A 288,358-nucleotide genomic window follows, 5' to 3' on the forward strand; every position below is an offset into this window, starting at 1 on the left:
ACACTTAACGCTGGTCCGGCTTTTCAGCTAACAGCACTTTGCATGCAGGGAATTTTAAAGCCCGCATGTGCCATGTTAACATAGAAACAACAGGTCCCGGAATGCAGCATGCTGGTTGTTGGCTGGAAAGGAGGGACAGGCTGGGGGTGTCTGTCACATGACATGAGACCACTTGACAAGGAGACAGCCTCCTCCGTTAGTCGACCCAGAGCAAGCTGATTAGATATGTAGAGTAAAGTAATGCTGCTACAGCGAAGGGTAAAGAAAATAAAAAAATACATTAAAGGCACTTAAATTAACAAGAGGGTCAGCTGGTAAACGTTTTCTCCACATCTCTCCCCATTCTGCAATTATTTTCGTCTATGCCCTGAGCATAACTCGTGTGACAAAGAGGGTCCATGAAGAGGGAAAACACAAAGTGCAGATATTCGTAAAATGAGTCGCAGTTCACATTCCACTCAACAAAAGTCAGCACTGCTACCTCCCCCACACCTCTTCCTCCTTCTCGCCCCCTCCGGCCGAAGCAGAGCCCAGTCCTCCAGGCACAGGTAACTTTCAGACGTCCCTGCAGAGAAATTGCAGATGTGTCACATCAAGTGCTCGAAATCGGCACAGGGTCTCCTGGTTACCAACCCACAGCATCAGCAGCCCCCCTCCCTCCTTTTGCATTTTGGTTTTGCTCATGCACAGCCTACACCGCAAAGCACAGCGCTCTGTCACCCCCCCCCTCCCCCCATGTGCCTCCCTGCACACTGCCCTTTCACCCCCGTGATGTGCCTCCCTGCACAACGCCACCTTCACCACGGAGCTCTGCTGTGAGCCCTGAATTCATGTGCACTGCCTGCGCCCCAGGGTAGAAGGAGCCCCATGTGCTGTGCCTGCTTAGAGGACCCCTCGCGCATGCTGAGTATGCTCATAGGAGCCCCCCACGATTGCTGCGCCTGCTCAAAGGAGCCCCCCTCCCGTGCCACACTGGGCCCTAAACACCCCCCAAGGCCGCTGCAGCTTCCGGCGAATTATGGGCGCAGATCATCTACAGCGGGAACACCGGCCACCAGCTGGGCAGTGCCACAGGCCCCTCGGGCACCGGCCGTCGTCCCGCCCTGCCGATGCGAACCTGACTAACAGTAAACTAGCGCTTAGAGACCAACGGCTCGACGGAAAGCACTAGACAAAAGCTGAAGCCCTTCAGTCACTCACCAGTGTTCTGCGGTGAAAGGCGCCCTCTGCTGGATGGTCAAGGGGGTGCCCTTTGTGCCACCCCCAGGTGCAGGTCGATCGGCGGCAGCAGCTTCTCGGCGCTAGAGTGCAGGGCGCCTGGACACGCTGGGGAGTAAAGGAGAGGGAGTGCGCACTTGCTGCTCACTCAGGAGGGCTCCAGGGACGGACTGAGCCTGAAACAGAGAGGAGGGGCTCTCCCTGGAACGGCCAATCAGAGTGCGGAGGACGTGCTACACACGCCCCAAGGCGAGACGGGGGTCACCCTCGCCCCATTCACAGCCGGACCTCCCAAAACACAAACTACGTGCTATGTGTACAGCACGTGCTGGTCGTGCACTAAACACAACCACACAAAGCCCAACCCCACACGGAAACAACACACGTCCTCATAAGTGACTGCTGTGCACCCTAATAAACTTTACACCTTCAAACCTCCCACTAAACTCGGACATTTATTTTACACGTTTTTATATAGCGCGCACTTTACTCGAAGGTGTCAGGTATCAGGTGTCTAGCCCTTTTTTTTTTTTGCTGTATGAATCAGATAACCTTGCCCAATATTTGGTACTGCATACCACATAACCATAACAGCACTGATAATTGTAAATCTTGTTTGTACATACAACTAAATATGTCTATTAACTGAGTATATTTTGTAAGCCCAAATTCAGTCCCGGCACGTTGCCCAACCCTAATGTGACAGTTCTGCGTGAAACCCTTTTCCTTTTTGCATCTGTCTCTCCATGTGCCCGTGCACAGCGGGGTGCACCTTAAAGAGCGCCCTAGCTGCAGAGGAGCACGCACCCGCGATGGGAGAGGCCGGGATCCTGAACACTACGGAAGAGCACACTGGATCCGCGTGGCTAGCGGGCGTTTCACGCTCGGACACGCCCGCTGTTTAGGTCTCTGTGGGCTGGGAGCTGCCAAGACAGCATGGGGCACGGATATATGAGCTGGATGGATGCCTACATGAATGAAACCTTATGTGTGGGTGAAATGAGCCGCCATGCCACAGGAGCACGTGCGAGGGGCACTGGGCACGTGTAAACTGCAGTTTAATTGCCCTTAGTGTGTGTGTTTAGGGCTTACCCTAGCGCTTTAATTATATAGCGTGTATGTCACAGTCTAGAGGGGTCCATTCAGCTGTCCAATAGGCTTCATTAAAATAACCCACAATCTAGTAATCACTGCTCTCCGATGCTATGGCACAGAGAGAGAAGTAAGCGCGTTGTGCAGATGGCGCTATTAAAATGTTCGAAGAATCTGCATCGAGACACCTCGTGCGCGTACAAGGCATAGACACTTAAAAACATAAAAAAAAGTCACAGAAGCTGCGAAGCTCGACAAAAGCCCTGAACAAGCTGCAGAGAAATAACAAGTCAGGTCCCGGGCCGCGCTGTGATTGGCTGACGTCACGGGGGTTTCCCGGCCGGCAGCCAATCACAGCGCGGCCCGGGAATGACGTCACGGGGGTGTCCCGGGCCGGCAGCCAATCGCAGCGCGGCCCGGGACAAAGGGGCGGGGCTTAAAAAAAGCACCAGAAACGCCCCCGAATCGCGTTTTCGAGAGAAAACGCGATTGACAGCCTCTGCCTCCCAATGGCTAGCCTCCATTTATGGAGCTAGCCAATTGGAAACAGAGGCTGTCCTAACCTCACTATTAGAAACAACAGATTTCGATCTGGGAGTGGCTTCGCCCCTCGCCAGGTTACGAAACCTAAACAAACAAAAAGACGTGAGACAGTTTTGCTGGTAAGGGGCCATTTCTGAAAAACCCACATCAGATCATACATTTTTCCCACCAGCAGCCATGAATGTATTTCGTGGAGGGGCGCCTGGGGGCAAGGTTAATCTCCACTACTTCAAGTGCCAGTTTAAACTACCTTTGTTGCTGCCTCTCACGCTACACATATTTAGTTTAGACAGCACAGATTTGGGTGGAGGGCCTTGCCCTGTTACTGAGATAGAAAGTCCTCATGAAGTGGTAGCCTGACCCAAGAACACCTTCTTATGCCCAGAGAGTCCATGTACCACACACTCCAGGCCTGAGTGGGAGCCACTAGGATGATTTGGGCCCGGTTGTTAAAGGATCTTCTAAAGAATTCAGGGCAGGAGGGGAGAGAAGGTGTTCAAAAATCCTGTTTTCCATTCCAGCCAGAACACATCTCCTTAGGAGAATTTTTTGAGTAATTCCTTCCCATTGTTGAAAGCGCACCTGCACCACTTCGTGATGTGGACACAATTTATGATCCACCAGATGCCACCTGCGCAGTTCGTCCGCTCTGACATTCGAGGACCCTCCTACAGGTTTCACGATTAGGAAAATACCCTAGTGCTCCAAACACCTTTTGAAGTCAAAGAGCCTCCTGACATTGGACAGCACACAGCCCTGCTTTTTGTAGTACCATGTGAAAGTGATGCTATCTGTGTGGAGCTGCACCAGGCTCCCCTTGATGGATGACAGTAGGCCTTTACAGCTAGATGAATGGCGCACAATTCAATCGGAGACCAGAGACCTCTGATCTCAACATCCCCATCCCAGGATGAATGTACGAGTTACTTACCTCCAGTAACGATGTATCTGGTAGAGACGATTTTAGCCACAGATTCCTTAACGTCGAATTATCCCCAGGTGTGAGACTGGATCCGGAAAACATTTTGCCACAGCATCCCTGCGCGCCGGGGAACGGCACCACGTGACTCCGCCCTGACATCGTCCGAATCCATGACGTTAGCGAGGATACACAAGTCTCGCCCCGGCGCACCCACGTCAGTTTTCTTCAGCGAACTTTTCCGCGCCACAACGCAGAGCCATCACTAACAAAACTGTGAGAATACTGAAACAGTGTGCGAAAAAACCCTGCTAAACAGAAGGGAAGAAACAATGGTGAGTAACAGCACCATCCAGAATAGAGCCAGGTACTAGGGAACCAAGAGTTAGAATGAAAGAACAGGGCTCCGCTACTGGAAAGCAACCCTGCAAACAAATACAACATCCTCCCCGGGACACAAGCATGTGAAAAATACACAGCAGACCAAGAAGTCTGCAGCTACCTCCCAGAACAGAAAGGGACACCAAGGTCAGAACGGAGAGCAATGACTATTCAACTTCAGGCAATACCAGCTGGGAGAAAGACTCCCGAAAGCTAAGGTCGAGACCAGCCAAGGCACCTCCAAAGTACTGCCAAAGACAGAGGTGCAAGTAACAAAGGGAAGACGAGAAGCACAAGCGAACCCCACACTGGAGACCAGGGTGCAGGGACGCAGGAGTGCCTTTAAAAGTCAATAATGGAGCATTCCCCTCGAAGGAGGGAGGAAGAAAAGGCACTCGCAAAAGACAACCACCTGGAGGCAGACCAGTGCAGAAGACCAAGAGGGCCCTCGCAGAACGGGGAGGAAGGGCGGGTCGTGAAGGAATCTGCGGCTAGAATCGTCTCTACCAGATACATTGTTACCAGAGGTAAGTAACTTGTACATCTGATAGAGACTACTAGCCCCAGATTCCTTAACGTAGAATAGATACCCTAGCCATACCCAAGGGGAAGGAGGGTCTGCGAGAGGACCTCCCCAGCTCAGGCGAACCCAAGGCCACGACAGAGGACCAATTGCTGGGACAGGGAAACAACCCAGTCCTCTCCAACAGGGGGTGAGCTACAGGGACAGGGAAAAGAGCCCCACCCCCCTCAGACAAGAACCTCAGTGTCGCAGAGAACACACCCCTCCGGGGATCTGACACAGCGACAAGCGGCAGCCCCGCCCTCACCAGACAGGAGAAGGAAGGGCAATGCGAAAGCAGGTCACCAGCCAATGTAACAGGGACCTCCACCGGAAGCCCCTGGTACAGGCAATATGAAAGGAGACCAGAAGTCAATGTACCAGGGACCTCCATCGGAAGCCCCAGGTACAGGCCATACGAAAGGAGACCAGCAGTCAATGAACCGGGGACCTCCACCGGAAGCCCCAGATACAGGCAACAGGAAAGTAGGTCAGCAGCCAATGTACCAGGGACCTCCACCGGAATCCCCCCATTACAGGCAACGCAGGGGAGTACCGAGGAAGAAGAGTAACTCAGAGACTCCAAGGAGAAGAGCAGAAACAAGAGCAAGAGCCCTCCATCGGGAACACACCCAGTGAAGAGGGTGGCCAAACTCATCACAGCTGGACGTCAACAGGCCAGACAGAACAGCGCCTCAGTAATAAAGTAGGTGGAAGAAAAAAAAAGAAAACAGTCCCATAAGGCTCCCGAAAGACCAGAAGCAGGGGCGCCAGGCCTCACTCCAAGGCCCCTGGTCGCGGACCAGAAGAACCGGCGGGCGCAGCGTCCACACCACAACGTCCAGGCAGGCGCAGCTGGGTGCCAACAAGCAACCAGCCGGAAAACAAGAGGAGAAACAAGTAGACGAAAACAAGTCTGCAACACAGGAAAATACCCCTTCTGGAACCAGACAGAGGACCAGGCCTAACAGACAAAGGGCAAAAAACACCGAAGCACAACGCTGCAGCTGCCCAAGAAACCACACCCGCGGCAAACAGCAACACCAGGAAATGCAAGGAACCCGCAAGAGGAAGTCCACACCTTCTCAGTGTAAGACAGGGCTATCCAATACCTATAAATACCCCACGTAGGGTGGGACACGGCCCAAGATGTATGGGAATCACACTTCGGGAAAAAATCCCGCATCAGAGAACAAATTCGAAAACCTACGACAGAAACCACAGAAGGCTTAGTAAGCAGCCAAACAGAACACTCTTTGCCAAGAGGGGGCGGAACCAACTGAAGAGGTAGGCCAACCTAGGACCCCGAGGGCATAGTATCCCTCACAGAAAGTGTAACTATCACCCCAACAGCAGATTCCAGGAACAGTGGGATAACACCTCCCACTAAGACCCGGAGGATCAACAAAACCACCTACTGAGGAAGAGGTGGAGGTGGACGGAGCCCCGCAAGAAGACACTGAATGGCAGAGTCTGTGTTAAACAGAAAGACCCCGTCAAAGGGTAGATCAACCAAGTGTTCCCTGACATTTTCAGGAAAAACAGCATCACATACCCAGGCATGGCGACGGATGGCCACAGAAGTGACCATAGCACGGCCGAGAGCATCGGCAACATCTAACCCGCAGGAAGAATAAACGCGGCAAACTCACTACCATCCAACACATGGCCCGCAGATCAGCACGGGCACCCTCATGGGAGACATGCTAAAGAAGAGACTCAAAAGAGTCCCTCAGACTGGAAGTAGTCCTGGTCAACACACACAAAGTGTTAAGCGCCGGGAAGGCAGCGCTGGAAGAAGCGAAGATATTACGCCCTCATGAATCCAACCACCGGGCTTTCAGAGACGAAGGAAACAACACTATAGGCAAATACGGAAAGGCATTACGCAGAAGAGAGCCTTGAGTAGAAGGGTGGAAGGAAAGTCAGACAGGGTCATGCGGAGCAGGGCGGTGGCGATGCAGGATCACCTGAGGCACCGGATCACCCGTGGCAGGGCGCCCCCAAGGCCCCATAAGAGAAGTGTGGAGTGACGCTTCAAAGGGAAGGAACAATTCCCGTCCACCAGAGCCCTGGTGGAGAACTTCCAAAAGATTGTCCACAGGAAACGGAGTGATAGGTTCACCCATCCGCAGAATACCAGTGGCTGTGGAAATGGCCTGAACAAAAGCAACACTAGCCTCCTTAGGGCGCCGCGGAGGAGAAAGTAGTTCCTCCGCGGACAACGGCTGCAGACTGGGACATCCGTCCCCATGACTAGGAGGAAGCGGCCATCCCTGTAATAGTGGGGGGACCACAGATGAATGGGGAACCTGAGGAGCCCCGGGAGGCAGAGAGGCCGGGGGGAAAACCATCCGAAAGCCACAGGAAGAAGAGTTTGAGGATTCAGGCTGTGGAGGAGGTGAGGAGCCCTCCCTGGAAGCTGCCGGTGAAAAGGCAACAATACGGCGCCCTTACTCCGGGGAGGAACACACCAACAGATGGCCAACCTCTGGAGAAGAAGGGACCTCGGGGGGAAAACTCCAGGACCCGATGCCGGCGCTGCTCCGTGGAGTCCGCCACCGGCGCAGATCGACGTCAATCGGCGCTGGAGGGGACACTCATGGCGCCGGGCCGTCTCCTGCCACCAGGTGCTCTCCGCGACGGTGGGGCGGGGTCGACGCCAGAACAGCGAGGGAACAACGCTGGCCCTGCCGCAGACGGGGCAGCCGCACGCGCCGAGGACAGAGGGGGACCCAGGAAAGCACCCCAGGTCCCTGCCTCCACTCGCGACTCCACCGGAGCCGGGGAGGAAGGCTCCTGGTGCCGAAACTGCGCCTGCTTGGCCTCTGGTGAGGCAGCTGCCTGCTCAGAGGACCGAGCGGGACTCGGGGGCAAGCCCGGAGTCACAGCGGTCTCCTGCGATGCCATAGGCAGCCCCATAGGGATTTGTGGTGATGCAGGGACGCCAGGTGCCGAAGAGGGGAGCCCTGAAGGACCGCACCTAGACGGTGCCACCTTCCTACGACCTGGAGTCAGAAATTCCGGCACCGGAGCCGCCGGCGACTCCGCAGAAAGCCCTGCGCGAGGCAAGGGTTCCGCGGACGTCTCAGGAGGTGGAGGAAGGGCCAAAGAAGCCTGCAGCGCCGCAGCGAGGCTGTCCCAAAAGACTCTAGGGTATTTTTGGTCCTCATTGGCCCAAAGGATTCATAATGGCCAATGCGCAGCAAATCATGTTCTCTGCGCAGGTCTTGATACTACAGATTATTGCTAGGGCATAGCAGTCTGCACTAGGTTGCACTTCCATTTATATGTTGCTTTAAATACAAACACTAACACTTATCAGTAGGTAGATACAGAAAACCCCGGAGAAGCGTGGCTCAATGGTTAGAGCGGCAGACCCTGATGCAGAGGTCTGGCCCGGGACCAGGGTTCAATTCCCGCCTCGGCGGCTCTTGGACTCAATCTCCCCGGACCTGATCATTCTTGCCTCGGTGCCTAGTCTAATCATGGGTCCCACTCTGTGACTCTGGACAATAGCTTGCTTAATCTCCACAACGGCCCCAGCAGCGCTTGGATGCCTGGCTTCACCTTGGGGGTGCCCAGGAGTGGACATTTCATATGGAAAAGCCAGGAAGGGTTCCACAGCGGTATGAGTGCAGCGCCGGGACGCCCCGGCGCGTGGGCAGCCGTGTGCTTTACAAATACAACACATTTACATTTGGATAGAAACCACTGTGCTATCAGAGCCATGAAGCCAAAACAGAACATTTAGATGTCAGATGTACTTTCATCAACATTTTTCCATAGGATGTAATGCCATGATGTTTTACTTTGCTTGGGACTTGGCATGTCATAACACAACCTGCTATTAGCATTTGTGTAGTACTTTCTATCATTGTTAAGGCATTGTATACCAAATCATGTGGGTGCTAATTTGGGTCGATCTGGGAAGGCATGAATTGGGCTAAAAGAACTATCAATTGACAGTATATTGTTTTCTTGGGGTATGATTGTACAAGTTCGTGCAGTTGGAAAGTAAAGGAAGATTGCTCCAAGAAAAGGTTTGTGGTGTTTTGTATTGTGCAGAAGCACTTTCTGTTCTTCTTTCGACTGGAAAATGGAAACAACTATTAACCTCACAGCCAGAGTAGAAGGCTTTTTTTTTTTTTTAAATATGAAGATCATAACACAAGTCGGTGCTCAGCAATCTGATTTTTGATGGTGTCTTAAGTTTTTTAGATGTAACAGATTTTTTTTTAGGGCAGTTGTATTGGCAGCTTTTCGCCAACTATATTTTGATACCATGGTGCGTGAATGATGGTGACGACGTTCTGTTTAGTGTGTGCTGTCTAAGCGTGACCATTTGTAGGGAAGAATGAATAATGTAATGCGCTGTTATTGTTCGTTGTAGAAGGAATTTGGGATGTCCGTTGGAAAACCATATATTCATTAATAATGTGTTAAATTAAATGTGTTCACTACACGTGGTAAGCGCTTTCTACGATGTACTATTTATGCTCTTGTAAGTCCGTTTTTGGGTTCTGATAAACAGAGCAGTTAGACAAAAACAATTTTCTAAAACCGGAGTAGAATGTCAGTGTGATGCTGGGAGACACTTTATGATGGTGGATGATTAGCACTGCTTCTTCGCTTCCCTGCAAATGAGGCTCTGCCTACCACATAGCATGAGATCTACAAAGCAGACCATGGTACAGCATATCAGCCTGACAACAAAATCTGTTCACCTGAGCTAGGCACCGGTTGGCCAGTCCACACGGGCATACCGCTTCCAACAAACATCTTTGGGTTTTTAGTGGCATCCAACCACCATTCACCACACATCCACATGTGGCTACCCGTGCTATCTAGGAGTCACAATTACTACAACTGGTAGGCCACATCATGGATATATGCATTTGATTTTCACGTCTCTTAACCTGTTCCCTCTCTGAAGAGAATATGTTTGCCGGATACTGATAACATCAGAGAGGTTTAATTTTGAGGAGAGTAAAGAATGTTTTTTTTTTTGCGTGAAGAATGTGATCCCATGTAAATCAACAGATTAGCCAGACTTTGTAGAAAGAGTGATTAGGATTCCAAGAACGGTGAGAACCTCCAAATGAGAACGGACTGAGCAGTATCTCATGGTGAATTGTTGCATCTGTACATATTTCTTACCTGAGTCTGCCTACTGCTCACACCCCTGACAGAGAGGTACAGGTGCTCCACCTGGTTCCAAAAGCCCATCACTCACCTCTCTCCTATCACAATTGTCCCCTCATACCCCCTTATTCACAGACCCTCACTTTCTCTCCATTTTTGTGACATGTGTCACTCTCAATGCAATAGACCTGCACTTACTAACTTTATGAGAATTTGCCAGAGAGGACGACAACAAAGAATGAAAGTAAAGATACAACTACAATAAAATAGTGACAATATGAATAACAGCAAATTAATTAAGGCGCTTCCAAATACTGCGTATCCCTAGAAAATCCCAATCCCAATGCACTAGACTCTCACACTACCTTCTGGAATTACATTTTTAAACACTTTCCTTTCAACTATTTGGCTGCTACCATTACCATTGTTCCTTTCCGTCCACTTCTCTATTGTTCCTTGACCTTTTTTAGGTCGAGCCCTGAGCCAGGGCGCAAGCACAGCTCTGGGGTTGATCTGTGGTAGCTCACTACGTGAGGGAAGCCCGGCCCAACTTTTTAATTGGCTTTTGTCTTTCCTAAATGCTGCCTTCCAATTGGTTTATAGGCTGGTTAGTCCCTCCTTATGACGGCCATGTCGTCATTTGTATCCTTCCATGGTTACTGGCCCCTTTACTTTGAGTGTTCCACAGTATGTGTTATTTAGATTGTGAGCACTATTTTCATTAATAAGGAGCTGTTAATGCCCGTGTCTTCTCCCCCCGCAGTCTGTGCCTTCTTGCCCAACCCCTGCCCGCACTCCCTTTGTTCATGCCTTCTCGCCCCCCTTCCCCCGCCTGCACTCCTGTTTGAAATGCAATAGGTCTCACGTAAATGCGAGTCCTATTGCATTGCAAATGGTTGGTGTTATTGGTCATGGTGCAAGAAGATGAACGAATGCGTAGTACACCAGTGTTGTAACTTTGTGAACTATAACAACTAATGCCGAATACTAGGGTTTTGGTGCAGTGTGCAGAAAGATAAACGCTGACTGCCATTGCAAGGATCAGGTTGCATGGATCAGAATGACTGGCATTAAAGGCGCATTGTTAAACGCAGAAAGCCAGCGGGTCTTACATTTCATCCTTACTATATCAATGAATGGTGGAGGCAAGTTCTAAAGACAATTCAATGTGTCGTCCCTTCTCTAGGTCTACTCCCCACGGAGAGTCGTTTTGTAAATTGAAACCTGGAAATAACTTCCCTGCATTGGCACAGAAGTAGCAGGGAAAGAAGATACTGTTGTACAACTCATCTTGTGATATATCCGGTGTTTCAATCAATCAATCAATCAATCAATCAAGTCATTTACAGAGCGCACTACTCACCCGTAGGGTCTCAAGGCGCTGGTATGGGGGGGGTGCCGTTACTGCTCGAACAGCCAGGTCTTGAGCTTCTTCCTGAAGGAGAGGTGATCTTGGGTCAGGCGCAGGTCGGTCGGGAGTGAGTTCCAGGTCTTGGCGGCCAGGTAGGAGAAGGATCTTCCTCCTGTTGTCGCTCTTCGGATGCGGGGGACGGCGGCGAGGGCGTGGCTGGTTGATCTGAGGAGGCGCGTGGGAGTGTAGAAGTTGATCCGGTTGTTGAGGTAGCTCGGGCCTTGGTCGTGTAGGGCTTTGTGCGCGTGGGTGAGGAGACGGAAGGTGATTCTCTTGTTGACCGGGAGCCAGTGCAGATCTCTCAGGTGTCCGGAGATGTGGCTGCGTCGGGGGATGTCGAGGATGAGTCTGGCCGAGGCGTTCTGGATCCGCTGGAGTCTCTTCTGGAGCTTGGCAGTGGTTCCGGCGTAGAGGGCGTTGCCGTAGTCCAGTCGGCTGGTGACGAGGGCCTGGGTGACCGTCTTCCTCGTCTCGGTGGGGATCCACCGGAAGATCTTTCGTAGCATGCGTAGGATGTTGAAGCAAGACGAGGAGACGGCGTTTACTTGTCTGGTCATGGAGAGGGAGGAGTCCAGGATGAAGCCCAGGTTGCGTGCGTGGTCCGTTGGTTTGGGTGCGGTGCCCAGGGCGGGGGGCCACCAGGAGTCGTCCCAGGCGGAGGGCGAGGAGCCCAGGATGAGGACCTCCGTCTTGTCCGAGTTCAGTTTCAGGCGGCTGGTCGTCATCCATTCGGCTACATCTCTCATCCCTTCGTGCAGGTTGGCTCTGGCGGTGGTGGGGTCGTTGGTCAGGGAGAGGATCAGCTGGGTGTCGTCGGCGTAGGAGATTATGTTGAGGTTGTGTTGGCGTGCGATGGCCGCGAGGGGGCTCATGTAGACGTTGAAGAGGGTGGGGCTCAGTGAGGATCCCTGGGGGACGCCGCAGATGACTTTGGTGGCCTTTGACTTGTACGGTGGTAGGCGGACTCTCTGTGTTCTTCCGTCGAGGAAGGAGGTGATCCATTCCAGTGCCTTGTCCTGGATTCCGATGTTGCCGAGGCGCTGTACTAGGGTGCGGTGGCAGACAGTGTCGAAAGCCGCGGAGAGGTCCAGGAGGATGAGGGCCGCTGTTTCTCCGTTGTCCATCAGAGTTCGTATGTCATCGGTGGCAGCGATGAGGGCGGTCTCGGTGCTGTGGTTCGCTCGGAAGCCAGACTGTGAGGGGTCGAGGGATCCATTCGTCTCGAGGAAGGCGGCCAGCTGTTTGTTGACGGTCTTCTCGATGACTTTGGCCGGGAACGGGAGGAGCGAGATGGGACGGTAGTTCTTGAGGTCGGTGGGGTCTGCTGTGGGTTTCTTGAGAAGGGCGCTGAGTTCGGCGTGCTTCCAGCTCTCAGGGAAGGTGGCGGTGTCGAAGGAGGTGTTGATGATGTCCCGCAGGTGGGGTGCGATGACAGCGTCGGCCTTGTTGAAGACGTGGTGAGGGCAGGGGTCAGTCGGAGATCCGGAGTGGATGGAGTTCATTGTGCGGATGGTGTCTTCGGTGCTGATCGGAGTCCAGGTGCGGAGGGTGGTGGTGGGTGGCGTTGTTGCGGTTGTGGCTTGCGTTGGTTGGTTGCTGAAGCTGTTGTGTATGTCCGCGATCTTGTTGTGGAAGTAGGACGCGAGGGAGTTGCAGAGGTCTTGCGACGGGGTGATGTCATTGTTTCCGGCGTTGGGGTTGGAGAGCAACACTAGCCTCCTTAGGGCGCCGCGGAGGAGAAAGTAGTTCCTCCGCGGACAACGGCTGCAGACTGGGACATCCGTCCCCATGACTAGGAGGAAGCGGCCATCCCTGTAATAATGGGGGGACCACAGATGAATGGGGAACCTGAGGAGCCCCGGGAGGCAGAGAGGCCGGGGGGAAAACCATCCGAAAGCCACAGGAAGAAGAGTTTGAGGATTCAGGCTGTGGAGGAGGTGAGGAGCCCTCCCTGGAAGCTGCCGGTGAAAAGGCAACAATACGGCGCCCTTACTCCGGGGAGGAACACACCAACAGATGGCCAACCTCTGGAGAAGAAGGGACCTCGGGGGGAAAACTCCAGGACCCGATGCCGGCGCTGCTCCGTGGAGTCCGCCACCGGCGCAGATCGACGTCAATCGGCGCTGGAGGGGACACTCATGGCGCCGGGCCGTCTCCTGCCACCAGGTGCTCTCCGCGACGGTGGGGCGGGGTCGACGCCAGAACAGCGAGGGAACGACGCTGGCCCTGCCGCAGACGGGGCAGCCGCACGCGCCGAGGACAGAGGGGGACCCAGGAAAGCACCCCAGGTCCCTGCCTCCACTCGCGACTCCACCGGAGCCGGGGAGGAAGGCTCCTGGTGCCGAAACTGCGCCTGCTTGGCCTCTGGTGAGGCAGCTGCCTGCTCAGAGGACCGAGCGGGACTCGGGGGCAAGCCCGGAGTCACAGCGGTCTCCTGCGATGCCATAGGCAGCCCCATAGGGATTTGTGGTGATGCAGGGACGCCAGGTGCCGAAGAGGGGAGCCCTGAAGGACCGCACCTAGACGGTGCCACCTTCCTACGACCTGGAGTCAGAAATTCCGGCACCGGAGCCGCCGGCGACTCCGCAGAAAGCCCTGCGCGAGGCAAGGGTTCCGCGGACGTCTCAGGAGGTGGAGGAAGGGCCAAAGAAGCCTGCAGCGCCGCAGCGAGGCTGTCCCAAAAGACTCTAGGGTATTTTTGGTCCTCATTGGCCCAAAGGAATCATAATGGCCAATGCGCAGCAAATCATGTTCTCTGCGCAGGTCTTGATACTACAGATTATTGCTAGGGCATAGCAGTCTGCACTAGGTTGCACTTCCATTTATATGTTGCTTTAAATACAAACACTAACACTTATCAGTAGGTAGATACAGAAAACCCCGGAGAAGCGTGGCTCAATGGTTAGAGCGGCAGACCCTGATGCAGAGGTCTGGCCCGGGACCAGGGTTCAATTCCCGCCTCGGCGGCTCTTGGACTCAATCTCCCCGGACCTGATCATTCTTGCCTCGGTGCCTAGTCTAATCATGGGTCCCACTCTGTGACTCTGGACAATAGCTTGCTTAATCTCCACAACGGCCCCAGCAGCGCTTGGATGCCTGGCTTCACCTTGGGGGTGCCCAGGAGTGGACATTTCATATGGAAAAGCCAGGAAGGGTTCCACAGCGGTATGAGTGCAGCGCCGGGACGCCCCGGCGCGTGGGCAGCCGTGTGCTTTACAAATACAACACATTTACATTTGGATAGAAACCACTGTGCTATCAGAGCCATGAAGCCAAAACAGAACATTTAGATGTCAGATGTACTTTCATCAACATTTTTCCATAGGATGTAATGCCATGATGTTTTACTTTGCTTGGGACTTGGCATGTCATAACACAACCTGCTATTAGCATTTGTGTAGTACTTTCTATCATTGTTAAGGCATTGTATACCAAATCATGTGGGTGCTAATTTGGGTCGATCTGGGAAGGCATGAATTGGGCTAAAAGAACTATCAATTGACAGTATATTGTTTTCTTGGGGTATGATTGTACAAGTTCGTGCAGTTGGAAAGTAAAGGAAGATTGCTCCAAGAAAAGGTTTGTGGTGTTTTGTATTGTGCAGAAGCACTTTCTGTTCTTCTTTCGACTGGAAAATGGAAACAACTATTAACCTCACAGCCAGAGTAGAAGGCTTTTTTTTTTTTTAAATATGAAGATCATAACACAAGTCGGTGCTCAGCAATCTGATTTTTGATGGTGTCTTAAGTTTTTTAGATGTAACAGATTTTTTTTTAGGGCAGTTGTATTGGCAGCTTTTCGCCAACTATATTTTGATACCATGGTGCGTGAATGATGGTGACGACGTTCTGTTTAGTGTGTGCTGTCTAAGCGTGACCATTTGTAGGGAAGAATGAATAATGTAATGCGCTGTTATTGTTCGTTGTAGAAGGAATTTGGGATGTCCGTTGGAAAACCATATATTCATTAATAATGTGTTAAATTAAATGTGTTCACTACACGTGGTAAGCGCTTTCTACGATGTACTATTTATGCTCTTGTAAGTCCGTTTTTGGGTTCTGATAAACAGAGCAGTTAGACAAAAACAATTTTCTAAAACCGGAGTAGAATGTCAGTGTGATGCTGGGAGACACTTTATGATGGTGGATGATTAGCACTGCTTCTTCGCTTCCCTGCAAATGAGGCTCTGCCTACCACATAGCATGAGATCTACAAAGCAGACCATGGTACAGCATATCAGCCTGACAACAAAATCTGTTCACCTGAGCTAGGCACCGGTTGGCCAGTCCACACGGGCATACCGCTTCCAACAAACATCTTTGGGTTTTTAGTGGCATCCAACCACCATTCACCACACATCCACATGTGGCTACCCGTGCTATCTAGGAGTCACAATTACTACAACTGGTAGGCCACATCATGGATATATGCATTTGATTTTCACGTCTCTTAACCTGTTCCCTCTCTGAAGAGAATATGTTTGCCGGATACTGATAACATCAGAGAGGTTTAATTTTGAGGAGAGTAAAGAATGTTTTTTTTTTTTTGCGTGAAGAATGTGATCCCATGTAAATCAACAGATTAGCCAGACTTTGTAGAAAGAGTGATTAGGATTCCAAGAACGGTGAGAACCTCCAAATGAGAACGGACTGAGCAGTATCTCATGGTGAATTGTTGCATCTGTAAATATTTCTTACCTGAGTCTGCCTACTGCTCACACCCCTGACAGAGAGGTACAGGTGCTCCACCTGGTTCCAAAAGCCCATCACTCACCTCTCTCCTATCACAATTGTCCCCTCATACCCCCTTATTCACAGACCCTCACTTTCTCTCCATTTTTGTGACATGTGTCACTCTCAATGCAATAGACCTGCACTTACTAACTTTATGAGAATTTGCCAGAGAGGACGACAACAAAGAATGAAAGTAAAGATACAACTACAATAAAATAGTGACAATATGAATAACAGCAAATTAATTAAGGCGCTTCCAAATACTGCGTATCCCTAGAAAATCCCAATCCCAATGCACTAGACTCTCACACTACCTTCTGGAATTACATTTTTAAACACTTTCCTTTCAACTATTTGGCTGCTACCATTACCATTGTTCCTTTCCGTCCACTTCTCTATTGTTCCTTGACCTTTTTTAGGTCGAGCCCTGAGCCAGGGCGCAAGCACAGCTCTGGGGTTGATCTGTGGTAGCTCACTACGTGAGGGAAGCCCGGCCCATCTTTTTAATTGGCTTTTGTCTTTCCTAAATGCTGCCTTCCAATTGGTTTATAGGCTGGTTAGTCCCTCCTTATGACGGCCATGTCGTCATTTGTATCCTTCCATGGTTACTGGCCCCTTTACTTTGAGTGTTCCACAGTATGTGCTATTTAGATTGTGAGCACTATTTTCATTAATAAGGAGCTGTTAATGCCCGTGTCTTCTCCCCCCGCAGTCTGTGCCTTCTTGCCCAACCCCTGCCCGCACTCCCTTTGTTCATGCCTTCTCGCCCCCCTTCCCCCGCCTGCACTCCTGTTTGAAATGCAATAGGTCTCACGTAAATGCGAGTCCTATTGCATTGCAAATGGTTGGTGTTATTGGTCATGGTGCAAGAAGATGAACGAATGCGTAGTACACCAGTGTTGTAACTTTGTGAACTATAACAACTAATGCCGAATACTAGGGTTTTGGTGCAGTGTGCAGAAAGATAAACGCTGACTGCCATTGCAAGGATCAGGTTGCATGGATCAGAATGACTGGCATTAAAGGCGCATTGTTAAACGCAGAAAGCCAGCGGGTCTTACATTTCATCCTTACTATATCAATGAATGGTGGAGGCAAGTTCTAAAGACAATTCAATGTGTCGTCCCTTTTCTAGGTCTACTCCCCACGGAGAGTCGTTTTGTAAATTGAAACCTGGAAATAACTTCCCTGCATTGGCACAGAAGTAGCAGGGAAAGAAGATACTGTTGTACAACTCATCTTGTGATATATCCGGTGCTTCAATCAATCAATCAATCAATCAAGTCATTTATAGAGCGCACTACTCACCCGTAGGGTCTCAAGGCGCTGGTATGGGGGGGGTGCCGTTACTGCTCGAACAGCCAGGTCTTGAGCTTCTTCCTGAAGGAGAGGTGATCTTGGGTCAGGCGCAGGTCGGTCGGGAGTGAGTTCCAGGTCTTGGCGGCCAGGTAGGAGAAGGATCTTCCTCCTGTTGTCGCTCTTCGGATGCGGGGGACGGCGGCGAGGGCGTGGCTGGTTGATCTGAGGAGGCGCGTGGGAGTGTAGAAGTTGATCCGGTTGTTGAGGTAGCTCGGGCCTTGGTCGTGTAGGGCTTTGTGCGCGTGGGTGAGGAGACGGAAGGTGATTCTCTTGTTGACCGGGAGCCAGTGCAGATCTCTCAGGTGTCCGGAGATGTGGCTGCGTCGGGGGATGTCGAGGATGAGTCTGGCCGAGGCGCTCTGGATCCGCTGGAGTCTCTTCTGGAGCTTGGCGGTGGTTCCGGCGTAGAGGGCGTTGCCGTAGTCCAGTCGGCTGGTGACGAGGGCCTGGGTGACCGTCTTCCTCGTCTCGGTGGGGATCCACCGGAAGATCTTTCGTAGCATGCGTAGGATGTTGAAGCAAGACGAGGAGACGGCGTTTACTTGTCTGGTCATGGAGAGGGAGGAGTCCAGGATGAAGCCCAGGTTGCGTGCGTGGTCCGTTGGTTTGGGTGCGGTGCCCAGGGCGGGGGGCCACCAGGAGTCGTCCCAGGCGGAGGGCGAGGAGCCCAGGATGAGGACCTCCGTCTTGTCCGAGTTCAGTTTCAGGCGGCTGGTCGTCATCCATTCGGCTACATCTCTCATCCCTTCGTGCAGGTTGGCTCTGGCGGTGGTGGGGTCGTTGGTCAGGGAGAGGATCAGCTGGGTGTCGTCGGCGTAGGAGATTATGTTGAGGTTGTGTTGGCGTGCGATGGCCGCGAGGGGGCTCATGTAGACGTTGAAGAGGGTGGGGCTCAGTGAGGATCCCTGGGGGACGCCGCAGATGACTTTGGTGGCCTTTGACTTGTACGGTGGTAGGCGGACTCTCTGTGTTCTTCCGTCGAGGAAGGAGGTGATCCATTCCAGTGCCTTGTCCTGGATTCCGATGTTGCCGAGGCGCTGTACTAGGGTGCGGTGGCAGACAGTGTCGAAAGCCGCGGAGAGGTCCAGGAGGATGAGGGCCGCTGTTTCTCCGTTGTCCATCAGAGTTCGTATGTCATCGGTGGCAGCGATGAGGGCGGTCTCGGTGCTGTGGTTCGCTCGGAAGCCAGACTGTGAGGGGTCGAGGGATCCATTCGTCTCGAGGAAGGCGGCCAGCTGTTTGTTGACGGTCTTCTCGATGACTTTGGCCGGGAACGGGAGGAGCGAGATGGGACGGTAGTTCTTGAGGTCGGTGGGGTCTGCTGTGGGTTTCTTGAGAAGGGCGCTGAGTTCGGCGTGCTTCCAGCTCTCAGGGAAGGTGGCGGTGTCGAAGGAGGTGTTGATGATGTCCCGCAGGTGGGGTGCGATGACAGCGTCGGCCTTGTTGAAGACGTGGTGAGGGCAGGGGTCAGTCGGAGATCCGGAGTGGATGGAGTTCATTGTGCGGATGGTGTCTTCGGTGCTGATCGGAGTCCAGGTGCGGAGGGTGGTGGTGGGTGGCGTTGTTGCGGTTGTGGCTTGCGTTGGTTGGTTGCTGAAGCTGTTGTGTATGTCCGCGATCTTGTTGTGGAAGTAGGACGCGAGGGAGTTGCAGAGGTCTTGCGACGGGGTGATGTCATTGTTTCCGGCGTTGGGGTTGGAGAGCTCTTTCACGATGTTGAAGAGTTCCTTGCAGTTGTGTGCGTTGTTGTCCAGCCGGTCCTTGTATGTATTTTTCTTGGTGGCGCGGATCAGTTGGTGGTGTTTCCGGGTGGCGCGCTTGAGGGTGGTCATGTTGTCCGTAGTTGGTTCCCTTCTCCAGACTTTCTCGAGGGCTCGACAGTTCTTCTTGGAGCTTTTGAGTTCGTCGGTGAACCATGGTGTTTTTCTGCTGCAGGGTCCGCTGGGTGGGGTTCTCAGAGGGGCGAGTTCGTCTGCGCAGTTGTTGATGCTTGGGCAGGTGTTGCCGCTCAGTGACCGTACTGCGCTCCCTCCAACATGTCTCGTTACTTGTATATCCTGGGAGCGGTGCTTTATAATGTATATGCTGCTGTCTCCGGGGAAGACGTCTCTCTAAAGCACAGTCTGCCTGACACTAAACCGGTAAGGCTTTTCGCAGAGGAAGACCTGGCAAGGTACAATGGGCAGGAGGGGAGTACGACGCCTGCTCCTGCAGACAAACTTTGTCCAGGCAGTTCTCTGTGTCCTAAATTAGTGTGTGTCTGCAGCCCCAGATGCACCTATAAAGAAAGTATTTCTTGCGTGCCAATTCTTGTGCTGCAGAGAGGAGACGATTTTCATAGTGAAAATCACTTTCCTTTATCTTTCTTACTAATTGACACTAGATTTTTCTAATTCTCCCTCTTTCCAAATGTTTGAAAAGTAAACAAAAACGTCTACACTATTATGTATTAAGCTAGCTGGCGGAAATCTTTCTAACAAAAGAGTTTATTTTCATACGTAAAATGTTAGGTTAGTCTCTCTTAATGTAGAGTTGATATACGTTTTATAAAGTGGCCCTTAAATCGGTCTTGAACTGGTCAAAGATCACTGCCGCATTTAAGACCTCCAAAACCGTTTAGTGCTCCCTCCCAAAAATGTAAATAATGGGAAACTCAATCTCATTAAAATAGACACATATCACTAACCCCAGTGCAGTGGTCGAAGTGCATAAAAACAAGCATTTACAATGCAATAGGTCTCGCATTTATGCGAGCATAAGCTATAAGGCATTGTAAATGACAATGCGTTTTGTTTAGGTTTTAAAAACCAAAACATAAATAAAAGGCATTGTTATTTGCAATGCCAATAGCTCAAAATTGCATAAATGCAAGACCTGTTGCATTGCAAATGCTTGTTTTGCCTTTTTCTACACAACGTATGAAACTGAATGTTCATAAATAATACAATATTGGAACTTTTAACCTTGTGACCACTGCAGGTATCTGCATTAACTCGCTTAGCCACATTACTGTTGTTTACTATCTCAAAGTCTAGCATGCTCAGTGCCTGTTGTACACACAGCAAGTGGGCCCTTATCAACTCTCAAATCAGGGTGAACCATTAGGAACAGTATCTTACCATTTAAAAAAATGGTGCACATTTTTCATCCGAGGAGATCAAAATCGCTTTTGGTGTTTTACCAGCAGAAACAAATTTCAATTGTAATGTTATATACAGTACTTTCACAAGATGCTCAACTAGATTCACTTTTTTGCGACACAAACACATTGATATATTGACAGTGTAAAGAACTAAAAATGGCAATTTTCGTGCTGTTCATTAATCACAGAAAAAGAAATAAATACTTTATTTTTTTTTACAAAATTCATTGTTGTTTCTAAAATACCATACAAATGCTTCTTTGCGCACTACATTTTCTCAAATGTTAACTCGTGGTTACATATCGTGCATGATTTCCTGTACATGTCTTCTTCAATGTGTTCTTCTGGTCCATATGTATGCTGATGAGCAGTGGTCTCTTTTTTCCACAGACTGCTCCTAACAGCTCGCCGTAACTCTATTAAAACAGATTGTAACAAAACACGAATATACCAGATTAGTGCAAAAGACAATGTAATATTACAGCAATTATTAGGCCTTTGATATTTCAAGGTGGAGCATAATGAGAATTACCTAAAAGCTATAATTTGCAAATAAGTGATTCAGTACACATAGACAAGGGGTCTGGACAAGTGCTATTCAGATGAACTTCTAGAAATATGTCAGCAACATATACACTATTGAGGCGATGTTCAGCAACGACGTTTTTTTAAAAGGACGCACTGCCAGAAGAAGGATTATAAGTAAGACTCCCAGTTTTCCGTTTTTACTGATTTCTACAGATAAGTACAGACAGAAAGCTATTTATTTTCCTATCTGTATTTATTTTTAAATGTGGATAAAAAAGGGAATTGGGTTGTTTTTGAGTGATTCTAAATGTTGTCAATCATGACTGCCAGGCCAATAGCTGTAAAGATTGACAGGCAAGGGGATTAAACAAATACAGGGATTTTAGCAAAAGTGCCCTAAACAGCAGTAGGTTTGCACAACCTTGATACTAAAATGTACATATTTTCTTACAAGTGCATAGTTTACCATCTGAATGTGTGTATATCATTGAAAACTGTAATGCGTTCTGGTACAAGTGCACATTAACTGGTAAATAAATGCAGAAATATACACATTTCAACTTCATTTTTTCACAAAACCTAAAATAAATATGGAAAAATAGAGGTAAAATGAGCAAAACATAAATATGAATAAATACAGACGGAAATGACAAAAATATAAAAACCATAAAACCAGGAGCCCTAATTATAAGGGTTCTTCCCCACACATCCGGCCCGCTAAACAATACCCAACAGTGGAGTGCTGTTCTACAGGCAGACATTTCTATTCAGTGCACCAGGAATTAGTCGAACAATGCAATTGAACAGAACTTCATTCTTGAATCTACGTTGTAGATTACTAGAAAAGTACTTAAAATTAAAATATTCCTAGCTCAGAATAACTTTAAATGAGTTCAATGCATATGCATAGATTGAGTTAAATGCTATAAAGCTACGGCACTTCGTGAATCCAACATACTCAAAAATAGCATCGACCTCTACAAACATAATGATTCACAATAATGTTTTTTTAATCTAATCTCGGATCTGTGGAAGGGACATACAAAATGGCTAGAAGGGCAGTACTTCACCTCGGCAAACGTGCAGGAATAGTAAACAAGCACTGGCGAAGCCCATAGGTCTGGTTTTTATGTAAAAAACAAACAACAAAAAAAAACATTCAAAAAGCAGACATGTAGAACGTATGTCTCCATCCAATAGGTATTATACAACAAGAAAGGGCCTGACTCTAATCAGTAAGGCTGAGTCCACAAACCAAAAAACCAAACAGAATGCCAGTACTGATGAAAATTTTAAACCACTGAATTCATTCATTGGTTTAACATTTTCATCGGTCCATCCAATAGGAGCATAAAACCAAAATGTATTGAATAGAGGTAGTGGTACTAGTTTCTGTGGTGTTATTGGTAACGGGATGGCGTGTTATAGTTAGTGGTGATGTTTAAAATGACGATGGTAGTGCTAGAATTGTAGTGGCATTAGTTACGGTATTGCTGGTGCGATAATGGCAGTGGGGTAGGAAATGTGATTTGCCTATCATCGCAGGACGTTAAAAATCATAGTCCCCAGGATACGCTATTAAAGTAGCTTCACATGTATGTGGAAATTAGAGTACACAATATATCAATCCTCTTTGGTTTTCCTTTTCTTTTGTTTCTTTATTTTTGTTTCTTTTCGGTGGATGCTTAGCCAACTCGTGTTTTGTCGCTTGGTGGGCACACTGTCCCGCAACTTTTTCAAGGCTCAATCGTTCAATGGAATCGCTTCTCCTTTGGTGCTAATTCCCGTCCCAAAACAATATTCATACACAAATAACTTCCATGTCTAGTAAATAAATCATCAATAAGTTCTCCTCTGGTCATCTTTATATATAGCCACCTGCCCAGTGTAAGAGCAGTCAAGAAATCTCCAGGGTCAAAACCGAAACGGCTATCAATTGTGAGCGTAGTGAAGCTCCTGTGGACACATCGGCAATAAGCCTGAGCCCGCAACAAACCTCGATCAGCGGAAGTATCACAGTCCCGTTTCAGTGAGCGGGGAGACGAAAGTCCCTCTCTGTTCTTTTCCATGTGCCATCTCAGGACGGCCTGACCCAGAGTTGGCAATTAAATATGATACAAAGTAATGAGGAGGCCAGAGGCTATGCTAAGATCAGGCTTGCACTCGAGCCATGACAGGTTTATAAATATTTTGAAAAAAAGTCAGCCCCAGTAAAAAAATAAATATATACTTTCTGGACAGAATGCATGTATGAGATCAGACGTAAACGAGACAAGAAATTGTGACCGGTGAGTGTACTTTAGAGCTATAAAATAGTCCCTCATGCATTACAAAACAAGCATTCCATCAGCAGCAGAATGATACACCAAACAACAAATAACGAAGCCAGAAAGAGATTCTTCTTTTTGACAATCTCAGATGGGGTTGACAATGTCCCAAAGCCCACAAGAAAAAGAGGCGGATTCAAATAAAATAATGGCTGAAGGGGAATGACCACAATCTCACTATGTATAACATAAGCTTTTAGAACTTCAGGAGTTGCACTCTCAATCCAGATCTAAACATTTGGAATGCTGCAAACTAGCTATATATTTGGGACTCTGAATAACCAATTTGAGGTCACTATAAAATTGTGCATATTTGCAGATTTAAGAGCTCACATAAATTCAGATAAATAAGAGTATGACAGCTTTTGTGGGCTCAAAGAGAGCCGTGGGCTAGAACTGGGCCTACAGCAACAAGGAAGAAGCTTAAAGAAGACACCAGCAAACCAACAACCAAAATGACTGTGTTGTAGAGAAGGCGTTCGCGAATTAATTCTACAACAATGTATCTACAAATGATGAGAACACTCAAAACAGCACTCCGGAATCACTGGAGTTCTGTTGGTCACTTCAGAGTAACCCACTAATGACTCAAAACAGAAAACAGGAGCTGAACATCTCTGAAGGGCCTTGAATCACCACTCGTCCCTTTTTTACACCAGTGAACCTGGGGTGGAGGGGTATGCACAAGTAGCATGTTCCCATGTGTTTAGAGCACAATGAGTCATACAAACATGGAGGCAGTGTTGAGGCCCAAGTGGTGAGAAAAGGGCAAGTTATTGAATGCTGAACGATGGGAAAAATCAGCCATCAGGTGGCACCAGGGGGAGCAGGGGGCCCTAGCCGGAGCTGAAGGAATGGCTAGAGTTACATACTGCCTGCAAGACTAAAGAATTTAGATCTTATTCACGGAATCATTTCACGGTCAAACATAAGCCAAGCAAATCAGAAGTTTAAAGCGAATAACATGTTCGGTTCAGCCTCTTTCTGCCCGCACCAGACTCTGCCTGCCCATAGATGGCTGCAGCTAAATTGGACGCTACATAACTACGACAAGCGACTGTTGTGCTTCACCTACCTGGTTATGCACTAGAGTGTAAAGGATGAGGCCACCAGGAGGGAGCAGATTCCAAAGGAAGATTTATTTCCTCATATGTGTTGCTCAGAGCCTGGACGGACTGGTCAGCTCAGGATCTCAACTGCAACTGACCAGAGTCACTGCTGAGTCCCTGGCCAATTCTCCGTTCCAGAACAGGAATACATGGCACTGAAGGAGCTAGACACGAATACGCGAGCCATCTAATGTCAGTGCTGTAATACGAATATAAGAATACATGCTTCAGTCTTGGTGCAAGTCTTAGCATTTCCTTACTCTCATGTGCATGTACCACCTGCTGCCTGGCCTTGGTGTGTCTCATGGTGGAATCCAGAGGACAAGATAGTAGGACCTTTCCCCTCCCCCGTGTAACATCCACATTGCAACATCTCGACCTTACCCCCAGCCCTATTAGTGCAATGTCCACAGCAAAACAACTCAAACTCTGCCTTCTACTGGGCAGGACATCGCTAGTCGCTGGAGCGGCTGAGTGTGAATGAAGGCCCCCTGTGGTGGGGATAATTTAGGAGGGAGGAGTGGGTAAACTGCGAGGGAATTTGTTGTCAGTGTGGACAAGAGCTCAGCCATTCGCCTTCACGTTCTGTTTCTGCACAACAGACACGCAGCGTTCATTTAGTTCTTACTGGTAATTATGCCAGTGGTAAAAATATGATAAGTCTTTCTTAAGGTAAACAACCATTACCATGATTCTTTTATCCCGCATACCATCACCCCACATACCTTGACAACGCAAATACCATTACTCCGTAATGCCATTACAACGCATGGCATTACATTTTATATGCTTATACCACGCATGCTTTTACAACGAAATTCGTCGTAAATGCATAAATGGTAAAAGCATGTTTTTTAAATGTAAGTATAAGGTAAGTATTGGGTTTGGGTGTAGGGGTATATGTTATGGGGTACTGGGGTGATTTTAGGGTTATGTGTATGTTTGGGTGTAGGGGTATTTTTAGGGTGTGTTTAGGTTTTGGGGTGCTGGGGTAATTTTAGGGGTCAGGGTGGGTTAGGGTTTTGGGGTGTAGGGGGTAATTTTAGGGTTCAGGGTGCGTTTCTTAATAGTTTCTATGTGACCCCATGTGATGTGCGACACCTTTAATCACTGAAGTTTTATCAAATAGCCTTTTGCATTCCATGACTTTAGTTATCCTTTTACTAAAGAGGTATGGAATTCAAAATATGATCATGCGGTGATCTAACAACATTCTTGTAGTGGCATGAATGAGGCCTGTGAATTATCTCAATACTCCAAATATTAGTGATAGAAAACAAACCTAAAGTGTATCATCAGGTCTTTAAGGGATGGTGCTTGGGTGGGAATATGGGGGACAATCAGTGGCGTTGGGTTGGGGGATCCGGCCCGGGCAGCGCAAGCTTTGGGTCTGCTCTTACCTGCCGTCTCGGGGCAGCAAGCCACCCCCACTCCTCAATGCGGCCGCCGCGGGGCAGCAAACGCAGGGACCATAACGGGCAGCCAGAGGGCTAGCTACGCTACTGGGGACAATTTGTGCGGTAAAACAAAAGTGACAGCATCAGACAATCTCTTTTTAGAAGCCAAGGTGATTGAACAGTTAGTATTAACAAGAGGGATGTGGTGCCTTGGGAGAAATTGGCAAAATGTCCTTAATGGAGGAGGGGGTGTTGAGGATTTCACAAACATTAAGTACTGATGAGTGCGATTTCTCGGGCGCTGAGGTGGTTATAGTTTAAGAATTCGCTGTACGGGGCGCAAGGCTTCTTTGGAAGTGTTTGGGAGGGAGGTAGGTGAAAGAATGCACAATTTGTTCCTTTTACAGATACATAAATAACAAATACCGCGATGTTCCCAGGAGGCCATAAAACAAGCAAGCCGAAGCGTTAAAATACCTATAACCCAAACTCACAATGAACCATCAGAACAAGCAGGACTTGTGACAAGTTCAAAAGGTGAGATATTGCTTTTAGACCTTTTTTCATCATTGCACTATGGTTAAATTCAGGCACAAATAATATTTGATCTTACAGTTTTGCTGCACTTGCAAATGTATACCACTTTAATTTTCACAAATATGTAGGGGTGGGAAGAAATAATTTTCTGTTCCGCCCACAGATTTTGGTGACTCTGCGTTACTTTTGTAGTGCAGAGTTCCGGCCAAATTCCGCCAATCACCTGTGGTGGAATTTGTTCTAGTGTAAGGCTTCAAAATAGTAAATTGGTGAGTGCAATCAAGATTTGACGTACCCTAGCATGATTTCCAGTTGCTAGAACATCCGATGATATTTTTTTAACACAGGTGGTCGCAAGTGTTTGCGGTCAGAAGGCTGCCACTGAGCGATAGCAAATTCAACTTGAGTAGGGACAACCTCTGGCACTGTGAGGTGCTGTTCGCACTGATTTTTCAGCGTTGAACATGTTACCGGCATTAAATCACAGCACGAGAAGAGCTACATGCCTATTTCCACCCATTGGCAGAACTCCGTGTTATCTTGCTGAAATTTTTTTATTTAATTCCGCGGAACTCCAGAGAGTCAAATTCCACAAGTTCCACCCATCACTACAAATAAGCATGGAAATGTCACACAGAAGCACAATGAAAGTATGGAAATGTCACATACAGGTGAAATGAAACAAATGTGGTGAAAAAACTATGGTAGCCATTGTGGTGTATCCTGTGGTCAAGGACCCAAATCAATGGGTTTCAATTCTCAACCCTCGGGTGCAAGGACTTCGTTCAGTGCACCATCACCGAGCAGGAAAGTCTATGTTACTACAGCCCCACACAACCCACTGAGCATTCCCACCATAGTTCTACTTGTACATTCTTGAATAATAACAGCCCCTTAAAGGGTTCAGGGACGAAGTTGTAACTCAAACCCAATTTCGTTCTTAGAATGCACACTCAAGTATAGCACTAAGAAAAGACTACGTATTTAAAAGTGTTTAGCAGGGTTATTCTTTGCTGAGTACATGAATAACCAGACAGAATACATTTAAAACGGCACTTGTGCATGTTGCTATCAGTGAGAATCAAATGAACAGTCCTAACGTGTTTCGAATGTTTCTAGCAGCCAACCCCCCTAAAGCTTCTTCTATGCTCTACACAATGACAGCATGGCATAGCTAACTTGGCTTTGGAGTATCTTGGGGCCATCTGTATTGTAAAGAGGATCAGCTGTGATTATCAGACTTCACCCGGGAGAGGAGAGAGGATAACACACAATCAGCTAGGCTCAGCTCCTCACATTACTGGATTGACTCTTGGTATAAGAGTGGATCCTTCGGTAGTCTGGCAGGATCTAGTGTAATCTGGTGCAAAAGAGAGTCTCCAATTCAATGGTCAATTCAGGGGGTTTATATAGGATATCGACCACTGATTTGTGGCCTACTTTGCAAAATCTAGTGAGGATTTTCCAAAATCCAAGATGCAACTGGTCTAAACCAGCAAAATGAAATACGCGGTCACTCAATTTAAGAGACACTCCACTAAACTAATGATTGGTTTATCAGCAAAACTGAATAATAGCAAGACAGCATTATAGAAAGCAATACAGCAATTTGATCCATTTATATAGTGTAGGCACTGCTTCAGAGCGCTTAACTAAATTTTGAATTGCCAGGCAAACTAACGAGTAGGAAATGAAGAGTTAACCAAACCCTCTTTCTTTATGTACATATAAAGTATTATACTCTCTAGACCAGACATAAAAGGAAGTGTTGCATTCTAATGGGGCATAAAGTAAGAGTAGTAGTTCTTTGCAGCCATCCAGTTTCCAATGTAAACTAAAAAGTGCACTTGGAGAATAACGGGTGTCAACTTTTGGCCAGCAAATGCCTTTGTAGATAATCCCTTTGTACAAAAGCTTCATCAAATAATGCATGAACGTTCTTGCATAGAAAGGTGAGAAATTCATACCTGCTTCAGACCCAGACTCACAACAGGCGCTCCTCAATTATACTGGAGAATGTATGTTCAACGTAGCTGCTGACTGGGATCAGAATGCCAAAAGAGGAACCTGACAAATATCAAGGGAGCCTCTTCTTCCTGGGTAATACTGCTATTGTAAATGTAATACTTGACATCTGAGGTGTAATTCAGAATTTTTTTGTTAGATGGTGTGTTTGCTTCACTGTACTTAGCAACTCGAGATTTACAAGTAGGATAAGTGTTGTTTTGTTTTTGTTGATTTATTAAACATAAAAAAATATTTCAGGTTTGAAAGCACCACGAGTCCGAGCTTTTCTGTTTACTATTTTGCCAATTATTATCAAGTTTAGGCAAGCAGTAAAAACCACTGCTTCATAAAACAATCAATACATTTCTTACAACCACTTCTCCCTCCATATGCTTATCAGAACAAAGAGGCAATACTTTTAAAATAAAGTGATGACTTATGGAATGTAATGTACAGTTTAAAACAGTTTTAATAGGTGGTAAACCCTTGAAATATATAAGAATAAAAAACTGAAGAATGTTTTGGGGACCATTTAGTTCTAGAACATGTACGTGCAGAGATGAGCACAGTTCTTACCTACATATGTAGCTTCCTGCACAAAGTGAAACATTCTAAAGCTGCCTTGTCCAGCAATGTAACCCTGGGATGTCCCATCCCATGAGCTAGTTTAGCAATATATATCTTTTTTGGAACTCTGCCATCTTCCTTGGGAGTGAATCGTCTGCTCTCCAGTCAAAGCATTATACACTAATAAAGCATGTGCTTGATCCATTACAATTATTAGCTGGTCCTTCAAAATTCCTGTAACAAAAGTCAAATTGAAGGAAGGTGAAGGGCACCGTGAACCAAAAGACAGAGGCTAAATGTATAGAGTTAATTCATGAATGCACACCTATATCTAAATTTTGGTCTAGACATTGCTAAATAAACAGATATTAAACCTCCAAATGAATGTGTTACTTTGATGATGTGATCTAAAACCCAACGGGGTACCCATTTTTGTTTTGCTGGCCCTAGCGTTTAATGAAGAATGCCATCCGTTTGACAGTCCCTTGCCCACTTTCAGCAGGACTGGTTTAACAACTTGAGGGCCGATTACAAAGCTGTAGGAAAACCGCATTGTAATATGCCGGTCGGATTCCTTTCCGACCACCAGATTACAATGGAGGTGGTCGAAAAGGAATCCGAACGGTCATTCAGGCAGGCTTCTGATGGGCTCAGAGAGCCCGTCCGCCAGTCAGAATGTGGCCAGTAATCCCAAGGGTGGCTCTTTTCACCCTTGGGATTACAATGCCATGTTTCGGCAGCCTTTCCATGTAAGCCTTTGTGACAGAAAGGCTGTCGGAACAATAAAATACAAGTTGTAGTGTGATGTAACGATCGCAAGGATATTTTCGAAGTCTTCTTCTTCACAAACTTTATTCGACAATTAAGTCATAAAAGTATACATAAAATATACAAATGTTAATAAAAGGACAATTTAAAAACCATACAATAAATATTTAAAAAGGTATTAAACTACAATGGACTATTGCCGAATTACAATTAAAAAGTCTAAAATCATTTTGTCAGTATACATTTATCTAAAGGAGGATTGCACAAGAATTCTCGAGAGTTACCCCCAATATACATAGGCGAATACAGCTTAGTCTTTATATAGTTACCGCTATGTGTTTTGTGCGGATTACCCAAGCCCATCTCAAGAATTTAGCCACAGCAACAGCAATTCTAGGCGTCGGGTCTGTAGCTAAGATTCTCAGAGCCTCATCATGCTTATGTATCCCAAGGAGTTTACATATAGGCTTGATCCACATCGCTCTGGGGGCAATATACAAAGGACAAAAGAATAGAAAAGGACTTAATGACTCTTGTTCCTCCCCACACTTGGGACATCTGTCATTATCATTATTTTCTGCCCATTTTCCTGTAAAGGTTCTTATTGGTAGTGATCCTACCCTAAGCTGAAAATAAAGCTTTCTATCCTGTTGTTTACCAATAATGTCCCAATATTGTTCCAGATGTGGATGGGCTTTAATATCCATGAAACGACCAGTTAAGTGCGTGTGGAGACCCTCGGACCTCTCGTCAGCAATCACCATCTCCCAATACTTTTCTTTTAGTGACTTTTTACAGGGGAATTGGGCGTTTTCCGGATCCTCCCATAGTTCCCTCATTCCCAGTTTGAAAAGTATTGATCTAATGGCCTTCAGCCAGTGTATTCTATGGCATGGGTCTTTATCCATTATCTCCCTTAGTCCCTGGGCATAGTGCTGTAATTCTTCTGTGGTCCATAAACGGCGCCAGTAGAGTAATGGCCGCAGAAAGGCAAGATCCTGGACTGCCTTTTTTCCAAGATCCCACATTAGTGGTTTTAACGGGGCACTTATAGGAACGCTAGTAGCTTTCCGTAGAAATTGATTTTCTGCTAGCGTTAGGTTTCTTAGATCTTCGAAACCCCAAAGTTCGGCTCCATAAAGGGCCGAACCTAAAACCTTCATCCCGTATACTTCCAATAAGGGGCTAATAGGCTTTGTTGTTGAGGAAGTACATTTTCTCAAAAGGATACCTGCCTGCTGGCGGAGTTTTAGCACCGAAATATCCAATTGGCTAGACCACCCCAAGTCTTTCTGAAGGGTAACACCAAAGTAGGTGAAGGCGTCTACCCGCTCCAGGGGGGAACCGTTCATGGCGATCACCCCTTTGAAGGGTCTATTAGACCCGCACATTTTACGGCCAGTCAGGACCATATACTTGGTTTTTCCCGTGTTTATTTCTAGGCCCCTATTCAAACAAAAAACTTCAAACCGCTTTAATGCTTGCTGGAGTCCACTCGGAGTCTTTGCAATAATGAGCGTGTCATCCGCGAACATGAGGATCGGGACCCGCTCGTCAGACATCGCAGGGGCATCAGTCGGGACCAGGGAGAGGAAATCCGCAACCCCATTCACGAAGAGCGAGAATAAGGTTGGTGCCATGACGCATCCTTGCCTCACTCCACGCTCCACCGGAAAGGGTTCCGTAACCTCCCCCTGGCGACCCCAACGAACCCGAGCGAAGGTGTGCTCATGCAGGCGGACAATCAGACTCAGTAGTTCAGGTGCCATCCCCATCTCCGCTAGGACTTTACATAGTATATTGCGAGGGACCAGGTCGAAAGCCGCCTTTAAGTCAACAAAAACGGCATACAAGGTGCCCTTTTCCAGGACCATGGTACGCCAGTATAACATGATAAACCGTAAGACCTGGTCTATGGTACTTGTTTTTGGGCGGAAACCAGCCTGAAGGGGACTCAAAATATTGTAAATATCCATCCAGGTCTGGATTCTGTCCAAAACTAACCGTCCCATAATTTTTTGTAAACAGTCAATTAGACTTATAGGTCTATAGTTGGCTGCGAGCGACTTATCACCCTTTTTATACACCGTCACTATTTCTGCCCCTTTCCATGAGATAGGCACTTCCATCCCTTGGGCTATGGCATTTGCCAAATACAAAATATATAAATCGCCAGCGCCCGCTGTTTTTCAGAAATAAGTCCGCGGGGACACAATCCATGCCGGTAGCACGGCCCTCAGTGACCTGGTCCAATGCCCTATCCACTTCACTCAGGGAAAAGGTGGGCTCCTTATACACGGTATGGACAAAAGCTTATTCACTCTTGCCATCAGCAATAGCAGCATATTGGGGCTTAAAGTAGTCAACCCAAGAATTACGATCAACATTATTATGGGGACTTTCTCGATATCCTCCCCTATCCCATTTAACAATTTCCCAAAAAAGTTTGGGGTTCTTGGCGGAGCATGCCATTTTCAGATCCTGCCACAGGCCCTCTTCCCAAGCCCTTTTAGCAATATTTTGCTTAAGACTATAATTTGCACGAGCCGATCTTATTGTACCCATATCTTTGGATTTTAGGGCTAGACCCAACTCTCTCCTAGCTTGCCGGCAGGAGCCGTCATACCAACTTTCTGTTTTTTTGGTTTGAATTCTTCTATTTCCTAAGCTGGATTTACAGAAGTAGGTTTTCAATTTTACAAAGAGCCTATTGTGTGCCTCTAATAAAAGATAAGGGGGTGATCCATTTTTGATGACTTCCTCCATAGCCTTTAGAGCTCCTTCTAGGTCCCCCTCGATGTTACTTCTTATTTCCTGATGCTCTATGACTTGGCACCATTTAAGGTGGCGCTCATCATTTGCCATGACCAAATCCAAGTAGGAGTTCCCTACATGAGGATCCACCTCTATATGGATACCCAGATTAAACTTTGCACTCAAAGGGTTATGGTCACTTTCGATGCGAGTCACCACTTCCATGTCGAGGAGCATAGACCACATCCTAAGAGGGACGAGTAGGTAGTCAATATTGCTTGCCCTTGCACCATTGTTAATAGTTTCCTTCCCCATTTTGTCTGACAATGTGCGCCCATTGGCAGCTCTCAGCTCGTTTTCCATGCAGAGGCCCTTTAACTGGATAGCAGCCTCGGTCCATTTTCTAATGGGTTTAATACCGAGCTGAGGAACTCCCCACCTGGTGTCCTCCTCCTCCGTTAAATGTATATCATCTAAACCAAGGGGTTCAAAAGTGGTATTAAAATCGCCAGCAATCAGTGACATTATATTATTTGGGGTAGCCTGTAGTATTGTGTCAGGTTTAGCTACAACTTCCGATTTCTTGCCGCCTTGAAGCCCCCTAGCATATACATTTAGAATGTCGATTTCTAAATTAACATTGAATCTGATTCTGACACCAAGAATATCATTACATATAATAGGGAGCAACTGGATGTTACAATTTAGAGACTGTTTAACCCATATCACTAGGCCCCCCATTGGTCGCCCTTTAGTTTTTTTTACAGCAGGGACAAAGAAATAAAAAAAAAAACACTCTGAACATTGAATCTACCGCCCAGGTTTCTTGGAACAAGCAAATGTCGAAGTGGTCAATGAAATCTGCCCAAGTCTGCGAACTGAGTTTCGACCCCAAACCTGCCACATTCCGAGAGACCAGAGATAACTGGCACAACGGTCCATCCAATGTTATGCCCAATTTGCCCCGTTCGGGACTTCCCCCTGAAATATATTTTTTATTAGACTGTCTATTCAGGGACTGCTCCACCACTGGGACCTCAGAAACAATATCACATGTGTTACTTTGGCCAGGCTCAGCCATCCCTTGATCATTGCTGCTCTGGACGGCCACAATCCCTTTTCTAGTCACCATCCCCTCTCTTCCATCCCCTCTCCTGTTACCCGGGATACATTTTTGAAGTTCGGTCTGTCAATCGCAGTCCCCTAGCCCCGATAGGGGCTGGAATCTGTTAAATAACCTTATATTCCCTAAGGGGCATGAGTTGGTTACGGGTCCCTGGGAAAACAGATCCCTCTCAAAGGAAACCGGGATGGGGGCCCATAGAAATAAGCTAAAGGTAGAGCTTGTATCCTATTGGACCAATCATTTTGTGGCCAATTACAGATAAAATTAACACATGACTGGTTTCTGAAGTTAATAATGATGCAGTCTCCTGCTACAGTCTTGCATCCCTTGCCTATCCAGCTGACTCTCCTGGCTCCCATAATTTCGCCTTGCATATTAGCTGGCAAAGGGCGATACTTATTTAGCCAGAATATGCACTTATGTTTTAGGTCTGGATATAATTCTCGTTTCCCTCGGGCTAGAGGAGGAACCCCTACCAGGACTACCACAAAGGGGGCTGATTGGGGAGGGAGGTCAATGTAGGGTAAAGAAGTCTCGCTATGAGCCCTGGTTAAAGCAGTTGGATTTGGCTGTTTATCTTTCACCTTAGTTCCATCACCCAGATTTTTCTCTTTATTCAGTGGGTTAGCTCCCCTCCCTGCATGATTCAAAGCTGACGGAACATCTGTCCTCGACAGGGTACTTTGTGGTGTCCCACTAGCTTGCATTTTTTTTCCCCACTCCTATCTCAGTGGAAGGTAGTATGTTAATAATTTGCTCCTTGTCAACAGCAAGAGTTGGCCTTGCTTTCTGGCTTGACCTGGTACCACTATTGGAAATAGGTGGGTCATTGTCCACAGAGTTTTTTTGCCTCGCTGTGTGAACACTGCGACTTAGTCCTGCCTGTTTCTGGACTGATACCAATGACAGTTCAAGGCACACCAGTCTATTTTCAATGGAGTCTAAACGTTCATGCAATGGGTGACACATTGTCTTAAGAGTACTCTCCAGTCTTTTCCAGAAAGAAGGACCCAGCTCCAAGTATGGATCCTCCCCCCTATTGTCCAAATGACTTCCCTGCCCACTTCTATCTGCCCCTTCAACATGCAAGGGAGTGATTGGTAGCATCACTGCTGGATCTTCAGTTGGGGCATTGCTTTTACAAGATTTTGCCTTCTTCCCTGCAGCATTCGTTTGTGGACCAGGGCGTTTCCTTTTTGCTTGCTCCCTCCCCTTAGGCTGGATCATAATAGGTTTTACCTGTCCAGCGGATCGAGTCTTAATTTTAGGGGATGGGCTTCTGACTGTATCGCTACTAAGCACTTCTTCTCTCATAGAAGTGTCACTTATGTTCATAATGGTAGCTGGTTGAGGGGGAGTGGTAGTCGCCACTCCAGATGGAGGAAGCGACTCTTGTGAATCAGGTGGTAGGTGGGTCGGTGATTTGGCGTGTGCCAAGGGGCCCAAGGAAGACCTTTTATCAGACAAAATATCCAAGGATAGTCAATTTTCAGTAAGTTCAATATCCTTGGCGAGTGCAGTTGATACCCTTATAAGAAAATTGTCAAGGGTTACCAGTAGTGAACCTCCAGTTGATTTCCTGCTACTAGGACCACCATCTAGAGAGTTAGCCATCCTTTATAGTCCTTAGATATCTTTGCAAAATTACACTGACCTTGGTATTACTGTGGCAGGTGACAGAGGGGTGGCCCGTCCCGTCCTTAACCGGTCTTGAACGGGATTAAACGGGCCCGCCCTTGGCCCGGGCTTCGCCCGGCGTCCCGCGGAGCTGGAGTGACGCCTGCTTTATGCGCCGCCCGGCGCGATTGTGTGGCGTCTGTCCGCCGCTGAGGGAGCCTGGGAAGTATAGTTTTAGCTGCCGCCCTCCACACTGCGGCCGCGAAAGGTGAGCACTGTGGCGGCGGGAGGGAGACGAGGCGTGCCGCTGAACAAACCCAGGGTCGAGGGTCCAGTAGCAAGATATGCCGCAAGTAAGTCCCTGTGAGCGTCCCCTGCTCCACCGGAGTGACGCCTGCTTTATGCGCCGCCCGACGCGATTGTGTGGCGTCTGTCCGCCGCTGAGGGAGCCTGGGAAGTGTAGTTTTAGCTGCCGCCCTCCACACTGCGGCCGCGAAAGGTGAGCACTGCGGCGGCGGGAGGGAGACGAGGTGTGCCGCTGATCAAACCCAGGGTCGAGGGTCCAGAAGCAAGATATGCCGCAAGTAAGTAAGTCCCTGTGAGCGTATCTTCTAAGTACTTACTACATATACCCTTGCCTTGCATGCTTTAGTATGCGTGCATTACGTAACCTGATCCTGAAGAAAACCACTTCGACCCTCTAAGCCTACCATTAGTGGCTGAAACATGTAAACCACACCCAGGATGACCGCAATAAGGATACATGGGCCCCATCAAACACCCCATTACATCCACCACTTGTTTATAGCATTGACTGGGAACCCCTGAATGTTTAAATAAAAAATTAGATACTTCAGATCATAGGGATTCCCAAGCCAATTTTAAATCACTACTTCACATGCACAAAAATCACAAAAAACCAACCAGCTCGGCAGTAATTCTGGCGACGCAGCACACCCTGGAAGCATTTGGCAACCAGGTGGGAACCCAAAGATGAAGCATGTCGAGGGAGGGTTCTACTAAAACACTTTGTGGGTTCCTATATCCCTGTAATCAATACCTAAAGAGATCAAAGGAGGAAGACTGGAGCAACCATAACAAAAAATAGGTGGCTGGACCGTTCTCATTTGTTTTGCATCATTTGAACTGGAAAGACCAACGGGTCACAACTTCTCCCTCTGTCTAGGTTTATGTTATATATAATTTTCCTGTCGCACAAATTGTAGCAGAATTTACACTTCTTCATTGCGTAATTTTCCTTTTCTTACAGCATAATTTAGTAAACAATTCCACATAATTTGGTTCATTACTGCCACACAATCCAAGTGGCCATACTGCGACAATCTAGAATGAATTTATGAGACATTTTTCAGAACACTGATGCATCAAAACAAAGTTATACAAAACAATTTAAGGAACCAAAGTCTTGCTCTGTAAATGGAGCGGACACAAACATCTATTTTTTCACTAATGCTCGCTGTCCGATTCAGGAAACAGGAATATCTTGTTGAAGATCTCTTACGATAAGGTCCAAACAATCAATAATTTACGCACATCCAGTTTGAAAGCTAGGAGCACCAGACCATTTCAGAGCAAATACGAACGGAGAGGAAATCCTATTTTTGAAAAATCTGAATTAGCAACAATTATAAAGTTCTAACTTGCCCTAGCTAAATCAGTGTTATAAGAGTCTTTGATGCCTTCCAAGGGTCTCATTAAAGGTATTCTAATATTTAATGCAAGGATACGGGTGGTCGAAATCTCAGATTCCTGCCGGTATACCGGGACTAAATAACAGACTTTAAAAGTATTGACTACAGAATGGGGAATAACATGAGTGCATGTGAATACCGGTACATTTATGCATGTTATTCTAGATCATGGGCTATATACTGCTGCCACTTACCACCCCCTTTAAGCAGGTGGTAAATAGAAGTAGGGATGTGAGTCCTGTGCTTCCCACAGCACTCTCCTCCTCCACATAGACCGCATCAACAACTGGGCAGAGCAATGCTGGGAGATGATTATCTGCAATCCGTATGGTGCATGGAGATTTATAGTTTTGATCTAAGGCATTTGTAAAGATTAGTGATTGTTTGCCAACGTAAGTGAATGTTAGCAATAGTTGTAATGCTCTATCAGTTTCTGGCTTGTTCAGGGTGAGAGCCCAAGTGAAGAGGTGGTTTCGCATAGTGCTGTATGCAACAGAAACTGGCCAGATGATAGGACATAAGGTTAAGGCTATAAAAACAAAGAACATACTATGGATCCACCTAGCAAGGAAACTCTGTCTAGTCAAAAAGAATGTGGGACAACGAGAGGTGGCAAGAGCTTAAAGCGGCTTGTTCTGCCAAAGACTCGGTTAGATTCTGGTCCCTAGTTAAGTGGGGCAGAGGTGGTCAAGATCTTCCCCTAACATAGGTTGACCATTAATCTCATTTATTTTTCGAGGTGGATGAGCCATATGACCTGGCTGATTTCTGCTCCCCAGTTTCAATAGAGCCGCAATTTGATTTAGCCAATGTTTCTTCTGCCCTAGATGTAGTTACTAGTGGCATTGTGCCAGGCCCAGATGGCATACGTACTGATCTATTCCTGAGGGACGAAGCACATTGGTCTAGATATACATTGGTCCTGGCAAATGCCATAGCTAGCGGAGCCTCGCTTCCGGACACGGAGTGGTGCAGAAGTTATCCCTGTATACAAAAAAGTTGACAGATGTCTGCCAGGGAACTAAAGCCAAATTAGTATGATTGATTGATCGATTCCTTTCAAAGAATCTTGGCACGCCTCATATTGGTCAAAATCCAGAAATGGATCATTGATAACCATATCCTTTTACCCTTCCAAGTAGGCTTTCACAATAGAGTTAGCACTATCAATCAGGTTTTCCGTTTTTTGCTTCTTTACTAGACGGTAGTAGAAATAGGAAAGGGCAGCATGTATGTTGCCTTTGTCGATATCAAGTCAGCTTTTGACTTTCTCCTGCAGGAAGTTTTGGTTGGCTCTCCTTGAACTGGGTATGAACTTAGGCCTGCTATCCTTAGTAATTTGTTTGCATGAAGACAATTTTGTCCAAGTGTGATGGGGTGCCCGGTGTGAACTTACAGATCGGTTCTTCATCAGTAAAGGTGTACGCCAAGGATGTGTTTTGGCCTCAATGCTATTTTCATTATTCCTCAATTACACTGTTCAGTTTCTTTGACGTTTCCCCACTGACGCCCCGACATTGATTGGGTCAAACATACCCATATTATTGTTTACGGATGACACTGCTAATTTAAAAAAACACCTAGCAGGTTTCACCTTGCGCTGCTCCACTTTGACAAGTTTTGCAGAGTGCAAGATGTTGAGATAAATACAGCAAAGACGAAGTTTATGTCATTCAAGCAGCATAAATCTTATAGGGGCAGTGTAATGCTGGCGGATAATCCTCTTGACAGAACAGATGTTTTTAACTACCTGGGTGTCACATTGTCTTCGACTATGTCATGGAAACCATGAGTGGAAATTATGTTTTTTTTTTTAATCAACTGATCCCTGGTGCCCTAATCAAAAAATGTAGCTCCTTCTCCGAACCAATCGTTCCAGTCTTGCAGAATTATGATGCCAGAGACTTGGGATCAATTTTAAATGGCCAAGAACTTTGGGGGTTTGCGGACATCTCTACCCTAATTAAACTGGAGAATACGTTTCTGAGAAATGTGGATTGCCTCTCGTCTAGCACTCTGCTGAAACCTCTGATGCTTGACTTAGGTAGGTAGGTACTAGCTAGTAAAGTCAGACTGTGTCCAATATTATTTTGGTGAAGGCTATGGTCTACACCTGAATTAGCTTATAATGCTATTGCCCCAAGAGATGCCATACATAGATGCGGACATATTCCTCAAAAGTGAGTGGCTTCAGCAGGTCAAAAAGCCATCGACAGACACAGGAATGAGGGAACTATGGAAAAATCCAACCTGAAAACCTACTCCATCAGTAGAACTACAGAAAATCATTATTGGTCATGGACTTCACAATGAACAGCATGTGCGGTGGAGAGTGCAACATTGACGGGGAGGTTTTTAGATTTCAAATCTTGTAGTTGCCTGGAAGCTTATTAGGATATTATTTCTGTACCTCTCAACAGAAAGCTATACTTCGAATTCAGGGTTGGACTCGGTCACTAAAAACGTTTATAAATAAATGGGCCCCAGGGGTGGGCATCATGTGCCCCACTTGTACTGACTCTGTGGAATCGGATGCCCATGGTATTTAAGCCTGTCCCAGTTACGTAAGCCCTTGTATGAAAAGGACTACTCCTTTCTATGAGTCTTTGGAGAACAGAAGCAGCACTACAGCACTGAGGATTTTAAGGTCAGATTCCAGGACATTGTTTGCATGTTCTGTTTTTGGGCCAGATTTGGACATTTGGATCTAGGAAGTTTTTACTGTGTGCCCAGGAAGAAAAAAACTGTTATGTGCCTGGGTTAGGCCCATGTAGTGAAGCGGCTCATTTCTTACATTGTCTAATTTTTCACAATAACATTATTTGCTTGCACGGCAATGTTGGATTAGTTTCTCTGAAACTCCTTTGTTTACACATCTAGCTTCGCACAGCTTTTTCACAATGCCTTGAACATCATGTACAAGGCCCTTCTACGCACTATGTACAACTGTCGTTTTATCTTCATCCACATGGCTATCTACATATCCATAACATCGCTAAACTATACGCACATCACAAGTCTGCTTTCTATTATAAATGAGGAGCATCCCAAAAGATTAGCAGATGAGGCACTTCAGTCGACACCGAGGGTCCATGCATGCTGAGACTTCACCATGCTGCTTTCTGACATCTCTGTGAGGGGTGTCCAGTCCACTTTGTGACCAAGACGGGGTCCTACATTCTCTCCCATCAGGTAATGGGGTTGGATCGTCCCGTGGGGGATTCTAGGCTTACCACTTACACACACTCAGGCTTCCCACTTACACACACTCTAAGTACACTCACAGTAGGGTTTGCATAGTAGAAGTATGCCTGATTAGTGCCTTGTTTATATGTCTGCATATATACACTGTTTCAGCACCATGGTAGAACTGTATCTACTATTTACTCTTTTGATGCTTCCAATCACTTTCATCTGCTTCGGTCTACTGATCATCACAGCAAATGTATTGTATACAAGAATAACGTTGGTTCAATAAATATGTTGAAAACGTCCCAGTGTGCATTCTCTGTATATTTCTATGAGCACATGTAAGCACAAGGGACTGGGTGGAAGGTTCTGATCGGTTTCCACGATCCCCGAGGGGTCTGGGTGTTCATGATCAGAGGTTGCCAGAAATCATTCACTCCCTAATAAGGTTAGGGGGGCGGGGCTTATGGTGGCACTGTGAGCTAGCTGGTCTTTAGGCCAACATATCCTGCAGGGGTACCCAGATTCAGTCTAGACACCTCACCCAAAGTTTATGTTGTCCAACAAATGCACAGGTCCTACGGATTAGAGGGAACTACATGAGAAAAACCCTTGAAATGTAACTATTCCTTAGCAAATCCGTTGTTGGTTATAACTAATTTCTTATAACCTTTTTATCATTAATATTTATAAATATTACTTTTATTGTAAAAGTTGCATATACTGATGTTTTGTGTCCAAAAATCCTTTGTCCAATTTGGATGCTGAACTACGTTTTATTCACTCGCCAACTTATTCTGTAAGCTGCAATGCCCAGACTCATATAAAAAAAAAAGAACTTGCATGATTATTGTATGTTTCATAGATTTATAATTATAGAGAATGTATTTATTATAAATTCTACTATGACAACACCTGTTGAAATAAAGCTCAACGAAAAGAAATGATAGGGCATACGCCTGCCTCCTTTCCAGCAATGTTATGCGATAGCCTGAATCATAAAGCTGCCTTATCTGTGTGATAACAGCATTGTTCCATTCCCTTCTTTGACCAGGTTGAATAACTCAAGGGACCAGAATGGCATTTCCGGGGCATACACATTCAGATGCTAATTCTTTTACATCCATCTATGCCAGCAATGTTTGGCTATAGACAACAAGAGGGTAGCTCTGGAACAGAGAAACTGTGCTAAAATCATTAATTATAAGGTGGGCTTTATGTAGCCTATTTCCAGGTTACTGTCTGTTCTTAACCATGAAACCACACACTGGAACTGAGCTGTTATCTATTATGTTTTCAAAGTAATGGACACTTAGCCAACCTTCATCAATAGGAAGGAACATTTAGGCAAAGGCCACCCTACACCTATCATTTGCCCAAATTAGTTCTGACTAGACTGTGTTAAGGTCTTAAAACACGGGTTGTATGGACAGTCAGTAAAGTAGAGAAGGAGTAGAGCCTTCGGGGCAGGAGAATCATCTTTGTTATGGCTACTTTTCTCAGCAGGGATAAGGGGACTGGTGCCCTTGCATAAGCTAAGGCCCATTTCATATTACTTAATGTGATGTTGCCTTCTAAACACGTTCACATCTAAGTACTTGAAGGTGTGCATTTTAGTTTAAGGCCTTGCATGTTTAAAAAAAACAGGATTCAGGCCCTCCTAAGTGTTAGGGGAAGATGTGTGACTTGCTTTTAATCAGCTTGAGCCCTGAAATCTTTCCAAATTCTGATAAGTTCTACAGGAACATTGGGAGGGGCTTGCAGGCATTATGTAATGGCAACAAGATATAATTTGCATATATATATATATATATATATTCCTGCAACAACAATCTGTGAGTCTCCCCTTCTTTACACAAATAATTTATAAAGGGCTTTAATGCCAGCAAAAATAATAGAGAGAGGCAGCAACTTTGCCTTGTACTCCTTTGTATGGGTACCTTCAATAATTGTAATTGTCGCAGTGGGGCACTTCTATAAGAGTTGAATCCACAAAAGAATTCCCTCACCAAATCTCAACTCCTTCAAAAAATGGATTAAATTGCTCCATTTTTTCTTACTGTGACTTTTCTATGTCTGTATAGGCTAGATCGGGCGGAACTGGATCCAAGGCATAGAATGTGCTGCACAACTTTGATCTGTACTTCATTTTTGGTACAAAACCATTTAGATCACGGTGCAGAAGATGTGGGAGGATGCTTTATAGTCATCAGGAGGATATTTTCCCCATTATTTTATTGCCAAGGCTTAGAATAGACTGAGGTTAGAAGGACGGCCAAACAAATGTGCCTGCCTGGGTTAGGGGGCATCGTAATTATCGCTTCATTTGAAGTGGGGACAGGGTGAGCCTTTGGCACACATTGTTTGATACATTTCTGGTAAGCATTGTGCTAATAAGGTATTTCCTGGAGAATCGCAAAGTGTACTCCACGTCTCCTTAAAAATATGTGCACCTGAGATCTTTTGGCAAGATGACCTAGTCCCCTGATATTCTAGGTTACAATTGTGTATTGGTCTACTGCAATAATAGGTGGCATTGGTGGGGTAAATGTACCTGTTCTCTTACTCCTGTTTTGTTCTGGAAAGTGTTTAGTGAATGACTAATTTGATCTATGGTCTTGGAAGAGATAAAAATATACTTTCGTAAAATTATGTGATTCAAGCAAGTGGGCGGAATTGGAGTGGCATGACTGCCATTTGTTTTTTAATTTTAGGAGAACAGCTCCCTACTTTATGTGAAAAGATAACCGTCTTGGGACGGTTAATTCCAAACGTAGAAATGCTTCAGCTGCAGTGCAAGGCGTCTCCTGTGCTGTGAAACTGAAGGCGGGCAGACAGCTAAACAAGCCTTCTTACCAGGGTGCCTGCTGCCTGAAAGAAATGTAAATGTGCACAACGGGTCAATTTGCAAATGTAAAGGGAGCTTGGAAACCAGCATTGGCTTTAATTATGGAATCACTGGACACTTCTTGATGACACACATTTATTCTTTATGAGTGGTACTGGAAAGGAGTTACCAGCTGAGCAGTGAAGTGTGGGCTTTTTAAGGGGGTGTAACACAGGCCCCTGCACCTCAGGGGCTGCAGGGACATGTGTTAGCCCCCAGCTATTCTCCACTGCTCCAACCAGGATTCAATTCCATGGCTCTCTGGTTACAGACACAGACCTCTGCAGTGCATTAACTAATAGAGGTTTCATAATGTGCAATGTTGAATTTCCCACTGATTAACTTAACATGTAATTTATTTACATTTAAGTTGTGTGTTATTTTAGATGTACATACCTGACGATGAAAGATCGAAAAAAGTTACAGAATTTTTTATTTTTAGCCACGCTTTCGACCCCCCCCCAAGCTTACTCACCCCTCCCCCATTGAGCACAGCATCATAGTTCCCTTAATTTTTTTATGTACTTAAACTGCTGGATTCAAGTTATATAGCTGATGCATAATCCTTCTCTTGAAGGAAAAACGAGTGAACTCATACAGACTGAAGTGTAAATTCCCCCCAAGATTAGAACTTCCTTTTGCCCAACCACAACACATGAAAAGTTTTGTGAAGAGAAGAAAAAAAGGGGAAGATGGAAGCACAAATAGTATAAATCATAAATATGAAGTTAAGCATTTCAAGCCCCTTACCTCCCTATGACTAAAGATATCTTAAACAATGCATACCTATACTGTTCACCACAGAGCCATGCCCATGAAAGAATGAAGAATTCATCTCCTAAAGCTCTCTTAAACTAGGGAAGATTCTCAATAACAACTCACATGTGAATCAATTGGCTGCAATCCTACTCGACTGCTCCAAAGCACACGATTGGAAATTACACATTTCAAATACATGCAACTTTCCTGATGTTTTTCCCCAGCCTTTCCTGCATTCACTCTCTTGAGCTCGTCTAGAACCAGAAGCTATAAGATACTCTACAACTGGGTTGCTAGAGGGGGCGTGGCCAACTGCCGAACATGGTGGCAGCTTGAAGCGGGAGCTCCTCCAGGCAAACCGGCCCGCATCATCTATCCGTACCTGATCCGTCTTTCAGCCCGCTCGAAGGAGCGACATCGGCTCGGGGACCCGAGCGGCACTCAGTGCTCCGACCCCGGTGGTGATCAGACACCGGGAACTGATACAATTTGAGGCGGCGAACTGGGGCCTGCACCTGCATAGCAGCACCGGCCTAAAGTGCCTGGCAGACCCGACCGGAGGTCCGTCCTCCTCGGCCCGGGCGCTGTGACGTTGGCCGGCCGCGGCTACACTCTGTCGCAAGGAGTGAGCAACAGCACCACCTATCCTGAGCGTGCCCCCCTGTGTGGCTACAAGAACTGTCTGGGCCTGGTCTGGCCTGGGGCACCGTCGGAGGGCAGAGCGGCTGTCGACGGGAGTGAGAACCTCCCTGGGTCCCGGACGGCGACGTCTTGGAAATAACTGGCGGCCGGACGCGCCGTTTCCGCGACGAGGTGAGGCGGTCTGCACTGGGGGCCTTGCCGTCCTCCTACGCTGCTAATAATCTGAAGCTCACCCCACGGTGGGGGGGGGGCGCGTCTGAGCCCCATTTCCCCGGCTAAGAGGGGGCATCGTGTGGAGCCCTGTTTGCACGGGCGGTCCCGCATTGGCGCTGAAGTGGAGGTGCACGGAGGGGGTCGGGCGCAATCTACAGGGGGCCCCCCTACAAGAACCCACTGAAGACACACAGCAGCACCGCGATTGGTAGCACTACGGTGCGTGTAGAGCACGGGACCAGCCACGCGGTAGGCCGCACTGCAAATTCTCGGAGACCGGGGTGCTGATCTTCACGGCCGCCGGCGGCGCTGCGTCTGGGCCCTGTGGGAGGTACGCGGCGCCCCCTTGGAACCGGTGGTGCTTATGATTGTTTACCTGACGTCCAGGGGCAGTGCACGACTCGTGGGCCAAGAACCGACCCAACAGCCGACTGCGCCTACCTCCATCGTCGCCGTGCCGACATGGCCGGCAAGGGCACAAGAAGTACGTCGACGCAGGCGAAGCTCGACAAATTTGCTTACAGCCAACATGGGCAGGCCCAGAGTGGCGGCCGCCACTCGGCTGGAACGACCCCAGAAGCGGGGGCCGCTCCCAAGGTGACCTTAGACGACGTTATGAAGACCCTTACCGAGGTCAAAATGACAATGGGCTCCATTTCTTCCGAGGTCACTCTGCTTCGGGCAGACTTCAGGAAAATGGCGGAGAGGGTGTCACAAGTGGAGGTGGTTACAAAATCGCTCGTCGAGGACACCTCGGACCTGCAAGTTGCCATGGAGCGCATGGAGAGAGTCACTAAGCAGTTGCAGGAGAAACTCGACGATCAGGAAGGGCGCTCCCGGAGAAACAACGTCCGCATCCTGGGCCTGCCGGAATCGGAAGGTAAAGCTGCTATGGACCTATACGTCGAGGACCTGATCAAATCCCAGCTGAAACCTAAAGGTCTGTCTCACTTCTTTTCTGTTGAAAGGGCGCACCGAGTTCCTGGTGGAACGGCAAAGCCAGGAGCCACTCCGAGACCTGTGCTGGCCAGATTATTCAATTTTAGGGACAGAGACGCAATCCTACAGGCGGCGAGGGTCTCCCCGCCTGTGAAAATTCAGAACTCCACTTTGGCCTTCTTTCCGGACTACACGGCGGAGGTGGCTAGGCGCAGGAAGTCGTTCATGGATGTGAAAAAAGCGCTGCGAGACAAAGGCCTGCAGTACTCAATGCTTTTCCCCGCCAAGCTGCGCATAGTGGCCGAAGGAAAATCGTGGTTTTTTGACACGCCGGAGGTGGCTAGAGAATGGCTTGATGGATGGAGACAGGTGGGCCGACCTCAACGCCCACACAGGGACCGACGGCAACAGCACAGCGGAGAACCAGCGGATCGCCCGTCAAGAAGCCCAGCGAACGAAGAGGGCGCAGCAGCACTGGATTCGGATCTTGAAAGAGACCCCTTAGACTCTGGACAACCTGTTAAGGGCTGAGTTGACTGGGCTGCCAGAGGGATAATATTTTGTAGCCCTTGGGACCTGGACGCTGATGGAGCTGAGTAGGGCGGGCATCGACCGGTGCCTGTAGGGGTCTCACCAACCCCACGAGCAAGTAAGATGAACGGGGACGGGATTATGCACTCTGCCAAGTTGGGGAAGCGGGCGGGTTTTCGTCCGTGGTGCAGGGAAGCAGGGAGGGGATGGGGGGGATGGTTGTAATGTTATGGTTATTGTTTGTAGTCATCACCACTTCAATGTGGCACATGGTCCTGCTGCAGGTTATACACTCATGGTACCCTAGCACAAGTCATTGCATATGTGTTGCACTCCGATTCCACACGTCAATAGCACTGATCGTAAACCCGAATGGCCCAGCAAGCTAGTGACACGCCCGCAGACAGCGGCCCGCCGATGACAGTGGTGTCCCCATTAAAACTACTTACATGGAATGTTAGAGGCCTGGGGGACAAGATTAAACGAGGGTTGGTCCTCCAAACCATCAAACGCCACGGGCCTGACCTGGTGATGTTGCAGGAAACGCACCTGGCTGGGTCTACCTGCAAAGCACTCGATAGACGGGGATATGCCATGGAGGTACATGCGGAGTTCACTACGGGATCCAGGGGCACCGGGATACTCCTTAAGAAGAACTCCTCATTTATGGTCAAAAGCCGCAAGAGGGATGATCAGGGTCGGTTTGCGGCGCTATATGGCCAGTGGGAGGGGAGACCCCTCAACGTAGTATCAGTATACATCCCACCGGCGCTACATTCTACGGCACTGCCGGCGCTGGGTCAATTTCTACTTGATCTCCCAGAGGGTGACATGATCATTGGGGGAGACTTCAATGCCATAACTGACCCGCAGTTAGACACCTTTCCCATACGAGAACGCCTGAGGGGGACGGCTACGCTTCCTGGTTTTCTGACCGCGCTAGGCCTCACTGATGTTTGGCGTCAATTGAACCCCACAGCGACACAATACACGCACTTCTCAGCTACACACAACAGTCTCTCACGTATTGATTACCTTTTCTTTTTGGGGATGGGGCTGGGATCGGTGGACAAACTAGAGATCCTGCCTAGAGGTGTATCTGATCACTCCCCAGTATCCTTCCACATTACAACTAAAGAGAGGAAGCGCGCCAGGCTCTATCCAATATACCCCAATTACTTACAAATCCCTGGTATTAGGAAAAAGCTTAAATTGGCCACTTCACACTATTTTACAGAAAATGTAGGCACAGTTTCCTCACCCTCGGTACTCTGGGAAGCGTACAAAACAGTCTTGCGCGGCGCGGCGATAGCGGCTATCACAGGGCACAAACGAGACTCCAGAAGTGACCTCGCACAATTAGAATTGGCACTACATGCCGCGAACGCCGCGCACATGGCCGACCCCACCCCTGCCACTGCACATGCGCTGCACCTCAGTCAACAACAGCACTTGGCCCATCTTACAACGGTTACCAAGGGACACTTGGCGAACACCGCACACAGGGTATATGACTTGGGCGATAAAGCCGGGAAGATGCTGGCGTGGTTAGACAAAAGGAGTGGCTGTAATAGAGGTATTCAGAGAATATACGCACAGGATGGCCAGCTGCAGACACACCCTGAGCAGATAGTTCGCACCTTGGCACGACATTATCAGGAAATATACACACCGGTTCGGGCTGTCACTGAACGGGAGGCGTTAGCATCGCTTGACCACATTGCTGTCCCCGAGCTTTCGCAAGAAGCGCAACAGGAACTAGACACTGACTTAACCGAAGATGAAATCCAATTGGCAATACAGTCGCTGCGATCCGGCAAGGCGCTAGGACCTAACGGGATACCCGTGGAGTGGTACAAAGCGTCGGCTCCCCTGTTGAGTAAACCCCTGCTAGATATGTATATCGAGAGTTTAGACAAGGCTGAACTCCCTCTGGACCAGCGCACAGCCACGATAGTCGCCATTCCTAAGCCAGACAAGCCACAGACGGCATGCTCCTCATACCGACCTATCTCCTTGCTCAACGTGGAAGCAAAGATCCTAGCGAAACTCCTGGCTAGTCGCCTGATTAAGCATCTGCAGACCCTAATACACCCCGATCAATCAGGCTTCATGCCGCACAGAAGCACGGCACTGAATTTGCGGAGAGTACATGGAGTCCTGGCGCGAGCACATCTCCTCTCGGAACAGGCAGTCATTTTATCCCTAGACGCCAAAATGGCCTTCGATCTGGTGGAATGGGAGTATCTATTTGCGGTCCTTGCTCGTATGGGCTTCGGCCCGAAATATATAGCATGGATACGGCTGCTGTATAGATCGCCCATGGCACAGGTGGTGGCGAATGGTCACGTTTCACAGACCTTCCCCCTGGGACGAGGGACCCGACAGGGGTGCCCATTATCCCCCTTACTCTTTGCGCTGGTGCTAGAGCCACTAGCTATTCTGCTCCGAGCAACACCGCTGTTTCGGGGCATCGCCTGGGAGGACGGGTGGGAGGATAAAGTATCCCTATATGCAGACGACATGCTGATCTACATGACCAATCCCAATGAGGGTGTTCCTGCCCTGTTGGCTCTGTGCGATGAGCACGGGAAAGCGTCCGGTTACACCCTGAATTGGTCTAAATCCATAATATTCGTCTTTCAGGGCCAGGAGCCGTTATTGCGGAATGACTGCCCCCTGCAATTAGCGACCGGCTCATTTAAATACCTGGGCATTTTCATCACCACTAATGCGGCGGACTTCTACACTGCGAACTTGGTGCCACCTCTGACGCGTCTAAGTGCGGACGTTAAGTATTGGGCTACCCTGCCACTGACCCTCCTTGGGCGAGCAGCGTTATATAAAATGATGACTCTCCCTAGATTTCTCTATGTGTTAGAAAACACCCCACATGTAGTGGCTCCACGCTACTTCCAACAAATCGCTGCGCTGGTATCCGCTCTGTTATGGGACAATGGCCCAGCCCGTATAGCACATGACAAACTAGTTCAAAGCTGGTATGACGGAGGGATTGCACTACCCAATCTTCAACTATATTATTGGGCATCCCAACTTAAGGTAATTAATTATTGGATCCATGTCCCACGGGATGACCCCGCTTATAAAGCGGACTGGTCGCAGCTGGGGACGGACGGCATGCTATCAGTATTGTACAACCACTCACAGGTTCGAAAATTGCTTGGACCAACGTTACATACGGCTACCTTATGGCATACAGCGCAATCTCGACTGGGGTGGAAGGGGAAGATCACTAGAATGACGCCGTTATGGGACGCAAAATCATTAGGAAACTTGAGGTCCAGTAAGGGCTTCACACGCTGGGATCAAATTGGGATTTCGGTGGTGGGAGACCTTTGGGATGGGGGCTCGGTGGTTGCATTCTCACAGCTACAGCAGCAGTATGGTATGGGGCCCAATGAAACATTCAGGTATGTGCAAATCAGTCACGCCCTACTACAAGCCATTCCACCTGACACCACACTCCCGGAATCGTCGCCACTAGAAGACAGGTTACTAATGGAATTTATGGAGCAGAAAGCAACCTCTCTTACATACAAAAAACTGGTTAACAACCTGACAAACCCCACGCAGAAACTTAGAGAGAGGTGGGTTGGAGACATAGGGGACATGGATGACACAGAGTGGAATGAGGCGCTGGCATCGCCGAGAGAAGTGGGCATCTCGGCTAGGTTCAGGTTGGTCCAGCTCAAGATCCTACACCGCACCTATTACACCAGGACACTTCTACACAGGATACAACGAGCACCACACCCCTTCTGTCTGAGAGGCTGCGGGGAGGAAGGAACTTTACTCCACACACTATGGGATTGCCCATTGATCCAGGAAGTCTGGAGGCAGATTATGCGCACAGTATCCCAAGTCCTTGAGGTGTCACTCCTTCCTGAACCCCGTAAATGCCTGCTAAACATTTGGGACCCTACTGACCTGAACAGATATGGGAAATTGTGGGTCACGTTGGCTGTGACAGTGGCCAAAAGAGACATTGCACAGAAATGGGGTGCTCCAGAGGTGCCTACGGTGCGTGGCTGGATTAGAAATATGGACCTTCTAATGGTGAAAGAGAGGGCGGTGTATGTGCTGCGGGCCTGTCCCCGTAAATGGAATAAGGTATGGTTGCCATGGAATGAATACAGGGGGGAACCGTGTGCACCCTTACCGGAGGACGAGGACTTAGAGTCGGAAGAGGATTAGGAGGGACGAACTAGTGTATGAAACCCTGAGTTGTGGTGGGATGGAGCGGGAACACGATAATGCCTTTGAACGAGTGTATGGAATATGTGCAGTAGAGGACAATTGTCTATGTAAAGATACAACATTCTATTGTGATGATGACATTAGTTGGGTTTTTGTAGATGTAATTTACGTTTTATTAGTTGAACTTGCTGAGAACCAAATGCTATATCATAAGAGGGCAAATTACGAACTAGAACAGGTTATGATATGTTGACAGGTAAGAATATGTACAACGAGATAGCGTTTATTTACTTTATGTCCATAATAGTAGAGTAGATTCGGACGTCAGAACATACTAGGAATTCTCCGTTTCGCTGATAAATGTTGCGGGCCTGTCCCCGTAAATGGAATAAGGTATGGTTGCCATGGAATGAATACAGGGGGGAACCGTGTGCACCCTTACCGGAGGACGAGGACTTAGAGTCGGAAGAGGATTAGGAGGGACGAACTAGTGTATGAAACCCTGAGTTGTGGTGGGATGGAGCGGGAACACGATAATGCCTTTGAACGAGTGTATGGAATATGTGCAGTAGAGGACAATTGTCTATGTAAAGATACAACATTCTATTGTGATGATGACATTAGTTGGGTTTTTGTAGATGTAATTTACGTTTTATTAGTTGAACTTGCTGAGAACCAAATGCTATATCATAAGAGGGCAAATTACGAACTAGAACGGGTTATGATATGTTGACAGGTAAGAATATGTACAACGAGATAGCGTTTATTTACTTTATGTCCATAATAGTAGAGTAGATTCGGACGTCAGAACATACTAGGAATTCTCCGTTTCGCTGATAAATGTATGTAGTAATGTGAAACTGCTGATTAATGATGTTGCTGTACATATCTTCTTTGCCTTCTTGACAATAAAGTTTTAATAAATAAAAAAAAAACTGGGTTGCTAACAATTCCCATAAAAGGTAATCCGCAGTCTTTGGGGTAATTTTAGGCATTTTTCCAGATTCACAATCCAATGTTGATGTAGCTGCTTCATCGTCCTCCATATCCCAGAAGAGTCCATTCTGATGTCAGCTGTTTTAGGTCTGTATAGGTAGCTGCTGTTGCCAGTGCTGGATTCATAACCCTGTAGTTGGATAGGTGTGGAGGAAAACATTGAGCATTTAGGCACTTTTGGTCTGCTTTTCTTATGCCATTGTCTTCTAGTTTATGTTTCCCATTTTAGCTGTGTCTCTGCCTACTACACATGCTCCATGCTACCTGGATAAATCCCAGGCTGTTTCAGGCCCGAAAAGAACAAGGATTTCTACCCAACAGTTATCCTCAAATTGACCGGGAAGAGTAGTGCTTATGTGCTCCAGCGACTGCTTAACACGGGTGGGCCTTACTGCATTTATGCAAAAAGTATGTTTCTTTGAATTTGGGGCACCCTCATCCGCCGGCTTCATGGTGTGACCTCCAACGTGTCCTCCATGTGGTCATCTGAGCGGCAATTCCATAACACTAAAATGGCGCAGCAGTGTCTCAGGAATAACACAAGCAGGTGCAAGGCTGCTCACGCACACAGATCAGTTGGCCTTTGATGTCTGATTGAGAGAATTAGGGACATAGTGAACTGCGAATAGGAGCAGCTTCACATTATGCCCACTATCTTCCTGAATTTGGTCTCCTCCAACACTCTCTGCCTCTTTACTTACATCTTTAGTTTTTAATTCTTCAATAAAGTGATCCCCAATAATAATATAAGTGAATCTGCAATTTCTTCTTACATCACAAATAGCAGCATTGAAAGTCTTAATAAAGACATTCTTTTAAGAACTGCCACATGAGTTCTCTAGCTGGTCACCAGGGTAGACAGATGCTCAGAAAACAATGAGGGGATGTTTCATCTCACCTTTCATGCTAAAGACTAAGCTTCTCATACTTACGGATTTAAAAAGAACACATCTTGCCCCACAGAGATCTATTACGTCTGGAAAGTAATGCAGTTCAGTTTGCATCTTATATGGGGAGGAAAGCCATGGTTTACATATTCTTACCTAATGCACCCACGCTCCTGCTCCATTATGTGTGACATGAGGTATACACACCAGTCCCCTGAACAGAAGGGGATCTTTTTTTATGATCTGGCTTGACAGTGCAGCTGCGGCCAGACAAATATGTGAGTATCAGTAGAGTGACTTAGGTTCTTCCAACATGTTGGGAGTCAGGAGTACATGTTTTGATAGGGTAGAAGTTTTGTGCTTCCACAAACATGGGCTTGCTCTCCACACAGCTGTGATCCTTGGGCTTATTTATCCAGCTGCCTGAGCTTGAACGTTTCAGGGACATAAAAAAAAAACACAAAAATAACACTGTAAAGTGTCTTAGATAATGTATTGTTTTTTCTCTGGCAGCTGCACCGGTGGCAGGAGGGCAGTTATTAACCTACAAAGATGTTCAGGTATGATCTGACCTTTCAAACTAAACCAGTATGATTCTACAGTCCTTTGCTTCCACATAAATACATATCCTTTCCTGTGTTATTTAGTTGTAAAGCTTCACCTTACCATACACCATTCCTTTAAAGCCAAACTTATTCGCATTGCCAATGCTTGTTCTTGATAGCTGCTTCTCTGGTAGGATGCTAGCAGGGAATTCCTATATGAAGATCAGGAAGGACTGACTGTACATATTAATTTTCTTCGCAGCCACAGGACATGGATGAGCCGAGGCAGTAGTCAAAATAATTTTTGCGGCTCAACCAAACGTTCACCAATGGTACTCTACCATAGTCACAGTGACATTAGGTAGGTTATCAAAAAGAAATCATATCAAGTTGAGACAGACTTTACCTGTATGATGAATTTGTTTGCTACCACCTGCATCGAAATACAGTTTTTGGTCAGCAGGTGGGTACTGTCAATCTGGTTCCTCGTTGCTCACAAGGGCAATGGGGCCATAATCAAACTAACTGTGTTGCACATTGCAATGGGTTTTTTCAGCACAGCATTGCACAGTGTCTAGCTCACAGAGAATATCTAAGCCTCTATATACTGCAGTTCTTTTTCTAAGAGCTACATCAAAGCACTTTCCTCTTTGCCGTCCCTGGGTTTTGATGGTACGTATGATTATAATCTTGGAGATGCATCTGGGTGGCAACTGTCTTGGTTTACATGTGCCTCTAAAGAGTCCTCAACTTGGAAAATAATCTTATCATTCATGAGCAGACCATCATTGGGAACTAAAGCATGTTTGAGAAGGCTCTTTTGAATGGTTGATGTATACCTCAAGGTTGGTCTTGAGGAGTCAATGAGGGAGGAATAGTCTCATTCTGAAAAAAATGCTATAACTTAATTGAGCGTACCCTATAAGTCATACAGTACTTTTCCGAGACAACTGTGTGCAACTCTTAGTAGATGAGCAAGATAAACCACACAAATATGACAATTCAAGATGCAATAGATGCATCCACCCTTTACTCACTGACTGAAGGGAAAGATGATCCAGCCATTACAAACTCGTCGCAAACTAAAAAAATCTATATGACCAATGTCCCGAAAATTAATACCAATAATGGCCATGAGATTGAAGGCTCATTGATCAACAAGTTGACCTACTGGATCTGGCATGTCAGTGGTAGCCGGTCAGTGATCAGAGACAATATTCTTAGGACACGGAGGTGCACCTCTCCAACCCATCTACTGGATAACATCGAGATTACTCTAAAGGGAACCGAGATGGCGGAAAACCTCCTTGTGCTACAATTTCGCACTGGCCCCCTGATGGGTCTTCCATTCAATTTAGGCACACTCCAATATATGAGCAAGACAGGGCTCTTGCTTTACAGCCACTATTACGTTTGGCAGACACCTCCTCAGTCGAGGTTAACGACTGACTACAGGATCTGGCTCCTCACCACTTTGACCTACCTATTGTAACACCCAGCCCCAACCACACAGCTAGTCCCTTTGCCACTCCGACTCCTCATAACACCTTAAACCGCACAAGGGTAGTCCCCAGCGCAGGGCCAGCATAAATAGACCCCCCCCATCCCTGTAGAAGATTAGTTATCTCTTGGCACTCTCATACACCCAGCCTCGCAAACATCAACCTATTAATCAACTAATACCCATATTCCCACACAATGTGTCGCTTTTGGTTCTTCATCTCATCAACAGTTGACGATTCTGTCATGGAATGTGGCGGGTTTAAGTAGCAAAATCCCACTTCCTCATTAGGGCCAATAAGTGCAAGGCTTCAATGTTTGCATTTTCCAGGAGACGTGGAGTCTGGTCCCATTATATAAAACTGGTTACACTGGCTTTCTCTCACCCGCAACTTCCATAGGGAGAGGGCGCCCGTCCGGGGGCTTGATTGTCTGGACAAATATTGCCCTTGACTGCTGAATCATTCTTCAGACAAGCTCAAGCCCAGATATCATGTGCTAAAGCATTAGGGGGCCAAGGGGTGGACCCATAATTGAACTTTTTAATGTCTGCGCAAGAGGAACAAAAGGAGGTAGGCTAATTGCTCACCCCATGCAGGAGTGGTGGTCGCAGGAGATTTTAACTGCACCTTCGAACCCCTGGCCATAAAAGATCTAACAGGAATAGAAAAACAAGACAATAGATGGGCAGTCCCTCAACTTAACCTCCCCTAGTTAAAAGATGGACACAACAGGTACTCCAACTTAATGCCATCACTATGGAGTATGGGCTGAGGGCAGTTAATGGCAGGTCGCCATCAGATAAGCAAGGTGCCAACACCTACAATAGAGCCAGCTGTCTATCTCGGATTGACTACATCCTCCTCGATGTGAAAGTGTGGGGGAATCGGTTTGACATGACAGTAGGCTTGACCACAGAGAGCGACCACAATCCCTTATACTTAACTCTGAAGCCTTTGTGGGAGGCACCCTATTACCAGTTGAGCAACCTACCCTTGACATTCACTAGTGATATAGTTCCATCAATACTGCAAAAAGTTTTTTAAATGGAATAAGGTAGCTTTGAATAACGCAAAGATTGCTGGCATTAAACACAATCTAATTACAGGCATATTCGAGCTCCAAGTTGCGGCCCACAGTGCAACAAGACTAGTGGACGTTTTCAGTATATATACGAAGGCAAGTGCTGAAACACGTCTGTTTTACTTTTTCTCTGTGCAATAAACCTAACTAGGTTTAACTTACTGCGAGTGCTGGTGTGTCGACTTTGTTTGGCAGTGGAGCAGCAATATATATATATTAGTTATAGTTAGGATTGTTTTCTATAGGAAATCCGCAACATTCTATTGGGAATAACTTTGGCGCCGGTTGAGGAATCTGCCTGTAATTTTCCTTAAATTTGCCTCGCTGCGCTCCGCTCCTTCCCTAAAAGTTTGGGGAGGATTCGTCAAGCGGGGGCCGAGATAAAAGGGAGGTCCCAAAACGTGTTTTCCCCATGTTAATTTCCATAGGGCGGTTGGACTCACTTTTAGTCCGAACGGCTGAATGGATTTCCACAAAACTCGGCAAAATTGTAGGGACTGGTAGCCCGATGTGCCTTTGCTATGTCTCAAGATATGTGCTCCAGTGGATTTTGAGTAATTTAGGTTCAAAAAAATATATATATCTGGGCGGAGCCTAACCACACATCTGATCTGATTGGCTGTCAGCACTTCATCCAAGAAGTGTTCGCAGCCATCTTGGGACCAATATACATGATAGCACCTCATTAAAAAGCATTGTAGTTAATAGAGGGTTTTAGGACTTTAGTTACATTATACATCATTTGTTGATGGTACCATACTCATTTTAGGAATTGTGGTGTGTTCTAAGGTGATTTTACCATGTGAAAAAGCCTTTTGCTGTGATATCATGAATCATGTTTGAAAGAAAACTAATATCTCATGATTTTCCCACAGTGGTTTGGAAGGGGATCTATAAGCTAAACTGAAAGCATATTTGCTGTAAATTCACATTATCTTTCTCAGTCATGTGAGAATGAAGTCTGACATTCTCAGTAAAACATGTACATCCAACAAGGACAGAGACTGTCAGTTGATTCCTTTGTGTTCTACTGCAGCCTCCTAGAGTGTTCTAAAGAACAACTAGAGCACTAACAGTCCTACTTATTACAAAGGTATAGCACACCTGAAGCCATCGTGATGGGAATAAAGTGGTAACTCTTAAAACATTTAATTTAAAAAGGAACAAAATGAGGGGGTATATTATGCCATAGAAAGTATTATTAGTGCTGCAGAAAGAAAAATTAGGGCACATTTTGAGTGACTTCTCAAATCCTCTTCTATTTCATTAAAAAATTCTGACATGCAGTCTCCCAAGATGGCCACCAGAGACAAAAGAGCGCAAATGTAGCCCAAATATCACCCAGATGTAGCCCAAGTATAGCCCAATGACAGAATGTCCCAGAGTGTTCTAAAGAACAACTAGAGCGCTAACAGTCCTGCTTATTACAAAGGTATGGCACACCTGAAGCCATCTTGATTGGAATAAAGTGGTAACTCTTAAAACATTTAATTTAAAAAGGAACAAAATGAGGGGGTATATTTTGCCATAGAAAGTATGATTAGTGCTGCAGAAAGAAAAATTAGGGCACATTTTGAGTGACTTCTCAAATCCTCTTCAATTTCATTAAAACATTCTGACATACAGTCTCCCAAGATGGCCACCAGAGACAAAAGAGCCTAAATGTAGCCCAAATATCACCCAGATGTAGCCCAAGTATAGCCCAATAACAGAATGGCCCAGAGTGTTCTAAAGAACAACTAGAGCGCTAACAGTCTTACTTATGACAAAAGTATGGCACACCAGAAGCCATCTTGATTGGAATGAAGTGGTAAGTCTGAAAACATTTAATTTAAAAAGGAACAAAATGAGGGGGTTCATTTTGCCATAGAAAGTATGATTAGTGCTTCAGAAAGAAAAATTATGGATCATTTTGAGTGACTTCTCAAATCCTCTTCTATTTCATTAAAAAAATTCTGACATGCAGACTGAAACTTGCACTTTGAATACCAGCAGCAGACTTCCCTGGTGAGCAGTAGCTTTACAACAGTGATCTAATGAGCAACTAGAGTGCTAACATTCAGAATTTATGGCAAATGTGTGACACATTTGAATGCCTTCTTGATGGAACCAAAGTAAACAAGCATTGAAAATGCAATAGATCTCGCCCTCGTTTAAGTTAAAGCCATTCTGTTTGTAATGAGGTGGCTTTTTAGCTTTGCTTTTATTAGTGTTTTTTAAACTTTCATGTAAATAACATGCATCTGTATGCATATATGTATATGTATGCATGCATTTATATTTGTATTTATATAGATATACAGATTATTTATGTTTATATATGTATGTATATATATATATATATATATATACACATATATATAAATGCATATGCATATATATATATATATATATATATATATATATATATGTGTGTATACATGTATGTGTATATACACACACATGTAACTACTCACCAACCCATGCAGCCACTTATACACAAAGTGAAACACTGATACAAACATTTAAATATTTAAACAATACTCGCTAATATATGTATTCACTAAGATACACTTAATAAGCCAGTTAACCAATCAATTTTTTTTTTTTAAAACATCCATTAAGACACTTATTTATACATTTATTCTTCCATCGACCTTTACATATACATATATAAAACATATTCATTTTTCAGAAAGACACACATTCACTGGATGGTGTCATGAGTGATGTCATGAGTGATGTCACTGACCATGTCATGAGTGATGTAATATGTGATGTCATCAGCAGTGCATTGCAGGCGCGCACGTTATAGTGAGTCCAACCAACTAGAACGTGGGAATTTCAATGGTTTTATGTCAGTAAAATTTCCAGCCAACTATAACTGGTGTGAAACCTATGGTTTTTTCAGTGAATATATATATTACCTACTGGCGGTCGCCAGTAGGTATATATAGTTAGGATTTTTTCTCTATGGGTTTTTTGAAAATTCTATGTCTAATAACTTTGCCGTTTGTGGACGGAATTGGCTGAAATTTTCAGGAAAATGGCACATTTTGTTTCTGAGCAGCCTTTGAAAATTTGGGGGGGGTTCGTCAAGGGGGGGCCGAGAAAAAAGGGGGGTCCCAAAACGCGTTTTTCCCATGTTAATTTCCATAGGGCGGTTGGCCTCACTTTTAGCCCGAACGGCTGAATGGATTTGCACGAAACTTGGCAAAATTGTAGGGACTGGTAGCCCGATGTGCCTTTTGTAGGTCTCAATATATGTGCTCCAGTGGATTTTGAGAAATTAACGTTTAAAAAAAGATATATATCTGTAACAGCGGACCGGGCAGCGGCCCAGGACGCGTACTTTTCGCGCAACGGAGCTTTGTGAAGCGAAGCTGATTGGTTCTCCGGCGTCTGTCAACATTCCAAACAGTCCGTAGCGGCCGCCATCTTGTCTCTCGGTAGGATCGAGAGACAAGAGGAGGCGAAAGCGAAGGGGCAAATGACCATAAGGGGGAATAGTAGATCCTCGCTGACCCCCTAGGTTTGATGTGGAGGTTTTAAAAGGGCCCCGCGGGGCAAAAAAAAAAAATAATAATAATAATCGAACGGCTGAATGGATTTGCACGAAACTTGGCAAAATTGTAGGGACTGGTAGCCCGATGTGCCTTTGCTAGGTCTCAATATATGTGCTCCAGTGGATTTTGAGAAATTAACGTTCAAAAAAAGATATATATCTGTAACAGCGCTCCGCTTCGCGTACTTTTCGCGTTACGGAGGTTTGCGAAGCTGATTGGTTTTTCGGCGTCTGTAAACATTCCAAACAGTCCGTAGCGGCCGCCATCTTGTCTCTCGGTAGGATCGAGAGACAAGAGGAGGCCAAAGCGAAGGGGCAAATGACCATAAGGGGGCATAGTAGATCGTCCCTGACCCCCTAGGTTTGATGTGGAGGCTTTGAAAGGTTCTCGCAGGGCAAAAAAATATATACCGTTTTTTTAGTTTTTTTGCGTGGAGTGCGCTCGGTTCGCGAACCGGGAAGCGTTCTGGGGAGCGTACTTTCTTGAAAATTAGTGAAAAAAGTTAGAGTACAATAATAATTGTGAGTGATCAGATGTAGGGTAGCTCGGAGAAGAGCTTTTGGGTTTATGGTACATTTAGGTACTTATAAGTAGGTACCAATGCACATTCTTAAATTCAGAGTGAAAACTCTGTTGCCCTCATCTGAGAAGTGAACTCCATCTCCTCTGTAGATATCTTGCATGTAGTAACGCAAGTTATTGTTGTAGAGGGAGCCCATTCCATGGTCTCTCATGTAAGCTGAAACAGATTTGTTTACATGCTTCCTCGACTTCTCAATTTGTGGACAAAATTGGTTTGACCACCTCCATTTCTGTCTTTGGCATATATTTGAATATACCAAGGCAGTCTGAGGAAAAAGTGCCATCAATTGCTCAAAGGTGTCCTTTAAAAGCATTTCCAGACCTACCCCAGTCAAAGTGCCCAAATCATTACCTCCACAGTGCACAATTAACAGGTCAGGTTTGGGCAAATGCATAAAGGTTTTCACCAATGGTATCAATTGGTGACATTTTAATCCTCTGTGGCCAAACCACTTAATTTCCACATCTTGTAAATTGAGGTTAGGTAAATTCCTGTTTTCAGCGTACCTTTGAGCCCAATATATGTAACTATGTCCAACAATCCAGACAGAAAACATGGCGAGAGAAGGTTCTGCTGCAGTCAGATGAAGTGTGGCAATGAAATGGCAGTTGAAAAAATGAGAGTGTAAAATGAAAAAAACTGAGGAGTTTCTGTGTTAATGAAGCAGTAAGAGTGATTGGTGGATTTTGATTGCTGAAAACAGAAAGTTAGTGTGAATGGATGAGTTCGTTGAAAGATGTATTTTGAGTGGCGAAGAAAAAATCATTAAATGAAAGAATGCTCTGGATATGCAGGTGCATTGAGAGTTCAGAGTTCAATTGCAACATTGTTGTGTGAGAGGTCTTGCAAGTGGTGGTTGCTATGCAGAAAAAGCAGAGAGGGGGCAGAGGGGGGAAGGGTTTTGCTTTGAAAAAAAGTGAGGGAAGAGTTTTGATTGGGTGACATGAGAGATATGTGTGAGGAATTACAGCATTTCTGTGCTTTTGATAGCTGCAGACTCTGGAGTGAATACCTTTTGCTCTGCTGAAGACAAATTGGTGTGTTTCTGAGACTGTTTTGAAACTCAAAGTATTTGCTAAGGTGAGAAAAGATTTCTTTAATTTAGATAGAAAATAGTGTGCTTTAAGGAGAAAATTATGAAGAAAGTTGTGTTTTTCAAATGTTGCTTTGTCTCAAGTGTTTCACAAATAGATTTTGTTTCTTTGAGAAATTGTAATTGGAGAAAATGTGAAGTATTAGTACTGACAGGGCTTTTATGTGCATAGGAGCTGTGGAGTGTTTTCAAATTATGACTTGTAAATCGTTTTTGAGAAAAAGCAATGGTTTTAATATTGATGAGAAGGACATAATGGTGTCTGCTTCTTTATAAGGTAATTGAGAGTCTGTGATGTTATTTTTCCCATTTCAATGTAAGAAGTTTGTCTGTGGAGCAAATTGCTTGTAAATATGCTCCCACCTGTGCATGGCAAATTTAGATTTTGAATGTTTCCGTTACATAGGCATGTTAAAGGTGACGGAAAATGCTGCAAAGGCAATCAAAAAATGCTTTTATGTGTTTTAAGGACATTTTAAGTCATTTCCCCATGTGCAGTGTTTTCAAATTATGAGTTGAAAATCGTTTTTGAGGTAAAGGAATGTTTTCAAAATTTATGTGCGCCATATGACCCCAAATTTCTTTTTCAGGGGTGCAGCAGGGTGTTCTTGAGACACCCCTGCACCGTCGGAAAAATTCGTAATTTGCGATGAGGTAATTGCTAATCGCAAATTGTACCTTCATTCCTATGGGCCTCCTGCTGCATGGAAATGAATGGGTAATTTGTAATTAGCAAATAGGTCATCGCAAACTAGGAATGGTAAAGAATCGCTATTTATTTCTTAAAGTTCGCTATTTAGGAAATGCAAAAAACTTTGATGATACATATGGCGGTTTATCTCTAACAAGATAAGAAGCATAGGGATAGATTTATGATGACTGGCGCATCATTAGGGATGTGTTAGTCATTCTGTGCCGCTGTTCCGTCACCTATGGTGTGCTGCATTTACAATGCGGCGCATCATGGGGCAAAAACAGCACAGATGCGTGACGTATTTGTGCCGTAAAGTTGGCGCATTGCTGGAGTTGTATCGCAAGTGTGATGAAGCTCCAGTAAGGTTGAGGGGTGCCCCTGTCGCAGGGTTTCTGTTCTGACACAGAACTGTGGACAGAGGATTGGAACCTCGGCGAATTAGGGTGTCCCAAAACTCACCTTAGTAATCAAAACCCCTTAGCAAGCTAGGTACAGTGACACATTGGATATAACAAACTCTCAATGTTTAGACAATCCAGAATATGAACTTATAGTACCTCAGGATACGTGGAACTCATGAACAGTCGGTCGTTATATATTTCTTAGAAACGAGAACATGGAGTTAAGAAGAACACATGTGTATTTGAAATGTTTATTTACTAATGCCGTCTTCTCAGGCGTAGTATCTTAGATTATACAAGTACACATATTATCAGTAGCAAAATTACCAGCATAGTTAATAGTACATAAAAAGCGAATGGTGACAGTATGTTAACATGCTGTAAATGAATAAGAGTTAGCAACACTTATAAGCAGCCGCGGGCCGTGGAGGGAGTTACGGTGGGCAGGGAGGCGGGGAGGGGGAGGGGCAGGGTGGATAGGGCTTCACCCTGCCCCTCCCCCTCCCCGCCTCCCTGCCCCACCGTAACTCCCTCCACGGCCCGCGGCTGCTTATATCTCACCCTCCCTAATACACATAATATATTATTTGCTAAGAAGGTCTCTTTGTGTTGGTTTAGGGCGTGCCGATACTTTAGTGTCTTAGATTTGAAGGAATCACATCAGCATAGAAAAGATAATCCATATGCCGTGCTTAATATCGCCAACGGCATTGTGCCATAATATTCTAGCATGCGATTGCGGAACAGTGTCAGCAGCTGCAGGGCGGGAGCTTGCACAGGAGGGACATCCATATTTAAAAATGTAAAAAAGCACAAGAGCGTCCGCTGGTAATGCAAGTAAAAATGGGAATCCACGAAGCAGAGTGGAAAAAATAGAATGTAAGAAAGCAGGGATGACTCCAAAGATTTTCTCAAATGAAGTCACGAGACCACTGGTAACAACTTTAAAAAAGTGCGCCAGGCTCTTTGTGGAGGATGCGTTAGAGATAGTCCGAACCATCTTGCTGAAATGGAAAGGCGAATCTGTATTTAAAAGGGTCTGCAGCTCTGTACGGGTGTTCGCTGTGTGAAGGACGAAAGTTTCACGGGCCGAACTCAAGGCCACCTCTCTCTGAGACAAAATAGCTCTTATTCTTGCCATGCCGTTGAAATGTGCTGCCAAGGTTGGTATTTGTGGCCAGATTGAAAACTCCCTATGTTCATGTGTGGGAGGAAATAGAACATTTCTGCAGCAAATAACCCGTTCATTTACTGTTACGATAAAATGAATACTTTTAATTAACCCAGAACAATCTTCATTATTGAGCATCAAATAACTACCATTTTCCAAGAACTTGAACGTGGGGATGATAGCAGGAACTGGTGTGCCTTGCAACACGCAAGCCATATTTGGTCGGTGTTTGTTGCATGAACCGTGTAACTGTATGTGCCTACACATTAGTGAATGATCTGGCGTCTCAGTGCATTCCTCTCCATTCAGATAAAGTTCTTGATCATCTTTGAAAATCTGTATGTGTATGGAAGCGACCAGACTTGATGAAGAAAACCACTACCTAAAGGTTAATAACGACCTATTGGTATATATTTCATACAATTTGAAAACTTATATAAAGCAAAAGGCAGCGTTATTAAACCGTGGATAAGGCACGTTGCCAAAGCAGTCAACCTTTTGGATTTATACTGGAAATGTTAAAGGAAGAATTACGGAGTAGGGCCTGTAAATCTTTAATAGACAACGAGTAAAATTACTCCAACCATCGTATTCCTCTAACTCCGGGATAGTAGGGGTGTTTAATTTTTTAGAAGTAGCCAATCCAAAGCATTTGGTCTGGGAAATTGTTTCATTCACAAACAACATATGTTTTGGGATGAGACATGCACGGTGGAAAGCCTCAGTGCCTTGTACCTGCCAGGTTCGTGAACCCCAAACTGATGTAGATCCTGGATATTTTTACTCTGTATTACGTTAGCATGGTCTCATTACTGGTTTAAACGCCATTTTTCCTTTTTTGTAACTTCTGCACACAACACTTAGTTGTTGCTTTAGCTTTCAGCCTACCTGCGTCAAGATCTATGCCTGCTTCAAGCAGGCGCAGGGTTTTGATGTAGCTTTGTCCTATCTGATTGTAAATGCGGCACACCGTGGGTGGCAGAGCAGCGGTGCACGTTAACTGGTGCATCCCTGGGGATGTGCTAGTTAATATAAATCTGCCCCTTTACATTTAATTATGTGCAGGGGACACAGAGTAGGTGAGGTTTATCCAAGGTTAAGAAGAGATGAGTCCTGTTCAGTGAAAAATTGGAGATAGGCTTCAGTATATTATATACTTAAGTAGTGTGTTAAGTTTTTGATGACTGTTATTAATTTACTGTTGGGTAATAGTGGTTAATAACATTTTTTATTATATTTTACCACAGATTCAACTGCAGATTATTTCAAGATTTTAGGATGCCTAGCAAAGAAAGAGTAAGAAAGGCTGGAAAACGTCAAAGACAGCAGGAGCATGGAATATTGCAGCAGTCCTCTAACAAAAAGATTTGTCAAGTCACCAAGAAAGCACCGGGTAAGAGTCGAAAAACAGTCATAAGAAATATGTGTAGTAAAAAAAATATTACTACAGAAAATGTTTCACTCCAGAAAAGGAGAATGAATTCAAATGGTAAGGAAAGGCCAATGAGAAATGTTACTGCTAGAGTAAGAGATAACTCTATGCATGAAAGTAGAAGGAAACAACAGTTTAGGGATATTCGTAAACGAATGTTCCGCAACAGGATAATTGGGAATTGGTTAAAAAATATTAAGAAAGGTCAGCAGAAAGTGGTTTTTTATAAGAGAAAAAAAATAGTTGAGAAAGTTATTGATCAGGCATTTGAAATTAAACGTAAGTTATTTATTTTGACAATCAATAGAATTAGGAAGCTAAACAAGGTAATTTATGATTTCAAAAGAAATAGTAGATGGAAGAGAATAGTTAATCGTAGTAATTTTTGTGAAGTTTTTTCTGGAGAATGGATGCATAGTTCAAGCTCTGAGGCATTTTTTAATGAGGAGAGTTATTTCCAGGATAATGATTTGGTGCATGCAGTTGACACCAGTGGTCGAGCTTATGAAGTGAAAGATGGTTGTCCAGTTGAAAAAGAAAAACTTGTGAGAACAGAGATAGAAGAGGTGTTAGGTAATGAGGTTTTAGGGAGACGTCCTAAGGGTCCTGTGTACACCTGGAAGTGTAGTAGTATTTGCAGTGTACGACAGGATTCCATCAATTTGCTTTGTGATTTTATACGGTCATTTAGTAAGAAAAGTTTGAAGCAGAAAATGAAGTTGTTGCAAGAATTAGATCCTTGCAGAGTGAGAAAAGTGATAGGTTTGCATGGTCATTCACTGGCTTGTCTTTCCAGGAGAGTATGCCAGAGTGTTTTTCATCATTTCAGGATGCTAGCAGTGCATCATAATAAAGTGAGGAAATTAGTTAGAATGTTGTATTATGCTAAGAGTCCAGCAATTATGCTTAAACAATTATGCGCTGCTCTTTTGCATGGTTCTGAAATAGATGTGAAGAATATATGTGAAGAAATTGAGTTTTGTTACTTTGGAAGTAAAGAGGAGAATGTTGAAATTGACCAAGAAGAAGAGAGTAATGTGGAAGATAGTGTACAGGTTTCCAGTACAGATAATTTCCAGAGGGAAATTGCGACGTTTGAGGTGAAATCAAGTGAGAGGCCAAATTTCACTTGTGTGTGTTGTCGACGCACTTATTATAAGAATCAGACTAAGTTAGTGGATTTATATGGAAAAAGTGAAAGGGAAAATAATAGTGAATGGAAGGATTTTACAACATACTTGATGGTAGAAAATTGTTTTGATTTGGGATTGGATCAACGTGTGTGTACTTATTGTTGTAACAAATTAAATCAAAACCAGATGCCTGCTAGAGCAGTTCATAATAATCTGGAATTGGTTGAAATTCCTTCTGAATTGAAGGATTTAAATACTTATGAATCTATTTTGATTCAAAGTATCCATCCCTTTCAGGCTATTGTAAGAATGGAGCCAAAGACAGGGAAATTGCCTCCATCAGATTTACAGAGAGGATTAAAGGGAAGAGTTGTTTATTTGCCTCTAGATTTGAAGAAAAACATTAACACAATTGGAGTAGAAAAAGTGGAAGAGGAACCTCTGGTTATCTTAGTTAATGGGGTTCCGACAAAGAATAAGAAAATATGGCAAGATTTAGTAGATGTTAGGAAAGTCAAAAGGGCAACATTGTATTTGAAAAAATATAATAAATACTATAAAAATGTATATGTTGCAGAAGAGGAAGTAAGTGAGGAAGAGGATAGCGATTTGTGTGGTGGTCAAATTGAGAAAGTAGAACCCTCTACTAGTGAAGAAATATATGAACATTATAGTGTTCATCCTTTGCATTCCAAGGAAGTCATGGGGAATGCTATTGAGTTGTTTCAAATGAAACAAGCGAAAGGGAGTCCCATTAGTGTTTGGGAGGAAAGTTTGGAAGCTCGGTGTTTCCCACAGCTTTTTCCAACAGGTCAGGGAGGAAGATATGATGAGCGACCTCATCAAATTCCTGCTTCTGAATACCGGACTTTGCGATTGTATGCAGGAGATCCTAGGTTTCGACAATGCATTCCTTATTTGTTTCATCTCCTGTTTGAAAGCGATCTGTCTGGACTGTCATATGCAGTGAACCACATCTTGAAAAGTGGTATACACATGCAAAACATCTCGGCAAGTGACTTTATGGATAAAGTCAATGTCCAAGACAGTATTTTGGATTCTCACCTGATTAATCTCATGGCGTGTCAGCGTGGTACTAATGAGTACTGGTACCGTCGTCATGGTGATTTAAAATGTATGCTGAGGAACTTAGGAACTCCCACATGGTTCCTCACTTTGAGCTGTGCTGAGTATGGCTGGGAAGACTTACTTGAATTTCTACGAGAGGCAAATGCTAACGTAGAAAACATCGAATTCAAGACACCACGAGAACTGTGCTCTTTGGATCCAGTCAATGTATGTAGGTACTTCAATCATAGATTTGAAGGTATGATGTCTTTCATCATGAATAAGAAGAATCCACCTCTTGGAGAGGTGTTGGATTTCTTCTGGAGGAAGGAGTACCAAGCAAGAGGTGCACCTCATATACATATGTTGCTGTGGATCAAGGATGCACCTAAATTTGGAACGGATGCAGACGACTCAGTGATGAGTTTCATAGAACAGTATTCTACGTGTGCTGTTCCAAACGCAAAGGAGAAAAAAAGCCTAAGAGAAAAAGTTCTACGTTTCCAAAGCCATCGATGTGGAAAGTACTGTCGTCGTAAATTCCGGAACAAAGACAAGTTCTACACCAAATGTCGTTTCGGCTTTCCACGATCGGTGATTTCTAAAGGAAGAGTGAACAGTTTGATGTCTTCGCTGCGACATAATGTGATGAAGAAATCACCTAAAAACACATACAATTTGAAGAGGAACGAAGAGTCTAAGTACATCAACGACTACAACCCGGTGATTTTGTCCATGTGGAATGCTAACATGGATATACAGTTTGTGGCTGATAACTGTATGGCTGTGGCTAGGTATGTGACATCTTACATCACCAAAAAAGAGAAGACAGAATTGAAGGATATGTGGGAGGACATTTCCCATGAAAAGAGCCTCAGCAAGAAGTTGTACAGTTTCAGTCTGAAGATGTTGTCGCATCGAGAAATCGGAGCTTACGAATGTTCTGACCGGTTGTCTTCAGCAAGTCTCTATGCCAAGTCCAGGAGTATCGTTTGGGCGAGTGTTGGTCTTGCTGCAACGCGTAATCGAGTTCTGAAACCTGTGCGGGAAATTGAGTATTTGGCGGAAAAGGAGCCAAACAGTACCGACATTTTGAAGAGCAACATGTTGGATACATATTATCCAAATCGAAGCAGTCACCTCGAGAATGTTTGTCTGTATGAGGTTCTGCAAAATTACATATTCAAGAGGAACATCAAAGAAGATACTGAGAAAGGAGTGTATGCTGTAATAGGAAGTGAGGGATGTCTGGTCAAGCAAAGAAAATGCCACTTGATAAACCATCGAAAATTGAGTGGCGAATCTCCTGAAAAAAAGGAGTTTTTCTATTTAGCACTTTTGCAACTTTTTAAGCCTTGGCGTGCAGAAGAGGAACTGCTTGGAGATTTCCTCTGTTACGAAGACTCTTTCAATGCTGCCAAGGAGACCATAGAATGTCCTGCTTTTCCCAAATATGTAGAAATGTTGAATGTGGAAATTGAGCAGGAAGCAACGATTGCAGCCGAGATTGCCAGAGACAGTTCTCAGGACAGTCAGAGTTCTGCTTCATTGAGTCAGGATCCACTAGGAGGACCTCTTATCGAAAATGAAGCTGCCACTGCTATGAATGAAGTGGAAAGAGCCATGGCACATGCTCAGGAGGATGCGGTTAACTTAGAAGAGTTGGAAAGACAACTCAACGTTGAGCAGAGGAAAATATATGACGAACTTACCATGCAAATTGATCATGGATTAAGTCATGACAAGAAAGAGTGCTCATGTACGTCGTTGAAGCCTGTCCGACTGTACGTGAGTGGAGAAGCGGGAACTGGAAAAAGTTTCCTTATTAAAGCAATTTCATGTTATTTGCAGGAAAGGACAGAGTCATCGCTGTCTTGTGTTGTCACCGCTCCAACTGGACTGGCAGCACATAACATTAAAGGGATTACTTTACATCGTTTACTGATGCTGCCAGTGGAGCATGACAACAAATTAGAATATCACAAGCTATCTGGAGATGCTTGTTTTGAAGTTTCAAGAGTCTTGAGGAAAATGAAACTTCTTATCATTGACGAAGTAAGCATGGTTTCCAATGTCATGCTTGCCTTTGTGCATTTGAGAATGCAAGAAGTTCTCAAAACAGAGTATGATGTGTTATTTGGTGGCAAACACATCATTGTTTTTGGAGATCTTCTGCAGCTGACACCAGTGAAAGGGCAACCTGTGTTCAAAATGCTCACGCATGAAGATACCAGGAAGTGCTTAGGGAGTATTGGCAACGTCAATATATGGTTAAACTTCAATTATGCTGAACTGCATGAAAATATGCGTCAGGCAAAGGATGAAGTTTACAAGACTATTCTACAAGATGTTAGAATTGGAAAAGTGACCGAGCATGGGAAAGAAGCTTTACATGCACGATTACTGACAAATTTATATCCAGACGAAGATGTTGTGCCTGAGAATATTTTTCAGAAAGTTACTGAGAAAAAATCTGGAATATGTTTGATGCCAACTCTTGCAGAATGTGCCAAATTCAACAACAAAATGTTGCATTTAGAAAAGCAAGAGATTGTGAAATTGGAAGCTATTGACAGAGTAGAGCATATGGGATCAACAATTATTTTGTCTGAGAATCTGAAAACAAAATTGGATTCATTAGAGAAGAGTATATCTAAAACTGCGGGTTTTGAAAAGACTCTGAATGTGTGCTTGAACTGCCGTATAATTTTAAGAAGGAATTTACATGTTGAAAGAGGTCTGGTAAATGGATCAATGGGTAATGTTGTTGATTTTGTGAAATACAGAAATAGAGATGGAATTGAATTTTTAAAAATTAAATTTGATGGCATTGAGGAAGTACAGCTAATTGCTCGTTGTTCTGCTAGATTTTTGCTTGTAAAAGACTTATATGTTCGTCGTAAGCAGTTTCCTGTTTGCTTGGCATATGCGGTGACAATCCATAAATCGCAAGGTTTAAGTGTAGACTGTGCATTGGTGAATATTGGCAGTTCTGTGTTCAAGGAGGGTATGGCATATGTGGCATTGTCACGAGTTAGGACTTTATCGGGATTGTACTTGATTGAGTGTGATGTCACAAACATTTGTGCGGATCTAGATTGTGTTAAGGAATACAATAGGTTGAGAAGAGAGTATGCGCCACATTTGCCTCAGTATCCTTTGTTTGAGAAACGTGTGGTAGGCCGGAAACGAAGAAATGTGACCAATACTGGGGAGGTTGTAGCAAAAAGACGAAAAGTTGATGAACCTGAAATTATAAGCGGAAACAAAAAGGATTCTGTTGAAGATGTTGTTGGTTTTCAATTTGAAAACAGTTCTGGTGTCAACTGCTATGCTAATGTAGTGGTTAATGTTGTCTTTTCTCTAGAAACTTTAAAAGAACAGATTGTGGTCAATTCGGATCAAAGATTTTGCAGTTTGTTAAATTCTGTGTTAGAGAAATGTAGCACTGATAGAACAAACATAGAAAGTGTGTCTGAAATTCGAAATCTGTTAGACAGATGTTCAGGCCAAACACAATTCTCTCAAAATAGTCAGCAAGATTGTCAGGAGTTTTTAATGTATATGCTTGATGTATTGCATGATGAAGGTGTAGATGTAGATCACCTGTTTGGGCTTTCTTATCAATGGCAGCATGACTGCGAGAACTGTAGGGTATCAGCTACTACTAGTGTAGACTCAGAAAGATTTATATATTTAACTTTGCCAGACAGTAAATCAGTCTCTTTTAATAAGCTAGTAAAAGCAGCTGATCACAACATGGAGTGTAGCCAATGTAAATCTGAAATGATGTCCACATTATTTATACGAACATATGGCCAGTATGTCATTTTAATGTTCCAACGATGTAGGCCTGATGGAACAAAATTGACAACTTTAATTAAAAAGTTTGTGGCTTCACAGTTGTCAATATCAGGAAGGACTTTTGTAACTGTAGCAATTATATATCATGATGGTCCTTCAATAACATCAGGACATTATACAGCTTATTTAAAGTGTAGAAATGGCTGGTCATTCTGCAATGATTCTGTTTTAATTTTCAAAAAAAAATTGCCATATGACCTTAAAAACTCTTACCTGGTGTTTTTAAAACCAAAATTTTAGGGAAAGAATCTCGGGATGTGCTCTGAGGAATTTCAAGAAGTTCTCATGGCTCCTACACTATTTGGCCTTGACGATAAGTGTAGTACAGAGACATAACTTTTTACCATAACACTGGACGTTATTGAGAAATACGTGCACTTTGAATGAGTTCAGAAAAACTATTTCTTTTTATAAGCTAATTGAAGCAGCGAATCAAAACATGGAGTAGAGGGAATGTAAGTCTGCAATGCTGTCTACTGTTTTACATTGCTTTGTGATTAAAAGTGATGTAGAGAATTAAATAATTGTACTAGTCATAAAGGTAGTGTAAGTCTGCTTCATAGTAAGCACTATCAGTGTGATAGGAAATGTAGAACATGATTGAGCAAGAAGGGGAAGATATTACTAGTCCAGGATTGTGTAAATGATCTTCAACATTTTAATTCTGAAAGTTGCGGAAATGCGAAAAGACGGGATTGGCTTACAAGAAATCCAAGAGTTATACATGGCTCTGACACGATTTGGCCTTGTGGAATCGTGTGGTAGAGAGCGAGAAGTCATTTATTGTATGTAACATGTTTTTGAAAACGATGGAGGTTTTCTTTCAGAAAGTGGCGGGTTGAAAGTAATAACAGCACAACAGAGTGTAAGCTGTTCATAGGACATCCTTGGCCGTCATGGAAAGTAAGTTAACTTTAAGGAGTTCTGAATTCTGATTTGTAATGTATGGGTTTTTTAAACACAATCATTTTGATTGTGTTTTTTTTTCCCCGCTGTTATATGATGAATACCTTCAAGTCACTGTTTTAGTGAAATTTGATACATTCTGAGAACAGCAAAAATAAACCATTTAACATGTATAATTAATTCTGTTCTGTTTGCATTTATGATGTACATGTAGAACTGTGTAGGAGGCATGGAGAAGGTGAGGCTTCTGTCAGTGTCAAAGTTGTTGCATACAGTGCTCATATTCTACGTAGTCTTTTATATTTCATTACTTTCACTGTTTCTGACAGATCTAAAAATTTTTTTTTTAAAAGAACAGTAAGTATAAGGGAAGGAAACAGACAGTTATGTTAAAAGAAACACAGCTATAGGGAATAAACTAGGGATACTGTTACCCGCAATCCTCTGCTAATGATGTCACTGAGCATGTCATGAATGATGTAATATGTGACATCATCAGCAGTGGATTACGGGTAATAGTATCTCTAGTTTACTCCCCTATAGCTGTCTTTCTTTTAACATAACTGTCTGTTTCCTTCCCTTATACTTACTGTTCTTTTTTAAAAAAAAAATTTTTTTGGTTCGCTTCCGGTTCGCGTACCGGGGAGCGAACTGGGAAGCGAACTAAGAGAAATAGAGGTTGGCACAGTTGCAAATATTGTACCAATTTTTTTATAACGGGGAGGTAGTTCTGAAAAGAACTTTTTTTTAAATTGTTTTTGTTGTTTTATATTTTTTTTATTATTTTTCTGAACATTTTTTTACTTTTTTTGAATTTTTCTGAACAGTTTTATATTTTTTTTGTTTTTTTTTCGGAGGGGGCAACGAAAACGATTCATTGTAAAGGGCTCAACAGGAGGAAGAAAACAAAAAAAAGAATTTATTGTTTGGGGAGTTTCGGACAAACATGAGCATGATTGTTAATAGCTCTGTTGATCAGAGTGATGCTACTTTCTGCGTAGCAAATGATTCCACTGCAATGTACGCAGACTTGTTTTACTTCACGAAATCTCGTTTGTATATTTGGCACCATCTCCCTGCCCTCTGGTCCCGTTACTTCCGGTACAACAGATCTTCTGGCCATAATAGGGAGGTTATCTAGGTCGTCCTGTTCCTCTTCTTCCTCTTCTTGCTGAATTATAACTTTAGCAGGTGGTCCACTCTTCCTTGGATGTGGTGGAGGTGGTGGGGAAGCACCAGCTGAAGCTAGTAAAGAAGCCATTGCTCACTGGTAACAAAGGGTCTTTCTCTCACAATGATGAAAGTCAGAGTGAGGAAAGAAGGAGGGATTTTCACCATTTGGGAAAAAAAATAGTTCTCAACCAATGAAAAGTGTTCATTTTAGATCATATGACCTAGTCTTACATCATTAGGAAACCGAAAGTGAAATGAACCAATGAAAAGTGTTATTACCAAGTCACATGACCTGCTGTGTTTACGTTACGCGCTTTGCAGGGCCTCCCGGTTTGCTTCCAGAAACCTGTGCTTTGCGACTCGGTAAGCGTACGAGTTCGCTAACGTAGCACGTCATATGACGTATCACGCGAAAACGCGAAACGTCATGCGGACGGGAGGCGTCACGATGTTGTTTTCTAACGCGGCAGTTGCGGTAAAGAAACGTTTACCGGCTCGCGGTCTATTTCGCGGCATCAAGGTCAGCTAACGGGAAGCTTCCCGATTCGCGAAGCGGGAACGAAGAAAAAAAAATATTTAAAAAAAAAATTATTCATAAACATATAAAATATATTTTTGGATTTAAAGAAGAATACATTTTACAGCTACAGATATTAGCTGTTAAAAAACCAATGAAATTCACTGAAAAAACCATAGGTTATAGACCATATATAGTTAGGAATTAGCATTTACAAAACCTTGAAAATTCACTGAAAAAACCATAGGTTATAGACCATATATAGTTAGGAACTAGCATTTAAAAAACCTTATTTTACTCACACAAAACCATTGAAATTCCATATATAGTTAGTTGCACTAACTATATATCGCGCACCCGCAATCCACTGCTGATCATGTCACATATTACATCATTCATGACATGGTCAGTGACATCACTGATGACATCACTGATGACATCTCATTTGACATCAATGACCACATCACTGATGATATCATTCATGTGACAATACAATGCATCTCCTCACGTTTTAATATAACCTCTGTTTCACCCAGTGTTAAATACAGAGTATAATTTTTGAAACCATTGACACACCAATACTAGTTACTACATACGTACTCACTGATTCCTACGTCTACACACACATTCACTCATTCACCCATACAATCATTCATACATACAATCACTCATCTTTACAACACTATCATATGCACTCATACACCTATACACACACTTACACTCTGCCACTCATCCATGGAGTTACTCACACACCTAGTCAGTCCTGTAAAGAATCAATCACACTTCCATTTTCTTGTCTATACAGTTAAACATAGAGCACCTTACATTTTCAAACATATACTAACACATACTTACTTTCTTATACAATCATTGATACAAGTACACATTGATCTGCACAGAGTCACACACCTCCCAGCCAGCCACACACACACACTCAGTCTCCTATACAAATACTTGGACAATCAATCAATAACCCATATAGTTAATCATATAGCTACTGATCAACACATGCAGCAGTTTACAGAACAACAGACATAATGATGCACAAATTAAGACAGTTTAGTCACTAACCCATGCACTCAGTGAGACACATTTAATCACTCACTCATACATTCAGTCATGCACCTACTAAATCCTTCGTCCAGACACTTATACATCTACTCATTCTTCAATATGTAAAACATATTTAAACTTTACAGAAACACACAGTCACTGGATGATGTCATCAGTGATCTCATCAGTGATGTCATTTGAGATGTCATCAGTGATGTCATCAGTGATGTCACTGACCATGTCATGAATGATGTAATATGTGACATGATCAGCAGTGGATTGCGGGTGCGCGATATATAGTTAGTGCAACTAACTATATATGGAATTTCAATGGTTTTGTGTGAGTAAAATAAGGTTTTTTAAATGCTAGTTCCTAACTATATATGGTCTATAACCTATGGTTTTTTCAGTGAATATATATATATATATATATATATATATATATATATATATATGACCGCTCCAACATTTTTGGATTTAACCATTTTTGTTGAAGAGGGCAATCTGCACACTAAGCTCTTTCGAAAAATAACCGCTGGCAATTCCACGCTGCATGCCACCAGTGGACATCCCAAGAGCCTGGTAAACAGTATACCGTATGGTGAACTATTAAGGATCAAGAGGAATCATACGAGAGACAATGAGTTCAGAGAAGCAGCAAGCAACTGCATACAAAGGTTTAGAGCAAGGGGGTACAATACAGGGGTACTCAGACAAGCCTTAAGTAAAGTGGAGACTCTAGAAAGGAGCAAGTTGCTAGAGAATAAAATACCTAGAAAAAATGCTGATACTGGACAATTTCGTCTTATAACTACCTATTCTAGGAATTCAAATGAGATCAAACGCATCTTGCGTAAACATTGGAACATTTTGATGACAGACAGTATAATCAAACAAGATCTGCCATCCTTTCCTCTTGTAACGTTCAGGAAAGCTAGAGCATTAAAAGACTATCTGGTCCATAGTCACCATGATGAACTAAAGTCCAAACCTAAAACAGAACCCTTGAAAGGTTTCTTTCCTTGTGGACGCTGCAAGGCGTGTAAGGGCAGCAAACGCACCACCCAATATAACATACCTGGGGTAAAAGAACCTAAGAGAATACAGAAGTTCCTCACATGTACCACTCCTTACGTTGTGTACTGTCTCACATGTCCTTGTGGCAGAAGGTATGTGGGCAGTACAACCAATCCGGTGAAACTAAGAATTTTAGAACACCAAAGAGCCATCCAGAATGCAGACACCAGTTACCCTGTTGCGAGACATTTTGAGAAAGAACACGCACGCAACAGGGAATTATTAACTTTTTTCTGCTTGGACTCTGTCCCAGTGAGTACCAGGGGCGGAGATAGACTCTCCAAGCTGCGGCGACTGGAGTCACGGTACATTATAGACTTGCTGAGTAAAATACCTATGGGGTTGAATATGCATGAGGACTTAGCTGTTCACTTAGTATGAGTATTGCGAATTGGGATTAATATGGTTTCACTGCAATTTTTGCTTCTTGTTGGTTCTATCCATTTTGATGCTATACTGATTTCCAGTAGGAATTATAGTTTATATTTAGGGTTGTATCACGTTGCAGACACATTATTTGCTTATGCCCATCCAGGGCGAGATAAAGCGAGGACATATGGAATGGTTTATGCCCATCCAGGGCTTGATTAATGATCGTAGCCATAATGGAGCTTTGCATTTGAATGTTTATTCTTGCATATGAACAGAATGAGCTATTTGCGCTTAAAATGTTTTTGTATATACAGAGAAAAATAACCCATTCCAAGATGGCGGACGCCGATGTATGGTGCAGTCCTCTCTTGATGTTTATGTGTATACACGCAACGTAACGTTTAAATGAATGCTGGCGGGAAGGTTTCACCGTCTCATTACTGAGGAAGGCCGAGTGCCGAAAGCGCTTTGTTGAGATTAAAACATTGTGTAAACCTATTTGGAGTGCTGCTTCCTATTTCCCGTACATTGCGGGGAGGGACTGTTGGAGCGGTCATTGCTGTCGGGTGCACCCCCGACTGGCAGGCACCCGCCTTGGAGTGCAACAGGCTGGTGCGAGTGGAGCGTTGATATATATATATATATATATATATATATATATATATATATACACACATACATATACACATACATACATATACACATACATACATATACACATACATACACACATACATATATATATACATATACACATACATACACACACATATATATATATATATACATATATACACACTGTCACCCAAATCAACGCGTACTTTCAAGCTCCCAACCTTGGGAAAAAACCTAGTAATAATACCAAGGACCAATATTCATGGTACACCAAAGATTGAATGCAAAAAAGATCGATCCTGGCTGCAGCTATTAAAGAGAAAAACCAGCTGGTCATAAAAACGGCTAGAAATTCCTACAACGCAGCCCAGCAGGAGGTAAAGATAGAATGGGATGAATCCTGCTGGCAGCAACTTAAGGAAGCATGCTCATCTAAAGACACCAATATGTTTTGGAAATTGGTCACCTGGGGAACTATATCAGGTGCATGCTCACCCCCAAATACCATCACTGGTCAGACTTAGCATAGCCATGTTAAAGGGCTCTATTCAATGCCAGAGGCCATTGTAGCTGAGGAATAAGATGGGTTAAACAGGCTTTCGGCAGAAGCTGAGTATTTTAACTTATTGGAGATAAAAGCTGCAATAAGCAAAATTGTCCCCTCTAAAGCAGCCGGTCCAGATGGCTTGCCAGGAGATCTTTTCCTGGCTGATCCCCCATTGGGTATGTTACATCCTATTATTAGCAAATGAAATAGCCTGGGGAGCTCCGGTTCCGGAGTCATGGAGGGCCGCTAAAGTGGTCCCGATTTATAAAAAGGGTGCTAGGGATGATCCTTCCAATTATAGACCAATCAGCCTGATTGATGCTATGCAAAAGGTCTTTGGTCAGGTGCTTCTGCATAGGATACAGTCATGGACTGAGGACGAAGCCATCCATTCCCAGTATAATGCCGGATTTAGGGACAATGGATCAAGTGTTTAGATGCCTCCTCATTTATTGAAAGGTAGTGGTGCTAGGCAAGGGCAGTCTCTATCTCACATTCTTCGATTTGAAGACTGCCCTTGAACTTGTCCCCAGATCCAAGTTGTGGACGACGCTTGGTGGGATGGGCATCCCCCCTTTCATCCTAAAACTACTGATCTGGCTCCATGAGGGAAATTTTGCCCAGGTCAGGTGAGGGGAGAAGGGGCAACTAACAGAACGCATCCCTGTCAACAGAGGAGTCCGACAGGGTTGTGTTCTGGCCCAAACTTTTTTCCCTGTATGTAAATGGGGTAGTTGACTTTCTCCAGGAGGTGCCTCAAGACCCGCCCACTCTGGGGGGGGGGGGGGCACGAAGATACCAACCTTGTTGTTTGCAGACAACACTTTGCTGATATCGAAGACCCCAGTGGCGTTACAACGCCTCATTGACAGATTCCAACTCTTCTGCGACAATCGGGGATTGGTCATAAATAGTTCAAAAACCAAATGTATTGCCTTCAGCTCCGGTAAGTCATATAGAAATGGCCCTTTGCTGGGTGAGGTAACCCTTGAAAGGGTAGATACTTTTGACTACCTAGGCGTAACACTCTCCCACTTAGCAAGGATGCTGTTGGGACATAAGTGAGTGGCTGGAGTAATAGGGAAAGAACACCGCCTTTCACACACTAGGGTGGTTGCTCCCGCTCTCCAAGTTTTGACGCTAAAGCAGTTGTAAATGTAAATTGACTCTACAGAGCAGAAGTTTGGGGTTTTGATAAGCTTGATGAGCTCTGTAGATCAGAGCACAAATGTTTAAGAGATCTGGTTATAGTACCCAAATATGTTCCCCTTATCCCTTTACTGCTAGACATGGGCAGGCGGTCGATCGGTGACGTAGCCAGGTTACACCCATTACTCTTTTGGGCTCACATTAGGTGGACCCCATGAGCTTCTTTATTACGCCAAAGCCTTCACTGAGATTATCCGCCTAAACACTGGCTGCAAAATAGGCTGAATTTCCAATATTAAAAAAACAGCAATTGGACTCCGAGCCTGTTGGGATAGCCAGGAACCCCCAAGGAGAGAAAAGCTTAAACGCCTATATTGGGAATGGGTGGACCAACGGGAGAATTGCAAACTAACAACAGAATTCTATGCTCATAAACAAATTGGACATCTTGAGCCCTTCCTCAACATAATTCAGTTCCTATGGGATAGAATGTTGTACATACATTTTTGGTTTGGAACTCTCCCTCTTTGCAAGACGACAGTGAAATGGCACACAAGCTATGGTAAAGACTGCCCATGCTGTAAAACCCCGACAGAAAGTATTGCCCACGTAATGTTGGCTTGCCCGGCATATAATCTATCACTGGCTAAATGGCTAAAATTGATTTGACAGCAATTGGGCACACAGGACCACCACACAGCACTGCACATCCTCAGGTCTGATCCTAGGTCCCTTTTTGCATGTTGCGTAGCAAAGTTTTTGGACAAGCATGGCTTATAAGGTGGAAAGCTTTCTCAAGAATGGCATAGCTTTAATTCAAATAGGGTAGTGATAAACACCCGCCACAACATTAAATCTGTTTTAACTTTTATGCACAAGCACCTTATCTGCTAAATCTTTGCTGCTATGTCAAGAAAATTTCAACATTTCTCAGTATATTAATGATCCATTATTATGATGAAGTACTGACTGTTTTTATTTTGTTTTATGGTAGATTTGTATTCAATTTACCAATTGTGCATTTGTTACTGTTGTATTGATTTTTAACCATCTGAATGTGATATATGTATTATTACACCAAGGGCTCAATTTATTACTCGGTCGTATTGCCTGCTTATAAAAGCCCGAGATGTATGTTTGTATTCCCTCTTTTAAGAAAAATTATGTAATTTTTTATCTTTAGCTATTATGACATTTTCTGTCGTATAAAGCTTAAACAACAACAATACATATGTTGACTGTTACATCAGCTTTGGGGACTGACACAGCATCAAGCATTGATAATGGTTTACCACCAAAATCAAAATGGACCCCTGTGCTGTCCTCTGCTAATAATTATGATGTATTTTTTAAGAATGTATGTAGGGATATTGACCATTTGATAAGAACTAATGCAAGATTTAAATATAGATCAGTTAGAAATAACTTAACACATCATGAACACAAAGCTTTGAAATCCCTTCAGGTGGATAAAAATATAATTATCAGAGAAGCTTACAAAGAGGATGTGCAGTTATCATGAAAAAAAGACTACAATATAGAAATGTAGAGTCAACTGAACAACATATCTTGCTACACTTCTCTTGACTCCAACCCCATCCATACTACTATGTCCAAATTGAATAAGGAACTTAAGACCTGGTATGACAGTAAACTACTGACTCAAAGTCAAAACTTCCTTTATTTGACATAAGCCATAAAAGAGAAAATAAAAAATAAAAACATGGCAATCGCAAAACCACAATACATAAATAAATGACACAGTATAATAACAGAATTGAAAGTGCAATCAAACTGACTCACGTAGGATATCATTTTCTAAATATTGACAAACTAAAATACCCGTTCATGTATACTCTTTCATAAATGAATAAAGGGGGTTGCTTTTCCCCTGGAGACCCATCGTATCAGTTATAGGATGGCCCACAGAAAGGATTTCACAAATTGTTGACATTTGTTACCAACCTTTTGCCTTTATTTTGCCATTCTTTATTACAGATACCACACATATACTTAATCTCCAGTGTGATATTTCATGGGAAGATACTCTGCTACTGGGTACTCTAGATGTAGCCTCCTTTACACTAATATCTGACCAGAGTTTGATATGCTAGCGGTTGAACACTTCTTGAATAGGAGACTAATAGAATTGCTGTCACATGCAAATATGATCATACAAATGATTAGTCTGATTCTAGACAATAATGTATTTTTGTTTGCTGGAATGTGGTGTCACCAGATGTGTGGGAAGGTGATTGGCTCCAGATTTCTCCTTCTTATGCCAACCACTTTATGGTGAGGTTCGAGGAGGGGGCAAGTCTAGGGTCCGGGAGGTGCACAGTGGTCAGAACACATTTATTACTGGGGCAGAATCATAGATGACATTTTGATCATTTCGACTGGACTGTCATAGGCTACAAAATCAAGTAATGCCTATCTTAACTCTAATCCTTTTAATATCACATTTACACTCAATTTCAGAAAAGAAAGTATTTAGGGCCAGATGTAGGAGACTAAATACCGGTCGGTAACGGCCGATTTCGGCCGTTACCGACCGGTATTTAAGAATTGGCATGTAGGGGGCCAATTTTACCGATTCAGTAAATTTACCGAATCGGTAAAATACCGAATCGGTATTTTTACCGATTCGGTAACTTGCAGATGTAGGTGGGACTCTTCAGAGTCCCAAAGGCCTTACAGATTCGGTATTTTACCACCCAATCCAATTGGGTGGTAAAATACCGAATCCAGGTGTGCATGCACATGTGTGCATGCACACCTATGCCATGTGACAGACAGACATGCCCTGAGGGCATGTCTGTGTGCCACATGGCACACATGCCTGTATTCGGGGTGCTAGAGGGTGTCAAAGTGACACCCCCTGCACCCTTGCTGAAATCGGTATTTACCGAATCGGTAAATACCGATTCGGTATTGCCCATTGATTCCTATGGGCTTCAAGGCCCATAGGAATCAATGGGCAATACCGAATCGGTATTTACCGATTCGGTAAATACTGATTTTTACAGATTCGGTAATTCAATTACCGAATCTACCTAAATCTCCCTCCTTCATATTTACCGATTCATAAAAACCGAATCAGTAAAATTCGGTATTTATGAATCGGTAAATACGATTTTCCTACATCTGTCCCCTAGTTCTTAGGTGTTGCGTTATATGTTTATAACAGGCCACTACATAGTCGTATGTACAGAAAAGGGACTTACTGTAATGGGGTATTACATGCATCTAGTGCACACGCCAAAAATCAACTGACTGCTATTCACTTGGAGAAATGGTTAGAGCAAGAAAGAATTGGAGCTCTGACTTGGAATTTCAACAAAACTTTGAAGATATTGTACAGAGGTTTTGGGTCAGAGGTTAGGATAAACACACAGTGATGTTTGCTAGCACCAAAGCATTGAACCGTAACCAGTCAAATACCCTTAAAGACAATAAGAAAAGGAACTTGAGATCCTATGATAATATTAAACCCATCACTGCATACGGCAGAGATGTTTGGGAAACTGAATAAAATACTCAATAGACATTAGTATCTTTTGAAGAACGGCGATGCAATTAAGTTTTGCATTGCAACATGTCAGAGTATCACCTTTTGTAAGGGACGTACACTAAGAAATATTATTAGCCTTAGCTGTCCTAGCTTTATACTTCAAACACACTGGTGGTCTTCACTGACCAGTGTTTTTTTCAAATGTGGACACTGTCCTGTCTACAGATTAGTCAAAGATAAAATCACTTATTTTTGCTATAATAGTCCTAGGTTTCGAATCTAGAGCAACATTAATTGCATTACACGATGTGTAGTATATGTTCTTCTATGTAAATACAAAAGAAGACGTTGGCAGCACAATTCAGCCATTACGTGAGGGAATATCTGAACACTTCAGAGCAGTAAAACAGGGTAGCCCCAAATACTTGTTTGCACTACATACACTTAAATGCGAGGTGCAGGATAACCACCGGATCTTTCAGTTCCATAGATTAGAGATGGTTCAACCAGTTACCAGAGGTGGTAATCAGGAATTAAAATTGAGAAGGCAGAGGGCACTCTGGATCATGAAACTAAAAGCAGTCTAGGAAAGACTCAATGTTGATCATGAGGTACACTATTTTCTTGTAGACCTTATTGACACTCACCAATAGGAATATTGCTTCTTTACACTGGATCTTCTGCTCTCTGCTTTATTTTCATCTCTTTCCCAATAGCATACTAGCAACTAACCCTCATTAATATTGCTGTGGAACAATAAATGAGCTGGTTAACCTTAGAAACCTTTTTGATATTAGCGTAATTGACAGCGGCATTAGCACTATATAAATTTCACCTGTAAAAGATTGAATCAGAGACTTTTTAATTGAGATGAATTGGCATTTATTGCTTGTTGCGCACTTACCAAGCATGTGAATGTAATACGGCTCCCACATTGCTAATTATATAAAATTTTGTTTTGTATAAACTCAGACTATGATTGAACTAGCAACTATTTTGGAATATAGCGCATCTTGGTTTATGTATGAATTTTGTAACATTTGCTCTGCTCCAATATAGCGCTTATGGATAAGTAGTTGTTGAACACAAGTGTTTCTTCATTAAGCAAACCTGACACTGACAGGACTGTGAGCACAATGGGGCAATTATCTTTTTTGTACAGTCCGGTGCAGACAGGACTGTGGTCACACTGGGGATATTGCTTTTGAGGCAAGGGTGCCGCATGGATTTAAAGCGCAACAATAAGTTGATTGGGCTAACATATTTAGTTTAGCATGCGCAATGCGCTACACTGGTCAGATGATGTGTGCAGGTGGACTCACAGTAATTTTTATACTTTAGAGAACTCGATAAATATACTCAAGCAAATGTGGTGCTTTATTTAATTTGATGATCTGCTGCTGGGAGAACCTAGGTTATAGCTGCTAACTCCAGACACATTGGTAGTTGATGGGTTACTATTTCTCTATTTCCTCACTATACTCCATATTTTATTTTGTTTTATTGATGGGTGTCAATTGCCGTTTGAGCAGTTAACCCCTTGTATGCTCATGACAAGCTGAGCTCGTCATGGCATACAGTCGCGCTGTGCTCGTGACGAGCTCAGCTCGTCATGAGACCCACTCACGGGGGAAGCGCTGGCGCTCCCCCCGTGGCTGTGCGATCCTAAAGTTTTTTACGGGGAAGGCAGGGGAAGACCATCCCCTGCCGCCCCCCCTACCCACCATCCCTTTGTATCATCAATTACGTCAGCGCGCCTCATTGCAGGATTCCCTTTTGTTTTCCGACGCACAGGAAGCCATTTGCTTCCTACGCGTCGGAGAAGAAAGGTGAGTGTTGGGGCTGGGGAGGGAGATTACACCGAAAGAGGCATCGTGGGAAAGGAAAGGGTTTTCCTTTCCCTCGATGCCTCTTTTGGCAGGAATGCCCACTAGCGCCAGGGATTATTTTTTTTGGTCTTTGGCAGTGTTTGTTTGTTGGGGGAGCGGCCCCTTGGGCAAGGGTCGCTCCCCCTTTTGGAGGCAAAACCAATGGCTTTGTCTTCCCCCTGTGTGTGTGGGGGGGGGCCAGAATTTAATGTTTTTTTTTTTTTTTTTTTTTTTTTTTTTTTTAAATCGGTCCACTGGGCCAATGTGATGGGGAGTGGCCCCTTGGGGGGGCATTTTACGCAGCCCTCATGTTTTTTGGTTGTTTTGGGGAGCGACCCCTTAGACAAGGGTCGCTCCCCTCTTGGGGGGCAATTAAGAAGGCTTTGTCTGCCCCCCTGGGGGGGCCAAATTTAGTGTAAATATTAGGATGTGCTGGGGAGTGGCCCTTGGGCAAGGGTCACTCCCCTTGGGGGCCATTTTAGGAAGCCCACAATGTTCTTTTTGTTTTGGGGAGCGACCCCTTAGGTAAGGGTCGCTCTCCTTTTGGGGGCCATCATTTTTGCTTTGTTTGCCCCCCTGGGAGGGCACATTAACATTTTTAAAAATGTATTTGGCATACTGGGCCAATTGAGTAAATGTATTGGGGAGTGCCCCTTGGGCAAGGGTCACTCCCCTTTTTAGGGCATATATTTTGCTTTTGTCTGCCCCCTGGTGGGGGGCATTTTTTTTTTTTAATCCGCCCACTGGGCTAATGTAATACATGTACTGGGGAGTAGCCCCTTGGGCAAGGGTCATTCCCCTTTGGGGGCCATTTTGGTATGCCCATGATGTTAGGTTTTGGTTGGTTTAATTCATCATCATGCTGTAGCTCACTCCAGCACCCCAGTTCAGACATGGCCATATGCAAATTAGTCTGACCCTATGCCTCATGGGAACAGTCCAACCCGAACTGCCAAACCATATCTTCCCTGGCCCGGAAACAACCATCCTGGGACGGGTTTCTGGCTAATCAACCGTCAGCCAGGTTAGCTTGAGTCCAGTGGCAAAGTGAGCAAGGGACCCACGTCTGCCAACTTAGGGCAATCAAAGCGCACAGGGTCAGTTTGATTTGCATATGGTCATGTCTGAACTGGGGTGGTGGAGTGAGCTAAACAATGATGATGGATTAAACCAAGATCAGTTGACTGGGGTGAGTGTTAGATTTGCTCAAGCGCTCCGTCCATCATCCCCTTTGGTATCACCTTGCAGGGCAGTTCGGCTGTTTTTTTGTAGGGCCACTAGGGCACCAGGGTTTATTTTAATGTTGGGGAGCCACCACTTGGACATTGGTCGTTCTCCTTTATGGGAGGATGATTGTGTAGTTTGGGTTTGGTAGGTTTCCCTAGATGGCTGCCGAGCACAGGGCCAAAAACTCAGGTGACCCCCCCCCTTGCAAAAGCAGGTGGTTTTGAGATAGGCAATTTTTATGTCACCTCACTACGTTTGGGGCCCTTGCCTGTCGCGGATACTTGCGCCTCCCACACAAGTGAGGCACCATTTTTATCGGGAGACCTGGGGGAACGCTGGGTGGTAGGATATTTGTGTGAGCCCCGTGATGCCACACTGTCCCACACAAAAATATGGGGAAAAAATGATTTTTTCAGCTAAAATTGAGGTTTGCATGGGATTCTGGGTAAGGGAACGTTGGGGGATCCACGCAAGCCATACCTCCTTGGAAGCCCCCGGGTGTCTAGTTTTCAGAAATGTGTGGGCTTGGTAGGTTTCCCTAGGTGCCAGCAGAGCTAGGGTTAAAAAACTACAGCTAGGCACTTTGCAAAAAAAGGGTAATTTTTCACTGCGAAATTAAGGTGCGCCACGTTGCGTTTTGCGCAGTTTCCTGTCACAGGCACTAGGCCGACCCACACAAGTGAGGAACCATTTTTCTCGGATGACTTTGGGGAAACCAGGGGTCGAAGGAAATTTGTGGATCCACACAGATTCCAAAACTTTCCACCACAGAAATGTGGGGAAAATGTGTTTTTTATGGACAATTTTTTAGGTTTGCAAGGGATTCTGGGTGGCAGGCAGTCAAGTCACCCCATCCTGAATTCCCCTGGGTGTCTAGTTTAAATAAATGTGTAGGTTTGCTAGGTTTCCCTAGGGGCCGGCAGAGCTAGGGTTACAAAACGACAGCTACACACTTCGCAAAAAAAGGGTGAATTTTCATTGTGAAAATGTGGTGTGTACACGTTGGGTTTTGTATCCTTTCTGGTCGTGGACACTATGCCTACCCACACAAGTGAGGTACCATTTTTACCGGGAGACTTAGGGTAACTCATATTTGTAAAGCAACTGTTATTACCTATTGAGTTTTGATGCATGTCTGCCTTCCAAATGAAGGACATAGTGTAAAAAAGAAGTAATTTTGAAAAATGACCAATAATTCTCATGCTAGTGTGAGTATTCCCAATTTTGAAAATGTGCAAATATGTACTGTTTCTAAACTCTATAATTTGTACCCATTTCAGAAATACATAGGTGTCTTTCATTCCGATTTTTCCATGTATACATTTTCACACAATAATTGCTATATACCCGGTACATAATAAAAAGCCATTGCAAATTGCTACTCAGTTTTTGACTCTGGGTTCGTCTGGTTCTTAGTGAACCTACAAGTCCTTTATATACCCACAACCAGGAAGGTCCTGCGGATGTAACGGTATATTGTTTTCAAAGAGCTGTCATTATTACAAGAAGTTACAGGTGAAAACGTTGACACAAAAGGCTGTTTTTTACAACTAATGTTGAATTTTTCCAATATTTAACTGTTAGTTTCTATAAAGAAACCTTTATGGATCTACACAAATGACCCCTTTCTGAATGTTGGTTTTCTGACAAAAGACTGTCATTCCCTAAAAGCTGGGAACATTGTGATTTCAGCCCCACAAACCCTTTTTTAATAACATGTGCAGGGAAAAACCCAGACGCTTTCATTTGTAGCCTGTTTTCCCAATTTTTCTGAAAAAAACAAAATTTTGCTGTATTTTGACAAATTTCTGGGACCCCTCCAAGGAATTCAACAAACCGTAGATACCTTTAGAATCCCCATGATGTTGGAAGAAAAGGACGTAAATTTGGCGTGGATACCTTATGTGGTCAAAAAGTTACAGGGGCATAAGCGCGCACTACCCCAAATAGCCAAAAGGCTTAGCACAGGAGGGGACAAGGCCTAGCAGCGAAGGGGTTAATGACTATTTCTAGTCATTATCTTGTATTCACTATGACGTACTGATGAGTCACTGACTTCTAATACTGTGAGGTCTAGGAATCCAAGACTACCCCTCCCTTTTTTGTAATTCCTTTTGGATTGTACACAACAATGGAGATTATGGTCAGATTGACCTGGGTGACGGTTCCATTTATTTACTTTTTATGTTGTTATTGAAACCACTATAATTGTAATTTTAGCCCTGATGAAGTCTGCTGGTGTATTAACCGTATAACACGAAACAGGAGTTGTCTAGAAAATGTCAAGACTTCAGATAACTTTATGCAAATAAATGATATCCGAAGATTAACACGAACAAACTTGGTGGTGAATATTTTGAGAGTGCTTGGAATTTTCCTCCAGGTTTTGGACTTTATTCAAACAGAAGAAAATTTGGCGGCTCCTCTTCATCGCCAAGCACCTGGGATAGATTGCAATTAACTAATTGTATTGCCTTGTTTAATTCTGTCCACTGAGTGTGGTGGGCCTTGTCACCCAGCCGTCATAAGAAAATATGATTATCATTCAAATCTATCTTCCCAGATAACACAACTATTGGTTTCATAGCTAAAGTTGTGAGAAAAACAAACTCTAACATTACTGAAGGACAATAAACTATTTTAATGGTCGTCCGTTGTAGTATGCTTACAAGTATCATGGTGTAGCTACAAAATGCCTGGGATACAGCCATCACATACCAAAGGGCAGTCATTATAAACCCAGACACTGCATTTAAATGCTCAGGGAAAACCACAATATGCCCCAAAATTGCCTCAAATCGCTAGGTACAACCATCACGTGGCTTGGCACAATCATAAAATACAAACTCACAGCTATCAAGTACCCATGCACTGTACTCCATGTTTAGCCAAAGGCATAAATGTAACCCAGAGCCATGACCATTTCAATTGCCCAAACAGGGACTCAATGGCCAGGCACAGCATCAGTCACTACAATATTGCCTCAGATGTCTATGACAAGTCACTGTAAGGCAAAGCACAGTCATCGAATGTCTGGGCATAGCCTAAACGAGCTAGGTATTTCAAGGGCCTTAACCCATCATCAAAAGTCTAGGATAAAATAAAGCAAATAAAGGCCTTGGCATAGCCTTGAGTATCTATTCAAAGTCTTGCACAGCCATGTACAGACTAAATATGCCCAGTCACAACATAAAATGTCTAGACACAGCCTCAAATGCCTCAAAAACCATATACTAAGGAAGTGGAATAAGAACCACGTGAGAGTTAGACAGCAGGCCTAGGGCCTGTAGAATCGCTAGGACTACACTAAACAACCAAAGGTTAGGAAATAGGAGGCCGACGGGAGACGCGTGCAGTGTCTAAACACAGCCGCGAGTTACCATTGACTTATAATGGGAAACGAAGAAGTTACAAAGCTACTGTTTAAGGACACTTCCGAAAGGACTAGGATGGAACCCTTTTAAACTAGGACACTTCGAGAGTCAAGACCCACAGGAGCACCGGAGTACTCGTGTTACCTCACCCAGGGAAGCCGGGGGCATAGGTGTCTTTTCGTGTCGGGTTTCATCGTCGTTTTCAATGGAGATCTGCAAAGAAGTGATGCAGGCGACCAGAAGAAGTGTCCAGGTGGATCCAAAGGTGGATCGGTAATGTGAAGAACCTGAAAGCAGAGGGGACAGAGTCTGGGTCACTAGCCAGTAACCAGGAAGGAACCAGGCGATGTCGCGTGCTTGAAGGTGAAGAAGGTGAGCTTGTCTCTTCAGCCACGAGGTCCAGGAGGCATCGACGATGACCAGGCACTGGATTCGAGCTGTCCCACGACGGATCTAGTTGACTGCGGTGTCGGTATCCGGATTGGACCCAACAAACCTTGGCAATCGCAACCCACGCAGGATGTCGAGACTGGCTCTGTTGCAGACCAGCAAGGTCTGTGATGCTTCTCCTTTGAAGGGAAGCTGGAGCAAGCCTGGAGCAACCAGGAAAGCAGTTTAGTTCGAAAGAAAAGTCTTCAGGGTGCTCACTAGCCAACGGGCAAGGAACCGGGAAGACGCGTCGAGCTGAAATGCTAGAGCGGGCCCCACGCGGCACTAGTGGAGTGTGGAGGGCTGAGCTTCGGTGCAAATACGCTCAGGTCTTGGGCTTCTCGTACCCCAATGCACAACTGCGAGGGTACCTCGGTAGTCGAGCTGTTAGCAAAATGCAGGATGTCCAGGATGTCCGGTTACACGTCTCCCGTGTCCGCCACGGGTCTCAGCTTTGCTGTGGATGTGGGTCGGAGTTCGAGAAGTCTGAGAGTCCAGTTCCTGTGTCGCTGAGTCTTCGGGTTCCGGCGGGAGCGTGGACAAAGCAGACCGGCAAGTTACTGGTGGTGCCCGTTTGCACAGGGTGGTCACTCCTTGACCACAAGGGAGATGTCTTCTGTCTTCTAGTCAGAATAGATTGTCGAAGGTCCAAGAGTTCTGTATCAAAGTTTCTTTCCAGGATAATCTAAAGTCCTGGGGACACAGCTCCTATACTTATACTAAGCTAAGGGGCTGGATTACCTGCCTAGGTCCCTCCTATGAGTGGACCTGAGAAGGGGGTGGTTACACCCCTTTCCCTGTGTCAGGTTTTGCGCCAGAGCTGGGGCTGGAGTGCTCCAGCAACTGGTTTGAACAGGGCTATGCATGGAGCACCTTGTGTGCCCCAGGCAATGTCTAGATGCATTCACTGAATGTAGCCCTCCCTGCCCCAATACACATTACCCCTGTCTGGGGAGGTGCTGGCACCTCCCTGGACAGGAAACCTATTGTCCAGGCCACCCTCGCCGGAGTTTCCCCCAGCACCAGGTGGCCAGACTCGTGTTTGTGGCAGCAGCATCCATTTTGTGATGCTGAGGCTCTGTTTAACTTTAACCGGGAAAAGCAGTAACATACATGTCTTTTCCCTCTAGAAGGGTGGAAGGCTAACCCCGCCGCCAGAATTGGCGGGGGGTAGTATTCCAAAGTGTTTGACACCTTACACGACATGTTTTGATAAAGCCAAACCAAAGTTAGCATTAACCGCGAGGATTATAATGCACTTAAGAGTATATGGTATGGCTATATCATAGAACAGCTATAAGGAGATGGTTCCGAAAGCTGCAGAGGGGCTCAGCTCATGCTAGGGCAAACTCTCACATAAAATCAAGCACTCTGGCTCCAGGATTGTCGAGGCCTACCATAGGAGTGGCTTATAGGTGTATATGTGTCTATCTGTAGAGGTAGATATAGGTATACTATATCTAAGTAAGGGGTGATTACACCACCTTACCCAAGCTGAGTGATCAGCTTGTGGTGTCAGTTTGGAGGGCCAGCCAGGGGTGGCATAATACTTGCTGCAGCCCTTGGTAGGCCTTGGATGCACCCATGTCCTGGGTACCTATGGTACACTATACAGGGGCTCACAGAGGTGACCCAACACCCAATCTGGTATGTACCTAAAGTACATGGTATCAATTTAGAGAAAGAACAGCTGGGCTGTGGGTCTGATTAGCAGTCCCACAGCCACACTAAAGTCGAAAAACAAGAGAATCACAAGCAAAAAGTGGGGGTGACCATAGGAAGCAGACCCTACTCTCCTACAACGACTTGCGGAGGGGTGGGCACTGGATGTTGGAAAAGTATAATTTACTTTTCCAACTCCAGTCTATGCGGACACTAGGGAAGGTGTTGGATTTTAAATCCGACACCTCCCCCCCCCTCCTCCGCAAGTAGTTGTTCCGACTTGCGGAGTAATGGTATGCGGAATCACAACGCGGTCGTGATAACGACCGCGTTGTGATTCCCTGCGGAGATAACGTTTCGTTATAAACGTTGTTTACCGTTTAACCAACAGGTTTTTGGAGAGGCCAGAACAGGTAGGGGACGCTCCTCCAGATGGCCTACCCTTCCAACCCCCATGACCTCCAAACTCGCTGATCCCTCCAGTGGCAAGACCAGAAGATATCTGGAGGGTTCTACCCCTCCATAGGCCGTGCCAGAGGTCGAGGAGATAAAGGAGCCTTCCGCAATCCTAGCTACGGACCAGGGGGCACCACCGGTAAGCAATATCCCATCTACCCTACAAGGGGTGGGGTGCAGACTGCAGTGGTTCAAACACAACTGGGTGGTGGTAACAAGAGACACCTGGGTGCTCCAAACAGTGGTCGGGTTCCACATAGATTTCTACAGTTCCCCCATTTGCACTCCCATCCCAGCCGTTCGGAGTGATCTCAGGAAGTGATGCAGATTGTCGACTTCGACGTATCGGAGCTCCTAGAGAAAGGGGCATTCACCCATTCTTCCCTCCACCCCAGCGGGTTCCTGAGCAACATTTTTCAGATGGAGAAGGGCAAGGGCTATTGACCAGTTATAATTCGGAAAGATTTCAACCAGTGGGTGGTGTATCGCCATTTCAAAATGGAGGACAAATACTGTCACAGAGACATTTTGCTACCCCACAATTTATCGGTGAGGTTCGATCTGAAGGGCGCCTATCTCTCTGTTCCGATCTTCTCCCCACACAAGCATTTTCTGCAAGTCGAGGGGCGAGGACAGGTGTTCCAATTCAAGTGCCTTCCGTTTGGTTTCTCTTTCGCACCCTGGTACTTCACTAAGGTGCTATGGCTGGTCATGGAATGGATGCGAGCACGGGGTGGTCAAACTCGTAGTATACCTGGACGACATCCTTTTAATGCATCACAACAGATTCAAGCTAATTGCTCAACTCCAGATGACCCTTTCCCTCCTTCAGGATCTGGGATTCATTGTGAACGTTCAGAAATCAGACTTTGTCCCAGCCCAACAAATGCCCTTTGTTGGCTTAGAGATTGATACAGCGCAACAGTCACTCTGCTTACCCCAAAAGAAGATGCTTTTCATATGTAAGGTACTATGCAAGATGCTGGAGAAGGAGACATTCTCCCTGTGTCATCTGGCCAAGATTGTGGGACTGCTGTCCTCATCCATCTAGGTTATTTTTCCAGGTTCATTGCAATACAGTGCCCTTTAACGTCTGAAAGCACAACACTTCAGGAGGGGCCTGACGTAAGCACAAGAAACCCCTCCCCTCTCACTCTCCTCCTGTTCCCCCCCCCAGCTGTCGGTTACAGCGGAATAGCTATCAGGGAAATTCAATCAACCGGCGGACTGGCAGTCCAGAGACCTGAACGACTACAGTGCGTGGAAACTAATTGCCGTGTTATTTCTGAATAACATGGATTGGTGGGGTCCATGTCAAGTCGACCTTTTTGTGTCAAGACTTAATCATCAACTTCCGCGTTTTTTCAGTTGGTGCCCGGATCCAATGGCGGAAGCCACTGAGGCCTTCCTTGAAGACTGGAGTCAGTTTCAGGGGGTATGCTTTACCTCAGTTTTCGATGATCGCCAGACTCACTCCATTAGTCAGACGGCAGAAAGCTGAAGTAATCCTGGTGACACGTCTTTGGAAATCACAAGTATGGTATACAGTTCCTCTGGAACTTTCTATGGATTTTCCAATCCCACTTCCCCAGATACCTCACCTGCTGACGAATCCCCAGGGCACCTTGCACCAGCTGGTTCAGGATTGACAGTCTGGAGAATTACAGGGGTTGTTGGGAAGTCCGAGGCCTTTCAACTGAGGCTTCCTCCTGGGCCAATACTACAGTCAAGAGCTATGGCTCAGCCTGGTGCAGATGGTCCCGCTGGTGTCTGCAAAGGGATCTTGATCCAGTGGGGACAGATGTAGTGCGTATTTTTAACGTCCTGTCCGAGTTGGCTGCAAAGGGTTATCGTATCACAAGAGTAATACCTATAGATCAGTAATCTCAGCAGGACATGAGCCTCTCCATGAATTTCCGGTAGAGGAATATCGGCTGGAATCTTGTCTCTTGCGGAGTATCCAGTTGTCTGTCTGTTCCTACTGTACTGAAATACTCCTCCCTGTGTGACGTCAATGTTGTGCTACAATGCTTCCATACTTGTCTCGTAAGGGGCTAAGAAGTAAGCTGGCAATGCCGTTATGCCTCATCTCTTGTAAGAGGGTGTTTGATGTTTGGGCATTAGATATCATAGAGCGGATGTTAACCCTAGATGGGGTATCATTCACCATTTGTAAACCACTTGCAATACCAGGGAAGTTCAATATACAGCTTTTCCTGGTCATCACAAATTGTGTGTGGTGAACTGTGTGAGAGCGTATGAGACAATGACTGAAGAATACTGTCCTCATGGGACATACATTGGTTATATCTCTCAAGAAACCCTTTAAACCAGTTTCGACAACTACAATCACCCGATGGGGAGATAAGTGTTACAAGAAGCTGGTGTGGACACATATTCCTTTGTGGCTCACTCCACCAGGGGAACTATGGCTTTGAAGGCCTTCTCCCTGGGGGCTGCTTAGAAGTTATTCTCCGATCAGCAGACTTGTCTTTGGATTCTACATTTTAGACCTTTTACTTTAAGCCCAATACAAGAATGGCTTCCATGGTTGTTAACCAGCTCTAAACCTGCATAATCTGAACCCAAGGCCCTGACATTGAATATAAAAAGTTCTTAGCTAACTAGAAGGACATTTCAATTATAATAAGGACGCGGAGGCAAGGGTTATCCCTTTTGCATTGAGTTATTACATCACCCTCCCCTTACCAGACAGACAGTACTGCATTCTGGATGAGTAGATTTACAAGTAATATTGTCATGTCACTGATGAACAATTGGTAACAATGTTTACCTAGTGATGTATTCATGGAATTGCAAAATGCTTCGCTTCTCTGGAATGATATTCTTGATATTCATTGAATCAGTTTAGTATATAGAAAACAATTATGCTCCATGTTTGTTTTTACCTAGGATCCAAACTAAAGTAAGAATTTTGAAAGAAATGCCTGCATCAGGATGTTTCGCATGAAGAAAGTGCTATTCCTTAATGCCGTTTATATGGGACTCACTATATGATTGTTGTGTTGATGTTTGTTGCAAATACTCGTGGGATTTGTAGTCTTCGATGTCATGGTTACTGTTAAGGCTGCTGAGTAATAAAATTAAAAAGATGAGCATAATCCTTGCCTCTGCGTCCTTAATAGAATTGAAACTTTCCTTCACGATAGCTAGGGATAGCTAGGGAATTTTACATTCTATACTCAGATCAATAGGTTTATTACCAGTTACATGCTGGTTGGGTACAGGCTTCTGGGATGTGCGCCGGGCTCATTCTGTAACCTAATCTCTTTACATTTACATTATTTGTCCATGTATACGGATATTGCCTATAAGCAAGATATGTTAGTTTCCTTGAACCATTCTGGGTGTTATGTATTTAGCACACGTCTAGATATCTAGTCATAAGTTGTATGCTTCAGTCCCAAAATTCAATAAAGCTTTGTGTGTGGCAAGCTGTGTCCCTCAGGAAAGATATTCAGAGTCAGAAGACACTAGCAGCCTAAGAGTAACCACTGGTATTTCATAAACACAGCTACACTTTTTTTTTTTTAAGTTTCAAAAACCTTTATTAAAGACATGCATTGTTGAACACGGCATGATGCCTACAACCTCTTACAGGCCGGCAGCGTAAGAATCAAATCAAAGAAGGAATTACTGTCAGCATAGAAGTGCATATCAAGCCGCCATCAATCCCTCCGGCAACTGGTAGTCCAAGTCGAGTTGCAGTGGTGGCTTACAGTAAACCAGCAAGTGGTGCAAACATTGGCCGTCTCAATCTCATGAACAGTGTAACTAGAACTCCCCCCGCCCTCCCAGTACCTCCCCCCCCTTACCGGGCCCATCTAGTCAAAGGATCTCCTCACACCATCTTAAACAGGGGTGACCTCCCGTGCCTCCTCCCGCCTAGGGGATGTGGTCCTCTCGGGGCTAGCGGAAGAGGACACTGTCTGCGCAAAATCCAGGTCGCTCCTCCCCATCTCCTGGATCATCAACCCCATGCCTGTAATACCTCTGGGAGTTTGGCATCCCTCCTTGTGCTGCGTATGTGTCCTTCCTCCGCCAATGCCCACTCCCTCAGATCTGCTTTCCAGTTCACCACCAAGGGCACAGCCTGTGACAGCCAGTGAATCGCTATCCGCCTTTGAGCTATACCAAGTCCCAATATCAGGAATTTTTGGTTAGTTTTGCGTTTCGGGTCCTGGGGGAGCAGTCCTAGGAGACACGTACGCAGTTCCAGGGCCACCCTCCACCCCATTATTCTATGCAGGTCTTCTAGGATAGTTGTCCAGTATGTCTGTATAATGAGACAAGCCCAAACCATATGTGGGAAATCAGCCGGGTCGTACTGGCACCTAGGGCACCGTGGATTTCTCGTGTTATTAATAACATGGAGGCGCTTAGGTGAGAGGTGGGTCATATGGACCACATTAAACTGTATCAATTTGAATTGATTGGAAACCGCCACTTTACGGACCCCTTTATGGATCTTATCCCAGTCGCGTGGTGTGATCTCTTGGGGGCTCACCTCCTGCCACCTATTTTCTACTGCAAGTGGTGTGCATTGTCTGTCCTCCCGAAGTGCCCTCTACAGGTGAGTGACCAGTTTCCGCCCCCCCCCGCCTTTGCTATCAGTGTGACTAAGGGGTGCGTGTGGCCAGGGGCATCCGGGGAAGTGGGCCATAGATGTCGTGCCGTCGCCGCTATCTTGGCATATTGCAAGGCTTGCCCCGGACCTAGCTCGAAGGTGTCCACTGCCTCTTGGTATGTGGTGAACTGTTGGTCGGGATGTAGATCCGCTAGCATAAGACAACCTCCCGCTTTCCATTTGTCCGTAGACATGACCCGGCCAATGTGCGCGAATGGTGGCATCAACCAGAAATCTGCCTCTGGGGCAAACTGCCGCACCCGGAAAAGCCGCTTAATCACCCTGTCCCATATGGCTGCCAGTAGCCACCCCAGTGGGGGGCATCGGTCCTGTTGTCCTTTCGCAAGCCACAGAAGTGCCCCCAACTGCCGATCTCCGTACGTATCAGCCAGGAGTGAGTGTTCCCACGACGGATCTGTGTCAAGCCATGCCACTGCGTGCTGTAATTGGGACGCAAAATAATAAAGCTCAAGGTCGGGGATTTCTAATCCACCTCTGCCCCAAGTGTTTCATTACCTCGAGGCTCACCCAACACCTTTTGCCATTCCACAGTAATTGGACCAACATAACATCCCGGTCCCGAAAGACCTGGTGTGGGAGCTCAAAAAACGAACCCTGCATTGTGTAAAGGCAGCGGGGTAACACCACCATTTTGATAAGGGCAATCTTGCCCATCAGCGAAAGCCGGAGCGTGTTCCAGAAATCGATGCTGCCGCGGAGGCCTCAAAGTATCCTCCCCATATTGAGCTGCTAGAAAACTTCCTTGTCCCTGCTGATCCAAATCCCTAGGTAGCGCAACGCCCCCAACTCCCAGGGGATCCCCACTTCCGGGAGCGGAGACCCACCCCTCTCAGTCTCTGAGCCTATCGGGTAGAGTTGCGACTTTGCATTATTAACGTGTAACCCCAAGACTCCGGCAAACTGCCCCAGGGCCGTTCATCAGCAGCGGGAGTGAATGGGCTGGCTCCCGCAGATACACCAGAGCGTCATCCGCATACAGTGATAGTATGTGTTCCCGGGTCCCAATTTGGATGCCTTGTCCCAGAAGAACCTTATGAAGATGGCACGCCAATGGCTCCATTGCCAGGGCGAACAGCAAGGGGGAGAGTGGACACCCCTGTCGTGTCCCCCTGGCAATCGGTATTATATCGGAGACGTAGCACCCGTGCGGACCCTCGCCACCGGCTGGGTGTAGAGCAGTCTAACCCAATTGACAAACCCCTCCCCCAGCCCCATTTTCAGGAGCACCCGCCACAGGTATTCCCATCGAAGCGAATCAAACGCCTGTTCGATATCAAGGAATACCAGAGTATTCTGTTCAGCTCTGCCCGCTAATGATTGCATGACATGGGCAAGGCGGCGGCTATTTCGCAGCGTGTTCCTTCCTGGGATAAATCCGGACTGGTCATCATGGACCAGTTGCTGAAGGCAGAGGAGTAGCCTGTTGGTCAGAACTTGGCTAATGATCTTAAGGTCGACATTGAGCATCGAGATGGTCGATAGGAGGCCGGGAGTAAGGGGTCTTTCCCCGGCTTAGGGATCATTACTATCAGTGCTTCGCGCATGGAGGTAGGTAAAATGCTGGACTTCCCTGCCTCAGCAACAATGTCCAGTAGTCTAGGGAGTAGTACCCCCCCCCCCAAAAGCTTTATACAGTTCCAATGCCATGCCGTCCATTCCAGGGGATTTAGCTGTTCGCAGATGGGCAACTGCCGCCCTTATCACCTCTCTGCCGAAAGGCGCCCCTAGTGAGTTCTGACTATCCGGGTCAAGGCATGGCAATTCCATCTCGGCAAGATATGCCTCTAAATCCTGTGGGTCAACGGTGGACTCAGGCTCCGAATATATATTTTGCAGGTGAGTGGCGAAGGCGTTAGTGGTTTCATGCTGGGTGTAAACTAGCCGACCCCCCTCTGTTTGCAGAGCCAAGACCGGGTCCGTCAACGCCTCAGTATTGAGTCGCCATAACGGAATTTTGGAACGCGGGCGACCCAAAGAATAGACCACCAGCAGGGGGGAATGATCAGACAGATATCTGGCCAAGTATTGCGTTTCCAGAACCCGCCCGGCCGCCGTTTCTTGTAGGAAACAGTAGTCCAGTCTGCTGTAGGTTTTGGCCGCTGGAGTGAAGCAGGAGTACACCGGGCTATCAGGATTGTGGTGCCGCCAAATATCCAATAAATTATAATTACTCAGCATTTTACGTATGGCTTCCCGCGTTTTGGGTTTGGCCTCCGCTTTTGGGGGGTGTCTGTCCCAGTCCCCATCCAAGGCACAGTTAAAGTCACCAGCCACAATAAGTTCTACGTCTGGCGCCAAATCTAATGTCCTCAAGATCCCAGGCAGGAATTCCCCGTCATCGGTATTCGGAGCATACACATTAATGAAACACACGTGTCTCCCGTCCAGCGTCCCCTCCACCACCACGTACCTCCCGTCAGGGGAACAGCGTAACATCTTAAAGGGAACTCTAGGTACCACCCATATAAGTGCCCCTCTAGAAAACCCCGAGTACGAGGTCGCAAAAACCTGACCCCGTCACTGTCGTTGGACATACTTTAGACAATCTCCCCAAAGATAGGTCTCTTGGAGGAAAGCGATACTAATCTTGTATCGTCTTAGGTACATTGTTATCCTGATCCGTTTGACCCTATTATTGAGCCCCTGACGTTCCACGTTATAAGTTTATAGGTTTGTGGATCCCCTGCCATTGAGATAAAAGTCTGCCCCACCACCACTGCAGGTGCTGGATAAGGATAAATCGTAGTGCCCCACATTGGGACCCTGTCCGCCCCCCCATTTCTCCCACCTGGTGTCCCGGTTTAGAACATTCCCCTGATAGAACAAAAACGGAAGAAAAATGCAAAACAGTGTAAACAGTCCCCCCACCCCCCAGGCAGTAGAACCTCGGTCTCACAGCCCAACCGTGGTCTGAAGACACAGGACTCTGCCCCACAGCCGCCTCCCACCCCCAGAATTCCCCCCGCAACATCGTAGGTAACCTTAGCAATCAGTCAAGTGTATCACCCAAACCGTGTCGTACAGCCAGACTACCTGGTGTTGTGCGGCCCCGCCCAGCCAGCGGCCTAGCCAGGCCAACACAGCACATTACAGTTGGAGTGTCTAGACTGTAGAAAGGCGGAACAGCATCACACCCCCCCTAAAAGAACTCCACCCCCCCCCCCCTTCATGGTCCCAGCAAGTGAGGCTCTTCTCCTGCCAGGCCCCAACAATTCAGGTCACTTCCCCGATGGGGACCATACTCACAACAGTTTGTGCAGTCCCGTCGGCCCTCCATCACACATTTGGCATTCCCCACCTACAGCGTTAAGCGTCTCAGGAACCGCCTGCATTCGGGTCCACAGTGCCTCCCGGTTCCGACAGTTTCCTGGACCAGACACAATGGGGAAAACGGATTTTGAGTTGGGATGCCCCCAATTCTTCCCTCAGGGTGCCATCCGGCGCTACCAGGATGCGACCTCCGCTTGACTCCTCCAGTACTTCGGTACGTTGGTGCCCAGTGCGGCGAGTCAGATTCTGCTCTCTGCTGCTCCGTCATCTCTGCTCTTGCCACTCCTGTTGCTTATCATGCCCAGCCAGGCCCAGTGAGTCCATCCAGTCTGCTGCTTCCTAGGGAGTGTTAAAAAAGTGGACCCTGTCTGCGTGTTGCACTCTGAGTCGGGCCGGGAACATCAGGTTGTACTTAATATTAAGGTCCCACAGCCTCCGCGGAACCCTCAGAAAATCGTTCCGTAGGTCCTGGACTTTCTTGGTGTAATCCGGGTAGATATGAATCTCGTGGTTTTTGAACTTGGGGGGCGGGGGGGGGGGCTTTTTTTGCGGATGAACTGCAGGATGCCATCACGATCCCTGAAATTAAACAGGCGTGCAATTAGAGTTTGGGGCGGCGCCCCAAGTTTCGAAGGGGGACCCAGGGATCGGTGGGCCCTCTCCACCGCGAACAACCGGGAGAGCCGAAGGCCCGGTAGGGCTATGCCGATCCATTCCTCCAAGAACAGGTCCGCCGCCGGCCCCTCCGCCTTCTCCGGAAAGCCCAAGAAGCGGAGGTTGTTCCTCCTGGAGCGCCCCTTCGCATCCTCCGCCCTGTCCTCCAGATGAGAGGTATGCTCCTGAAGTGCAGACACCGTCGCCTGCAGGTGTTGGACCTCTGTCTTAAGGGAGGCCAGGTCCCCCTCAGTGGTAGTGACCCGGTCTACCACTTTCCTCAGGTCCAGGCGCAGGTGGTTTATGTCCATCGCCATGCCGTCCATTTTCAATTCCAGCGCCATTCTTGAATCCCTAATGGCCTCCAGGATATCAGCCTTGTCTTGGGCCGCTGTTCCCTGCGGTGGCCCCTGCACAGGAGGCGTTCTGCTGCGCTCCATGGACGGCGGTCCCGGCACAGTGTACTGCATAATTTGTTTGTTTGTGCTCCACGAAGGGGCCGGTCTCTCCCCATCTCCAGTAGGGGCCTGCCAAAAGTAGCCCTCAAGGCCTTCTGTACTTTTGCATCACCGCTACCCCGGACACCAGGCTCCGCAGCAGGCCTGGCCAGGCCCGGGAGGTCTATACGTAGGCCGCTCACCACTTGCATCCCCAGGCAGTCTGACAGCGATTGGGGGGTCAGTGCACAAGGGTCTCCACCTCAGGCCCCAAGTCAGGGCCTCCACCAGGGTCGCCGCCCAGCTGGGGGTCTAGCTATGGCCCCCGTGTCACCTTATCATGCCTACACGGTGGTCTCTTCAGCAATCTCTCGGTTGGCGTCTGGCAGTACAGGCAAGCTCAGTAGCTCAGGGCGCAGCCCCTCAGCCACTCCTCCCCCCGCAGGTGTTCACTGCTTGTCAAGCGGTTGGCTAATTGTTCGTATCTTGTCGCCAAATCGGCCAGAGTCGGCCCTTCCCCAGTATCACAGCCCGCAGCAGTGTGCCCGGGCCCGATAGTGTCGTCCTCCAGGTGCAAGGCCCATGACGTCTTACGGAGTTGGTCCCTCTCGAGGGGGACAATGAAGGATGTGGCCCGGGTCAAGGAGTCCAATGTGCTGGGCAAAAACCGCGCCGGGAGAAGCTCCGCAATCTGAGCCCACCATAGGCCTCTAAATCCCCGGGGTCGCGTAGAGGCCGCCCCCGGGTAGTGCAATAGGTGGTACAAAGGTCCCGCCGCATCGACCTCGGGGAGTCTCCGCGCTGCCGCAGGATCCTCCAATCGCCGGCAACCAGAGTACAGGCGGCCAGCAACAGGCAGGTAGGCCGATCATCTCCTCGCCGCCATCTTGTCCTCCACACGGCCGCCGCCACCGCCAGGGAAGAAGGGCAGTTATGGGGCCGGCTGGCAAGCCGCTCCTCAGACTGCCCCGCGGCACGGAACCAGGGGGGGTCCGACCCCCTCTCGCTCGAGGCCTCCCCGCCAGGAGGAGCTCCACAATCTGGGCCCAACACAGGCCTTCAAATCCCCAGGGTCACGTAGAAGCCGCCCCCGGGAATCACATCAGGTCCCAAACAACAGGCATTCGTCAGGGCCTCACCACAAACTGCACAGGTCCCACAGGGGCTCCACCCTGCCGCAGGATCGACTGATCGCCGGCCGCCCCTCCACATCGATCAGCACGGTAGGGGTCTGCCCAGCCCAGGCGGCCAGTAACAGGCAGTTAGGCCGGTCTCTGCAGCGCCGCCATCTTGTTCCCAACACGGCCGCCATCGCCGTCCGGGAGAAGACCACTTTGAAGGACCGCTAGCAATCCGCTGCTCAAACAGCCCCGAGGCACGGGACCAGGGGGGGTTCCGACCCCCACTCGCTCGGGGATATATGCTATTCCGCCAGAATTTGCAAAGGATTCCGGTTTACGGGGGCAGGAGCCGCACTAATCCACGTCTACCTCGCCATGCGTTCAAGCCACGCCCCCCCCTACACTTGTTTGGTTATCAAAGAATTCTTCACAGGCTAGAGATGGGTAAATTATGTGCAATGCACACAAACTGTGACTGGCAGCCCAACCCCGCCTGCATTAGAGCTTCTGAGAAAATTTCTGCTTGTGCAGTTGTTTAAAACATCTGTAAGAATGTTTAGGGCTGGTATAGCCAGTGTCTCAAAGGCTCTTGAATGTAATAGTTATTTTTACATTAATGCATATATTTTAAATAATTTAACAGTATTTCCTGTGGGGTTTTATTTTAATTCCCTGCCTAACTCCATTATTTTCAGTGGGAAGGTGCTGCAGTACCAATGGTTGGCAATGTGTAGTGCTGGACTTACTACAAAGTATAAGTTTCAAAGTATAAGTTACTACAAAGGTATTTTACTACACAAGTGCATTTTGTGAATACTGAAAAGTAGTAAACTTACACAAAAGTGTAAGTTACCTTTGTGAATCATGCCCTATAATAATATAAAATTAAGTGTTATCTGCTTTGAAAAGCTTGACGTTTTGTGAGGAACAACTTCAAAAACAACTCCTACTTAACATGCTTGTTACTTGCCAGGGCTAATGGAACAAGCAAGGAGTGCCGGATAAATCATGTGGCTGTGGGCATATCTGAAGGGGCTCAAGTGGCCTAAAACTAGCCTAGCAGTACAAATTGATTCACTGATCTAGTAGCACTTCGAAAATAGTATTATTAAAAATGATGTCCTGAAAGTGTTCACGGGTCCAGCCCCAACAGTTTACAAATCAGGGATACATGCTATGTTGAAGAAGTAATTCATGATGCATGGAACTCTACAACCGTAGCGTATTATTCTGGGTTTCTTACCTTTAACTTTTTTATCAAACCTCTTCTGCTTAATTTTGTCTCGGTTTTCTAGCCTTGCTTCTTTTGCTTCTTGCAGTGCTTCTTCACTACCCCACACCTCCAGGGAACGCTTTATAATCTACACCATAAAATAAGACATAACATTCATTATTTGCTGCATATAAATGCATTTGAAATTCATTGCTTAATGCAATTTTACAACATCTGGAAAAGTATGTGGGTGCAAATATGTTGCTTATTAGGAGTGTGCACATATAAGATGTAAAAGTAACCCTGGCTAATACATTTTACATGGTTTAAATTATTCTGTTTTGGAGCTATAGGGGCGTTACCAAGTACAAGATGGTGGCAGACGTGTAAGGTCGGCGATCCGCCCTGGCCAAGGGCCTAGCATACCTCCCTTAACTGCATCTACTGCAATCTTGTGCTTCCACAGATCGAACTGGACCCCTGCAAAAGTGGCGGGGCTAGAAGACCAGAGAGAAGGCCTCACATAGTCGTTTATGTGTGTGGGCAACCCGGAGCCCAGGCAGACTGAAGGTGACAAAAATGGTGCCAAGCATGAGTTAGGCTGCTCCGCCAACCACAGAAGAAATGAAGGACTAGCCTATGGACAAAGTAGTCAGAGGAGCAGATTGCCGCCGTTTGGTGTTCAGAGAGGCGGGTCTAATCCCTACCGACCACTGGGAAGGGCACTTCCTGCACCCTACCATCCAGGTTGAGGGGTGGGCCTTGTGAGGTGGATGAAGGGATAGACCCAAGCCTGTGGGAAAGAGCGGATTCTGCCGGGGGCACGTGTGCTGGTCCACCCCATGAGACTCGGAGTACCAGGTAATCGTGGGACCCAAGACGGAAACCCCTGGAGTAGCTGATTCACTGACTGGGGACCCATTCTGAGGTGAGTGAGGGAGGGACATTCAGCCCTTCCTGGGGATCTTGTGCCCATTTCTCCATCCACTACAAGGACTCCTCAGGAAAACAGCACTATGTGGCAGGAAGAGCTTGTAAACATGCCACAGATAGGGAGAGCTAGCTGAGCATGGAGCCTAATGGTGGAGACAGGTAAGGAGGTGACTACTTGGCTTGCTCAATAATTGTGGGGACCCAAGTCAACTAAAGACAATAATCCCATGCCCGATGACAAACATTTTAAGAAGGACTGGGATGTTGGCCGGATTCCCTTATATAACCAGTCTGCGATGCGTATCTTGGTCGGCGTTAACAGCTGGGAGCAAGTGAATAGACTCTAGCCTGCAAGGATCAGAGGGTAGATGTGCACCCCCATGGCCTGAACAGGCAGAAACAGGATTAGAGTCCATAGATGTCTATTTTAAACATGTACGAAAAAGTCAAACGGAACCCTTTGCCATCAAAGGGAGAAACCTCAAATATACCGGACACAAGCTTGAAGCAACATTAAAGACCTTCTCCTATCACCCACCACAGGAAAAAGATCAAGAAGTGGTAAATCGTCTGGAAACCACCAGGAGGAGACCCATTTGGCTCTCAGATGAATATGAGAAGCTCACTAAAAGCTTTATGATGCAAATCTTCACAGACATTAAACTTGAGGGTTATATAATGGGAAGTCCAGATTTTTCAGGACTTCTCTCCAGTGACTCAAATGACATACCTTTAGCCCGGTTACCTACTTCCTCTGAGCTAGCTACATTAAATAAAGGTGGGGACATCCTTTTCGGTTGCTTTTTGAGTGGCAGTACAAGCACTGGCTGGTCAAATCTCTAAAGGAGGCATGCCAGGTCTGGGATCTGCCACTACCTGAAGGAGATCCTGATCTGCAGTAGAATCTACTGCATCCAAAAAGCCCTGAGTGGAGAAAAGCCTGAAGGAGTGGTGGGCAAAAAGCCCCCACACTGGAAGAAATACTGGAGGTAAGCACCATGGCACTGGAACAAGTACATAGAGCCAGTGGTCCTTAGACATGCCTCTGTCTGAGAAACTGCGGCTGGACTCAACCCTAGGAGATATATATAAGGTCTCCTAATGTTACATAGAGATACAATGGTGGAAAAAGCCTGGTACACTAGAGAAGCTGGAGGGGGGTCAGGTGGGAGGGGCTCAGACACAATATGCAAGATGAGCTGCAAGCCCGTGCTGGGTCGGATGCCTACGTGACAAAAGGTTTCTCCTACAACCTATCTACTTGGAATCCTTGCTACTCTGGGCTTGCATGAATGTCTGGGACTGCACTAATGTGATCGGTCACCAATATTGGGGACTACTTATTGTTCGAGTTCTTAGATAAATAAGAGTTTAATCCAGCACTTATCCTCTAGGAGGTCGATGCGATTGGGGAATTGTTGCCTGTTCAGGCTTTTGTTTGTAAACAATTGAGAGGGGGTGGGTTGTGGACTGATCTGCCGCCAAACTATCACCCATTACATACAGGGCAAAGAGAGGGAATGGTAGCAACAACAACAATCCCTCCACACCATTAAGGTTTACTGACTCACTCAACACAACTATCTATAATGTCAGGTACTTCAATAACCCACTCAAAAGACTGTAAATCCAACATGAACTCTTTGCACTGCATACAGATATTGGGCTCCTCCAAGAAACAGATCTCTTTCTACAAGATCAATCGCAACTAAAATCTCCTGATTTTACTGGACAGTTTTTTTCCTTGGCAAATTAAAAGAGGCAGTGTGGGGAATCAAGTAAAACAGGCGTTCAAAGATAAGGTGGCCGGTGGGTAGCCTTGAAGCGATCCTCTGGAGGCAACCTGATAACACATCCTTATCCTCCATAGCCCTAATCATGGTCAAGAACATTTCCTGACTGAAACCATGCAAGTTCTGTCCTGGTCATCGGCACCAATTATATTGCAGGAGGAAGATGTTAATTTAGTTTTGGATGTTGTAGAAGATATAAATCAATCAGGTATTGGAGCGTCTGATTTTGTCACCCACAGGGAAAATAGTATTGGAGGAGTTGGGCTTGAGTGATGTTTGGAGAACTAGGGTTGTGATGTTTCCTATTATTCTGGGGCATGTAAAACAAATGCCAGGTTTGATTATGGTTACTCTGGATCTCTGGGATGATACTCAACACCCAATCACATTTTCAGTCCATGGCCCAGTCTCCTGCACCCAAACTGCGACATAAACTAGGAAACTGGGTAACAAGGGAATGTGAAGTCTTCAAGACTACTTACTCAGAGACTCAATAACGGTCGCAAATATTAAAAAAGTATTGCTGACTATGTCACCCAGAATTATGTAGAGTATATGTCAACATCCCCTCTACGGGATACACTTAATACAGTTCTTAGGGGGAAATTTCATTGCGGAGGCAGCTCGCTTGAAGTTGATGAGGGAGGCAACCATTGGGGACATTACCAAAGACCTGAGAGAACTTGAACAATCCCACAAACGTACCCACTCACAAACAATCTGGAAAAAGGTCTTTATGGTTAGGGTCCAGATCATAACTTTGGAAACAGACAGAAAAGCATACTTACTAGGTAAATTAGAAAATAAATATTATGAACAGTGTAACAAGTAGGGCAAGCTTCTTGTGAATCTCTTAAGAGCCCCTGAAGCTCATTTCAGAGGTCAAATAGTTTGATGGAGGAATACAAGCACAAGACACAGAAAAAGCAACCTGTTTCCATAAATTCAACACACATCTTTATGCAAGAGAGGCTACAGACCCCACACTCAAGCCAATTATCTAGAAGAGGCAGCACACCATAAGGTTGTGAAGACTGTGAGAAACTGGAAAAGCCCATTAAAAAGCAGGAAATCGTCATGGCAACAGCTGATCTACGCCCTTCCAAAGCACCAGGCCCAGATGGTTGTATGACCTGCAAGAAAATAGCTTTTTTGCAGATTTATCTTCACTTTTCGACTATTAGGTACTGGTGTAATGACTCTGTAATGCAGTGGGTCCTGCTGACCAGACCTACATGCATGTGCTATGACCCTTAAAAATGTATGGTTAATTGGCTTATATCCAATTGGCATAGATTAACTTATTTGTAAGTCCCTAGTTTATGGTACCAGGAGTACCCAGGGCCTGTATGTTAGAATGTCCCTTGAAGATAGCAGCACTTTTGAAGCCACCACAAGTGTGAAAAAGTAAACCATGTCTCCCATCCTGCCACTACAGACTGGCAGAGCAGTTTTAAAATGCGAACTTCACTTTGCCATTTAAAGTACTGTCAATGCCTAAACTTTCCCTTTTAATATATATATATATACGTCCCCCTTAAGGCAGGCCTAAGGAGCCCCAAAACACGGTGTTGTATATTAAAAAGTAGGATATGTGTTTTTTCATGTCCTAACAGTAAAAATCTCATACTGTTTTTACCGTGGAGAGACTAGTAGCCTCATTGTCAAGTACTGGGTTGAACCCGGATCACTCAGCAGTGCAACCTGAATGGGACTACTAATGTTGGTACTTCAAAGTATCAAGAAAATCATGCATTAAAGCTGACTTGATGCTCAAGTAAAATTTAATACAACTTGTTAGAAAACTTTAGAAAGTTGCCACCATGCTGCCCACGTTTTTCAGTGACTGTTTATGGTTGCTGGTCACAAGACAGCCTTCTGCCCTCCTCCAAAGCAGAAGGCCAAGCAGGGTGTAAGCCCAAAAGACGAGCTTTAAAGGGGAAACCTCCTTTGAATGGCAAAGGGTGGACACACACAAGAGGGGCTGCTCTTTTGTTCTGGCAGACTGGTTGGCATTATGGACAGAGTTGCCAAACCAGTTTTCTTGTTGGTAGGCAGCCCTTCCGCAGCCACACCTCTGGGATAAAGCAGGTAGTTCCATACACTAAGACAGAGTTACTACCATCTTGGGAGTGGACAAAATAGTGCATTCTGGAATAGCTAGATGCCACACTTCTTAAGACGTTGACATCAGGCAGGAGAGGACTTGGTAGCCCATTTGCTAGTAGTACCATCTCCCCTAAGGGCAAGTTCATAAACGTGGCACCCCTAGCACCAAGAGTTCAGATCACGCCTGAACTAGTGAAAGGACCAAAGAAGAAGTGTCCTGCTGTTTCCTGGACCTGGCAAATAGAGGCTGTACCAAACACTGAACTGTGCCTGCTGCTCTTTGGGCTAGCACAGACAGGACTGCGCTGGTGGTACCTGCTCGAGGAAAAGTCATGCCCTAGACAGAAGAAATTACTCCAAGAGTCAGTTGGCTGAATTCCTGTTAAAGTTACGGGGCCACAAATGCTGAAGAAACCTGCCTTTGGGAGTTGGTAGCCAAAAGTGCTTGACTGCTGCTAACCACAAAATTCAGCCTGGGAGACCAAGTCCCAACCCTCAAAAGTTGCACCTGAGTCCGCTGTACCCAGGAGAGTCGTCGGAGTGCAGTTTGGTAGCCCAAGTCAGAAGTTGACCCCAGTTAAAGGGAACCACTGGTTTGGCTGTAACCAGAATCCAGTAGACCAGTGACAACTGTTGTTTGGCTCAGTTTTTTCCAGACTTCAAGGGACATTATCCCCTGTGACTAAAGTTACCCCATTGTTACTGCGGAGTAGCTTGAAGAGGACTCCGTCACTAGATCAGTATTTTCAGCATCCTGTATCCCTTGCATTCTGACCGCTCCATTGAAGTCTATTGCGGTTCACCCATAGAACCTCAAACTTTACTGGAGACTGCCTTGACTGAGGCAACTGTCCAAGAAAGCCCCATTGCCCCCTGTGACTTGCACCTTGCCTGAGTTGATCACCTGAAGTGGGCCAAAGTATAAGTTTTCCAAAGTTTTCAAAGTGAACAGCAAAACATGATGGTTGCCAATGTTCGCTTGCGTTTCGAGTGAAAAGCAGTGATTTATTATTGGGTTAATAATTTATATCTCTGGAACCCTCCTGTGGATTTTGATCATTTTGGTGTCTAAAATTCATTAAAATACAACCAATTTTTATAAATTGGTGTTAGATTTTGTGTTTGCGTTTCTTTCTTATTCAACTGTTCTGGTACTTCAAAATCTTTTGCACTTCTTCTTTTCATAAAGCCTGGCTGCTTGAAGCCTCAGCTAGCTACCCCGGATTGAGCTAAGGTTTTTCAAATGTGTCGGACTGGACCAAAGACAGATTTGTGAGTTCATCACATGGTGAGGTCTCACAACCACAGCATATAGTTAACAGCTTTACTCACACTACCCCTTTTTATAAATGCTTCACTCAGGCACTGATACCACCGCTCCAGAGAGGTTTTCAAGAGATGGCGCAGGAGGGAAGGGTAACCCTTATCATGTCTGAGTCTATTTCCTTTATTCCCAAGCCCAGCAAAGAGCACAGTGACTGCAGTTCTTAAAAACCAATCTCCTTCTTCAAAGTTGAAACAAAGGTTTTTACTGAAGGGGCTACCTTAAGAATGTGGATTTTGCTAAAATAGCTGATAGAGTCCAATCAGTTAGGAATTATCCATGAACACCAGGTATGGGATAAGATGAAAAAGGCTCTACATCACTTAAATATGGCTGCCACAGGAGCCAAGCAGTAGATCCAGGTCACCCTAATCACAGAAAAAAAGCTTTCAACCAAGTTGACGTCATCTTGTACATGAAGCGGGTGATAGGCCTAGGAGACAGATTCGGGAATCGACTTCTCATGGGTTACCACAACCCCAAAGCTAGGATAAACATCAATGGGCTCAATTCCCAATGCCTATATAAAACACAGAGGCACGATACAGGGGTGTGCTTTTTCACCTCTTTTCTTCCCCCTGACTCTGGAAACTCCTTGCACAACACACTTGAGATAACCCTTGAATACAAGGCATAAAATTTGGCACCCGAGATATAAAACTTACTATGTTCGCGGATTACATTTTATTGCAATAAAAGATCAGATTTAATCACTCCCCCAAGAAAATCTAAAGATGTACCAGTTCTCTAGATTAAAAATTAACATCACTAAGTTGGAGTTCTCAACATTTCAACCCCCTAAGATCTAGTAGGAACACTGAAGAGGCTGAGCTGGGCAGTTTCTGTTATCTCTCCTTTTGCTTGGCTCTGGCTCCTACCCTAGCAAGGACTAAAGAAAAAAACCTCTAGCGATGAAGGAGAGGAGGCGATGAAGGAGAGGAGTGAAGAAGGAATTCAAAAACGGTCTCTCTGGGGTCAAATAGCGGCTTACCAGATCTTAAAGGTTTTTCAAACCCCTAACCTTCAGATCCCATGAGATTACATACACAGCCTCCAGACAATGTGTTTTCTTATATTTGGCAAGAGTCCATAACCTATTTTATTACCATCTATGGCTTCTGATCCAAAGAACGAAGAGGAGACCGAAAAAGGTCAGTGTATGATTGATCACACTCCACGGGAGATTCCATGGATACTCAAAGCACGACAACTCTATAAATCCGGTCACCAAGGTCAACCTGGACATCTGGGACAAAATAACAGTTAGGAAGGGGTTGAACTCATTCCTACCTCCTTCCACACTCCTTTAGGGAAACACAGATTTCACTCTAGGGCTAAATAGAACCAATTTACCAACAATGGTCGTAAAGCAGATGCAAAACTCTTTGTTCTGGGAGCTTTTAGTCATCCTTCACCAGTTTAAAGGATTTCAGAGAGTGTCATGATCCTAAATTCAAATTGTAAGCACAAGTTAAGCTGCTATGTATCAAAAATATAAACTATTTAGTGCACCAAGTGCAAAATTAATCTTGCAATCACTGAATTCAGGATTATCAAAAGCAAAGACAAACATATGGGTTGCGATGTAGCTCATCCTTCTGGTCTCAATTATTTGTAAAGGCAGGACTATCCTAAATAGCTTGTAGCGATTATACCATTTGACTCAGCTGAACCTCACATAGGCTTCAACTATTTGCCCAACATGCAGAATGTTGTTTATCGTAAGAATGCATAGAAGGAAATAAGTTGGTTTACACTGTAGATGCCTCTAATGAAAACCACCTACTTCCAGGCCTTACTCTATACAACTTAAATATGCCAGGACTCTGGAAGGAGAACAGAATTGTTCTTGGAAAAAGAAAAAAAAATGTGTCTTCTCGGTAAGCCGGTGTTGGCAAAAGTTGCAACATATTGTGTGCAACAATAGCAAAGAAATCTGAGAAGCTGAAAGAAATTTGACATCTAGATTTCTCTCACCTGAATCTTGACACATTAGTCAGGAAGTAAGTGTTGACAGAGGCTACGAAAGAAATGGCTCTAAGAGGTTTATTGTCAATCAGTTAGCAGCCCATATGACAATGGTTTCTCTAAAGTCGAACCAGCAAGAATCTTTTTGGAAGGGCTAATTACTTATATGGGGTGAGCTTTGTACTATGCTAGTATTGTATAGCCATGGGTTGAGGTCTTTAGACAAGGATGTATATTGGTGTTCTGGGTCAGATGGTCCGTGGGTGGAACTCCTCTGGAGGAAAAATGTGATGGGATTTGGGGGAATAGTGTTCCCACATTATTTGATGGTGTTGTTTTGGACCTTTACCTCTGCTTAATTCTTTCTTTCTTTCATGGGCCCAATGTTGCCTCTGTGCTGATAATCACACATTTTTCCATTGGTGAATTTTCTAAATAGTCATCATTTTGAGCTCTGCGAACTGCAATGCTTTTAATTGTATCCGCTTGTACACTAAGATTTTTTTTTTACTTTCAACAAAACTTAAAACAACAAAGTGTATGTTGGAGTAATCCCGCAAGACAATGTTAGGGAGATGGTATAGTGGCACAAGAAAAAGCAAAATAAAATCATCCTCCATCCAGTTGTAAATCAACACACAAAATCAACCAATACAGGCTGAATGGCACTCGATGAAAACAACCTTGATTAACAGATGTAGCAGATTATTGCCCTCAAACAGCTTACCGTCACCCTCTGCAAAGAATTTACTAGATAAAGGAGGTTGGATACAGATCTGAAGATTTGTGATGGCCAATTATCTGTTTCTTAATCAACTGGAAAACAACTACATATTCTACAACCCAAACTACTATCCTGGAGAGAGAGCTATTAAATAAAGAATGAACTTTTAAGATCTGTAGTGGCTCTGGGTTAATAGGGTCTCCAAGGTAAATGGCTCTAGTTAACCAAGAAACAAAACTACTCATGGGGAAAAAGTACGTACCACACATCCCAGGTTGAGGGAGATGGTGGAGTTATAAATGGAATATTTGGAAACTCAAGGAAAACTACAATTAGACCATAACTGCCTACAAGAATATTAATTAATTTAAATACAGCATATATTGTCAGTTAACGTTGTTTTCAGACCCTGTTTTGATACCTCACATCGGTTTCCTAACCAGGAGAAAGGTTAAAGAGGTTAAGTCGTCGGTTTTGGAATCTTTGTGGCATAAGTAGATCCAGAGTTCAAATTCTAGCACGATCAACTCACCCTTTAACCTCTTTTGTCAAATACATTGTGTATCACTATATTTGGTGATAGTAACACTGGTTACTTAAAACACATGTTAATAGAAACAAGCAGTGGTATTAAACCCTAAAAATACTTTTTTTTATAATTCTCCAGAATAGGTCCACACAAAGACACATTTTTCGATTTGACCTCTCTCAGGAATTTGGCTGTGGTGAAATATCTGCCATGTGGGGACACATGGGTTCAGCAAGCAAGAACAGCAATGGGATTCAAGCGCAGCTACCACTAAAAGGTATTCTACTTGGAATACAAGACCTAATGCCTTTGTATGAGAAGAAAAACAGAACATGGACATTCTTAATATTTTATGGGAGCATTCTTAAGACAGGGAATAGCCACACATTTAGGACTCACCTTAAGCAGATGTAAAAAGTGGGGTTGTCAATCCAGTGAGCAAGGTTCAGCATTGTTGCCAAGAGAAGACGCCAATAAAATGCATGCTGTGAAAACCCAAAGAAGTCAAATATGCTGCAGCACTTGCCATACATGTCCTAATGGCCATATTCTAAAAAAAAAAATGTTTCCTGAGAAAGCTGGTGCTTTCGGGGCTGAGGCATTAAAAGGATGCCAATGCAATACATGGGAGTCCATTAATAATTAATTTGAAGCAAAACATGTGCACCTACATTAACTTCCATGCTGTGAATGTGCCAGGAGCAGGTTAAGACAAGTATTATAGAAAAAATATACAGACTGTGCCCAAGGCCTTCAAAAGTATCTGATTTGAACTGCAAATGACATCCCAAATCTCTGGGAGCATGCATCCAAGCTCATTTTGGGAATTTGGTTCACAGTTTTCTCAAAATCTATAGAAATGCTGAAGCAGATTTCTATTGGTGCTAGTAATCCATATTCCCAAGGGACCCTTCAACAGTGGCCTAAAAAGGACCACATTAAGACTACTTTCTTCTGCAATGACAATTGTGACTGCTCTCAGCAAATAAAACTGAACATCTCAGGCCACAGGCTGTCAACATTTACATTTCTTCCAAATGGAAGCAACACAAACTGATGGGCTTCATCAAATGCTCATATTCTTGCTAGCAAACGATATAAAACAACACTGCAAATCCTAAAATGTCCACTCGCTTTCCCAGAAGTCTGTTCTTAAGATGTTTCAACTGTCCTGGCCGAAAAAAAGACACATTTCAACTCGTAGTGAAGTCAGCAAAGGGTTGAAGTGGCCCATTAATGCATGCTGGAGTGGGCAGAAGAAAAATGTGAATGACCCCAACCACAGACTAATGGTGGATGTCTCGCTGGACCCCTGTAAGTAACTATGTTATACCCCCAAAAAATTACAAAATCTAAAGGTCTTGGCTAACACAGACCTAGAAAGTCAATCAGTCTGGCAATGGCTGCAAGCCTCTTGCCTTTTAAAAAGAAAGAAAAGGAAAAGGGGAGGAAAAAGGCAGGCGAAAAAAAAAGGGAAAGAAGGCAAGAAATAGAAGGAGAAAGAGAAAGAAAGAAAGAAAGAAAGAAAGACGCAAAGATCACAAGAAGGTAAGAAGGCAAGAGAAAGAAAGAAAGAACGAACGAGAAGGGAAGAAGAAATGAAACAAAGAAAGAGAAAGGATAAAAGGAAAGAAAGAAGGCAAGAAAGAAGGTCAAGAGAAATTAAGACGGTCAATAGAAAGAAGCGATACGAGCAGGAAAGAGAAAAAGAATGAGAGAAAAAGAAAGAAAGAAAGAAGAAAAGAGAATAAATGAACAAAAGAAAGAAAAAGTTTTTTAAAAAGTATAACTTGATACAGAACAGTTTCGAATGGACAAAGTCTGGTATGCTGTGAAATAGAAGTAGTCAGTCAAGCAAAACACTCCAGAAGGAATTTACAATAGCTTTGGCAGGAGATGGGACCTGATAAAGATGAAATGTGCATCAGAAGAGTCCTGCTGCCACCTCTGGCTCCAAACACAAAGACAACTCTAAAGTAAGTATAAAGTAAAAACAACAAAAACACTGGTACTGAAGGAAATATGCTGTGTGCAGATGTACTCCTTGTGAGAAAATAAAATACAGTTATTCAAAGTGAAGTTAACCAGTGGGTTAAGTAGCCTGATCAATTGCCCCATGCTGTATCCAGTGGTGGGTGGAAGCAAAATCTGAATGACAACAGACAAATGAATGAAAAGAGGCGGTTAAAAGCCCCTACATGTAAGTATAGTATACATATTTTAGTTTAAAAAAGGTATTGGCTAATGAGAAACCTTATAAAATGGATGCTCAGCTTTACTATTCACAGGAAAATCATGCACATATACTGTTGGCTGTCCAAATGCTAAAAGCCTTCAGAAATCCTGTTTTAAGGTGTCTTTCTATCATACTAATAAAAAGAATAGCATGAAAGAGATTCAAAATCAAATCTGTATACAGATTACTGGTTACCAGATCAATTCAACTTTGAACGGCTTGTGAAACCAAACAAGAATGAAACCTTGACATTTTTCAATTTTACTAAAAAAGGCCCATTCACAGTTTTGTTTACATATTTTAAATCTTTCAACACACCTGTGCTTTTAAATAAAGCTTCATATCACCCCACTGGGAATTATGGGGGTTCTTTTTCAGAACAAACTTGAGCACGGGTTCCCGTCTGTCAAAATCGCAGTCTTTGAGCAAGTACTCTTGCTTTGCCTCTGTCTTCGTTATGAGTTTGTGAGCACCTTCTGGATCTCTGAAATAAATTGCACACAGTCAAAATCAGCCATATGCAACCACTGTGCACCAAGAGTGAGCAAGCTAATGTGAGTTGACCTTGTTGGATACCTTAATCACATTACTGATAATCTTGAAGATGCCCATCAAATAAAACATAAGGAAATTAGTGGTAAAAGTGTGTAGTGAAAGTGACATAAAGGAAAGCAGAATGGCTATACACAACCTGAAAGAAACTAAATATTACAACAACCGTTTTTAAATTGCATGAGCCCTCCACCCTGGGCTGTCTGCACAGAGACGGTGTGTCCCGTTAACTGGCTAATAAGCTAATGTAATTTTGCTCTCCATTACTCCCAGAAGCTTCCATTAATTTATAATTTAGACCACACAACAAACGTAAGAAAAGTCTGAGCCTTTAGGAGATTTTCTCTCTTTCTCAAGGAACAGACAGGAAGAGGCAATAAGTATTGACTCTTAAAACATCTCTGTTCTGCAAAGAATCAATCCAAAGTAAAAAACAAATTCCTTACCTGTACACTGTTGTTCTCCAGTATTGATATATTTTATAGATTCATATGCTTGAATCTACCCAGTTGTCATGGTGGAAGTCCCATGGTAACAGTGTGATAATAGTATTAAAGCTTTAAACTCAATTCCCATTGAAATTCAATAGCCTTCATCAACCTATTATCATAGTTTTAAAACATCCAAACTTCAGCCAATCAGAGCATAGACATAGAGTCTCCATCCCCTGCAGGTTCACCATACTTCAGATTGTGGGCACAAGTGTAAATAGAAGAACAATAGAGGTAAGGAAGGTGAACCTGAAAGTGGAGGAGGGTGGGATGCGTGTGAATCTATCAATACTGGAGAAACACAGTATATAGGTAAGTAACTTGTTTTTTCTCCCAGTATTGTATCTTTTATAGACTCACATACTTGAATCAGAATAACAGTTATAGAAATAGGGTAAACCCAAACAAAGTCACTGGGACCTGGGTATAACGCAGTACAATAGGGAAGCTGGTCCCAGTGGAACACTTCTAAATAGCATATTTATCCAAAAATAAATAGAAACTTGATGCTTTTTGTTCGTAACTCAAAGTTCAACGTTATTTAATCACACTGAACGCAGGTTCATATATCAATGGAAAAGATACAATGATGTACCAGAAAAGTGCCCCACAGAAAAGGGGAAGAAGGGGTAAAGGTATTGTGCATCAAGTGAGGATAGAAGGAGTGAAAAGGGAAGGATGGTGACATTAAATCCATCACACCATTATTTACAGTAAAAAAGGCTTTTCTTAGCCTCACAGTTAAACAAATAATGAATACAAGGCCATTTGTTTGTAGTAGCACAGTCGAGCAAATGACGGTTGACTAAAATGGCACACAAAGGAATGTATGCTGACGTTTCGACCCCCAAATCAAGTAGGCTGTGTAGATTCTTCCACCGGGGTCTTCCTCAGGACTGAGTGTGGGGCACCTGAGAATATTACCAAAGGAGGATTTTAGTTTCTAGTGTGTAGAGATATAGTGTAGCAGAAATCAAAAACTTAAAATTAACATGTACCACCCACAAATGGATGGTGTGAAAATGGTAGGCGGCTCACTAGCTCCAAGGTCAGAGAACGAAAGGATGGCACCTGTAAGATAAGTTGAGGGCCATCAGAACAGGATCAAGAATATCATAAGGGTATGTACAATCCTCTCAAAGAAGAGGCAGTCAATCTGACTTACTGGATAAAATTCTGGAAGGTTCCACACTGCTGAAAATCATTCCATAATGCAGGGAAATCAATCATAAATATTGAAAACAATGAAAGGGCCCAGATGAATTCAGAAGTTCTGACAATAGCTGTGTTGAGAAAAACCAAAGGAAATGATGGACGGAGCGTTGACAATACAAGCACTCACCCCCAGTCAACTGATCTGGGTTTAATCCATCACCGTTCTTTAGCCCACTCTGCCACCCCAGTTCAGACATGGCCATATGCAAATCAGTCTGACCCTGTGCCTCATGGGAACAGTCCAGCCCGAACTGCCAAGCCATGCCTTCGCTGGACCGGAAACAAGCTACCGAGGACCGGTTTCTGGCATTTCAGCCGTCTTCAGCCCGGCTTGCTTGAATCCAGTGGCAAAGTGAGCAAGGGACTCACGTCTGAGCATACCCTGCCAACTTATGGCGAACAAAGAAAAACAAAAGGAAATGATGGACGGAGCGTTGACAATACAAGCACTCACCCTCAGTCAACTGATCTGGGTTTAATCCATCACCGTTCTTTAGCCCACTCTGCCACCCCAGTTCAGACATGGCCATATGCAAATCAGTCTGACCCTGTGCCTCATGGGAACAGTCCAGCCGGAACTGCCAAGCCATGCCTTAGCTGGACCGGAAACAAGCTACCGAGGACCGGTTTCTGGCATTTCAGCAGTCTTCAGCCCGGCTTGCCTGAATCCAGTGGCAAAGTGAGCAAGGGACTCACGTCTGAGCATACCCTGCCAATTTATGGCGAACAAAGAAAAACCAAGGAAATGATGGACGGAGCGTTGACAATACAAGCACTCACCCTCAGTCAACTGATCTGGGTTTAATCCATCACCGTTCTTTAGCCCACTCTGCCACCCCAGTTCAGACATGGCCATATGCAAATCAGTCTGACCCTGTGCCTCATGGGAACAGTCCAGCCCGAACTGTGTTGAAACATTGAAAGAAGAAGAGAAAGGGATCAACAGTCAGCCACCACTATCTTTAAAAAGGACTGCCTTCAATGAAAGGTATTTTAAGTTACATTTGTGTATTGGCTCACAGGGAGACCGCAACAGGACAAGGTTTAGCTGCCAAAGTACTGGAGGAGGCCTTATCTGGAAAGCCCCAACAGTGAAAAACCTTTTGCAGCTCATCCTTGTTTAGCTCCCACTCATAAGATTGCATGGCGTATCTGCTGAGGGAGTCAGTCCATTAGTTTTGGACTCCTGGTACATGTTGAACTTACATTGATATCTTGTGATCTATTAGCCATTCTCAGATCTGCTGTGCTAGGACTGAGATATAAGGAAAAACAAGGGTTCCTGTGGATTGATAAGATACCTTTGTAATAAAGGAGGCAAAATTGCAATATTTTAGAGGGTACTTCAATGACAGAGGGTGAAAGAAATACTAACAAAAGAGCATCCATGTACAATTTTTATACATTTTTAGACCAAAAGCAATATAAACATAATTTGATAATAAAAAAACATTAGTGCATTGTGTCCCAAGTGAGAACGGGAACCCAAAGTTAAGTGACAGTGTGAATTTCTATATACAAGGTTTCCACAATGTTTTACGTTGACCATGAACAATAATAATCTCTATGTAGACAGCAGCAATATGAAACGACATGCGCTGTGTAATGTTTCGCTTCTTCTGTGTGTCGACGGCGTTTCGACCCTATAGTCAGTGTAGGGTCTCTTCAGGACTAGCGATGAAGGGACATCTAATGAAGAAAATACAAGGCATTAGGCCCATATACCGGCACAAATGCGAGAAGTATGTGAAAAGGTCATGTAATAAGAAGGTACCTGAGGATGGAACTGGGCAGTCTCGTGAATTGTGTGCCACACGTGGAAAAATAGAAGAAAAGAAGTTACTCACATGAGAACCCGTCCGGGTACTGATGTGTGAGGAAGGAGAATAATGAGGTTAGAAAACTCACTCAAAATACAGCAAGACTCAATCGGATGTGATGTTTTAAAGGATCTCACCTCAATATGAGGAAAAACTGCCAGTAAAATGATTGGAATGCGGCCAGATGGTAAGAAACTGCATTATTAGGTACCATGCAATCATTTTAGAATATATTTAGTCCAATTCCACCAACTATGGTTTACCCATTTCCACAGGTTGCAGTGCATTGTCACTGGTTAACATTTACCAAAGGGATTTCCCCCGCTACGGCTGTAGTGAAGTACGTCCTGAGCCCATCTGGCCGCATTCCAATAATTTTACTGGCAGTTTCTCCTCATATTGAGGTAAGATCCTTAATTTAAAATATCACCTCCGATTGAGTCTAGCTGTATTTTGAGTGCCTAAAGATGAAATGTCCAGTGCCACATCAATAATCTCAGAAGGGGCACTCTCACCCTCCAATAGAACGCCCTTCGCCGCCTCTTTCTTGTCCTTGGGAAGATATTCCAACAAGGAAGAGATGTCGAACCACATTTGTCGGTCATATCTCCTGAGGATAGCCATGGCGTTGAACGCTCTGACAGCACTGTCAGCCAATGCAGAGAACATTTTGCCAATATTGTCCAAACTTCGTCTTTCCTTGTCCGGTGTAGCTGCACATGGCGAGGAAGGATTTTAAGATCTTCTTTGAGTGGCCATCGTCCAGTATATGGGTGAGGTACGTTAGCACCGTGCTGTCCTTTGTCCTTGTCATTAGTTTCTCATGGTCCTTGCACCAGTAGATGTACCTGACCCACCTAGCCATATAGCACTTTTGTGTGCTCCATCTTCTTTTCTCCTTGAGGATTTCCATTGTCCTGGGGGGAGGTTGGAGGTGGATGAATTATAGGTATTCAGGAGCCAAACTGCTAGGATGAGTGTGGCTGGTTCCGGGTGACAGATCTTGTGAAGTCTTTATGGGTATGAGTTGCCCTCTGGATGTTGCTAGTAGATCTGAGTACTACATCTGTCTGGCCCACAGGGGGGCGATGAGTATGAGGGACATACTTGACAGTTTGAAACTGTACAGTACTCTTGGGACCAGGGTAAATCAGTGGAAAGGCGTACGCAAATATCCCTGACCAGCTTATCAATAGGGCATTTCCCGTGGACTTGTGGTGTGGGTATATGGACGCAAGGTCTTGGCATTTTGCGTTTTCTGGGGTTGCAAATAAGTTTATTCTTGATGTGCCCCAATTCTTGAATACATCGTCATCTCTTGAAAACGTCATCCAGCACCTCATGTTCTGTCTCCCAATCGGGGAAAGCGTTTTCTTGTCTGCTAAGGTAGTCTGTTCTCCTGGGAGGTGTAGCGCCAACAGTCATAATTTGTTGGGGTGTCAATTTCCATATCTCCTGTGCTAATTGGGAGAGTTTGGAACCACTTTTTTTCCCCTTAATTGTTGAGGTAGAACATTGTTGTTGTGTTGTCCGTCTGGCTCTGCACTTTTTATCCCCTTCCATGAGCCTGGGAGGCTTCAAATGCTAGGAAGACTATATTTTACTGCAGCAGGTTTATATGTTTCACTGTGTCCGCAGGACTCCAGAAACCTTGGACGTTTAGGTTGTGAATCTGAGCTCTCCACCCCTTGTGGTATGCGTCCGCTGTTAAGATTACCATGGGAATTGGTACCTTCAGCGTCTCTCTATTGTTAAGTTGCTTATGTTCCAGCATTTTTCTTCTTTTGAAACCTTTGCAGTGACAACTGCAAGATCCTCAGAGCTCCCTGTGGCTTGTGACCATTTGTTGCAGAGCCATACCTGAATGGATCGCATGTGTAGTCTTCCTTGGGGTATGAATGGGATGCAAGATGCCATCTTGCCTATTTGTTTAATAACTGTCCGTACTATTAGAGACTGACCCTCCTTCTGGTAGAAGTGAGCTTGCTCTGTTATTGCCTTCGCCCTAATGGGTACTGGGTAGGCATGTGCTGTCTTTGAGTTCAGTGTCTGTCCTGGGAATAGTTTCTCCTGCTTTAGAAGCAGAGAGGATTTCTTGTGGTTTATAGTGAATCCAATGGAGTTGACCATCTGTATGTCCTGTTGGTGCTTCTATGTCAAACTTGCTTTTAGTAGTCAGTCGTCCAGGTATGGGTAGATGTGCATGCCTCGTCTCCTCAGGCCTGCGGCTACTGCCGGCAGGTACTGTGTGAACACCCTTGGTGACGATTTTATGCCAAAGAGTAGCAAAATTGAACTGGTAATGTAACTTGTCTAAGACCAATCTAAGATGCTGCTTGTGTTTTTGGTATGTGTAGGTAGGCATCCTTCAGGTCTATTATGGGCATACAGTCTCTCTTCATTAGGAATGGGATTACTCCTTGCTGTTTTGTCATTTTAAGTGTTGTGCTCGTATGAATTGGTTTAAAAATCTGAGAGCTAGGTTTGGTCTTGGTGTTTGGTCTTGCTTTGGTACTAGGAAGTACACTGAGTAGATGGCTCTTTCGTATGTGGGACTATTTCTATGGCTAATGAAAAGCCACAGTTTACAAAGGACGGTGACAGGAGCCAATTAAAAAGATGGGTGGAAAATAGGCAGATGGCTTGACCTAAAAATTGACCCCACACAAAAACATACATTTCACCGTTTAGTAATTGTAAAAATCTTAGCGCTGCTCTACAGTGGCAAATTTATATGTAATCAAAAACTGAATTAAAATGTTTTACTAAGAAGGATATAAAATATAACTTCTCAATATACATATGTTTTGAGGAGTATTTTCCTAACTTCACAATTTCCTGAGAGAGGCACAGACTTTATAAGAATCTGTGTTGGAACTTTTTCTATCTTCTACACAAACAAGCGGGTGGTTATCAAACAGAAAAGATTGCCACGGTCCTACTAAAATTTATCAGGCATTCACAAGCCAGGGTATTCTAAGGCTGTGTCGCATGACAAAGTCTTTAATAACCAGTTGATTCAGGCTAGCTTCAGAATTGAGTCAAATCGAAACCTACCAGATGATTGGGCCCAATTTGATGTGATCCTCAACATATGGAAGACCTAGTTCTTCTTGGAATATTAAATGGGACGACTAGGAAGATTCAGAAGGAATCAACTGCAAAAGGCATTCCCCTCGTTCTAGATAGATGTAACGTTGGGAAAACCCCAGCTGCAGTTAAATCCCTTCTTAATGGAAGACTCTGAATGCCTGATTAGGAGCAAAATTTCAGAAAAGAAAACCTAGCCTCTCACTATGAGTGACCGGTTAATGCATGTGGGCATAGCAACACAAGTTCAAGGGCCAACCAGAATTATGAGGTCTGCAAAAGCCAGACATCCCGGTCTGGTTTCCTACAGAGACTTCAGCTGCTCAAAACAGCTGTAAATTCCAGGAAAAACTAGAGGGGAATGGGGACCTGAAATTACAGATTCACCCTGTAAATTCCTAATTTCTGAGTGCATCAGCAGTGCCCCACACAACATACCTCCACCTTTGCAGGCCTGGTCCTCCAGCACTTAATTCCGCGGGTGCAAACATACAGGATGCCCGGGGTCCAGCTGCAGGTGCGGGGCACTCATAATGAGGACCTAACCCTTTACTTGAGCTGCTATAAGTCCATATGCATGGTAATAGTCATCTCTAGAGATCGCTGTTGATTCTTACTCACTGTGTTGGTCACTCTGACTTTTCCTCTGCCTAATGAGAGTCCTAAATATGTGGCGATGCCTAGAGTTAAGAATACTCATATAACATATTTTAAAGTACTCTATCCTGATGGTTTTATCTCGCTCAGTTTTATTTATTCATGCATTTGTACAACACAACTAATACCTGGCACAGTTTTTGATTGATTATATTGATGAATAGAAATGCTTAAGAAATACTATAAAACTTTGGATGTTAAAATGTGGTGTAGACTGTTTGAATTTAATCAGGCACCAGACTGAACTGTTTTTATAGAAGTGTTTTATAATCTTGTGTTACAGCCTTGATAAAGTCTCAGTGGAGACGAAACACGTGTTGGCAACCATCTATGATGGATGTAACAGCAACAAGGAAATAAAAGGAATTCATTTGAAGAAACCGCGTATAGTGGACTCTGTTTATCTCGTGAGAACTTGAAAATTGGAACGATCCTCATTAAGTGGCCAAAATGATTAAGAAATTGATTTCTATTTTGGGTCAGAAACAAATCACTCAGACTAAAAATTGTTTGTGGGACATAGGAATAGTGGAGGGTGTGCATGAGTTGCTCCTTCTCTCTTCAAAAATGAATGTGTGCTCATGTAATGCAACTGGTGCTTGTGTAAAGCGCTCTGATACAAGATACCTTCGGGTCAAGTTCGCGCTATATAAAACTCCGTAAATAAATAAAAAATAAATCCATGATATTCTCACTGATGGTCCAGGGTGAGTTTGTTAAAGCTCACTGCAGTTTATGAGAGGTGACCCTAGACTTGGGATAGAGCATGGTTTAGATTTCTTTGTGATAACTGGTCGAATAAAATTATCATTGCAGTATGATAAGACAAGGTCAGGGAAATAGAATCCTGCACGAGGTTAGATAGAACAACGGAGAACAGAGTCAAAAGATAGCACACTGTGTATATAGGGTCAGAGACCAGATGACAGACCCAGGGTCTCCATATCTTTAAGAAGAGCACATGTGTCAGGGTCTGTGGGATTGTCAAGATGGACACAGAGGTCTCCAATAATAGAGACATTGGGACACTGGCAGATTTTAGAATGTCGGGCGCATGATTGTGAGGTAGCTTGAAACCAAAATCTAACGAGGTCCAGGTCCAGAAGGACAGCAGACGAGGGCGCTGTAGAAAGATAACGTATGGATTGAAAAACATGCATTCCAACCAAGGGGGATAAATGAACAGAAAAATGAAGCAGCACAGCAATTACTGGTGGATGATAGCAATACCCCTGTCTGGTCTGTTAGGATGATCTATATGCTGAATTGAGTAGCGAGCGAGAACAGCAGAAAAGATATCAGGATTATACTCTGGTCGCAACCTGGGTAAAAAGAACCAGCATGATGGGTTTGTGGGTGGAGATAAAGTCCCACACATTTATTTAGTGCTTGGGTAAAGAGCACATGTTGACATGAAAACAATTAACTATTGTTTGGTGTGGCTTGTCTTGAGATGAAGGTTAATACGTAGGTGAGGGAGAAAAGATAGTTTCAACATGATAGCAGCTAAATCCACCAAACAAGGAGTGAGCGGGATGGCGGGGCAGGTAGCTGGTTTACCTGGATTTAAGCTGTGGAGCATAGCAGGGGGATAAAAATGAGAGGATGATTTTCCGATAGAGCAGGACCGAGGTACTAGTGCAAGGTGCTATTTGGGCGAGGGCGGGCTTGCCTTTGGCGTGGTTTGTCAGCAGTGCTGAATTCCAAGCCCTCCACCGGAGCGGGCGTGGCGTGGATGGAAGCGTCGCATCCAATAGAAACAGTAGGGGAAAAAGCCAAATTGGAGCTCGGTGGACTCCTGTATAGAAAGGGAAGCTCTCGTGCAGGCAGTACTACAGAGAAAGTAAATAAAGGCAAAATAAAAGTTAGAAATATTAAAACATAAAAGTAAAATAAAGAAGTCAGGCTTCTGTGTCATGGAGCATGTGGAGCAAGGCACCAAAGCCAATATGCAGCGGAACCATCCAAAGCCAACAGGTAAATCGGCCAAGAAAAATTTGATAAAGTCAGTGCGCAGTGGTTTATTACTTGTGAAAGACACTCGGACAGGCATGCATACACTGCAAACAAATAATTACACACAACGCCCAGCCCCATTCCCATGAGGTGCTATATTTGTTGTGCTAATTCAGAATAAACAAGGCAGCCAACACCAGAAGTTGGCAAGGAGTAGAGTAGAAGTGGGACAGACGTGAGAGGTTCGGTTTAGTAAAACAAAAATTAAAAACTTAGCTGAGGAAACCAGGATGGGGTCATCAAAAGCGAGAACAGATGTATTCATTAGAAAGACTGATAGGGGTTACTGTCTCTTGCTAAGAAGGAGGAATTCCATATAGATATTTGAAATAGCATGGTTATCAGTGTGTTCTCAATTGGTTCTAGACATGTTTCAGCCACAGGAAGAGTTGTAGACTTTCTTGGAGCTGTATTTTCATGTTCCTTTCAACGTGGATAATACCTCCTGTGCTAAAGCTAGTCCGCTTTTGGATACAATGAATGGCCTTAACCTGACACAGCAGGTTAGTGGCCCCACACATATGGCTGGCCACACCTTGGATTTATTGTTCACTAACTATCCTAATTTGGAAACCTTCTCATCTCTTCACTTGGACAGATCATTTCCTTATTACTTTCAGTCTGGCCTCCCCCCGCACACTGTTATTCCAGTTAAAGCCAGGGCCTCTGGTAGGAAGTGGTTTAAAATCACCTGTGCCTCAATGGCCCCTGCTCTTGCCCATGGTCCGAGGCAGTCAGGAGGGGATTTAGACTCCGACGTCTCAAAGTTGAATGGCTGGCTCTCCTCTGCCTTAGATGCCGTTGCCCCTCTACGACCGATAAATTATTTTAGATCCAAACCCTTGGCCCCTTGGTTCTCTTCTGCCCTGCGCTCTGAGAAGAGCCTCTGCAAAAAACTTGAGAGATCCTGGAGGCTCTCTTATTGTCCTGAGGCAAAAGCTATTTATAGAGCTGCCATTAAGAATTTCCTCAAATTAAAACGGTCCGTAATGAAATAATTTTTTATTGGAAAATTCCGCCCAGAAAACAATTCTTCGAAAACACTTTTTAACATAGGGAAAGAATTTTCTAAACCAGCCATACTCTCCAGTCCGATTGCCCCCAGCCAAGTACTTTGTGATGGTCTCTCTAATTTCTTTCATGACAAAATATTAGATATTTTTGCGCAGTTTAAGCGTTCTGGGGATTCCCCTGCTCCAGTCTTAAGGAAAACCAAGAAGGAGGTTTTTAGCTCCTTTAAGGCTGTCCCCGCGGAGACCTTTGCTCAACTAATGCAGACATATAAATCAGGCTCCCCTCTTGATCCCTGTCCGGCTCAAGTGCTCAACACTCTTGCTCCTCTCTTCTTCCTCCACTGAACCGGATATGGAACACTTCCTTACAAACAGGATATTACCCTGTATCCTGGAAACAGGCCTTTCTTATCCCCATCATCAAAAAACCACAAGCCTATCCTTTGGATAGACCCATCTCCCTCCTGCCTAAACCAGCCAAAATCCTGGAGAAAGTTGTGCAGCAACAGCTCTCGAACTATATTGAGTCCCAACAACTTCTCCAAAATTCGCAATCCGGATTCAGAGCCGGCTACAGTACCGAATCTGCACTTCTGGAAGTCTCCGAGACCATTTGCGAATCCGTGGACGCAGGCGAGGCAGCAAGGCTAGTGATGCTTGACCTGTCCACGGCATTCGACACGGTCTCCTACGATATATTGATCGGGAGACTGTATGATACCGAAATTCGGGGCACCCCTCTGGGCTGGATTAGATCTTTTTTAAATGACCGGACCCAACAGGTTTTCCTCCAATCATTTGTTTCGGAGAGGGAACCGCTTAGTTGTGGGGCACCACAGGGCTCTGCCCTGAGCCCGCTGTTTTTTAATGTTTATGTCTCACCTTTGGCGGCAGTTGTGGAATCTTGTGGGGTCAGAGTGATCTCCTACGCTGATGACACACAACTTGTGTTCTCATTTCGAGATTACTCTGATGCCAGCTTTCTGAACTTCCGCCGCTGTCTCTGTGACATCGCAGCCTGGATGTCACGCAATACCCTCTAGCTTAACTCAGATAAAACTGAGGTGCTGTTTTTCAATTATAAACCCCCCCTTCATCCATACTTTGGTGGCCTCCTGTACTGAATCTCCCTCCGGTTCCGTTTGCTTTGGCCAGGAATCTGGGATTCATATTTGATAATGAGCTATCCTGCAAAACTCCAAATAAAAAAAAGGTCACTTTGGCTTGTTTTGGCAAACTCCGCATGATGCGGAAATTTCTCCCATTTCTCCCTGTGGATGCCTGACGTACTGTCACACAGGCCCTCATTACTTCTCATCTGGATTACACAAACAGCCTGTATGCCAGAGCCCCAGCATATCAGATTAAACAACTACAGATAGTGCAGAATGCGGCTGTAAGCTTGATTTATAATATCCGATATCGCCACTCAATCTCACCACACTTAAAAGAATTACACTGGTTTCCCATGACTAGCCGCATTCGCTTTAAATCCTTAGTATTGACCTTCAGAGCTTTGCGGGGTCTGGGGCCGGCTTACCTTAGAGCTAGACTCAAACATGCTCAGGCTTCCAGTTCCCTTCGATCCAACCATCTTCTTCTTATACGTACGCCCCGGTTCCGCCGCGCAAGAATAGGGGGGAGAGCGTTCGCGGTCATCACAGCCCAAGCTAGGAACAACTTGCCACTATTCCTCCGTTTGACAGAAACGGAATGCATTTTTCGACGCACTTTAAAAACCTGGCTGTTGACCTTCCTTTAGTTGCTGAGTGTCTTGTATGAATCTATGCTGCACGCAGCGCCGGGACACCACCGTTGGGGGAAGCTGTGCGATTTATAAGATTCTAAATAAATAAATAAAGTGAAGGTTTGCTAGGATTCTTAGACTGTGTAAATTAGAAAAGGTATTTGGCCACATTTTAAATTTGATGGACCAATTCACAAATGCAGCAAAGGTCTTGACCAATTTAAAAGGTAATAAAACCTGGTGTAGGTAATGTTTTAAGATTGATAACATTGTTGTATGACGAGGTAGGTTTATTCTGGGAATAAGGATCAATGTGAAGTCTCTTATGGAAGAGGAAGACAGGTGTTCAGGGCCGGACTCTTACCCATAATCCAGATCAAGGTCTTCCACTGTCCGAAGCAAATGATACCATGATGTCACCATACACTAGAATATGTGGAAGTCAAGTGCCCTTGAAAGCTGGTATTTTCTCAGGAGGAAAAAGATAAAGTGTAAAAAGGCCTCTTCTGGATGACGTTTAATGCTAGTTGCTCTCTCTATACCCTGGCTTGTTCCTTCCCATTGAACATTCGATTTTTCAGGATGAATTATAAGATTTCTATATCTTGTGTATTGCAAATCTAAATGATCTGAACGAGCACTATGATATTGACATTGTAAAGGGCAAATTGCATAACATCAATACATGCATAATTTATCTCCTTACCAATACCACATGCATCATTTTCTTTTGTGAGCATTAAGTCTGATATGTCTTTAAAATGACTTTTGGAGATAACCTGGCTGCAACTACCTGCACATGTTGTAAGCAGTGACGCAGGATTTCTAAAGAGTAAACCATATTCCATTACAATAATCAACTCAGCACCTGTGATACGAAGTGGTAAACTGTAAAAAGTAGCTTCACTCTGGTTTTCTTTTAAAACACCTTTATTCAATTTGACACCCCCAATACAGAGAGAAACGTCCTCTTCTCCCCAGCCTCTAGTAACTTCCTCCCACAATATTCTTTCCATCTCAGTATTCCATCAGTTATCCCGGCAACATTACTAATGACATCTTCACACAAAACGTATGGAAGAAAGTTAAGAAGTGGCATAAGATCCTAAACTAACAAGCATTTGCAATGCAGTAGGACTCGCATTTGTCAGATTTAGAGCTATTGGCACTGTAAATGACAATGTCTTTTATCTATCTGCTTTGGTTTGGAATGTAGTGGTTGTATGAACAGAGACACAGCTGCAGCACTGCTTATAGGGTTTGAATGAGGAATTACTAGTGGAGAAGTGTGGCTCATTGGTTAGAGGAGGCAGACCTGGAAGCAGAGGTCAGCCCATGACCAGGGTTCAATTCCCGGCTCGGCGGGGTCTTGAGTCCTAAAATGTCCGGACTCGACAATTCTCGCTCCAGTGCCTACTCGATTCACGGGTTCGCACTCTGCGACTCTGGGCAATAGCTTGCTTAATCTCCACAACGGCCCCTCGCGGCGGGATGCCTGGCTTTCACCTTGCGATACCCTGCCGGGGTTATCTCACAGGGGAATACCAGGACGGGTTCCCTAAGCAAGCGCTTAGAAACTGCTTGGTGATTTGCGCTATATAAATTCCTGTACATTTACATTTACACTATTGGGACCAGAGAAGCAGCTGCAGCACAGTCTAGAGGAATTAAAATGAGGAATTACCGATGAGACCAGAGAAGCAGCTGCAGCACTGTGTAGAGGACTTAGAATGAGACATTACCAACAGGACCAAAGATATGGTGGTAGCACGGAGTATAGGACTTAAAATGAGGAATTACCGATGAGAGTAGCAGCTGCAGCACTGTCTAGAGGACTAAGAATGAGGAATTACCACTGGGACCCGAGAGGCAGCTAGCAGCACTGTCTAAAGGACTAAGAATGAGGAATTACCACTAGGACCAGAGAAGCAGCTAGTAGCACTGTCTATAGGACTTAGAATGAGGAATAACTACTGGGAGCAGAGACACAGCTGCAGCACTGCCTAGAGGACTAAGAATGAGGAATCACCATTGGGACCCGAGAAGCAGCTAGCAGCACATAGAGAGGACTAGGAATGAGGAATAATCACTGGAAACAGAGAAACAGCTGCAGCACTGCGTAGAGGAATAACATAGGGGAAATACAACTGGGAATAGAGACACAGCTGTCACATTTGTGACCAGATAAAGATAAGATTTACAGCCCTGTTTACAGAAATGGAGGTGAAACATAATTAATCATAAAAATGAAACTGGGTGAAAGGGAGCTAGCAAGTCAAGTCAAATTTTTAACATTCTAACTTTGTGACTGCTCAAGTCGATCTTCAGTGATACCTACTCTGTATATCATAAGTGAAAAAGAAGGTGCGAAGGGGAGAACATACGGATGGCACCATCATCCTGTGATGCTGGAAAAATTACTTAATCTTCACTTTCGTACCAAATGCAGCTCAAATTAAGCAATGTGGTTTAAATAAGGCAAAGAGCAAGTTCAAGTATTCTTTTTTCTATAGTGAGTTCAGCAAAATACCATCTCAAATTAAGTAGTACTATAGAGATTGTAACAGAATATTAGAGGCAAATGCTATTGGGAAAAGGAATAGTGTAAGAAGGCAACATGGCGGCTTTAAAGCTGGGGAACCAAGTTCAAGTTTTGACGTGGCACCAACATCCTGTGATCCATCTAGTAGCAGAACCGCACAATGGAAATCCCAAATCTAGGCATCACACCCGGCTTCTCCACTTGACCAAACTGTGTGATCATGGGCAGATATTTCATTTCACCCTGTCTCCTATTTCTTCTTTATCATATATGAGAGCACCTTGAAATGCATGGGGTCAGTATATGCACAGTATCAACACCTCTCCTGTAGCTGATTTAATACACTATATTGTTGCATGAATGACCGTGAATGCAGCAATATAATCTAATGTACTGAGTTGAGATGCTTGCGCATGTTACAGAAATACCATTTTTCGAAGGACCATTATCATATTTTTAGATGACGTTTGTTCATACTTTACATGCTAAGCATTTTCATAGGTCGTCTCTTGGCTCTGCTCTCCATAACTAAAAGACAGTACCATTTACAATAAAAAAAACTCACACTAGTACAAATGCAATGCAATTCATTACAAAATAACAACAACATAAGCTATTGTCATTTGGCATTACACCATTTGATTTATCCTTCACAAAAGGATTTAACAAAAAAAAAAACATTTACAATGCCAACAACTCAAAATAATGTCAATGCGAGACCTACTGCATTGTAAATGCTTGTTTTAACTATTTATTTTTTAAAAGCCCCATGTGGCACTTAATTAATGTCCGCGCACTGCCCCTTTCCATAAACGAGCCAATGAACTGGAAAGGGGCGTGGTCGACATTAAAGTCAAAGCCGGGCATAGGGCGCTTTTGCATAAAACAAAAATAATCGCCCCAAACTGCACTTTCATTTTAATTGCGGGCACGCCCCTTTCTTTAGAAGGGCTCGTCTAAAGAAATGGACGGGCCGATATTAAAGTTAAAGCGCTGATTTTTTTTTCTCCACAAAGTAGCATTTAGAATGTAAGGTGTCGCATTTACGAAACTCACGCTTGTTTCTTTGGTGTTTCTGTCTCTGAAAGTGTCCAACGCGAGCATACGTACTCAAAAACATAAGAGGCCCTCGTAACAACTCCCAACAAAGGATCGGACACCACCCAGATCGTGAGTATGAGTCGACGCTTTAGAGATATTTTATTCACTTTGCCCCCACACTCTGATATTAGCACAATCACTGCTCTTCCTCAAACAATACAAATAAACCCGCTACAGAAAGAACTTGGAAAGCTTTCAGGATCAGGCACAGAGTACGCGGAAATTCTTGATAAAAAAAACTGGAGACTTAATACGAAGAACAAACTACCTGTCATCCGAAATCCATCGTATGCGTTCACCGTCACACAGGCTTAAAATACGTGTATTGTCTCTTCTTTGAAAAGTACGTTGTCGGACGGACCACTCCCTTGTCTGCCTGCTAACGCTCGTAGAAAAGTACAGAAAGCGAAAAAGAAACCGAAACTTTTCAGGTCTCTCCACCCACCATGCCACATGATCACGTCCTCTCCCAGCTTTGATAAATTCATTTTATCTATTTTCGGGAAAGTTTCCCACCATTCGGCTAAACCAGAAAAATTGATATTGATGTAAAACGTATACATAAAATTGCAGTGGCCCTGGTTTTACCCTTAATATAAAACGACGAGGGAAACGTAACTTTTTTTTTTAACTTTCCCTCATGTATTTCGACTAACAACCTCCTCCCCCCCCAACACCGCTCTTTAAACAAGCTAGCAACAAAGCAAAAAATCCCGCCGCCCCCCGTCCCTCACTTACCTACCTCCGGCCGCTGGAAAACGCTGTGACGCACACCAGCAAGTCGGCCTGGAGCGCGCCTCGGCAGAGAAGCGGGAGGACAGGAGCGTGACGCGCGTGAACGTGCACGTTGACGTTCCCGCGCGTTCACGGACCTGAGTCGGCTCGTTCACAGCTCTGTGTCGGGCTGCTACTCCCTTGACAGGGAGGAAGGCGACTATAGAACTCGCTGGCGGGAGCGCTTCGCGCTCCAACGCCAGGCGAGCCCTAAAAATGACAGAAGCAAGTTACTCATTCTGTTTGGGAGATGAGGGAATGGCTTATTTTATTCTAGAAAGAACACTGCCCTTCCAGAGCCTGGTTAAATGTTGACATCAACCCAGGATTCGGCTATGCACCTCGCAAGTTTAGAAATCACCTTCCACAATCAAAAGTTTGGCTTTATAATTAGATTTGTTCTAGTAGGTGAAAGGTAAAAAAAGAGAAGCATGTGTAGGCTGGGAAAAGACGTTTAATAACAGAATAAAGTTATTTTAATCAATGGATATGTGAGACTGGTTTACTATCCCATTGTCCGCACAACATAAAACGTACAACTCATCTGATTCAGGTTAGGAATTACCGTCTTGGGTTAGTAGAGTATCAATATTGTAACAAGACATACCTGCAAGTATCACACACTGCCATGTCAAAGTAGTTGCTGAGGTAGGAGTCCATGAACTCTTTCTCACAATCTTCACAGATTAAATAATCAAACTCTAGCACTGGTCCTGTTGAAAATTGCAGATGTGATTCAGAACAATACACTAAAATAGATTTGTTTGTTAATTGTAAACTAATGTGTATCACACTTACCTGGTTGATGCACAACTTTGCCCACTTGATGATCTTCTTCATCCTCCTCCTCCTCCAAAAAGAACCCACCTCCTGAATCTATTATCTTTGGCAGGGGTTTTGAAATTCCTTTAGGGAGTAAATAAAACAAACTAGAATCAGCTAGTGCATTCAAATGTGACAAGTGTAGACATAAGAAGGGTAAAAAAAGACAAAGTCAGCTGTAAACTTCCAGCAATACAAACTGATATTTGACTGGAAGAGAGGCAGGAGATATAAATCTACTCCCACTTCATTTAAAAAAAGAAATTGAATTGGAAGAACTAATTAATGCAAAAAAATGCGTAGTACTGCAACCTTAACTTAGTCACTGTAACCATCCAAGGGGAATAAATAGTATATCTATTTATTAATATCTGGAATGTTTCCAGCTACAATGAATAATCGTTCATAGACAGATCAACTAGGAGGACTGCCAGTAATTAGAAAGTATAAATAAAGTCCACAACCCAATCAGTGTCACCAATGCTAGACAAGTTATCCAGGTGAGCAATACACAAACACCAAGTTGAAGAAAAGGTCAGAAGCTCTGAGAAGAGTTATTAATGGAACGTTAAACAAAATAGGATCAAGTTACCTTCATGCGGACTCTGTAATCCAGTCTATAGGCTACATTCAATTATCAATTTGTGCTTACCATGCCACCCATAGGTGGGACCATCAGTGCTTTACATGCAGGTACCACAGGCATGCATGAGCTGTATGTGGCACACCTCTTCCTTGCTCACATGAGCACCCTTGCCTGGTCCTTGGGAAATAATTTGTTTTAAAGCCAAAGGTCAATGGAGCTGCAGCACAGAAATAATAGGGACAAGATTCAGCAGCAATTGCGAATAAAGGGAACAGGACAAGACAAAATCGGCTATCCTCTGCACTTTACATAACACAAGGAGCAACATCTTAGTATTGGGAGAAAGACCAACAAGCATATGTCTCAATCAGAAGCCTGGGGAATTCCTTCGCTTCAGACTTATCCCTGGTGGAGTGTGTCAAGACACTGGATGGAAGGTGGAATTTATTTGAAGTGTAACTAGGGATAGTCATGAAGTTATCCATGGGGTAATGGTGGCTTCAGCAGAAGCTTAGAGGACATCACTTCCTCCACAACTCACAAAATATTGGCCAGACGCCAGCAGGTCCTTGGTTCTTTCCAAGTAAAAACAAAAGGCCTGCCTAATGTTTTTACTTGGTTAAGGTATTTTCACACAAGGAACAAAATGTGTGGTGACAAATCTCCAACAGCCCATTAAGGAAAAAAGCCCTAGGAACCAACCAGTACCAAGGAAACCATGACAAACTGAAATGTGTAAAGGGTGTACTGCTCACTTACATGCCTGGCCAGTGTCATGCTACTAAGGAACAAGGCCTTTCATGACATAAGCTGGAGTTCTTCAGCTCCAAAGGTTTGTACATCTACATTGCCTGGACAAGGTTTAAGTTCCAGGAGGCAGGAAATGGATGCATTTGGCCCCTCAGATGTCTTTATAACCTAGATGTTTGTGCTGAGAATTCCCTAGTCCTCTACCGGCTGGTGCTGAAGCTTATTTTACCAGAGCCCCACCACCATCTCAGTTATTTGATGTGAAACAGCTATGACATCAACTGAGAAGATGAGCATTTTTATGTACTTTGCTAATATTGAGTGGCAAAATTTCAACCACTTGATTTTGTGCTCGGTTCCAGAGGAGAATTTCCTGGCAGGGTTCCAAACCTTAGAGTAGTCAGAAGATAGCCCAGGGTGTGCAAACAGTAGCTCCCACTGAACTGTGTCCCCAGGATGAGCTACACCAGAGAGGGATGTAATATTTTCCATCTCTCCAAGACAGGAGCGCCTTTAGAGAAGCTAAAGTGGTCATTCTGAAGTAAATGGAGCAGATCTGAGTACCAGATCAAGTTACATTAGGCATCCCATAGCACTGGCTGCAGATCATCGCTGAAGACCTACATCTCTCTTTTTCTGAGGCATGCATTGTGAATTAAGCACATTTGGAACTTTCTCTATCACAGTCTGGCCATGGTAGTAAAAGTATAGGATACTTGCTGAACCTTGCACCAGTTTCATTTGAAAGTACTGCATTTTGCTCCATCCTGGTTTGAAAACGGTGCAATTGCACAACTCTTGATATGAACATTAACAGTTACATCTTTCTGTTGGTGAATTATGCACGCTTGTGATTGACTTGTTACTTCTTGTTGTTACCTCTTTTTACAACTGAGACACAGTATACTGTGCATTCACAAGACCTACATATATGGAACTAGATTTACTGCAACAAAGATGAACAAAGAATAAAAATTCCTGAAAACCTTTGGCGGCAGGAATAACTATTTAAGTCAATATTAGAACTACTGTGGTGATCGTGGTGTGGTAGTTTTCTGCATTATTGGAAATTCCAGGAAGGAGAATTACAAGTAATACCAAATAAACTGTCATTCACCCTCCCCGCTAAGGAAGTTCCCTTCCTTTCTTTGGGGTGCTGAGTCATGTGAAGTCTTTCAATAGCGAAAAGGTAAGGTTTACATCTACAACGATACTGCTGCACCATGATACCCAAAAACCCTTTTATGTTGAAAATGACACTTCAAGAGGCAAAACACCGGAGCCAATTACCTCCTATGGCCGCCTTCTTTCGCACACGGTCTTCCGTAGATAAAAAAGTATACCATACTTGATAAAGAACCGTTAGCCATGAACGTCATCTCTCAGAAATAGAAGCGCTATCTTATGGGTACCGTATGATTACTGTCTTCACGGGTCACAGGAACCTACCATTTCTCAAAGTGGCTAAAGCTCTAACACCCCAGCTGCTGAGATGGTAATTTTTTGTTTTTGTATATATCTCTTTTGTGATAACACTTAAACCAGGATGAGAAAATTGTCAAAGACAATCCTTAGACTCTGTCAACTTCTTAAAAAAAAGTGCAGCATGGTCCACAACCCAAATAGATACATTTAAACACAGCTCAGTCATGGCAGTTCACCAAGAAGAAGTATGACCTACGCCAACAACAATTTTAGTGGGAACTCCTGCTCTCTGACTGGCAAACATGCTTAACCTGCCACACTTGTTTGTGATCCAAAGCAGACAACTGCACGCTTTTTTGAAAATGCTGTCTAGTATACTTTGTGCAATTGAATCGGTTTGTCGTGTATTTCTATAGGTTCTGAATCGATCCCCCTATTCCTGACCATATTCTGGTTAACCTACCTAGCTAGTTAACTAACAGTCAGCCCATGAGGCAAGAAATCCCCCATGATGCAGATACCGTTATCTGACGCAGTCACACTACGGCACAGGAACGTGTTATCTGATTAGGTCATAACGCTTGAGATCTAATTAGACAAGCGACATTCCTCCAGCCCCTGATAAGGCATACGACGTTCTCATAACAAATCAAACCTATGACAACCTGGATAATCCGTGCGGCCATTGTTTTGATTTCACAGAGAACTTTAGTAAAGAATGTGCTAACGAGCAAGTCGTATGACATCTTTATTGACGTACCTATGTCCATCCTTACGTCAATCCCGGCACCTTTAAGGTATAAATATTGCCGACCTTGCCCTATGCAAACACACGCGTGGTGACAAGACGGAGCAGCCATACTTGCCGAAGCCGAGAGCAGAAGCAGACCCCGCAGGCAACAGCCCCGCCTTCCTGACGCGCTGAGAGACGCGCTGCTATCTCAAGCCGAGAGACCCAGCACCGGCGCTTCTGGGCAGCCCTCGCAGGCAGCCTGGAATATCGAGAGCAGAGAAAGAGATACCATTCCTCATTCATCCTAAATTCCAGGTACAGAACTGAATAACCCCTCCTAGAGAATTCTTTAGTTATTCACTTGGCAAAAACAAACTTAACTTAAACTGTAACTTTCTATTCCCGCCCACGTATTAGACTTAGGTCAGGTACACGGGGTAGGCGTATTTAGAAACACCAGTTGAGTACGTTTAGTCATATGTATATGTGTATGTAAATATATTTTAATCATTTTAAACATCATATGGCTCAGAAACCATATCAATGTTTTTACAGTATTATTTTATACTATTGCTTTTAATGTATGCACTTTACTTAACTATAAGTATTGCAATAATATCGATCCATTTCTCTTGTACGAGAAAAGAGACTGATCAATAAATAACATCTTTTATTGAACACGCCCGTCTCTTCCTTTTCTCTACATTCTGATGAGACTAAGAATGCACGTACTGACTGAGTAAAATAATTGCCTTGTGCTCACACGACTCTTGAGATTGACTCTTGATTAGGGGAGAGCAAAGTTGTCATGTTCTATGGTTGTCAGAAACTAAATCCCTTCTTGTCTAATCAGGGGAGTTAATCCTTCCTTGAACATTCGAGAACGTTTCTAGCGAACTCTGAGCTTAGCTGGCAAACCCAAAAATTAAGTCTAGTATCGACAGTAGTAGACCTAGTTAACGTCTGGCCTAGGCCTTTACTGCTGTAGGTACTATTCCAATGCGCAGAGCCTATTGGGAAAATAGGAGCTACACTACATGGCGCCCAACGCGTTTGGAAAGGGCGATAAAACTAACGTAAGACATTTAGAGTAACTCAGTCGTGCTTTCTCACTCAGACCCCTTTTCCCAAATACTCCAAAGACGTCTGGAGTGGGTGAAAGGTTATAACATCCTCCAAAACCTCGCAGGAGGGAACTCCTATGTATGGTTCTTGGTCTAAGTCAACGTTGAAGGATAAACAGTGTTCCAAAATATTGTGCATCTAATCTCTGTTTCCATAAAGAAACCTGATCTGCAAATAAACATAATACCATCCTGTCAGCAAAATGGACAGCGATGAAGAACGAGAGGTTACTAGATTAGCTACTGAAATAGCAGATGCTGATGCTACCATGCAAGCAGCAGACGCGGATATAATACTCATTCCGGTCGCCAAAAGGAGATCTATAACCTTAAAACTTATAGAAAATGGACTGACACCTAGAGGTGGCACAGTCATATTCGTAATCGAGGCACACGAATATCGGCAGACAGAGGTATACTATACATGGATACATTTTCCAGCAGCTAATACTATAACAAAGTACTTCCACTATTACAAAGTAGAGGAACCTCCTAATGAGTACACTCCTTTCGAGGAGGTGGAAGTACCACTCAAATTCCAAGAGCATTTGCTCTTATTTGATGGCGCCCTAAAACATAATAATCACATTACAAGGCTCGGTCCTTTAGGAAGACCAGGAGCAACGTGGCCGGTCTTAGCCGGATACACACCATATCCAGACATCGAAAGAATGCCTGCAGCAGAGCTGTTAATACAGCTAAAACAACTACTAAAAATTCACAGACAATTAGTTCAGTATGTAATGCGGACTTCAACAATTCAGCCAGCGATTAAACTTCCACAGCTGACCCCTCACCAGGGGAACACAAATAAAATTACACCACAGAACATCCAATCCTGCCTAGGTAAAGTTCCAGCTAAACGGGAACAGATACCATTCTGGTTGGCACAGAAAATTACCCAAATAGAGGCGGTGTTTCCTGACACCACCCCGCTGGAAAAACACAGGATTCTGACTATATGTCTCCCAATGGGAATCGCACCACACATTGAGGACTGTGACACTTGGGGTACAGTCTTTGCTTCCATCTACACAAAAACGCACGGTGTTCCATCCATTTCGGTAATACCAGATGTGCTAAAACAAATTCAAGATGAATACGGTCCAGAACCTGCTTTAACTCTTGGTATGAAATTACTAAAAGACTTCAAGCAGGTCTCGGCTATATTACTAGCCAACATAAAGGGTGAAGCAGCAAACGTGGCGATCCGCCAGAGGTTAAAAGAGACAGATATAGCAGACCAACCAGCTGAAATTGCCAGAATCATAGAAAAATCCTATGAAGAACTAGGCAGAGATAGTCTAGGTGGAATACCAGTAAAACCGCAACTGACTACAAGTCCAGAAAAAATGTTTTTTAATAATAATAATAATTCACCAAAAAAGAACTGGGATGGGAACAAACAATCCAATCCAAAAGAAAAGAAATTCCAGTCCAGAGGAAGGTCTCCTAGGCGAAGAGAGAAATCTCCAAACCCGAGACAAAGGTCACCTCAGAGTGAACCCTCTGGGAATAGATATAACCTTAGAAATAGGGATAATATTAAAAAACCTGATAGATATCAAGACATTGATATACGTCCCTCTCAATCTTTTCAGACTTCCTCGCAGAAATCGGAAAGAAGAGGACGATCAGAAGAGCACGCCAAGTCCAAAGACAAGGAACCTGCTCAACTGAAAAAGAAATCACAATTTCCAAAAAAGAAGGTAGCCAGTATCAAGGTAGTTAACAATGCCGAGAATACTGAGGACACAACTGAAAAACGGAGAATGGGCTCAGACAATGCTAGACAGCGCAGCAGAGGTGAGCATAGCTCGCAAAGTCCTTATGGATCATCTGGAGACAGTGGACACGAATGAATACCTTCAAGTGGAAACTGCAGATACCAGAGTTAGCAAGCCCCACAAAATATACGAGATAACATTACGTATAGAGGGAGATAAGACTAGGAAAATAAGGGGACTATTTTGGGATAACCTCTCAAAGGGTTATGACATACTTCTAGCTGAAAAAGACTGGCCACCAGAGTTTGTCAGGGAGTGCCCTCATGGCGAAGAAGTAATTATGCCTGCCTTCTCGAATCAAATCCCGATTCATAAAAAATACACACTTGCTAGAAAGTGGGCAGTGGCCTTAGCACCTGCTTTATATAAAAATCATGTAGGATGGGATGAGGATTCTCCTCCTCACAAAATCCAGTTAAAATCACAACCAACTGCACAAAGGCAGTACCCAATTAAGCAAGAAGCTAAAAAACAAGTAAATGAAATACTAGATCAGCTAGAATACCAGGGGGTGATTGAAACTTGCACCTCACAAATGAACAACCCTTTGTTTCCGGTCTCCAAACCAGACAATTCATATCGTCTAGTTTTGGATTACCGACACCTTAACACATGTTGCAAAACTTTTGCAGTGCAAAACTCACACAGTGCTGCACTAATGAATAACATAGTGCGCAAAAAATACAAAACTACCTTGGACATCTCCAACGGATTCTTTTGTCAAAACATAGCACCAGAGAGCAGATATTTAACAGCTTTCTCAGTAAATGGCACTCAAAAACAATTCTGTCGGTTAGCCCAGGGGTACAAGAATAGCCCGGGGGTATTCTCAGCGAGAGTAACAGAATTACTACAACAATATGATGATGAAGCATTATCTTATGTCGATGACATTTACTTAACAGATGATGACTTGGAAACTCACTTGAAAAGAGTGAACACCATAATACTTGGTTTCGCTGCAGAGGGTTACAAATTCAACTTCAAAAAATCCAGAATTGCCCATCTGAAAATCCAGTACGGAGGATATGAATTATCAAGTATTGCATGGTTGACAGTCTTTTAAGAACTAGAAGAATTAAAAAATCTAAAATATGAAAAGACGTATCCTCTGCCAATCGACATTCTGCCTCTACGACATTACGCCTGTGTAATCTATACAGACGGACATGCTCAACCCTCCGTTTGGGGAGAACATGCATACAATCCCACATGTGAGATCACAAAAGAAGTGTGGCGCGGAGGTAAACTAAGACCTCTATTAACAAAATCACACTCAGTAGAAACAAATTCAGAAATGCAAACTGAAATAATAGCTTTGAAAATGGCGCTAGATAATGCGGATCGCGAATTCCCGACACTTATAGTGTCAGATTCATATTTCTGCGTCAAAGCATATAACAAGGATTTGCAGACATGGATTCAGAACGGTTACAAAGATGACACAGATGCACCAATAAAGCAGAGATTTCTCTGGGAACAAGTAGCTCTTTTGAAAAAAGAACTACCAAAGACTCACGTGACTCACTCACTGAGTCATCAACGTGATGGCGTTCACGTTGTAGGGAATTCATTGGCTGAAACAGCCGCAGCGGCAGCCAGTAAACCGGCTCCCGTAGATCGAAAAAAGCGTACATTAAAATACATTGACGGCGAAACATTGCTGGCGGTGAAAACGTCATCAAAAGGCGACTGCTCAGCGTTACCGATCAACTATCCACTCAATTATACATACATAATCGATGCAAACTCCGTCCCTTTTGCTCGAATCCCTGGAGTGGGGGATAGAGTGATTCCAAACATGGACAGGAGAAAATTGTTAATCGCAGACGCACACATGGGCGAGGGTCACAGACACCTTAAATTAAAAGATTCTCTGGAAGAATTACAATCACGGTACTGGTGGCCAGGCATGAGCCTGCACTACACCTTGTTTGTAAAAAACTGCCCAAACTGCAACAGAGATCGCAGTGGGGAGAGAAGCAGTTTAATACCTCGTCGTATCAAGGCAGATAATATTACCAACAAAAAGAATGGCTTGCGATTAACATACACAGGCTAGTTCCACTTATAATGTAGATCCACAGCACTCGGCTGACGTCCGGACTGTTATACAAGATTTGCGAGTCTAAATGGCATATACGCTAAGAGCATGCTACGTTCGACCATTTTTTTTTTTTTCTCACTCAGGCAATCCAGCCTGGGGGGGGAAAGAATGGGCAAATGAGCACAGCCCAGCGGGAATCTTCTCACTTCCTTCCTGAGGGTATGGGATGGTGTAAAGAAAAAACCAAGGCAGAAAGCAATCTATAATGGAAAGGACATTAGGTTCGGGAGCTGGGTGGGTCAAACATCTAATAAGTGTCCAACGTAGTCTAAATAACTTGCCAAGAAATTCTCTGAAGGGATTCAGTCCGTACGAATTACTATTCGGAACTAGGATGTTGATCTCTGACCTTGATAGTCAGACTTCAGTGGTAACAGAAAAAAGCTTTGATGTCAAAGACCGTTTGGCTATTTTGCAGGACTTAAACAAAACAAGAAAAGACCTGAGCAACATACAGTTGAAACAACAGCCAACAACCACTGAAGAATCACCACCTGTCCCAGCAAGACCTGTCTGGATTCCAAAAGTCGGGGATCTAGTCAGGGAGAAGATCGCGGTAAAGAAGGAATTTGGGCCTTCTTACAGAAAAGCAGTTCCTGTCTTGTCTGTCAACGGGACAAGATCAGTTGTACTACCGCCACTTGCTGGAAAAAAGGAGAACCGAGTTGTATCCATCGACCTGGTAAAACCACAACATGTGGCCAATAACAAACAGTAGGCCAAGTGGACTCCCAATAAGTAGCAGAACACCAAGGTTTGCTACCAGTACAGAGGTCCTAACAAAGAGGCTCATCACATTCGAAACGCCTACAGAAGAACAACAAGGACTATGCAACAATGCAATAGAACTTAGACCTCTGAAAACCCAAATAAAGACATTTAGCAGAGACACACCAATCTATACTGAAGTACCAAGTGAAAATGCAAAAATCAAAAATCCTGAACCAATTGGAACAATTGACAGAACTGCATCCGGTTACTTCATCAACTTCGATGATTCCTCTGAAGGCTTCAGCGAACAAAAGACACAGCCATCATCAAAATCCTTTAAAGACAAAGCGAAGGAACTTTTGAAACAACTAAAAGAAACATATCTGATTTCTCCATGGATTGAATTTTGGGTGGGTTTTGGTGCATTTATCCTCATACTTTGGCTCATCATGGTATTTACTTTGGGACGCTTCATTGAGGGAAAATATGCTAAAATGGACACAGCAAGTCAGAACATCAACTTGGTCCTCAAACCACACACATCTTCACACGTCGAGAAACGAGAACTCTCTTCAGAACTTTCTTCAGCCAACTTCACAGCAATTCCAATACCTGGTGGGGTAGCCTGGGACAACACTGACTATGAAATTTATGGTCCGGTCGAGATCCTGAAATATCCACACCAAATTAAGATCTCTTTGAGTGACTTTGCAAAACCAAACTCATTTGCTGATGATTGGGACTTTGAAAGTATAAACAATATGATGTCTGACTTAGTAATGTCTGCTAAATTTACAAAACATGATTATTTGCAAGGTTCTACAAATTATGATAGTATGTATTGCTATAACCACTATGGTAACCATTTCTTGCATAAATCTGCACAACCTAGAAATGTTTTAAATTTTAATCAATGGGAACATTGTGCTACACCTCCAAAAGGGAGCTCTAGAACCGTTTATGACAAATATTCATACTTTCAAGGTTTTAACACTAGTAATGCTGAAACATTTTATTATAAATTGTCAAACAAGACAGGGACCAAAACCATGATAACCAATACAAAATTGATTTATTCTGATTCATTCTTTGAAAAAATGAATACTTTTGGATTCGATTATTGGGACAAAAATGTTGATTTGAAAAGTGTTTGGGGCACAAAAGAATGGCAAGTACAGGGTTTAGAAGCTTTGTTTAGAGCCTGCATGATCCCAGAACAAATGATATTTTTAAATGACACTGTTCAACAAACCACCTGTCTTGGCTTAGCCAAAATCAAAGATTTAAATAACCCGTCTATTCCAAAGCCAACAATGTTTAGCAATAACTCTGATACAGATGAAGGAATAGACATAAACCATATACTTAACCAAAACAGAACACATCCTGATTGGAAACAATGGTTGATCTGGCCCACAGATACAAATAACTGTCAAGATAGATTCCTGAATAAAACACAGGGTTTCAAAATGACCAGGCCAGACCCTAGATATCCCCAAATACATCACCCAGGGATAATAACAACCTACAGTGTGGGCAAATTATGCCTTCAATGGCTACAAACTTCCACACTGCCTGAAATTAAGCAACACCTAACTTTACTTACTGATGGTGCTGACTTGCGTGATTTCATAATGGGACCACGCAAACAGCGTCAAAAGCGTTTCATAGCAGCCTCTGTATATGCAGCATACAATGAGGCCTGGAAGGTTACTCAAATTGAGACAGCAGAAAGAATACGGGAAATTGACCGTATTAATTTGGAAAAATCACTTTCTGTAGTGGACAATGGGTTAATGACTCTGTCCTCCAGAATTTTTTCATTGGACAGCATTGTGTCTTCAGCAATCGATATATTATCGCAAGACTTACTGTTATTACAACATGGTCAGTCACAATTGCGTTCTATCGTACAGCTTGGCTGGACGTTACAAAATCTGCGTTCAGGCTATGTGCCTTGGCGTTTAATCAACACTACGTCACTATTCCAAATCTTTAACCTTACTGATAGACAAATCGGTATGGCGCAGAAGGGTGCTGATTATACAATCTTGAGCATTGAAAAACTAGAAAGATTACCGTTGACAATGTCAGAACGACCTGTCAGTGAATGGATAATCCACGGAATCATAAATATTCCAATCTCAACCTTCAGGTTTCAATACTGCCAAAAATATATACAGGCTGGCATGTACGAGAAATTGGGAAAGGGGTACCTTAAAACAACTTGGAACCTGCCCTATTCACATGCATGTGTCAGTAACAAAGGACAGAAAGTGTTTCTTAGTGGCAACAATTGTGCTATGTCACTAAGCGGCACGCTTCTGTGTAACGGTATTAGTTTGCACGGAGCCTGTGAAGGGAATTCATACAACCTTTCATGTCACCAGCAAGGCGCACCTGCAACTGAAATAGAACCATTCTTTCAAAGACTCTATAATGGGAGTTACATTCTTATTGTAGACCGCAGATGTTGTAGTCTTATGCCCGGGACTCCTTATCTCGTCACTACGACGGCGAAGGTCAAGTGCTGTGGACGTTCCTTGTTCCCCAGCTCCTTTCCAGACAGGGAGGCGAGGGCATGGCCCAGTTTGAAAATTACTTCTATTCGAATAGATACTTTAAGCAGAATGAAAACAGTGCTTCTTCAGACGCCTACAAGGCTCACGTCATCTAAAGAAACGTATGATCTACAAGTCGCAAGGACGACTGCAGAGATACATACATTATTATCAACCAATTCCCCCGTACATTTCGCGGAAATCCTGAGCGAAATCTTAAATATTTCTGATACCACTGGGGTCTCAAAGGTATTTAAGACAGTATTTTCGATGGCATTAACACCATTCAAAGCCATACTGGGTATTTTTCCAGATTTCGTCCATTCGATTTTTGGCGGACTTCCCCTGATCCTGGGACTAATTGCAGGAATCCTATTCCTAGTCCTTATTTTTCGTTATGGCAACCCATGTCACAGATCAAACTCTCGCGACAATGGAAGATACGATCCTAGCCATTGGATACCGGGACCGGATATCAAAAATCCTGGGACTCTCCCGGCTTAGAGACCTGAACATGACTTGGTTTCTATCATTTCGACCAATGTGGCAAAGGTGTGTTTTACCTGTACTAAGGTGTCTGCTATGCGGAGAAGAATGCGTGTTAGACACCTGTCTGACGCTACAATCGGATGCGCCGGTGGATGCAGATACACTGTTGGTTCCTACCAAGGTTCACGCACTGTGCTGCCCTCAAAGGCTGCCAATTCTGATGACGGCATTCCTGGAATCTTCACCACTGCGATTGAAGAGTAGTGAAGTACGAGATGAAAGCAGCATCGAACAGGTACGACCTTCTGTCAGCAATGCAAATCAGAATGTCAATGCAGACAATCATGCGCATGAATGCATGGTTACCCCTATTTCCGACTTAGTGGAACTTTCCCATGAAGCTGTTGACAGTTTTTTCGAAAGCCTGAATGATATGATGTTCTCTCCGGAACAGAAATAGAGACTTTTGAGTAAACTCGCACACGGTGTTCCCTGAATCCGGCCTTCAACTTAAAAAATAAAGTCACATGAACAATTACAATCCAGTTCACGGACAGCAACTTTTTTCAGCAAGCCCTTAAAATATTTTTCTATATATTTTTCCCCGGGACACTGACCTTCTGCTTAAAGTAAGAAACTATTCCTAGAGAACTAAGATTTCTATTTTTTTAGATACTTTATAGACTTTATATAGGCTTTAGCTGCCCGCTGGTATGTTCACAATATATTTTATGTGATGAAATGGTTTCGACTTTTTTTCTGTATAGCCATATTAAGAGCCATTTCATGTGTATTTCTCATATACCAAAAAGCAATAATGCATAACAATGCGTGTTTACTTTTGCATTTAATTCATAGCTTAAGTGCATACTATATATATGACTGCAATTTTTCAGTATATTTGAAAATTTCAAAATGCATTTATGTATTTTTGGGTGGTAAGGTATACACTATACTCTATAGTATGTTGTACTATGTTATACTATGCATAGATTAGTAGATATGACCATAGTTAGCGTGGAGTGGGTGTCGTGTATTTCTATAGGTTCTGAATCGATCCCCCTATTCCTGACCATATTCTGGTTAACCAACCTAGCTAGTTAACTAACAGTCAGCCCATGAGGCAAGAAATCCCCCATGATGCAGATACCGTTATCTGACGCAGTCACACTACGGCACAGGAACGTGTTATCTGATTAGGTCATAACGCTTGAGATCTAATTAGACAAGCGACATTCCTCCAGCCCCTGATAAGGCATACGACGTTCTCATAACAAATCAAACCTATGACAACCTGGATAATCCGTGCGGCCATTGTTTTGATTTCACAGAGAACTTTAGTAAAGAATGTGCTAACGAGCAAGTCGTATGACATCTTTATTGACGTACCTATGTCCATCCTTACGTCAATCCCGGCACCTTTAAGGTATAAATATTGCCGACCTTGCCCTATGCAAACACACGCGTGGTGACAAGACGGAGCAGCCATACTTGCCGAAGCCGAGAGCAGAAGCAGACCCCGCAGGCAACAGCCCCGCCTTCCTGACGCGCTGAGAGACGCGCTGCTATCTCAAGCCGAGAGACCCAGCACCGGCGCTTCTGGGCAGCCCTCGCAGGCAGCCTGGAATATCGAGAGCAGAGAAAGATACCATTCCTCATTCATCCTAAATTCCAGGTACAGAACTGAATAACCCCTCCTAGAGAATTCTTTAGTTATTCACTTGGCAAAAACAAACTTAACTTAAACTGTAACTTTCTATTCCCGCCCACGTATTAGACTTAGGTCAGGTACACGGGGTAGGCGTATTTAGAAACACCAGTTGAGTACGTTTAGTCAAATGTATATGTGTATGTAAATATATTTTAATCATTTTAAACATCATATGGCTCAGAAACCATATCAATGTTTTTACAGTATTATTTTATACTATTGCTTTTAATGTATGCACTTTACTTAACTATAAGTATTGCAATAATATCGATCCATTTCTCTTGTACGAGAAAAGAGACTGATCAATAAATAACATCTTTTATTGAACACGCCCGTCTCTTCCTTTTCTCTACATTCTGATGAGACTAAGAATGCACGTACTGACTGAGTAAAATAATTGCCTTGTGCTCACACGACTCTTGAGATTGACTCTTGATTAGGGGAGAGCAAAGTTGTCATGTTCTATGGTTGTCAGAAACTAAATCCCTTCTTGTCTAATCAGGGGAGTTAATCCTTCCTTGAACATTCGAGAAAGTTTCTAGCGAACTCTGAGCTTAGCTGGCAAACCCAAAAATTAAGTCTAGTATCGACAGTAGTAGACCTAGTTAACGTCTGGCCTAGGCCTTTACTGCTGTAGGTACTATTCCAATGCGCAGAGCCTATTGGGAAAATAGGAGCTACACTACAGGTTCTGGTACAGCCATTGCCCGTGCAACCCTGCTTATTTTGTTGGTTTGAGCGGCTTGTGGGGAGTGCACTGAACGACCCCCAAAATAGGGGGAATACCAGTTTTGTCTCAGACAAACTGGCTGCTGTGAAGTCACTATCTACTGCACCATGCCAATATCTGAGGAGCAGAGGCAGCGAGTAGAATGCAATGCTCACATCTCCGTGGAAATTGCAGCTTTGAAATCTGCTTCGAGCCCCAACAAAAATCCACCAGCCAAATAGGTATGTGCCCACCTGAGGTGAGCACGTAGAGACTCATGAGGGCCTCTCCATTACAGCACTTAGGTTTATCTTCAGTGTAGACCATGGACAGCTGTCTGTTCTTTTGCAGTACCTCATGACTTTACAAACTTAGGTTTCTTGCAGCATTTTGTAGTGCTTGGTATTTGTAGGAAACTTGCACCGACTTAATTCCGAGGTACCACATGTCTTCTGAGGAATGCAGTCAACATCTCAGGAACTAGCAGATTGGAGAAAAATTCTCCCTAATGTACAGTACACTTTTTCAGATTGTACAACCTCAGCTCCTTCACGGCCTCACTTCGTCTGGGCAGTGTCTCATTCATGCAAGGACATCGCTCATGTCCTTCCTGAGAGACTGGTCAGCTTTTCTTTTTCAAAGCAGAATCCAGGCAGCTCCTCCTAGCAGTCCAAAGTGAAGTTAACCAGGTTGCTAACCCTGAACCTAGCATAGGGAGATGATGGTGGATTCATCAACCATGGAACACAGGGAGTTTCTTGTCGTCACTGGTGTGAAGAACCTTGTTGGAAATTACCCTTTCTGCAGGGTCATTGCCAAACTTTTTTCCTCCCCCCACCCCTTTTGATGGTTTTAGGACTCTGTGCACTTTACCACAGCTAAACAGTGCTAACATGCATGTGCTCTCTCTCCTTAAACATGGCAGAATTGGCTCATACCCAATTGGCATCTTTAATTTATTTATAAGTCCCTAGTAAAGTGGTAATACATGTACCCGGGCCTGTAAATTAACTGCTACTAGTGGGCCTGCAGCAATGATTGTGCCACCCATATAAGTAGCCCTTTAACCAGGTCTCAGATCTGCCATTGCAATGCTTGTGTGTGCAGTTTGCACTTCCATGTCAACCTGGCAAAATACCTTTTGCCAAGCCCAAACTTTCTCTTTTTATACATACAAGTCACCCCTAACGTAGGTCCTGGACAGTTCAAAGGGCAGAGTGCAATGTGCCTAAAAGACAGGGCATGTACTATTAAGCGTTACATGCCCAGGGAGTCAAAAACTCTCAAATTCCCTTTTTACAGCTGCATGGCCTCTCTCTCCCATAGGATAAAATTGGGATTACCTTTTTACATTTTATAAGTGCAATTTCCAATTGGGAAGAGATAGACCCTTCATGTTGGAACCGGTAATTCAGAACACAGGAGAGGCCAGTAGGTGGTACTTAAAAAGGTCTATATACTCCTAAAATCATATCACTGCCACACCGGTCAGTTCTCTACAGCCCAGCGAGCTGACAATAGTTGTGCCCGAGAAAGGAGGGGCATATGGTGGGCCTGTCTGAGCTATTGAGCTCTGCTCTTGGGTCTCAATCAATGTCACAAAAACACCTCTAGCACTCATGGTTTGTGTGCCCTGAGGTAGCAGATAACTTATAGCTGTATACGGTGACTACCAAGCAGGGCTGCACACTCTTAACAGCCATGCAGGGAAACAAAAAACATTCTCATCCCAGCATCCACAGATGGCCAACTCACCCAATCCATTTTACATGATCACATTTAATCATTACTGGTGGCAGTCAGGATCAAATCAGAGTGACCTTAGGGTTAAAGGTTCCTAACAGAATTACTATTTGTCTTACACAACCAGAGTTCCCTCAAGAAACGCAGGCTTGAAAGCCTGGCATTAATATTCATAGGCTAGATAGAAAGTTCCACAAATTGTGTTAGAAGTGCCCAATATAAATGATACATTGGTGATTAAAGGAGCTATGTGATTAAAAGAGATAGGTTTCTGTGACAAGTTTGCAGCCCCCAACATTTGCTCTTGGAAAAGACAAAACTTGCCATGTCAGAGTGCGTTGCTGCTCGTTACAGTAGGAATACCAAGAAGTGGCACAACCGATATGCGAAATAAGGGTTTTTGGTGTCTGGAGGTGACAATCACCAACAGCTAGGAAGCTTCACCTGGCTCCTGCTAGTGCGATGAACAGTCATCCAATCATTCTTGTAAATGATGGCTCTTATAGGAATTCCACCGTTACTGCACACAATAACTTTCTGGCTAGACAAAAAGGCAAGGTTTCTGTGGAGACCATGATAAACTCTTAACCTTTTACTGTATTTATTATTACATAGTGTAGTATTCTGTAAATCAATCAATCAATCCACACTTGATAAAGCGCACAGCTGCTTCAAACAGAAGCATCCCGGTGCTCAAGCAAATAGTACACACCAAGGGTGAACCGAGAAGCTAAACATTATCGAATACCAGGTTTTAAATTGTTTTTTGAAGGCTGTCAAAGACTCTACCCGATGCAGGTTGGGTGGGAGACTGTTCCAAAAGTTAGCAGTAAGAACAGTAAAGGAGCTGCTTCCACATCTATACTTCAGAAAATTAGGGATCCGAAGGAATTGGCTATGGTTGGATCGGAGTACCCTTTCTTGTGAATATGGACAGTTTATTTAACAAATAGTGTGGGGCCTCACCGTGAAAAGCTCTGAAGGCTAGTGTTGGAGTTTTAAATTTAATGCACTGTATAACTGGGAGCCAGTGCAGAAATATAAAATGAGGGGAAATGTGATGGGGGACTCTCTTTAGGAGTCGGTGAATCAGATACCCCGGGAGACTGAGGTAAAGACTATTCAAGTAGTACAGACGAGAATTGACTAATGCATGGATTACTGTTTTTCTCATCTCTTCAAGAACCAGATGAAGAGCCTTTTTTTTTTTTTTTTAAAACAGATTTTATTTGTCACGGTTCACATATACTGCATAGCTCCGCAACCCGGAGACTGCTGCACACATCAATAATACAACAATTATGTAATTGACTTTTATAACGTAACAAACCCACCCCCTCCCGCCCCGATTGCGTTCATGCCCAAAGAAGGAAGGATTACATCTCCAGAACACACTGAGACCATCAACCACCCTGCAAAACCCAACCTCCACACACCCATCAGTCTGGCAAGCGAGTGTCCCCCTCTGGCGGCAGATCCAGATCCAACCCCCGGTAGTCCGCCCATCTTTTCCATATCTTAAAATGTTTGTGGGGGAATCCCCTGGCAAAAAAGACCGGCAGTTCGAGCCCCATGCAAAAGCCCATCCCATTCCTCCATACAGTCAATGGCGGAGCCTGGGGCGCCTTCCACGCCCTGGCAATGTCTCTCTTCGCCAGCGCGAGACCTAACAGCAAAATATGTCGCTTATATCTATTACCACTAATGCACTCCATTACATGCAACAAGGCCAATCGCGGCGTGTTTGGAAGCTCCCATCCCAACACCCCCGACAGGCAGGAGAACACCCCTCTCCAAAATCGATGGAGCACAGGACAACCCCAGACTGTGTGCAGGAGTGTGCCCTCGCCTGTCCCACAGCGGAGACACTCAGGGGAACCAATCATTCCTGCCCTGCACAAGCGCACTCTGGTAAAATATACACGGTGTAAGTATTTGAATTGTACCAGTCGCAGGCGTATAGCTATTGCTGCCCCCCGCGGGCTTGCCAGTGCGTCCGCCCAGTCCTCCTCCCCCAGTTCACCCTCCCATGCTGTCCTAAGCCTCTGTAGATCCGTGGAACAATGGAGGACCAGCGTCTGATAGATGAGAGAGATCTTGCGATCGGGTAGTTCCCCCATAAATACCTTCACTTCGATTGGACTGAAGTCGGGGAAAGACTCCAGACCTTCCAGGCTGGGTGCCAGCACATGTCGAAACTGTAAATACCTAAAAAACTGGGATCGCGGCATCCCATATTCGTCTCGGAGATCCTGGAAAGATTTAAGTGTGAGGTCTGTCATCACGTCCCCTAGGGCCGAAATTCCTATAGAGTCCCAACCCTGAAAGCCCCGTAAAGCTGCCAGTTGGGGCAATCAATCGTTCACCCCAAACTGGAGTCTCCCGGGTTAGAACATTCCACCACCCCATCTTACTCTGAGCCCGCCTCCAGACATGAAACACCATCTGCGTGGCCGAGGGGAGAAGCTTACGAAGCGGCGTGGAATACAGCAGTGTGTGCAGGGACTTATTACCCATCAGGTGCCGCTCTACCGCTCAACCGCATAAGCCGGGTCCCTCCTATCCCCGTACCACCACTCGTTGAGAACCAGCAAGTGTGCTGCCTGATAGTAGGAGAGGACATCTGACGTAGCAAGCCCACCAGTATACGTGGATAAAAAAACAGGTGCGTAAGGCTACCCTGACCGCACCCCCCTCCCATAGAAACGCGCCAAGCGCTGAATTGACCTGCTGGAACCAGCGAGGCGAGATCGGGTGGGGGTGATTTTGCAGTTGATAAAGGAGACGGGGAAGCGCTACCATCTTGAAAATGGCCGATCTACCATAAATCGTCAGAGGCATACGAGACCACACCTTGATATCTTCCTGAGACACCGGGACCAAATTGCAGTCTCTGGACATGGCTGGTGCATCCGAGAGATAGACCCCCAATAATTTCATCCCCCACGACGCCACTTGAAGGGCTGAGGCCCCTTCCCCCCCCCCCCTCGGTCCACCCCCTAGAACCCACAGCGTGGACTTGCCCAGATTCATGCAGAGCCCAGAGGTCTCACCAAAAATCTGTAGAATACGTAGTAACCGCGGCCCTGACCTATCTAAATCAGTGAGAAAGAACAGGACATCGTCCGCGTAGAGTGCTTTCTTATTTGTGAGACCCGGCGCCCATCGAAATCCCCGAAGCTGTGCATCAAAGCGCACCCAAGCCGCCAGCGGCTCCATGGAGAGCGCGAAAAAGTAGGGGGAGAGGGGGCAGCCCTGACGCGTGCACCACTGGATCAAAAAGGAGTGGGAAATCGCCCCACCCGCACTGACGCTGTAAAATCAGTATACAACAGCTGCAGATAGGCCTAAAAACGCGGACTAAGATTAAGCCGCCGCAGCAGAGCGAACAGGTACACACAGCTCAGTGTGAATCAAAGGCCCTATCCATGTCCGCTAACAATAATGCTGCAGGCTCCCCAAGCTGTCCCCAGGCCGTTATCGCAACATGCGTGCGTATAATATTATGACGGGTCGCCCTCTGAGGCATGAACCCGGCCTGATCCGGGTGGACCAATTCTGTAATATGTGGTTCGAGCCGGTTGGCCAAAGCCTTAGCCAAAACTTTAGCTTCTACATTGAGAAGGGAAATGGGACGGTAGGATGCATGCTGCTCAGGTGTTCTGCCCGGCTTGAGAAACACTACCACCTCCGCGTGTCTCCAGTCGGGGGAAGTATGCCGCCCTCACGCGCTTCCTCCACCACCAGCCGAAAATGAGGGGCCATTTGCACAAAAAAAAGGTTTAAAAAACAACTCACTGGGGAAGCCATTCGGGCCCGAAGCCTTCCTGGGATTCAGCTCCCTAAGGGCCGTACCCAATTCATCATCCGACAGAGGCCTATCCAGTTGCTCCCGCACTTCATCCGAGACAGTCCTAGGAGGAAGATCATCAATAAACTTAATAATAGTCTCCGCTGCGAGACATTCTTTGGGTGCATATAGGTTCTCATAGTACGCCGCAAAACTCTCCGCAATTGCTGGGGGTTCAAGAATGGGCGCCCCCACTGGGTCAAGGACTCGGGGCAACAGCTGGGCGTGTAGGGTGCCCTGGCACAGCCGGTGGAGCATCCTGCTTGACTTATCACCCCATTGATAGACCCTACTACGCGTGGCAAGCCAAGCCTGGCGTGCCTCATCCATCAGTATTGCGGTGTATTGCTGCTGAGCCAGCACTAGTTGTCTACTTGCCGGGCCTCCATCCGCCTCTCGACTCCACGCTCCAGCGCCTCTATGTCCGCCTCCCAACGCACCAAGTCCTGCTGCCGCTCCCTCCGTGCCGCCACACACCAAGAGATATCCACTCCCCGCAACGTGGGTTTCAATGCCTCCCAGAGAGCCGCTGGAGATGCCACTGACCCCACATTAGTAGCTAGGTAATTATCTATCTCCTTAGTCAACTGTACTCCTCCTTTTGCAATTGCCACCCCGACATTCGCCACCTAACTGGCTGCCGTCCCGGGCCAATCCGGAACGTGAGAGCTACAGGCAAGTCGTCCGACAAGGCTCTGGGCAGAATAGTCGCCGACAATATCCTGTGTGCCAGTCCCCTGGGAACAAAAATATAGTCTAGCCTTGAAAAAGAGTTGTGTACCATGGAGAAATAAGTATATTCCCGGCGAGGGCCATGCTGGTGTCTCCACACATCTGTCCAATTGAGCCCGGTCACTAGGGAATGAAGTTTAGTAGGGGAACCACCTGCCTCAATGGCATCCCCACTCCTCCACCTGTCTTGTCCCAGCTCCATCACATCATTCCAGTCCCCTCCCCCACAAAAAAGGTGTCTGGCATATCCCCCCAAAGCGTCAAAAGGCGTTCCACCAGGGACCACTGTAGCGGCGGCGGAGCATACACGCTACCCAGCCTCAAGATGTCACCCCCAACCCTGCCTTGTATAATGACATACCTACCTTGGGTGTCTGACCCAAGTTTCTCATGTACATATGGGACCCTACGATGGATGAGTATCGCTACACCCCGCGTGCCCTGTGTGAACCCCAAATAGAACACCTGGTGTAGACATAAGGCTTTAGTGCCCAGCAAGTGTGTTTCCTGAAGCAGGAGCACATCGGCCTAGTCTCTCTTGGCATACTGAAGGATGGCCCCTCGCTTCACCTTGTCCAGCGCCCCGCGAACATTCCAACTGACCACGCGCAGGGAACCAGGAGCTATCCGCCCTCCCACCTCCGTGCCAGACATAGCGGAAAAACCTCTACTCTTCCAACGGGTGCATTTACGTCTCAGCGCGCATACAGCTTGACGAACAACCAGCATGAATAGGCATACAAACAACCCACCCCAACCCCCATCCCCCGACCCCCCGCCGAACTCCCCCACCCCATTCCTCACAAACATGGAAATACCTGTCACTGTCGGATAGTAGCCAAGTCCCCATCCGGGGGGCAGGAACCACACCTTCCAATGGATCTCCAACTAAATACCCACAACCCTTGGGCCTCACCCCATCCCGCCCACTACTGCGTGACCTGGTTCCCAACCCTCAGAAAAACAAGCCTAGCTAGACATCAAGCCACAATTTTCAGAGTACCATATTCTATTGAACCCGATGATCAGTCTGCCGAAGCCTGCTGCTCCAGCGACGAGCCCTTCTGCCGGAGAGCGGAGCCAGACCGAGATCGACGCCTTGACCGTGACCTCCTACTACCTGCATGAGAGCTCTATGGGCCCGCTCTACCACGAAGCAGCGGGAGAGCGCATCTGGAGGAAGCCAGCCCTCCAGCCATGGAGTCAAAAACCGCTCCACGTTGTCCCACTCACATCCCTCCTGGAATCCCACGAAGAGCAGGTTATTTCGCCGAGCCCGCCCTTCGGCATCCTCGACCCGCAATACCAGACCTTTCTGAATCTTCTCCATAGCTGCCACTTTCTTCTTCAAGGTCGTGACGTCGTCTTCTACCTCTGAGATGCGGGTCTTAGTCCCCGTGATGCGCTCAACCGCATTCCGCAAGTCCTGTCGCAATAACATGACACCAGATCCCACAGCCCCGATTTTGGCGTCCAGCATGTCCCTGGACTGGGTAATGGCCGCCATGAGCGCCGCATTGTTGGGGACCTGGCTCTGCGACCCCGCGACTCCCCTGAACCGGTATATGGTGCCCTGCTTTGTGTTGCCTCCACCACCTTTGTCGCGCGTCATTTTGATACAGTAGGTGTCACCAAGATCTAGGGGCAACCACCCAATGGGCCGAACGTAAAAATCAGCTCAGGAACCAGGCGGCGTATCTCCAAGCCAGGAGTCTCCCCCTCTAAATCCTCAAGTTGGCTGTGCTCACCGCATGGACTTACAAGAAACCACCAGATCTCCTTCGCCCCATCCACGGAGAGCCGTACTCCACCCCACTATGGCCTGATCCGAGCACCGATGGGTGCTGGTGGCCCCGGCAATGCCCAACTGCAACCGGGAGCTGGGCCCTTCCCCCCCTCAGCCACCACCGGGGCTGCACCAGCCGGCACGTCGAGAGATGCTGCCACCCAGCGAACACTACCGTGACCAGGCCGCCCGGGCACCCCCGACAGCACCGCGTGGAGGACCAACCGATCACAGAACCCAGAGGCACCACATATCCACTGCCCCCCTCCACCACCGCAGCCCGACTCGGCCGCCGAGCTCTGGAAGACCTCCGGATCAAGCAAGGGGTGATGTAGATAAGGAGGGGGGGTTTCTCCGCACCGGCTCCCTCCTGCGCTCCACAACACACCAGGGCCTGGCAGACTCCCCACGGCCGCCCGGAGATCCACAAGATCGCTGCTATCCCCCAGGCCTTCTCACCTAGGGAAGCCGGCGCCGCAGCTCGGCCACCACCAGTCCTCGCCTCCGTGCCCCACTAGCTGCCACAGCTCAGCTGCCTCCAATGCCGCAGCCCCGAGGGGGGGAAGAAGTCGGGCGTCAGCACAGATCTTCGAGCGCCACCCCCACCGGCGGCGCCTCCACCAAGTATGCCGACAGCCAGGCCCTCGTCACCAGCCAGGCAAATCACGGGAGGCCCCGGCTCCTTCCCAGTCACCTCCCGCTAGGCCGCCCCTCCGTACAGGCCTTCAATCACCACCGCCGCTGCACCTTCAGGGCCCCCACGGACATCGTAGAGCCACTTGGATGATCTATGGGCTCTCCGGCGCAGGGCTCTCCGTTTCAGATGTCTAGAGGCAGGATATTAAGGTAGGATGTTGGATGGCTGGTCGGAGCGCAATTACAACGCGACCGCCATCATCGCCGGCCAAGCCACGCCCCCGAGGAGCCTTTTTAAGGTGTTCAACTTCAAGAAATAGACTGAGGAGATTTGCTTTATTTAGGAGGCAAAGAAGAGTTAGGAATCAAAAATGATGCAAAGATTTCTTGCCGAAGAGGTTGGATAAAGAGTGCTAAATTCAGCAGGTCCCCAAAGGGATGGCAGAGCTGGCCCACTTTGGCTCCATCCATGTCGTGAGTCCTCTGAAACAGTCTTTAAAGTTGTGGAAAGTTGCCTCAGTGTTGTCTTGAAAGGAAAGAAACAGCTGGGTGTCTTCGGCATAAGATACAACATTAACACACCAGGATTCGAGAAGATCTGCCAAGCCAGAGAGGTAAAGATCAAACAAGAGGGGATTCAGGGCAGATTCTTGCGGTACAGCACACATGCCAATAGTTTAGGTGAAGAAAATGAGGGTGTAGATACACCCGTTGGAATCTGCCCTCCAAGAAAGATTTGAAGAACCTTGCACAGAATACCTGAGAAGCGAAGTCTATTCAGCAGAATCGAGTGACACAGTGTCAAAAGCTGCCGAAAATAACGTGTGTGTCTCCATTCCCTGTATGTCTGAACTACTGTCTAGAATGCTGAGAGAGAATGATATAATAGAAAGTTGGTGTATGATCTAGAGCAGAAGCCATAGGATAGGGACATTTGGAGGGAGAATCATGCCCTGAAAGGACTTACTGCTGTTGTTGTACCCTAAGGGCCTAACATAAAATAAAAACCTTACCTCCTATATGAATACCTCTAGCTTCTAGTATGAAGACCGGGTCTTCTGAATTCAACATTTTGGCTATGATTTCTTAAGGACCTTCGTGAAAATGCAGGAAGACTCTGGTGGCACTTGGGAGCCATTTCTGGCAAAAAAGGTCTGTTGTGAGAAGTTGGCCCTGGGATCATTGAGCCCTAGTTTGGGTCTACCTACCCTCAAATCCACCATTCCGTGGTGTCAACACTGGGAGCTGGGCAGGAGGAGCCCAGTGAAGAGTGTGGGCTAGGTCTGGCAAAGACAAACAGCTAGCTGAGTGGAGTTATAAACTGGAGGTGGTGTACCCCTTTATAAAGACCTAAGCTCAAGAGCAATGTTATGGAGACTGTGTATAAAGAAAAGCGCTTTGGAGACAGTGATGTGGTATCAGTGAGAAGAGGCAGGACACCTCCTTTACTGTAAGCATAATTAACATGACCCATGAAGGTACAGGCAGTAATCCATTCAACTGTGATAGTCAAAAGGAAAAGCACCGGTGAGTGTGCCGTATGGTTTCTCATTTAAGGTTACAGTGGAAAGTGGATGGTCCATGCCTTTAGAGGGTCTTGTGTGCTCGGCAGGTGTTGCTGTACTATGATGATTGCTCATTGCTCCATCTAAATTCAAGTATCACCTGTGGTGGGCCCATACATCACTACCAAGCCCTGTTGCAGCTCTGTTGAGAGGCACAAGCTCTGTGCCACATGATAGGCAAGAACCTTGAGCCCATGAGGCCTGTCCAGGTTTGAGGAGGACAGTGTGCTGTCTCTAAGGGACTTCGTTAAAGGCATTATGCTTATTTTAGGGCGACCTGCGTGGAATGGCCAGAAAAGAAGGCACAGCTCCTGTTGGTACTTTAGTTAAGAAGGATAGAGGTCGTGGCAACGTGCAGCACTAGGTAAATGGGGGATTTCCTCCCTAGACTGAGATGTTTGTTGCTGGTAGAAGAGGGTGTGGTGTTTAGGGCATAGCAGCTCAACTTGCTTGTGAGTGAGATGTCCAATGTCTTGAATTCCAGACCTGGGAATCGGAGTGGAGGTACTGGTTAATTTGTTAGGAGAATACATCTTACTGAATGGCTCTCTCTAGACTCTTGTATGTAGGCCCTGTACTCCGACTTGAACAAGCCGGATCCGCTGATGGACAATATGTTTTCATGAGTATTAGAGATGGGGTCTCTAGTTGGCAGTGATTTGCACCCTGGCCAATAGCGACCCTTAATCTAGTCAGGGTAAGCGAGTCACACAGCTACGATAACCTCTGCTCACCCCTTGGTACGAGCAGTTAGGTTTATCTCAGAGGCAATGCATAAAGTATTTGTTCACACACACAGTAACATAGGGGCTCAATGTCATTGCGTCGATGCGTCATACTCCTAATGAGCGGTGACCATGGCTTCAGTGCAGGCAGCGGCATCAGGGACCGTGTTGGGTTTGCTTTTCTAGAGGTTACAGCACAACCACTCAGTTCCGATGGCCCAGGACTGGTTTTGGCAATGCAGGACACACAGCCAAAGAGTCCCAGTGCTGGTAAAAAGATGTGGATGAAGTCTTTCATATCCCGGGGACTACCAACAGCTCAATTCAAGCCCTTAGAGAAACTTGGAAAGCAGGATATAGACAGTAAAGTCCAGTCCTTTCCCTGCCTGGGCAGAAGCAGCAATCAGCAGGCTAACACAGCAAAGTGAACAGGAAAGTGGTAGTCCCTCCTGACAGCAACACAGCTCTTCTTCCTGGCAGAAGGTCCTCAGTCCAGAAGTGTTCCGATTTGAGAGTGTCAGAGGTTCAACACTTATACCCCTTTCTGATTTTGAAGTAGTCAAACTTCAAAGGAAAGTCTTTGTGAAGCACAAGACCCTGCCTTTCCCTGAACTGGCTACAGATTTACGACAGAGGGGTGGTGACAGCTTTGTGCGAGGACAGGCACACCCCTCTTCATCCTCCTACCACTGTAGCTCAGGTAGGCCCATAAGCCTTGTCATCCTAACCCAGAAGTGGATTCCACAGACAGGCAGAGGCACAGAATGGCTACGCAAGAAAATTCCCACTTCTAAAAGTGCCATTTTCAAACATGCAATTTAAAAACCAACTTCACCAAAAGATATACTTTTAAATTGTGAGTTTAAAGATCACAAACTTCAAATCTCTATCAGCTCTCAATGGGAAATTACACTTAAACGATATTTCAAGGCAATCCCCATGTTACCCTATGGGAGAGACAGTCCTTGTAACAGAGAGAAACAAAATTAGCAGTATTTCACTATTAGGATATGTAAAACACACCTGCACATGTCCTACCATTTAAATACACTGCACCCTGCCCATGGGGCTGCCTTGGGCCTACCTTAGGGATGTCTTGCTTGTACTAAAAGGGAAGGTGTGGGTGTGGCAAGTGGGGAAACTGCACTCACAGACACTGCAGTGGCAGGTCTGAGATATGTTTATAGGGCTATTCATTTGTGTGGCACACTCAGTGATGTAGGCCCACTAGTTGCATTTCATTTACAGGCCAGGGCTAGCTGGTGTACTTTACTAGGGACTTACTAGTAAATCAAATAGGCCAATCATAAATAAATCAATCACCAATACAATTTAGACAGACAACATTTGCACTTTCGCACGGATTGGCAGTGGTAATGTGCCTAGAGTCTTAAAACCAACAAAAACAGGTCAGAGTAAATAGGAGGAAGGAGGCAAAACGTTTGGGGATAACCCAGCAAAAAGGGCCTAGTCCAGCAATAAGTGTAGTACATAACATTGTATTTCATGCCTTTATGATGGGTTGTTGTTCAAAGGTAGCTTGTGATTGCAGTTTGGAAAGGCCTGGCGAGGATTCCAGCCGCAACAGTTAGTTGATGAAGGGATCTGAGGAAGCCGGTTGCTGCACATCGTCAGCGTTTTGTAGACTTGTAATAAACCCTGTACAGATACAGCAACATTTACAGTCTACTTACTATATCTTGGCGATGTAAATGTAAATGTAAATGTATTGCGACTTATATAGCGCACGTATCACCCGAAGGCATCAAGGCGCTTGCTTAGGGAACCCGTCCTGGTATTCCCCTGTGAGATACCCCGGCAGGGTATCCACAAGGTGAAAGCCAGGCATCCCGCCGCGAGGGGCCGTAGTGGAGATTAAGCAAGCTATTGCCCAGAGTCGCAGAGTGTGACCCCGTGAGTCGAGTAGGCACCGGAGCGAGAATTGTCGAGTCCGTGGAATATTTGAGCCCGAGACCCGCCGAGGCGGGGAATCGAACCCTGGTCCACGGCCGATCTCAGCTTCCGGGTCTGCCGCCTCTAACCACTGAGCCACGCTTCTGAGCTGATTACTCCCCCACAGACATAGCTTAAAGTTTTTGGCACCTTTGCAGAGTTCTCAGTTCTTCGTTGGCACCTAATCAGACTTATTTCGCTCTCCACCGGTGTATGGTGATCCCCACCGCACGCATTATTGAACGTCCGACGTGGCTCCCCTAGGTAAATTTGGGGATTACTTGGGGCACGTGTCCATTGCAAACCCCATCCCTTATCATGCAGCACACACGGGCGCATCTTGCATCATGCTTAAAGCTGCGTTGCTGGGATATGGCGCCTCATCGTATGTCCACTTCAGAACATTCTGCAACGCGTTTTCTGCACTCTACGGCATGCCGCAGCTACGTGTGACATAACACATAGCAGCTATCTTGGTTTTGGGCACGGACCATACTAGACAATCCAGCCCGCAGCAGCAAGTCTGTACCATGTATAATTTAACCCCAGCCTCATAGCTTGCTATAGAGGGCTCTGCAAACAAGGTTTTGGGTTGTTTCTGGTGCATTATCTCCTTTTGAAGGTGGTTTGAGGTTTAGTGGCTTCAAGTCGCTCAGCATCCTGTAACATCCAGCAAACAGCGAGGTGATTTTATTCCTTTTGTTTTCTACCCTGACTGAGACTGTGGGGATTTCCCTGACTTTATGTGTATGTTTGGTTCATTGGTTGGTCATACACATTGCTGGTTTCACGTATTCCTGAAGCTGGCTTCTGGCTACTATGACAACAAATCACACAACTACCTCCATTTTTGTCATGTCCTGGTAAACCAGCCATCAAGTGGTTTCAATGGTTCAGATTACAAAAAAAAAATAATCGTATAGCAATCGATGCAGGTAAATATAGCCCTGAACGTACATTTGCGCTGCTGTTTGTCAGTCTGGGTCAGACTGCTCAACAGATTTTGATAATTTGTCACCAACTTCAGTCCACCGAGGTCAGTCTAAAGAGGATTGTTGGAATATCTATGTGAAAGCAGTAGAGAGGCTGAGCAAACACTTCTCGGATGAGTCTTGCATCATGTTGGAGAGACATTTTTTTTTTTAAATGCAGGCAGCTCACTGAGGAAGGGGTGGAAGAATGTGTATCTGTGTACACAGAATATTAGCCGCTACCTACGAATCTGGCCCAAATTTAGCTACGCATATTTGGGACCAATTCATGTTTAATTGTGCCTCTAAGAAAATTCAGGAGAGGTTACTGAGTTGCAGGAACACTACCCTCACAGAGGTCTTTGACTCAGCAAAAAGCATTGCGAGGTCGCTAATTTCATAAAAGGTTTTGAACACTGAAACTTCGGTCAACAACATTTCGGAGACAGATCTGGATCCGCATATGGATTCTGTGAGTGTAGTGAACACCAAGGAAAGAGTGCAAAAAGGAGGCACCAACATATTTGACAGCTTGCTATAGATGAGTTTGCAAAAAACACTTTAGTAATTTTGTGGGGTGACCAGCTGTCAGCAAATGTTGATCATACCAAAAAAATGGGACACTTCCATATATTATGCAAGAGTGGAAAACATACCGTAAGACTCAGTAACTGTAGAGACAGTTACTGTAGGGTGTAATTCTGTCAGCACTCCAATCAAAGATCCCACTTGTGAAGCACAGATTGATAACATTCATTTTTAGGTTATGGCGGACTGTGTCAGTCAGTCAGTCAAATACTTTATTGCGATAACTTAATATCATACAAAGACAATGACAAATATATGAGACAGAAACAACACATACATTAAAAACATTTAAGAAACAGTTTAAAAATAACAGGTTTAAAAGAACCAGCGACGAATTGATAAGACCAACATACACAATATTACATTTTAACATCAGCCTAGCTGGTACAAAGTGCATAGTGCTAAAGTGCAAAAGTGCAAAAGTACAATAAAAACTAAGAAATGTTAAAAAGTATGCTAAGGGGGTCCCTAGAAAAATAATTAGAACAGGCAACTACTGACCATGTTACTTTGCTTCTAAGAATGCTGTCCCAGGAGGTCAACATACTAACTAGAATGTTGATCTATACTACAAAGGCAAGTAGGCACATTTTTAAGTCTGATATTCCTGCTTCTAATAGCTCTCACCAGGAAACTAGCCACATAAAACATGATCCTGGGAGTTTGTAGCATTTGTAAATAAATGAGAGCAGGTCTGACCAAAATAAATCCTGCTTCCTTGAGTATAGGTACAAGAAACATTTTCCGGGCTTCATTATAGTGGCTACAAAACATTATAAAGTGCATGGTACTTTGCTCGGAAAAATGATCGCAAGAACATGGTGGTGCCTTTTCAGGGCTACTCCAAACAGGATAAAACCCCAAGCTAAAATGTATCAAATTAAATCGAAAACGAGTTAAGATAAACCTGTGGTAAGGATGGGTCACCACGTTAAGATAACTGTCAGGACCGTTGGGTATAGCCAACAATATACTGGCCCTGACACAGGGTTTCTTCAACTCAGTTTCTTCCCTCTCCAAGGTTAGGAGCTCCTTCATTCCAGCTTTAATGTAAACTATATCTTTTAACGTTAGAGAATCAGTAGCAGTATAAAGTTCAGGCCTCCCCAGCTTCAGAAAATTTTCCTTAATGTACATCAACCACCTAATCCTATGTACATTATCTAGTTTCAAACAGTCCCTCAATATGGTGTGATTAAGAGGAATTTCTGGGTTCAGCCACATCCTCATCCAAGCAACTAAAGGGGCTGTTCTAATCAGGTCTGAAATGTAGCCTTCCCCCAATTCCATGTGAACTGTATAGGTCGGGGTTGACTGGGGGACGCCCAAGACAGATCGAAAAAATTTATTTTCCATTGTCTGTATGGGTTCCATACCCCTATAACCCCACACTGAGCCACCATATGATGCAACTGAGATACATTTAGCCTTGTATATTTTGCTGATAGCTGCAAATGGCCTACCCCCCAGTTTTTTAGAAAACCCCTGGAGGGCAGCAGATGTCCTAGCCAACATGGATGCTCTACTTGTAACATGAGGGCCCCAGCTACCTTTGTCATCAAAGGTGAGACCCAGGTAGGGGAAGGAGGAGACACGTGCGAGCTTTTCCTGCCCACAAAGAAAAGTTTTATGGAAGGGTCTCCTAGAGGCCCTACCCATAAGCATAACCTGTGATTTTTTTGCATTTATTTTCAGGTCAAGTGAGGCCATAAAAGATTCAAAGGCATCCAGGAGTCGTTGAAGCCCCACCCCAGTACGCGCAAGAAGAACAGCGTCATCCGCATAAAGGAGGACTGGTATCCCCTGCTCTCCTGCTCGTGGGATGTCGCTAGTAACGCCCCTAAGGGCTGGCTCCAGCGTGTTCACATAAAGCGAAAATAACAATGGTGCCAGAATACATCCCTGTCTTACTCCTTTTTCAGACGCAAAGACATCTGTACACCTTCCATTCGTTGTAACTCTAATTTTAGCAGTAAGGCCAGTGTGTAAATCAGCTAGTAAATTAACTATAGATCTATCCAGACCCATATCGAGTAACTTTAGCCAGAGCTTGGATCTATTGACCATATCAAACGCCGAGGAGAGGTCCATGAACCCAAGGTACATGGACCCGTCCATGGCCCTGGTGTATTTCTCGATCAAGAGGTGGAGATTAAGACACTGATCCAGGGTACTTCTTTTAGGTCTGAACCCATATTGCACATTACTCAAGATGTCATTCTCAGTAGCCCATTCATTCAATTTCACTAATATGACTCTCCCGAGAATTTTGACTGAAGAATCAATCAGTGAGATTGGTCTGTAACATGCAGGATCCTGCCTATTTCCTTTTTTAAAAACAGGAATAATTATTGATGTTTTCCATGACTTGGGAATATTATCACGGTTTAAGGCATTAAAGACCCTACAAAGCAATCTTGACCAGAAGTTAGGGAAGCATTTAAAGGCATCAGCAGGAACACCATCTGGTCCTGGTGCCTTTTTTTTTAAGGTACAATCTATTGCAGATAATACTTCACAGACTTCAAAGTGCAAATAGTTCCCTAATGAAATAGTATTATCTTCCTGTTCCCTGGTAACAGCGATATTGTGAGCTGAATAGATGTCTCTAAAATGCTTAATCCAACCCTCATCAGGAATATTAGTTTCTAAGGGGGAGTTGTCCTCCCCTGTGAATAAAGGTTGGTTGACAATCCTCCAGAATTCTCCACTATTTTTTAAAATGGCTGGATCAGTAAGTTGGGTCCAGGCTTCATCTTTAAGCTGTTTTTTCCTTAATGCAATGGCCTTTTTGTAAAGTGCTCTACTATTGCTAATGAGGTCACGATCTTTTGGAACAGTTTTCAGAGCATTAAGCAATGCAGAATGTGCTTTCGAGCAACTGTGATCAAACCATCTTTTAGGAGGTTTCGGCTTAGGATTACTAGTCACAGAAAGCCTGCCATTTATCTTATTACAAATGCTGCTAAATGCAAAGATCACTTCCCCATCGTTAGAGTCGCTAGATAAACACACTCCTACCTCCTCCTCAGCCTCTAAAAGGACTTCTTGAATGAAGGGTTCTGGGATTATACTATCCCATTTCAGTTTCCTTCCCTGATCCTTAACTTTAAGCTTTTTTATCCCATAACAAGGACCATGGTTTCGCCCTAAAAGATCAGACACTACGAGGTCCATGGAGACTGGGTTATGGTCGCTAAAAATGGAAACCACAGTTCTATACATTAAAACCTTGGATAAAAAACATGCAGAAATAAAGATATAATCAATAACAGAGTCATTGTCTGAGCCCTTAAAAGTAGGGGCCCTATTCCCCCCCTCCCCACAGCTGGATTCATATAGGTTCCATCTAGCGAGAAAGTTTTCTAAACAGCCCCCCTGTCTGTTATGTTCAAGATGGACCAATACGCCATATGGAGGGGATTCTGAGTCATCGCAAACACACATAAGTGAGCAGGGATGTATATTAAAGTCCCCCAAAAAAATGATTTCAAATGCTTTACCATCTTCACTATAGACTGACAGAAAATAATCCAATCTACCAAGGCTATATGTAGTACAGTCGGCAGCATTGGAATTATAAAAATTAATAAATAAAATATTAGGAGATTCCACGCGAGACAATTCAACAATAAGACATTGCTCAGATCCTGAGTCACATTTCTTAAGGCTACCTTTGATATCTAATTTGAAGAGGCTTAACAGTCCTCCCCTCGCTCTTCCTGCCGTGCTAGCCACGGCAGGGATACATAAATAACTGTAGCCATCAGGAGAAAAACAAGAATTTGTGTCCCAAGTTTCCTGCAGAGCAATGATATCATACCTAGTTATAAAAGCCAACCAGGGTGCATTACCTACTTTGGACTTTATACCGGCTATATTCCAAGTAAGCATACTGAAGGCTGACACGCTATTCTCTATCTGACTAGAATGATCTGACAGGAGTCAGTCATTATGATCCAGAAAGGATAAGGGTGCAAATCGATTAGACAATAACAGGGGTTGAGCAAAAGGATTCTGATATACTATGGGGGCGGATTGGTTTACAGTATTCCGCTGTTGTTCCCAGCCCCTTCTAAAGTTTGGATCAGAATTAATATCCCATCCGAAGGCTGGTGTTTTAGGGTAGGTGACATTCTGCTGCTCACCATAAAAGAACTTCAATGTTAATGGTACAACAGAGCCCTGCCTACGTTGGGGTGGGAGTAAGTTAATAAGAATGTTAGGCAACACGCCTGGATGTAAGAAACTTACTGCCACGCAATCCCCCTTAAATTTTTTAGGGCGATTACCTAGCCATGACACCCTTTTAACAGTTTTAATCTCTTGAGCCAGCAGTTGACCCCCCCCTGGAGCTAACCTGATGTTAGTAGTAAGCCACTGCAAGGCTTTGTTAGACAGAGAGGAAGGGGATTCTTCAATGCCGGCTTCTAAGGGTGGAACATTTGCCAATACTAAAACAACAGGGGACGCTTCAACTATAAATTGAAGAGGGTCAGTTAACTGAGCATGTGCAGGGGGTATCTCAACCGTTAGCAGACCATCCCCTCTATTAGTGTTGGGAGCAATAAGTTTTGGGTCAGGAGGCTGAGATGGTAGATTATTTAGTGCATCATCTGTATTCTCCCCCTCCTGATCATCAATTTCTCTGCTATTTTTGTCCAGGTTTGATACCAACGTCGTAACGTTAACAACTCCCTCTGTTAATTTGTTCAACTGCCCTCCCAGCTTTTTGACTTCAGATTGTAATTTATCGATTTTAGAGAGTAACGGTTTAACAATGGATTTGATTTTGCTATCTATTAGGTCAGCAAATCTTACAAACAAGTCCTCATCATGGCTGACATTAATCTCAGCACTTCCCCCTTCGGCTTCCTTTGGGTTTGCCTTTGGAATGTTTACCCTCTTCCTCCTAGCCCCAGATCTTAGTCCCCCCCGTCTCGGTGGGTTTTTATTTTTCACAGAGGCTAATCGTGAAGTTTGTTCAGTGGTGGAAATATCTTCATCTGTGAGGTCAGCACGATTATCTTGTTCCATATCACTGTCAGAGTTATTTCCATGCTCCACGATAAAGACCTCGGGACCAGACAACATATTATCATTTAGGGGGCCGGGTTCCTGTGTAATAGGACAATTTGAAGAGGCATCAAAGAAAGTCTGAAGGGACACTGCGTCTTCAGGTGAGGGGGATGAAGATGGCGACAAACGGTGTAAGTCAGGTGAGAGACTCAAACCCAGCGATTCTCTCCTCTGTAGATTAATTTTTTTCACTGTTTGCACCAAATAATTTTCCATTGTGTTAGCAGGTTGTGCGAGTGGTGCTGGACCCTTTTTAGGCATACTGATGGTAGATAACAGGGAACCAGTACCCCTCAAACCACAACAAAATATGTATTAAAACAGAACAGTCTTACTTGAACAGGAGAATGCCTCGCGAACCTTGCGCAGGGTTTCTAGCCCTGCCCTGCCTCCTCATGCCGATGAGGGCCGTAGAGGGCCCGCCCTTTGCCCGGGTTTCGCCCCGGGCGTCCCGCTCGCGTCCCGCGACGCGGGGGTGCTCCTCCTTTTGAGCGTCTCTGTTGGCGCTCACAGGGCGCTACCGCGTCACACAGACGCGCCGCCGCGGTGCCTGCCGGGACCTGGAGTCTCCCGGAGCGGCGGCGCGGAGTCCGGTGTCCCCTGACTCTTGGCGGTGGCGGCGTTGCAGGCGATGACTTCTGCCGTCTTCTGCGGGCGTCTGAGAGGTGAGTGTGACTCTCGGCGGTGTCGGCAGTTTTTTAATATGTCTCCCCCGGACTGTGTCACCTAGCACCATTCTCAGGGATATCACTTTTTACGACAAATGGAGTAGGAACAAATCACTCACTCCATCAGACGTGCGTCTCAAGGTGTTTGGTGAGAAAGATATGGAGCTGTAGGGTGATGTAGGGATATTTTGCACCTTAAAGGGGTTATTTGGGCAGATAAATTCATACCAGGGTGAATATTGCCGTCAAACGTAAAGACATTATTGGTTGGCAAGACTTTGCAAAAATGGGTTTGTATCTAAACCAGGCTCAGACAATCCAGTGGCTGTAAGTGACTTACCGTGGACTATGTTTACAATCTGTAGGAACTGCTTGAAGCAATTTTGTCCAAATTCAGTGATCTGTTCTCCAAACAGGCTGGCACAGTTAAAGGATTTGTGCATTGCATCAGAGTGAAGCCTCAAGTGCAACCATTTGTTCACAAATGTTGGCAGGTTCCATTCAGCTTCGGGGAAGACATTAAACAAATATTAAAAGATTTAATTGCCCAAGGTATCATAGAAGCACTCGAATCCTTTCAGTGTGTGGGGCCAATTGTAGTTGCATGCAAAAAAAAAAAAAAAATCAGAATAGATTACGTTGTGCGCTGATCTACATACACTTAACACCAATATCTTGGTAGACTGCCATTCCCAACCCAAGATTCAGGAAATGCCATCCAATCTGGGTGGAGCAAGATGTTTTTCCATCATTGATTTAAAGTTGGCCCATCATCAGCTTGTGTTGGACAAGGATTCACAGGAGCAGACAACTTTTGTTGCGCTGTTCGGTGCCTATAAATACCGGAGGTTACCGTTCGACTTTGATTCAGACGCTACTGTGTTTCAAAAGTTTATGAATATCCTGTTTATTGACCTCCAAGTGGTACAAGCTTAGCAGGACAATGTTCTGGTCTTTATTGAGTCACTAGAGGAACACAATAGAAAAGGTCTTAACAGTTTTGATGCACAGAGGGATAACAATCAGATAAGACAAATGTAAATTTGCCACCAATGAGTTAAGAGTACTGTGGCACATTATATCTGCATCTGGCATAAAACCAAAGGTTTCATTGATTAAAGCCATTAAAGAGGCAAGCGCGCCTACAGATAGAGATGCCTTGTGCTCCTTCTTAGGTCTGGAAAAGTACTATACATGCTTCGTGTCTGGGCATGCTCAGGAAGTTGAGCCTTTTGAGAACTCAACTAAGAAAGGGATAGACGTTTCTATGGTCCGAGGAGATGTTAACTGCATTTAACAAGGTGAACGGTCTAATAGAAGAAGAGGCACCTACCCTAATTGCCTATCGAGAAGTGTGCACTTCTGCGATTACATTAGATTCCATTTTACAAGGACTAGGGGCGGTGATAAGTCAGGTTGTTGGACACAAGGAACAGATGGTAGCTTTTGCTTTCAGGTCGTTGAAGCAATTTGAAAGGCAGAACAGTACATCTGAACGCGAGGCACTGGCATGCACATGGGCAGTTCAAAATGTATGTTTGGGGGCATAGATTAGAACTGCACATGGATCACAAGCCACTGTGTATATTTTCACTGGGGGTATTCATAATAATGAGTCAGCCAGATTGACCAGGTTGGTCTCACATTTGCATGAATACAGTTTTGTCATAAAGCATGTAGCAGGTGGGAAAACATTCTGGGCAGATTGCTTTTTACACATGCCATTACCCGAAACGGATGAAGAGATTGGAGTGGATGACATTGTGACGTCAAGAGATTCTGTGCATGAGTGCGTTTCAATGTTTAGTTGGAATGAGTAGTTGGAAGCACGCCAAAGTGATGACGTTTTGAATAAAGTCAGAGAAAATATCGTGCAAGGTTGGCCAGAGAGTAGGTGTTTGGAGGGTGAGTTGAAAACATATGCTCAAGTTGCAGGTGAACTATCAGTTATCAATGGATTGGTATTGAGAGGTGATTTACATGTTCCACCATCTAAAATGCGTGATGGTATAATTTCTAAAGCACACCAGGGTCATTTGGGGACAACAAAGACATGTATGTACAGAAAACAGTACTATTGGTGGCCCGCTCTAGATACTCATGTTAAACTCTTAATTGATGTGTCCTGAATGTTTGTCAGATAAGCGCTGGAAAGTAAGCCAAATGCCACTGCATCTTTTTCCATATCCCGATGCGGCATGGGAAAAACTAGGTCTTGATTTTTCAGGTCCATACATCTCCTTACCGGAGAATATGCAGTATGCCTTCTCCTGGTTTATTATTTTTCTAAATGGATGTACTTCTACTTTGTTGAATCATCCAGTACAAGTGTTGCAGTAAATTTTCTGGAGCAAGTATTCTTTATAAAGGGGTCACCTAGGTGTGCACTGACTGACAATGGCTCGCATTTTGATTCAGAACAAATGTGTGGATTTTGATCAGTGCCAATGTTAAGCGTTTGCGCATTGCCCTTGCCATCTTCAAATTGTTTAGTTGAAAGAGGTAACAAAATAATTAAAGAGGGTATATAAACGGCTCTTGTATCAGGTCAGGATATCAAACAATTTCTCAAACGTAAGGATAGGGATTATAACACGATACCACATTCCACCACTGGGGTCAACCCTTTTCAATTGCTGAGAAGCAGAAAGGACCATTCTGCTTTGTTTCCTACTTGGTTGAAGGAAGAAGTTATTCTAGAAGAGGAGGTAGACAAGAAAACGAAAGTCACAGAGGGGGTAACTTCAAGGGTATTGGCAAAACAAGTCAAAATGAAACATTATTTTGGCATAGGTCATAAGGGCACAACACAGCGATATCAGTTGCTGTCTATGGTTTGATCAAAAGACCCATTAAGGTCAGAAAGGGAGAGTCAATGTTTTAGTCTCCAACAAAGGTCTGGCGAGTTGGTAAAGGTGCAGCTTTGTTAGAAAACAAGGGTTGGTGGAACAAGAGGTAATTGGTGAAACGGACGTCACAGCAAATAAAACCAGTAATTGAACCTCAAGTACAAGCAGGTAGTGCTGATACCGTAACTGAGGGTGCTGCTAGAGATGTTTGTAATTTAGCGAGTCACATGTCTCTAGCAGGAAATGTCGGGTTACCGGAAGTGAAAGTTCCTCATAAATTCAGAGATTTTGTTACGTATTAATGTTTTAAAGTTTTTTTTACAGGTGCAAAGACTTTAACATACATGAGTTCTACTTCAGAAATGTTTACATTTTGTGTTCGAGTCTTTAGGTGGTGGATCAGTTTCCACACAGTTTTATTTTATTTTTATGTTTATTTTAGGCAGGTGATGTAGTAGGTTGCATTGTATGCAATGCCTGTATGATGTATATGTGGTGTTGTTCAAAGGTCACTGCACGTCGTGGGCATTGTTGTGGACTTGTAATAAACTCAATTTTAACAAAGCAATGTTTACAGTCTACTAAATACGTTAACAGTCACAGAATTATCTTGAATCACTACTTTCGAGACGGCGAGGCCCTGAATAAAATAATGTTGACCACTGAGACTTTGTAGCTAGAAATTAGGAGCAATGTGTCCTTGTGACAGAAAAAGCCCCCCTTTCTTCATCTGAACTGCTGGGGCCTACGACAGCAATTCCCAAGATCCTGATGAGAGAAAATAAGCCCTCTGGTAGACTTGGTCAAAGGATGCCCTCCCATCTTACAATAAATTCACACTAATAACACATGCATGACTCTAGGCATTCTCATTTAATCAATGTCTGAAACTAGAAAATGACAAACTCAACGGTCATCTAGAGCAAGAGGGGTATGTTAATTTGTATGCAGACAATATATCTATGTGTAGTCACCTGATGAGCACATACTACAACAGATGCAGAAGAAAACCACCACTAAACTCACCCTGGTTTGGCCGGTGTCACAAGCCCGGGGGAAGGGGTTCACACTCACCCCACTCTCCCTTCTTCATCCACTTGGGCCATCTTACTACTGTGTTCTTGATGTAGTACTCCTTAGAAATAATTATCCAGGATTCACATTGTCTTCACAAGTTTAAGCTTATTCCAGTAAGAGACACACAATCGTTCTTGTAAATCTCGAGCTTTGTAAGCCAGAGTACCAAGATGACAACAATCTCCTCTAATCAATCCATAACCTTCCATCATTTTTGTCTCTTATGTTTGCTTGCTAGTCACTTAGTTTAACAAGCACATTTTTATTCCACCACCCCTTATTCTCAACCATTACTGCCATTTTGGTCACCTTCAATACTTTTATTGGCTTTGAAAATGTTGTGTCTCCTTTCACCACTCTCATTGGCTTTTTAACCAATGTTCTTCCAAATCCAACACACTATTGCAGAGGTCTATTTTATCACCCAGGCAGGTACAATACAAAGCAGAGAGTCGTTTTCTACCTTTCAATAAAATGAAGAAACACCTGTGGTGCTGTCAGGACTGATAATGTAACAACACTTTCTGCTGCTAATAATCAGCCACATTAATTCTGTCAGCAATGGCCCTTTGCACACCTTCCTTCAACATGCAGTTGGCCCTCTCAACAAGACCGTTAGAAGAGGGACTATACAATGGTACTTTAACATGTTTCACCACATGCTTTCTGAGGAATGCCACCATTTCATCAGAGACAAAGTGTGTGCCGTTATCCATCACTATTTCCTTGGCTGCACCCTCTACTACTTGAAACAACCTCTCCAAAAACTTCACAACCGCTTGTATGTCAGCCATTTTAACAAAAGCTAAATATAACCATTTGGAAAAGTAATCAACTGCTAGAATAAGATACTTATTTTCATTACTTAAGAAATTGAAAGGTCCAGCAAAATCAATTCCAATTTTCTCCCAAGACCCCTAGAGCCACACGACAGGATACAAAGAGGATTGGTTCACTTTCCAATATTTGTCTGAACACAAACACTAGGTGCGTTTCTCAGTCCAACGACATACTCAAATTACTGACACAAGGCCAACCACTAAACAAAAACTTCTCGATTCTGCACAAAATGTCATAATGAACACAGTTTTCCTTCCATTCGTTCTCCGTGACATTAACATGTTTTGTAACATCAGTGACAGTCATAACACACTTGTCTTTGTCAGTGTCTACTGTACTCCTCATCCTCCTCCACCGGCAACTAAAGGCAGTCCATTCTTACCTCCTTGTACATATTTTTTATCAAAGTTAAACTCCTGCAATCTTGTTAACAGCCTAATCTGTCTTGATGAAACCTTATTGGAGCAACTATCTCCTAACATATAATTCAAAGGCTTGTGATCAGTTTACAAGTCAAATCTTGTCCCCAATATACATCTTACATTTACCTGCTGCCCAAGAACATGCAAGTGCCTCCCTCTCTATTGTGCTGTAATTTCTTTTCGCTGTATTCAGCACCCTAGAAGCAAATGCAACAGTACGCTCCTCCCCATCAACAAACTGGCTTAACACAGAACCCAGACTTTGTGAACTTGCATCCACAGTAATCACACTTTTCTCCCCATGTGTAAATGGCCTAATGACAGAAGCATTAATAATCAACATTTTGAACTTTTCAAATACTGGTTGCACTTCATTCGACCACTCAAATTTTACATTATTTTTCAACAATCCGCTCAGTGTCTGTAAACCTAAAAAGCATACACTTGCACAAATCTGGCAATATTTACTCAGACCAAGGAATGCTCCAAGAGAATCTTTATCTTTTCGAACTGGTAAATCACGTATTGCTTTCACCAATGACAACTCGGGTTTGATGCCTTGATCTGAAATGTTGTGTTGTGTAATCAACTTGACTTACTAAAATGTAATTTTTTCTTTGTTAATAGTAACTTCATGTTTCTTTAACTTGTTCAACACCAGTTCCAATTGCTGTTCAAGATTTGCAGTATGAATCAGAATATCATCTTGGAATGCTTTGAATTCCAACCTCACCACCAAACACTTCATCCATCACCTCAAAAAAAAAAAAAAAAAAAACTTTCAGCAGATGCCAGACTAAATGGCAACCGCAGATACACATACGTCCCAAACGGGGTTATAAAAGTTGTTAATGGCTGTGACTCTTTTGCCAACGGAATCTGATGATATGCTAACCATAAGTCTATTGTAGAAAAATACTTACTACTTCCTAAGCTTGCCAACATGTCATGAATCCTGGTAAGAGGGTGGCAGTCAGCCAGTATATTACAATGCAGCACCCACAGATCAGCACACAAACGTATGTCCCGAGATTTTTTCATAGTAACCACTGGCGCAGAAACCCACTCAGATGACTCTACAGGTTTGATGATCCTTTGTTCACACATTTTTGTCCAACACATTTTAAAAATCTTTCTTGGCTGATATGGGAACTGGCCTAACTTATGGAGCAATAGGTGTAGCATCATCCTTAAATTTAATTTTGTGCTCAAAGCCCTTCACCAAATCTACACTGTCCTTGAACAAATTTTCATATTGCTTGCCTACTGTTTCCATCTTGCAATGAACACCATGTGTATGTGAATAATCTACAGACGAAATATATGTGTCACCCAACACCACTGGTTCATCACAACCTGGTTTAAGTACAAATCCTAATTTGGCCTGATCTAGCCAACCCATAATATCGCTTACATTCTTTGCAAAATTCACTTTGGTAAAAAACTATCTAGCTTTAAATATTTAAATATCTGTAAGAAATGTTTTCATAATGACGTCACATTCATCAAACGCTTTGGGATTTACATCAGTTTGTTTTAAAAGCATTTCTGCCCACAACTTCCCAAATGTAACATCTAACAGAATTGTGATGGGTGAACCCAAATTGCCCATTACTCCCAGCTCGACTGTGCCCATCTCCACCGCACATATAGGTTCTTTACATATCTTATGAGATGCATCCACCATTCCAAAATCCACTGTTCGCAAAACACTGTTCAAACTTTCACACACATTTTCGTCATCCGTACTTATCTGGCTGACTTTAGGTTTTGTTTTTGCTGACCTGCACATACCTTAGAAATGCTCTACTTTCTTACAATTGTTACTTACCCTGAACAAAAGTGGAACAGTGCGCTCCCAGAAAGTCTTTTCCAATTAAAAAAAACTGACCAATTCCTTTACGTAAGGCAATCCTTTATTTCAAACGTCATCAAACAACATGAGCTCCAGCCAACGTGTTACGTTCAATAAAGATTGAAGTTCATCAGGGCGTATAGTCGTTGAAAGCTAATGGAGATCCACTATCGTTAGTACCCCAAAGTGTAGGCTGAAAGGTAAGGTGCGCGATACGTCAGCGTTAGTGATGTCATCAACGGGGCACGTGACTGCTAATCAAACAGCACTGCGTCCCGCCAGGACCGCCTTGATAAGGGTCTGGTATATGAACCTGAAGCGTCGTCCGTTGGGAATACTCCTTCCTGGGTCTAAAGGTTACTTACCATGTGCTGGGTATTACATACTGTTACCCATATGATACTTTGAACCACATCTGTAGCAAGTACCTGATATTTTCTTATCCAAGCCTTTTCTAAATGTATTACTGTTGGATACCGCACATTCTTCAGTATCCTCCAGCTCACACACCACAGCTACCTGCATATTATTTTTGAGATCGTATTTTTGCAATCATATGTTAACATTTTGGATATCAAAGAATGTTCCATGATTCTTGCAATGTCCATAACTTCACTTAATGAAGGATTTTTACATGTTAAGATATGCTCTTGGATTTTTTTGTTGGAATGTTTAAAAAACTGATCACGAAAGTACACCTCTAGATTAGTTCCAAATTCACATTTTGTTACCAGCAGGTACATCACTGTTTCAAATATTAAAAGTGACACACCGGCAGCGCAAGAGGCTTGTAAATAAGCCCCTGAATGTTTACAGTCACAATCAAAAATGGGCCACACAGGAGTGAGTCAATCAATCAAGGGTTGGTAAAGCGCAACTACTCACTTGTGAGGGTCTCAGGGCGCAGGGGAGGAAATGGGGAGGAGAAAAAAAGATGACTTAACTACAGTTGATGTTTATTCATTGCTCCACATCATCAAAAACAACCCAACAATAACAGTAAACCATATTTATCAAAGCCCACTATGCTGTAAACATAGGGTAAAACGTCATTTCAGATACAAAATTATTGCATTCTCGAGACCATTCACAGAGGTAGGTTATGTGCCTCGTTCAATCTGCATCATCCCGGTGCTCCAATCTCTTCTCCTCCCCCATTTTCCTTCCAGTCGCCCCCCTTTTTAGTCCACCTCTCCTCCAACCTTCTCCCCCAGTGAATTTTCCCTACGCTCACCCTATCCCTTCTTTCATACCTCCTATCCACCTCCCCCTACCTTCGTTACTCACCCGGATTTCGCCTCAATCCCATTGCATCTCTCTCCTCCCTCCCACTCCTCCAGCAATGCTATGCTACTCCCTTTCCCCCCCTGGTAACCCTGTCCATTTCCCTCCCTCGGGTCCAACAGTACCACTTCCTTTCCCCCACTTCCCTTTCTCTCAACTCCCCCCACTCTGCCAGATGCCCCTTCCCTCACAGCCTCCTCTCCTACCTGACATGCCCTCCACAACCACCTCACCTCTTCCGCACCCTTCTCCCCCTAACGTTATCCCTAATTCCTCTTCTTCTTGCAACACCAACAAAGGCAACTCTCCCTTAACCTCCGATTCAGTAACTCCCGCTCTCAACCTCCACCTTTCCCCACTTTTGAACCTTACACCCGAACGCACCTCCTATCCCCCCACCTCTCCCTGCCTTCCACCACCGATTCCACCCCCACCTGTTTCCATCGATCCACCCAACCTTCCGTGCTCTGCATTACTCTCACTGGAAAATAAGCTAGGTTCCCTTATCACCTCCATCTCCCTTAACACCTCCATCTCCCAGCTTACAGCTGCAATTTCACTTCTAAGCTCTAAGATTTCCACGTTTCCGTGCACCCCCGCTCCCTCCCAACTTCCCACGAGATGCACCTCGCCCCCTCACCTCAATTTAGCCAAGCTCAATCAGTCGTCTGCAAACTTTGTTAACTCGCACAAGTCTTTGAACGCCGCCCTTCCTCAACCTGCAATACCCTAGCAACCCTACTATCTACACTATTCCAACCATCTCCTCTGTCAGAATCAAGCATCCACCTAAACCCTTCCGAGCACCTCCACATAAGCACAACATCCAGATCACCCTTCAGAGCCCAAGTGCCCCCGTAACCAAAACAGTCCTGACAGAGCTGCGCTGTATGCTCCACAACTGCAGATCTGCAGTAAAACACAAACTTGAAATCTCGGATACCATCACCTACCACAATATTGACATGCTCTTCCTCACTGAGACCTGGTTCAAAGATACATCGCATTCTACGTTTGATCTCCTATTACCTACAGGCTATTCTATACTTAGGAATGACAGAACTGTCAACACAGGGGGAGGTGTTGCAGTCATCTTTAGAAACTCCCTTCAACTCAAGGCCTCTCCTATCAGCTCCTTCCATACCTTTGAATGCCTTTCTTTTGAGCTACAAGTGCACCACCATTCACCCCTTAGATTCCATGTCATTTACCGCCCGCCTCGTAGTAGCCCTTTGTTTTTGAAGGAACTCACTGACTTCATCAGTGACCAATACTCGCAAAGTGACAATCAGACCTTCGTGGGTGACTTCAATCTCCACTGGGGCTCACCGAAAGACTCCTCCGCAAACTCCCTGGCCATCTTCCTCTCTGCTAACGATCTCATCCAACACTGCACAGAATCAACACACTCTAAGGGCTCAATCCTGGACCTTGTTATTTCTAAAGCAGGCATGCTTTCCATCACTACCCCTATTCACGTAGACTGGTCTGACCACCTCCTCATCCCATTCTCTTTTCTACTATCACACGCTATAACACTTGGCCAACCCAAGAGGGCTATCTCCTGGTTCCGTGATGTTAAAAATATTGATGTCGGTCCCCTTTGTGAATCAGCTTTGCTATCACTTCCAAGGCTAGACCCGAACCTAGACGTTGGCGATCTCACCTCCCAATGCCTCACAGTTCTTGCAGATGAAATCAACAACGTCGCTCCACTCAAAAGCAAAAGGTTAAGGCCCACCCCCTCAGCACCTTGGTTCAACAAATCCCTCTATGAAGAAAGGAAGCAGCTAAGATTCCTGGAGAAACAATGGAGGCAAGTGCCCTCCACCGATAACTTGTCCGCGCTTCGCTCCGCAAGATCCAAGTACCACAATCACATCTTCCTTGGGAAAGCGGCGCACTTCAAAACCCTCCTTGACTCAGCCAAAAATAGACCCAAAAAACTATTTGATCTCATCAAGAGTCCTGACTGCTCTCCCCCTTCCTCCAAGCTGGAGGATTCTGCAAAGAGAGCAGCGGATTTCTCTATATTCTTCGACGAAAAAGTGAAATCACTTGTGGATCAGGTCGCTCACCCTACCCCTCCAGAGGAGTGCAAATCCTTAGCCATTTGGCAAAACTTTGATCCCATATCTGAAGATGCCCTTCTCAAGTGCATCCGCGAAACAAAGCCCTCCAACCATCATCTGGACCCCATCCCCAGTGCCATTGCCATTGACTTTTATACCCTTTCCCTCTCCTACTGGACCACTCTGGTCAACCTCTCCCACTATCAAGGCTCCCTTCCTGTCTCCTTCAAAACTGGGCAGGTCACCACGCTTCTTAAAAAAACCAACTGCTGATGCGTCTGACCTCAACAACTTCCGCCGCATCACTAACTTACCCTTTCTTGCGAAGATTACAGAAAGATGTGTAGCGAAACAACTCTCTCGTCATATCAAGGACAATGATCTTCTTGACAATTTCCAGTCAGGCTTCATTCAAAACTGCAGCACTGAAACAGCCCTACTGCAAGTAGGGGATGATGCGCTGAGTATTCCTCGACTCGGGGGGGTTCTGTCTTCTAATTCTCCTTGACCTTTCTGCAGCCTTTGACACTGTCAACCACAACACCCTTCTCAACATTCTCAAACAGAGAATGGGCATGGAGGGCACTGTGCTTAAATGGTTTGCCTCCTTCCTCTCTGATAGATCACAAATGATCAAAATAGCGAACAGCCTTTCCTCTCCTGTGGCGGTAGGTCAAGGTGTTCCTCAGGGCTCGATACTTGCACCCACATTGTTCAACCTCTATTTAGAACCACTAGGAAATGTCCTAAGTAAATCCGGGATCCACTATCATCTCTATGCTGACGACACTCAAATCTACCTCAAGGTTGCCTCCACTCACGATCTCTCTATCCTAAGCTCTACTCTCGACTCCATTCATAACTGGATGTTTACTCATCAACTGATTCTGAATCCCTCCAAAACCGAATTCCTCCTCTTCAATCTCTCCTCCCCCGGTGCAATCATGGATGGATCAGTTGAATCTACTGAACACTAAACCCATCATTGCCGACAGCGCAAAATCACTGGGTGCCATTCTCGACAAAAAACTCAATCTAACCCCCCACATCAATTCCATTGCAAAGTCTGCTCGATACCATCTGCGCCTTCTTTGGGGGATCCGTCGCTTCTTCCCGGAGCAGGACCTTATAACCCTGGTGCAATCACTGGTCCTCTCCAGACTTGACTACTGCAATTCTCTTCTTACTGGCCTCCCCAAATCCCACCTGTCCCCCCTTAAATCTGTTCTCCATTCAGCAGCTCGTTTCATTTATGGGGCCAAAAGAAGCGACCACATCACACCGATGTTATCCAGCCTCCGCTGGCTTCCAATCGAGGCTAGAGCTATCTACAAGACTGCTTGTATCACCCACAAAGCCTTGCACTCCTCCTCTCCTCGCTACCTGGCAAATAAACTGAAACTCTCTGGAGGCTCTAGACCATCACGTAATGCGGAAAATCTTCTGCTTGAACCTCCCACTTTCAAGAAGGAAAGAATGATGGCACAATCCTTTTCAGGCAAGGCAGTGAGAATCTGGAACTCCCTTCCGCCACAGCTCCGGACCACCACCTCCTCCCAGGCCTTCAAAACTAACCTCAAAGCTCTCCTCCGTCAAAGACACTTCCAAATGTAATCCTTGCCCTCTCTATTATCTGAAGGAAGCCCTTCCATGATAGAAAAATATACTGTACATGACTTTGGAAGTGTCTTCCCAGTGTGTTCTTGTGGTTTGAGAGTCTGACATTTATTGCAGTATTATCTCTCTACCTGTGTTTGTACTCGTGTGTAACATGCACCCGTCACTTTCTCTTGTAACACACTGTTTTCTACCTCTTACATTTGTTTATTTTCGATACCTGCACAAGTGCCACCATGGCCTACGTAATGTTTTTTCTTGTGCTTGAGGGCCCTCCATATATTGCAGTATTATACCCCTGTTTACTTTGTACGCTTTTGTAACCTGCACACGTCACTTTTTCCTCCTGTAATGCACCGTTTGCTACTTCTTATATTTTGTTGGTTCACGATTGTCACTTTTGTAATGCACCGTTTGCTACCTCTTGTATTTAGTTGGCTCACGATTGTCATTATTGCTTCATTCAATGTAACGTTTGCTTTTGTTTTTTTCACTTGTAATCATAGCTGCCAAGGTTTCAGATTGCCATGTGTGACATTTTTATAATTTCAGTGAAATTATGAGTGACATTTCAACGACTATGAGTGACACTTTCTTGTAAGCAAAAATCATGCAATGAAGACGAGGGAAACTTATAAGTACCGGAAATTACACTCATGGAAACTTATAAATATCAGAAATTACAGCCATTTGAGCAACAAGAAACTCCAAGAACTTCTTGAAACTGCTGCAGAGCACCAGATATGGAAGGACACTAACCCTAGTACTCCCTCCTGTAACCTGACTGTACAGTAAACGAATGCATAACCATGATATTAAACAAGTATTTCAGTACCAGTACTTTATTAAAGTTCTGTGTAAATATGCTGACTCTTGCACATTAAATACAAAAATACTTACTGGATGCAATAGATAGAGCACAGAGAACCCTAGTGGCAAAACAGGCACCGCACCCTGTAGTCTGAAGGTAATACCCTCAAGTGATTAGTACTGGTACCCAAGAAGGATGACAAGACAGAGCAGCCCTGCGGCCAGTGCTGAGATTATTATTGTGAGACTGTCTGATTTTGAAATGAAATCTCAGATATTTCAGATCATGTAAACCTCAAGGATGATGAGAGAGAGCAGCCCTGCACCTACAGATTTTACTGTGTCTCAATTAACAGCTCTCATCAAATCTTAAATGCGTAGTGCGCTCTGTGCTTTGAAGTAAGTTAAACCTGTGATCATTATGAAAGAGGACACGGGGCCTCTGAGGAAGATGCGTCGGCGCTGACAGACACAAGTACAATAAACTGTTTACAGTACAGTCAGTCACTCGTGACTGGGGTGCAGCGCTTTGGCCAAAGTAAGTACTGTAACAACACTTACTTAATGAACTAGACGCAACTGCTGTAACACAGGAGAGTCAGTCTACAACATCATGTTGTGAGAGATAATACACAAAAACACAGTGACTTTTCTTTACTGGCCACTGTTTACAGACATAAAAGGGCGGTTTCCGCTTGGGAACTAAACCGAGTTCGATAAAACGTCCCGTTTTCACGGGCACTGCCTCTGAAAGGCTGCACTATTTACCGGCTGGCTGAAATGATGAAAAGGAAAGTACGTGCGGGTTTTAACACAACCTTGGAAAGCGGACTTGGAATTTACTGGGATGCATTTATATTTCTGGACAACACACAGCCGTATGTTTCTAGGCGGCATATTGAAGGTGTTAGATTTCTATCCTCAAGAAAGCATTTTTTGTGAAATGGAGGTTCAAGTTGTAAACACAGAAGATGTGCGAGCGGGGTGCGCCATGTCAGTGACAGAAATAATTTAGTCACTCACTCTGGTCTCGCTCTGGCCTCGGCTCCCCGGTCCCCGCTGCTCTGGCAATGTGAACGCCAGGGGTTTTATTGCGGCGATGCACACCGAAGACAGCAGTGCACCGACTCGACTCGTGGACTCGGATTGAGTCTCCCGCCGCTATGACCCACCTACCTCACTTCCTGTTCCTCTGGACGGGCACAGCTAGCAACAACCATTGAGGGCAGGCCCCGCCCGGCCGGCGTCTAAATAGTGTAAAAAAACAAACGTGAAGCGAGGCAGGAAATATGCAGCCAGGCACGACAGGAGGCCGCTGGAATGGACAGAACAATTGAAACGTCTAACAGTCACTCTAAGCCCCTCGAGCTGAGAGCAGACATAAACAATTAACTATTAATTTACTGAGCCCAGCAGCTGCTGAGAGAACGCCTCGGAGCAGCACTGAGAGCCGGTGCACAGGTGCCGGAGGCGAGAGCGCTGGCACCCTGTGTAGCCAGTTTCCGAGTGTAGCATTAATGCGTGACAATGCATTTCAGTGCGGTGTTGCGGAACACCGCACTGAAATGCGTGGGCGTCACACCTGATGCGTGATACTTGGCAGGCATGTGTAATGTTCTCATGTATCAGTTCTGTTCCTATTGTGAAGCGCTCTGACACCTTCGGGTAAAGTCCGCGCTATATAAAAACGCACAAATAAATAAATTATGTACTGTTTGCAGCATGCAACTTCAGTTGACTCAACTGTTACTGCGGATTTTGTCAATGCTTATTTTAATCCGTTGTTTCTGGCTTCAAAACTATGCTAGTGCGTAGCCCCAGCAGTACATAAATCAACAAGGAGTGACTTGTAACTATTTAGAGCGCACGCAAGTCTCCCTTTTCACTGCTGCCAGCCAAGGAAACTGTGCTCCTTGACGATCGTAGACCCTTGCTTCCACGGCGGAGCTCTCACCTTCTGAAGCGCCAGGGTATGGCCGGCTGGAGAGCCGGGCCTGGCGCAGCATGAGCGCTCGCTGGCGATTCCGTTCTATTTTCGCCCGTAACGCGGCCGGCAGCGGCGCGGCTTCTTGTTCCTGCTGCTCCATGTTAGCATCCAGACTCCCGGCTGTTTCTAACCGAACCTCCATGTTTACGGAAATTAGATAACCTAGTCAATCCTAGTGCGCATGCGCGGAATTGGCGCAAGCGCATTAGAGGCGAATGAATAAAAATCGAGCAGCATTTTAGTTTGCAATAGAAGCGTTGGTCATGTGGCTTCGGAGGGCTAATTAACATTTAAAATGGTTTTGACGGTACGCTATGGCAGTGCAATGCTTCTTAGCACGGCCCGACAGCTTTCTCGCACTGTGTGGACTGGTGGTTCGTACTACTTTCCTTCAAGTTCTCTGCTGCTGCCCTTATTGTGTATGTCTTCTCACCGCACGATGTGCCCACTCATTACAGCCACGCTGCGGGAGACAAACACAGCCTCGGGTGGAGCAGGGTTACACAGCAGGACATACCTCCTCAGGCTGCAGCACGTCCCCAAGCTGGGCAACGCCTCGCCTTGACGAGGTGAGAGAGAATGTGGCTCCCGAGGAGCGTGTTGGTGGCCTCGGAGCTGACATTACGAAGTGATGAATGCTTGTTCACCAGCAGGTAAGGAGGCGAATGCTAATAGGGACAGGGCAGCCTCTACTGTGCCTGTATGAGCTGGCAGCATTAGAGGACCCTTCCAGGCCTTGACTTTCCTTGCAAGCTGGGTCCCAGCAAGTTTGCAGGGCAGCTGCGGCAGCATGCATGCTGCGCCTTATGCACAGCGAGTGCACACCACTCTAGGAGGCTGCCCTTGCTGGGGCCTTTCCGGGAGTCAGAATGTGCATCAATGTGAGGGCGCTTCCTTCACAGGACAGATGGCGGCAGTCTGAGCTGCTGACGGGCACCCCAGCAAGTAGGGGGAGGGACATACCTCTTGTCTCGTTGCTGGCCTTGCAGACACCAGAGGGACTGGTGCAAGCCTTTGGTCAGGTGCGGCCTTGTCGTCAGCAGGGGGGCCGCCCGCAGGGCCGCAACGGCTCTTGCTCTTTCTCTTTCCCTCTTCACTTGGAGCTAGCATGCATCGCACGGCTAAGGATGCTGGTGCCGGCTTCTTGAACGTGTTGCCCCCTCACTCCGGTCACACCATAGGTAGGTGATGTGCCCCGGGGATGCAACTAGGAGGTCGGTCTCCGGTCCTCATACCTGTGGGCGCTTGAGCTGCTGGGACATAGTGAATATTAGGTGAGAATTTGATGATTTCTCCACAGAGAGGCTGGCGGGCGCCCACAGCAATGTCTTCGACAAGGCCTCTTGGGGCTGAAGAGTCGAGGGACCTGCCTAGTCTGCCTGCTGGATTCGAGACACAGACAGAAGACTGGCTGCCAGGCCCGGAAAGACAATATCCTCTAGCTAGCATTACTGTCCTCACAATTGGAGCACCACTCAGGGGGTAGTGCACAAGCTCTCTGCTCATGGGCAGCTCATTGATTAGCTGGTGGTGAACTAGTAAACAAGCATTTGCAATGTAGTAGGTCTCGTATTTGCAAGAGTTTGAGCTATTGACATTATAAATGGCAATGCATTTTATTGATGTGATTTGAGAAACTGCAAGCCTCAGAGAGGCAGACTAGGTAAGGCTGGAAGTAACTGCGTCTCTTTTACTGCCAGTGATGAAAGGCAGTGTCATTTACTATGCCAATAGCTCAACTCTCACATATGCCCTATTGCATGGAGGAAGAAGTAGATGGCCCACTCATAGAGTTACTGATTGGCTTGCTCAAGCCTAATGAATTTGTTTAAAGTCATCATGAAGTGTTCCATTCCCTGCTGGCTTGCGGCCAACGATGGGTGACCTTCTTGTGCATGATGTTCAGGGACTGTAGATATGCTGCTACCTTTTGTTCATGAAATAGCAGGCCATTGTTGCTCCTCAGGTCCCTGAGCAGGCCATGGAAGGCCATTATCTTCTCCAGCTTGGGCAATAGGTCATGTGATCTTTGAGAGGCAATGATTTCCAATACGGGGTATTTGGAGTAATCGTCAATGATAACGATGGCATACCTCCCATTGGGAAAGTGTGGTATCGTCCTTATGTAATCCTCCACCACCCCTGTCCCACTGAACGCCGTGGAACACTCGACTGTGACATCATATCGAATGTCAACATTGAGAGCGTTCCAACGCGAGCGCCGGGAGAAGAGAGGAATGTGATTTGCCCTCGGTCAGCTGTGGCTGAGGTCGTTGTTTTCCTGATGATAATAAAGCATCGTTTTAACCATGCCAGCCGTCATTCCTCATTTCAATAGGCGATGCTACACTGGTGACGAGGACGGGACGCGAATGGAGGACACGACCTCAGCACAGAACAAGAAGAATTAATTGTCTTAACCCCTTCCACGCTCATGACGAGCTGGGCTCGTCATGAAGTAGCCTCCTCGCACGCTCATGACGAGCCCAGCTCGTCATCTTGTGTGGGATTTCCGATTTCTCAGCACAGCAGGGGAATATGCTGAGCATCCATGGGGTTAAAGAAATCAACAGACATTGCTCGTGCGGAGAGCCAAAGGCGGCAGAGATGAAGGTCGCGAACGGCTGAATAGAAAATAAACCGGGTGAGCTTCAATGTTTAGAAAGCCTTGCCTAAGGTGTCACACTGCTAGAATTATACAAGAAACACTCCTGGTAACGCGCGCAGTTATACGTTTCCTTTAAGGATGTCAAAGGTGTAATTGTCTGAGGTGTAATAGAGCGTGGGAGAAAGGAGGGACACTGAACTAGCGCATTACATGAGGAATGAGCGACGGCGTGACTGACAGAGTAGAGTGCGGAGTGGGAAGCGAGAAGGGGTTGAAGAAAATCAGCGTGTAACCTCATTGACTGAAAAATAAAGGGACACAACTGAGCTAGTAAAAATTTTTAGTCACAACAATAACTCAGTGACATATTTGAAAATCTATACCGCCACATTGTGGTAAATAAATAAATAATACCCTATTTTTGAATGAATAAATAAATAACAGATAGCTCAATAAATAAGAGTCAAGATTCGAGGTAGTAGGAGTTTTGCAGGTTTATTACAGCATAAAGGACAGGAGCGGGACAACCTGCATAGGAATAGGATGGCAGGGCCCAGCAGCTGCTGGGGCTGGATCTGGGATGAGCGCGCTAGGAAGGATAACTTTTTAATAACAGTACATGAGCATATATACATAACGCAAACACATAGCATTACATCGCAATAGGCGTAGCAGTGGGAGGAGCAATAGGCGTGACGCGTAGCAGTCGCGAAAGATAAGGGTGAAAAAGAGGTGTAACAGAGGCGTATACATAGACATGTGATGCAGACGTAACAGAATATGTCATGAATGGGGCGGAAACATGGAGGGGGCTACCTAAGGAGCCGGGACCTCTGACCTGATGGTGCGCGCAAACTTGGCAATGACGTGTTACTAGGAGAAGCTGGGGGCTTCGAACTCTGTGCTAGGAGCAGAGACTGAAGTCTGGAGAGTCAGGGCGACATGTACCTAAGCAGTATCTAGTATCTGATGTTTAGAGAACATGTTGATATAAACTATAAGTCAGGAGGGGAAAGGCTAACTTGATTCTAAGACTGGAACATGCATTATTCTACATGTAGTGCGTGATGAAGAATATTAAATGATCATTAATACAGTATTTCTCTAACGTGGAGACGTGAAGGCTAGACAATGATGGAAACTATTGATGCGATTCAGTAGCATTAGGAATGCAGAGAAGGAGGACTGAACTGATAACTGGAATCATAACATACTCTTGGTAGACTCAGAGGCAGAGCCAGGCTGAACCGGGCACTGCGAGGCAGGAAGTAAGTGAAGGGTCGAGGATACAGGTGGGGGCTGTATCGCTCCTCAGCGAGGCTTCAGGAGACAGGAGCTGAATCTGGTGTCCAGGCCCTTCTGAGGCCTAGAAACGGGGACTTTACAATGAAATAACGTGCACACTGAGAAACGTGGCAACGTAACTTTACATAGGCCTGATATTCGTAGTATTCACGAGAACTGGAAACTGGCATACTAGAAGTGGACACAACTGTAATTGCGTCTATAAACAAACATAGGGAATGCATATGCATATTTAATCATGCACATATAACATATGATGGATGACACGTAGGGACACAGAACATGACAAAATTTACTTTTCCACATTCCCTCCTTGTCACTACGTTACCATCAGGAAACATCAATATTCATGATACCATCTATCATTTCATACAGTATCATTTGCTCGTCTCGAATTATCCTGGAACGGGATTTAGAACGGGGCTTGGGACTAGGAATACATGATGTAGCACAAATGCCGCAAATCGCAGGGCCACATTGTATACAGAGGCAGCAGCTGAATATGATCGCTACTGCAATACCTAGAAAGGACAATACTTTCCATCCCCAGGCGGAAATTATATTCCAGAACCAACCGGACCATGTCCAGGTGCCTGGATCTTGGTGTAACAGATGGGCAATTTTATGGAGTCTGGTTATAGCTGAATAAACAGACGGCGCGTTATTTGGAATGAAAATGCAGCAACTAGATCCGATGACTCTACAGGCCCCGCCCCTATCGGCCAGTATGACGTCAAGGACGAGACGATTCTGTAAAACGACAAATCTCATAGCAGATTGCTCTTCGGTTAAGTTACCTAGAGCAGAGGCAGTCTCATTGACTACAGCTTCAAGGGTTCTGGTTAACCTACGGATTAGCTTACTATTCTGGATAGGTCCTATAAAGAAAAAGAAACCTCTGTTGAAATCTGTATACTGTTCTAGGGCAGTTTCAGTATAATCGACAATGGGGGACTCCCTTCTATGTCTAATGTGTACTAGATGTGTGTTTCTATGATAATCAGATGGGGCTAGGAAAACTGGTGGCAGTAGGAAGGCAATGTAACAGGTTCCCTCCCAATCGAGGGGCAGACGAACATATGCAGTTTGACCACAAATAAAATAAGAATGACGTGAAGCTTTGAAAATAGATTTCCCACTGTCACTATACTTGACAATAGTAGTACAATCACTATGTCCTACGTGTACGGAACCATTATTTCGGACACATAATTCGCCTTTAACTGGTAGTACTGAAATAGCAGGTAAGTCTGGAGTGGAATCAGACTGAACATTCAGGACCATTAAATTCGAAGAATAGTTACCTAAATTATACACTTCATTTTCTAGATCTAACCCTGTTCTGTGGGGAAGACCTTGCTTGTCTGGAAAACATGTACTGTTAAGAAAAGACATATCTGTTGAGGATGACGTTAACGTGGACCATGCTCCACACGAACCATTATGTGAAAAAGGATAAGGAAAAAGTGGCAGAACTCCCTTCGGTGTCTGGAAAGGGGGGAGTCGACCACATACCCAACAATTAGTGGCATTGCTGGTCTGGTGTGAATAATGTAACATGCGGATGAAAGAATTATTTCGCATAGCGAGGTGGTAAGAGAGCTCATGAGGAGGTAGATCACTAAACGTATGCTCTACTGTAGCATTAGCAGACTTATTTACATGAAGAACTGGGAAATACAGGTAAAATGCGTAACTGGTGCAGGAAATCATAATGCTGAGAAATAATATGAAACATAGAAAAACAATACATCGAATTGAGTTTTGACTAACTCTCTCACTATGGGGGTCTATTTTATACATGTCAGAAACAGTCTAACCGTTTCACCTAGGGGAGGACTTAGACAATCAAACTGGCTGACTTATTTTACTAGACCGGAGTTTCAACTTATACTCCTGTTGCGGAGTTTTCTCTAACAGGGGAGGGTTTGTAGCAATGTCTTTTGCGGGACAGTCCTTGAGAACAATATTTTGGCAATCCTTCAAATCCTGGGAAATGTTCTTTGAGACGGGTTTCAGTCCATAAAACTTCTTTACGTGCGAAAGGTGCACCCAGCCTTTGCGTCCCTCCAACTTCACGGCTGAACGGGTGGCAAGGAGGACCTGTCGTGGCTCCTTCCAGCGTGGCTCCAGCGGACTTGAGCGGTCAAAATTCCGGACAAGGACCATGGATCCTGGAACGATTTCATGCGGTGCCACCTCGGTATTGTCTGGAAATGCGGCGGCAACCTGTGAACGACAAGAGTTGAGGGCAGACATCAAGGAAGCTAGGTAATCTGTCAGCATATTACTTGAAACATCGGTAATACTTCGGGGTCTAGGAGTACCCCACATGTTAGGGGGGCGGCCGAATACGACCTCATACGGGGACAGACCTGATCTGGAATGTGCGACCATGCGCATATAGAACAAAGCGACTGGCAGAGCTACTAGCCAGTCCACACCTTTCTCTTTACATACTTTTGCAATACGGATTTTCAGAGTCTGGTTATGTCTCTCTACGAGACCGGCTGCTTCAGGATGGCGTACACAATGAAACTTCCACTGGTACCCTAACAAAAGGGAAACATGTTTCATCAACTCTGAGGAGAATGGCTGGCCGTTGTCAGAATATACGACTCTAGGGAGTCCATAACGGGGGAAGAACTCACGAACCAACTGCTTGGCAGTGGTCGCGGCTGTGTAATCTGGGACTGGATATGCTTCTGTCCACCTGGACAAAGCGCATACAACTACAAGGACATACTTGAAACCTCGACATCGCTCCATCTGAATATAATCCATCTGGAGGACTTCAAAAGGGTGGTCAGGGGGCTGGAATCCACCTTGTTCCACCGGGACACTTTTACCTGGATTGAACTGACAACATATCATACAGGTACGGACTTTCTGCTTGGCTGCAGCTCGTAAATGCTTGTTGAACCAAAGGTTCTGGATACTGTCTAACATAGCTTTTTCTCCTAAATGTGCTGGACTATGTGCGGTATTAATAATGACTTGAACCATAGAGTCGGGGAGAAACCAAGTGGCTTTTCCTTTCGTTAACCATCCTTGATCTGTCTGGACCCCTCCTTGTTCGGACCATTTCTTGATTTCTTCGGGAGTAGCATGTAACTGGATATCTATGACATCTTGAGTAGGGTCCTTAACTGTCATACGTGTAGTTGGATCTGGAGTGTGTGTCATGTTAACTGGAATATCTGGAGTCTGTGCTGTAAGCTTGGCGGTGCGATCTGCTAGATCATTACCCTGGGAAATAATGTCAGTAACTTTCGTGTGTGCTTTGCATTTCATGATAGCAATGGATGTCGGTAAATGTATGGCATCTAACAGAGCTTGAATAAGGAGACCATGCTGAATCTTGGTTCCATGAGAAGTCATGAAACCTCTCTCCTGCCATAGCACTCCAAAGTCGTGTACGACTCCAAATGCGTAGCGTGAATCTGTGTAAACATTAACTTTCCGGTTCTTAGCGTGTATGCAGGCTTGTGTCAGAGCAACTAGCTCTGCTGCTTGAGCGGACAGGGTGTCAATACGGTGTGTCTCAATAACTTCAGTGTCAGTAGTCACTGCATACGCGGCGACTAGTTCTCCTGTATTAGTTCTCATACATGAACCATCCACATAAAGTGTCAGGTCGGGATCTGGTAACGGAATATCTGTCAGATCTTGTCTTGGCTTTGTCGTAATATTAACTACTTCCACACAGTCGTGTGTGTCCGGACTTAAAGTAACTGATGGTAACAGTGTAGCAGGGTTCAGGATGTTGCAGCGTCTGATTTCTATGTGTGGCTGAAACAGTGTCAATTCATAACCTGTTAAACGTGCAATTGTCAAGTGCTGAGTTTGTGTTCGGTTTAAAAGAACTTCCACGGAGTGTGGAACTTGTACTGTCAGGGAGTGTCCTAACACTATGGAATCACTTTGTCTGATAGCTAGGGCTGTGGCTGCAACTGACTTGAGGCACGCAGGCAGAGCCTGGGCTACAGGATCTAATGTGCTCGAAAAATAAGCACAAGGCTTGTACTGTCCTGCTTGATCTTGTGTGAGAACAGATAATGCTGTACCTTCACGTTCTGTGACGAAAAGTGTAAAAGGCTTACTGTAGTTCGGTGTAGCTAGAACTGGAGCTTGACATAGGGCTTTCTTTAACTCATTGAAACTAAGTGTATGTTCAGATGACCAAGGGAGGACAGTCGATACGGCTGCCTCCTGTGTCGTTAACTGTATCAGTGGCTTGGCTAGAAATGCATACTGAGGAATCCATTGTCTGCAATAAGAAGTAAGGCCAATAAAAGCACGTACCTCCTTCTGGGTCTTGGGCTGAGGAAGACTCGCTATTAACTGGATATGGTCTGGTGTCAACTGCCTACCCCTCTTGGACAGTAAGTGTCCTAAGTAGACCACTTGCTGGACACAGAATTGAAGCTTAGAAGGGGACACCTTGTGCCCCATCTCGGCTAGGAAATACAGAACTGTAAGGGATGCTCGCTCGCAAGCACGTTCAGAACGGGCTGTGATCAGGAGGTCATCGACATACTGGAGCAGGGCAGTGTCAGTTGGCATGTGAATGTTGTCCAGTTGTCTCTTAAGTGCTTGACTATAAATACTAGGACTTTCTGTGAAACCTTGAGGAGCTCGTGTGAACATATAGCTCCTTCCATTTAAACAAAATCCGAAAAGGAACTGGCTGTCTGGATGAATGGGGACACTGAAAAATGCGTTCTTGAGGTCGATTACAGTAAAGAACGTGGCTTCTGAATCAATGGCTGTCAATAGGGAAGAGATATCTGGGACAACTGGGTACTGCGGAATAATACATTTATTAAGCTCTCGGAGATCAATCACTAATCGATATACTGGGGGTGCATTTGGATCAGTACGTTTCATGACGGGAATGATCGGAGAATTGCATACATTGGAGTCAGTTTCTACAACTACTCCTTGAGCGATGAGCTCGTCAATAATTTTGGATAAGGCTGCTACAGCCTCAGGTGGCAATCTGTACTGTCTGATTCGTGGCAGGACTACACCGGGCTTGAGAGTCACACGATGGGGTGTGATTTGCATATAACCAACATCAGTTGGACCTTGCGCCCATAGATGCTGCGGAACATTGGACAATCTGGGATCAAAATCTCGTAATACATAGTGACCCTTGAAGTCACGTAGGAACAATCGTATTCCCTCTGGGGAACAGCATATAACTGCACCTAATTCTTTCAGTGTTTTAATACCTAATAGATTTTCTGGACATGACTTAGTAAGTAACAGATCAGTAGTGCGGGACAATGGACCTACTTCTAGAGTAACTGGCTTTGATATTTCATTTACAATGGGTTTTCCTGAAAATCCAAGGGAAACATTTCTTGAGCCTGAGAGCGGAGCCCCTGGAACTTCGGCGTGACTTATAGTGGTCCTACTTGCCCCTGTATCAATCAAAAACTTTCTATCTTTCCCTAGTACTTGACTGTGAACATAGGGACCTTCTTGATCTACAGGTATCTCGATGAGAGGCAAGCCTACCTCCCTCTCTAGGCTGTTTCATGAATATGGCTGATACTCTGGATACTCAGACTGTGCATACTGGTACATCTGCTGTGTAACGTGCTGTGTTGCAGCGATGGGCTGCGGTGCTGTAACTGTCTGTTGTGTATTCTGTGGCTGAGCAGTCTGTGAAACTTGTTCGTGTCTAGGCGGACGTGGTCTTTCTTTAGTCTTACCAGTGGCTATGTTGTGTTTCAGAACTGCACACTCGTTTATAAAATGACCTGGCTGTTTACAATAATTGCAGTTCCCTTTAACGGGAGCTGCGGGATGACTGGCTTGATTTGGACCCCTCTTCTGACTGTCTTGTGGAATAGATTGTGCAACTAGTACTTTCATTTTCGTGTCTTTCATACGTTTTCTCTCGTGTTCTTGTTCTTCCCTGATCCTATTCTGGTGGTATTGGAGCATCTGCAACATCTGGGACGGGGTATTAGCTTGCCAGGTACTTTCGACTTTCAAAACTCGATTTTTAATTTGTGGACTTGAATTCTCGACTAATTTAGTAACAAAAAGATGAGGGTATGACTCACTACTTGTCTTGAGGCCACTGTTGATGCTAAAACATTTCTCAAATCTAGAATAAAAATCACTAATGTCTTCATCTTGTTTCTGTTTACAAGCTGAGATTGCATCCCAGTCTTCTTTTCTAGTTGTCAATAACCTAGGCAAAACTTGAATCAATAATTCAGGTAATTCTTTACATTTCGCTCCAAGACCGGTACCTGGTACTCGTGCCTTGTCTTCAGCTTCTAGAACTGCCCAATCGATCTTTTTCTCTCCCACCTCCCATTCTTTTTCCTTGAGCTTTTCATACACCCCTGCGGGCAACAGGACCTTTAACATTTTAATTATATCTGGATACGTGTATTCTCCCATACGGAGCATGTCTTTTAATTCTCGATGGAACCCTGCTGGATCTTTATCATGACAGGGGATTAATTTTTTCATCTCTAAGAGTTCCATCTTGGTAATCGGAGTGTAAACAAACACTCGTTCTAGTTCGCCACCCGTTCCTCTAACTGGGTGGACTTCTCGTAACGGATTCTGTCTGTCCATGTAAAATGGTTTACTTTCTGGGGGTGAGACATGAACAAAATGCGGGTTCAAAAACGTTCTATATTTGTGACGCTGTTCTAGAATGACACTAATTAAATCGGTACCTAAACCTTTCCATCTATACTGGAGTAACTCGTTCAGGATATCATGTAACGGGCCTGGATCAGAGTGTTGACCCTCATACAATGTAATGAGGTGCTGAATCATATACATACCCGCCAGTCGTTGCTCGGCTGGGGGCATTTTCAGAAACATTTGTGCCACTATTTCGTCTGGAAAAGTGGTAGAATCAGTAGTCCATCGGACTGCTGATCGGGCTAGTTCTTGTTCATGCATAGTATTTAACTCACTATAACCGATTCGTGATTTCAGAATGTGATCGGTAGCTTGAAATATTTGTTCTAGAGAACCTTGTTCTGGTGCTGGATGATGGAAAATTGACTTGTGTTCTAGGCGTAAATGGCGATCTGGAAATCTAGATTTTCCTACATACGCTATTCTGTCGGGATTCTCGTCGTCTACCTCTTCAGTATCAGAGTTACTTTCTTTCTCGCTTACTTGTGCTGCTTTACGTTGATCGTGTAACCTTATTATTTCTTTACGGATTTTCTTGTACATACTTTCCATAGCACTGATGGTCCTGTGCTTACCCTCGGCTATATTATCACTCCACTTTGTCAGGGTTCTCATTTCGGCTTGATCTTTGGTCGGATAATCTTGTTCTCGTATTAGACAATTAATCAGAAACTTTAATAGCATGAGCTGGACTTCAGCTTTTCTTTGAGACATGACTTCGCCAATGCTTTCTGGATCATCCCCTGTACGGATGAAACGATATATTCTGTCTAGATCTTCTTTCATATTCGGTAGGGTGACTAGATACTCGGTCACCTTTCTTACACGTAATGAATATAAAACCATATTATCCTCGCCTGGGACTGGATCATAGCCGCATTCATTAAGGGCTTTTCTTATTTCTGCTACAGACTGATGTCTGGGCGTACGCTGTGACGCTTGTGCATGTAATTCGGCTGTCGTTAAACGCTTGTGTGGCGGCGGGGTTTGAGGAGGACCTCCTCCTGCGGCCCCTAAACTAGAATCGTCGACTGATCCTCTTCGTACTAGTGTGGCAGGAAATTGAAATGCGGGCTGAACTGGTATGGCGGGCTGGACCGGGGGTACCGTAACAGGTACTCCGGTGTCTGGAAGAGCGGGAAGTGCCTGATTTACAGGGACTGGCGGAGCGCGAACAGGATTTGCATATTCTGGGACTGTGTCGTCCAAATAGGACGAAATGAAAATATCAGCTGCGGTCTGTTTGTGACGTAGCTTGGTCGGAACTAATGGTGGCGGGAAATTACTGAATGCCTCTGGGGTCGCTTTTGGCAAGCCCTCGGCAAGAAGAGGATACATACCCTTAATAAGAGCATGCCTCTGTCTGTCTGACTGTTCGGCTTTAACCTGTTCACCTATCTCGATTAATTATTTTTCTTGTGCTCGTTCTAAGGATTCTCTACTTAATTCTGACTTTCTGATTTCTTTTTCGGTTCTTTTATGAGCTTCTTTGCGCCATAACTCGATGGCATCTTTCTGTGACTGTCTGGCTTTCTTTTTCCATAATGCCTCTTCTACTCGCATGATGCACTCGGCATCCCATGTACCCGATACGGGCCATCTATACTTTTCTTCTAACTGTTTGGTATACTCTACCCATAAATCTAGATATAGTATGGCACTTATGCCATGTTTCTGATACATAAAATGACCTGGACTGTCCCTAGGCGGAACTGGAACTGCTGCTTCCAGCAGACCCTTTCTAGTTTTTAACTGACGTAACTTAGAAAACAAGGGCATGACTGGACTGTAATCTAGACACAATACAATACACAATGAACACGATACTTATTCCCCATTCATACCACGACATTAAAATACATGAAGAATATTTAAAAATAACAGTTCGAACAGAATACTACCTGGAATACGGAACACAGAATACATGAATTTTCTCGAGAACAGAACTGACTGGAACAGAAACTAGATGCACTGCTGAAACAGTACGAAACTTACCGGTCTCATAAAGAGACACGTCAGGACCCGCATCCACCGAAGTGGACACTTCGTTTGTGGGTCTGTGTACCACCAACCCACGGACCAGAGTCAATCAGATTGACCCTGTCTAGATACTACCCCAGTAACGGTACTCACCGGGCAGCAAGAACGGAAGGCCTCAGACTGGACTGGACTGCCTCGACGTCGGACGGACGAACTTCGGACTTCTGTTACGGGTGGGCCTCCGGATACCTCGAACCTTGGACTCTCGGCTTGGGCTCTGGTCGGGACTCGCCGCGTTCCTCCACCGTCTTGTCTGGATGCTGGACCGCCTCCTCCGTCTCCTCCGTGGGCCTGAGGGATACTTGAAGCAGAAATATCTGCCGGTGCGCAGAAGAGTTCCGTCACGACTGCAGAGGGTCAGGGGGTCGGCGTGGCTTCACCGACGCGTGGGGAAAGGGCAAGTCCCTGTTCGGGCGCCATTATGTGGTAAATAAATAAATAATACCCTATTTTTGAATGAATAAATAAATAACAGATAGCTCAATAAATAAGAGTCAAGATTCGAGGTAGTAGGAGTTTTGCAGGTTTATTACAGCATAAAGGACAGGAGCGGGACAACCTGCATAGGAATAGGATGGCAGGGCCCAGCAGCTGCTGGGGCTGGAACTGGGATGAGCGCGCTAGGAAGGATAACTTTTTAATAACAGTACATGAGCATATATACATAACGCAAACACATAGCATTACATCGCAATAGGCGTAGCAGTGGGAGGAGCAATAGGCGTGACGCGTAGCAGTCGCGAAAGATAAGGGTGAAAAAGAGGTGTAACAGAGGCGTATACATAGACATGTGATGCAGACGTAACAGAATATGTCATGAATGGGGCGGAAACATGGAGGGGGCTACCTAAGGAGCCGGGACCTCTGACCTGATGGTGCGCGCAAACTTGGCAATGACGTGTTACTAGGAGAAGCTGGGGGCTTCGAACTCTGTGCTAGGAGCAGAGACTGAAGTCTGGAGAGTCAGGGCGACATGTACCTAAGCAGTATCTAGTATCTGATGTTTAGAGAACATGTTGATATAAACTATAAGTCAGGAGGGGAAAGGCTAACTTGATTCTAAGACTGGAACATGCATTATTCTACATGTAGTGCGTGATGAAGAATATTAAATGATCATTAATACAGTATTTCTCTAACGTGGAGACGTGAAGGCTAGACAATGATGGAAACTATTGATGCGATTCAGTAGCATTAGGAATGCAGAGAAGGAGGACTGAACTGATAACTGGAATCATAACATACTCTTGGTAGACTCAGAGGCAGAGCCAGGCTGAACCGGGCACTGCGAGGCAGGAAGTAAGTGAAGGGTCGAGGATACAGGTGGGGGCTGTATCGCTCCTCAGCGAGGCTTCAGGAGACAGGAGCTGAATCTGGTGTCCAGGCCCTTCTGAGGCCTAGAAACGGGGACTTTACAATGAAATAACGTGCACACTGAGAAACGTGGCAACGTAACTTTACATAGGCCTGATATTCGTAGTATTCACGAGAACTGGAAACTGGCATACTAGAAGTGGACACAACTGTAATTGCGTCTATAAACAAACATAGGGAATGCATATGCATATTTAATCATGCACATATAACATATGATGGATGACACGTAGGGACACAGAACATGACAAAATTTACTTTTCCACAACATCTCCAGCACAGTGCATACCCACCTTAACCCTAACTGTCAGTCTTAAGCGGAATGGAATAAGGCAAACTGTGTTCAGCCAGCGTGCTGGTAGTGTTTGAATTCAATATGGATTGCAGCGTGAGAGGAAGCTAATGCTAGCCAGCGCGTGAGAGAGTGACCGAGGAGAGCAGAAACTACGAGAAGAACTTTGGGTTCGCATGATAAAGTGAAAGTCTGTTTTTGTACTCTTGGGAAAGTCGTTTTGGAAAAAAGGAAATACATACTCCTGCTTACTGTGGGAAAAAACTGTGGTTCTGGTGGATCTCGAAGAACCTCTTCTTTGCTATGATATCGACAGCTTAAAGTACAGTTACAAACCCCTCATTGCTTAGGGCACTTCTGGCCTCAGGGTTTAACAAGGAATTGAACTGGAATAAGCAAGAACTCAGAGTGAAGTTATCACGAAGAGTAACAGTGCCACCTTGTGGGCTCCAAAGTCCATTACACCAATTTGGTTTTTACTTTCTTCTTTCTCTACGGAAATTTGTGATTGTTTCATTACTACAATTCTGTTGCCATCCTATTGTGTCACTATATCGCATTTGATTACCAATCTAGTGTATAACAAAATACTGTGGGAGATATGCAGAACGTAACACCACCCCCAATGTTTCTTTTGAGCCCAGGGGAACCTACCATACAGTGGAAGAAGTGGAAAAAAATGTTTATGAATTATGCTGTGGTGTGCGGGCCAAACTTGGGGTTGGAAAGAAAAGTGGCTTTATTAGCATATTATTTGGGGGTGGAAGGAGAAGAAGTATTGGAGCACCTCCGAGAGTTAGGCGCACATGAAGCTAGTGGTCTGAATGAATTCGAGTTAAGTATAAAAAAACTAGACCTACACTATCTCCCAAAAACTAGCACTATAATGGAAAGGTACAACTTTGGGAAAAGAGGGCAGAAGGAAGGAGAATCTATAGAAGACTTTGTGTCCGATTCACGCAAATTAGCTGCCACATGCAAGTTTGGGGGAGCGAGTGAGGAAAGAATAAGGGACCAGTTTGTGTTAACATGCAGAACTGAATGTGTACGTGAGGAGGTATGGTTAAAAGATGACCCACCACTAAGAGAGGTACTTATAGTGGCTAAACAAGTGGAACACATGATGCAATGTGTAAGTGAAATAAAGAATGATAGTGAAAGCAAAGCCAGCGAAGGTAAGGTCAAAGTGAGCAAAGTAGAGGCAGAAAGTGACAGCATATTGGAAGTAAAAGAACAGAAGGTGGGCCATAAAGAACAGAAAGAGTGCAAAGGAGGTGGGTCTTTCAAGGGAAATTGCTATAGGTGTGGTAAACAAGGGCACCTGGCAAATGATAAAGACTGCCCTGCGCTAAAGTACACATGCAGTAAATGTGGTAGGAAGGGCCATTTTAGACAATACTGCAGAACTGGTCAAAGTTATAAGAGGCAAACTAGGAGCAACACGAATAGGGTGTGTGATGAAATTGTCCTGCAGATTCAGAATGGTCAGGTCAGCAGACCCAAAGACACCATAGGAATTGAAGGGACTGACATAGAAGCTATGTTTGACTCGTGTTCCAAAATCACAATTATCAACGCAAAAGAATTTGTAAGGGTGGCAAAAGGTAACATAAGGTTGAGCAAAATGGATGTTAGACAGGGAGGCTATAATGGACAACCCATTAGCATGAAGGGCTATTTCTGGGGCACGGTAGAGTACAAAGACAGACTTACGGTGTCTAAAGTGTATGTGTCCTCCTCAGGAGACAACATTCTGGGGTGGCAAGCCCAAAAGGATTTGGGCATATATCTCAACCCAAACAAAACCCCACAAATCTTGATACAGGCAGTGAAAGGAACGTGGAACAGCATTGAAACAGAATTCAAAGAAGTGTTCAATGGCGAATTGGGATGCCTGAAGAATTACTCACACAGGATAAAAATGAAAGAGCAAGCAGTACCAGTTGTAGCAAAAGTCAGAAATCTTCCGTTAGTAATACAGGAAGCAGTCAGTGAGGAACTGAAGAAATTATGCAACCTGGGCGTAATAGAACCAGTGGAGGCAACGGAATGGCCGGCGCCGATTGTCGCAGCAAGGAAAAAGGATGGATCAGTTCCTCTATGCATCGACCTCAGAGCACTCAACAAGGCGGTAGTGGTCGACAAATACCCGCTCCCAAACATCACGCAAATTATGAGCATGCTTGATGGAGCAAAAGTGTTCTCCAAACTTGATCTCGCTTCTGCATACTTCCAGATAAAACTCCACGAAGAATCGCAGGAACTTACAGCGTTCGTGACACCTATGGGAGCGTTCAAGTTCAAGAGGATGCCCTTCGGTCTCGTCTCGGCTGCAGCCGTATTCCAAAGGATCATGGGCAGCATCCTTAAAGACATCCCTGGTGTCTTATGCTACCAAGACGATGTATTAGTATTTGGAGTGGACAACGAACAACACGATGCTAGGTTGAGACAAGTGTTAGCAAGATTTAGAACACAAGGACTCACGGTGAAGAGAGAAAAATGCAAGACCGGCTGCAAAGAATTAGACTTTTTGGGACACATGGTGACACCAGCAGGCATCCGGCCAAAAGCTGAACTTCAGGACACTATAACCAACTTGATGCCGCCTAAAAATAAGGACGAAATAAAGTCGTTTATGGGAATGCTGGAATTCTACAGCAAATTTATGCAGAACTTTGCTGGAAGAACATATGCCATACGCCGGTTGTTGAATAAGGACGTAGGCTTCGAGTGGGATGAAGAGTGCCAGAAAGAATTTGAAGATGTGAAGACAGCACTCGCAAGCGCACCTAGCCTAAAAGCATTCGTACCTAGAAGAAAGTCAGTGGTAACAACCGACGCGAGTTCGAAAGGGCTTGGAGCTGTATTGACACAAGTGGGGATGCAAGGAGAGGAGACGATAGCTTTCGCATCGAGGTCTCTGAAGAAGTCCGAGATAAACTACTCCGTAATTGAAAAGGAGGCATTGGCGGTACACTGGGCCATGAATAAGTTCAGGGACTTCATCTGGGGAACGCAGTTCGTCTTACGAACTGATCACAAGCCGTTGGTCGAAATATTCAACAGAAAGGGCCTCGACGCAATCTCAAGCAGAATCAGGCATTGGGTTGTGAACCTACAAGAGTATACATTCTGCGTTGAATATGTGCCAGGGACAAGAAACTTTGCAGCAGACTGCCTCTCGCGGTTGGTAGAAGAAAAAGAAGAGGAGGAGGCAAGCGAGGAAAATGCAGAAGACAAAGAAGATTTCCAATCGGAGAACGTTTGCGTGATTACACAAGGAGCCGTTGGAGAAGAATATTGGAAAGAAGCTGTGAAGGAAGACGTCTTACTCAGAGAAGTATGCGAGAGAGTCAAAGGAAAGTGGAGGCACGTAGACAAACAGGACGAAGCCTTACGCCCATTTTGGATGGTCAGGGATGAACTGGCCGTCATAGACGAAAACCTGTTCCGAGGGACAAGACTTGTTCCACCCAAATCTGTGCGAGAACACCTGGTAGATTTGGCACATGATGGACATCTGGGCATCACCAAGACCAAGCAAAGGATGCGGGAGGACTACTGGTGGCTGTGTATTGACCACATAATAGAAAGAAAGGTAAGAGACTGCATCCCCTGTACGGTTAGCGATAAGGTGTTGAAACAGCATACCCCTCCCATGCTGTGCAGAACTCTCCCTACAGGACCATGGAAAGAAGTGGCACTAGACATCCTAGAACCGCTTACAGGTGAGATACGCACACCATACATCCTAGTGCTTGTGGACCTATACTCAAGGTGGCCAGAAGTAAAGATAGTAACAGAGATCACCACTAAAGCTGTCATCGAGTTTCTACGGGAAACATTTTCCAGGGAAGGATTACCAAACACCTTGTTGACGGACAATGGAGTGCAATTGTGTTCCAAAGAAATGAAAGATTTCCTCGAGAAACATGGAATAGAACACAAACGATGTGCGCTCTACCACCCAGAGACTAATGGGATGGTCGAGCGGTTCAACAAGACAATCAAGGAAAGCATCCAGTTAGCAAAAACAAGTGGAATAAACTGGAGATAAGAATTAGGGAGGCGAATCGAAGCCTACCGCTTAACGCCACACCAGACGACGGGGGCCACCCCCTTTGAATTGCTCAGAGCAAGAAAACCCAATACTAAACTCTCACCGGGGTGGATGGGTTGGCACAAAGGATGGTCCGATCACTCCAAGGAGTCGAAAGGGTTAGAAAGACAGCGCAAGGCCATGGTTGAGAGGAAAGAAAGATTAAATAAGTTACACTCCACACAAGAGGCTGGGTTCAAGGTAGGAGATGACATAAAAATAAAAGCGCCCACTGACAGAGCAAGTTGGTCTGAGTTCAGCAAACCCACAAAGATCATAAAACTATTCAGAAACGCAGTGAAAACTCAGGAAGGTAAAATTTGGAACCCGGGAAGAGTAGTGAGATACTATCCACCCAATGAAGATGCTATCCATGCGGATGGGAGGGTAGATGGACCGCAGATGCGGGGTGAATCACCAGTCAGGGACCGTCATGAGGTATTCCATCCTGCTAGCAGAACCAGCCAAAGAGTGACTAGGTGTCCTAAACGTTTGGAGCAATATGTGACCAAGTAACCAGTATCAGCAGTTGGTTGTTTCATCATGTCATTATGGGACTATGTGATTCAGTATAAGCATTTGTTGTTTCATCCCTGTTCTTCTATATTGTTGTGTAAGGAAGAGGGATGTGTGGTATCGTCCTTATGTAATCCTCCACCACCCCTGTCCCACTGAACGCCGTGGAACAATCGACTGTGACATCATATCGAATGTCAACATCGAGAGCGTTTCAAGGCGAGCGCCGGGAGAAGAGAGGAATGTGATTTGCCCTCGGTCAGCTGTGGCTGAGGTCGTTGTTTTCCTGATGATAATAAAGCATCGTTTTAACCCTGCCAGCCGTCATTCCTCATTTCATTAGGCGATGCTACAGAAAGCTTACAAAATCCGAACCCTGCCACTTTTACCCACTGGATTGTAATTGAATTGGTTCTTTCTTTCTTTATTGTATGTTTAAATAAATGCTATTATTTCCATTTGGATATATACCAACACAGCTCAAATTGTGGTTCTGTGCTTATAACCTTAATTTAGTTTGGTAGGGACCTCTGTCTCTAGTAAAAATACTGTTTACCCCCTGTCCCTTTTGACTCACAGGGTTGCCTTGTTCTTTGTTACTCTATAAAATCTCAACTGGTGCAAAACTATGGCTGTTGGGGTCCTCTCTCCATCAGCACAGGAGCTAGAGGGTTTGGCTTTCCCGTAGCTTGGCACTACGGGCAGGATCATACCATGGTCTCGACTCGCACATCCATGAGCGGGAACCACACTTTTCTGCGAAGTCGACTCTTGGTCTTGACTATTCCTTGGTGTCCAGCATGGGCAAGTTGCACTACTTATTTGGTGAGAGTGGTGAGGATAACAAGATGACGACCTTGTAGGAGACGGCCGTCGGGGTCAGCAATCAGTTTGTGAAACACATGGAATAGACTTTCAAGGATGCTTCTGGCGTGTGTTGAGCCCAATTAGTTTTGAACCAATGCCACTGGCCGCTCCGGACTGCCTCCTGTACTTTCTGAAGACATTCATCATGGTGGTGGCTTGACATATGGCATCTAAAGAGATGGGAAGTGGGCGGGAGCGGTGAGCAATGTACCTTACATATTCTTCAGGCTTGTTTGCTTCCTCTTCTTCGCAGTGGCGGCTCCTCTGCTATGGAGGAGGAGCGTTGCCCCACAGTCTGGCTCAGACCCAGTCAAAGAAAAATAAAAACAATGTTCTAGCATTGTTTTATTTTACATTTGCAGGCTCTGAGCGAGCTTGTGCAGGGGGGCTGGATGGGGCATGGGAAGGAGGAGTGTCATGTGCACTCCCTAAGTGCGCATTTGTGTTTGGCCGGCTGTCTTAGGCCGACCAAAACAGACATGCGCACTTAGATTTCTCCAGGCCGGCTGCATTGAACAGCAAGGCTGGAGAAACCCCAAGACTCCCTGGTCTGAGCGGAGCATCTTTCCAGCCCACTCAGACCAATTCCTGCACTGCTCTGCAGCATGGGGATTGGATGGGAGTCTGTTCTAGGGGCTGCGGGGACCAGGAAGAGGAGAGGAGGCGTGACGCAGGATGCAGCCAGCAGCTTCAGGTAAGTTCTTTTTATTTTTAATATATTATTCCCAAAACCCCCTGAGCGCCCCCTCTCCTGCTCTCCCCCTCCCGCATTCCCTCCTCCTGCCCAACCACCCTTTGTTTGTGGTGCTCACCACTGCTTCTTTGGGGTGGATGCACAGGGATGTCTAGACAGATAGTCCATGGGGTTAGTCTTGCCACAGCGGTATTCTACCTGACAGCTGTAATACTACAGTTAAAGCATCCACTTTTCAATTCTAGGTGGTGGCATAGAAGCTGTCCCTCTGAAGAGTGGAATGAGGGATTTGTGGTGATCACGAAAAGTTGTCCATTTAAGTACAAGTGGAAATGATGGCATCCCCAATGTATGGCTATTGCCTCCATCTCAATTTATGAGTAACTTTGCTCAGTCAGTGTGAGGGAGTGGCTTTCAAATGCCACTTTGATTCATTCTCCAACATCAGGCCACTGCATCAACACCGCTCCTAGGCCTTCGGACTGGGATTCACACAATGGTGGTTTCTTTCCGAGGGTCAAAATATATCAAAAGTGTGTCTGCCGGAGGAGCTTCGCGTGCAACCAAGATGGCCGCGTGAGCAAGGGGCTCCCGAGACCCTCGTAACCTCCCGAATACATCCTGTCACTTATCCTGTTTGCAGTTGACATCTTTGTGCGGATGAACCACCGTTGATCCTGAAATCGTTTCCGCCGTCCCGATCGGACCCCGGGGGCCGGAGTTGTGGGGCTGAGAAGTTTGCGGCCTTCGTCTCCTGGATGCCCGGCGCCCGTGTTGACATGGTGCCCGGGGCATAATTGAACAACAACGGCTTGGGGCAGCGAAGAGCCCCGGTCCAGCTCAGTTTCACTTTCGTTTTTGGTTATCGCTTTGGTCTCCGGACTTGCGACGCCCCACTGACTTTCGCTCTCTCGGCCCCCCTGCCGCTCTATCGCCCTGGTTGGCAGTCCCTCTGTGTGGAATCTGTTCTTTTCTCCCTGTTCGGTCTGCTGTATCTCCCCTCCTCTCGCCTTTACCTGGGACATTGTTCGATACTGTCCCGACATGGCGGGCAAACCTGAGGGAGACAAACAGAGGGTGAAGAATACCAGAAGGGGCAGCTATACCCAAACCAACGTCATAGATCGTTATGCTCAGGTTCGGGGGTCGCCCAGCGGAACCGGTAGGTTGCTGGAGGAGGCGAAGAGTTTGTCGACCCCGGTGGTGGAGCCGACGCTGCAGGATGTGATGGCCGCCATAGATGGTATCCAGTCCTCCCTCGGGAAGCAAATGGAGACTCTTGCCCACAAGTTGGATACGGTGGCGATTGATGTGAATTTGATCCGGACGGACCTCACAAAAACCAATGAAAGGGTTAAATCGCTGGATATTAAAACATTGAGCCTTACGGACGACGTTGTTGAGTTACAAAACAAAGTCCGTACTTTTGGGGCCTCTAATGACATGGTTGTTCGTCGCCTGGAGGATTTTGAAGGTCGGGCCCGGCGGAACAACATCCGTATTATTGGCGTTCCGGAAAAGGCAGAGGAGCAAACTACTGACCTTTTTGTTGAGGACCTTATCATCAATCATTTAGCACCTAAGGGACTGAGCAAGTTTTTCATGGTGGAACGGGCCCATAGAATCCTGGGTGGAAAACCGAAAGTGGGAGCCCTGCCGCGGCCTCTGATAGCACGGATTTTCAACTTTCGGGACAGAGACGCTATCTTTCAGGCCTCACGTGCGGGTGGTCCCCTGAAGTTTGAAAACTCCTCCATCAGTTTTTACGCGGACTTCACACAGATGGTCCAGAAACAGTGGCTCAGTTTTCTGGGTGTGAAAAGGAGACTGCCAAATTGAGGATTGAATATAACGAAAGGGTGCACTTTTTTGATAAGCCTGAAGTGGTGGCTGATTGGTTGGACACCCTGCCGGCCCGACAGGATCCTGAGAGTCAGCCTGGTGGAGCGGAGGGAGGACCTGAAGAGCAGGAATGAGCACCATCTTCCAGGTCTCCGGGGACTATGAAAGGACTTTTAATACGAGGGTTCTGGATTTGACTTATTACTGCCAGTTTTCTTTTGCACGGGGGGTTGCGGGGATATCGTTGGGGTTTATTCCTCCTCAGCCTTACTTCTCGTAGTTTAGTTGGGTGTGGGGCGACAGGCACACTGCAAGTTGGGGTGGCTTTTTAGTCGTACGCAGGGGTGCAGGGTGGGGGGTGTTGTAATGGGTTGTTTGGGGGTGGGCGGATGGGGTGTGTGGATGTTTTGTTCGTTGTTTTTGCAAGGTGCTATACTGCAGGACATTTTCATCGAAGCATTGGACCCAGCTCGTGGTTGGATCTTCTTTTTCTTTTATGATGGGGGGTAGGGGATTGAGATTGATGAGTTGGAATGTCAATGGATTGGGGGACAAGATTAAGCGTGGGGTGGTACTACAGCTCCTGAAACGCCAATCCCCCGATATTGTTCTCCTTCAGGAGACTCACTTGGTGGGGCATACGTGTCACGCCATGAACAGGAAGGGGTATCGTCTGGTTGCCCGTGCTGGGTTCTCCTCTGGATCTCGTGGAGTTGGGATCCTTGTTAAAACTGCTCTCCCGCTTGTGGTGGAATCCACTGTCATTGATGCTAGGGGACGCTATGTGGCGATTTCAGGGGCGGTGGGAGGGTCGTACTATTACCGTGGTTTCTATTTATGTTCCTCCAGGCTTACAGTCGACTACTTTTGCTGATCTGGGGCGGGTGTTGCTTGATCTCCCAGCTGGGTCCCTGATCTTAGGTGGGAACTTTAATGCGGTGATTTCAGGTAGGCTTGATAGACATCCACCCAGGGACGTCCAGGGGACGCATAGTTGGCTGCCTGATTTTATTGATGCGCTGGGTCTGGTGGATTGTTGGCGATTGCTTCATTCCACTCAGCGGCAGTATACTTTTCACTCCGGAGCCCATGGTAGTCTCTCCAGGATTGATTATGTGTTAGTACCGGCTGCACAGGCGTTTGGTGTTGCAGAGGTCCGTCATATGGCTCGGGGGATTTCTGATCAGTCCCCACTGTGGCTCCGATTGGACTTAGTCCCGGGTGCCGAGGGTCGGGTTGCCCCGATTAACCCTTGGTATCTGCGTAGCCCTAAAATTCGTAGTGAGCTTGTGAAGGCTCTGGATCATTATTTCCGAGAGAATGAAGGCTCGGTTTCTTCCGTGGTCTCTCTATGGGAGGCTTTTAAGACCGTCCTGAGCGGTCAGGCCCTGTCATTGATCGCTGGAGTTAAGAAGCAGAAAGAGGAGGAAGTGGTTAAGATAGACGGAAATAACAGATTTGGAATTGGCTTTGGAGCAGGAGGTGACCCACTCGAAACTGCATGTTCTGCAGTTGAAGCAGCTTGAATATAAGTCATTGGTGTCGGATACGGCGAAGGCTCTTAGCCGGGAGCAACAGGGGCGTATCAATGATGTTGGAGATAAGGCTGGCAAATTGATAGCTTGGTTGGATAGGAAAGATAGAGCAAGTCGTGTGGTGCCAGAGATTGAGACGGAGGATGGGGCCCTAGTTACCGACCCGCAGGAGATAGTGACGTGCTTCGCCAATAATTTTCACACCGTGTACTCCTCTGTGTCCGATAGACCGGAGGAGGATTCTCCAAGTCTTTCTGAGGAAGATAGGGATCTAATGGACTCGGCGATCAAGGCGGATGAAATAGCGTTAGCTATGCATTCCTTACGTTCGGGTAAAGCAATGGGCCCCAATGGTTTGCCAATTGAGTTATACAAGCTTCAGCCCGACAGGATTGCCCCGTATTTAAGGGACATGTTCATGGTGTCCCGAGATGGTGGGTTTCTCCCCCTGGATCAGCGTTTGGCTACCATAGTTGTTATACATAAAGAGGGGAAGCCACGGAATAAATGTGTTTCGTACCGGCCGATTTCATTGTTAAACGCTGAGCCAAAAATTCTTGCTAAGTTGTTAGCTAATAGACTAATCACGGTCATCGGCGATCTAGTTCATCCGGATCAATCTGGTTTTATCCCGCACCGGAATACGGCATTGAATCTTCGGCGGCTGCATGGTGTAATAATAATAATAACTTTAGCTTTATTCGATTTAAGTATAAAATCATAAAAGCACCTTGCAAAATATAAACACAATTACATTTCAAATCATTTCAAATCATATCACGAACTGTGTATTAAAAGCCGCTCGCCCTGGAGCTGTATTGTCCCAATCAAAAGTTAGTCTCTACGATGATCTTGAATAGGGGTGTAGTGATTCTCTAGGATAAAAATCAGATAGACCCCAGGTGTGTATTGGACCATCTCCTATTTGTGGTTTCCAAGATTGGAGGTAAGGGACAACATCGCAATTAATGAACTTTATCAGCACCAGATCACCGGGTCGCTCTTTTCGAAGCGGCCCTAACCATCCCACCCTTCTAACACATTGTATTCTACCATCAATGTAAGGGGGTAGGGGTCTATTCTTTGTTAGCCAAAATAGTGCCTTATTTCTCAGCTCCTGTTCACTTTCGGTTTTTCCCTTTGGAAGTTCCGGCACCCCAGACAGGACACCCACGAACGGGGCAGCCTCCGGTGGTAGATGGATGTGATTTGTTTTCTTTTGCATGTTCCTTATCTTGGTGAGTGGTCCTTTGGGTAGTGTTGTTACGTTGTTCAGCCCCGTATTAACAGAACAGCTGGGTATTGTTTTTATTTTGATGGGAACTATGGCTTTTATGGAGTGAGATTCCTGAGTCTTGTATTGGCTGGAGAATGTTCTGCGACCTGCTGATGGTTCTAGTACTGACTTAGCGTACACCAGAGTGGCATTGGCTACTTCAGGCAGGCCTACCAGGAGTTCCTGTATGGTGTTTTCAAACACCTCTGTGGCGCTGGAAATACCAAAATTCAGCTTTCGGTAGTGCTGCAGGCCCACATGAGTGGAGAAGGTTGTTATATACCAATACTCCTCAGCCAGGGTGAGTTGCTGGTAGCTCTATCTTTGAAAACCAACTAGCTCCACTCATTTCCCCAATCAGGTTGAGAATAGTAGGGGGCAGGTGATGGTCCATTCTTATCGTCACATTGAGGAGCCTTATATCTACACATATGCATACTTCGCTAGGTTGCTTCAGGTCACCACAATGGGGGATGACCAAGGGGTGGACCCCAGTACTTTTCCTATTATCCCTGCTGCCTCCAGACTCTCCAACGCCTTCTCTACCTGAGGCCTCAGGTGAAAAGAGATTTGTCTATGTCATATGGCTACCGGCTGTACCGATCGATCAATGTGCAGCTTTATCTCCTTCCCTTTCAGGCACCTTATGCCCTTAAACACTTCTTGGAACTCTGCCAAGATATGGGACACTCCTTCCTGGTGGACTCCAAATGCAAAAGTTAATATCCCCAGTGCTTTTGCGGTGCGACATCCAAGCAGCATGTCGTGCCCCTCCACAGTGACGTAGACCAGGGAGTCTATATACTGAAGTCCATGAATAATTGGTGATTGGAATTTTCCTTGAATGAGTAGAGGCTTGTCTTGTCCGTACGCAAACACTCTGATTGCTGTTTTCTTGAGGGGCAGGGAAAGCTGTAGGGTTTGGGGTGTCTCTGCTGACATTAGATTTATGGATGCCCCAGTGTTCACAGTGGCTAGTATTGGGTGCATTGATACGTGTATTTGACTCTGAGGTTAGTGGTGCTGGGATTGTGAGGGAGAGCCTGTCATGAAGACAGAATGAACTGGGTGCTCTGCAGCCTCATCATCGCCCATGTCACTGTTGCGCTCTTGTATTTCTCGCATGGTGTTGATAGAGGTGCGGGGTGTTCGCCCTTTACTTGTCAAACAATCCTTTGCACAGCCTTGGATTATTTGGCCTTGTATTCCTTCCCCCTCATCAGTAAAACCACATGTGCTCGCCGGTTTCTTTAGTCTGGTGTAAAAAGTGTCAGTGGACTCCTCGCTTATTGCCTGGGGTAAGATTAATCTGTTCGGAGTACGCATTGAAGCCTGCTATGAGTGTCGCATGCGTTTTCAGGGTAGCTTCTGTGATCGTTTATAGTTTTTGAGATTCTGTGCATGGCCTTAACATACAGCTCCACCCTCTATCCATTCTATCCACCGGGGCGCTTGCTCAGAGGGAGCTCCTTCTACTACAAAGGATTCGATGGGAGGGAATATTCCCCATGACAGCAATGAAGACTGAGACTGTCTCACTGCTCTGAGAATAGAAGGGGAACCACAGACGCAATGATCTGATGGTTGGCAGACTGGGGTCACCACCCTCTTCTGGGTTGAGTAGTGGACGTGTGTGTTTAAGCTGCCAGAGGCGCTTGGAGTGTAGAAGTAGAAGGTGTGGCACTTATTTTAATGCTCTGCCTCTCCTTTCCCCTTAGAGTACAGCCTGCAAAGCAGTGCCTCTGTGACCCACCGTAAGGAGCTGCAGAAGGCACTTTGGGAGCACTGTACTCCTCTTGTGCACACTGGGGCCTACTCATGTGGTCCCAGGACAAGCTGGTTTGGTACCTTGTGTCACTAGACACAGCAATGCTTTGTTATAGTCAATCCAGGGATGGGCCTGCCGGAGGCCGACAAGGAAAATGTGTTGTCACATGAACCTGCGGCACAAGCACCACTCATCTCACGAGGGAGCACACAGTAGCACACAGTAGATGCACACAGGCATGCGTAGCCGCGACACACAGGGGAATACAGTTAGCAGCACCCTTGATTGCCAATGTTGTGTTGGTCGCTCCCATGAGTAAGGAGTGCTGGCACAGCTAATGGTGGTGGGTGTAAACGCCGCCCACAAGGCTGGACCTTGTACAAATAAAGACATGGGGAATGAGTGTGGGTGTCTCCAGTTCTGGCGCAGGTGGTCTCCCTGACCCCGCTTGCCCAGCAGTGTATTTATTAGCTGTGTACCATGTGACATTGGGACTACACCAAATACACCCATGCAGAGGGTAACAACACATAAACACCCCTTCAAATACATCCCTGGGTCCATCTCAACAGGTACCAGTTACGTCACTGGTACAACATTGCATCTGCCACTTCTGTGTCTGCCTTTTGGGTCCCTCATCATCTCACCAGTGGTGGTAGCTGCAGTACCAGAAGAAGAATAGGAAAGACGCCTTTTGTCCAGCAGCTGAGCGTACTGTTTATGTTTTACTCTGCTGGAAGACCACTTGGTCCAGGTCTGCCCATTGCAACCAGATGCTGATTCTGGCTAGATCTGAAGCCCATGGTGGACTGCCATGCATGTAAACACAGACTGACTGCAGCCAGTAAATTAACATTTGTGACACTTGAGCCAATTAATTTGTTAAAGGCAGGCTTCAGAGCAAGTCAGTGTTAGCGCACTGACAGGCTGTGGTTATGCAGCTGAGATTCACCTCTGAAATTTACAAGCCTCGTGGTGGGTGATTCCCAGGGGTGCTCTAATATGTGACTAATGCATTTTAGTGCCGTGTTGTGGGTATCAGCACTAGAATGCGTTATTCTAACCTCTAATGTGTGGTACTTGGCAGGCTGAGGTATTGTAGGGCTGAATAGGACCCAGTTACATTACCCAAGGTCACATTCATTTTGGTATGTACAGAGATATTATAGGCCCCTGGATTCCAGGGCCCTAAGCCCACTTGGTAGGTAAAGGATGACATGGACACTAGTGTCTGAGGTAGATAATTGGCCCAGAGCACATGCCTCTTTTTATTAGCAGGGTCACATGACTGGTGATGCCTGTGATGATGGGGTGGGTGTTAGCCCCGTCCCTAGGGAGGGGCTGCTGCATGATGTGTCTTGCAGGACACACACGTTCCTCCCAAAATCCAAAAGAAAAACAAACAATAATCCAAACTATGGAAACAAACAACTGGGGCTATGTATGTGCTGCATCTGGGCCACAGCAAGACCGCTGAGAAGCCACTGCCTGGTGACTTGTGCAACCGCAGTGGTAGATGGGTCTAGGTCAAGACTTGCTCCCGCCACTGGGATAAGGGTGTAGGCGGGGTGAGCAGGTCGTCTCAGGTTGACTGACTCTTCCGAGTGTCATTGGTGCTTTTTGTTTGTAGTTTTGATAGCGGTGTTTAACTCTGCTCGGGTGTTCGATGCTCCAGGGATGGTTGTGATGATGCACAAGACAGGAACTAGCATGATGGGGTTTCCAGTCATGCGGTGAACCTGTTTAGCAGCTGGCGATGACTCGCCTTTATAGTCACAGGCATTCCTTCTTGGATTGTCGACAGCTTGGAGTGATGGTGACCAAGTGCTTATATTCTTTCTTTGTGGAGGCAACTGTATCCTTCAGCCTGGATGATCTGTGTTGCTGAGCCGCCAGTTACCATGGCTGTACGGTTATGCTGGGAAGCGAGGGGCAGAGAATCAGTTTGTGAATGCTTGGGGCTTACTCTCTGGTCTCCCACTGGGCTTGTGGCAGAGACATGGTTTGCACCTGCTTGAGGCATACTCCTGGTTCTCCCGCTGGGGTTTGGGAAGAAACTCGGTTTGGCATGGTTGCAGCTTGATCCCGGTTCTCCCAGGCCATCCTTGTTTCACCGTGGTGGCTTTTTCAAGCGGCTTCCATCCGTTGTTCTAGTCCTCTAAAGCACGCCTTCAAGGAATGGCTACTCTTCATGTTCCCTCCTTCTGGGCTTGGGCATTCATCATATTTTCCAGTGTGAACCAGCAGGTTACACTTCCTTCTCCTCTTTCTCCATGGTGTTTCGGCATGCACTGTCTTCCTTGCAGTTGAGGCTTCTCATTGTGAGTCTCTTCTTATGGGTGCAGCGGCATGCACCTTCTTCGGATGTCAGCCAACAAGGCTCTCCATGTTTGACTGTCACTGTATATTGGGCTCTGGTGTTGGGTTCCAACTTGGTGAGGATCAGGGCAGTCACTGATCCAATTCTCCTTGTATCCGTTGGTACTGTGGTGGGTCTGGCCATGTTTTGCTAGTTCCCTCTTCCGGGACCTACTTGCATCTCCCACTTCATGGGTAAATGTGTGTGGCTGGTCCCCTTCCTCGAGCGTCTTCTCGCTGCCTGACACTCTTCTCTGGGTTGTGTGGGTTCATGCCACATGTCGCCATTCCCTCCTCTGGGACCTTCTTGGAGCTCCTATTCCGTGGTGTTCCCTCTTTTGGGACCTCCTTCTGTGGGCAATAGGGAGATGTGGTTCTCTCTCACTTTCTCTGGATTCTGGGTGGCTCAAAACTTTAGTCTTGAGACATCACTGCCATCGAACATGGTTGGTGGGGTGTTGGGCTTCTTGGTCGATGGATTGTGTAGGGTAATGGCACTCCTGGGACATACACAGTGAGTATGTACTAGTGTACAATTATGATTGTGGTGCATAAGGGTGGGGAGAGCCACCCTCCTCCACAATGTGTGGATAACCACTGATAAACCAAAAAAACAGTCCCTTGCACACGCCAACAGTACATATTATGTATCATTGCCATTAACAAAAAACACTCTTGTTCCTCTATTAAAAAACAGTCACTTCAGTTTAATCTTGATATCCTTAGCGAACATGTGTTTTGTCGCGCTTAATTGATGTGCTCAGAGACTTCTAATCTCTTTGTATGGATCCTCAGTTCTGGCTGTATTTCCAACCCAGAATGGGTTATAGAACTCAGTGGTATTTGCACAATAAAGGGCAACAGTGCGGCTCTTGTATGTATAAGTGTGATGAAGCAAGGCTTGCGTCCGTAACTCCCCAGACTGGACCACCTCAATATTGAAATTAACAAACAGTATGTCTGGGGAGGTTATTTTGATTAAAGTCGTGATAAACATTAGACCATTAATTTCAAAGTTTTTTAAAGCTTTATTTAGCTTATTTTTAATATTTCAACAAAGACATTCATAAATCAATTGAGCATGTCTTTTCAAAGAAACACACATTAGTAAATCACACAATACAAAAACGTTTGAAATAAAGCTATATTCAACATTTACATAGTGCAAACATTTTTGTGAAAAAAATAATATATGGAACATTTTTGCAAACATATATTAACAACAAATCAATAATCACAAGACAAACATCAATAACTCATGTGTGCCAGCCTGAAATTCAACCAGTCCTACATTCAAATTAACACCAGACGGACAGTTACTCATTTTTGAAACACATATTCCTGTCCTGCCTGTGAGAGGATGGGGATACCTAACCTACTGGTGGGTGTTGTCAAAAACTGCTGAGGGAAATATTATTTAACATTCCTCGTGACACACCCCATCAACAGTCCCCCATACTCAAAGCCAACACTTTTCGAATCCTAAACAAATCCAGGATTCTCTTCAGGACTTGGACTTGGTATTTTGGCTCTTAATAGTAGTGTGAAGTTGTTCCACAGGAACTGATGTCCAAAATCGTTGCTTCAAATCTTATATTGTGATCGAAGCTTCAAATGTATGTGGTGTGTGGGAAAACTCAGTAGTGCCAGTCCATTATCTTAAAATTGGGAAGTGCCCTAATTGATGCAGACGCTTTTAACTCAACAGCTGCTCCCAAATCGTATCTGTTTCCTGTAGTTCTTTCTCTTAACCGCAGGAAATATCAATCCAACATGCTCCTCTGCTTCCAAACCGGCAGCTATAGGGAGCTTTTGTTCTGTCCCACTTTCCCTGGGTGGCTCAAGACTTTAGTCTTGAGACATCACTGCCATCAGACACGGTTGGTGGGGTGTGGGGCTTCTTGGTCGGTGGATTGTGTAGGGTAATGGCAGTCCTGGGAAATATGCAGTGAGTATGTACTTGTGTACAATTATGATTGCAGTGCATAAGTATGGGGAGAGCCACCCTCCTCCACAATGTGTGGATAACCACTGATAAACCAAAACAACAGTCCCTTGCACACGCCAACAGTAAATATTATGTATCATTGACATTAATAAAAAACACTCTTGTTCCTCTGTTGAAACAGTCACTTACGTTTAATCCTGAGATCCTTAGCCAACACGTGTTTTTTCGTGCTTAATTGACATGCACAGAGACTTCTTCAGGTCTCTAATCTCTTTGTAAGGATCATCAGTTCCGGTTGTATTTCTGACCCGGAATGGGTTCTAGTACTACAGAGGTATTTGCACAGTAAAAGGCAACAGTGATTACTGTGTCCAAGATTAAGTGTATTCCTGAATTATTTTCTTAAGTGTGGCTCTTGTGTGTATAAGTCATAAATCCATCATGAAGAATGACAACGTGATATAGTAAAACTACTCTTTGGGGGCTAAGTGAGTCCTTCTTGCCAGCAAACAAGTCTTTGCTGGCATAAGCGCAAACCCTCTGTTCAGTAGCAGGGCTGCCTACAGCGTGTCGGCAGAAGAGGTTGGTGTGGTGTGGCGCGGTGTGCATGAGGTTGCAGGATGGTGCAATCCTAGTGTCTGCACCGCGGTCACGGCATTGTGTGCTTCTGTCTACCTTCTGGTCTGGCTCAGCTTTACTTGGGCTTCCCCCTACCTGGGGGTCATGTCTGTGCAACAGGCGTGGACTATCACTGTGGTGACTCTTGGGTATTATAAACTCAGGGTCTGATTTCAATGTTGGCAGTAATGGTTCTGCCAGCCCTTTTTCAATGTATTCTCTGTCCACCTACAAGGCGATCTCCGCGCTCTATTTAGATGTTGGTGGTTTGATGGATAAAAGACTGCTGGAGTGCCGCTGACTCCACCAAGTTTGTTCACCCATGTTGAGAACGCCATAGGCAAAAGCGTCTGTCGAGGGAGGACAGCCAGTTTGTCAGCCGGGCTAATCATGATGTACATTCCCGCCAATGTGACTATGGCGGTAAAACCTCCACACCTGAGTTTGCGGTTTGGAAAGGATATAAGGCAGAAACTCACCTTGTCTTACTTTCACTCTTTCTTTTCCACCATGACCCCGATCTTCCAAGTCCTGCCTCTACTGCTGCTGCTTGATGACTAACAAAATCAACACCATTGTGGACGGAATAGTATGCTCCACTTTTACTTGTTGCCTTTTGACTTGTCTGTTAAAATTTGCACTTGTGCATTTTTAATTCATACTAATGTGCAACGCATATGTGTGTAATTTTGACGTATAAGAAATGGAAAGAAACACACCTGTATGATTACATTGTATTTCTAAATTTGGTGCAAGCTGCCTTAAAAAAAATGGACACTGACACAAAAAATGACATGAATATAAAAAAATAAAAGTGACCATACAGATGTGATTAAATGAATTCCGTAAATCGTCAAATTAAAAACATGCATTACACATCATTGAGATAAGTGAAATGGGACATAATGTAGAAATTTCTCTAGACAAGGGGTAATGTTTACTTTTTAATACTGTAAAATCAAAGTCAGACCCAAACTTGACTCAGTTAACATATTAATCCATGTACCATTTTTCCTTGTCCACTGTAATTCCTGTATTTTATCCAATTTCAATTGTCACAGATGTTTTTTAAGGTGTAATGCATATGTATTTATTCTCATCCCTTATCAAGTTGAAATAAGCACACCTGTATTAACACTTAAAAATTTACAACTTCTATTTGTTGGTGCAAGTGTCCATTATCATGAAGAATACTTGCACCTACATTTAACTGACCATCACATACAATTTTAACCAGTGTATGCACTTAACAAAGTAAATATTAAAATATTCTGTTGTATTTCCTGCCATAATAGAAATACAAATGTGTACTGCACATTTCAGTCATAATAATTTCTAGGAATCAAACAATTGTCAAGGAAAGTTCATGTCTGGATAATACCTGGTGAAATCAAAATGTTTATTACACCAAAGAGATATGTGTCTCAAATAAAAAAATTTAATAAGTGGCTATGCGATAGATCATAATGTCCTGTGCACTGTTGTGCTGTAGGACTAAGCTTGCCTCCTAAATAAATGCCCTAGGGAACCTCCTCAGGAAGGAGCAGCTAGTAGGCACAGAGCAGGAACCTCAATTATCTTTCTTAGAAGTGTTGTTTGGGAGCGGTGGTTTTGGCTTTCGAAGGTGTGGTGTTGGGTGTGGGAGGGGTGACTTGGATTTTGGAAGGGGTGGCTTGGCGTTTGGGAGGGGTGGGTTGGAGTTTGGTAGGGTTCAAGGCAAGGGCAAATAAATATCTTCACTGGGAAAATGGGTAAGATATTCAGGAGCAGGTTAGGTGTGGGACGTAAAGGGAATGGCAGTGGGTGATGTTCGTGTGTCTGTTAAGGTTGCAGTTGCATGTGGGTCTTGTGTATGCAGTGGATGTTTTGGTGTGTGTTTCTTCCTAGGTGTCTGTTGTTTGGGTAGGTGTGGGTGTTTGTGTTTTGTGGGTGTTTTATCTTATGTATGTCTGTGTGGGTGAGTGTTATGTTGAGGTGCTGGGTGTGGTTGTGGTGATGCATGTGGGTGTGGTGGTGGATGTGATGTCTGGTGATGGTGCATATGGGAGTGATGGTGGGTGTGGTATCTGTGGGTGTGCTGGTGGTGGTAGTGTTGTGGTTAAGGTGTTGCCTGTGGGTGTGCTGCTGGTTGTGGTAGGGGTGGAGTGGTGTGTGTTGGTGTAGTGGTGGATGTGGTGAGTGCAGGTGTGCTGGTGGTAGTGGTGGTTGGTGTGGTGCCTATATGGTGTTTGGGTGTATGCCTGTGTTTGTGTTTATGTATGCTGCTTTTGTGTGTTGGAGTGATTGTATGCTAAGTAGTGAGTGTGCTTGGGACAGCACTGGGCATAGGGAATTGGGATGGTCAAGGGGACTCAGTTGGGGCACAAGGTTAGGCTAGTTAGGAGGCTGAGGTCAGTGAGGAGGCTAAGCCTATAAGTGCTCTCTGCAGGTCAGACATAGCACTATCTATGTCTTCCAGGTAAGCTAACATTTATTGCATGTGACAACTAAGCCCCTGGATGACATTCAGGGGTGCCGTCTGGCCTACAGAGATGTTCTGTAGGAGGGCAATAGCCTCCTCACTCAGTGAAGCCGGGGGACAGAGGCAGGGGGTGAGGTGCCTGCAGAGAAGGTGACACCACCCCTTTTGGCAAAATGAGGGGGAAGAAGGGGGAAGGGTGGAGATGGTTCTCTGAGTGACGGACAAGGGTGCAGTTGGTAGAGTTCTTATAGGGTCCGCCACCACTAGGGACTGCTTGCTTGTGGAGGCCTCCAAAGATTATGTTGATGAGCTGGTGGCCTCCATTGCACTCCCTTCATCCTCCCTGCTACTTCGCCCCCGGGTTGGTGGTCTAGCACTGGAACCAGAGTGGCTGTCTCCTCCGCCTGCTCCTGATGATGCTGAAATGACATATACAATATTTTTTATTGAATCAGTGTAAACAGAACTGATCATGAACTTTTTCTAAGTTTTCAGATTTCATCTGCTTCAAGGCCCTCAAACTTTGGTTCTGCATTAGCATAAGCTCATGCATGTAGGCAACATTTTTATTTGGTCACAGTTTTGTTATTCTCCATGATAGCTTCTATGTTATGTTTGATCTTGTCTCTTATCCATTTTTATTTCTCTTTAAGAATTGTTTAACACCTCTGAATAGTTGGGCTTTGTTGTTTAGATTAGTGAACTTTTGTCACCAAAAACGATATAAACCAAAAATACCCTTGTACACTGTGTTTACAAGGCCCAAAAATCTGCATAATGTTCATTCACAGAAAGTAAAATAGGAATCAATGTGTATCAACAAATACTGCAATGTTTTTTTTTTGAAACATTTTTATTGTTTTGTCCACATAGCAAAATACATAACTGGCATGTCATCATCAAGCAGTGTCCCCGTTCTCCCAACCCCACATCCCCTCCATTTTCGTCAGATTGCAATGTCCCAACAACATAGTACGAATGTTCTCTTCATACCAGGTTGCCTCTCAGTTCCACCCACCCTCTTAATTACATTCAGCATGTCCTCCCTCAGCAAGCCAGCATGGATAGGCTCATGCCCCCTCAGAGACCCTCGTCTAAACCATGATAGCGTCTTCATTTACTCCATACTCTATGGAATTCTTTCGGGCATCCCCTCACTTTGTATGTGACCCTTTCAGCTGCCATGTACATGTCGAGACCCCTCCGCCACTCCTGCAGCCGGGGTGTATCAGGCGCCCCCCATTTCCTAGCTAAGTCCCTTTTGGCCACTACTAGGGCCAACACTAGAAAGATTAGCAGTGGACGGGCCAAATCTATATCATTAGTCATTCCCAAAAGGATGAGCTTCGTCTAAGGGAATGTCTATCTCCAGCACATCCCTCAATTCGGCGGTGATCTCCGCCCAGTACACCTGGATCTTTGGGCAGGACCATATTATATGTAGAAAACCCCCGTCATCATGTCCGCATCGCAGGCAGCTAGGATCAGTTACTCTCCCCATTTTACAGAGCCGTATCCTATCATAGTATGCCCTGTGTAGGACCTTGAACTGGATCAGGCGCAAGCGGGACTTGATGGCCACTTCCCTAGGGTGCATCAAAACCACTCCCCAGTCGACATCATCCATCTCCCCTACGTCATGTTCCCATGTGGCTCGGAGACCCTCCAGTCTATCTGGTTTATTATTCATGATCATCTTGTAAGTCAGGGACACAGCTTTTTCAGGAATCTTTTCCTGTAATAAGCGGCCCTCTAACGGCGCGTATTCTGGGAGCGGCTCTTGTAATGTGACTTCCTCCCTCCAAGCGTGTCATAATTGTAGGTATTTAAAAAACTGGGAGCGATGTAGTCCAAAATCAGTCTGTAAGGAGGCAAAGGGTTTCAAGGCTCCATTTTTGGCGACATCCCCCAGAGTGGAAATGCCGATAGCGTCCCATCCCTTGAACCCCCTAAGCTTGCCAAGTTCTTTGAGCCAAGAGCATTTCCACAGCCACAGCGGGGTCTGCCTCGTAGGCCTATGTGCCCACCCAGTAATATTCGAGACTTTGTTCCATGCCCTCAGTGTGATCTTCGTAGCCGGTAGCAACCTGGTCTGACCCTTCCCCCCATATATGTAGTGGAGGCATGAATGTGCACCCATGGTGTACCTTTCTAGAGCATATGTGGGGTGTGTGGCAGGCGCGTGTATCCAATCATTAATGGGGGTGAGGTGTTCCGCCCAGTAGTAAGCCTCAAGGTCTGGAAGGGAAATCCCACCATCATACTGGTGTCTCTGCAACGTTGCCAATGCCACTCGAGGGTGTTTTCCCAACCAGAGGTAGGACCGGAGCTCCGCCTGGATATCCCGAAAGGTCTTAGGTGGGACTGGGAAGTATTAATTTTGAAAGGCATAGAGGAATTTTGGGAGTGTGATCATTTTGAACATAGCCGCCCGCCCAAGTATCGTCAAGGGGAGCGTTTGCCACCTACAGGCGTCAAGCTTAAAGTCACGTATAACACAGTTAACATTACGTTCGTAAGAGAGGGCACTGTCTGTTGTGATAAATATCCCTAAGTATTGGAATCCATCATCAGTCGTCTGTAGTCTCTGTGGCAGCTAGAGCCAGTCCGTCCGACCCCGAAGGTCATATAGCGTCGATTTGTGCCAGTTGATCTGGTATCCTGACTTAGCGCCATATCTTGCCAACTCATCGAACAGCACCGGTATTGTAGTCTTCGGTTGCGTAACATATAGCAGCACATCATCCGCATACAATGATAACTTCCCGCCTTGTGCATCCGCCGGTCCCACCTGGAACCCCGTAATTCTCTCATTCTGTCTTACAGCGCAGGCCAACACCTCGATAGTCAGGGCAAAGAGCAGGGGCGATAGGGGACACCCTTGACGGGTTCCCCGCTGGATGGGAAAGGCCCTCAACATCGTCCCGTTAACCCTTACTCGGGCACCAGGGCAAACGTAGAGCACTCCGATTTTATGCCTATATTTGGGTCCGAAGCCCATGCGTTCCAGCACTCCCTCCAAAAAGGGCCAGTGGACAGCATCGAACGCCTTTTCTGCGTCTAATGACAAGAACCAGTGTGGCTCTGTTCTGCCTTCCACCTCATGGAGCCAATTGTGTGTTCTTCGCAGGTTGTACCTAGTCGCCCTTTCCGGGATGAACCCCGTCTGGTCTTGATGGATCAACCCCGGGATGACCTTTCTCATACGAAGAGCCAGTATCGTGGCATATATCTTCGCTTCCACGTTCAACAATGAGATGGGGCGATACGATGCGCAGTCCTCCGCCGGTTTCCCTGGTTTATGGATTGGGACAATCGTGGCCTGCCTGATGTCCGGCGGGAACTGTCCCTCTTCTTCTGCATCTCGGAAGAGGCCCTGTAGGTGTTGGGTCAGGAGGTCAGCCATCTTCTTGAAAAACTCCGCCGGGAATCCATTGGGGCCCGAGGCTTTCCCCACTCGAAGTTTAGTCAGCGCCACCCTAACTTCTTCCTCGGTGATATCGGACTAAAGGTCTTTCCGGTCAGTGTCTTCGAGAGTTGGAAGGGTGATGGCTGACATGTATTGCAATGCTTCCAGTTTGGAACCCAAATCACGAGCCTTATAAAGGGTTTCGTTAGTAGTCAGCAAATGCGTCAGCTATCCTGGCATCGGTAGATATCCAGTCGGCTTGACCTACACGTAGCCTGTCTACCCAGCATTCATCTCTCTCTTTCCTGCTAAGCCATGCCAAGAGTTTGCCAGTTTTATCTCCCACGTCGTAGATGCGATGGAGAGTGGCCAGTGCCTGCGTCTTAGCCTCCCCTGTCACCAGTTGTCTGTATTGGGCCTGCGTATCTGTAAGGCGTTGTGGGTCCTCATATCCCTTGTGCGTAAATGTTCGGTCTCTAGCTGTAATATTAATGCTTCCAAGGTCTGGATCTCTGACTGTCTCTTTTTCCTAGCCTCTGCCAGTCTACATTGAGCCCTATCCCTAAGCACTACTTTAAGGGCCTCCCATAGTACCACCCGGGAGTCCACGGTCCCCACGTTTTCGGCTAGATACACCTTCACGTCAGCTCTCAGCCCCTTTATAATGTCCGGGTCCTGCGAATCCCAAGCTGAGAGTCTAAGGACTGCGGGGCCTTCCTTCCTTCGCCTACCAATTTGTACCGCCAGGGGTGAATGGTCCGATATCCCTCGGGCATAATATTCTGCTGAGTCTGTCACTTGTAGTGCCTGTCTCGCCATAAAGATGTAGTCCAGGCAGGAGTAGACTTTGTGCGCTCCCGAGAAGAAGGAGTACGCCTGTGTGTCTGGGTGTAGCCAGCGCCACACATCTAGAAGGCCCAGTTGCATTATAACATTGGCTAGCGGGGTCGTAGTGTGGGGTTTATCTCGGTCGCCTGACCTGTCAGCAGCCATATTCATTACGTCGTTAAAGTCCCCCCCCCATGATTTGAGTCGTGTCTGAGGTGGTGAGGATGATGTCTGACACTCCCTTCAATGTTACCGCCTGCTGTTTAGGCGGAGCATAGGCCGAGATAAGAGTGTATTCTCTCCTACCCCATGTCCCTCTCACTCCTAAATAGGTACCCTGGCAGTCACTCCAGACCTGTGCCACTTTCATTGGGAGGTGTTTTTTAATCAGTATTGCTACTCCCCTGGATCCCGATGTAAACCCTGCGTGTGCTAGAACCTTATACTGACCCCTTGCCAAAAATGTGCACTTAGTGCCTTGCAGGTGCGTTTCTTGAAGGAATATCACATCTGCCCCCGACCGTTTGACATAATTATTTACCAGGCCTTGCTTGATCCTGCAACCCAGGCCGTTTACATTCCACGTCAACACCTTAATGCCCCCCCTATGTCCATTATCACCTTCAGGGCTCCCCATAGTCATATTGGCGGTGAGTGAACAAGGGCGCAGACAGCCTGCGGAGGGAGTCGGCGCGGGCTGCAAGCCGACGTCCGGTAGAGTGTGTTAAGTAATATCCGAGACCTGCTGACTGATTGCGGTGGAGTGTGGCGCTCCCTGCGCGTGCCTGCCTGACTAGTAAATGCATTTTTCGTGTTGCGAAACCCCCTCCTCCCTCCCCCCCAACTCTCCCCAACGCCCTCACCCTCCCCAATGTGCCATCCTCTGCGTGTTTAACCCAATTTAAAAACATTTCCCAACAGTCCCACTCCCCCCCCACCCCACCTTCCGCCCCCAACAGGCCCACCTTCTACCACCCTTCGCGATAGGCAGTATTGGCAGGAAAAGGTCTGTCGTCCTCCCAAGTATCTCCCTCCCCTGTAGACCTACCCCAACTCGTTAATCACACAATGATCAAAGCGACCAAGTATTCCAAAGTTCACAGCGTTGGATATGAGTTCTCTATAGGAAGAAGGTATAACAATCAAAGACAAGCAAAAAGGGAAACAACTTTAAACCCAGGAAATAGGGGTGCGTGTGAGTCACTTGCGTGCTTCCATACTGTCTAGCCAATATCATGTTCATCCACCATCTTGGCGAGTCAAGTCAAGGGCCGCGGGGAACAGTCTCGCCCGGCGGCTCTGGTCCATCCGTGTCAGGCCCATTCTCGAGTTCTTGGATGGCCATTACCAACGGGTGAAGCGATTGGTCCTCTCCTTCCTCAGCCCCAGACATGTCCCCTCCCGTTTCACTGTCCATCTCCGCATGCTCCTCTACTGTAAGAGCGCTGAACCTAGATCCTGCAAATACTGCAATGTTGTACTAATATTTGTATATGGGAATTTCACAATGGTAACATATACTTTAAGTGACTAAAGTATATTTCAAATGTAACAAGCATTAGCAATGCAGTAGGTCTCGCATTAGCAAAGTTGGAAGTTGTTGGTATCGGAGATCGAAATGTAAAAAAGGGACACAGAAGGTGGAAGAGAAAGCTAGGAAAACAGTGACAAGGAGAGCACACGGATGAGAAAAACCGCAAGAGAGAGAGGAATAGGCAGGAAGTGGAGGGCGATGGGAGGAAGTGGCGTGGGATGGATTCAAGCATAGGCACCCTTGGTACTCAATGGCACTGGGATTGAGAAGCAGCGCTGGAAACTAGCTCCTAACAAAAACTTCGAGCCCCTGCACTCGTTCTTTGCATGAGAAGAACGGACTATGAAGTAAGCGGGTCCGCGGCAGTACGGTGTCCTCTTCAGCACAACGTCTATTCTAATGAGCCCGTGTCATGCAACACCCACCCTACTCTCACCACGTCGCCCTGTTGTTACACTACAATGTTTGAAGAAGCCTACAGCGGTTTTCCAACAAAAGATTAGTGACTCATTTCATCACATTCAAAATGTTGCTAAGTTCCACATTTTCTGAGCATGTGCTGCTGCTGTGTGTCGAGGCTCTGCAGGAGGAGCTGTGGGGCTTCGCAGCTGTGAACCATGTACCTGATTTATGTGTAAATAAAGTTAGCTTGGCTGGAGGAGGAAGGGAGAGAGCAATGTAAGGAGGAAGAGAAAGTGGAATGACAGTGAGCCATTAACGAAAGTAATGAAGGTGGTGTGGATAGGATTGTGGAAGGAAGAAGGGAAGGCTGTTAAGAGAGAGTGGGGAAGAAAGCAAGGGTGGTGAGTATCGCAGGATGGAGGCAGAGGAAGGGTGGTAGAGATGTAGGAGAGGAAGAAAGCAAGGAAAAATGGAGGAAAGGTGGTGGAGAGGCACCGGGAACTAAAGAGGGTAAAGGGGAACTAAGAAAGGAAGCAATGATGTGGGCGAGGAATAAAGAAGGAGGGAAGAAGAGAAGAACAACAGAAAGGATAGGGCGGGCTAAAGGAATGAAGGAAGTAATGTTGGACGATTAATAGAAGGGTGCAGTTAATGAGGTCAAAGTAATTGTTTGTTTATGGGGTTATGCCCCAAAGTAACGCTATATGTAAAAATACCACATAAAAAAAGACGGCACCAGCCTCACCTCTGAATCCAGCATCCCATTTCCGATTGTGGTGTGCGCCGACACACAGACTGCCGGACTTCTTGGAGCGGGTCTTGCGTCACATACTAGACGCAAGACCTAAATACACAACTTCTTGATGCTCCTGTTAACGTCACAAGTCTCTTATCGATCCATCGCGCACATGCTGTACTGTGCAGTTGCAGCCACAAACAATGCCACATTTGAGGTAGCTCTTACTGGGTTATGATCCTCTGTAACACGTGCTATAACATGTAAAGCTATTTTCGATCCCCAACCTCTAACTAATTAAGAAGGGTCGATGGGTAGGAAATGGAGAACCCTGGATGTTAACTCTTAGATAGGTCATTAAGAAAACTTCCACAACAGGGCTTTTCCAATCTCAGTTTTTGTAGATGTATTCAATTATTTGCATCATGACAGAAAGCAAGTCATTAAAACTAAGGAAATTAGCATAACACCAAAACCAGAATACAGGCAAAATACCATGTGCCTTTAAGAAATAATAATAAAAAAATTATTAGTAAAATATACCTAGCATTTAGCACCCTCTAAGCAAAAAGCAGAAAAAGAGCAGGAAAGTCGAGATCTACCCCAACAAGCATGTCTTTCATAATGATTTGCAAAAAGAAAAGACAAATTCATAACTTATTTTTACGTACATTGTCACCACTAAATTACTTCCACAGCACCAATCACATTATTAATTTCAAAATAACGCATACTTTGCACATTAGTTTAATTGGCTCTTAATTACATGATGTATTGCATAAAAGAAAAGGTACGATTTCTTTAATGCAAGAACACGAGAAAACAAATATCTTTTTCTGCACATTCATAAACAGAGATTAGCTCATAGCCTTGAAATGTTGCAACACAACTACATCCCGCCCCCAAGAAAGCTAAAGATAAGTTACATCTGCACACAAGGACGAGATCAGGGTTTGCAGCTGAATTTCGATCATTTTAAGAAAACAAATACAACACAAGAAGGTGCGCAGCTCGAGGACAACACATAAACATACATTTTTCTGCAATTTGACTATTGTAAACACGACCTAGTTATGCTAACTTAATCAAACCTATGCTAAGCACTATTTTCTAATAAAAAGATTGCACTTTTACCCTAGTCAGACTGTCTAAATATTATAAAACCCATTACACCTACTCTGCGGGGAAATACACTCCTGCAATCCACAAAAATATGCTTAAAATGGGAAACATTAAAACAACCTCTTTCATCCCACAAGCTGACTGCAGGAAATCTATCAGTAAAAAAACAAAAAAAGCCAGTTTGAAATGGAAAGGCAGAACAGCAGGTACTCGCTATATCAGAATATATGTTTGCGACAGAGAAGTGCTGGCACACTCCTGTTAAATGCACTGAATTTCTGCTGAGAAGTGTAGATGCTCTGCCTTTCAAATCAAAGACACTCATGTACTTGGTATCTTATAGGACGTCCATTTAAACACTGTATAAAAGGATATACTGGCATGAAAGCTGGTTCTCAAAAACAAATGCATTAGCCATTCCAGTCTGCAGAAGTCAGACCATGGAAGCATCACTATAGCATTACATGACAATGGCTCTGCCTAGAGTAGCCAGCAAGACCTTCCATCCGCCTCTCCCTAAAACAGGAGCACAATCAAATGCTGGAATTCTGACTTCACCACCCCACCCTTCCACAATCACAGGAGCCTCGCCACCTGCGGCACAACAATAAGAGTGAAGCATGCAAGTCAACAATTGGGAAACACCCAAGGAGAAGTGCACGGGACTTGGGAGACAGAAAATAGAGACCTATTTGATAAGGATGGAGAATGTGTAAAGGCTGCCCTTTTGTGCCCGGAAGAGAGGCATCGCTGGTGCACTGTGGGTGTTATCCCTGCCCTCCATACCTTATACCCTCCACACTCTGCAAGCTCTGACATCCAATGGTGCACAATTAAACCTGGGGGCTGGTGGGCCTCCTGCTGCGGGATGGCCGTATCGATCCTGCACTCAGCTTCGCAAGGCTGTGCCACCACTGCAACCCCCACAGTGCCAAACTGCATACAGTGACCGCTAGCATGTAAGCAGGGTACTCAAGCCCCTGAGCCCTGTATCCAAGAGGCGTGGTGGCAACAGCTTCGGTTCAGACCTGACACCACCACCACCGCCCAGACAACTGCAATGCTCCTCCCAACCGATTCAGCTGCAGCGTAAAACTCACCCGGAGCAGAGGCTGCTTGTTGAAAGATTCAATGAATCAGAACCGCTTATGTTGGGCGGAAGACGTCTGGTTCGGCTGCCTGGATAACGGGGGTGCCGCCTCCTGCCCTGGGGCTCACAGCCAGCTGAATCCAGGCCACAGCGCTGTCAGGTGTGACGTACAAAACAAGCACAATGTCCCTTGAAAAAAAGCTACTAACAAGCGCTAGTGTTTATGAAACAAGCCCGCGAGTGGTGCTCACGCTCGCCACTGCGAGCCATGGCCTATAGGTGTCTATTACGCGCAACAAGTGCGTAATAGACACCAATAGGCCGTGGGCGGAGCAACGCGCCCGCCTTTGACCAATTACGTGCAGTCTTTTATTAAAAGACGCACACAAAGGCCAATCGCGTAGCACAATAGGAATCGCACATGCACAAGCGTGTGCGATTCCTAGGTCAGCTTAGATTCCTCGTTTTTCACTCACTAAAGGTCTCGCGCTGCGTGTGCACTGCTGCGCAGTGCACCGCTATGCGCAAGACCTAAAAAATATTATATGGATTCCATACTGAAGTAGCTTATTAATGTATCATGCACTATGCTGATACCTATGGTTGTGAAGAAATTAAGGACACACGTTTTGGGTGGATTGACAAATGACTTCTACAGCATAGGCCTTTATACATTTCTAATCCACTTCCGTACAGAGCAAAAGCATTTTCACATTTGACTAATAAATATCTCTAGTTATTTGAAGTTGTTTTACCATTGTGAAATTGTTTTACACAATATGCTGTCTTTCACATTAGGTGAAAATTGGTACAACATCACAGCAAATATTATATACACTGATTAATATATAATTTTTACTTCAAAGATTGAAATGTACATCACACTATACAACATATGACACCTTGATGTATTTCTACATTTGCCTAATGAGTCATGAGTTGGGCCTGATTTTCAGTTTCCAGATGGGATACTTCTACATATATGTGATGGAAAATTCCATCTGCAAAAGCCCCTTTAAGTATTCAATTTGTCTCCATCATAGATTTATCATCTGGACGTAACAAAGGACATTGAAAAATTATTTTGGGTATGTCGTACTCTGTCACCAATTTGTAGACATTGCTGTCTGAGTTGTTCCAAAAATGGTATGCCCAATTAGTTGCTGTAGCAAAAAATAGTTATTTAACATGCAGAACTCACACTAGAACTTACACCGTTGATGCTGCTGTTGGGCTCTCAACTGCATATCAAGGTCCAGAAAGGCCACTACAAGTGTGCAGTCCATTAAGGAGGGGTCAGGGTGCGGTGCACACACTGAACTTGGCAAGCTGGACTTCTGATGACTTCTTGGTTCAGAGTCGTAGGTCCTTCCACTTCTTTCGACATGAATGCTCTTTGCTTGAAGATCTTCAGAGTCCTCACCTTCTTGGTGATGGTCTTCCATATCTCTGTTTTCTGATGGGCGTTGACCTGTATGGATACAAGAAATGAAGGAAAAAAGATTTATTTTGTCATTTGTCGTTATTGATGCAACACAATTTTACTACATCAATCACAAGCTACTTCTCATCAGTGAATATCATTGTGAAATACTGAAGGCTAAACAACTTGCACATTAGAACCAGACACCCCCTCTCCCAGCTACATTGGCTTGAAGCCTGATGTCAATAGAGCCAGATACTATGGTTTAAACTAAATACCAAGACTAGGAAAGGGCTGCCATGTGTGTCACTGACAGCGTGTTTTTTGGGCATGTATGAACATGTGTGCGTATGAAAGGGATATATTTGTATGGGTGACTAAGGGCCTGTGAAATGTAAACTGTTTGTGTAATTAATAACTCTCCATTTCAATTTTCCTCCATTTAAAAGCATTCCGAAGCATCATTTTGTTCACAACTCCCATTTTAAGTTGACAAGGAATGTTTTATAAGAGTTAAATACCTCAGTGCTTCAGTTGTTCACCCTGTGACTCAGCCCCAGCCTGGCCCAGAAGTCTGAATGAGTACTGCTCATTGTCAGGTTCTGTTATCTGTAGCCTGATAATCATGTTGTCACATGAACACAGCCTTCCTTTAACTTTGAAATAAAAATATGACCTTCTCCTCATTTGAAAAAAACTCAAGGATGTGAGCTACTCTGAAGGTGGCTGTGAGCTACTCGTAGCTCTCAAACAACTGGTTGATCTAGGCTTAGTGATTTGTTGGAAAATAAACATAGCAATAGGAGTTTCATTTGGTATGTAAAACACATCTATGTACAGTAGTAAATAAGATATAATGTGTTTTCTATGTTTATATGATGTTACATTTCTACATCTCGCATGAAAAGCATACATAGATATATCTAAAATAAAATACACACTAAATAAAACGTAGGCTCCAAACACACAACACATACCAATGTGTTTAGATTTCTCTAATCATAATGTGCTTTAACATTCAGACCATCATTGTTTTACAAAATGTAAAAAATAAATGACACTTCACTTCAATCAATATACTTCACTCAGGAACTCAAAGGAATTCTAGCTTGTACTGGGACAGACCCACAGTTGCCAGTAACTCCAACTCCTCAGGCGAGAAGGCTGGAGCGCTGTCACCTGCTCTTCCTGGCATTGTGGATTCCAGAGGTTGGAAACAGTGGCAAAAGTTGAGGAAGTTTTGTTGGCAGCAGTGTTAGGATGCAAGTGAGCTTTTTCAGAAACACCACGTACAAGTATATGACGTATGCATTGATCAACTGTGACGTACACATCTATTGGCTGTTCTACAGTGCTTTCACATGTTAGCCTTTGGCTGGGTCTGTCGTGGAGTTTCACACCTATAGGTGGTCAACTTCGGCTGCTGTTGACTAATTCCAAATGTCCTGGCGCAGAGGTCCGGTGGCTATTATTTTAGATTGTGGAATAGAGTGTTTGTGATTGTTAAGCGCGTAATCATTATTCAAAATGGTGGCTACTTTGTTTACATGTGAAAATACTAATGTTCTTAATTTATTTTTATTTAAAAAAGTGTAATGTAGTACCTAAGGTGGTTCAAAGCAGAGTTTGACCGGTGGTGTTTGTACCGCCATTAATGATATTTTTAGAGATTTTTTTTTTCAAAGAATGTGTAAATAATACATTTACAATGCATTATTTACACTTTAAAAAAAGTAATACTTTACAAATGTAATATATGTGAATTAAAAAATAAATTATACTAAACATAATAAGGTTCTTTATAATTTTGTATAAAAAATGTATAAGTATTGAAACCTAAATGTTAAGTGTGGTTTAATTTGAAAATATGTTAGCAAACATTTACAACAATTTTTTATTTTTCAATTCAGATATATGATCCCAGGGAGAGTGAGGAGATGACAGCCTCAAGTGTTCTGACCATTTCCAAAATCTTGCCACCATGGAAGAGCAGGATATTATAAAATAAATTCAGTTTGAATAGGCAAACAGTTCTTGATGTATGTCATCAGCTGCAGCAGGATCTTCTGCCTCACTATATGAATCCCAAATCAATACCAATAGTCAAAATAATGGCAGTACTCCATTTTTGTGGCCATATGATCATTCCCACGATCATTCCAATACACTATGGCATTATCTGGTATAATGTAAAAAAACACCTTTCACAGGTGTGCTACAAGAAATGATTTCTTCAGTTATGAGACAAATCAGCAGCTTCATTCAGTTTCCTACAAACCCCGTTTTTGCCAATGTGAAGGTTTTTTTTAAGACTTGGGCTGTCTACCACATGTGGTTGGAGCAATTGATAACACACATATTGCCTTAGTGCCACCACGTGCCAGAGAGCAAGTGTACCACAATTGAAAGTACTTCCATTCAATCAATGTGCAAGTTGTGTGCAGATTTGTACATCATCAGCATGTGTGTGCATTTTCCTGGATCAACCCATGATTCCTTTGTACTACGGAACAACAGCATACCCCGCAAATGCCACAACTTGGGCCTGGGAGGCCCTGGCTTGTTGGTCAGTGCTACCTGCCTTTATATTGTTTGGTTATTGTAAAGTGTAATGATCTCAAATTGTGTTATTTTTTTGCTAATTATTTTGTATCCTATAAAGGAGACTCAGCTTATCCTAATTGACCATGGTTGTTAGCACCGCCAGCAACGGCTTCTCCGCTATGGCGGAGGTGCGTCGCCTCCCTGCCCGCAGAGGAAAGTGAAAAATAAAATGGTAATAAAACAGTTTTATTATCATTTTATTTTTCGTCAGTAGTGGAGACTTAGGGGCGGGCCTTACTAGGAATAGTGGAGGAGTGGTGGGCCCTATTGTCAGTGCGCATGTTGGTTCGACTGGCTGTCTTAGGACAGCCAAACCGACATGAGAAATCCAAGAACGTCACGGAAAGTCTGCTTCAACGAAGTCCATGTAGGAAAACAAAGGCCAGTGGAGCATGCTTTTTGTCTCCTAAAGGCCAGATTTCAACGTATGGACAAGACTTGTGGAGCCCTCCTCTACTAACCCGATAAGACGAGGCTGTTGAAATGCCAAATGAAGATAATAGTGGTGAAGAGGAAGGAATTGACATACGTCAAGATCTCATTGACAACTTAACATGAGTGTAAGTATGTCATTGCGTTTTATTTTATGAAATGTTAAAGCAACTTTTAATGTAATGAGTATAAAAGTTTGAGCTGGACATTTTTTTTAAAGGCCAAGTAAAGTGACATCCAGGGCAAGGATGTTTGTTGATCAAAGTATTAACACATTGACTACTGTGATCATTTGCATTGTTCATCTTTGATTATTCTTAGAAAATATGTCCTCAAATATATTCATTTGTAAGGTGTCTATTTTGTATTGTAATTTAATAAACCTTTGTTTTTCTCTATTTTAGGCCCCTTCACCATGTCATCTTCCCTTGGACATTTCAAATTTGTGGCATTTGCAGTTAAATCCTGCTGTTGCAAAGTACACAGGGAACATGGGTTGATCCCGTGGAAGACATATACGGACTTTGGGTGTACATCTCTTGTAATGAGTCAGCCTTTACAGTGATTGAATGGAAGTTTATAAAATGTCATTAGACTTGTTTTATGTTGAATGTTGGCACAAAGCCAATATGTGCTGCTTGATTTGTTCTAACCACATGTGGTAGTTGACCCAAAGCATAAGAATCTCCCTTCACATTAGCAAAAAGCTCCTTTTCTGTTATGTGTATGAAGCTGTTGATGTGTCTTATCATTGTAGTACCAACTTCTGGTAGGACACCCCTTAAAGTAGGTTGTGATATACCCCCGATACTGCAACAGTGTATTGGAATTAATCCTGTGGCCTCTAAATTGATTACTGCATCGATTTATGACTATTGGTGTTATTGTTGTGCAGTTCCTATTGTGAGACAGAATATCTGGCTCCAGCTGACATAATGCAATAATATTTTGCCTATTGAACCTAATTGTTTTGCTTATATTGCCTTTTCCCATGGTGGCAAGGTGTAGAACTAGAAATGTAACAATTATACTGTGTTTGTGTGATGTATGGTTTGTTATGTTTAAAAAGCATTTGACAGACCAATCTTTTTCAAATATATAAAAATACTAGTTGATGAGTTTTTGGTATTTGTAATTTGTTGTCTTGGAAGCAATTTGTCGGAAACATTACTTACTTGCAATTCATTCATAAAAAAACAATAATTCGATTGTTTACATTTTTAAATGTATGATGGACGTAACAAAATGCAAAAAAACACCGAAAAGGACTACACCATTATTTGACTTTGTTTGTCTTGCTTTTATTAAACAAAGCCAAATAAACTAAAACAGGATGAAAACAAAAAAGCAAACAAAAAAAGGAAACGTCAGGCATGGTGAATGAAAGCACTATTAAAGAGCCAAAAATGTTTGAAGTCCAATGTCAAAAATGCAACTGCCATCAGAAAGGTAAATGTGCCCAGAAAATAGACCACCGAGTAAATGGTAGTCACATACTGGAGGAAATTAGGTTTTGTGTCTGTTGGTGGTGGTCTTGCCATCCACTCCTAGTGATCCAGATGAATGTGTGCTCCTGCAGGGGCCTGGTGGATTCACAGCTGCAGGGACTGAGGTGAGTGCAGGTGTTGCCTCATGTGGCATGGCCTCCCTTTCTGGGGCGAGGCAGATGTAGTTGGCCCAGATGTTGTTGAACCACAGAAAGGGGAAGCTGTTACTGGAAAATCCCCTGCACATATGGTTGAATATATCATGCAGCACCCCAGTCAGGGAGCCCATATTTGAGTTTTGATTTTCCATCTGAACATGGAGCTCCCTCTGCAACTGCTTCATCTCCTGGAGCTCTATAAAGACCTGGTCCATCATGTCTTGAGATTGAAGGAGGGATCCCAAGACTTTTTTGATGGTGGCCTAGGTGACAGCTAACCCAGTGGCCTCACTTTGATGCCCACAGGTTCCCTCACATGACCCCTACCCCTACTTCCTAGTGACCTTGACCCAGTGTACCTGTACTCACACCCCTCCCCTAGCGCAGCCTGTCGTCCCTCCGGCCCCTGAAAGATACGCTCTAGTACTGAGTCAGGTGAGAAAATAACTTTTATTTATGGGGTCCTGTCTCTGTTATGCCCAATGCTTTCCAGGCTTTGTACTGCACAGACGGTGGGGTGGGGGTGGGGGGGGTTCAGAGGAGGGGTAGGATTAAGAAAACAATTGAATAAGGGATTGTCTTAGAATGTCTCTAAGTCTGGAGGGGTCCTTCCTGGTCCTTCTAGCTGTGGAGTGATCCAGGTCTGCTCAACTCTTGAGATAATGGGGTCCGTCTCCTGAACCCCCGACCCTCGTGGGCCGTGGGGAGGGAAGTCGCAGCCTCCACTTCCCCTGCTGGAGTACCGGATTCGAGGGTGCTGCTCCCAGACCGGTTGTCCTCGTTGTTCTTCTCCTCAGGACTGGGCAGGTCCTGGTCTTGGTGCTTCCTCCGCCTTCGTGTGCTCGGGTTCCGGGCTTCCCTCTGCATTTTCTGGGTCCGCGCTGTCCTCCTTCTCCTGTCTCTTTTCCTCCTCGAACTTCCCCTGTAGCACGAATACAGCGTTATAGCCCCTCCTTCGGGGCTTGCGGCTTCCAGCCTGTAGGTTCCGGAATGAGTGTCTAGACCGCTCAGTCCACTTCCTGTTTGGGGTCCCTTGTCCGCCATGTTGGAGGAGTCATTGTAGTCCGGCCAGGATGAGAAACTGTCACATTGCCTTCCATCCAGGAATGGACGTGTGGACCATTCAGTCACGGGATATCTGGAGAGGAAGTCCACGTTCGCCTGTAGTTTCCCGGGGACATGTAAGGTACAAAAAGAAAAGGGTTGCAATGCAAGAAGCCACATGAGTACCTTTGGGTTTGAGTCTTTATGCATGGAGAGCCAGGTCAAGGGGGCATGGTCGGTCAATAGAAGGAATTGCTTGCCAAGGAGGTAATATTGCAATGCTTCCACCGCCCACTTGATGGCCAAGCACTCCTTTTCTATTGTGGCGTATTGTGTTTCCCTAGGGAAAATCTTCCTGCTTAGAAAAAGAACAGGATGCAACTCACCCTTGTCATCTGGCTGGGATAGGACAGCCCCAAGCCCCCTCCCTGAAGCATCGGTCTGAAGGACAAATGTTTTGGTGTGGTCAGGACAGGTAAGGACCGGAGCATTGCAAAACATTGTCTTCAGTAGGGTGAAACTATGTCCCTGAGGTTCGGACCATTGGAAGGGTTTCCCTGTCGTGGTTTTAGTTAGGAGGTCAGTAAGGGGGAGGCTATGTCGGAAAAACAGGGAATAAATCTCCTGTAATATCCCACCAACCCCAGGAAGGAACAGACATCTTTTCTATTGTTAGGACTGGGAATGTGGTTGATAGACTCGAGTTTGTTCATCGGGGGCCTGATCTTTCCAGCCTGGATATCATATCCGAGATACTTGATATGATCTGTTCCAAATGTTTGTTTTTGGGATTAACGGTGAGGCCGGCTTTTCTCATGGTGTCTAGAACCCCCTGCAGATGTATAAGGTGGGTTTCCCAATCAGGGCTGTGGATGATGATATCGTCCAGATAGGCCATGGCGTAGGTATGGTGTTCTTTCAGGAGAACGTCCATTAACCTTTGGAAGGTTGCCGGTGCTCCATGAAGGCCGAAGGGAAGGAATTTAAAATGGTAGAGGCCCGATGGAGTTGAGAAGGCTGTCTTTTCTCTGTCTTGTTTGCCAAGGGGTATTTTCCAATATCCCATTGTGAGATAGATTGTAGACATTATCTTTGCTTCTCCCAGTCGTTCGATCAGTTCATCGACATGAGGCATAGGGTAAGCATCGAACTTGGACCTAGCGTTCAATCTACAGAAGTCGAAGCAAAATCATATGCTCCCGTCCGGTTTGGGAACGAGAACGACTGGGGAAGACCAGGGGCTGTGTGAGGGCTCGATGATGTTTGCCTTCAACATGTCCTTCACCTCTTGGTCCACGGCTTGCCTTCGTGCAGCCGGTAAGCGATGTGGTTTCAATTTAATCGGATCAGCCCCTTCGGTGTCTTTTTTATGTTCTACCAAGGACGTCTGTCCTGGTGCTCCTGACAATACATCAGCGTACTCACTGCATAAAGCCTGCATTTGCTGTATTTGGGTGAGTGAGAGCTGGTCACCTAGTCGTACAAGGTCATTTCCTATGCTAGATGGGGGTGCTAGGCAGATGTCCAGGTGTTGAGTGAGGGAGACATGTAACACTGACGTGTCTGCACTTGGGGATGATGGTTGGGGGCCCTCCCATGCCTTTAGCAGGTTTATGTGATATATCTGGCCTGTTTGGGTCTTGTGGGGAAGCCATGTGGTAAGAGATAGGGGTGACTTTACCTAGTATCTTATAAGGGCCTTGCCAGGTTGCAAATAACTTCTTGTCAGAGCTGGGAAGAAGGATCAATACTGGGTCTCTTACCTTGAACTCTCTTAGTTTTGTGCCCTTATCATGATACTTCTTTTGTGTAGCCTGTTCTTTTTCCATGTTTACATAGACCTCCTCCCAGAGAGATGCTAGAGCGTCTCTTAATCCCTGGCTGTACTGCAAAAGTGGTTTGCTTTCATCCTTCTCCTCCACCCATTGTTCTACTGCCATGTTGAGGAGGGTGCGGGCTGTCTTCCGAACAACAGTTCGAACGGGGAAAAACCTGTAGACATCTGGGCATGTGTACGGATAGCGAAGAGTACCAGGGAAAGCTGCCTGTCCCAATCTCTACTCGCGTTATCGATGACTTTCTTTAACATGGTCTTTATAGTTTTATTGTACCTCTCAACCAAACCGTTGGTTTGGGGTGGTACACTGTGGTCTGTATTTGTTTAATGCCCAATAGCCCACATATCTGCTTCATCAGGCGAGAGACAAATGGGGTTCCCTGATCCGTAAGCAATTCACGGGGGAGCCTGACCGTTAGAAGAAGGAGACCATTGCCTGGGCCACAGCCGTAGTGGTTATACTAGTCAGGGGTATTGCCTCGGGATATCGTGTTGCATAGTTAACTAGCATGAGTAAGTATTGGTGACCTCGGGAGGAGGGTAGGAGGGGTCCCACTAAGTCCATCCCTACTCTTTGGAATGGCACCTCAATGATTGGAAATGGGTGCAGTGGAGCCTTGGGAAGAACAGGTTTGTTAACCAACTGGCATCTCTGGCACAAAGCACAGTACCTGGCTATCTCCCGATAGACCCCAGGTCAATAGAACTTATCCAATAGGTAATGCAGGGTGTGTTCCTTCCCATAGTGCCCCCCCTATCTGACTGTGGGCTAGGTCTATCACCTGCTCTCTGAATGGTTTTGGGATAACTAGCTGTTCCTTCTTGCGTCCTGCTTCTCGGGATACTCAATATAACAAACCCCTTTTCACACAAAACAATGGGCCTACCTTTTCGGGGTGATTCTCTTGGGTTTGTTCCCAAGCATTTTTCAACGTGCCATCGTCGTGCTCGGCCCGGAACTTTCGACCAGGGGACTGGGGTGTCTCTGTGGAGAAAAGAGAGAAGATGGTAGAGTACTATGGGCCCTCAAGTATGCATTCTGTTCCTCTCTTTTCTCTTTACGTGTTTTTGGGGATCTGGGTTTGGGTCCTTCTATGTGTTCTTGAGAAAACGGGGCCTGGTCTAACCACCCTACCATGGAGGGCTGAGATATGAGGGTGGAGAGGTAGTCCTGAAACTTCAGAAGATCGGTGCCCACAAGGACAGACTCAGGAAGACAGGATACGTCCCCCACCTTCCTTAGCTGGGGTTCCACGTCTATTTCAAGTAGTATCTCAGCGAGAGGGAACATTTTCTTCTCTCCGTGCCCCAGGTGACCTGGACACACTCTCTTCTCAGGATTTGGGATTCAGGGACAAGGTCCTGGCTAACAAGGGTATGGTGGCACCCCGTGTCCATTAAAGCTACCACTGGTTTACCTTTCACATGGATGTTTTTTTTTAATATATTGAGGGACCCCAGAGATTAATACACATCCCCTTGTATACCCGACCTCCATGAGTTCCTGGGGAGGGTTGTGTGCTGGACACTGCCTGGCTATGTGCCCCCATTCGGCACAGTGAAACCACTGTGGTCCCTGTAGTGCTAAAACACCCTGGGCTTGTCGGAGCATGGGTCTCATGGGAGGTTGGGCCTTGCCCTCCGGGATCCTAACAGGAGGTCTGGGGTTGGGTAAAGGGGGTCGTTGAGAATGCACCTTGAAATCGGGATTCCCTATGGAAGGGGCATGCCAAATCTACGGCCAAGGGGATCGTTAAGTGAGGATGTTATTTGACCCAAGACTGTGTAGGAAGGGGAAGGGCATCCAGGTACTGTTCCGGGTAAATTTGTTCTGTTACATCGTCCACAGTGGAGGAGGTCGAGCGTAATAATCGATTCCCTAAATCCCTTATCCTGTAGTATAGGGCTCTAGGATCATCCCCGGTAGACCACTTTTCTTTGCGAAACCTGCTACGATAGTATTCCCAATCGCAGCCAAGTCGCTCCAGGATGGCTCTCTTTGCCTTAATGTAGGGGGTTGTTCTGTCAGGGTTGGCGGCCTGGAATGCAGCTTGCAGTGCCCCAGACAACAAGGGAGCGACATACTGCCCTCATCTCTCTTGGAACCAATCTACTGTGGTTGCAACCTTCTTAAAATTGGAAAACAATAATCGGGGTCGTCCCCTTCCTGGAACTTCTGAAGTACAGAGCTGGGCACATTGGGGTGTACCCGGGCGTTTCTTATGGCGTCTGTTAACCTCAGGATAGCCGTGTCCTGGGCCTGTTGATTTGAAGCCATTAGGGAAGCTTGATCTTTTAGGACCTGTTGCAGGACTTCCCGTTCTTGTTGGGCCATCTTCATCTGTTCTTCGAAGAGGAGCTGAAGGTGACGTTGGACCTCTGCCAACTGAGTCACCATGGACTCCAAGGTGATGGGTTGTGTCATGATTGGCTAGACACTTTGTATCCCACTTCTGACACCACTGTACTCGCACCCCTCCCTGGGCATGGCCTGTCGTCCCTCCGGCCCCTGAAAGATATGCTCTAGTCCTGAGTCAGGAGAGAAAATAACTTTTATTTATGGGGTCCTTTCTCTGTTATGCCCAATGCTTTCCAGGCTTTGTACTGCACAGGCAGTTGGGGGGTGGTTCAGAGGAGTGGTAGGGTTAAGAAAACAATTCAATAAAGGATTGTCTTAGAGTGTCTCTAAGTCTGGAGGGGTCCTTCCTGGTCCTTCTGGCTGTCTTGGCTGTGGAGTGATCCAGGTCTGCTCAACTCCGTCTCTTGAACCCACTACCCTCCTGGGCTGTCGAGAGGGGAGTCGCAGCCTCCACTTCCCCTGCTAGAGTACCGGACTCAAGGGCGCTGCTCCCAGAGCGGTTGTCCTTTTTGGACTTCACCTTAGGTCTGGGCAGGTCCCGTCGTCGTGGTGCTTCCTCCACCTTCGTGTGCTCAGGTTCCGGGCTTTCCTCTGAGTTTTCTAGATCCACGCTGTCCTCCTTCTCCTGTCTGTTTTCCTCCTCAAACTTCCCCTGTAGCATGAATACAGTGTTTTTAGCCCCTCCTTCGGGGCTCGCGGCTTCCGGCCTGTAGGTTCCGGAATGAGCGTCTAGACCGCTCAGCCCACTTTCTGTTTGGGGTCCCTTGTCCACCATGTTGGAGGAGTCATTGTAGTCCGGCCAGGATGAGAAACCTTCACTGTACCCCATCCCACTGGTTCCTGGCTAAACTGTAGGTGGTGGTGTCTCAACAGCATCCAGGACCAGGGGTAACAAGATCGGCATGATGTTGGTTTGGACACAGGAAGTGGAGGTATCTGTGAGATGAGGTGTTGTAACAGTTGTGGCAGGTGGTGTAGTTGTGGTCTAAGTGAGGCTCACCGGTGCCATCTGCCCAGGCGGACCAGATGGTCCAGGCCTCAACTCTTCATTTGGAATTTCAGGAGTGGAGTTATCCCTGGAGGCTTGATTTTGGGCTGGAGTAGAAGTTTGTTCAATGCCAGATGTTTGGCCACTTGCTCTGTCTGTTGGCATCTATTATGAATATCAATAAATGGATACATTGTAAAAGTGTGGATTACACATACAATGAGTTTTAAGCAGAAAATGTAGCAACCTAACAGGGAAAAGGAAATCAATAACATGATTATACCTTTCAGTGGAATTGTATTTATTTACAGTAACAGTTTACATTTCATACAAAACATTTTCAAATAAACAAGTAAAAAGATGTCCTGAAATAAAAAAAAATTACAAAAACTATACACAAAATGTACCAACCTTTCAACACAACACATTAGAGATAAGAAATGTGAAATTAAGCATTCCAAGGCCTAGCAGGGTAACAGATATTTACAGAACTTAGAAGGATGTTTAGCATTAGTTATCATATTACCAGTGCAGAGTACATTTTCACATATACCACTTATATTCAACATACATGTGTACCTACTTTAAAGATTTTAGCTCTAAAAACTTATATTTGTGCAACTACTGACATCAATTCAGTTACATGACAAGAAAAGGACAACATACAAACGTTCAACACAACAATTTTCAAAAGGGAGCATTAACTAGAGATTAATTAATACATTACATTTTACCATATGTGAAAAATGATTGAAAAGGGAAAATTAGCAAAATTACATTGCCATGTGATTTTCACAAAACAGAAATAAAGAATCATGGTAGTTGTAGTTATTTCAATGATACATTCACAACATTTGCAAAATTGTAACTTGAACATACCTCGTGAAATTCTGCTGTAAAAAGAGAACAGACATTTAGCATATGAAACACATTTATGTTATCTGTTACTTGGTGTACAAACAATTACAAGCACCATTACATCATGTGAAATGTGATGGAGATTGAAACCTGTATTCTTACATACAACACAATGTATTCAAACAAACAAGCCAACCAAGATGTTACTGATAGATTTATGTTTGTATGTAAATACATTTGCAAAATACATCAGCACCAGCTAGCTTCAGAGCAAACAGGACATTTAAGTTTAGTGACACATTACACAGTATCACTTACCACTCTCCCCTCCAGCAGGGATTCCTGTCAAGCCTTCAGGATGTAGGATCTGCAAGACCTTCTCCTCCCACCCCAGGGAAAGAGTTCTAATGAGGTGCTGGGAGAACCACCACCAGTACTCTGGGCATCCTGGTAAAGCTTAGAAGCAAGGGAACACACTCTCCCCCGCAGATCGTTCTACCACTTCCCAATTTCCTCCTGTGTGTGCAGGTTGTTTGCTACAGCATTCACTCTGCCAACTATTCTGGCCTATATTTGCCTTTCTTGGGATATGGTTGTATTTTGGACTTGGGCTCCAAACAATTGTGGATGTGCTCTAATAATTTCATCAACCATGACTGACAATTCTTCTTCATTAAAACTGGGATTTCTCTTCCCTGCCATTCTGAGATAATAAACTTAAATAAATTAAATAACCCACAAGATAATAAAGAAAAAGTAGTAAATGAATACGAAGAGAGAGCAAAAAAAACTGACTTCAGTAAAAAAGTGTTCAGGTACAAAGTTCTGCTGTGCTGGAATGGCAAAGGATCATGGTCTGAAATGGAGTGTGTTTTATAGTGTGGTATGCAGGTGAAAACATGTAGCCATCTCAAATCAGGTGTGTGATGCTAGCTGTAGGAAGCTGGTTCTGTATATGGCATACCAAAACGAGGTATACTGCGCGTTTGTCTTAAGAGATGGTTCTGTTTTATGGCACTTTGTTTACTTATAATATACTATATATTTTTGTCTGGGAGTAGGACAACTTGATATATATCTCTACACCTGGTGACTGAAGCAATTTCATGAGTTACCGGCAAAATGAAAATTGACTATTTTTTGCCATCATATATATATCCCTTCGGTCAGTAAATGTATCTTTTATATATATTTTTTTTATGTGCACTGTATTTTTACCCTATGGTTACTCATTTAGGTCTATTAAACCTGGCTGGCCTGTTATCCTCTTTCTTATATGTAGGTTGGTGCCTTGATCCTCATTATATCGGCATAAATCAATATCTGAGGACACATCCCATCGACTACAAATCGAATTCTTCTGGTGAGGAGACTTTACGCTGTCTTCCCTTATACTTATGGGGGACCCTTATGTTTAGTGCGTCTGCTCACCACATGCTCTTAGTGCAATTGTCAACTACAACTTATGGGTCTCCATGTTATTGTATAAATCCGAAGGATATCCATTCTCATGTTGGGCTAGTTCCATCTTTTTCATGTCTTTGTAGTTTACCAGTAGTAGGTGTCATGTCAACTTCATCAAGTAATAATATTATGGTGTCCTAAGAATTTTTCCGTGTCTCCTTTGTATACATATTCTCCATTGATACTTATATTTTCCCCATTGTTGACATTTTTATAGCTGATATTTTGATACACCTGAAGTTCAACCCAACGTCACACTGCCCTGCAGTCTCTGGAATACTCAATCCAGACCCTTATTTTTACTGTGGTGAGACTTGCCTTTTTTCTAAACTACTTCATGCTTCTCACGTATTTCCTTATAGATATTAATTTATACTTAGGTAATACAAAGTCATTTGATTGCCAGGCATTTCTGTTCCTTCTGTGGGTCGAACTTTTCCTTTGAAACTTTTGAGTAACAACAAGAGACTGATATACAAAAACCTAGAAATAATAATGACCACGTTTTAGGGTTTGTCTCCCCCTCCCGCCCCCCTTTTTTTGACTATGCCACACTTGGTCTGTTCTTTACCGTGTCCGTGTTCCTTTTTTTCCCCTAGTCTGTCCTCCTTATACTTTTTCTAACTTATTTTGTCTATCAGGACAAGGGAGATCACTTTGGGTCACGCCGGTTAGAAAATTGATTAATAACTTTTTTCTCTCATGTATATTGGTTGTTGTTTAAAGTCTCTCTTTTGTATTTATTCTTGTATTATATGCGATTGTATTGTCTAGTGCCATTTCCTCTCTCTTTTTTTCGTTTTCCACAAAATGGTTATGATTATGATATATATGTAGTATTTATGTTGTCCAATTGTCTACACTGTATATTTTTATGTGATATTTATATTTATACATGTTTCACGTTGTTTTCAGCCCTGACGAAGGTGGGAGCGAAACGCGTTGGCTGTCTTGTGCACTTGTGAAAAAAGAACAATAAAAGAAATTTTGATACAACTATATGCCTCTTCAAATCACTTTCTAACTGGTGCTGCCTCCACGTTTCTTCATTCTATACTGTGCAAAGTGTCCAGGTATTCTCTTACTAGTAGACAGAGGCTTGCTCTAGCAGTCCCAATATACTCTTTTAGGGGCTAGTTAGACATCTTTAAATACACACAATAGCTCATAAATGATGCACACGACTCAATAAGGAGATCCACACTAATTTATAAAAGTAACACCTATCTTTATATATGTTTAGGCACCAGAATCAATACAAGCAGGTATGTTTTTCAAGAGAACTACTTTTGCATTTAAAAAGGGGACAGTGCATTTTTCAGAAGCTGCAATATAGGAGGAATAGCAAGTATGGCATTCAAGTACAGTACAGCGACTTACAAGACCAATCTCCCGGACTTAAGGGGAGTATGGGACAACATCCACAGGTCACCTTGGGCGGCACTGGGGCAGACACGTGCGCAGGTGCTTTTCAGCGTTGGGGCCCAATGCTATCCTATAGGGTACCAACATGTCATTCATTTGACCACTTCGCAGTGGCTTACGGGACCAATTTCCAGGACTTTAGGTGAGTATTGGGCAAGGTCTAAGGCAGCACTAACAGGTCACCTCTGGCAGCACTGGGGCGGCCGAGTGCAGAGGTACTTTTCAGCATTGGGTGCCCAATGTTATCCTACGGGATCGGTCCGGTCAAAAAGAGGGTGCAGGCTTGAACTGGGAAGTCGGTCGGTATGAAACACAAGAGGGGCACAGGTCTCACGATGCTTTGGAACATGGGGATACTTTTGGTTATATTCTCCACAGGCCTGGGGGGATGGGTGCAGAGGTGTCTTCAGGTGTTGGATTTTCGTTACCCGGAGGACTCCCTGTAGAGGGGGCCTGCAAACAGGGGCTGCAGGCAGCACCAGAAAGTCCACATTGGGCAAGTGCAGGGTGGGCTTTCTCTCTGGAGGGCTGGGGACCATTCTGGCACCATTGGTGCACTTCATCTCGGTCCAACAGGCACCAGTGCAGTAGTGCTTTCCGGTGTTGGGTTTTGACGGCTGAAGTCATCTCAGGTCTTTTTGGGTACCTACAGGATGCAGGTAAGCAGCTCCGCTGCTCCACGGGAGTTTCTGAGTCTTGGCAGTACTGGCATTCCTCCCAGGCTTTTAGATGCACAGCAGCTTGCAGGATGAGTCTACTTTGACACACTTGTTCGAAACAGCAGACAGGCCGGCAGGGTTGGCGCCAAGTCAGTTGCTTCTTCCACAGTTCTTGCTTTTCACAGCTTTTTGGTCGTTATTCTTCTTTTGCTCAGCAGGATTAATTTCTATGTATTGTGGTGTTGTGGGCTAGGATCTGTTATCCAATGTTGGATAACATATCCCAGCCCACAATACCACAGCGGATAACAACAATTGCTGTATTACTGCTGAGTCGCGTTCTTATGTGTAGATAACTGGGACTGGTGTATGAATACTGAGTATGTTAGTGTTGTAGTGTGGATGATAGTCACAATGACAGTGTTGGGTATGATTTGCCCTTTTCTTGATGTGTCTCTCATGAGGCAAGCATGCCGCCTAGCTACTAACTGTGTGTTACGTGTGGCCTCTCCTCCAGAGTGTGGTTAGCTTGCATGTTGCCTGCAGAGTACAGTCTCTCCACCTAGCAAGTGAGGCCTGTAGCTGCGCTCCGGGGACAGGAACCCCGATGCCACCGCCTGTCACCACGCTGTGGACACAGCTCACCGCTTCACTTGCCCTGGTGAGTGAGGATGGGTGGGTAACAACGCTCCTAATACGTCTCCCGCTCAGAGTGGATTTGTGGTGGTTCCACAGACTAATGCCCTCTTCGTCTTAGTACCTGCCAACCTACTCCATTTCTAACTTGGTGTGGCAGTCCTGCGCAATGTTCTCTGTGGGCAGATGGCAGCTGAAACTGTGGAGTGTGGGAGGCAACCTATCTCTGTTTCCCATTTAGGGCTAGGGTACAGTTTGTCCCCTTCCCAGCATGATGTGAACTTTTGACTGGGCGATGGCAGCAGTGCTGATACAGCCATTCTTCTCACTCACAGCCCTTAACTTCAGGCAGTGCGGCAGGTGGGGTCAGACCCCCTCATCGCCAATGTCGAGTCCTGGGCCCTAGACCCACATGCTAAGCGAAGGACGACACAGTCACTAGTGTCGGGGTAGATAACTGGCCCAGGGCAAGTGCGACTGGCCCCTTTTATTATCAGGGTCATTTGACTGGTGACGAAAGGGTTGGATGGGTTAGGTGTGGGTCTTAGCATGGCCCCTAGGAAGGGTCTGCTGCATGACATGTCTTGCAGGACACTACAAGGCCTAACTGAGTTTAGGTGTAATTAATCGCACATGATAAATAATGATACAGAGGGGTATGTTATTTATCGTGTGTGATAAAAAACACCTGTCACAAGTTTGTGGGGAACAATGTGCAGATTTGGGTGTTTAACACACCAAAATCCGCATGGTACGGTAAATACCGCTCAATTTCCCCAGTTCAATTTTAACTGGTTTAACCTGCAGAAATTTGACTGCTGAGATATTTAACTCATCCGATATTTATTGGTGCATTAACCCCTTCCGTGCTCCCTCCCCAGTGCTGCCGACGGCCAACGGCCGACGCAGCCCCACCCACCCTTTAGAACACCCGCAACGCGGCGGAAAAACCGCCGCGGTTAAGGCGTTGAATACTGCCAAACACGTAATCCCGACCTGTGCGTTAAAAGGGGTTTACACACGGGTCGGAATTTACCAGGCCACTCGTATTCAGGCCCTAGCTGATTTCCCCAAACTATAGGTTGTTGAGCCATTGCAAGGTTTAAACATGTTACTCCATTTCTCAAGTCAGCTCATACTACTACATCCTATGTAGTGGCATGACCTATGACTGTGAGTGTTACTTAATCTCATGCAGATCAATGCAGTTCCGTCCGTGTAATGTGATACAGCACAAAAGTGACACCTTTGCATATATTCCAACAGATCAGATTCAGGCAGGAGATTCCTGATGTTTGAAGTAAAAAATTATTTTTGTTTACCTATCCCCTGCCTGAAATAGTTCTGATTTAATGTATGTCAGTGGGTAAAATGCATTCTATAGGACATTGGCTCTCTATGTAGTGTACTAAAATGAAGTACACTGTTGTTAGGAATGGAGACTCAGATTAGTATACAGAGGCAAAAGTAGATAATCCAAACTCTCTATTTGTGGTAGTGTGGGCAAGCAGTTAGACTTATCAGAGGGTAGTGCTAAGCATTTGCCGTACTCACAGAGGCAATAAATGACAGACATACTCAAGAATAAATAGAAGACCAATTTATAAAAATAACAGCAATTGTTATTTAATTTTTCAGACCAAGAACTTTGTTCTACAGTAAGTATGTTTTAAGGTATGAATTTTTCAAGCTCGCAAAATAAATCCCTTCTGTGCGCATTTACGCACCATTGAAGTCAATGGTAGAAAAGAGAACAATGCATCTAAAATCACACAGTTGGATTTCAAGGTTCACCTTTGGGATTTAGGTAAGTAGCAAGACCAGGCCTAATGTTCCACAAAAGGATTCTTGGGAGAGTCCTGGATTCAGCTGAGAGCAATGTGCTGAGGTTGATGGTAGCTGGTGACCTACGAAGAAGGGAATCACTTGAAAACACGCTGCCCAAAGGGATTTTAAGGTAAGTCGGAGGAGTCCCACTTGAGGAGCAGGTCACAAGGGCCTCAGGAGCACTGGAATACAGCTGGATCATTGTTCCCAAGGCCTGTCAGGCAGGATGCAGAGCAGATTGGTCAGCCGGGTGGTGTGTGTCAAGATGTCCTTGCGGGCAGGAGCAGGCAGCTTGGAGAAGAGATTCTGGGATAGTTGGCACACTTACAAAGTGTGTCTCAGCTGTCTCAACATCCCTCCATAGGTGCTTGCTTCCTGAGAAGTTGGAGTTTGAATTGGACTGTGTCTCGGCTTACGCTACCAAGAGTCCGGTATCTCGGGTATTAGTGCGTCACAGCTCCGGTATGTCCTGGTGTCTCCAAACTCAGAGGGAAGACAGATCTGATTAGTGCTTGGATGCTGCATCAGAGGGCTGAAGGTGCTCTGGGATTCTTGGAGTCCTCACAGCAGCAGGACGAGACAGCACACCATGATTGTCGAGTCATGGAAGCAGCAAGCATGTTTTGCGCCAAAATTCTGTAGCAGGTCTACGGTTCTCAGATGAATAGCTCTTCTATGTCTGTGTCTTCTTTGTATCCGTCAAATCTAAGTTCAGGGTCCAGGGATGCCACCTAAATACTGAAGGCCTCATTTAAGAGGTTTTGCTGTCTGGCAGCACTGCATGCCTTCCTGCTGTGCTGCCCTATGGCAAAAGAAAAGGGCAGGAATGCGCCATATCTATCACATATGGTGCATTCCTGTCCTTTTCCCCCCGCACTGGTACAAAATGGGCTGTGTGCATTAACACAGGCACCTTTGCCCCATGAGCAAGGTTGCCTGCGTTGCAGGGATGATTCATTTTGTGCAGGAAGGGAAACCTTCCAGCCCAAAAACACTCCCAAGAAGCTCTTTGCTCTTTCAATGTGTGCTGCAGAATGCAGCACACACAGAAAAAAGAAAAACGAGGAGAAATAAAGATATTTCCCCTTGTTGTGCCTCCCTTACGCCTCTCCTGGGAAGGCGAACGTTTTTGGCACTGCCTCAGAGTTACGATTTCTCGTAAATTTGGGGCGGTGTCAAAAAGCCATGGATGTTTCTGGGAACGCCCCAGCAACACCCATTGCATGCCCCTTTAATGCAGAACAATGTTATAGGAAACTATTTAAAAGGCAGCATTACGCCCCAAAAAAGTGGCTTAGTGCTGCCTCGTTAAATATGGAGTAGGCTCCATATTTACGAACCTCACAAAAAGTGTAATTTCAGTGACGCAAGGGGCCCCGTAAATGAGGCCCTAAATTTAGGGGTGAAAAAGGGAGAGACAGGTTGTAACCAAAGGGCCACTGACCTTTTGTCTACACCCTCTAAGTGGCCTCTTCGGGTGGGAAGGGGCACTACCCCAGGTCTGATAGCTTAATTCCTGCCAGTTCAATATAGAGGAATTGAAAAAATAGTGTCCATATCACTGTCTCACCTTAGGGGTGGTGCTGGCAGAATGTGGGCATGCCTCCTAATCTAATTAATTTCCCCACCTTTCCTCCCTCCAAATGTGGAGCAGGGTGGGAGGCATCCTCCACTATCTGGAGATGACTGGGTTGCATTTCAAAGGGGGCATCGCCTTTGAAGCCTCCCACCCTGGAATGCCAGTCCGGCATGGGGGAGGTGCTTCACACCTCCACCCAGAGCATGCTTTGTTCCTGACCTCTGAGAATGCTGGCTTTCATCCCACGTGGTCAAAAACAGATCTGGTGGTGGCAGGCTGGCTAAGACTAGTCAGAGACCACACCAGTGTTTGGTAGGCTTTCAGAGGTCCTCTACAGTGTCCCATGTGTGCATTTATTAATAAATCCAACAGTGGCATCAGTGAGGATGTATTATGACAAGATGTTTGGTACCAAACATCGTAGGGTACAGTGAAGCTATCATAGAGCTAGGAAACTCGTAATGACAATAGGAGAAGTGTGGCTCACTGGTTAGAGGAGGCAGACCCTGAAGCAGAGGTCAGACCCACGACCAGGGTTCAATTCCCGACGCGGCAGGGTCTTGAGCCCAAATATCCACGGACTCGATAATTCTCGTTTCGGTGCCTACTCGAATCACGGGTTCACACTCTGCAGCTCTGGGCATTAGCCTGCTTAATCTCCACTACGGCCCCCCTGCGGCGGGATGCCTGGCTTTCACCTTGGGGAAGCCAGGACGGGTTCCCAAGGCAAGCGCCGAGATGCCTACGGGTAATCGAGCGCTATATAAGAACGCATAATAATAATATATAAGAACGCATAATAAATATCCAGCCCATAAACACTATATGGCTTCCCTGTGCACTTACAATATCCAAGATTGGACTTGATATTGTAGGGCCTTATCTGCTCATGCAGGTATGTCCACGCATGGGGTATAGTGCACCCTGCCTTAGGGCTGTAAGGCTTGCAGAAGGGGTGACTTACCTAAACCTTATGCAGTGTAGTTGGGCATGGCACACAGGGATGTGTGCCATGTCAACTCTTCAGTTGTCTTAGCACCAAGACACGCAGACTGCAGTGTCAGCCTGCATAGTCTTGTTGAGGGATCCCTAGGGTATCTCAATTTGTGCTTTAGCCCTAGTGGACCCTCTTCAGTCCCAATGCCCTAGGTACTAGGGGTACCATTTACTACTTGAGACTTATAGGGGTTGCTGAAGTTGTACTAATAGTGGTAACCTTTAAGGAAGGAACACTGGTACTGGGGACCTGGTTAGCAGGTAGCCAGTACACCTCAGTCAAAGCTGCATCAAAACCCAGGCAAAAGGTGGGAGGCGGTACTGCAAAAAGAACCCAGTTCATCACACAGCCCTCCCAGCCAAACCTGGGAGAGTCTTCCTAGTCGGTTAGGCGAGGAAGAGTAGGGAAACTGGTTGGGTTGTTGCAGGGCCTCCTCTGCCTTACATCCTCCTGTCCAGGTGAGTCCATCTGGGGAACTGGTCTACCTCAACAGTTTCATCGCCCAATTTAAAGTGCCTCTCTTTGGTGTTCTTGCCCAATCCTTTTAGTTTGGGATCAGAGGTCTCCAACTCTGCTAAATCGAACTTAGCGAGGGCAAACCCTGCCTTTCCCATAGAGGTTACCCACAGCTTGAATACCCCCAGTATTACCAACAGGTTCAGGGAGCCTTACTTAATATTTGACATGCAGTCAGTCCACCATGCCAAGGACAGTGCAGCCATGAAGGCTAACACCTAGCAGAACCAGTGACAGCTGTCAGTCTCCAGAAACACACCTTTAGCTTTCACTAACAGGTGAAGGAACTAACTTACAGGTTTCTTGGGGCTCAGGTTGCCTGTCTGCTGCTTTAGAGTCAGGGGTTATTACCTCCTGAAGTAAACACCCTTCTTCCACCCTGTCTTCTGTCATCTGAAAAGCCACCAACTCAAGTTGAACAGCTGCCTGATAGTCAGGACTTCTTGTGGGATAGGTGGGGCTGTACCAGTGCCAATCCTGGAGTTCTCCCATACTTGGGTTGAACTTCCCTGGCGTTCTGAAACTATAGCTAACAGTTGCTCATCTTTCCTACACTTTCTATTTTTCTTTTGGAGCTTACATGTACTAGCTGCAGGTTCAGCTCCCTCAAAACCAACAGAATCCTTGGGTGAGGTCCGGCCACAGGCAGTACTACTTTTTGGCTCAAACCAACCTCTGGGCGGTCATTTCTAAAGACACAGTCAAGGGGTGGGGGGGTTCTTTAGTGACTACCATCCTTCTCAGACTAAGGGACCCAGCTATTCCTATGGGCACTACAGCCACAGGCCTAGCAGTGACCTCCCCTGGAATGACCCTTACTCTTTTTGTCTCACCTGGGATATACTGGTTGGAAAATGCAGACTGTCATGCACAACAGTGTGACTGGCACAGGTATCCATCAGTGCACTGACAGGGATTCCATTCATCAGTAGGTGGTGGAAATGTTTACTCCCCTCTGGAATCTTCAGCTCACATTTTATGCCCACATCCCAGTTTAAGGCTAAGAGGACGTCTTCATCTGAGGAATCACCCTCAAAGGCAAAAATGGGAACACCTGGAGTTACACTGGGGTTTCGTCTTAGGACAGCAAGGGTCCCTGGCTAGGTGCCTGTCTCATTGCACTTAAGACACCAAGTCTTCTTGGGATCCCAGTTCTTACCTTGGCACCCACCTTTATTTTGGGAGGTGTCTCAGTCCCACCCTCCTTGAAGAGTTTTTGGGGGCCTACAGAGAACTCCTTTTATCTTTTTCCAAAGTTATACACTTTCTTATCTGGGGGGGGCTCTTTCTTTAGGGTCACCCCCACCATGTCTAGCTTTAGACACTCTGGTTCTTACCCAATGATCAGCCTTCTTCCCCAACCCTTGGGGATAGACTGGCCTCAGATCTACTAGGTATTGATGCAACTTTTCCTGCATATAATTACTTATCAGATGCTCTTTCATGATCCTATTGTAATGCCCATCATAATCATGCACCTTGTTGCTTTGTAATCAACCACCTAGTGTTTTCACTGAGAAGTCTACAGATGCAATCCAGGACTGACTCTGGGTTTTTTGAGTCTCCCAGAATGTAATTCTATATTTTTCAGTGGTGAGTTTAAAGCCCCCAATCATGGTACCTTCACGAGGACATAAGGCTCAGCATCTCCCTCATTCAATGTCGGGAGTCTATCCCTGCATTTAAATGAGAAATGTTCCATCAAGAGAGACCACCAGTGCTTTTTGGCTACTGTTACGGGCTCAGGAGGAATGGGCAGGAGTTGTGTTCTGGTCGATGATGGTTTTATTGACGCAAACAGGTAATCAGTACAGGTTTTTCGGGTGTGTAAGGGTCGACGTGGGGATCGGCTCCGACTCCGTCTTCGGACCTTTGACTTGGGCGTCTCGGCTCTCCTTAGTCCCTCAGGGCTCCTCCTCGCTAGGGGCTCGTCCACGTCCGTGATGGCACACGTTCGATAATATCCAAAAAGAAAGCGAAGGGAAGTGTCAGGGGAGTGTCCGTAAAGGTAACAGTGAAAGGAACAGGGAGTGAGGGAGAATCCGTAGTGCAACACTCAGGGCTCTCAGTCGGTGAGGGTCAGTGCTCAAGGATAAGGGTACCGGGACGGAGGGGGAATCCCAATCACTCGCCCGACCCACCCTTCCTCCCAACCCAACCCGCAACTCTCCATCGTACCTGGGCTAGCCACACACCTTCCCCGGGTGAGTGGCTGGGCGAAGCGAGGTGACGTTGGCCTCCTGGCTTCTCCTCCGTCGATGGTACGGCTCTCTCCCTCCAGGTAACCTCCTCCGGTCTATCACTCTTCTCCACGCTGCTCTCTTCTCTCGACTCTCTTTCCGCTCTCCAACCTCCGGTGTACAAGCACACCCTCTCGAAGTCCGCTTCCGCATTTGACGCCGCAGCGTCCTTGGGAGGCCCCGCCCACTCATCCGAGTGCTGCCAGTTAAAGGGCCAGGGCTCTTCGTCGTCCTCGGTTTCCCTGGCGATGTCAACAGAGGGGAGTTCCTTCTGTACCGGGGAACAAACAGGGGGGAGTCGGTGAGTGCCCTTTTGCCAAGTCCCCAAATCAGTACTTGGGGGACCGGGTAGCGTCACCCCACTACAGCTACCCTTCTGCAAATGCAAACTCTCTAAAAAGCAGTAAAACATTTGGCGATGTCATCACCCTCTGCATATGTACAGACAACTCCTTTGGGGAATTTAGGGTCAAAGGATTACTCTCTCTCCCTAGGTATTATTTAATGTTTCATTTCAGTTCTTTACTTTGGCTGTAAGCCATAAAAGAGCAATAAAGCATAGTACAAAACATTAAAATCAAACAAGCATACCCCAAAAAAGCGATAAAACTTGCTCAGATCAAACATGCATCATAAAATATTTGCTAAAATCGACCCAGCCAAAACATTTAATAAAATACACAAAAGAGTCACAAATGTGAACAGAGCAGTCTTGGCCCGTAAATTCTTATGGCACTGTCGCACAGGGGACAACGGCACCCTGTGCTTTAAAAATGGACAGGTACACTCATGAGCTACAACGTCTCAAAGTGCTAGTGCATGAAGAGGAGCAGAGACACTGGGAGCACCCCGTGTTATTGTGATGCCAGGATTGCATGAAGCTTGAACATCATGCGCCTAGTCCTCTCCATCATCAGAAGGTAGCAGGACACAGCAAAAACTATGCTTTAACTCATGTTGTATCCTAAAATACAAAGAGTCTCAAAATGTTTTTTGACCCCTACATTCTGGCATACTGGTAGCATCCATTTATTCCTTCCTTTCACATAGGCAGGGTAGAAGGACAGTGCATGCTTCATAGGTTCCTTGCTGGCACCACAGGAGGGGCAAGCCCACCTGTCCCGTTTATGTGGCCAACCCCAACCTGAGGTGAAGGAGAGCAAGGGAAGCGGCCATAACGAAACTGCAGGTATAGTTTCCTAGCTGCCACAGTTTCAATCTCGTCAAGGAACAGCTCTGTCTTAAATTCATCCTTCACCAAGAGGAAAATGTTGGTTAGGGGGTCGAGGGAGGGTTGGGACTGCATTAGGTACATTGTGTACTGGCCATAATTAGCTTTGATGGTATTCTTGCTAATAGACCCCGCAGTCATTGGGTCTTCCCACAAAATCCCATTACCTGACTTTCTCAGTGTGTCTCTGATATATCTAATCCATAGGATATTGTCAGAACCTGGTAGACCCAAGATTTGTTCTAACCCCTGTCAGAATGATATAAGCTCAGGAGTGGCCCAGAGCCTCCTCCAATAGAGGATTGATCTCATCTGTATCCCTTCTGAGATCGACTGAATACACATGTCTAACCTGAGTGGAAGCAATGGGGTGCTCACAGGGAGGCCTGTCAGCTGACTCAGTAGTACATTTTCTACTAAAGTAAGGGCTGCTACTTCCTTGTGACCCCAGAGCTCCACACCATAAAGGGCAGCTCACATGGCCTGCTGTTTGTAGATTTGCGGTACAAAAGGGGGTGGTGATGGACGGAGCATCTGAACCAATCAAAAACTCACACCCAGTCAAAGATCTGGGTTTAATCCATCACCGTTCTTTAGCCCACTCTGCCACCCCAGTTCAGACATGGCCATATGCAAATCAGTCTGACCCTGTGCCTCATGGGAACAGTCCAGCCCGAACTGCCAAGCCATGCCTTCCCTGGACCGGAAACAAGCTTCCGAGGACCGGTTTCTGGCATTTCAGCCGTCTTCAGCCAGGCTTGCTTGAATCCAGTGGCAAAGTGAGCAAGGGACTCACGTCTGAGCATACCCTGACAACTTATGGCAAACAAAGCGATACAAAAGTGGGTGGTGATGGGCGGAGCATCTGAACCAATCAAACACTCACACCCAGTCAAAAGATCTGGGTTTAATCCATCACCGTTTTTATGAAAACTGACTTAAACACCGGGTTATGTGTATGTTTTCTGAATTTTATCACATATTGTTACTCAAAAGATCGAAGAACACAATAGTATGTGAATTGTATAAAAAACTTCTTTTTAATTTTCTTCTTTTCACAGATATTATGTTCTTTTTTTTTCCTTTTTTTTATATGACAATTTATACACTCTTTTTTAACAATAATTCATAGAAACTCTAGACATAAAAATGCACCTGATTACAATAATATATTATATACAATCTGATACATATGTCAATAATTGATTTTTGTCGCCCAATACAAAACCGAATCTGAATCCTACGCGTTTCGGCGAGTGGCCTTCATCAGGAGTTCTGTATTTTTCGAGTGCTGATTAGATACTCGAGTGTCTAGTGGAAATGAAGACACCGTGTCTGGATATAAGCAGCAATAGGTCTAGAATGACGGTAAAATCTGTTAGGTATGGTCTGACATAGATTATATGGAACTAATTCACATAGCGATGAAATCAAGGTGAAGTAGGTGAGCCCTTGACACCGGATCCTGTCAGGTGATATAAACACTGTTCGTTCTTTATTCGTGAACAAAGGCTGAAAAATGGACGGCTTTATGAAGGTTGTCAGCGCTGCGGGAATTACTTGAAAAATACAGCAACTTCTTTTTATTTTGGAGTCTTAGCAGGATGTCTGTGGTTATTTTTGCTGGTAGAGCAGTGATTGATAGAAGTAACGAGTTCTAGAAGTATCGTTGCTGTAGAGTCCCGCCTGACCAAATGCCGCCGTAGATCTGGGTTTAATCCATCACCGTTCTTTAGCCCACTCTGCCACCCCAGTTCAGACATGGCCATATGCAAATCAGTCTGACCCTGTGCCTCATGGGAACAGTCCAGCCCGAACTGCCAAGCCATGCCTTCCCTGGACCGGAAACAAGCTTCCGAGGACCGGTTTCTGGCATTTCAGCCGTCTTCAGCCAGGCTTGCTTGAATCCAGTGGCAAAGTGAGCAAGGGACTCACGTCTGAGCATACCCTGACAACTTATGGCAAACAAAGCGATACAAAAGTGGGTGGTGATGGGCGGAGCATCTGAACCAATCAAACACTCACACCCAGTCAAAAGATCTGGGTTTAATCCATCACCGTTCTTTAGCCCACTCTGCCACCCCAGTTCAGACATGGCCATATGCAAATCAGTCTGACCCTGTGCCTCATGGGAACAGTCCAGCCCGAACTGCCAAGCCATGCCTTCCCTGGACCGAAAACAAGCTTCCTAGGACCGACTTCTGGCATTTCAGCCGTTTTCAGCCAGGCTTGCTTGAATCCAGTGGCAAAGTGAGCAAGGGACTCACGTCTGAGCATACCCTGCCAACTTATGGCGAACAAAGCAGTACAAAAGGGGGTGGTGATGGACGGAGCATCTGAACCAATCAAACACTCACACCCAGTCAAAAGATCTGGGTTTAATCCATTTGTAGATTTGCAGCGCTGGGGAAATTGGTTGGAATTTGGACCTTTCTGTACTTTTAACAACCCCCAGTGTGTTGCTCACATTTGAGTCTGCACCCACCAATGTGGCAACACCAGTCCAGCTGCTCAGGAAGGATCAACTCTAGGTACTCAAAAGTGTGCACACACTCCAGAAAGGAGCCTTTAAGCTATGGATTGGGTCTAGTGGTGCAACAAGGATTGAGTATCATGTATTTTGTTTTTGTGATTTTGTGTTCCAGTCCCCTCTTGGTGCAGAAATTATCAAAACTGTCTAAAGTCCTCTGCAACCCCATGGGTGATTTGGATATTAATAAAGTGTCGTCCAGTAACATGAGGGCTAGTACCTTGATGCTTGCGAGGCTTTGAGAATCAGGAACCATGTGGGCTAGATAAGTAGGCTTTCCAGACGCAGCCCGCTGGCTTTCACAGGTAGCTAAGGCCTGGGAAGCATGTGGAATGAGAGACTGGCCTAGCGTAAGACTCATAAGCCCTTGTTCAATAACCTGAAATCAGTCAAAAATGGGAGAGGGTTCAGCAATAAGGAAATCTTTAAACTCTGTAATACAATCGTTCTTTAATTGGGAAACCCCAACGGTAGCTAACCCATCGGCTGCAGGGCAGTTTTTGGGATGCTTTGAGGTGGCCTTGGATCAGGATCCCACCTTATTGGAGGATGTCAAGAGGTGACCCTGGGTCTGCTGCCTGGGCTGCTTTGCCACCACTGATTGCTGGAGGCAAGCCTCTGGGGACATCTCTGTATCACAGGAGGCTTGAGGTATTATGATATTGCTGCCACCAGAGACAGGTCCTAGCCCCATCTCTTTTCTTTGCTTTTCCATTTCCAGGAGTTGAGCCTATAAGTTCAACCTCCTGGTCAGTCTTTCTAGGGCAAGCTCTTCCTCTGGGGAAGCTTCCACTTCTGGGGCATGGTTCTCCACCACCTCCTCCGCATCTTCTTCTGTTGTATGATTTTCCTGGGAATCATTTTCACTCACTAGAATATCTCACATGTTCTGCCAAGAAGCCTCATAAGCTTTTCTTTGGTAGCATGTGCTCCAGTTTTAACACCATAACCCCTTCACATGGGGGAGTATGATAACTCAATGTATGGTGTCAGGTTGATTTCCTGAGCTAACTTCTGTGGGGTACTCATTGTTTACACTAAAGTTGGGACCTTTTTTTTATAAAGTTTGAAAAACCTCAACACATCTTTTTTCCTAACTAAAATAGGCTTTATAAATTCTAAAAATTGAGTACAGGAACTTAACGAAGGACCTAACAGTTCATTTTAAAATTGAGAAAAAGGGACAAATCGAAAAATATGACTGGCTAAAGACAAGTTTTGGATTTATTCATGTGGTCACTTATTGACAGAGTTATGTCAGCAAATGCAAAGTGGTAGACCCCAACGCTGATCCACCAATGTAGGAAGCTGGCTCTTTGTATAGTGCACTAAAATTAAGTACACTGTGCAGAGTCAAGTGAGACCCAGAGTGGTATGCAGAGGCAAAAGTAGATAATACTTGCGCTGTATTTGTGATAGTGTGAGTGAGCAGTTAGGCCTATCAGAGCTTAGTGCTAAGCATTTGTTATACTCACAGGGGCAATAAATGAGACACACACTCAAAGAATAAATCTGAGACCAATTTATAAAAATAATTCAAATTTTTATGTAATTTTTCAGAACAAGAACTTTTTTCTACACTCACAGGCACATGCATCAAAGCCAATTGCATTCGCAAACGGTGCGAATCGCAATTTTCAGCCGTTTGCGAATGCAATTGACTAATTTGGAATGCATCATGCATTTCGCAATTGCGATTTCTAAAATTGCGATTGCATTTAAGAAATCGCAATTTCAGATTGCTTAAATGCAATGCATGATCATTTTTTAATTGCGAATTCGCATTTTGGAAGTGGTAAAATAGCATGAAGTTGACTGTAATGCTAATTTACCGAAAACTTTCAAATATGCACAAATTGTATTTTTGAAAGTATTAATTTACACACACACATGCCCTTGGGGCATGTGTGTGTGTAAATTGAATTTGAAGTTACATTTCAGGGGTGCAGGGAGGGGTTCTTTGGACCCCCCCTGCACCCTTGAAATTGCATTCACATTTTGCGAATCGCAATTTGAAATTCGCAAAATGTGAATGCCTTCCCATTCATTCCTATGGGCCTTTTGGCCCATAAGAATCAATGGGAAGGGTTTTCCTTAATTGCGATTCGCAAATTGTGAATCGCAATTAAGGAAAAATACCGAATCGCAAATAAAATGCGAATTTTTCATGCATTGCAGTTTGCGATTTCTAAATTGCGATTCCTTATTTTTCGCAATTTAGGAATCGCACACGGGTGCAATGATGCATGTGGCCGTCAGTACTTTTAAAAATATGCATTTTTCAAATTTGCAAAATCAATCACCTTTGTGCGCAAATATGCATTATTGAAGCCAATGTGGAAAAAGACAAAAATGCATGTAACAACGTACAGTCGAATTTCAAGGCTCACCTTTTGGATTTCTGTAGTTTGCAAGGCCAGGTCCAATGTTCCACCGGAAGATTGGGGGGAGCGTCCCAGATTCGGCTGGGAGCAGTGCGCTGAGGTCGTTGGCAGCTAGTGCCATACAAAGCAGGGGGCCACCTGAAAACACACTTCACAAAGAGACTTAAAGGTAATTAAAAGGGCCCCCATTTAAGAGAGCAGGTCACAAGGGCCTCAGGACCAGAAGAGTCGCTTGGGAGCAGCAAGTCAACAAACCAGAGTTCACGTGTTTGGTGCCTGTGGACTGCAGGGCAGCGGTACCTCTACTCCAAGGGAATTCTTTGACCATTTAAAGAAGGCTGGAGGTGCTCCAGGGTTCTTTGAGACTTCACAGTTCGCACCCTGATTATCTAGTCCTTAAGGCAGCAGGCAGGGTTTGGCACACATTTTCTACAGCAGGGCTTCAGTCCTGGCAGTCAGTAGCTCTTCTTTGTCCTTTTCTTCTCTGTGTTCATCAGATCTACATTCATGGTCCAGGGATGCCACCTAAATGCAAAAATGTAGACCCTACACCCTCTAAGTGACCACTTCCTGTGGGATGGGACACTACCCTGACCATAATTGGCTGATTTCCCCACCAACCAAGATTGAGGGAAATGAAAAGTGGGGTCCACATCGTCTGCTTTACCTTAGGGGTGGTGCTGGCTGAATGTGGACGCACTTCCTAATTTGTCCACCTGTCCTCCTACCAAATGTGGAGCAGGAAAGGGGGATTGGCCTCCTCTATTAGGTAGAACTGTCTGGGTCACATTTCAAAGGCGACATCGCCTTTGAAGCTTCCAGCCTTAGAAGGTCGTTCTGTCCTGGGGGAGGTGTGAAGCACCTCTGCCCAGAGCAGGCTTTGTTCCGGTACTCTGAGAGTGCTGGTTCTCATGCCATTAGGTCAGAATCACATCTGGTGGTGGCAGGAGTGCTAAGACTAGTCAGAGACCAAAACAGTGCATGGTAGGTTTTCAGGGGACCCTCTAAAAGGTCTCCTATGTACATTTACTTAGAAATCCAACACAGGTTTAATTGAGGATGTTTGAAGACAAAATGTTTGGCACCAAACATCTTAGGGTACAGTGAAGTCATCATGGAGCTATGAAAACCATTATGACAAGTATCCAACCCATGTACTCTCAACAGCTTTCCTGTGCACTTACAATACCCCTGAATGGCTCAGGTATTGCTGGGTCATGTCTCCTCATGCAGATATATCCACACATGGGATATGGTGCACCCTGCCTGACTCTTGTAAGGCCTGCAGTAAGGGGGACTTGCCTATACCTCATGAAGTGTATGGGGACATGCCACATAGGGATGTGTGTCATGTCAACTCTTCGGTTTTCTCTGCACCAAGACATGCAGCCTGTTATGGCAGCTTGTAGGGTCTTGGTGAGAGGTCCCTAGGGTGGCACAAGTTGTGCTGCAGCCCCAGTGGACCCTCTTCAGTTTCAATGCCCTAGATACCAGAGGTACCATTTATTAGGGACTGATAGGGGTTGCTAAAGTCGTGCCAATTGTTGTGGAGTTTTAGTGAAAGAACACTGGTACTGGGAACCTGGTTATCAGGGACCTAGTGCACCTCATCAAAGTTGCATCAGAAACCAGGCAAAAAGGTAGCGGGTATTGCAAAAATAACTCAATTTCTCACACCTATATTATGCCAGGCCCTGGATATTAACATGAGTAATCTGCTCCATACATTGTGCGTGCCCTCACACATATGGTAATAAATATCTCATGTATGCCTGGTTAGTCGCATATTTTCAAGCATACACACTCACACACTGTCACTCACAAGCATTCACTTTCACATATACTCCCTCATACACACCCATGCTCCTACACTCACTCGCACATACACTCCACTTTTTTAACTCTCTTGCTGAGGACATTTTGGCAACAAAAACCACTCAAATTCACTCTTCAGAAAGGCAGCGTCATTGCATCTTCTGTGGTTCTTCCTGGTCAACAAAATATGATCCATCAAGCACCACACAAATTGCATATATTGCAGAGACCGCCCAATTTGCCAGTGAACTCGATAGTTCACCTGCGGTTTGTTTGCTGACGTACTCCTTTTTTTGGTTTCGCCTGCGTGCTGTGCTTGTGAAATCTACTGTATTTAATATAAATCTTAAAAGGGGCTTATATCTCTCCATTACTTTTCATTTGTCCATGTGCTTCCAACATATGTTTCCTACGTTTCTATTGGTAGTCACATACCATTTCCTGTTGTTCTTTGTGTGTTTTTCTTATCAGTAGCCCATGGCCAAAGTACTCCTATTCGTACGCTTTTGTCAAACTTTTTTCTTGTCCACAGCCCTTTACGTAAACTCCCTGGGTCTGCAAGCATTTTGAGCATTCTTGTTTGTTTATCTGATGTCTCCCCGTGGCAGCATGCATTTTAAGTGTGTTTGTCGGCTGCCTATTTTTGAGGACTTCTAGAAAAGCATATCCTGAAATATCTGAATTGATTGTACGCATCTCCTTAGAGTTTCCGAGAAAGCACAGATATATAAACACTTTTTGGAACACTGACATACAGGAAAGGAAGCTTCAGTAATTAGAATACTGGCCATCGTGTCACTGAATGGATGCTAATCCATTCAGGAGAGGAGGAGATGTTTTATACAGGGCAGAGGCACTTTTTCTGGGGCTTTTGGTCCACCTACTCCTGACTGAGTTGTGTGTTTCTTTTTCAATTTCCATGCAGTCCTTCTCATTCACTGTGCGATGCAATCTAGGAGAGCGCATGCGTCTGCTGTCTGTCTCCCTCCGCGCTCTGCTTGTTCCCCGCTCGCCCTCCTCCCACTGTCCATTGTGATGCTCCCTGTCTTGTGTTGTTTATGTCCCTGCTAACCCCCGTCAGGTGTTCCTCTGGTGTTATCTCTCAGTGCGTATCTTTTGAAGTTGCAGAGGACTACTTGTCCAAAGACTCTCAGATACAGACACCAGAAGTGATGCCGCAGAAAGGGCATGGATGCACAACGGTGCCCAAATATGGCACATTGTATTGTAATTGCATTTATATAGCGCTTACTACCCCATACGAGGCGTCGAAGCGCTTTTTCGGCGAGTAGCACGCTACTCTGGGACCAATGGAGGATTAGTGTTGAATTAGTATAGTGAAACATGCAAGTACATTTTAAGTGGTGGATAGGTCAGTCAGTTATTTGGAATGATAGCAGAAGGATAGAGGAGGACAAAGGTTTGTATATATATATCGCGCTTGTTGACGCACGCTATTCAGGAAGCCTATAAAGGATTAGTGGTGAATTAATATGGTGAAATATGAAGTAATTTCAGTGGTGGATATTAGTCAGTTTTCAAACAAAAGAGAGGGGCTCTATATAAACCAAAAGGAAATAGAGCACCAGATTACCGTTAAGTAAAAAAAAGGTTTTCCTTTTGGGATATTAGTCAGTTACTTGGAGTGAGAAGAATAACAGAGGGATAAAAGGGGAAGAAAGATTTGCATTCATATAGCACTTGTTCCCCTGATGAGTGTTGAAGCGCTTTTCTGGCGAGTAGCACGCCACTCCGGAACCCATAAAGGATTAGTGTTGAAAATTAGTATAGTGTAAATATGAAGTAATTTGAGTAGTGAATATGTTATTCAGTTATTTGGGTAGTATATTAGTATAGTTGAATATGGAATTTGAGAAGTGAACATGTTAATCTGTTAATTTTGTTTGAAAAGGATAGTGTACGGATAAAAGAGTGAAGGATTTCTTTTGTTTTTTGTTGTTTTTAGGTCTTAGCAGTAGGAGGAGGCTTTTGGATGAGTAGAAAGGAGTTTTGGAGGGGAGGAGTCAGAGGGAAGAGTTTAGAAAGGTTTGTTTTAGGGAATCGGTATAGTAAAAAGAGGTGTCAGATGATGCAAGAAGGGGTAGAGTAGGAGAGAGTTTAGAAAGGGTTATTTTGCCGATGATAGTAGCGTATGGGGTTTGGGATAAATGAGAGAGTGGATGTAGAGGATGTATTGATAGATGTATAGGATGAGAGATAGGGTAGTGCATTGGAAGGAGTAGTAGAAAGAATTTTGAGACAAGTCAGAAGGTTGGGCTAGAAGACATATTGAGCAGAGTATAGGCTGTGAAATAGGTTAGTGCATTGGAAATGCTAAATTAGAAATAAGTGATAAATATATAGATCCATAAGTACATTGATAGTATATAGATACATAAAGGAGGGAAGTATATGTAGATTAAAGATATTGATAGAGGCACAGGATGAGAAATAGGGTAGTGCATTGGAAATACTAAATTAGAAGAAAGTGATACATATATAGATCCATAAGTACATTGAAAGTATATAGACACATAAAGGAGCATGGATGTGGAATTCCTATAGCCCGACTCCCGGGACATATTGTTTGGGGTCAAGGGCAACAAGTTGTCAAGTGTATTTTGTCCTTGGGACAAGTAGGCCCAACCCCCTACAGCACAAACCCTTTGGCTGCCAGTTTACAGTATCACTGTATCACCTTATTGGTCAGGAAAGGGCAATGTCTGCAGTAAAGGTAATATTTGTGACCATGTGTTAAATGCTGTTCAAGCTTGTATTTATGGTTCATTAATGCAAAACCTTTATTATTAGGGTGAACACTAAAAGTAAACGCTGTCCTGCTCAGCCTGCACTACTGACGGTGGTTTCAGTATAAATGTGTATACACGTTTTCAAAGTTTAGTAATATGAGGCTATGTATAATGCTCCCTGAATGCTCTCAGATTATATGCAAATATTTGCCGAAGCTTAAAAGCAAGAGTGATGATTCTTTGCTTTCAAAATAAATTGTTTAAAAAAAAAAATGCAAGTAGGAAAAAACCCATTTTGCTACTGTAAGATTTTAGGTACCATATCTTTGCAGCATCATTTAGCAATATGTTTATGTATGCTTGTATTTCCCAAAAAATATTCATAATGGAAAATCAGTGTTACCAGTTTAAATACGATTACCGGAAACAAAAATAAACGAGCATTGGCAAAGCCAGTAGGTCTGAAATTGGTGGTCAGCCTTTTGGTTTTGTCAATGCGTGACTTGTGATATGGTTTTTATAAGACCGTATCCGTGTGGGAGCTGCTGGGCCCTCACCATTCTAACAAGCATTGGCAAAAGCAAAAATAAAAATTGGTCTCAAAAAGCACACATTGCACCAGCAGTTCCGGGCACTGAACAAAACTACTTTGTGTGATAATATGCTCCTTGTCAAAGAGCAGAATACTGTCACTGACCGTGAAGCCATGTGATAGACGGAGAGAAAAAAAGAGCGAGAGAGAGACAGAATTTTATTAAACACAATAGGTCATGGTTAACGCCAGGCCTAATTAGAAGCCCAATTATTAACAAAAGTCTCCAAAGTGCATCCATGGTATATATCCTTGCATTAAGTGCATATATACAGTTTCCATGAATTCACAAGAATTTACAGAAGGTAGGCCAAGAAATAGTACTCCTAGAAATTATTTGTGAACTGCATTTTAGCATGAGCACGTGTGCATGTGTAGATTGGCTCATGTGGAAATCTTAATGTTTCAAGTTCACTTTTCCTCTAACCACTTTTTTCCCAACCCTGGAAGAAGTTTTACTTCTGCAACTGTCAGGAGTAAATTTCCAACCTTTTTCAGTACGGGAAAAGATTAGAAAAGAGTTGGTGCAAACCCAACACGCACGTTAGTAGGTTTGCACAGACTCAAAAGGGCATTCCAACCCTTCAACTATTTCCTACCAATACCTTCAGCCCAGTATGTAGACCTGCAGAAACGTGGCAGCAGAAGGGAATTGCTAGTATGCAACCCTACTATGGTACGAGCCCTGGCATAATTAGAGAGGTTATATCAGAACTCTTATATAATGAGATTGCTGCCGTAATTGGTTGCCGCATTACATGGCACAAAAAGGACAAGTGGATTCTGTTACAGGGCAAGTAGTTTTATGAAACAACCTGCCCCATGGACAAGTAGATATTTTATTAAATTCCACACCCCTGAAGGAGGTAAGTATATGTAGATTAAAGATATTGATAGAGGCACAGGATGAGAAATAGGGTAGTGCATTGGATATGCTTTTTCATTAGAAAAGTAACAGACACACAGATCCAAGTACGAGGAAGGTACATAGATGGACAATGGAAGTATGTACATATAGACCGAAGATGATTTTTAATTATTTATTATTATTTTTTCTCTTAACATAATATTATTTTACATGTTTATACAAAGTAATACACAAAGATAGGTACATATCTATAGTGAAAACAATTGCTTATATATTGTGGTGCATGCTGGTACATTACTCTGCATTGTGTTGTGCGTGGTGTACATTTGGTGTTAGTGTGTTGCTCTGTTTGTGGATGTGGATGGTGTGTGCTGGGTATTGCTAAATGAGAAAAAGGGCATAATTTCTGGCCCTAGTCCCAATCAGTCTCGAACAGGATGAAACAGGCAACTGCCCTTATCCTCGCCGTCCTTAACAGGATCAAACAGGCAACTACCCTTGTCCTCTCCGTCTTTAGCCTCGACGCCTGGGCTGAGACGCCCTAAGCCTGGCCTCTTATTGCCCTAGTAATCAGGTGCCCCTTCAGCCAATGGGAACCCTAGCCCTAACACTATGCAATCACAACACTAGCCCTAAAATCTAGAACCAATAGGAGACCAGGACCGTACAGCCAATTTTAGCCCTAGTCCAAGCACCCAATAAGTTAAAAAAACCCTGACCTCTACGTCCAATAAAGGCCCTAGCCCTACCAGTAGTCCCAACCCAAGTCCAAGCAACCAATGGCACAGGTAGCCCTAGTCCCTACTTCCAATAGAAAGCCTAACCCTACTCTTAGTCCCACAACTAAGAGTAGGGTGGCTCACTGGTTTGAGGAGGTAGACCCTGATGCAGAGGTCAGACCCGGGACCAGGGTTCAATTCCCGACGCGGCAGGGTCTTGAGCTCAAAATGTCCACGGACTCGATAATTCTCGCCTCGGTGCATACTCGAATCATGGGTTCACACTCTGCAACTCTGGGCAATAGCTTGCTTAATCTCCACTACGGCCCCAGTGCGATGGGATGCCTGGTCTTCACCTTGGGGATGCCCAATAGGGGTTATCTCACAGGGAAAGCCAGGACGGGTTCCCAAAGCAAGCGCTAAGAGACCTGTCGGTGATTTGGCGCTATATAAATAGAAATTAACATAACATAACATAACAACTAGTCAAGCAACCAATCACACCAGAAGCCCTAGTTGCTACTTCCAATTAAAGGTCTAACCCTAGCCCTAGTCCCACCCTACTCCCAACAACCAATAACATGGGAAGCCCTAGTCCCTACTTCCAATAGAAATCCTAACCCTAGCCCTAGTCCCAACCCTACAATGATTGAATCACAGACCCAGAAACCAATAAGAACCCTCAAATACCCAACCAATGAGGACGTCAACCCTAATCCAATAGAAACACTAGATACAACCACCAATCAGTGTACACATGTACCAACCACTAGCAGACCATATAATGTCCCAGACACCTCAGACAAGGATTTCTGGCCAGGGAGTTGGAAGCTGCTTTTTCTGTTCAGAATCTCCTAGAAGACAGACAGGCTCAATCCACACTTTGGACTGCTGCAGGTAAAGGCCTCACTAACTTGAAATATAACAATACTGTTTGAATAACACTTTATTCCCTCTGCTGGCCAAAAAACGAAGTGCAAAGGCCCTAGTAAACACAGTTTCTACAGCTCACAGAAGCAGCCTCTGATGTAGAATATCCCTGTTGCTGTGGGGGGGGGATGGCAGGGGGGCTTGTTTCACTGGCTTGTGAACACAAAATGGTGTCTGGAGGTGCACTGTTTTAACATATAGGTCTTAGCACAGAGCAAAGGAGAAATTTGGAGGGAAAACAGATTTGTCACCAAGGAATGAGAGGGATAAACTACAGAGGTTGGACTTCAAATCCCACAATTCAACACGTTAAATGGGAGCTATCATGGCCATGAAAAAACCACAAGTTTAAAACACAAAACAGGTGATAAAATAGGCAATCACGGGCAGGTCAAAACTACAATTTTAAACTGTAACAACCACAGCCAAAGACAGTAATCACAGAAAGGGAAAATCGTTTTTTTTTAAAAAACACCCAGATATTGTTGGATGCTGGGTTTAGTTGGAGGTGAGACTTTGGGTGATTTATTGTAAACTCCAAGTCGTGCAGTAGTTGGATTGTGGTGTGTGTGTGACTTACTGAGTATGTGACTTGGCTTTTATGAGCCAGTCGTTCAAGTATGGGAAGACATGAATCTGTTGTCTTCTTAAGAGGGCTGCTACCACTGCTAGACATTTTATGAATACTCTGGGTGCTGTGGTAACTTCGAATGTGAGAACTTTGAATCGATAGTGGTGACCATCCACTACAAACCGAAGATATTTCCTGTGAGCAGGGTGAATGGGAATGTGGAAGTAGGCGTCCTTGAGATCTGAAGTGGCAAGGAAATCGCCTTGCTTGAGAAGGGGAAGGACCTGTTGCACAGTGACTATGTGAAAATGGTCTGATTGTATCTATAGGTTTAATGGTCTGAGGTCTAAGATGGGCCTCAGGGTTTCATCCTTTTTTGGGATCAGAAAGTACAGGGAGTAAACCCCTGTGTTTGGATGGTGAAGGGGAACTGGTTGTATTGCATGTTTGTGCAGAAGGGAAAGCACCTCTTGTTTTAGAAGCGTTAAATGTTCTGTTGACATTGGACGCTGTTTGGGTGGTATGTTGGGTGGAGTGGCTGTGAGCTCTAGGCAATAACCAGACTGGAAAATCTGTCTGACCCATCTGGTGATATTGTTCAAGACAGGTAGGGACTGGAGTTGGATAGTCCAGGGGGAGGGACGGGACGTCATTGTTTTGAGGTCGTGGCAGTAAGAGTATTAGTAGTCTTGCCTCTACCTTTGCTGTTATTGCCTCTGTAGCCTCCTCTGTAATAACCTCTGGTAGAGGAGGTCTGTGTGTGACTTTTATATGAAGTGGAGGAGTTATCAGTGTTAAATCCTCTAGAGGCGCCCCTATAAGAAGAGCAACGAAAGGAACTTCTGGGAGCTTGCGATTGCAAGGCTCCCATTGATTTGATTTCCAAAGATGAATCCACTGTAGGCCCAAATAAGTGTTCTTGGTCAAACAGTTGTTTTAGTATGGTTATCTGAACCTCTGGTTTAAACACTGATATCTTTAGCCAGGTATGTCTGCATAACAGGACACTGGTGTTAATGGCTCGGGAGGCTGTGTCTGCGGCATCTAGGGCACATCGAATGGAGGTATTAGTTACTAGTTTACCTTCCTGTATAAGATCATGGGCTTTTGTCTTATATTGATCTGGAAGGTGTTGTAGTAGGGTCTCTAGTTCATCATAGTGCGCCCTATCATACCTAGCTAGTAAGCTTGTGTGTTGCCAATCCTCCATAGGTTGGCTGCTTGTGACACAGTTCTTTTGGCAGATGCGTCCAAGAGATTTGACTCTGTCAGGTGGTGGAGTATCACCTGAGGTTTGAGAGTTTGCCCTTTTCCTGGCATTGGAAACTACCAATGAATCTAATGGAAGCTGTCCCTTAATGTATGCAGGGTCAGCTGGGGCAGCCCTGTACTTTTTCTCTATCCTAGGGTTAATGACTCCAGACCTTACGGGGCCTTTAAAGACTTCAGGAGCATGCTTAATTAACCCTTTTAACATTGGTAGACCTGAGGTGGACCTTTGAAATGTTGCAAAAGTGTTCCTGAGGAAGTCTTTTATGGGGTCTGTATGTAAATTTACCCTGTGGTATTCTGCAGCCCTGTGTATTAGTGGAGTGAAACCTATAGTGTCCTCTAGAGGGGGATGGTCTAGATGGGTAGACATCCTCTTGTGGTACATTAGGAACATCTAGTGTGCCATAATGGTACCATGGGTCATATGGGATGTAAGGATGACTAGGTTCCCATAGAGGTTCATCATCCCCTTGGTCATCAGGGGTATCATCATCATCTGTAGGTGGAGGAGATTGTGAGGGTACTGGAGATGGGTTCGGAGAGATATATGGTGGAGGAGATGGTGGAGGAGGAAGAGAAGAAGGAATCTTTAAAGGGGAAGTAGCAATGTCTTTTTCTTTGAAGGAATTGGAAGTGGTGTAGGTTTGTCCATTTTCCTTTTGTTGGATGGACTAATCCTGAGATGACCTGTTCTGGGTCTATTTCCAGAGTTTTTTTTGAGGGATTGGGTCGAAACAGCTCCTCGTCTGAAAGATGGTGTTTCGTTGTCGATTTTCTCAAGTACGAATGCTTGTGTGGCACTGTTTTTGGAGTTGTTTTATGCTCCTTTGGTTTGGAATCGAGAGCTTTGTTGGGTTCCGAAGGTTTGGTTGGAGTCTCTGGAACCGGTTGTTTGGTCGGTTCCGATGATTTTTCCGGATCCCAGGTGTGCGTGCCAGATGGTTTTGGAACCGGCTATTTTTTCTGTTCCGACAATTTTTTGGGATCCAAAGGTACATTAGTGGTTTTTGGAACCGCTGGCTTTGTTGGTTCCGAGGATTCCTTCGGATATAAAGGTTTTGGTGCCGAATGCGCCAGTGTGGAACCATGCTTCGTCGCGAATGAAGACAATGGTTTTGTTCTTCGTTTCTTTTTTGCTGCTGCAGAAGATGAGGTTTTGGCACTGACGGACCCTCTAGCTGTAACAGCGTTGTGAGGAAGACTGCTATGAGGAGGGTCTTGTAGCCGCTCTTAGGTCGCTCACTCTCCCTCCTTCCTGCACGGACCTCTTCTAGGGTGCCTGCTCTCCGCCTTCATCTGTGCTCAGACCACAGGTCCGCACAGCGCCACCAGGACCTATATTGCAAAGCAGAGAGCACAGAGCACAGCAAAACCTAATCTGCAAGTGCAGGCACTGGGCTAGTAGTGTCTAGGCCCGGCATAGCACAGGTATATCGGAAGCAGAACCAAGCTCACTGCTTCCCTTTCAGCTCTCTCTCTCTCTCTCTGGATATTTCTGGGAAGCATTGCAAGGACATGAGAAGCCGCTTAGTGTGTCTGTAGTGTGCTGGCAAAACCAGTGCAGAATCGAACTTACTACTCTGGCACTGCGTTGCCCATTCACGTATTTGAGGGCACTGTGTGCATTGTGGTAATTCTGGGTAATTGTACAGCGTGTAGCACCAAGCACAGTGGCGCAGAAGTACTAGATGTCCTGAATGACAGCTCTGTGTACTGGTTTGCTAAAATGTTGCAGTTCTGCAGTGATGAGCTGTAAGGGAATGGCGCCTGCATGACACCATGTTTATTATTGGTTGCTCCAACCCTACCGGCCTTTCATATTTACTTGCCTGTCTGGATCCTCTGCCCACCCCCTTAACATCCACTCTCTGCTCTTTCCATACAGGACGGCAGTCTGCACTTGAATCGCCTATGTGTGCTTGTAGAGCTTGTGGGAAGAGCAGGTATTGCCACGATCATTATGTGCAGGGACTTCTGGCATATTGGGAGAGACGAAGGAATTGGAATTAAAACAAGAACTGAATGAACTGCATGTGTGATTGCAAGGATGTATTTACTCAAGTGTATCTAAGAGCTATAAAGGCTCAACATGAGATGTGTGTATTTAGCAAATGCTGAAAAATGATTCTAATTTGTTTTGTCAGTCTAGTTTGATATGTAGCATTTGGATGCTTCTTTTGAGTCTATGGAGCTACATCTGCTTACTGCTGATGGTGTATGTACTCCATTCCTGCCTGTATACAATGCTGTATGTACCAGTGCAAAAGACCAAACTTGTGTGTATGGCTGTACACCTTTATTTAAGTGCATGCCTCTTGGTGAGATCACTTGTGTTGTTGTTGTCCACTGGATGTTGCTGATATGCTATAAAGTGAGCCAGATAACACCAATCTAAGCCTCTCTTTCTTTATGGGAGACTGCATTTGCCATAGACAGGTGATTGGATCACTCACACACACACACACACACACACACACACACACACACACACACTGAGTGAGGGTGGGATTGATCATCTCTCACTGAGGTCATTTCTCCATACTTGAAATTGACAAGTTTGCTGGAAAAACATGCATCATCTATGCCATCTGCAACATGTTCACTAAAGCACCATGTCATCCTCCGCCTCTGGCTGTCTGTTGTTGCTGCTCCCATTGCCTCAACTCCCTCATGTTGCCCTCCCTCCAGCTCCCCACTTTTGCTGCTCTCAACCTCAGCCCCCGCACTTCCCTCATGTAGCTTACCCTGGTGCACTTACTTTTTTTCACATACAGTACAGCAGTGGGGACTGCTGTGCAACATGGCTTAAAGATTAAGAGAATGTTATGAAGCGGTCAAAACTGGGTGAATAGCACTTTTTTCTTTACTTTAAAGCATGTTACCCTGCAGCCCACACTGCTGTGCAACATTTCTATAAAACATTGACAGAGCCAACATATCTTCCATAGGCGAAACCTATTGGCTTCGTCAAAACTTGTTTTCATCAGCAGCAGGGTGCAGAAAAGTGCCTCTTTTGACAGTTAGACCCCCACTTTTTGTCTGGTGTATGATATGATTTCGAATTGAAAGTGGACTGGGTCTTTGCCAACCAGCTTTCCAGTGCCAGGTCTCCTTCCTAAAACTGTACCACAATTGGCACAACTTCAGCAACCCCTATAAGTGCCTAGCAAATGGTACCCCTGGAACCTAAGGTATGGTTACTTAAGAGGGTCCAGTAGGGCTGCAGCACAAATTATTCTACCCCAAAGACCTCTCATCAAGACCAAGCAAGCTCCCATTGCAGGTTTCATGTCTAGGTGCAGAGAAAACTGAAGAGCCAAGGCACACAGGCCTGTTGGCATGCCCACGGACACTGCATGAGGTATAGGTACCCCTATGCAGGCCTTACTGCCCTAAGGTAAGGAGCACTACATCCCATGTTTGGACATATCTGCATGAGCAGATATGACCCTACAGTATCTAAGTTCATTCTTGGATATTGTAAGTGCCCAGGAAAACCATAAAGAGTACATGGGCTGGATACTTGTCCATATGAATTTCCTAGCTCCATGATAACTTAAAACTGTATCCTAAGATGTTTGGTACCAGACATCTTGTCTTAATAAATCCTCACTGATGCCAGTGCTGGATTTATTAACCCCTTCCCTGCTGGGCACATTCCCCCGCTGTGCTGGGGAGAGGGGGGCACGCGCAGCGCCCAGGTGCTCATGATGAGCTCAGCTCGTCATGCAGCACAGTGCTCGTGTGCTCATGACGAGCTGAGCTCGTCATGACCACACCCGTTTCTTTAGAACGCTCACACAGCAGGGAAATTAGCCCAGCATGAGAGTGTTCTAAAGGCCATGACGAGCTCAGCTCGTCATGAGCACCGGAGCACCGTGGCTCATGACGAGCTGAGCTCGTCATAAGCATGCAAGGGGTTAATAAATGAAGTCAGGGTCCTCCTTAGAGGGTCCAATGAAAACCTACCATACACTGGTGTGGTCTCTGACTAGTCTTAGCCAGCCTGCCACCACCAGATCTGTTTCTGACCACATGGGGTGAGAGCCAGCACTCTCAGAGCCCAGGGACAATAGCCTGCTCTGGGAGGAGGTGCTTCACACCTTCCCCAAGCTGGAATGGTATTCAAAGGCGATGCTGCCTTTGAAATGCAACCTGAGCATATGCAGGAAGGACAAAGATGGATACTCCCAGTATGCCGAATTTTAGGGGTTAAAGAACATGTTGAAGCTCTTTGCATTTTAAGATATGACACAAGACAAATCATTGGTTTTGCTGTCTCTTGTTACCTTTTGATGATGGAGAGGACTAGGTGCATGATGTCCAAGCTTAATGCGGGACCTGATATCACAACAGCAAAAGGGTGCTCCCAATGTCTCAGCTCCCGCTGATGCACTAGCACTTGGAGATGTTGCACATTATTAAAGCATAGGGTTCCCTTAGAGATTTTAATTTCACCTATGCACCAGCACCTTGAGAATGTATGGACCAAGATTGTATTTGTTTACTTTTGTGACCCATTTAACCGAGTTTTGAATTGTTTTGGCTGGATCGATTTTATCAAACATTTTTGTGATGTATATCTGATTTAAACAGGTTTTATCGCTCCTTTTTGTGCATTCTTATTTGATCCTAATGTTTAATGCTAATTTTCATTGTACTTTTATGGCTTATAGCCGGGAAAAAAAAGAAATGAATAAACCTATCAGGGCTAGGGTTGTGCCCCTTCCCACAGGAAGCCACATAAAGGGTGTAGGCATTCTTAAGGTAAGTAGCCAATTGGCTACTACCTGTCCCTCTCTTTAACACCCCTATATGTAGCATTTAGGTGACATTCCTGGGCCATGAACTCAGATTCAATGAATACAAAGAAGACAAGGACAAAGAAGAGCTGCTGACCCAGGAACCCAAAGACCTGCTGCAGAATTTTGGCATGAAACCCTGCCTGCTGCTTCCAGGACTCAACCATCGTGGTGTGCTGTCTCGTCCTGCAACTGTGAGGTCTCAAAGAACCCTGGAGCATCTCCAGCCCTTTGCCAATTGCGAGAGAACTCCATTGGGGTAGAGGAGCTACTCCACTGCACTCCACAGGCACCAAACCTGCAGAGTTTGATTTACTGACTTGCTGCTCCCCGGAAACTCAGATGTAGCATCCAGCATAAAGAGGTACTTCAGCTCTGGAGGGTCAGATCTGTCTCCCCACCGAGTTTGGAGACTCCAGGGCCTAGCAGAGCCATGCACACCAATACTCAAGGTACCGTATCCCTTACAACCTGTTGTGTCTCGAGGTGTGTCTCGAGCCAGATCTTTTCCTTGTTCAAGATCTGGCTCGAGTACAGCTCGAGTTATGTGCACTTGATTTGTTATGAGTTAAATATTGCATTGTTGGGCCGTTTAGAAGTGGGAGGTTGGTCAGGCACTGTTGGTGAGAGGAGCTGTCTAGCGGCTGCGCCTGCTATTTCTACTTACCGGGTTATGCTTTAATAAAGAAGATATTTCAACTTACAAGGCACGTTTCTTCTTTACAACAATGGCGACGAAGGAAGCATAACCCGAGAAAGAACCAGCGCATCCAGCAGTGATTTAATTTATTTGTGCATTCGGATATATTTGGAAATTGATTTTGAAATACCAGAAATTTGGAGGACAGCTCTAACCATGTAAGTCACAATGTTCATGTAACTCAGATCGATGATAATTTAATGTCCATGCGATCTCGGCATGCTGATTATTTAACACGGAGTGTTACAGAATTTTGAATGCTTATAATATAACACGGAGCATTGTGTTATTAAGACTTTGACTGTTGGAAATATAAATTAATCCTCACTTCAGGATAAGGATTTTGTTATATTAATATTGACACGATTTTATTACTTCCGCCGTTATTCATACATTGAAACCTAACTGTTCGGTGCTGTCTGACGCCGTCGCACCTGTTTTCTGGGTATTGGCTGAAAGTGTGCAATGTGTTGAATTTCATTACAAGACAGGAGGCTACATTATGCATTAATCCTTTTAATGCAGCTCTCACACAGCCGCTTACGTCACAAAGAAAGAACAAGAACTAGGTGACATCACAGTATCCATAAAGGCCAGGTGCCAAGGGAGATCAGCCTCTTTTAAATGCGGCTCTCAAACAGATAAGTTGCCTTTACTACTCCTTGCCTTCTTAATGCTAACACTTGATATCCTTATTGATAATTGTTGGAAATGCTGTTAAATCTTTATTGCTGTTTACTGCCCATACATATCTATGCTTACTGTATGGTACTGCTTGTGTTTCTGCCTACATGCTGACCCCCTAGGGACTCGTGTGTTCCCATTTGTTGTTGTTACTCCCCTTCGCCTTCGCTGTGAACCCTCAAGACTTCCAATTTTCGGTCGTCTCCCCCGCGCTGTGTGTCCTCCCTGTACCCCCCAGTACACGCGATCACACCCGCCTTGCCGACCGCTAAAACTCGGCCCCCGTCTGCTACCCGTGACGGAATCGGCCCTCGAGTATGCCTCAATCCTGATATGGATTACCTTTACCACCTATTTCCCCCTGGCTGCCCGTTTCTCCTCGCGCTGCCTTCCGACACCATCCCGGTGTCTTGCGCCGCCTCGCGTCTCCCGCGTTAGAGGAATGACCCTCGGCAGCGGCGGCGCGACGCCCCCTGCCTCTCAAGGGCCATTCCTCTCCTCCTAGCACTGCCTCGAGCACGTCAGTTGCTCTGAGGCTTTCGTGTCAGACAAACCGCTGCTTCGGCAATACCCCTCCACAACCCTGCCCAAATACACCCGCGCAGGCAGATAAACGTGCCATTCATCCAAAAAAAACAAAAAAAAAACGTGGCATTTACCCAGCTTAAAAAAAAAAAAAAAAAAAAAAAGAGCAAAGATAAGAGGCAGGTTAAGCCTTCTGTTTTCCTTCCCCAAACAAAATGTCAGATATGGAGAGCGAGGATGCCACTGCTTCCTCTCCCTCTCACAATAGCGACGCCTTCAAAAAATTTCTAAAAAAGGAAATGAGAGCATGCATGCTCGATACCTTCAGTGAGGTATTGTCTCGTAAGAGGACCCTCAGCGACCTCGGGCAACACCCCAATGACCCTGCAAGGCTCAAAGCACCTAGAAAAACCAAGCACACTATAGATAGTCGTGCGGGGAACTTTGGAGGTCCAAGCACCTCTCTGGATTCGGGAAGCCTTAGCGCTCCAAGAGGCATTGGTGCCCCTCGCGGCACAACTAGGTTGGGTACCCCTGGCGGTACAACTCTGGAAGGTGTCCTAAGCGGCACGACTGGTCACGGTGCTAGTGCTCTTTCCGATACCTACTCTGACCTGGAGGAGACCTTTGAGGAACCCTACGACGAGTTCATTTTCGATCCTAATGATCACCTCTCCGACTTGGACCCCAACTCCTTCCCAGATTTAGATCCCCCTTCCTCCTCCAAGGATGCCATCCTTGACCCCCTAGGGGGAGAAATGTTTTCTCCAATCAACATCTCACGCCCCAATAGCTCTAAGTGGTCCCCCCAGGAACATGTTGGCAAGTTTATAACCAAATGGCTGAGAAACTCCTTGGAAATTGATACAAGGAACATTATGCGCGCCGAATGCCCGAGACCATGGATTGGGGATAAGGTCTGCCAGACCCCCAACCTTGACCCTGACCTCATCAAATTTCTCTTTAAACTGGGTAAGGACCCTAGAAAGGGGCTCGAAAGAGCATTTAAATCCTGCCAGGACCGTCTACTAGACATCCTAGGCCCTCTCACCAAAATCCTTGATCTCGCTGAGGAGTCCTACATTTCAGATACTCCCCTCGACACTGCGCTCATCAGGGGTTGGAGCCAGAGGGCCATCGTTCTCCTAGGGAACGCCAATTCAAGCCTCAACATGGAAAGGAGGAAAACTGTCTTAAACAGAATTAACCCCAAACTCGGGGACATGGCCGATAAAGAACCCTCTTCCGAACCCCATGGCCTACTCTTTGGGCAAGATATGATCAAGTTAATTGGCAGATACGTCGCGACCTTTACGGCGCTTGACAGGGCCCAGAGCAACCTGAAAAAAGTATTCCCATCTAATGTTTTTGATCAGGCCGGAAGAAGGGGCCGTTCTTCCGGCCGTGCCAACTTCCGGCCCTATAACTCCGGCAGAGGAAGAGGTGGTGCAGGAAGAGGATACTACCCCTCGAACAAGCAGTTTTACCCCCAACGAGGAGCTCGTGGTTCCCGAGGCAGAGGCTTCTCCTCCCGTGGAGCACCTAATACCAACACCTCAAGTAAGTGCCCTTCTTCCTCCCTCCCCTCCAAAGGTCGGGGGAAGGCTCAAATTGTTTTACCATGTCTGGGAAAGTTATACTCAGGACCCGTGGGTCCTACAAACTGTCCGCGGGTTCATGATAGATTTCGTGGACATTCCTTACCAATCCACGACTCCAAGACCCTTGGACCTCCCCCCGGATCACCTAGCTATCGCCAGGGAGGAGGTCTCCTCTATGCTGAAAAAGGGAGCCATTATCGAGGTTCCTTGGTCACAAAAGAACTTTGTAAGTACCCTCTTCTTGGTAGAGAAAAAGGACAAAGGCTGGAGGCCTGTCATAAATCTACGAGAAGTGAACAAATACCTGGTCTATCGCCACTTCAAGATGGAGGGCATCCATCTCCTCAGGGACCTCCTTCTCCAAGGAGATTGGCTAGTCAAGCTAGATCTGAAGGACGCCTACTTTACCATCCCTATGGCCAAGGAACACCAATCCTTCCTCCAATTTATTTGGGACGGACACCTCTACCAATTTCGAGCCCTCCCCTTCGGTCTCTCTTCCGCCCCTTGGTGCTTCACCAAGGTCATGAGAGCCATCGTTTCGATCCTCAGAGCAAGAGGGGTTCGCCTAATTATCTACTTGGACGACATCCTTATCATGTCTCAAACCCAGGAACAAATTCTAGAAGACCTCAGGGTCTCCATGGAATTGATAGAGGATCTCGGCTTCATTATAAACAGAGAGAAGTCGATCCTGACTCCCTCAAAATGCCTGGAGTTTCTAGGCTTCACCGTGAACACCTCAAGCTGTCTTCTCTCTCTCCCCAAGAAGAAGATCGCGAAAATCCGAAAAGAAATCAGGTTTGTCCTGAAACACCAATCTCTCTCCCTACGAGAGTTAGCCAGACTCTTGGGTCTTCTCTCCTCTTCGATCCAAGCTATCTTCCCGGGCCCTCTAAACTACCGTGCCCTCCAGAGGGTGAAAGCCCAAGCCCTCCGGTCCGGTCTCTGGTATGGGGACAAGATCTCTCTGGATCAGCCAGCGAGACTGGAACTCGCCTGGTGGCTGGACAATTTGGATGCATGGAATGGAAGGGCTATCTTTGGTTCCACCCCAGACTTCGTCTTGGAATCAGATGCCAGTCTCCATGGCTGGGGCGCTCGCCTCCTCGACCAGGACACCGGCGGAGTTTGGACCCCTTCCGAGTCCTCCCACCACATACATTTTTTAGAGCTAACCGCTGGACTTTATGCCTTGATGAGTTTCAGACACTCAGTTCAGGGCAGGTCTGTCCTTCTGAAAATGGACAACGTGTCTGCGGTCTCTTACATCAACCGTCTCGGTGGCACGAGGTCCGCAGACCTATCGGATCTGGCCAAGAAATTATGGATGTTCTGTCTAGAACACAAAATTTCTTTGAGAGCAGAATACCTCCCGGGGAAATCCAATATCTCAGCGGATTGGAACTCGAGGTTCCTCCTAGATTTCAGCGACTGGAAACTCGATGTGGCAATCTTCAATTCCCTGAACACTCTCTGGGGTCCCTTCGACGTGGACCTCTTCGCAAGCAGGTTGACCTTCCAACTTCCCCAGTACTTCAGCTGGATGCCAGACCCGGGTGCTCTAGCTGTGAACGCCTTCCTCCAGCCTTGGGCTCCCCTTCGCCCTTACGCCTTTCCCCCTTTTGCGATGATTCAGAGGGTTCTTCAGAAGGTGAGACAAGAACAATGCTCCCTTGTTCTGATAACCCCCTTTTGGCCGTCTCAAGCCTGGTTCCCCACTGCTCTGGAACTTTCTTTTACGACGTTCCCTTCTTGATTCCCGCGACTCAGGGCCTCCTCCTAAACGCAGACGGAGAGGACCATCACCTGGTTGTTTCGGGGAGTTTGAACCTTCTTGCCTGGAAAGTGTCAGGCAATCTCACCAACTGTCTGGACTTTCGTCTTCTGCTCTCACTCTCCTCGGAGAGTCATGGGCACCCGGAACCCATTACAGATACAATAACATCTGGAAGAAATGGTCTAGTTGGTGCCTGGAAAGGAACCTGGATCCCGTGGAGGCTCCTATAGTCTCTATTGTTAATTTCCTTGTTGAAATCTATGATAATGGCCTCTCCTATAGATCAATTAATTGCTTTAGATCTGCAATTTCAGCCGGCCATGCTCTTGTCAATGGTAAAACGGTAGGTAAAAACGTTATTATCTGCAGAGTTCTTAAAAGCATTCGTCTCAAGAGACCCCCTCGTCCTAGATATCAATCAGTTTGGGATGTTAAACTATTGCTCGATCTTTTTTGTTCATGGCCTAATAATTCTCTCCTTAACAGGAAATGTCTCTCTATTAAGCTCGCCTCTCTCTTATGTCTAGTCTCTTGTCGCAGAGTTTCTGATGTAAAGGCTCTCGATATCTCTAATAGATGTTACGACATGTTTGGTGTTAAATTCGAAATATCTAGAAGAACTAAAACCATGTCTGACTCTATCTTCTACCCTCGTTTTGATTCTCACCCAAAACTATGTGTCGTTGATTGCATGAAGGAATACGATTCCAGAATGTCTGACCTTCGTCCTCCTGGTGCAAATCAACTATTAGTTTCTTACGTTAGTCCCTTTAAACCCATCTCATCCTGCTCTATCGCTAGGTGGGTTAAAATTGCTATGAACCTTGCTGGTATTGACCTGTCTAAGTTCCAGGCTCACTCTCTCAGGAGCGCTATGGCCAGCAAATCTTTCTGGTCTGGTGGAAAGTTGGATGCTATCCTTAAATCCGCTGATTGGTCTAACGCCTATACCTTTGCACATCACTATTGTAAACCAATTGAACATGTTTCTGATGCAGTTATTCAAGGCTACCAACATGCATAATGTAGCCTCCTGTCTTGTAATGAAATTGCGATTCTCCTATTTACATGACCAGAGAATCTGGATTTCATTAAAGACACGGAGGCTAACATTATCCCTCCCGTCCCTCCCTGAGGGTAATTGGGAATGTTATTTAATCTGGTTTACAATTGTTTAATCAGTTTTACAATGCTTTCTTATTGTGATGTTTTGCTCATGCTTCTCATGAAGTCACTTTCCTTCCTTCTCCTTGATTTACCTCGTCTTTCCATTTCAGACAATTCTAACTGATGAATCTACTTGGAATTCAAGATGGTCTCAAGTTCCTCTTTCAAGTTCAAGCTTCGTTCCTCCGTTTCAACTTCTCCTGTCACTCGAGGCATTTAAAAGAGGCGGATCTCCCTTGGCACCTGGCCTTTATGGATACTGTGATGTCACCTAGTTCTTGTTCTTTCTTTGTGACGTAAGCGGCTGTGTGAGAGCTGCATTAAAAGGATTAATGCATAATGTTAGCCTCCGTGTCTTTAATGAAATCCAGATTCTCTGGTCATGTAAATAGGAGAATCGCAATTTACATCGTAAAAGAAGATTGTACAACTTTTATTTACCTTGGTGTAGAGAAACCTCGTGAGGAGACAAACGTTGGGAAGTGCATCCTCTAAATATTTCAGCGTTCTACTGCACGTTTGGTTAAAGAGGCTTGTTATCACGTCATCGCGAGATTAAAAGAGGCTTGTCATCACGTCATCGCGAGATTACGCCGGATCATTGTACGTGACTCCATTTCGTTTAACACTCGTTTTACACAGATTAAAGTCATACTACGCAAGTGGGACTGAGGCAACAATGTTTATTCGGCGGCAATAACGATCAAATTAAGATAACAAATTAAAAGAGGTAACATATTTTGAAGCATTTTCAACGCTTTTTCTCATCTCATGTGTTACAGAAGTCTTTTCATCAGTGACACACACACTGTTCTCGCTACGATTTTAAAGGTACTTTTTAAAGTATATGTGTGTCTACATTTATAATTACATTTTGTGGCACATTATATTAGATGTGATGAATACATAACACATTACACAATTTAATGTAATTTTTTTTGTTGGATTAGTCTTGCTAGCCTAAATCAAGTTTTTGATATTATTGTTTACACACTGATTAGCTGTGCCATCATATCATATTATTGATCATATAGTCAATAGTTTTCAACCACATTATGGCCACCACTACTATGAACTTGCCTGCCCCTCAGGCATTTATGATTAAAGATGGAGCGGTATCAAGCCAGAGATGGGAGGAGTGGAGAGATTAACTAGTCAATTACTTGGAAACCTTCGAAAGTAAAGAATTAACTCCTGAAAGGAAAAAAAAATACTCCTACACTGCCTAGGTCCTGGTGGATTAAGAGTCTATATTAGACTTGAAAAAAAGACCAGTGGTGGAAGTGACGAAAATGCAGTTACACGTGCTATTGATGATCTTAACGCATATTTTGCACCTACCGTTTGTAAGGCAGTACACAGATTTTAATTTTTACCATAGTAATCAGGAAACCAATGAAAACATTGAAGATTATATAGCTTCACTTAGAAGACTTGCCTTGTCATGTAATTTTGGCACTTTTGAGGAAGAATTGATTTGTGATCAATTGGTTATGCATTGCAATAATCAGAATTTGCAGGATAAACTATGGATCAACGGTGACTCTAGTTTAAAGGAGATTTCTGCCATAATTTCCAAAGCTAAATTAACTTCTAGATGTGCAAAAACTGTTATTAATAAAACCAAAAATGACAACAGTGAGGAAGTAATCAAAATTGTAAGAGTTCCAACTCAACAACAAAACCCAGAAAAAAGCAAATACAAACCAAGTTTTAAAGGGAAAACTAAGATGAAAGAAACCTCCAATGCAAGACCCAATGTGGCTAAAGGTGTTTGTTTCCGGTGTGGTAGCACTGCACATCTCGCCAATGACCGGAAATGTCCGGCACTCGGTCAAAGATGTGCCTATTGTAAGATGTCCGGACATTTTGAACGTGCTTGTAGGAATAGTAAAAGTGTAAAGTGTATAGTTGATGAGTGTGATGCAACTGATGACAATGAGGATGACAATTTTGAGGACATTGTATGTTGTATTAGTGATGATGAATCGCCTAACCAAGGTAAGATAAGGAAAAAAACAGTATGCAATATCACTGTTGGTGGTATCATTGTAACACTGTCTGCTGATTCAGGCTCACCATACACTATTATTACTAAAAAGAAATGGGAGGATCTTTTTAGCTCAAAAATAGTTCATAATTTAGACAAACCTGATATTCACCCAGTTAGTTATACTGGTGAACCCATTGATTTGGTTGGTTTTCGGAAAGTTAAATTTGAATTTAAAGGGAGATCAGCCTTTTGAAACTTTATGCCTCAAAAGTGGGACCTTGTGTTTTGGGCTGGTGGGATCAGGGTGACCTTGGGATACTTCTTGATCCTAGTAGCCCAGATCCTGTCCTATGTATTGAAAATAACAATTGTGATGAAATTTATGTGAGATTTTCTAAAGTGTTTTCTGGAAACGTGGGGGAATTAAAGGGATTCTCACGTAAAATTATCCTGAAACATGATGCAAAACCCTGCATCCATAAAGTGAGGAATATTCCCTTGGGTGTCAAGGATGAAGTACAAAATGAAATTCACAAGCTTATGGATAGGAACATAATTGAGAGTATTGAATCCTCTGATTGGGTCGCACCATTGGTGGTCGCACGAAAGGCCAATGGCAAAATTCGTTTATGTGTGGACCTCAGAGAGCTAAATAAAAATATTTTTATTGATGTTTTTCCCTTGCCCAAAATTACAGAACTTCTCTCCTCCACTAGGGACATGGAATGATTTTCCACTATCGATTTAACTTCTGCCTACCACCAGGTTCCTCTACACACAGAGAGTAGACATCTAATGGCGTTTGTAACACCATTTGGGTTATTCCAGTTCAAAAGGGTACCGTTCGGGTTGGCATCTGCTGCTGCTATGTTTCAGCGCATAATGTTCACCATTTTTAAAGGAGTCAAGGATGTATTATTCTTTCAGGATGATATTCTTGTGATGGGCAAAGACAAGGTTGAACATGATAACCTGTTGATGAAGGTTTTACAAGTTTTAGATACAAAAGGTCTTACGGCTGAAAAGTCTAAATGCAAGATTGCAAAAGGATGTGTGACATATCTTGGCATCGAAATCAGTGGACATAGCATCAGTCCTAAATCTGATTTAGTAGATGCTATTGTCAAGGCTCCCACCCCACAAAATAAGGATGATATTAGATCCTTTTTAGGGCTTGCAGAATACTACTCCAAGTTTGTCAATAAGTTCGCTGAGAAGATGTACTGCATCAGAGAATTGTTGAAAAAGGGGAACAGTTTTCTGTGGTCTGATGAGTGTCAGGTAGGAATGGAAAGAATAAAAAAAGATATTTGTACTGCGCCAGCGTTGAAAGGGTTTGACCCTAAGCTTAAAAGCTTCATCACTACTGATGCAAGTCGGAAGGGTCTTGGGGCAGTTCTTTCACAATTGCAGAGAGATAGCTCAGAATGTGTGGTGGCTTTCACTTCTAGAGCTTTGACCGCCACTGAGGAAAATTATTTTAGAAAGAGAAGCACTGGGCTGTTTGTGGGGTCTCAAACATTTTAAACAGTTTATTTGGGGCACATGTGTTACATTAAGAACAGATCACAAGCCATTAACTAAGGTTCTTACATCTTCTGGTCTTGATAATGTGTCACCCAGGATATCACGTTTTTCTGCACAATTGTTGAATTTTGTGTATGATGTGGTGTACGTACCTGGTGTGCGCAATCGAATTGCAGATTTCCTAAGCAGGAGTTCCTTTCCGGCTGTTGACAGTTATGAAAACGAGTGGGATGAATGGTTTGTTGCCAGAATTTTTGAATGTGAAATTAGGAGCGTAACTCACAAAGAATGGATAGAAAATATAACCACTGACCGCGAGATTCAAGAAGTTTGTCAATTTGCTAAAAATGGGTGGTCAATGAGACACCATCTAGACAAAAGTTTAAACCCGTTCTGGGAGGTGAGACATGAATTGTCTTTTGAAAATGGTTTGTTACATAGAGGTGGCAAATTGGTCCCGCCTTCAATTTTTAGAGAGAGGGTCATAAATCTCTGTCACGAGGGACATTTAGGTATTGTAAAAACTAAGAATAGAATTAAACATAACTACTGGTGGCCTGGCATTGACAGAGACATAGAGAAAGTTGTGCGTGAATGTTGTGATTGCATTAATTCTGATAAAACTTTGAGCACGTGTAAATCTAGCCCACATCCTATTATAGTTCCCTATATGCCATGCGAAAGAGTAGGTGTAGACATATTTGGGCCTATTAAAGGGTATGATGATTTGCAAAAGTATATCATTGTGATTGTTGATCATTTTTCTAAATGGCCAGAGTACAAGGTTGTTGAGAAGGCTGACTCAGAAAATGTTTTGATGTTCTTAGGAGACGTTTTTAGCAGAGAAGGTCTCCCAAAAGACCATATTTCAGACAACGGTGCACAATTTGTTGGGGAACAGTTTGAAAAATTCATAAATGACTCTGGTATTACACATAGAACCACCCCGGTTTATCACCCAGAAGGCAATGGTAGCGTTGAACGCTTTAATAGAGTTATAAAAGGAATTATTGTCTTGCAACAACAACAATAAAAACTGGGAAGATGAATTAAGAAAAACTGTTTGTGCTTATAGATTCACAAAATGCGATTCTTCTGGGTATTCACCTTTTGAATTGATAAGAGGCCGTTCCCCCTGTACTAAGGATAGCATGGGTTGGTTAAATTGCACTGAAAAAGTTAATTGGTCTGCCAAAGATGTTAGACAATCTCTTGAAAATAAAAAGGAGCATTGGAAAGAGAATTTAGGCAAGAATAAGAAAAGCTTTGCATTAAATGTAGGTGATATTGTCAAAGTGAAAATAGGTAGGATTGTTTCAAAAGGTGAGAGTAAGTATTATTCACCACTCAAAGTTATTAAAGTTCTGTGCAATTCTGCTCTATTGAGCGATGGTAAAGTGTGGAATGCAAATAGAATTGCATTGTTTAAAGGTAAAAGGTAATTTCATTTCACAATCCACAAAAAAGAGTTATGATTGGATTGATGATGACGCTGGTACATCTCAAAACACCAATGATGTAGCAGAAACTTCCTGTGAAAAAAATGTATTGTGTGCTGAAGCATGTGCTAATGTTGAGTACTTGCCCTCGCAAGACAATATCGTAGAAGGGAAGAGGGATTATATCACTCTCCGATCTAAACGCATTTGCACCAAACCAAAGAAATTTGATGATGACATCACTTATGTACATCCTTGAGTGTATTGCTTAGAATTCCATGTGTTTCTATTTTTTTTGTATCTAGCCTTATCTTTGTGGTATTATAAGGGGGGAGAAGTGTTGTGTCTCGAGGTGTGTCTCGAGCCAGATCTTTTCCTTGTTCGAGATCTGGCTCGAGTACAGCTCGCGTTATGTGCACTTGATCTGTTATCAGTTAAATATTGCATTGTTGGGCCGTTTAGAACTGGGAGGTTGGTCAGGCACTGTTGGTGAGAGGAGCTGTCTAGCGGCTGCGCCCGCTATTTCTACTTACCGGGTTATGCTTTAATAAAGAAGATATTTCAACTTACAAGGCACGTTTCTTCTTTACAACGCAACCTACACCAACTTGAAGAGTTAAATCCAGACTCCAACTGCCCAGGAAGCAAGCACCCATCAAGGGATGTTGAGACCCCTGAGACCCACTTTATGAGTGGCCCGCTGTCCCGGAATTGTCCCTGCAACCTGCTTACCCCTGACAGCAAAGACTTCTTGACGCACGCCGCCCAGCTGACCTATCTGCTCTGTCCCCAGTTCGCCCAGCCTGGGTAACAAGAAACAAGCTGTGCTCCCATGATCCTGAGGCCCTTCCAACCTGCTCCCTCAAGTGGGACCCCTCAGATTTAGATTTGAGTCCCCTTCTGCAGAGTGTTTTCTGGTGGCCCCCCTCTCCTTGGCACACCTGCTATCAAAGACCTCCGGACCCTGCTACCGGCTTTGCTACTTTAATAAATCCCGAATCTTGAGATCCAACTATATAATTTTATATGCATTTTCCTATTTTCTCCCATTGACTTCTGTGGTGTGTAATTGGGCACAAGTGTGTGTAATTTTCGAACTTTGAAAATTCATTTCTTAAAAAGTACTTACCTCATAATGATGTTCTTGGTCTGAAAAATTATAGAAATATCGATGCTATTCTAGAAAATTGGTCTCGGATTTATTCTTGAGTGTGTTTCTCATTTATTGCCTGTGAGTACAACAAATACTTAGCACTACCCTCTGATAAGCCTAACTGCTTGGCCATAGTACCACACATAGAATGTTAGCATTATCTACTTTTGACTCTGTATACTAATAAGGGATCCACTGGACTCTCTGCACACGGTACTTTAGTTAGCGCTCTGTATAGAGAGCCAGCCTCCACACAGGCTCCAGATCTGAAAGATCTGAAAACTAATAAGAGGTAAACCTCATAGAAATATTTGGCAACAATAACCGAGGCAAGGGGTGGTGTAACTAATAATCTGAGGTGGCCACATACACCCCAGTGGATGTTATACTGCAACAAGTTGATGAGGACTCAAATTTCAATCGGTCCAATATTGTACAACTTCAGGTAGTGGCTCTCAATGCAGGTCAAGTACAGATCCTGACTCAATGTTGAATGCAGATAGATTAGAGGCTGTACTCTAAAGTAATCATACTACATTAGTAATCAGTCTAAAGTGAGAACAAGTACAGGGAGAAGACACATTGCAAGCCAGTCTACTCATGCGGGGTGTTAAGAATTCATCTCGAGCCATGAGTTGTGAGGGTAACAGATATGTATGAAGGGCCGCACAAGCTTTGTGGTAGCAGATCTAAGAGTTTCATTTTAGATGTATTAGTAGCCTATCTTCTTTACAATCTGGGTACTTTAGGTTCTAAATTGATAATAATGGAAACAAGGCTATAAATTCCAAAAAGAAGAAACCTTGACTGGATGAGCTACACACAGATGGACCTAGGACACTTGAGAGCTCTGTTAGATCCTTGAAATTTACATAATGGATGGCCAAATAAGCATAAGTAGGTCTTCCAGCTAGTGAATCGTGAGGTGTCAAACAGCTAGTTAGTTGTACCCTTCTATGTGGAGGATTAATTTATGGTTAAATAGGTAAAGTACCCAAATGACTGCCACCTAAGGGCAATGTGGCTACCTCTGATTGTTATTCATTAAGCTGGCAGATCTGCACTGATGCTAGTCTTATTCAGATGCTTCTTAAGACGAGCCCGTTCTAGACTAAAAGTAGATTTTGAGGTTAAGTCATTTGAACTAATAGGTTCATATTGAGGGTTTGCCAGAAGCCATTCCACCAGTGTGAGTAGACTGGAGCTTTGAGAACTCTCCACGTTTGAAGCATTTCGCATTACAGTGAGTGGTGATAAAAGGTTATCATAGTATTAGAAACAACACTTGTTGGAGAGAGCATTTTTACATCCAGTGTCACACCTTTTTTTCCATTAAAATATTTTTTTGTTACTTTTCAACTTTACAGATAATGAAAGAAGTCTTAGCTTGTAATCAATAGATATGTAGAATTAGGCTGTGGGGTTTTAGGTTTAAACCTATAATAACTGATAAAACCCCACTGAAAGAGAAATAGCCCTCACCAGTGAAAACATATAAACACTGAAAAAACACCTGAACAACAACAAACGAAATGCCATTCGAAGAAAGGAAATACAGAATGAAAGGGTAATTTTCTCTTCCTGAAGGTGCCACTACAATGTAACTTTGTTATACAAGCTAGCAGTAAGAAAGACTGGGCTAACATTATTCTGCTTGAGTTTTGTTGCTTAGGGAATATTTTTTCTTCTTTCTTTTGCTTATTTTAGTTTTGTGGTCTTTAGTCGAAAGATACAGGGTTTAGAAGGATGTTTTAGGTCTTATTCAATTATTTTCTAAACTGTAGAGAATCCGGAAATATCAAAATCATATTTGATATTTTGGCTGCGTTTGATTCTTTCACTGATAGGTAAAATGGCTGGTTTCATAAGAATCTTTCCTAATATGTGTCATCACATTTACCCAGAGAGAATGGATAAAACCCCTTAATACATCAGCCTCCAGTTTCTAGTGGGTCAGTATTAATAGTAGGTGAATTGCCAACGCCCCAGGCTTTAAACATTCAATGCAAGGTATAGTGACAAGTATGTGTAAAAAGAGCGCTATCACCAAACATCTGGGATAGTGGTGAAAATATTACACCAGACTTTTGGAAAACATGGAACACAGTGTCACTTGGAATGCTCTGCAAAAAAGGTTCTTTCCAAGTTCAACAAAGATTGGAGTAATATTGTTTGTATTTGCAGTGATACAGCTACGTATATGAAAAAGTTGTGTGACGACCTGTCTAAATTGATACCTGAGCTGAAGTGATTCCCTGTAAGAGATCCTTGCCACTTGTTAGATGGTATGCTGAAAGCATCTTAATAATCTTCAGAGTTAATGAGGGATGCTGTTGACTATTTAGTCCATTCTGGTGCATTGTTTTCAGGAACGTAAATATTTATAATTTCGTGCTTTGTGTGGCATCAACTAAAGAATCATCCCAACTGTGTCCCTTAGCTGATGGTGCCAGCTCCAAGGGGCTATGAATGCTATATTATCCATGTGGCAACGAATTACAGAATTTTGCTGAGTGATGATGCCAAAGGCAAGAAATGTGAGGATCTTTGGTCGCAAATTGATAGTGATGTGAAAAAAAGTACACTGTACTGCATTCTTAGATTTGTACAGGAAAATATAACTGCTGTGGTGGACATAATAAAAAAAAAACTAGAGTCTGAAAAAACCCTTGTCTGCCAAGTGTTCAGCATAATCGGTGTAGATGTGAAACATCTCCTTGACACCTTTAGTGACTTTCGCACTGCAACATGTTAGAGTGCTTGCCACTTGGTAAACAAAGCAATGTTGAAGAGCAATTCAGGAACATTTATTTTTGCAATTTATGAGAAATGGAGTGCAATGATTTATAGAAATGTACCTTCACCACCAATGGCATGTGAAGTCAATGAAACCTCACTCTGATACTCTGTACAAGTTCTACATCTACATCCCTTCAGTAAAGGGTAATTTTCTCCGTAGTTTCAAAAGTGCTGCTTCATTTTTGACCTCTTCAATAACTCTAAGGGCATAAGCACCCAGCTCAATGCAAATGTTGCAAGACCTGCCCTGAGAATTGCAATATTCAAGTGCACCAGTATTGGCATGGAAAGCTCTGTCAGTGGCCAGAGTTAACAAATTCTGTACTGGCTGTTTTGGCATTGCCCGTCCCAAGTGCCAATGTTGAGAGGGCCTTTTCACAGAAGTTTAGATGGGAAAGAAAGAGCGAGCACACATGACCAAAGACTCACTGAAGACCTATTGTATGGTGTACTACAATAAGTTTAATTTGCAAAAATGTATTTGGACCTCATATACACTCTACGTACACTGTCTATATACCATGTGCTATCAGTGCAGAAAGCAAGCAATAATAAAAGCAAAACGTTCCATAAACACCGGAAAATCACTTTTTCTGTTGTTTTTAGTGGCGCGAATATGTGTAACCACTGATAACAACTGTTTTTAAAGGTATTGAAATCACTTGAAAACACTGAAAAACCCCACCCGAATTTACAAAAAATAGAAACTGAAAACAGGAAAGCCTACTTATAATGGACACTAGTCAACAATCAATGGCAGTAGTGCATCTCCAGGCTAAATGGTGTGCTTCTCATGTCATATACTCTATTCCATGTTTTCCTTTTTATTGGGGGGAGGGTAGGTACAGGTCAGTGTTACACTTTTCATATACAAGAACAGGAGCATATTATATATAAATGGTGTCCACCATTTTCTCTCTATTAGGCAGATAACTGTACAAGGGGACCCATCTATCCCAGGGTCACTTTGTCTGTGGTAGCAATGTTAAAAACGTGTCTACTGTTTCAATGCAGTATGTCATGTCATGCAGCCAGTTTTGGATTGTCTGCACTGAGACACTATCCCACCAGGTCTCTACACTGCGCTTGGCCATTAATAATGCCAGGTCCGCAAATTTCCTGTACATTGACATACCTTAGCAATGCTATCAATGGGAATTGTACATCTTCAATCACTATAACTTTCAATAACATTTCAGAGATGCCAGACATGAATGTGTGAAGCCTAGGACAGGTTCATGCCAGGTAGAAAAACCTGCCTCCCGATGTTTATGATTAGTACATCTTTCATCAACATTATAGTTGAAGGATTTTAATTTAGTGGTAAAATCTATGCAGGTAAATATAGTGTGTCAATCGCTATTTGTTTGTGTATGATACCTTTCTGGTTTACTGCTCCACCAACTTACAGGCAGGAACTGCAACGAAGAAGAAGCTGCAACACCTCAGTGTGCCGCCCACCAACTGCGGGAGGATATTGTGCCAGCTGCTGTTCTTCACTGTGCAGGCAGAGGGCCAAAACCTTTTGAAGACTGCCATTGGGTAAGACAGGAGAAGGGCCACAGGGCCTTTGGAAGACTTACATGAGTACTGTGGATTAGCACCCTAAGAATTGAAGCTTTTAAGGCCAAAGAGAGATTTGATGTGCATCGGTAGTGCCAGCAACGCCTATGGGGTCACCTCCAAAGATCTGCCAGAGACACGTTGGTTGGCATGGAGGAGGAGAGGATCCACAGTGGCTAACAGGCCTTACCAGCGCTACGGCACTAGCTTTGAGAGGCAATCTGTGTGATTTATTTAGTGTGCTGTTGTGAGAAACTGGGTTGTTGGTTGACTGGGGTGTGAGCCCTTGTCAAGCAGCAACCACAATCCTTGTCAGGATGAGGTACAAACCAACCCTAAATTAAACTGCGCTCTGATAGCTTGGCACAGAGCAATCAGCTTAGCATAGAGGCAGTGTGTAAAGTATTTGGGCACCACTTCAAACATCAATAAAGTGCAAACACCACACAAAAAGGATCCCACACCAAGTTAGTAAAATTGAATTTTCTTTATTAAATAAAAGAAGACCAAAACTTGAACACACTGAACAGAGTACCTTAAATCATGGTTTGCATAGTGTTGCGAGGATCCACAGCAAAGATGCATTGCGCAGCCGAGGCAATGTGTCAGTTCTGAGATGCAGTGAGGCTGCGATGCGAGGACCTGTGTCATCGTCAAGGATCCGAATGACGGGCCTTGCTATGCAAAGTCCAGCATAAAAGATGCGTCGCTCAGTAGGGGTGATGCTTCAGTTCCAAAAAGCTGTGAGGCTGCAATGCAGGATCAGGCGTCGTCATCGAGGCTGCCGTTGACGAGGGATGTGAGGGCCTGCACTGAGGATGTGTCACTGTCACACAGTGACAGTTCCGAAGGGCAGCAGTGGAGATGTGGGTCTTTGTGCTGGACTCAATCAAAGCAGCAGTGGAGTCGTGTCAGTTCTGGTCTGGGTTTTGCCGTGCAGCAGAGGAGATGCATTGGTTCTGCTGGATTCACAGAGAGTGGCAGAGCACCTTAAGCCCACTTTTAAGGGTCCAGGACTGGGGTGGAACCACTTGGCAGGGTAGACTCACAAATGGCAGAGTCCAGGTGCAGATGCAAGGTTGTTGGAAGCCTTTTGTGTCCCTGAGGCTTAAGATCAGCAGGCCAGCCAGCTAACCCTTGGAGTCTCTCTGGGTTCTTGGTTCAAGAGATGTAGGTCCAGTCCTCCTCAGCCAGGCAAAAGGGTAGGAAGTGGCAGGTCAGCACAGCAGGGCAGCAGGTCCTTCAGAGCAGCGATCCAGCAGAGTGACAGTAATTTCAGCATCGCAGCAATCTTTCTTCATGACAGAGTATTCACAGGTCCAGAAGTGTACTGAAGTGATGGTGTCTGAGGTCCAGTATTTCTACCCAGTGGTGCTTTTGAAGTAGGGAGAAGCTTCGAGAGGCATGTCTTTGAAGTGCACAAGTACTCTGTCTTCCTTACCCTGGTTCCAAACTAACTCCAGGGAGTATGCAGCCTTTATTGTGGATACAGGATACAGCCTATTCAGGTGAAAGTGGGGCTGCGTCCAGCTCCTTTCTTTCATTCTGCCAGTGATGGCCCAACTGGTCCCACCTAAGCACCCCACTGTGTGTGGCTGTCTAGAATGAATACACAAAACCCAACTGACAACTTAAAACAGTCATGTCACCCAGAGAGGGGCTGCAGGCACCAAATGAATAAGGCAAGAAAATGGCAACTTTCTTAAAGTTGCATTTTCAGAATTGTAGTTTAAAATCAGACTTTACCCTAAGTTAGGATTTCAAATTGCAATTCCAGAGACATCAAACATGAAGGGGTCACCTGTTACCATTTGGAAATTACACTACCAAGGTCATTCTAATGCTATACTAAGGGAAAAATGACTTTAGTATTTTTTCACTACGAGGGCATATAAAACTTAAAGAACATTTCCTATATTTTTAATACATTGCACACTGCTTTGTGGACTGTTCAGTTCCTACCTCAGGGGTGACTTAAATGCATTAAATAGAAAGGTTAGTGCCTTGCAAAAGGTTGTGTTTTGCCAGGTCAAGATGGCAGTTTAAAACTGCACATACAAGTGGATGGCAAAACAGTGCTGCAGGCCCACTAGAAACATTTAATTTACAGGCCTTGGGCACAGTTAGTGCCATTTT

The 288,358-nt window shown here is 45.0% G+C and overlaps 1 protein-coding gene across 2 annotated transcripts; it reads right to left on the reverse strand.

The window, feature by feature from the left end:
- Positions 1-20,683: 20,683 nt before the first annotated feature.
- On the reverse strand, positions 20,684-181,046 carry XPA (XPA, DNA damage recognition and repair factor). Of its 2 annotated transcripts, XR_013607149.1 has the most exons (7): positions 180,856-181,046; positions 131,063-131,170; positions 130,872-130,977; positions 113,565-113,730; positions 101,661-101,778; positions 28,987-29,211; positions 20,684-20,921 (listed from the first exon to the last, which is right to left on the reverse strand). XR_013607149.1 is itself a non-coding variant. In XM_078676326.1 (6 exons), exons 1-6 carry the CDS (start codon positions 181,028-181,030, stop codon positions 20,773-20,775), a joined length of 822 nt encoding a protein of 273 aa, XP_078532452.1. In that variant the 5' UTR covers positions 181,031-181,046; the 3' UTR covers positions 20,684-20,772. The 2 variants fall into 2 exon arrangements, 1 of the variants encoding a protein (XP_078532452.1); XM_078676326.1 differs by lacking the exon at positions 28,987-29,211.
- Between the last annotated feature and the right edge of the window lie 107,312 nt (positions 181,047-288,358).

The sequence above is a fragment of the Lissotriton helveticus genome, chromosome 2_1, assembly GCF_964261635.1.
Source record: "Lissotriton helveticus chromosome 2_1, aLisHel1.1, whole genome shotgun sequence".
Classification (NCBI taxonomy): domain Eukaryota; kingdom Metazoa; phylum Chordata; class Amphibia; order Caudata; family Salamandridae; genus Lissotriton; species Lissotriton helveticus.

Coding starts and splice junctions, on each gene's coding strand:
- XPA (XM_078676326.1), bottom strand. CDS start 181,030: ATGGAGGTTCGGTTAGAAACAGCCGGGAGTCTGGATGCTAACATGGAG. Junction 101,779..113,564: donor AGCTTTATTTAAAAGCACAG/GTGTGTTGAAAG, acceptor TTTATGGTGTAG/ATTATAAAGCGTTCCCTGGA. Junction 20,922..101,660: donor GTTTGATAAAAAAGTTAAAG/GTAAGAAACCCA, acceptor CTGTTTTAATAG/AGTTACGGCGAGCTGTTAGG.